Source organism: Peromyscus californicus, unplaced genomic scaffold (genome assembly GCF_007827085.1).
Source record: "Peromyscus californicus insignis strain IS unplaced genomic scaffold, ASM782708v3 Scaffold_12__1_contigs__length_115047231, whole genome shotgun sequence".
In the NCBI taxonomy this organism is placed as follows: Eukaryota; Metazoa; Chordata; class Mammalia; order Rodentia; family Cricetidae; genus Peromyscus; species Peromyscus californicus.
In genome coordinates, this window is record NW_026294413.1 from 92746960 (window position 1) to 93035317 (window position 288358).

The 288358-nt window shown below is 46.3% G+C and overlaps 3 protein-coding genes and 1 long non-coding RNA gene across 6 annotated transcripts; 2 read left to right on the top strand and 2 right to left on the bottom strand.

The window, feature by feature from the left end:
* Positions 1–44442: 44442 nt before the first annotated feature.
* On the top strand, positions 44443–126825 carry Ercc6 (ERCC excision repair 6, chromatin remodeling factor). Its single transcript, XM_052733903.1, has 21 exons — positions 44443–44534; positions 50213–50645; positions 52261–52381; positions 54645–54756; positions 61398–62127; positions 78433–78561; positions 84485–84643; positions 90033–90168; positions 99821–99991; positions 100415–100591; positions 103173–103289; positions 105692–105787; positions 108536–108751; positions 109108–109218; positions 109820–109939; positions 110367–110461; positions 111972–112117; positions 112197–112886; positions 119310–119514; positions 120066–120141; positions 121102–126825. Exons 2-21 carry the CDS (start codon positions 50227–50229, stop codon positions 121516–121518), a joined length of 4443 nt encoding a protein of 1480 aa, XP_052589863.1. The 5' UTR covers positions 44443–44534; positions 50213–50226; the 3' UTR covers positions 121519–126825.
* Positions 126826–149819: 22994 nt separating this feature from the next.
* On the top strand, positions 149820–181277 carry Drgx (dorsal root ganglia homeobox). 3 transcript variants are annotated; one of them, XM_052734359.1, is made up of 7 exons: positions 149820–149921; positions 150328–150449; positions 154145–154242; positions 155469–155570; positions 158480–158658; positions 158744–158856; positions 179024–181277. In XM_052734359.1, exons 2-7 carry the CDS (start codon positions 150416–150418, stop codon positions 179287–179289), a joined length of 792 nt encoding a protein of 263 aa, XP_052590319.1. In that variant the 5' UTR covers positions 149820–149921; positions 150328–150415; the 3' UTR covers positions 179290–181277. The 3 variants fall into 3 exon arrangements, with proteins under 3 accessions (XP_052590319.1, XP_052590316.1, XP_052590318.1); XM_052734356.1 differs by having other exon boundaries at positions 149886–150180; XM_052734358.1 differs by having other exon boundaries at positions 149886–150108.
* LOC128108038 (uncharacterized) lies at positions 181042–184889 on the bottom strand. The gene is made up of 4 exons (XR_008217284.1): positions 184694–184889; positions 183617–183760; positions 182959–183047; positions 181042–181130 (listed from the first exon to the last, which is right to left on the bottom strand). It is a non-coding gene; the product is annotated as an uncharacterized LOC128108038 (long non-coding RNA).
* Positions 184890–207020: 22131 nt separating this feature from the next.
* CUNH10orf71 (chromosome unknown C10orf71 homolog) lies at positions 207021–211486 on the bottom strand. The gene has a single exon (XM_052734360.1). The coding sequence runs from the start codon at positions 211275–211277 to the stop codon at positions 207021–207023; it is 4257 nt and encodes a 1418-aa protein (XP_052590320.1). The 5' UTR covers positions 211278–211486.
* Positions 211487–288358: the final 76872 nt, after the last annotated feature.

Below are 288358 nucleotides of genomic sequence, written 5' to 3' on the forward strand. Positions count from 1 at the left end.
GGGATTCAGCTTCCTCCACCGTGCTTCCCACTGGGAAGGAGGCATCATGATATCTGGACTCCAGAGGCAGACAGGATGGCTCCCAGCTCTGCCACTTACTAGATAAAAGTGCCAAGGGAGCTGTTGTGTCTTCCTTCTGCTCCCCTGTCCCTTTATTTATCAGTAAAATGGAACAGGAGTACCTACAGCTTAAGGTGTGGTACACACATAATGAGAAACATTAGTATTTGCCATTATTGTCAGAGCATGTGCTGCCTTATGTTCATGTCGTGGTGCAGGGTCTTAAGAAGAGCAGATAGATGCCAGGAGCATCCTGACTCCCTGGCTCATCCCTCAGATCGGGTAGGCATTGTGAGCCTGGGCTCTGTCTGGGCTGGTGGAGGATCCAGAAAGAACTGGAAAGCTGGCTTCTATTCTTTGGCTACAAGATGAGGTGATGGAGACCAGAACGTCAGAGTGAGAGGCAACAATCTTGTGCTCAACCTCTCAACCCACGCATACAGGTGCCCACGAGAGGAAGAGAAACTCATCCATTTAGGATGCTGCCATCACATGCCCTGTGATGCCCCAGCTGCCCTTTAAACGAGGGAAGGAGCCTGAATATGAGGACAACCATGGCTGTGGGTGGCATCGGGCAAGTCACAGCCCCACTCTGGTCCACCGGGCCTCTGTTCATTAAGAGGTTACCAAAATACACATTACAGAAAGTATAGGAAAACTAAATATTATCCCTCCCCTTCGTCCATTGCACACTCTCCAGCGGCTAGTTTTTCCTCAGCTTGCTTCATGAACTTTTGTCACCTCCCTGGCCCTCCAGAGTTTAAGAACTTGGAGCTCCTCTGACTTTCCTACAAAGGCCTCATGGCTTTTAAAGAGATATTCCCCGACCTACGTGGTAGTGATTGTTTATTCATATATTGTCACTCTGTCTGAATAAAATCAGGAGGCAGGATGAGACTGGAGGAAGAAGTTTTTTTTTTTTTCTAGTGGTTAATGGACAGTGGAATCTTCCAGAAAAGAAACTTCCCAGTGCTAGCAAGCAGCAGACTTGGTCTCCCAGCTCTCCAGCCCACATAATAATCCATAGCTGTTTCCGTGAATGAAGTCAATTCATTTCAGGACTCACACCCGACTCTCTGCTCCTCCATTCCTGTATGGTAGAATGCAGACTCACTTGCTCTGTGTCAGGACCATGTGTATGCTCTTCCTTTATCGTCCCTCAATTCTGGTACAGTGGAGATGCTACCATCTCCCCTACATAGGAAACCAGGCATGGAGAAAGAAGCTGGTCACTTGCCCGAGATTTCTGGCTGTTGAGACCTGCTTCATGGTCTTTGTGCTGCCTCTCTACGCCTTGTGTTTCATGATGCCCATGTCACTCCATCTACAATGTGGCACACCTTGGCGGGGTAAGGGCAAGAGGCAGATAAAGACGGGAAAGCGGAAGGTAGTGGGCTGGCTCCTTCAGGGTCCTTAAATGTCATTCTTTGCTTCTATGTAAAAAGGCAACAGCCTTTCCATCTGGACTGGGATACAGAGGTTACAGGTAGGGGAGGATCCCCTTCAACAAAACGTCCTCTCTCCTGGATGTGTCAGAGTCTGAGAACAACGTCCTTTCCAGGCCTAGGGGGTGGAGGAGGGAAAAAACAAAAAAAAAAAAAAAACCAAAACGCCGGAACTGTCCATGGTGCTGGCCTGCTTGCTGCCTGGCAGCAGCCTCCGAGGGCCCCTTCTCTGCTGTGTTCTGTGCCTGCGGCTTTTTCCTCACCCCAGTGTTTGGCAAGCTCCTGTCCCGAGACTCCTGTATTTGAGCATAACTTATAGACAAGAGTAAATTTCCTATTCAAACCTGGAGGAAAAAAAAATAGAAGCGTTCCCCTCCCCTCCCCTCCTTTCTCAAACCGTTACTATAGTATACACACACTGTAAGTTGACTGACTGAGTGAAGGAATTTATTTATTAAACCTGTAAAAGGAGCTAGCACTGTGCCAAACAGTGTACTAAGCATGAACCAAGTCACTTAATCACCTCACTAACATTCGTATTACCTTTCTATAATCAGGGATACTGCAGTGAAGTAATCCATCCCGGTCACATCTAGCGTCCTTGTTCATCTCCTAGTCATGGTGCTATCTGACTGCAGCAGGATAGACAGCGTGAGGGACTGGCCACATGGTCTCAGGGATCAATGCTGGATCCTCAGTGGGGGCTTGAACACCTTCAGACGGCTTGGTGGGCTCTGGGTGACAACTCTTCTTCTCACTTCATTCAATGGACACAGCTGTGGCTTTAGTCTGATAGAACCAAATCTGCTCCATTCTGGATCAGTGCCAAGGGGAGCCGGGGGCAGGGGGACAGTGGGGAGTTCTTGTGTGGGGGAGTCTGGGGAGGGTGGAAATAGAGTCATAATGCACCAGTGCCTTCTTGAGGTCATGGCTCTGTAGGTGCTGCTGGGGAGGGAGGGATTAGCCTGCCCCAGCTTCATTTCTGAGGTGGTCAAAGGGGCCACATCAATTCCAGAGCTTTCTGGAGAAATTCATCCCAGAGAGGAGAACTGCCTGAGCGCCTGTGGAGAAGCAGGTTGATGTGGTGGTTGGCAGTGTGTGGGCGGGGTGCTTACTCCTGATTTATTATTTCTTTGTCTCTGTGAGCACTTAAGTGCAGGCTTCGTTCCAATGACGCTCATGAGCCTCTGGATTCCAGCACGGGGTGGGGGTAGGGCAGAGTGTTCCTAGGACCCACAAAGCCCTCCTCCCTCCCCTGTGTGCGGCCTTGGAGGGCCTCAGGGCTTCAGCATTACTTAATTAATTTAGGCCCCCACAGCCACATATTCTCAGACTCAAAAGAACAGAGTGGCCCGTGTCAGCCTTTCCCGGAAACCTGTGAGTCTGGTGGCTGGAAGCCAGAGGACTATGTGTCTGCCTGGCTGCCCTTGGCCAGCCCATCCTAGGGCCCAGACTTGGACAATATAGTGGGCACTGTCGAGCAAAGGACAAAGTCTCCTACACTGTGAGTAAACCCTGATCTGCTCTTCACAGCACCCGGAGAAAGGAGCTGGCCAGTCCGTGGCCCTTTGACTTGGAGATACCTCACAAGCATTCTGATAGGAAGCCTGCCCTTAAATCGCTTTGCTTTTAGCCCTCCTGTTTACTTTTCATTTCAATTCGATGAGTCCCTCAGGTTCATTTTCCTTTTCTAAAACTTGCCCTAAACCAGCACTTCTCAACTTGTGGGTCACAACCCCTTTGGAGGTCAAATGACCCTGTCACAGGGGTCACTTAAGATCATCAGAAAACACTGACCTACTGGCCTCCCAGCCTTCCAGTTCTCGGACCTTCCCTAATCGGCCCCAGCAGCTCACACCTGCCCTCGGGTAAGCCAGGAAGTTTGCTGTTGTTGTTGTTGTTGTTGTCATCCTGGGACTCTCAGAATTATCCTGCCTCAGCTTCCCAAGTCCTGGCATTTGGGAGTCTGCCATGACATGCCTGGAGCCACCCTCATGCCAGCCTGAGAACTCTTCGGAGATGGGCTCTGTTTGTTGGTTAGGGATTCTGGACAGCGTTGGCCACAGCACTTTGCATGGGAGCTGGCAGTGGGTTTCAAATTCACCTCTACATTTTTTGAAACGAAAACAAACCACACAAATAATACAGGAATACGTTCTGCTAATGGAAATCGTAGTGTTATAGATGTTTATTCCCCTGGTGCCACTACTGTTTTATGTGTATTTCCAAGCCCCTTCTAAACTTTTCTATGCATAGATATGAGCTCATATAAAATTTAACAAACAGCCGGGCGGTGGTGGCGCTCGCCTTTAATCCCAGCACTCGGGAGGCAGAGCCAGGCGGATCTCTGTGTGTTCGAGGCCAGCCTGGTCTACAGCGCGAGATCCAGGAAAGGCGCAAAGCTACACAGAGAAACCCTGTCTCGAAAAACAAAAACAAAAAAACAAAAAAACAAAACAAAAAAAAATTTAACAAACAACGTTGTGCTTAGTTAAGTGTGTTTTAATGTGTGTTATATATATATGTCATTCTGAGGCTCTCTCATTTTCTACTTAACATTAAGTCTACTTTAGTTTATACAAAGGAGGTTTTGTTTTCTCCCTTCCTTTAAAGGTTTATTTATTTTTTATGTATATGAGTGTTTTGCCTACATGTATGTCTGTGCACCACATGCATGACTTGAGCTCATGGAGGTCAAGAGAGGATTGCAGACCCCCTGGAAATGGAGTTACAGATGGTTGTGAATTGCCATGTGGGTGCTGGAACTGAACCCTGGTCCTCTGCAGAAATAGTAAGTGCTCTCAACTGTCCAGCCACCTCTCCAGTCCTGAGTTCAATTTTCTTAGCTGCTATTATACTGTGGGATTTTTTTTTGCTGTAAAAAATATTAATTTCCCACTGACCTCCTACTTACAGGTGCCCCTGGGTTTTTCCTGATTTGCTGATGTTACAATGTTGCAATGAATCTCATCCTCTACTTGTGGAGATGTTTCTTCCACTAGAAAACAAATAACTGGGATTGTCATACCTAACTCAGCAATCTACGTACATTTATTTTATTTCTTAAGACAGTCTCTTATGTAGGTTGGGCTGGCTTGGAACTCATTCTGCAGTCCAAGCTGGCCTTGAACTCAGGGAGGATATTCCTGCCTAGATCTCCTGAATGCTGCCTCACACCAAGCACATTTTATACTTTAAGAGAAATTTCCAAATTGCCTTCCAAATTGTTGCATAAACCTTCACCCCAAGCCCAGTCAGTGCCAGCGCTTGCTCTTAGCTGTCTTTTCCTTCTGTCAGTCTGATGGGAGACAAAACTCACTGTCATTTCAATCATTAAATGCTTAATTGGCTGAGAACCTTTTCACATGTTTGTAGGCCGTTTGCATTACTCTCCCCCACCCTCTCTCTCTGTGTGAACTGCTTGTTGTTTCAGTTCCCTATTTTTCTTTTAGATTGTCCTTTTCTTCCCAAATCATAAGAATTTTTAAATATGCTGTCTTTGCCCATTGTAGATGACAATTATTGCTAAACCTTTGCTCTAGATTTGGCAGTTTATACTTTTTGAACAGGGTAAGTTAGAGTGGATGTGAGGCTGCTTGCATCAGTGAGAGCCCTAAGAGCCTCTTTGACAGGAGACAATTCAAGTTCCTTAGCTTGATGTAAAAGGTCCTCTATCTGATCCACCCACTGCCCCCACTCTAATGCAATGCCCAGATTCAATTACTGATTCTATCACCTTCTATCTCTCTGGAAAAACTTGCTCAAATGCTCTGGGTTTAGCAGCTGTCATTTTAAAACCCTTACAGAGTTGTGCCTTCTTTTTATAAGTTGTTCCTTCTTTGTGCATATCTAAACCTCTGCCCTTGCACAACTTGCTCAAGCTCACCAAACCTTACACACTGTTTATGCAATGGGTACATTGATGATGCTATAGATGGACTGAGCTCACAGATTGTGTCCACCACTCCTGCTTTCCTAGATGGCTTAAACTCAACTTTTATGGTCAAGTCAACCTCCGAGTAAAACTGTTCTGTGCTCTGACCATGTGCCTATCACTGTGTGGATCACATTACGTTACATCAACGCACGCTGTTTGCTCTAATAGAGTGTTACTCTTATAGCGGGATCTAAGGTAGCTTAGCCTGGCTCCTTGACTGGTGCAGAGTGTGCTGGACAGATGACTGTGGAATTTGCCTATTTCAAAAAGAATTAGGGAATTCTCATTTTTCCAAAGTGCTGTGGAGCCTGAAATAGACTAGGGGACACTTAGGGAGAAGAGGACATATCCCTGAAAGAAAAAATGCCCCAGATACACATTGGGAAGAACCAGGAAACATCTCCATAGATGGACTGTTTTGGGAAGCTAAGTTTCAACAGGAAACTGCATTTTACAGTCTAGAGTTGCCTTTGTCGAGAAAACGGAAGATAAATAGAGGCTGTTGGCCGTCTCTCCTGGACGCCGAGGCCTGCTGTGACTGGGAAAGAGGTCTGATTAGGCACCATTGCTTTCATTTTTAGTCTTGAAAAGTGTGGATTTGGGGCAGGGCCTCTGGAGAACGGGACCACGGGCCCCTTCATGTCCTAGAAGGAAGCATCAATAGTGTGTAAATATCACCAAGCACAGTGCGGTACAGTGGGGTGGGAGGCTCCTTAAATATCTAAAGAAAGGGCTGGTGTGGAGCTAATACCTCTGAACAGGTAGGTAATGGCCATCTACCAGATATGTTCTGTTAATTTAGGCACAGTGCAAGATTGTCTGGAAGCCTCTGAAATCCGGCTCCTTAGTGTGAATCAGTCAGTGGAGACATAAGGAGAAAGCCCCCTCTAGTGGCAAGATAGTGCTTTGCACAGCCTGCGCCTCATGCCCATCAACCTCATTGCAGTCTCTGATCTGGGAACAGAATCCAGAGAAGGCATTTTTTTCAATGGGTCTGGTTTTTTTATTTTGTTTTTTTTTTTTTTAATTTAAAAAAAAATTTTCTAAGTGTCCTTCCTAAAGTTTCTGGCTGGTGCCTTGTCCAGGCAGGTCCACTGAGAAAGAGACCAGCAGCAGAAAAGACCCCAGCCATGCCCAGGGCCAGCCTAGTAGAAGACTTTTCCCCTTACTAGCTTTTTGTCCAACTACCCTCTGGGAGGTTAGTCCCCCACAGTCCACTTGACCAAGTTCAGATGAACAGCACAGATGTGGAGTGATGCACCCAAACCACAGACCATCTGACTTGCCCTCTGTTGCTCAGCTGCTTGGTCCTGTATCTTCAGTGCCTTAGGATTTCATGGGATTCCTCTGTGGGCTTCCTTAGTCCTCCATAGGCAGGGTTATGGAAGTTACGGCCAGCAAAGAATCAACCATGCAACCAAAGAGACCAGAGAACTTTGTTTAGTTTGTACACAGGCTGGGAGCCAGACTCAGGCTTTGAAGAAGTCCAGCAGCCTCCCATAGTTTCTTGCAGCATCCAGAAGGTCAGACAACAGTGTGGTCTCCTGAGAGTGGTCTCTGTAGCCCATGTCCATCGAAAGACATTTCTGTCATAGTTAGATATGTTTACAGAAACAGCAAAAGCAGGAATCAATGTTTTCAGGTAGATGTTTTGTAGGTAACAATAAAAATCATGCAAACATTTGTAGGTTAACAATTAAAATAATTGCTTCCTTAGCCACCAGGATTGATCCCTTCTTTTTGCTCTGCTTTCTCTCAGTTGCTTGACCATACCTCTTATTGTTCCAGATCTGCTTGCATAGTAAAGCTATCCCTCATTTAAAAATACAGAGTCCTTCTTGGTTGTTAGCAAATCTGGGGGACTACTTATGCAAGAGAGGCTACCTGGTCTCTTATTGTCCCTGGCAACTGGGCTACCTGTTCCGTGTTTTGCATCACTTTTGTGGCCAGTTACTTATATTGGATCCCAGGGGATGATATTCCTTCAATACCAGTCCCTACTCCCAGTGCTATTCCCAAATCCAGCAACAAAGGTACAACTTGGACAACTCTTCTAATGCTTCCACATGCTTCTCCTGGTATGGCAATCGGCTGGGGCATCCCAAGAGGCAGGAAAAGGCAGTAATACTAGGCTAGGACTTGTCAAATCCAGGAGCTGAAAAGTGGCATCTAGAAGCCCTATATGACTGTCTATCATATTGCTAGGGCTTGGGAGTACAAATGTCCTGTGTATGTATGAGCAACACTTGGATGTCAGGTAGTGAGGGCATTCTACAACAGGGCAACATATGCCTTCTGACTGTTGGCTAGAATATAACGTTTTCCTCTGGCAACAGAGATTCTCAGAGAGGATAATGTCATCTGAGTTTTTAATGTAGTGGGTCTGCTAAGTAACAACCATGTCAATGGGATTGTGACCCTGCTATATAAGACCTGAACAAGCCCTGCAGAGTTTAGGACTCTGACTGGCCCAAGAGTTTTAGAAATTTGTTTTACTGTGGATGTTAGGCTGGCAGTTACAATGTGGGTATGAGAAGTCCTCAAAAGGCCTGCCACCTGGATATATAACAAGACATCAACAGTTAGAGAAAGCAAGTCATTCCTCTTCGCAAACTTGCTTAATCCTATAGAAAGCATGGCTAGAATCATTCTCTGTGCCAGGTTCCAGTTTCAGGGAGCTATTGGTGACCAGTCCTACAGAAAGCAAAGGGGATAATATCGCCATAACTCCCAGTGGAACAAGGTCACTTCACAACCCCCATCACCGAACCACCACGTCAAGTTCCTGAGGCTGCTGCTGTGCATAGACCCGTTAGCCTGCAGGTTGTCAGAGGAGCAGAGCCGCGCTGTGCAAGCTAACCGGCTTCCAGGTGTGACTACGGCAGGTGGTTACTCATTGTTTTTCGAGAGTGACCCAGAGAGGTTGGTCTGGGTTGGACCCTTGCAGTCCAGGTCCCCTTTTCTTCTGGTTGTAGATGAACAGTCTTATTAAATAAGAAACATAGAGCCAAATGCAGAGTTAAAAGCCCAGAGGTCAGAGCAGTAGCTGAGAGCTGAGACTTAAAACCGCCTTCTTACCCTTCCTGCCGCTGCTGTCCTTCCCCTCAGCAAGAGACCTACTTCCTGTGTATCTGTCTTTTTATTGACTTTCTGTTCTGCCTTCTCATTGGTTGTAAACCCAACCACATGACCTTCTTGTCACTGCCGGTCTATACAGACCTCCAGGTCTTCTATGGTTGGTATTGAGATTAAAGGCGTGTGTCTCCATGCTGGCTGTATCCTTGAACACACAGAGATCTGTCTGTCATGTGATCTGGATTAAAGGTGTGCGCCACCACTGCCCAGCTTCTGCTATGGTTTGCTATTAGCTCTGACCCCCAGGCAACTTTATTTATTAACATACAAATAAAATCACATTTCAGTACAAATAAAATATCACCATATCTGGTAGTAGTATCCATTTAACCCATGAATGGCAGATCCATGGAGTAACACCTGCAACTTTAACAGCAGGGGGAGCAACCAAATTTCCCAATGAGGGCCTGTCTTTCTTGGCTGCAGATCAACACTGCTATGTTGAATTGAGCCAAGGTCATGATGTCCTATAGCCTGGAAGAAATTTTCTTATCAAGAAGAAAATTATTAGAGAGAAATAATTCTTTATATAATCTCACACGATTAAGTATAATATCCAATTAAGGGACCATATCTAGCATTCAACCTCTGGTTATACTTTCCTGGTGGGGGTCTAAAACAGCGTAGGTGCCCAAAAGTAACCACTTATTTTCACTGTCAAGGCCAGTTGATGATCTGGCCTTCAGGGGGTCACTTGGTCTTGGGAAGAGCCTCTGGTTCCTCTGACCAGTTGTTCTAGTTATGTGAGAGTATGTCAAAGGCCTTGCTGGATGATGGCTTCCCTTGGAAGTATCGGGGAGGTTATTCCTCCGTGTTGACCCTCCTCTTTGTAGACTGAACACTGGTGAGGAGTCACCAGGTGGGGGACCTCATGCCCAGGAGAACAGGTTAGTCCTCATAGTTACAGAACTTGTCAAGAGCTGCCTCACAGTCTCCTGGGACCTACCTGACCTTGGAAGGCAGGGGAAAACATTCTCCCTTTTAGTCCCTCCATGGGCAAGAGAGGCCTTTTTGTTATATGTAATACGGAATTTCTCAAAGATAAAACTTTATTACCTCAAGACTTGAAATGGCACACTGGGATAAAAACCATACTTATTTCAAGCCACCAGAAATCACATTAATTTTAATCTTGTAAGTTATTGGGATACAAGTGCCTCTGTAGCAGCCGCTCTGTCCCCTGGGCCCTTCTAGGCTCTCCCAGGGTACTCTGGTGGTGCTCCCTCCTTGGGGACCTGAGAGCCTAACAGAGGACTAGGATAGCGAAGCGGAAAGTGGTAGCAAGTGACCCAGAGCTTCCTCCTCATTCTGGGCAGGATCTGGGGGGTCCCGGAACCCCCAGAAGGAAAGAGACCCCAAATGTCAATTGGTCCTTTTGTGTCAAAGAAAAAGAGATCTGTGGGCCAGCCACTCGGCCCTGGAGTGCAGAGGGCAGGCTTCAGGACACAGTGACACTGCAGACAAGAATGACTCCCAGGCCTGACCAGACGGGGGGCTGGTTTCCTCAAAGAAAAATTTCCCAAGTGCTGAGGGCTGAGAGGTCTCTGTAGATTCTACCTCACAAATTTCTTGGTATTCCTTTCCTCTGTCAATGATGTGAGACAGACAGACAAGGATGAAGCGTCTCCTCCAAGGAGAAAACCATCCAGTTACTCCTCTGTCCATGTCCCTTTATGGAGCTTTGGTGACACTTGGATACAGTGGACCCAGTTTCGCATAATGTGCAACTAGACTTAAATCTGGGGCCACCCTTAGACCATATGCATTTGTCATGGTATTCCAGCCAAGTCTTCATGAAATCCGTATCCATGGAGCTATAAACTTGAACCTGAAGTACAAGTCAATAAGCCACGCTCATTCAGAGGTGATCATGCTCCTTTGCCCCTTTGGGAGGATCCTGATCTGATGACCTTTTGTCTGCAGCTTTAGGATGTGATCAGGGACCTCTTCTACCCCAAGAGTGTGCCTGACTAGAACTCTGGGCTTCTGTGCCTTACTTTATCCTCCAAGTTCTTCCTGTCAAATTTGTCCCTCTTTCTCCAGTGAGTCTAGTCAGGGAGGTTGACTGTCTGGAGAGTCAAGTCCTGAGTCAGAGTACTGTCCCAAGGAATGCCAGGTAATGCTTAGCATCTTCACTTTGAAATCCTTCACTCTGGTCTGGCTGAGCTGCTGTTTCCTCAGTGTGAAGGGCTGGTGTGACTGGAATCTTGCTGGGGCCTCCAAATTATGTTATGGGAATTCCAACCAGCACAGAAAACCAAGCAACCAGAGAGACAGAACTCTGTTACACACAGGCTGGGACCCAAGCTAATGCTTTGGAAAGGTCCAGCAACATTTAATAATTTCCTACAGTTTTTAGAGGTCAGATAACAGTGTGGCTACCTGAGGATGATCTCTGAGTCCTGTGCCCACAAAAAAAAAAAAAGAATTTGACATGTTTATAGAAACAGCAAAAGCAGGAGCAAACATTTGCAGGTAGATGCTTTGTAGGTAGCAACAACAACAACAACAAAAAAACCATACAAACATTTGTAGGCAGTGATACAAACCAATTTCTTTCCTAACAAATAAGATCTACAGTATAACTATGGGGATAGATAGCTATGGGAATCACTCCTTAACAAAGTTTATTTAGAGTATTTGCCTTCCCAAGATAAGGGGTAGGGAATTTTATAAGCGGGCAGAAATCAGAACTCAAGTAAAACCTTAATTCACTCTATTTCTGAAAAATCCTGTTTTTTCTAGGCAAAGATTTTAATTAGGCTAACATAACATAGAGTAATAATTTGGTTTTGTTAGGTGTGTACATAGGAGTACAAAATAGATATTCATATCCTCTTCATTAGTGCAGAATCCACGATGCCGTCACCACTGGTTGTTGGGGATTAGCTCACCCTAGGTACAAAAGGGCAGGCTCAGCTTCAGAGGTCCATTGCTCAGGTCAAGTTCATCAGCTCTGCAAAAGGTGTTCGAGGCCCTCTGTATGTGGTCTGCTCTTCCCCTGTCACCTCCTCCCTGCACATGGCCACCACAGACTTGCCTGCCCAGGGCACCTGGGTCCTGATAGCCTGAACTCAGAGCCTACTGTGTTCTCTCCTCCACTTTTCCAGAAGGAGAGGTGACTCCCAACAAGGGGCACACTGGCCCAGCATCATTAGGAAGGGTTCTTGGCCGTGTTAAATTCACCTGGCATCTCTCAGGCCAGCCATGGGCCCCAGACTAAGAGATATCTGGAATGCTTTGAATATACACATATAGACATGTGTGTAGACCTCCAAAGTGAGGTGTTACAACTCACTAATTTGTTCTGGGTTTGTGTGTGATGGTGAAGATGTTTGTGTGTCTGTGTGTTTAAGTGTGCACATGTGCACACGCACACACGAGGAGGTGAGAAGCCAACTTCAGGTGTCCTGTCCTATTACTTTCCACTTTATTTTTACTATTTTTGAATTTATTTTTGTGGCAGGATCTCACTCTGTAGTCCTGGGTGGTCTGAAACTCACTATATGGACTAAGCTGGCCCCAAACTCATTGAAATCTGGCTGCCTCTGCCTTCCAAGTGCTGAGATTAAAGGCGTGTAACCACTCTGCCTGGTGTTCACCTTATTCTTTGGAGGCTGGGTCTTTCACTAACCCCAGAGCTGCTATTGCGCAGTCTGGTCATCCAGTGAGCCTTCCCCACATACCCCTACATCAGCCTGTCGCTACCCATCAGCACTTGGATTACAGGCTTGTGCTACCACACCTGGCTTTCTAATTTGGTTTTAAAGCACATCAATGGTTGTTGACCAACTCCTCCTCACAGCACCTCCATCAGGTTGAAACTGCTATTCTCCCCCATCTTATTAGATGTGTAAAGAGAGGAAGTAACTCACTCCAGATCACGCCATCACGGAGCATCATATCAGAACCGGAACTCAGGCTTGTGCTCTAGAGCCTTACTCCATCCCCGTCCCCATGCCCCCCACATGGCAGTGATGACTGATAGTGGTTCACGAAGCTGGAAGACTCATAGGTCAGGAGGTCACACTGAGCCTGCCAGGTGCTGGTGACACCATGGTGATGGATCTGAGGGAGCAACAACTCACATACCTGAAGCATTGACTACCGCTCTTGTGCGGTTTGGGGTAGCAACGTCAGGACCGTGGTCCAGACGAGTGCTGTTTAATGCCTGATAATGTTCCGCTGTGTCTCTAGCAGCTGGTACCATTCCTGGCACATGTCGAGGCGCTCACAGGGAGGGAAATGTCCAGAATTCTGATTCTTTCTTGTTGAGGGCCTTAGTCATTAAAACCATCTGAAGAATCTTAGTGTTACACTGTGCCCATGTGACAAGAGATCTCTGCAAGGGAAAAGTGGTCTGGGCTGATGAACTGATAGTGTAGGGGAATCTATATTCTAAACTCTTGCTGGCATTAGACATGTGAAATGCCCGTATCTAAGTGGAATGAGAACGTGGTGAAGGATGATCCTGACGGACCTTGACTGTCCAGATTGGACACAAGTGCCAAGTTCCACATCTAGACTTGACGCTTGGTGGCTGGACAGAGGAAAGGAATTCTCTGGATTGGTGCTGGAGCTTGGAGTGGTGATTGTGGGCAGGGACTCAGATTTTGTACTTGAAGACAGGAATGCAGGCACAGCCTTTCTCCCACAGGTGTGTGGGGACCAGGCAGTGAAGAGAGACGGCATCAGGGAAGACCACTGAGGCACTCTGATTCATATGAAAACATCATGTGTTTAGAGTGTCAAGAAGAGTAACCCAAACAATTGTTTCCTGGGTAATTATGATGCAACTGATTAAGCTTCATCTAAAGATTGGGTCAAACTAATTATCCATCCATCCATCCATCCATCCATCCATCCATCCAAAAGGAGAGTGCCTGTCTTTCTAGTACCCGAGCGTGTGGTCCAATGAGATGTGTTTGACCATTAGTTGGCTCCAGACACTGCCAGGCACATCTCAGAGTGAACTGCCCATGGATGTGCAAATGACAGGTGCCATTTCCTCATTTGAACTCCTCAGATGCCATCTGGCAGCAGAGCTCACGACCTGGAACATTCTCACTGACCCCAGACATTGAGTCAGTTCCAGACTCCCTTGTGGAGCGTTCAGTCTGCATGGTGGTTGATTGGTTCAGACAGCCTCTGAGTGACTGGACAGAGAACACAAGGGTCATGCCTCTTTGGAATTGGCTTTTTTAAGTCAACATCAGAGAAGGGGCAGGATTACTGAGAGTGCCCAGAGCTCAAGAGGGAACCAGGCTGTACCCTACATGGAAGGTTCTCAGGAAAGGCCCCTCTGGTCATGCTAGGAAAGACTGGCCCAGCTGTCCTCCCTCTCTGAGAGACCCCTGTAGGAGAGATGCAGAGGATCCCTGGCCCTGAACTGAGGGCATTTATGCAAAGAGAGTTGAGGAAGAAAACCCTTTCCTTAGGGTCAGAGGGCTTCCAGTCCTCATTTTAGACTGTTTATGGTCTCAACAGAGTGGCTCTCTGATACTGTCTCCTTGGTTCCTGTGCCCTGGGGGCCTAGGGCCACCACCCTCTTGGGTAAGGCCTGGCCTCAGGGGAGCTGCCAGTGTGAGCTCTTTGAACAAGTCAAAATCAGGGGCTTATCTTCAAGAATGCTACTCAGGCAGCCAGCCCTAGCTTTCTGGAAGGGAGCTGTTGGGCCTGGCTTCCTTTTCTAGATTTGACCTTTACTCCAATAGCCAAATGGGTCTCCAAATGGTGCATTCAGGAAGCCTGGAGACTCCAGAATTCAGGAACTCCTGAAAAGCCTCCATGCTTCTGCCCCAGCAGGGCTTACCCCTGAGGGTAAAGGGCCAACAGGGTTCCTTCCTTCAGTGTCAAGAGTGGTGTATGAAATACAAGTGCCTAGACAAGTAAGCTTGCCTTGCTCCTGAGGGTGGGAAGAAGCAAGAAGGACAGGGCAGCCGGGGCCAGCTGGTGACTGACGTGAAATGAAGGACATCATTTGAGAATGTGCCAGGGCAAGAGAGCACTAGATCAGCTAACAAGACAGTTTTAGGAACCGGTCATCCCACGGGGTCTGTGCATGACTAGAGACGCCCAGAGGATGCTTTGAAGATCTTGGAGGAAAACGTGCTTTGGAGTCATGGGGAGCCAGGGCAGGGCCATGCAAGCAACACCAGTAATACCAGAGGCACCAGCAGCACCAGAGGTACCAGCAGCAGCAGCAGCAGCAGCAGCAGCAGCAGCAGCAGCACCTGCTGTGGATACGGCTCTGTATGCTGTGAATGTATTGCTCTGATTGATTGATCAACAAAACACTGATTGGCCAGTAGCCAGGCAGGAAGTATAGTATAGGTGGGATAAAGAGAGAGGAGAATTCTGGGAAGGGAAGGCTGAGACAGGAGATGCTGCCAGCCACCGCCACCATGAGAAGTAAGATGTAAAGTACTGGTAAGCCACAAGCCATGTGGCAACTTATAGATGAATAGAAATGGGTTAATTTAAGATGTAAGAACTAGATAACAAGAAGCCTGCCATGGCCATACAGTTTATAAGTAATATAAGTCTCTGTGTGTTTACTTGGGTCTGAGTGGCTGCGGGCCCCTGTGGGACTGGAAAAATCTGCAGCTACAACCTCCAGCAGCACCAGTGGCACCAGCAGCACCAGAGGCACCAGCAGCAGCAGCAGCAGCACCAGCACCAGCAGCATCGAGCCTCATGTCTCTACCGGAAGGAGCACAGCTCAGCCTCATAAGTGATCCTGACCATCCTGTGTGGGAGCCTCAAAGATTCCCAAATCCCTCTCAGAGACTCTGGGCCTTCATTGATTTTGGAATGGAGCATCTTAAATACTTTAGGGAATTAAGATGATGCATGTACAGCATATAGTATGGCTTTTATAATTCCTCCACAAGATTTGGGATAGTTTACCTATAATCAAATGTTTGACATTTGTGCAGAAATTTGGACAAATATCCGTATTTGGAAGATCAGTAGAGCATAAATAGACTCACGTCATTTCAGGTCAGGTTTTTCACCAAATGACGTAAGTCCAGACAGTGTTAGGAGCCATATGAGTCACAAGAAGTCTTCCTGCTTTCAGTGCCTCTTAGAGTTGACATTGCAGCTAAAGAATTGCTGCTCTGTCCTGTCCCTGAGGATCTGAGACTGGAATGGAGAATGGCTGAGCAAAGGAGGCAGAGCTGGGATATGATGGAACTGTCCTCAGAGATCTCTTCCTCCATGTCATGGAGATAGATGGCAATCAAGTCTACTTTACCCATCTTCTAAGAGGGCTTTGAGATCCCAGGCTGAGTCTGTCCTGCTGATCAACAGTGATAAAATTACCTGATAAAGACCACCAGACCTGTATCCTTGGAGCCCAGCCAAGTTAGCTTTCTCCCTTTACTGGAGCGGAAAGGTGGGCTGCACACCTGGGACCTGTGGCTTCCTACACGGGGAGAGGCAGAGGTCCTGCAGGCTGGATGGAGCACCAGGAAGGTTGATGTGAGCCGTGCTTTAGGAGAAGAGCTGGATTAGGAAGCCAGTTGGGTTTCTGCCCTCCAAAACTGCAGTTATGATCCGTACGAAATACTGGCTGAAAGACTTCACCTAGACCTCTACATCTGAGTTGGCAGTGAACCCGCTTCTCTGAGCCTTGGTGACTCCTGACTCAAGTGCTCACAGTACAACTGGGCTATCCTCTTCTCATTCACAATTCCAAACAGCCCTCTCTGGCCATGTAGTAGAGGACAAGATTTCTCAGCACGACATCCTCAGAGATTTACAGATAGATATCAGCCACAGAGTGCTCCCCAGCACCACACAGCCTGAAGGCCTTTTGTAGAACTACAGAGCTGGCCTCTTCTGACTGGGGGTTGGGGGACAGCCTGGGAAGCTGGAGAGGAGACAAGACCCTGGCTTTGTGTCTGCGTTTCTAACATTCACTAGTTAGAGGCTTCTAGGTGGTCCCTCAAATATGATGATGTCAGTAAGCTCCAACTGTGCATGACCCTGGCTAAGCATGGATCCCTTCTGCCAGAGTCCTCAAGAAGCAGGCCATAGCCTGAGCTTCATACCAACACATACATTTATAGTTTACCCCCAATTTCTATCCACCCAGCAGAACCATTAATGGCTTCCCTGAAAACAGGCACTTTTAGCTGCTTTGTGAAAACAGACAAACAAACCCACCAAAGGGGTCTCTGAGGTAACCAAGAGCAAGATGAAAGCCTGGCCTCTCTGCCTGCGTTTTGTATCTGTCCCTTTCCTTGCAGTCAGACTCTAGCTGGGCCCACAGGCATGCTGATTCCTCAAGGAGTGTCTGTGTGAAAACCGCAAACACTTCGACTCTTTCATCCCTTCAAGGATGAAGGCATAAAAACATTAATGGAGGCATCTTACCGGCTTTCACTGTGTCCTGCTCCTGGAGGCATCTTACCAGCTTTCATTGTGTCCTGCTCCAGAGCCCCCAAAGCCGCCTGCAGGTTTTCAGTAATTGTCCTAGACCTTGAATGTCAGGAGCAGCAGAGCCCAGCAGAAGAACCCCTTCTTAAACAGAAGCAATCATCTTACGGGAACAGGCATGTCTTCTCAAGCAACAAGGAAGCCTTGGCGCCACTTTGCACAACCGAAGCTTAACGTTCAACCAAACTATAACTCTTGACCAAGATTCTGCGTACTGCTGCTCCCTGAACCAATAACTCCTCTACTGAAGCCAAAGCTCGTGTCATTACCCCAAAGATGACTTGGGACACCTGAACTCCTTATTCCTGTTGTGATCACAATGACTGAGGCTCCGTTTTATACGCCACTCTTCTGTTTGGCTGGTGGGTTGCAACAGGCGGCCGAGCTTAGTCATTAGGGACTCTGAAAATTTAGGTTCTTATCCTAAAGCCCAAGTAATACGTCCTTTAGAAGGCAGGCAGCTCTCTGAGTCCCACGGGTCCAGCCCGCGAGTGTGCTGGTTTTTGTGTATGTCCCACACCCTGTAGACACTTGCGCTTGTCATCTCTGCTTCACAAGGTCTGACAAAACGGACATCTTAGTCCCTAGACTGCCGGGCATGGGAGCGCCCTACTTCCTGAGAGAAGGGGAGACTTCTCAGGAACCTACAAATGATGCCAGGTCAACTAGTGAGGAGCAGGAACACAGCTTTGCCTCTGTTTTACGGCTGAGGTTTGGTGATTTGTGCAAACCCTGCCCAAAGTAGCAGGGCTAAGACTGGGGTAGGTCTGCCTTCCTCAGAGCAATGCTGTGTTCACTTCTGGTAATGCTATCATCCAATTCCCAGCCAGCATGGATAGACAGTCCACACTGGGCAAGTGGCGGGTATGGGGTGGGGTGGGGGTGGGTGGGAACCACCAGACATTTGGAGGAGGAACCAAGGAAGACATGGTTGTAGATGAGGGCCAGTTTTGGACTTGTGCTCTAATTTACTAGTTAGGGTTCTATAGAAAGAGAGAACTCCTTTGAGGGTAACCTCTGACCTTCAGAAGGAGCCAAGACACAAAAACATAGAGCCAGACTCCTTCCCAAGATAGAGTGAAAAGTCTACCATCTGGTAATCAGGGGTCAAGTCAGAAAGGGATGTAAGTTGAAGGGGAGTGGCCACATCACCCAGATAGGAAGACTCAGGGCTCCATCCTTGCCTGTCCCGAGCCTTACTGCAGATGAGGTTCAGTGTGGCAGGCAGATTCTCAGATGGGGTTGACTGCATTGTTTTTTTTTTCAAAACTAAGCAGTTTTGTGGCTAGGCAGAGGCTAGGTATAAGATAAATAAATTCTGAAGGTAGTGTCTGGTGACTCTGGGGGTAACCGGTGGTGCTTGGGAGAGTCTGGGAGTAGCTGGGTTTGGGACTTGCATTTCTGAGTTCCTGTGCGATTGCCTGGAGCTGTACCTTTATGTGTGTGTGTGTGTGTGTGTGTGTGTGCGCGCGCGCGCGCATGCAAATGTCTGGGACTGCACCACTGTTAGTCTTTATTGCCACCATGTGGTCACCGTGAAGTATAACAGACTTTTCCTTTGATTAATAAGCAAGCATGTGCTCATCCAGTTTCATTTTAATCTGTATTTCATAAGTAAATTCTCTTCCTTGTACATTTCCCAGTGAATATTTGATTTATCCATAGGCTTTACATTGCTGTGAATCTTCAGCCTCTGATTTTTCCTTATGAAATTATTAATTTATCCAATTTAGGCAATTAAAGTTGTATCTATGCTTTAAAAATTAGCATTCAAAGTAATGGGTTTTAGAATCATGTTTTCATATGTGCTTTGCTCATATCTCTCCCGCATTATTATCTCTTGTCCCCCTCCCTCCTTTCTACGTTACTGTGCTCATTGTACTCGGTGCTAATTATTGCTAACATCTCTCTTCTTTCTCCTCCAGGCAATTTGGTCAGAATCAGAACCTAAGAATTGTCAGCCCTGTATTTGAATTCAGGATCTGCCACTTGCTGTGTGACTTCCAGTGAACTCCTGGTTTTCTTGAAAAGGAAATTAGTTTTCACTCCTGGTCATAGAAGAGGTCTGGGACCTCCAGAGACCTGGGTTGTGCCTCCCTTCTGGACTAGCCTGTGCTATGTTTTTACTGCCCAGCTTGAGTGCCATTGGAAGGCTTGATGTATGCCAGGGAGTGCAGGACCCTGGGACATTCTGGCGCAGTCAGCAAGCGTGGGTAGAGCACAGGAGAGCCGTATGGCTCCGATCCATGGACTGTGGGAGACAAAGGAGTTTTACCAGCTGCCCTTCCTGGACAATTGGACCAAGCTTTAATAATACTTGGGGAATGTTTCAACCTCTTGTCCTAGGGCAAAACTGTGGGTCTAGAGCGACAGCCATGAAGCATGTCCTTAGCCCTACCTCTGCTTATTCCCCTGACCCATATTGTTTGTGAAGATACAGAACAAAAGAGTGAGCAAGCAGAAGTTCAAAATTGGAGTCCCTTCATTTTTATAGAACTCATTCTAAGTGGCCCAAGTGCAGAGCAAGGATTGTAGGAATGAGATTTCACAGAACATGTATATCCTTCATCACAGTAGGTTTGCAAACCATCTTTGAGAAGATTCCCAGGTCTTGATGTGCTTCAAGGAAGGTTGGTGTTGGGGGAGGGGGAGGCTTATCAGGAAGATAAGTCTTTCTACAGTAGGGCAGTCATCTCCCAGATAAACTTAGCAGCACTCTGTCACCATCTGTTTGTGCTGTTATACAAAATGCCCAAGACTAGGTTGTTTTATAAAAAAACCACACACTTATTTCTCAGAAACTGATTTAATATTAGAAGGTGGAATGTTCCATGGTAGATTTGATGTCTGGTAAAGGCCCAGTCTCTGCTTCCAGAATTTGCCATTGTGGGTGTCTTCACACATTGGAAGGCATGTAAAAGAAGGCTGACCTAGTTCTGTCCAGCTCTTTTAATAAAAGAAAGCTAATTCCATTAGTGAGGGCAGAACTCATCATCCCTTACAGGTACCACTTCTTAATCTTGTTGCATTGAGGATCAAGTTTCAAACCCACAGCAAAGGCATTTCCCCGGAGCTCTCAGTACAAGCATCCTTACATCCTTTGGGGAAGTGCTAGCACTGAGTGCCAAGCTATTAAGTAGTTGAAGTTTGACGTTGAGTCCCTTCAACTTCCAAGCCCTTCAACTTCCAGCAATGGGTGCATTACTTTCTGGCGTGACTTCTCTGGAGCTTCCTGTATCTATCTCAGACACTGACAAAGCTTGAAATGAGGGACAGGGACCTGTACCACACTGAGCAGACGGGAAGACTTGCTCCGCAGCTGTGCTGTATTTTTACCTTAGAACATTCCTGAAGTTTCGTCCATTCTTTCCAAACTTATTTAAACCTTCAGCATTTTTATTCTTTTAAGGGAGTGAATGTCTGAGAAGCACCAGGTTCGTCTTTTAGAACACGTGTTGAGGGTGATGTAGATTGCACACTGGCATGTCTTTTAGATGATTGGCCTTGGTACCTGTCTGTGTTTTAAGGCTTCTTGAAGGAGGCTTTATCTTTTCCCCTTTGACCCACAACCTTTTATAGGTCATCTTCAGCCCAAACATGGGGACAATAAGAAAAGTCTGACCCTATGAGAAGTCTAGAAAGTCGTCCCCAGGGGACAAATGGGCTTGTTGACTGTATTGTTGAGGGGTCTTCTTTGTGTAGAGCCCGGTCCAAGTGAGTGTGCTGGGTCACTTTGCTTCTGACACCTCCACATCCTCTTCCCTCTCTCCTTTCAAGTGTATGAACATAAACCATGTGCTACAAACCTTATCACTTACTTTATTTTGTTTTGGGGTAAAGATTCAGTTTCAATTTTTGGGATCTAGATTTCCAGCTGCGTGTGTTGTCAGGTATCGACAGCACAAGCAATGGCTGACTTTAGAATAGGAACTGACAGTGGGAATTAAGGTTTGCAGGATTTTTTGTTTGTTTGTTTTGATTTTTTGATGAATGTGGAGACACTTTTGCTGCTGTGCCAAAGAGCTGAGATGCCATTGAGGGCTGAATTATTCTCCAGTGTGAGGGAGGTTCTTCTGTGAAGTTCAAAGTCATTCCAAACTGCAGGGAGGAGGAGAGCTTTTGTCTCCAGTGCCTCTGACATCTGCTGCCTTTTCAACAAAGTCCTTCCACTGTGAAGCTGGACATGACAGGTACCTGTGCCCGGGCCAGCAGGGACCTCTGGAGCCTTCTTCCTGACCTGTGTTTTTTTTACCTCCGTCATGTAGTTTTCTAATGAATTTTCACAACTTTTGTAATGTTGTAACTATTTAAGTTCCGCTTCCTACATTTTAAGATCTTTAATCAAAAGTTGAAATTGAAGATGCTTTCTGTAGACTTAGTACCAATGGGTGCCCAGCCACTGTAACACATCCTCGGGTGTTCTCTAAGGAGAGGATGCTGGTCACAGCAGCTTCAGCATCGCCTGAGTTTTGACCTCTTTGCTGATCTCAGATTCCTGGGTTCTCCTCTTTGGGTGCCCTCTTACCCTTTTCTGTAGGTGCCGCGATGAGAGAAATAACTGCTCTTGTCCCACTTGCACACCACATGGGCATTTCAAGTCGTGTTATTGCAATTAAGAGTGTTTTTCTTTTTTCCTTTTTTTCTTTTTCATTTTTTCTTTCTGCTCTGGCTTTCCTTAACAATTAAAACAATTCCATTCAAAACAAAATTCTCCAAATCCAACCAGACTGGATGCGTAGTATTAGAAGGCAAGCAGTCTTCATGCCAGACACACACCTTAAACTCAGCACTCGGGCTGGAGAGATGGCTCAGCGGTTAAGAGCACTGACTGCTCTTCCAGAGGTCCTGAGTTCAATTCCCAGCAACCACATGGTGACTCACAACCATCTATAGTGAGGTCTGGTGCCCTCTTCTGGCCTGCAGGCATACATGCAGGCAGAACACTGTATACATAATAAATAAATCTTAAAAAAAAAAAATCCAGCACTCAGGAGACAGAGGCAGGTGTGTCTCTGAGTTCAAGGCCAGCCTGGTCTACAGAGAGGACAGCTAGAGCTACACAGAGAAACCCTGTCTCAAACAAACAAACAAACAAACAAACAAGAAAAAAGCACCATTCACGTAAACAGTGTTATAGAAGGGGGGTCAATTAACCAAGGAAAGAAAACAATTATAAACATGTACAGCAAGACACAAAGGAGGACATTTTATCACAGGATGCATATTCTTCTCAAGTAGATCTAGAGTGTTTTCTGGAATAGATCATATTTTGGGTGAGGAAGTGAGTCACAGTAAGTTTTAAAAGTTTAAAGACTTATGGCCTGGTGGTGGCGGCGGCGGCGGCGGCGGCGGCGGCGGCGGCGGCGGCGGCGGCGGCGGCGGCGGCGGCGGCGGCGGCGGCGGCGGCGGCGGCGGCGGCGGCGGCGGCGGCGGCGCACGCCTTTAATCCCAGCACTTGGGAGCAGAGGCAGGAGGATCTCTGTGAGTTTGAGGCCAGCCTGGTCTACAAAGTGAGTCCAAGGATAGCCAGGACTGTTTCACAGAGAAACCGTCTCAAAAAACAAAAACAAAACAAAAAACAAACAAACAAAAAAAGAGGCAGGTGGATCTCTGTGAGTTCGAGGCCAGCCTTGGCTACAGAGTGAGTTCCAGGAAAAGGCGCAAAGCTACACAGAGAAAGCCTGTCTCGGGAAAAAAAAAAGTTTAAGGACTTACAAAGTGTCGTTCCTAACTGCATGTCGATGAAACTGGAAACAGGAGAAGGGGGAAACCATGAAGGCCACAAATAATATGTGAATGAAAAAGCATATACTTAACCAAGAGACGCCCAAGTCACAGAGAAACTAGAATACCCACAGATGAAAGAAAGCAGAAACACAGTGGACCACAACTTACAGGGTGCAGCCAAAACAGCGCCCGGAGACCAACACCCACCGTGAGTATACACATTAAACAAGAATGGGGCTGGGGAGGTCTCAGCTGGTAAAGTACTTGCTGCGTAAGTGTGAGGACCAGAGTCTAGAACTCAGCACCCACTAGGTGCAAGGCAAGTGTGAGATGGCCCGTCCGCGATTCTAGCACTCAAAAGGCAGAGGCTGTGGCCCAGTGAGCAAGCCAGTTAGCTGCACTAGTCAGTTGAACTGGTGAGTTCTGGGTTCATGTGAGAGACCCTGCCCCAATATATAATGTAGAGAGTGGAAGAGGAAGACAACGCCCAGCATCAAGGGAGAGGCGGGAGCAGGCTGCACTGGCTGGAGTCCTGACAGAGTGACAGTGGGTGCTAAACCAAGAGAGGCAGAGAGCTGGGATGGGCGTGAGGCTGAGTCCAGCTGCTCCATGGTGTCACTGCAGAAACAACCCAAGGGAAACTGGGCTATGGCAGTGTCAGGGCCCAGTGTAACCAACGTTCGGTTGATTCTGAAGTCTCAAGACCTGCCACTCAGGCATCGCTGTGGGCTCTTAACTGTGGCCTTTGGCTATCATAACACTCAGACACTAGACCAACTTCGGAGTTTCTGAGAATTCAAAGCGATGTTCTGCTTTCTCTTACTTTGGAAAATATAACATGGACTCTTGCTTAACCAGGCAGAGTTTTATTTACATGACAAGCTTTAAATGACAATAGTACTTTGAAAAAGAAGCTGGTGAGAGGGGAGAGGAAACTAGAGACCTGAGGGGAGAGATCTGATGATACTATGTCACAGAGAATCTGATTTTAAAAAGGTTAATTGTTGCTTGAGTTTTCCTGCCTGGCCCACAGTCAGGACAAATCTCTCTCACCCGCCAGTCCCAAGCCGCTCAAACCCGATCAAGTAAACACAGACACTTATATTGGTTACAAACTGTATGGCCGTGGCAGGCTTCTTGCTAACTGTTCTTACAGCTTAAATTAATCCATTTCTATTAATCTATACCTTGCCACGTGGCTTGTGGCTTACCGGTACTTTACATCTTCCTTATCCTGATGGCGGCTGGCAGTGTCTCCCCCTCCAGCTTCCTGTTCTCTCAATTTTCCTCTGTTAGTCCCGCCTATACTTCCTGCCTGGCCACTGCCAATCAGTGATTTATTCATTGACCAATCAGCAACACATTTGACATACAGACCATCCCACAGCACCTCCCCTTTTCTTTTCTTAAAAAGGAAGGTTTTAACCTTTACACATCTCCAAAGTCAGCTTGGTATATTTGGGAATTTGGGCGTAGCTTCTCTTACTACTTCCTGCTGGAGGGGGGCGCTGTTTCTTCTGGGGAAACAAAGAAAATTTTAGGATCATGGAGTAGTCCGTGAGGCTGTATCGTCTGAGCCAGTTGCCTTGAAACGGTTCTGGATGTTGGATCATCTGGGCCATGGTGTCATCGGAGACCTTTCAGGTGGTCTTGGCTGGTCAAACCTGATGTGTCTTAATCTGGAACAAATCCATAGCCTCTTGCTTTCTGTGGAAACAAAAGAGACTCTTTTCCAAAGCAACATATCCTTACATCCAAATTTTGAAGTCAAAGTATCTTTAAAATATACGTACTGGTTTAACTCAGTTTCCTTTACAATCAAACATCTCTCTGTAGTTAAGAATCCCAAAGACAACACAATCCAGACTCTCTGTGTAATAGTCATCTCTACGTGGCTTATTTTTTATATTAATTTTACTGTCTCTTTAAAGACTTTATTTTTTTAAAACCATGTATTTGTTTATATAACTGTATATATCACCTTTTTTGTCTCTTTCAAGCCTATGTATATTTTACACACATTTTACACTATTACATCTGAATCTGTCTTATTGTAAACCTGTTGCTTTAAATTGCAGCCTTCTAAGCCTGAAACGGCACTGTGGCTGCTGGCTCCGCCCACTTTAGCTTCCCAACATGGCGGTTCCGCCAGCTCTGGGAACCATCAAGTCTCAGAAATAGTGGGTCTACGCTTTTATCAAAGCAGTGTGTAGCCCAGAAACCTCTTTTTTTTTTTTTGTTTTGTTTTGTACTAGCAAAGGCTAAATTCACCACACAGCTTAATGTGCCACTTGCAGAGGCCTCATTCCCGCCATACTGCAGGTTGAGCGCGCACGCCAGCAACTCGCCAGTAGCTCAAACCGGCAGCTGCCGCTCATTTGAGAGAGACAATTAGGAAGCTGTTTTTAGCTCCGTTTTAGAATCTTTTTTCTCAGGTTTTAGGTGGAAACTCTTGCCACCACGTTGGACGCCATTTGTTGCTTGAGTTTTCCTGCCTGGCCCACAGTCAGGACAAATCTCTCTCACCCGCCAGTCCCAAGCCGCTCAAACCCGATCAAGTAAACACAGACACTTATATTGGTTACAAACTGTATGGCCGTGGCAGGCTTCTTGCTAACTGTTCTTACAGCTTAAATTAATCCATTTCTATTAATCTATACCTTGCCACGTGGCTTGTGGCTTACCGGTACTTTACATCTTCCTTATCCTGATGGCGGCTGGCAGTGTCTCCCCCTCCAGCTTCCTGTTCTCTCAATTTTCCTCTGTTAGTCCCGCCTATACTTCCTGCCTGGCCACTGCCAATCAGTGATTTATTCATTGACCAATCAGCAACACATTTGACATACAGACCATCCCACAGCAGTTAATTTATCACCTGATTTAATTATCTGTTTCTAGCTCTACTGTACATACTCTCTCTCTCTCTCTCTCTCTCTCTCTCTCTCTCTCTCTCTCTCTCTCTCTCTCTCTCTCACACACACACACACACACACACACACACATACACCAGAGTTCAGCACTTAAAGTTCATGATTACAAGTGTGTGTGTGTTTTAATTATTGTGGTTTGTTAAAAACACAAGACGTGGTAGAGACCCTGGAAGCGACAGACTGTTTTAAAATAAGGTTGTCATCCTGTTTCCTCTGTTTCCTCTTTTATAAATGACCAGTGGCTGAAACATTGTTCAGAAATCTGCACTGAGCTATACTGTATAGCAACCACTGTGTAGAGAGGGCTTCCCTAGGTAAAGCATGCTCCTGGTATCCTAATGAGCTTTTGGTTCACTCTTGCTTAGAACCCACTTGCTCTCTGCATCCTTGGTGAAAATTCTGGCTAACAGAAGGACATTTACCAGCTACCTACCCCCTTTCCATTTCCTCTCTTATTTGGTCCGTCCTGGCCTGCTCTGCTGGCTGCCTCCTATTGCCCAGTGCCCACCAGTGCTCCCACTGGGCTTTATGAAGGGTCTGGTGCTTTGCCCTCTGCAAAGTCCATGGCTATGCGGGAGTGGCTCACAGTGCCTCCAGGTAGCCTCAAAAACATCTGGTTCACTTCCACCTGCTCCCCACCACCCACTCATCCCATGGCCGTCAGACACGGGGCTGAACTTCCAAACCAAACTAATATCCCACTTACCAAAACCATCTAGTGGTGTTCTATTAAGTCTAGAAGGAAATTCAAACAAGGACTCTGTAGTTGTGTTTGCTAGATTTATGTCAACTTGACACAAGTTTTGTCATCTGAGAGGAGGGGACCTCAAATGAGAAAATGCCTCCATAAGATGGGGCTGTAGGCAAGCCTGTTGGGAATTTTCTTAATTATTGATTAACGGGAGAAGGGCCCAGCCCATTGTGGGTGGGGCCACCCCTGGGCTACTGGTCCTGGGTTCTAAAAGAAAGCAGGTTGAACAAGCCACGAGGAGCAAGCCAGTAAGCAGAACCCCTCCACGGCCTCTGCATCAGCTCCTGCCTCCAGGATCCTGCCCTGCTTGAGTTCCTGCCCTGACTTCCTTCGATGGTGAACAGTGATGGGGAAGTGTGAGCCGAATAAACCCTCCCCCACCAAGTTGGTCATGGTGTTTCATCACAGCAATAGTGAACTTGACTGGGACAAGCTCCAAGACTATGTGATCCGGTCGCACCCATTTCTCCCATTCATTGTTCCCATCCCTCCTCCTCACCCCACTGCTTTCCTCTGCTTATTGAATTCAGTGTCCTCCCTCATCCATGGTTTCACTTCCACAATTTATTACCCACTATCAGTCATGCTCTAAAACTATTAAGTAGACGATTCCAGCAATAATTTGTAATTCTTAGTTTGCATGCCATTCTGAGTAGCATAATGAGCCCTTACATCATACTACTCTGCCCCATTCAGACATAAGGCATCCCTTTGTGCAGTGTATCTGAGCTGTATACACTACCCACTCGTTAGTCATTTAGTAGCCACCTTGGTGATCATATCAATTGTCGTGGTTGGTATAGCCCCAAAGCCCAAGAACACTGATGCTGATAATTCAAATATATCAAAGAAAAGCCGTGGAGTACTTTCTGTAAGGAAAAAGACAGAAGTTCTCAATTTAGTAAGGAAAGAAAAAAAATCACATGCTGACATTGTTAAGATGTGCAGTCTATTAAGATATTTAGAGGGGGCTGGAGAGATGGCTCAGAGGTTAAGAACACTGGCTGTTCTTCCAGAGGTCCTGAGTTCAATTCCCAGCAACCACATGATCTATAATGAGATCTGGTGCCCTCTCCTGGCCTGCAGGCATACATGGAGGCAGAATGTTGTCTACATAATAAATAAATAAATCTTTTTTTTTTTTTAAAGATATTTAGAGAATTCCGGGAGGTGGTGGCGCATGCCTTTAATCCCAACACTTGGGAGGCAGAGCCAGGCAGATCTCTGAGTTCAAGGCCAGCCTGGTTCTACAGAGTGAGATCCAGGACAGGCACCAAAACTACACAGAGAAACCCTGTCTCGAAAAACCAAAAAAAAAAAAAAAAAAAAAAAAAAAGAAAGAAAGAAAAAGAAAAAGAAAAAAAATTTAGAGAGAGAGATAGTATATCCATATAACTTACACTATATCACTCTCAGTCTATTTTATCATTGGCTACATTGTTAATCTCTTGCTGTGATTAAATTCCGAACTAAACTATCATAGGTATGTATACCAGGATGTACTGTTTCAGGCATCCAATAGGGTGTTGGAACACATTCCTCAGATTAGGGGGAGACATTAAATTCACTCTGACCTGTGTTCCCCTCTGCCCACACCTCACTAGACCTTCCCGAATTGACCTCTTTTTGGTGATCAAGCCTCACTTCAGACTCACCCATCAGTGGTTTTTCTTTGTGCTACCCAGGTCCCCTCTCACCCACCCAACTAGCCACGGTCCCTCTGTCATCATGACATTTGTCGCTGTCTGACCTGATTGCATTTATTTTCTTACTTGTTTCTCTACAAAAACACAATCTGACAGAGCAGAGGTTGTGTTGCCGTGGTTTGCTAGTGTGTCCTTGGTGCCCAGAACAGTGCAGGCGCACCACAATCACAACAGAGGTCACCGGACAGCACCGGAAGTGAGGGAACGGTGGCTTGGAGCTGTTAGCCCACTGGTGGGCTGCACATTGGCACCTGACCCAGGACACCAACCTGAGTGCATTGCCACATTGGTTCCAAACCTCCTGCTCTTTTGACTACCCAATGGCCATCACTGAGATAGAGTTCCAGAAGACCTTTGGTTCCCTTTGTATATAGATGAGCTGAGAAAGAAAACACAATGGGACATTCTTGTCAGTAATGACTGTCACACGCTAACACACTGAATGCTGCCGTTGGGAGTAAGCTGGCCTGCTAGTTGGATTATGAACAGGGGCATATTGGACCAGGGTCAGGCAGTGGTCTCTGTAGGGGTGATACTACACCACAGAATCTGTGTGAGGGACCTGGGGACCTGGTTTAGGGCTCTTGGGGCCTGTGGTAGTTTGAAAGAAAGCGGCCCCCAAAGGGAGTGGCACTATAGGAGGTTTGGCCATGTTGTAGGAAGTGTGTCACTTGGGGGTGGGCTTTGAGGTCTCTTTTGCTCAAGCGTCTCTTAGTGTGACTGTCAGCTGACTTCCTGTTGCTACAAGATGTAGGACTCTCAGCTCCAGCACCACATCCGCCTGCATGCCACCATGCTCCCCTTCATGATGATAATGGACTGAACCTGTGGTGATGTTTTATTTGTACGCCAATAAATAAAGCTTACCTGGCGATCAGAGGAAAAAGCCAGCCACTATATTAAACATGGAAGTTCGGCAATGGTAGCACAAGCCTTTAATCCTAGCATTCAAGAGGCAAAGATCATCCGGATCTCTGTGAGTTCAAGGCCACACTGGGAACAGAGCCAGGCATGGTGGCACATGCCTTTAATCCCAGCACTAGTTAACCATAGAGGTTTGGGGGTCTGTACAAACAGACAGGAAGTGACAGAGCTGAGCAGAAAGAGGAAGTGATATAGCTGGCCAGAGAGAGGAAGTGAGATGGCAGGGACAGAAAGGATATAGGTTTGAGTATACAGGAAGTAGCGCTCTCTTTGGCTGAGGATTTCTAATGGTTAAGAATGTGACTGGCTTCTTTCTGCCTCCCTGATCTCTCAGCTTTTTTACCCCAATATCTGGCTCCGGGATTTTTTTTTTATTAATAAGACTGTTTAGCAATTCATCTTACATAACCACTGCAGCTGTAATCAAGCCACCTCAATTAAATGTTTTTCTTATAAGAGTTGCCGTGGTCATGGTGTCTCTTCATAGCTATAAAAACCCTAACTATGACAGGGCCATACTGCTAATATGGCCAACAGAGAGAGGGTCAGTTGCAGCATGCCAAGTGTTTAAAGGAAGTTTCAAAAACTAAGAAACGACTGGGGATGTATAGTTAGTTCAGAAAGCTGTGGTCCCATTTGCTCTGGAATCTGAGGGTGCCTAGAGTTGGAGATCTGCTTGTTCCTTCCTTCCTCCCCCCCACCCCCCGCTTTTTTTTGACTAGTAAGTTCTCTCTCTCTCTCTCTCTCTCTCTCTCTCTCTCTCTCTCTCTCTCTCTCTCTCTCTCTCTCTCTCTCTCCCACACTAGCTCAAGCTTGCAGTCTTCCTGCCTCAGTGTCCCGAGTGCTGAGTGCTGGGATTACAGGTGTGTAATACCATCCCTGGTTTAGAGACTTGCACTTGCTTATAGAAACACTGTCCCCCCAGAGCTCCTCTTAAATACAGGAGGGCTGCTGAGGGGACATGGACCCCCCCAGTCTTGTTTCCGTACCCACCCAACTCTCTTCCCACAGTGGTCAATAGCACCCAGGAGACAGTCACTTTGTATCACCTCCTCTGTGTGAGACAGTGTGCTCAGGAGCCTCCCACACCCACGCACATGGGTGGCTCCCGCTTTGTGTCTTCTGAAAGTACATTCCTCACCAGGCCACAGCCCTGTATTTTTCTAGCTTTGTGATGTCAGAGATAACTCATTAGGTAGATGCTAGCTTTACTGATTAATCTTACTTAAGTACGTCGTATTTCTCCCTGAAGGCTTGCAGGGAGCATTCATTTCTGCTACACTAGGAACAAAATCACAGGCAGGTCCCTGGAGTGTTGCATACTGCCGACTCCATCTCTTTGGTCCTCCACATTAATTTACTTCAAATGACACCAAGGGGCCGATATGTTGCACACACACCTTTACTTTGATGAAATTTTTTGCTTTCATTTCTAATCATTTGTATAAAAAGCTCTAGTTTCAGTTTGTTTAGACCTTTTGGGCAGGGAATTGAACTCTTCCAAATCACTTCCAAATTACTCCCACTCTGAAAACTTGCTGAGGCCAGCATTTTCTCTGCTGGACCAAAAAAAGCTTCAGTTTCTTTATCAGTCAGAAAACACCACACACCACACAGGCTGTGATTCCCAATTCTCACCCTCCACCCCCACCTAAGGCTTTAAATCAGTGGTTCTCAATCTTCCTAGTGCTGCGACCCTTTAATACAGTTCCTCATGTTGTGGTGACCCTAACGATAAAATTACTTCGTTGCTTCTTCATAACTGTAATTTTGCCACTGTTATGAATTGTAATGTAAATATCTGATGTGCAGGATATCTGATATGTGACGCTGAAGAGGTTGTGACCCACGGGTTGAGAACCACTGCTTTGACTATTTTAGTTAAAGCTGTGGTTCCTGGTGTTTGAGAGGACTTTGTGTCCTTTCCTCCAATATTGCTGGTGCAGTTGGGGCTTCCCCTGGGATATCTGTTGGTTTCTGCACCCTGACTCCTGCTTCCGACCCGTGCCACTGCCATATTGACTCATGGGCTAGAACAGCTAGTCACAAATATAAATGTTATATTTCTCCAGCGAGAGATGTCTTGAGGAAAAAAACTACCATGTCTAAACAATAACTATTCTGAAGAGTAGGACAGGCCAAGAAAGCAGTAGAGAAAAGCCAGGAAGTGCAGAGAATGTGGGGAAACATTGGACAACCAAGGAAGACATGGTGTGGCTGGGCAAGGAAAAATCCCTAGAGGACACAGCCAGGTACCATACCACCTGGGCTGGATTCTGGGGCGGCCTCTCAGTGCACCAGCTCTCCAGAAGAACTGGGGAGCAAGGCCTTTACCTTGCCAACCCTGGAGATTCTGGTTCTAGTGGCCTGAGGGGGCCTGGGAATATGTATTTGATGGTAGCAGTATAATGACTGATATTTTATGACAACTTTGTACCAGTCATCATCCTAAGAATTCATATGGAGGTGGTGCCTGACTTGATTTTCAGCTTTAGAGTTGAGCAGGCGATAACTTATACTTCAGGTTTTGAATGTTGATCTTTTCTGGAGCTAATAATGCACAGTACCGCTCTACTGTGCTCTCTGGGAGCTGTGGCTGCCAGGCAGTCACATCGTCGAAGGAGTAAACCACTGGTTCTGTACAGTGACTATGCGCTAAGCTAGGCTGCCCATTCAGAATATTAGCCATACTAAGCACGTTCAGCTTGTGATGTCTTTTATTTGTGATTTTTTTTTCCGATGCAGCCCCATCAGGAGTTAGGACTTGTGGCGGGCTAGTGGTCTATGGTTAACAGTGATGTATCTTCGGAAGTAAGCTCTTGGGAGTCCAAATGTCTGCTTCTCTGATCCGTTATGGCAATGGTGATGACTGCAATGACTGTGATGTAAGATGATCCTTTAAAAGAACAAGAAGTTTTTCTTTACTTTCCACTTCTAAAGACCTTGCCATATGCTGGCTCACATCTCCTTCGTATTCCGCCTGGATAAAGAACGCAGTGCACTGCACTGACTTTAAAGACGAAGGACAGAGGTGAACTGCCCAGTGCCTGCCATTGGGAAATCTGTAATCCTACATTCTCTGCTGTGACATGAAAGTACTTATATTTTCCAAAGTCTTTATTCTAATGCATATCTTTCAAATTATGCACAGTATGATAGGCACGTCCTCAAGAAGGTAATAGATGCTAGCTGTAAAAATTATTCTGCGATCAAGTAAGTTTAGAAACACTGGAACAGTGTTGCAGAGGCCGCATTATGGCAGGATCTGAAGACATCTCTCATGTGCAGATGGTCATGGCAAATCCCAAAAGGGCTTTATGGAATGGAAATCCCAGTGACCATGTCTTACTCCATCATTTCTTTTCTTTTTAAAAAAATCTTTTAAGTTGATAAGACATAAAATAAAAATTTAGCCCTGTTTAGTATCTTTTTCCTGAATTTTTATTTTAAAAATATTTTTGATTAGCATATGTTCATTGTACATAGTACTGGGTTTCAAAGGGACATTTTATGCAGGTTTAGAATAGTATAGAATGTACTTTGAGCATGTCTTCTCCTCTCCCTTGTCTCCCCACCCACTGGTCCCTTTTGCTCCCCAAGATAGTTTTGCTTCTACTTTGATATCAAATATACATACGTGATAGACTGTATATAATTTGCAAATAAGAAAAAATGCTTGCCTTTCTGAAACTGACTTAATTAATTTAAAATTATTATCCCCAGTTGAATCCATTTCCCTTCAAGCAGTATAACCTTCATAACTGAAAAAGAATCACAATGTGTATACAAACCATACTTCCCTTTCTTTCAAAACATCTTTTAAAAAGATTTATTATTTGTGTGTGCATGCTTGTGTGTGTGCATGTGCAGAAGTATGTGTGTGCACATGCACATGTGCCTGTGTGTGTGCCTGTGTGTGTTGTTGCCAAGTAGTCTCTCCAGCTCCTACTTGATATGATTATAAGTTTCTAATTTTTGTAGGATTTTACTTATAATTGCAGAGCTAATATACCCTCTTCAGATTTTAAGCACCGAGTTGGAGGTGTGGCACAGTGGATGAGTAGTCAGCTTGTGTGAAAGCATGGGTTTGGTTCCCAGCACCATGAAAAACTAACAAAAAAGGTCAATGGGTTCAAAGTAAAAATGGGAGACACGGGATTGTCTGCCTGGCTATAAAGTGCTGTAAAGTGCGCTCGGTTTACAAGATGAGACCCTCAGCTGTCCTTCCCAGGGCCTCATTTATTTCACTCAGGAGTGCTCATGAGCACGTCTCTGCTGAAGCGGCAAGGCAGTTGGGGAGGACAGCCATCGCAGTACCTGGAGAGGATGCAGGGGCTGGGGCAGTGATCCCAGACCTAAAGGGTCTGGCCCTGGGGGGCACAATAGGCCCCACTCAAGTGACTGGAGCCCAGAGACTGTGATCACAGACAAGGTGCCCGGGGAGTCACGGCCCAGTGCCCGGTTTCAAGCAGCATGCATGCTCTCCAGTGGCAGCTTGCGGTGACTCTATGTAGACCTGGTACAGTCATGAGGTTGCAGTCCGATGTGGGCCAGCTCTGCCAGAGCCGGTGAGAGACCTCAGGAAAGAAGACTGTGAGCCACATGTGAAACAAAGGCTGTTCCTCTCTTCCCAGTGATGGTAAAACTGAAAATGGCTTTTCCACTTTTCATTTTGATCAACCATCCCAGGCGGCCTGAAGTGCCCCACACAGCACTTCAAGTTCCTTATCCTATTCTGGATGCCTCTTCTTGGTTGGAAGCTGGGTGGCTGCTCTCTAATTCAACCTTGTCTTTATTCAACAAGCTGGCTTTCAGGTTGGCAGGGTTGCTCATGGTGACAAATGTGAATCACTGAGGCATTCCCTTTGCAGGATTAAGCTGGGTCAATCAACTGCACTGTGCTTAATTTTTCTTGTACCAACAGATAAGACAGGTGTTCTGGGTAGTGCATTTCCAAGAGTCTTTGCTTCCATATAGACCACAGGTAGATCTCCAAAGGAAACGAAGCCATGTCTTCTTTATCAATTCTTTTAAAGCCTTTTATTATTTTACGTGTTTTTATCTGCATGGGCCCAGAGCTAGCCTGAAATCTCAGCATGCTCCAGCTGTTTGTTTCACATCGTCATGACAGCAGCTCTGGAGGAAGAAACAGGTGGGGAAGGATTTATTTTGGTTCTTGGGAAGGGAGTCCATCATGGCAGGAAGGATACGTCAAAGAAGCTTGATGAGTGATAGGATTAGTTGGACCTTTCCCGATGTCTTGCCCAACCAGGAAGTAGAGATAGGACCTGGCAGTAAGGTCAGGGCTGTATCCTTAAGAGCCCACCTCTGGGTGGTGGTGGCACGCCTTTAATCCCAGCACTGGGAGGCAGAGTTCTGTGAGTTCGAGACCAGCCTGGTCTCCAAAGCGAATTCCAGAAAAGATGCAAAGCTACACAGAGAAACCCTGTCTTGGGTGGAGGGCGGGGGGAAGCTACTTAATAACATAAATACTCATATTTGTCAGTTTCAAAAAAAAAAAGAGCCCACCTCTAGCAACCTTTCTCTACCCAAATGTTCTATAACCTCTCAAAACAGTGCCACCACCTGAGAACCAAGGGTTTCAATATGTGAGCCCGGGGGGGGGGTTTATTTCACTATTTATATCAATCCACATGAGTCTATTAAATGGGTAACAGAATTTATTAAAATATAAATTGAAGAAATACACTCACAATTACAGAATGGAGTAGACAGCAGAAGTTGTCCTCTGATCTGACCAGGAGCAAATCTACCTCGCAGGCAGGAGCAGGGAGAAGGGGCATGTGACCCTTCTCCCTTTCCTTATAAGAGGTCTCATACAATGTACAATGGCAGGAAGTACGGCCTCCTTTGGGCAGTATAGCCCAAGGTCATGGGCGGAGCAAATACCACTACATTTCACACCCAAACAACAACACACTCTCACCCTCAAATAGCTTACACACCAAAAGAATTCCAAGACTTTGGTAGTGTATATCTTCAGAGTCCTGGAAAAGGTGCAAGTGACCCTAAAGGATGTTAGACAAAAGATGGGGATGCGGCACTAGATCAACTCTAATCCGTGGATGCAGGTGCATAGCAACAGGAGTGATACCTACCAGAGAGTCTCACAGTTTTTCCTTCGGTTGATTGAAATGTGGATACAATACTACCCTACATTTAATGAAGACAGAATTCTACAGCTTCCCTATCATGATATAAAGATGGGAATGCAAAAGCCAGGGAGATAAGATTTATCATGTCCAAACTGTAACATCTGCCCCAACTAATGCTCCCAGTGAAGGCCCCAGAAGACGCGTCCTCCACGAAGGCATGGACAAATGCATTATTGAACAGGGCACCTGCCCTCCCAAGCAGCTGTGTGCTTATTCTCTTTGTAGGTCAGCCATATCCATAGGGGATGTCAACACTGCAATGAGCTCTCTGTTTTCAACTGAGAGTCCAGAACAACAGCAACCAGGAGACCTTTGCTGTAAGGGGCAGCAGGAGTACACATGTGGTCAGAATTCCCCGCTCCCAAGAGATCTGTGGCAGTGCCCAACTTGCCATGGTATTCCTAGAAATTAAATAGGCAGACAAGTTACTATAGTATTATTTAATGATATAAAATATTCTATATAATAATGATATAAATATTCTAAATATACATAAGAGTAAATCTTATGCCAGGCCTTCTCCAAAAGGTCCCATTTATTAGAGTGGCGGCCTTTGAGAAGAGGACATTTCTAGGGCTTTCTAAGATTTCTAGACATTAACCCTAAGTTGACTCTGATTCCTGGGGACCCGAGATACCATGTGACCCACCAGTCAGGGAGGGGGTTGATGGTAGTTGGGAGGTGGAATCTGACTCTCAGTGGGCCTGGTGAATCCACAGACACCAACTCTAACACCCCCATTTCTTGCATCGATAACTGCAACATGTATGCAGAACACGTGAAAATTTCCACAGAGCTCTGGCCCATGAGATGAAGATCATTATGACAGGAATTGTTGCCCAGTCTCTTCACAATTGGTATAAGCTGGTGTACCATAATCCCAGAGGACTCTATATCCTCCTACAGAGACACTTTGATGTTTATGTTTATTGTTTCTCTTTTCACAACAGCAAGGCAATGAAATCAGCCTAGATGTCTATCAGCAGATGGATAATGAAAATGTGGTGCATATACACAAGAGCTTTTATTCGGTTGTAAAGAAAGGAGGAATTTACAGGAAATGATAAATATTATATTAAGTGAGATAACACAGACTCAGAAAAACAAATACCACTTGCTCTTTCTCATATGTGGATCTTTCTAATTGCTTTGTTTATTATTTAGGTGGGAGTAAGTGTTGTTAGAGGCTATGCAACTAGAAAGGACCCTCTAATGTAAGGAGGGAATAAGGAGAGCACTAGAACATGTGTAATATGAAAGTAGAAAGGGGAATACTGGGGGCAGAAGGGTGCAGTGGGGATAGGGGACAGGGAGGTAGGGGAGAGGAGCTGAGGGGTGGAAAGGATCAACCAGAACTACGTATAAGAATGCCACAAGAAAACCTGTTACACTGTGTGCTAAATAAAAATTAAAAGGAACGTTCTATTGAGTACAGAATGTTATGTATAGGAAAAAGATAACAAGCTGGAAGCAATACTACCCTTGGGAGAACTTTAGAGATTGATGACATTATATAATATTGAAGAGAAACAGGAGTAATGATGCTTCTCACATTCCCATGGAGCTTTCAGTTTGACCTAGAAAAAAGTCAAAACGAGCCAGCTGGATGTGGTGGCACATGTCCCCAGCCTCAGCATTCTAGAAGCTGAGGCAGGGTGATTGTGAGCTTCAGGACAGCATGGGCATAGAAAGACCCCATCTGAAGAAAAGAAAAGGGAAGGAGCTGGAGAAGGGATGAGACTGTGATGGGCTATCCTAAGTTATATATAAATTAATGCCATTTTCCAGATACATGGCTCTACTAGACAGTAACAGCATCTGGTTGTTCTAGAGCTGTCAACTTAAACTAGTACCTTTGACCCCATATTTGTTGCTATGCTTTGCCTACACTCTGTCTGAAAATGTCCTTGTGGAAGTTTTCTTTCCCAGAGTGCTGCTGTTGGGAGGCCCTCAGGAGGTTCCTAGTCACAGAAGCGTCGTCTTGAAGGTACCGTGGGACCCCAGCTGTCCTCCTCTGTGCTTTAGTTGAAGGTGGAACCGGATGTTCTGGCATGTGCTCCTTCTACCGCCATGTGGCCCTCACAGGAAGCAGCAGATGCAGGGCCCTTCAGCCTCCAAAACTGTCTCCCCAGTTGCCACAGTTTCTGCATTTCAGTAATGTGAAACTTACAAATGTATTTACTTATTGAAATCAACAGAAATGGTTAGCTATTGAGTCCCAGGACCAACAGCATACATACATCTCAAAACTGTGTCAATTCTGCTTTTCTGCCTCATTGACAAAATTATTCTAACTAGATTTGATGATGAAGAGCCAGCAGTTCTTTAAATGTCCTATCTATCTATCTACTTATCTATTCATCTGTCTGTCTGTCTGTCTGTCTATCTATCTACCTACCTACCTGTCTGTCTGTCTGTCTATCTATCTATCTATCTGCACACACACACACACACACACACACACACACACACACACACACACACACACACACAAATGCCTGGGAATCAGAAGCACGTGGATCTCTATGATTGTGAAGCCAGTCTGATCTGTGTAGTGAATTTCTATGTGTAATCTTCATGGCAACATCTGCCCAATGTACCTATTGATAGAACAAATGTTTCTTTTCATACACACACACAGAGAGAGAGAGAGAGAGAGAGAGAGAGAGAGAGAGAGAGAGAGAGAGAGAGAGAGAGAGAGAGCAAAATCAGTACGATGACTTGGCTGAAGAAAATAAGAGGGAAGCAACTAATAATAAAGAATATTAATTTCAACACTTACATGCTTGCAAAGGCCTACATTCAATGACAAATGAGTAGCAAGTAGCAGGTGCCTGTGTGTAGTCATAATGAGGTTGACAAGCTCCAGTGTGGACTGATAGAAGTGAGGAGCTGTAGACACTAGGAGGGATGCTACCACTGCAGCTGTGGTTTTAAAATGATGCCAATGGTGGTGTATGCTTGTAACCCTAACACTTGGAGGTTGAAGCAGGAGGGATGCAAATTCCAGGCCAGCCTGGGCTACTTAAGACACTGCCTCAAAAAACAAAAAAGAAAAAAGAAAACATTCTCCCTGACTTCCAGATCACCTGCGTTCATGGTTTCATTTCTAGAAAATTCATTCCATACTAAAGCTGTGCAGAATGGACTCCATGCTTACAAGGACTTTAAGGCTACACTTAGATAATTATAAACATGTTTCCCACCTACTAGTAGCACATTTAAACATCAAGCAGGATACAAGATAATTCTTTTGGCATCCTGTACATTGGGAAAATTAGAATTCCTGATTCTTGCCCCCTAAAAGTCTATGGTGTGGACCTGTCATTGGATGGAGAATGATGTCTTGTGTGTGACCTTCCTTTTGGAGGGGGGCGGCGCTAGACTGTGTATTACAAAGTTAATCACCAGTGCAGTAGTGTGGAGCCGGCAGTTGGGGGGGGGGGGGCTTAAATAAGCTGATTGGGTCACGGGAGCTCTTCTCTTATGCATGGACTGAGGCTGTGGTTGGAGGAGTGGGTTAGTTATGGCCAAGGTAGGTTTATTATAAAAGTGAGTTTGGCGTCAGAAAGCCATTGCCAAATGCTGCTTTGGGACTGGATGACCCAGCGTCCGGAGCTGTAGGAAACAAATGTCTGTTTTTTTTTTTAAATAAATTACCCCATATGTGGTATTCTGTTATAGTAGCACAAGACAAAGGCCAACCAGCAAACTGGAACAGTTCCTGCAGAATTAGTTACTAAGAAACATCAGAATGGGGATTTTACTAGCTTGCAAATTACACCCAGGAGGAGGAGTGCTCTGTGGCCTCCTTTCTGCTGCCCTTACACTTTGCTAAAACACATCACTTGATGTGTGACACTTTCATTATTTACCGCTCTGAGGCTCAGAGTGCAGAGCAGCCAAGCTGGTCTCCGCTCACTCGTTCATTAGTTTTAATTAAAGCCTCTAATTTTATTTATGCTGCCACAAACTGATTAACAATTTGCCAGTACAGAGCAGGAAGCCTTAAAAAGTACCTTGAGGAATCTGTGGGTCTCTAACCACAGACCTTACAGAAATGAGGGGGTCTGTGGAGGGTCTCCTTGACAGTACAGCGAAGCAGTACAGTGCAGTTCTGGACAGAAAACCAGGAAGGCTTCAGACAGCCCGAAGGTGTGGGAAAGCTTCCAAAAGGCGAGTCATGAGGAGATGAACCATGGAGGACTCTCGGAGCATCCCAGACTGACAGCTTAGCTGGAAGAAAGTGAGCAGAGACGCAAACATTTATCCCTTCACTCTCTGAGGCACAGGCATTGTGCTAGCTCCAGATGTTAGGAAAAGAAAAATGAACGGGAGAATCAAACAGGCTGAACTGGGAAGTTTTAATCCAGCCATACGCAAATGTGGCTATGTACACATCCTGAGTTGATCTGGTACCCACTCCGGTGATAGAGGTGACTTGGCTCATTCACATGGAGACCATCACATAGAGGTGACTTGGCTCATTCACATGGAGACCATCACATAGAGGTGACTTGGCTCATTCACATGGAGACCGTCACAGGAGAAAGCTGTGGCAGTTCTTACAAAGCACAATTGATCCGGTTTTCTTTCTCTGGTCATGCTTTGGTGTCATATCTAAGGATCCACTGTCAAGTGCAAGGTTGAAATTGCTAACTCCTAAGTTTTCTTTAAAGGTCTTATGGTGTTAGTACATACATTAGCTCTTTGGTTTCTCTTGAATTAATTTTTTGTAGTGGGAAATAGGGTCCCAAATTCATTCTTTTTTGAATATTTTTCACTCCCCATTATCCTCCCTTCCATTTTCAATTCTTTTGCAAATGAACATCCACTATCTCAGCACCATTGTTGAAGAGATTACTATTTCCCCATTGAATGAATGGGTTTGGTATCTTCACTGAAACCCAGTTGAAAACGGATGTAAGAGTTCTATTTTATTGATCTGTATGACTATGCTTATACTAGAATACTCTTTTCTAAATGGAAATCCAATCAAATTTCTTCGTTACTTAATAACTAAAATCATTCTAAATTCCATGTCTAGCTTACAGAATTTTAGATTTTGGTCTTTCCCGATCCTGGCCTCAGTCAGAGCCCAATGCCTAGTCTTTAAATATGCCAGCTTCCAATGCCTAGTCTTTAAATATGCCAGCTTCCACTTGTCTTGCTTCTTTGCCTTGCTGCTTCCTGTTGAGAATCCTTTCCCATCCAACCCTCTCATAGCTGTCTTGAGGAATTCCTGTCACTCAAACTGTTGAAGTGTCTCCTATTTAGAAACCATTTCATACTTGCTGTAGTAGTGTGAATGTTTCTCTCAAGTTCATGTACGGGATGTTAATCCCATGGCAACTGTATTGATAGGCAGCGTCTTGGAGAGGTGATCAGGATGAATTAAGAGATAAATGGATTAATGTTTCCCAAGGCATGGGTTTGTCACAAAGGCAAGTTCATCTTCTTCCTGCCTTCTTGATCTTCTGCCTTCTGCCATGGGACAACACATCAGGAAGGCCCTCACCAGATGTGAGTGCTGTGATGTTGGACCTCCTCTACAGCCCTAAGAAAGCAACTGGTATTGTTTGTAAATGATCTAGGCTCAGAGATTCTGTCATATCAGTACAAACCAAGCTATCCACTAAAAGTTGGCTACTCACTGTGGTCCTGTCTCGTGGTCCTCAGTAGCATTTTTTTATGTAGACTTTTCAGCCTTCAGAACTTTGAGAAATACATGTTCAACAATGCTGTGGAATAATCTTTTTGTACACTGTGAAGATGTGTTACTCTGATTGGTTAAATAAAAGGCTGAAGGGCCAAAAGCTAGGCAGGATTTCTAGGCAGAAAGGATGCAGGGAAGAAGGCAGAGTCACCAGCCAGATACAGAGGAAGCAGAATGGGGAATACAGAGTAAAGATAACTGAGTCACATAAAAGAATATAGATTAAAAAATATAGGTTAACTTAAGTTATAAGAACTAGTTAGGAACAAGCCTAAGCTAAGGCTGAGCTTTCATAATTAAAAAGTCTCCCTGTCATTTTTTTGTGAGTTGGTGGCTCAAAGAAAAATCCATCTACACATCAAGCCACTGAGAAGTGCACAGTGGCATATTTAGGAGCTGTGGAAGAATAGCAGAGCTCTGGACACTCCCCTGGCCTATCCCATTCTGGGTTCCAGGCTCAACACTAGTAGCCACAGGTACTTTGAGCATCCTGGTCCTGAGTCATGAACTTTTCTCAGTCCATGTTCAGGATAGACAAGGGCCCTGGATCTCCCTGAACTGTCCAGGAAGTTCAGTGTAAGGGAGCAAAGCACACACCTATGTCTCCAGGCAGTTAGTAGTCTGAAGACAGAACATGTGATTCAAGGTAAGTATTGCTAGCTGTCAAACTATGCAGGGATTCCTAAGCTGGGTTTAAATTGGAAATCAGACATGTCTGAATAGAAAATCCTGTCTCAGACCCCACAGTGTCATTTGTGAGATCCTCAGGAACTGCCACAGAAGCAAAGGATCATGGGGTACATGTACATGTGTGTATGCTTGTGGAGGAAATGGGCACGGTGTCTGCCCTGTAGAGCTGTCCTGTGGGAGACACATTTTTGTGTACGAAGCTAGAGGTGGGCACAGATCTGTGGGAGTGAGGATACATGCAGAAGTGCCATGGGCTAAGGTAATAAAAACAGTGGGGGTCAATGAAAACCTCAGAGAATGCCAACTAGAGTGGCTTTGGCAGAGTTCCTGGACTCCCACTAAGTGACAGTCAACAGGACCTGACGTGGCTGTCACAGGGGTGTCCAGCCTGCAGCATTTACAGCGCATAAGCTCCAATCTAGCTGTGAATGTGGCCTGATACAATTATAAACTTACTTAAAATGTTACACATTTTTGTGACCTTTTTTTTTTTTTTTGGTAACTTGATCACATAGTTCTTTCATGAACTTTGTAAATAACAATGTCATGTCACAGTGACAAAAGATTGACATGCCTAGTGGAGCATGTGTGAATGACAGGCGAAGGAGGCCTGAGCAGACACCGAGGCTGTGACACCCAAACTCCAGACATGACAAGTGAGATTGACAGAGAAGCCAGGAGTGACGATATTAGCAGTTGGGAGGGACAGACAGGACGCTTTCATATTCTGTGCTATAAAGACATACTCGGATACCATACGCATAAAGCAACAGTCAGTACATCACACACTACTACATAACACTCCACAGCGACTGGTTCCGAGTTAACTGCCTCTCAGCCAGAGGCCCCGGAGGAGTTCAAGGTTGTTACCAACAGCATTGCAAGAAGTTATTGAGCCCACACATCCAGAGTGAGGGAAGAGTGCCAGGGATGCTAATAAGCGAAGCATAGACATCACAGGTCTCAAAAGCCTGGCTCACCACCTGGCCAGAGAGGCAAGTCCAAGCTCCAGAATCATTAACTGCCTTTGTTCCGCCCCCACCCCCATTTCTCCCCATATAATTTTCAGGCTGGAGAGTAATGGAAGATAGATCTCTATGATGCTAGCCTCCTGTCTTCTCAGATGGCTGGCTCTCTGAATAGAGCACAACTTTAAGATTACATTCCTATCTCTGCTTATTGGCAGACAGGCAGCACAAAGATGTCTGTGTACTCAGGTGGGCACAGAGTCATCCTCTTACCATAAACTGTCCTCCTTCTCTTATTTTTTTTTTTTTGAGACAGGGTTTCTCTGTGTAGCCTTGGCTGTCCTGGAACTCTGTAGACCAAGCTGGCCTTGAACTCACAGAGATCCGCCTGTCTCTGCTTCCCGAGTGCTGGGATTAAAGGCCTATGTTACCACCGCCTGGCTCAGATCCCGCCTTTTTTTTTTTTTTTTTTTTTTTGGTTTTTCGAGACAGGGTTTCTCTGTGTAGAGATCCCGCTTTTTAATGTTGGGTAGGGTTATCAGGTTACCCCTCCATCAGACCTATCTAAGGAACCTCACGAGTGCATCAGTGGTTCCATTTGTGCGAATATTCTGGTGCAGTTAGGAACGGAAGTCCTTGACTGGTGCCTGGGTAAAGACACGAGGAGTACCAGCAAGAAAAAAGAAAGAGTACCAGCAAAGGAGAAGTGGAATTGGAGCCAGCTGAGCAAGGGAAATGATTCCATCCCTCTAGGAGAAGGCAGGAGTTTATATAGCCTAACATTACAAACCCTAGGCAGAGCCCAGGAGGAGGAGAACAAAGGTCATTTTAATACGTGGCAGTCAGAGGACAAGTTGTGGGAGTCGCTTCTCTCCTTCTACCACGTGGGGCTTGGAGACAGAAATCAGGTCCTAAGGCTTGGTGGCAAGAGTCTTTACTCCTTTGGTCTTCTGGCCAGCTCAGACTCTTGTTTTTACTTTAAGATTCTATCCAAGGCACCTCCAGAGTTATCATCTCGTATACTAAGTGAAAGAGCAAAGGGGGAGGGGAGAGAACTTCTCGCAGTCTTTGGAGATGTAAGATGTGTTTGGCTAATACTAAGCCAATCACAGCTCGTCGAGAGGCCCACTTATGCCCTCATGCGGGCCTTGCTTTCTGAGAGCCTCTCCTTTTCTTAAGTCTTGAGCTTAAGCCCTTTACAAAATATCTTTAATAAAGGCTTTCAACTCCGCTTCATCAACTGGCTAGTTTTAAAATTCCTTTCAGCACTGAAGGCACGAATCTTAGTTTAGCCTTGGGTTGCTGAGGATGGCAGCACACAGCCTCTCACTGCTGACACTCCCCATTCCCAAACATCCCTCCCTCAATCACGTCCCTTTGTGCCATGGACCCCGACAGTTCCACTTTCTTCATTGTTGGCATACTTGGGATCCCCAGTTTAGCACAGCTATTTCATGGGAAGCCTCCTCTTTGTAAATTCTCCAAGCCAGACTTCTTGGTTGGGCGAAGAATTCTCCTTACTACCGAGTTTCGGGACAAATATTAAATGAGTTAATGCAATCAAGTTATCTATGTGTGTCCACTGTGCCTGAAATGCACGCACTCAGGTGCCCTGCCCAGGTGTGTGTGTTGGGGTAGCGGTGGTGAGCAGTGATAAGGGTTCTTTTACTACTGTTTAGAGATATGCCAGCACAATTCCACTCAGCCCGGGGACAAAGGCCGCGGTGCTGCTCTCTGGGGTCAATGCACGTGGCACGCCCTTGCTTACAAACAAACGGCACGACCGGAGCGCATGCGCTGTTGGCCTCGCCGGCCTTAGGGGCGGTGCTTATCGCAGACCTAGGGCGCGTGCGCTAAACTCTCCACTAACGCTCCCAGCGGCTGCGGAGACTAAGCTTTCGTCTGGGCAGCCGCGTGGTCCCGGGTGAGTGTTCGGCAGCCGGACTGAAGGTCCGGTGGGGGTGCCTGCCCTTCGGGCTCCCCATGCGGCCGTGGCCTCGCGCCGTGGGCTTCTAGCCTTCTGCCGCGGAGCCCACCGGAGCCGGCCGTGGTTTCTCCAGCCCTCGGGCCGGCTGTCTTCCGGTGGGCTCACCTGCAGCCGGAAGTGACGCGTGGCGCACGCTCTCACCTGCGCGGCGGGCGGGGGGCTGTCGCGGCGCCGGGCCAGCCTCTGGGTTTGTGAATGGGGCCCCGCGGGCAGGGCCGGCAGGGCCGGCAGGGCCGGCAGGGCGCTGTTGGGTCCGGATGACGATAATGGCGTCCCTTGAGAGTCGGGGTGGTGCATGCCCGGGCGCCTTCCGCACGGATGCAAAGCTGAGTGGGAAGGATTGAGATGTGAATGCTGTGACCTGGATTCCCTCGTGTGTCATCTTCACTGCGGTCGCCCTCTTCCAAGCGCTGGTCGTTTGCCTCCTGACTACTCCGTCTTAGCTGTTTTTGCTAGACCGCCTCCTATTAGCACTGCATTGCTATTTCTCCATTATCCGTACAGTGGTCCAACCCGTCTTTTACGACTATTAATTGAGTCCTGCCGTTGTCGCCCATCCTGAAACACTTTGAGAGCCGTTTCAGTGCACACTTGAAATAAAAAGATTTTTTTACAAGCACGTTTTCTCCCAGACCTGTGTGACTTGGCCCTTCTTGCCTGCCCGTTCTCAAAACCATGCTTACTTACAGGTAACCCTCCAGACCCTAATCCAGCTCGATCGTGGGCCACAGAACTCCAAGACGCAAGTCTGTTTTCCTAGCCTTGTAAGTCTTGGATGTATCTGAAGCGATTCTGTAAGATTTACATAGTAAGCAAGACTATAATCAGCCATCTAACTTGGTTACAAATAAGTTCTGTGTCCCATCCTCTTCATTATTTCATTGCAAGATACTAACTGCTTTTGACCTTGATTAAATCGCATTCATTCTTTAGAATGTTCCTTTGTCAGAGAGGCCACCTCTGCCTCACACCTCCCTTCACAGTTTCACTTAGGTCTCCTTTACTGTAGGTCTCGTTTACTGTAGAGTTCTGTACTTTCTTTTTATAACCGTCACCACAATTGCACTTTTATGTATCTATACTAATGCCATTTTTTTTTTAATTCCTGACCTCCCAAGAGACCAAGCTTTGTGCACAGAGGAACTAGTGCGCCTAATGCCTGGTGTAATTGAGTCAGTAACAGTGTGTTAGTGTGTGATTTATTTCACCTCTGAAACCATAGCACTTTGATCAAAGCCTTCAAGTTTACATCCCCTCCACTAGAAGCTAATGGCTTGTGCCCTCTGCCAGTTCCTTTCTGACTAAAAATAAAAGAAAACAAACCCCCACCCCACCGTGAACTCCAAGCTGTTACTTCAGTTGCTTTTCTTTTTTTTTTTTCTTTTTTAAATTTTTTTGGATTTTTTTGAGACAGGGTTTCTCTGCGTAGGTTTGGTGCCTGTCCTGGATCTCGCTCTGTAGACCAGGCTGGCCTTGAACTCAGAGATCTGCCTGCCTCTGCCTCCTGAGTGCTGGGATTAAAGGCGTGTGCCACCACCGCCGGCTTCAGTTGCTTTTCTTCAGCTTTAATACTTTGCTCTCCCACTCCTACTCTGCTCATCCCAAGAACTGACACTTCCCCAGGCCTGCTTGCTCAGGAGGGGCTGCACCGTGCTGGAAGTGTTGGCCAGCCAGTTCTGGACCGCACGCACCCGCAGTACTCATTTCTCATCACCGGCCGTCCTTCCAGGCGTTTGTTCCAGACTCTCGTTCTTCTCTGACCCTGTCCCAACTGTGACTGACTGAGGAGACGCCCAGGCTTCTTCCTTATGGAGTTAGTTTCTCTGTAGTCCACCTCAGCTCCCCTTTGCATCTGTAGACTTAGTTACGCCAGGAATCCCTCTCCAGCCAGAGGCAGATAGACATGAGCTGTGCCTTCTGGTCACGTTTATTTGGGACCGTCCCCGGTTGCTGCACAGTTTCCTGTTCAAGTCATCCCTTATGTTCTCTCCACCCATCACATCATACTGTTTTCTACCATCACGTTATATTGTTTTCTCTTCACTTTCCAACAAACCATGCATTATTTTATCACTCTGTCTTTCTCCCTTATGTAGGTAGCCAAGGTCCTTAAGGGTAGGTTGCCTCCCTGTGTCCTTCTTTGCCCTGTTGCCTGCTGACCTCGGACAGTCCGGTGTTTAGTTTTTGTGTCTGTTGCTTCACTGATTTGTTCATTTGTTTTCCCCTTCTTGTTTTCAAATGGTATATATATTTATATTTCATATATTGTTCAGGCTGGCCTTAAACTCACTGTCCTCCTGCTTCAACATCTTAAGTGCTGGGATTCCAGTGTGTGGTGCCATGCCCAACTAGAAACTTCTTTTCTTGGCATCCTCCTTGAGCTACCAATGTCCTAATTTACTGAATCCTGCTTTCCTTATGGAATCTACTCAATTCATTTCTCTTAATCAGTATTTTATTCTGTTTAAAAATCATCAGTTTCCTTAAATTTTTTTTGTAAACTTATCTTTGACTATAATAAAACTATTGATAATTTTGGTTTAATTGACATATTTTAACTTAAAAACAAATCCCTTTATACATAAAAGATGAGTGCCAGGCAGTGGTGGTGCACGCCTTTAATCCCAGCACTCAGGAGGCAGAGCCAGGCAGATCTCTGTGAGTTCAAGGCCAGCCTGGGCTACAGAGTGAGTTCCAGGAAAGGTGCAAAGCTACACAGAGAAACCCTGTCTTGAAAAACCAAAAAAAAAAAAAAAAAAAAAAAAAAAAAAAGATGAGCAAATTCCTTTAAGCTCTGAGTATGTGTACTTTGAATTCCAGCTCTTACAAGGCTCTGAACCAGAATGTCACCCTTCTGTTGGAGGGTGACTTTTCCTCTGACTATAAGCAGGAAGCCCCCAAAGGGAGGAATAGTCTCTTTTTGATGTTAACTTTTACCATTCAGTGTTTAGTGTTAGTTTCTTCTTACCCTCCTCAATCATGATCTCTGGCACCTGTCAGAGCTTTGGGACTTCTGGGGCTTCTTGCTCTTAGAACTGTGTCCGCATCCGCCCAGCCCTTCCCCCTTGAACTCGGATTTGCATTCAGACCACACAGTGTCTCCGTGTTGGGACTTGGAACAAACTCAGTAGCACCCCCCCCCCCCCCCAGCTTCCTGTCTGAGAGTCTTCTCATGATTGATTTCACTGGTGACTTAGTCGCCTAGGCCACTCTTACTTTGGAGCCCTCTCTAAACCTGTCTTCCTTTCAGCAGATATTGGGTGTCCCCTCACGTTAGCCTCTGGCCGGGGAGTCAGTACCAGATCAACTCATCTCTGCTCTTCTTGGGTCCTGGAGAAGCTCCCTTCCCTGAGCTCATGTGGTGTTGTCTAGTCCATACTCCCACCAACTGGCTTGTACTGATTGGATTTTCCAGTAGAAAGTGAGCCACCAAAGGCAGAGGCTGCTCAGTTGTTGGCATTTTATATCCTAGCATTTGATTGCTGGGATATTTTATCCCATGAGGAATGAGTGGGTTGTGCTTGTGGGAGCAGAATTTGTGATCATTTCTTAGAAAGAAAATTTCAATGCCTAAAGAAAGTTTATTAGTCTTTCTACAGCTAAATAGAAAGTATGACTGTCTCTTGGTTGTTTTTTTAAATGTATCTATTTGGTATTATACCAGTAATACGGTGAGTATGTTCTTTTGTGAGAAGTTCCTGAGTGTGTGATAAGATGTGAAAGGTCATTTTCCCCCTCACTGCTCCTGAGGCATCATCCAGCTGTTGCAGGTGTAGAGTGGTCTTTTCAGATGTTCTGTATGCATCCCCCACACACAGATGCACATCCTCTTTATTGACACCGTAGGAAATAGTTGGTATTCTCATGTTAGACTAGGCATTCTTGGACCTGTGTGTGAGTAGAGACAGTCTCTGTCCCATAGCTTACACACCATTGATGTGATGATGGGGTAAAAGCAGAGCATGCTTTTTGAATTTGATTCTTCTCAAGTTAGTGGTATGTGGTCCAGTCCTCTCTTAATGATGCTGGGCAGTGGCAGCAAACTGCAGTTCCCAGGCAGTCACATGATCACTGAAGTCAGCTGAAACAAACTGAAAATAGCATTTTGTGTTTGTCTGAGATAAATGTCTTTGGGAACTGGAATTGCTGAGCAAAGGTTAGGTACATTTAAACGTTTGACTGACATTTCTAAATTGTCTCTGAGCAGACCTATACTAATGTATAGTCCCACTAATAGTATGCGAAGTGGGTTCTTCTTACTTACATTAGTGTCTGTTGTGCCTGCCAACCTGACAGGTGAGAAATTATATTGTACACTGAAATGGAGTTAGTTTTTAAATTTGTATTTAAATTTGTTAAAATCTTGTATATTTTGATACTATTTTTCCCTCTTCCACCTCTCCCCATCATCCCCACTTCTCTACCCTCCCAACTTCATGTTCTTTTTCTCTCTCAAAAAATAAAACCAAGCCGGGCGGTGGTGGCGCATGCCTTTAATCCCAGCACTCGGGAGGCAGAGCCAGGCAGATCTCTGTGAGTTCAAGGCCAGCCTGGGCTACCAAGTGAGTCCCAGGAAAGGCGCAAAGCTACACAGAGAAACCCTGTCTCGAAAAAACCAAAAAAAAAAAAAATAAATAAAACCAAGAAAAACAACAGAAAATAAGAAACAAAAACTGAAAGTCAGACAAACTAACAACAACAACAGCTCAGTGAGACCAAACAATAACAAGACATAACAAAAGTGCACAGAAAAACATGGGGTCAGCTGTGTGCTCAGCAGCTACTCCTGGGCATGGGGCCTGCCCGGAGTGTGACTCATGTCCCAGGGACTCTCCGTTGAGGAAAGCGGAGTTCCCCTTCCTAGCAGGTATGGTTGCAGATAGCTTCTTGGTTAGGGGTGGGACTCGTGTCTGCTTCCCTTCTGAGAGCTGGGGTTTTGTCTGGTTTTCACCCATGCAGACCCTGTGCATGCTGTCAGTTTGAGTTCATATGGGTCAGGCCTGTTGTGTCCAGAGACACGGTTTTTCCTGGAGTCATCCACCACCTCTGAGCCAATCAATCCTCTTCTTCCATGTAGATCTCTGAGCCTTGAGGGTAGAGATTTGATGAAGACATCTGAAATGGAGTTATCTTTTGAGGATATTTTACTTAATCTTTGAGATTCTGATATGTTCCATTTACTGGATGGGTGTTCAATTTTGAAGTTTCTATTGTTATTCCCATAGAAGTTCTCACATTACTGATGCTGTTGGCCATGCCACTCCAACATAAAGCATTCGTGCCACTGCCCAGTGAAAATGCTAACTGGTAAAACAGCAGCTGGGTCATTTCACCTGTCTTAGAACGTTCTGTGGATATCATTCAGGATTGGGCCACTGACTTTCTCATTCACTGTCTATGTGTCTTTTGTTGCTGTTACTCTATTTATTTTTGTTAGCTTTTCTTGTTTATCATAATTTGTACTCTTTAAAGAAATTAATACTTAGAAACTTGAATTTATTTAATTGGAAGGTTATTGATGTTTTGAGAAATCGTGCATTTAACATATTTAAGAAATTGTATACTGATAATTCTATAAACCAAAAGGCTTATCAGTGTTTTTCTTTTCCTTTTAGATACTTTGTAGAGGATGCCTCATGACGAAATCCCCAGCTCACCTCAACCTCAGGAGCAAGACTGTTCACTAAGTCAGCATGTCAGTGCTAATGAAGACATGCTGGTTGGGCAGGAGAGTGGTGGGGACTCAGAGACTGGGGAGTGCCTCTCTACTTCCTGTGAGTATGGGCCATCCACATCTGCTGAAGCTTGTGTGTTGGCAACCACAAGGCGAGGGCCAACCGTGCTACACATTGATCGGCATCAGATCCCCTCAGTGGAGCCCAGTGCTCAGGCCCTGGAGCTGCAGGGCCTGGGTGTGGATGTCTATGACCAGGCCGTCCTGGAGCAGGGTGTGCTTCAGCAGGTGGACAGTGCGATGCATGAGGCCAGCCGTGTGGCCCAGTTTGCTGATGCGGAGAAGGATTATCAGTCAGTCCTGGATGACCTCATGTGAGTGTGGGCCTTGTTTTTTCAGAACTTGAGTTGAAATATGACAGGGAAATTCAGGGAATAGAAAGCTGAGATTTGGGAAATGGTTAGGATAGCACTCCATTTGCATTTTGAGCTCCAGTTCCTTCAGGAACAAAATTGCCTATAGGTGGGTGCTCGGATCAGCTCCTAAAGTCCTGTCCTTGCCGAGGGTCTGGGAGAGAAAGTCTGTCCTAAAGCACATGCTGAGTGCTCCTAGGAGATATCCATGGGAGTTTCGTACGCAAGATACCGGAAGTGTGACTGTCACCCATCAGCACCTTTCTCTCTTCTGTAGTTGGTAGTTTGCTCTTCCCAAACTTAATGTTTATTCCTTTGGCAGTTTTTCAGATTTTCATTTATAAAAATATTGAGAATAAACTCCCTGCCCTTCATTTCCTTTGTCCTATTTTTGACTCTAAAGAAAGATTCAGTCCTGTGGAGACTTCTTTGTGTTGTAGAGAAAGACATGGGTTCTGCTGAGTGCAGTCCTCCGGTGGGGAAGGTGGTAGGTAGGCCAGCCTGGGGGAGAGGCCAAGAGTTGGGAGGTAGTGGAGTGTGGAGCTCACTTATCCTCCTGGGGATGTCTAGGTAGGGTCAGACATAAGCAAGAGCAGCTAAGGCCTGGCTTGGGGGAGGAAAAGACGACCCCAGTGCATGGCTGGGGAAAGACGAGGCAGGTGAGTGAGCCTGATGGTGGTGCTGCCCAGCTGGAGAGGCCGGGAATACGTTTCTACAGACGCTTAAAGGGCACCTTTTCTCTTAACAGTTCCTTGTCTCTAATTGTTTGATTTGTTTTAGTTCAAGTAATTATTATTGTTATTAGTTAGTTTTGGCCCCCAGAGTAGCACATCTTTTTGCTTAGTGTTTTGAAACCGTTAGTGTTCCCTGCAATGACCCACCTTCTGTGATTGATCTTGGAACTATGTCCTGCTTTCTATAGAGGTGTCAGAGGAGAATGCTATGGAGTTACTGCCTTAGATAGCTAGTAACTTGCATTGTTACCCTGAAATCTGTAAAGAATACAAACAGCAAATTATGACATTGATTTTCTCCTTTCAAAATTAGAAGCAATAATTTTGTAGCATTTTAGGAGCAACTAATTTTCAGTTGTTCTTTTCTCTTTACACCATGAAGTTTATTGTTATGGTAGAAAAATTTCCAGTTCTGTGAAAGGAAAACATTTTCACAGATAAGCGATTCACTTAAGGAAAATGATTAAGCACTTTTAGGACTTTGTCAAACTTTGGGAGGCTTCTGTGATGTGTATGAATTTCTTCACATATAAAGGAAACTTAGACGGAGTTCTGTCCTTACCCCACTGTCTTGAATAAAGTAGACACTAAAAAATGCTTGTAGAAAAAATGAGTCATTTGCACACAGGCGTGAGAAGTGAAGCACCCAGAGAAGAGAACAGCATTAGTACTTATCTTATGCTTCTAATCTATTTGTAGCTATGAAGAATGCATTCTGCTTTAGTTTTGTTTACATTTCAGATCATAAGAAGTAAAATAGATACATTTTTATCATTTTCTCTACTTTATGCTATGAAAATGTTACCACGGAAAAAAAACAAGCAATTCTTCTTACTTTTCAGGTCGTGTACAACATCCCTGAGACAAATCAATAAAATTATAGAGCAACTTAGCCCTCAAGCTGCCACCAACAGAGATGTCAACAGGAAACTAGATTCTGTAAAACGTCAGAAGTATAACAAGGTGATGCTAAATGACTTACTAAGTACTGCATTTAAACAAAGTTACAGGTCAAGATCATTTACCAGCTTAGGAAGTGTTCTGGAAAGGACGTGTGTTATGTGAAACAATATTATAATAGAAAAACATTTTTTTTAAAAAGGTGTATTTTTACTTTAAGTGTATGAGTGCTTTACCAGCATCTATGTATGTGTATCATGTGTGTGCTTGGTGCCTGCAGAGGCTAGAAGAGGACATTGGGTCCCTTGTAACTCGAGTTGTAGATAGTTGTGAGCCACCATATGGATGCTGGGAACTGAACCCAGGTCATCTGCAAGAGTAGTAATTGCTCTTGACCGATGAGCCACCTCTCTAGCCCCACAATGGAAAAATTTGGGGTGCCTTTTTTTTTTTTTTTTTTTTTTTTTTAGTTTTTTGAGACAGGGTTTCTCCCTGTAGTTTTGGTGCCTATCCTGGATCTTGCTCTGCAGACCAGGCTGTCCTCAAACTCACAGAGATCCGCCTGGCTCTGCCTCCCGAGTGCTGGGATTAAAGGCGTGCGCCACCGCTGCCCAGCTTGGGGTGCCTTTTATTTGTGTGATCTGACAGCTCTGCTTTATAGTATTTTTAATAACCCATACACGCAGATACATATCCATATATATATATATATATATATATATATATATATACACACATATATATGTTTCCATCCATCCATCCATATTTGTGAGTAGTTCTTTTGTGGTTTTGCATGCTTCCTCACTTCTGTGTTCTTTCCTGGTCTTTCCTGTCACCATGTTACGCTACCATTCCAGCCTCTGACTGGGATGTGGCCTCTCACTCAGTCCCTTTGCTTTGTCTGGCCTTTGCTGTCCTGCTTAGGTCTTGCTGAGCCAAGAGTCTCCTTTTGTTTCCTGTGGATGCAGCCATCACCCCTCACAGGCTCCGTCTCTGCTTTGGGTGCAGTCAGCACAGCCACGTCGGGGCTGCCTTTAGAGGCAGAGAACTCAAGGGGAGGAAGATCTGTTACCTAGGATCCTGCTTTGCTCAGGCTTGAAACTTTGGAGAGTGGGATTTATCCACAACTTCGTGAAGGTTGAAACACTTTTTGGATTTGCACACCTCCGTGTGGAAAGGAGTGGCAGTAACTAGGAAGGACAGCATTGATGGTTTAGTTCCTGGGCTTGCAGCTGACGCGTTGCAGCACATGAAGTACTTGTGCTTTTAAGTGCAGGTGAAGGCTGAGGAGAGACTCGGTTCTTGTGGCCCTCCTTTTATTTTCCATGTCCCAGTCCATTTCACCCAGACGTCAGAGCTGGCGGTAGTTCAGTGCGGAGGAGTCTTCATAAATCAAAAAGGGGGCATTTGGCTTCTTGGGGATTGGGATTTTAAGGATGGAAAGGACCAAACTTTAGGTGACTGGGTCATGGTGTGACCTAATTATGTTTCCCCATCTTTCTTTAGCAAGACGTCGGTGTTTGGGATTTTCAGAGGAAAAGTGTTTTAAGTAGATATTCTTGATGAGAGGAAGACTGAGAAAACAACAAATTGAACGTCGTGGTAGCATGCTGTTGTTTGCGTTCACCGTTGTTTCCCTTTGCTCCCCCCCCCCCCCACACACACACACTTCAATGCTAAAGATCAACCCAGGGCCTTGTGTGCTAGGCAAGAGCTCTTTTCTCCATGAAGATAATCGAAGCACTTTGGTCTGGTTAATTGAGAGGCTTTAGGAAGGCCACACATCTGAGTTCTGATATGCCAAGGGAGACAAAAAAGGAGTCTGAGGTACTTGGAGGAAAAAGGCACAATGTCTCTCAAAGCTTTTGGTGGGGTAGGGTACTGTAAAGGATGCCATTCCTGGGCAGTTCTCAGTGGGCATGACTTTAACCGTTTAAGCTCTTGGGTGTTCACCACTCTAGGCTGTTGCCTGCCATAGCCGTTTGGCTGCCAAGGTCAGAGACTGAGTTTAGTGATGTATCCAGAGTGTAAAGAGGGGACCTGGAGAACATGTCCACCTTCCACATCAGCGCACGTGATCCAAGTGCTCAGGCCCAAGGGTGAGGGCAGCCTGTGGGCATGGCTGGCTGCCTAGGAGCGCTCAAGCCAGTGTGCTGCAGGGCAGGGAATTGCTCAGATACGGCTCTCTGGTGGTGTTACCTGTGGGCTTTCCATTTCATGTTTATTTTACTCTTGACTAAAGCTTTAAAATTTTGTGGTACAATCCTTTGTATTTAACAATAAATCACTGCATTTTATGTCTTGTATTTGGGGTTTACAATTCAAGGAACAACAGCTAAAGAAGATAACTGCAAAACAGAAACGTCTCCAGGCCATCCTTGGAGGGGCCGGGGTCCAAGTAGAACTGGATCATGCCAGCCTGGAGGAGGAAGACACAGGTGAGGATGCTGGGGACAGCTTGCCATGCTCTTAATTGATGCTTGGTGCCTGTATTCAGGGGAGGTGTTGTAGAACACATTGCTTTCCTTAGTGTCAGATGGTTCTGGGGAGATCGTGTCCTCCTACAGAACCAGAGCTCTTAAGTGACACAAGGTTTTTAGAGACTGAAATAAAATGTTAACCTGGTTCTCTGGAAGTTACTGATGCACATTTAGTGTTAGGCTTAACAAATTGGAAATTTAAACATTCTTATGCATGTAACTTGATAAAGAGAACTAGCATCGTGATTAAGTCCATTTTGTAACCCCAGCATCGTCAGTCAGCCTCTGTAGATGCTCACACTGTCCAGCATCGTCAGTCAGCCCCTGTAGATGCTCACACAGTCCAGCATCGTCAGTCAGCCTCTGTAGATGCTCACACAGTCCAGCATCATCAGTCAGCCTCTGTAGATGCTCACACTGTCCAGCATCATCAGTCAGCCTCTGTAGATGCTCACACTGTCCAGCATCATCAGTCGGCCTCTGTAGATGTTCACACTGTCCAGCATCATCAGTTGGCCTCTGTAGATGTTCACACTGTCAGCATCATCAGTCAGCCTCTGTAGATGCTCACACTGTCCAGCATCATCAGTCAGCCTCTGTAGATGCTCACACTGTCCAGCATCATCAGTCAGCCTCTGTAGATGCTCACACTGTCCAGTATCATCAGTCAGCCTCTGTAGATGTTCACACTGTCCAACATCGTCAGTCAGCCTCTGTAGATGTTCACACTGTCCAGCATCGTCAGTCAGCCTCTGTAGATGCTCACACTGTCCAGCATCATCAGTCAGCCTCTGTAGATGTTCACACTTATCTTTAAGGAACATGGTGGGCTTTCCAAGTATTCATTCTGTTAAGGAAAGACTTTCAAGTTAGACCATGGCCAGTATTCCTTTCAAGTACTCTTCAGGGTGGTTGTGCTTTGGAAAATCTCTTGGGAAAATGTATAAGCTCTGGAACTAATTCTTTCTTTGTTTCTGTATTTACACACTGTTGGCGTTGCTTGGCCAGTACCTGCTTGAAATATAAAGACTGAAGCTTCTTAGACTTTAGCTGATGAAGCAAACATTCTCTTTTAGCTCCTAGAATGTTTTCTTCATGTAGCCTGGAGGACTAGTGTGAAGATTGTAACAATGGACAACAGAAAAAATAAATGTGTTTTCCTCCCCTACCCCCAAACAAGATCTCACTTGTAACCCAGGCTAGCCTCAAAATTGTGATCTTCCTGCATTGTGTGTATGTCCTCACTCATGGCCTTAGATTTATTTTAAAGCTCAGTCTCGTGTGTTTCATTAATCTTACATCGGTGTTTTCTGCCGCTTGGGCTCTGGCTTTCCCACTAGTGAGGGAAATCTATTCCTGTCCGTAAAGGAAATCTATTCCTGTCTGTTTGTCTAAAGCCGGCTGGTCTTTGGTTCTGGTGATGCTTTAGTAAAGCTTGGTGCAGAGTTCATCAGTACCTCCCTAAGTCCTGCAGCCTCTTTTCACCTCTGCTGAGTCAGCCTCTTGACAGCAACTGGTACTGCCTGTGTCTTGAGAGAGCCTCAGATGCTTGCTGCCTCCTGGCTTCTTTTCTGCCCTCTGATTAGTTCTGGTTAGTTATTTTGGTTAGTTTATCCAGCAGTATCTCAAATGCTGATATTGCTTAGGACTTGTTGAGTGCTCCTGTTCTGTTTTCTCTCCCTGAGTATCTCATCCCATGGATCTGGTGTCTTACAAATCTGTAGCCCCCTTTTTTCTGAACTCTTGGTTTGCAGGATTCTTCTCCATCTGACCACTAGTCATCACTGCAGACTGGTTCTTCTCTTTGTCCTTTTTCCTTGTCCTGTCTGCACAGGCCATAGAGCTGAATGCCAGAGTGGCCAGGCTTTGGGGACCCAGCTCTGTATTGCTGAGTGTGGACCTCTCTCAGCCCTTCAGGGGTCAGGGAAGTATGCTGCCCACATGCTTCCCTGAGGCCTTTCCTTGTGGTGGCTATGAGGTTAAGAAGCCCTTTTCCTGGGTGTAGGTGGTATGAAGAGAGACTACAAACACAGTGAGGCCTGGCTTTACCAGTGTGACCTGGAGGGTAGCAGGCGTGCTTACCACCTTCTCTGTTCAGCAGCATACTGGGTACTGTAGGGATAGAAGAAGAAAAGCTCGAAGAGTAAAGGTGGGAAAGAGAATCCATCCTTATTCATAGCCGTGTGATGGTTTATATAGAAAATTCAAACGATTGATGTGGAATCATCCCGTGACTTTTAATAAATAGCATTGAATACATATACATAAAAGTTAGTCACTTTTGTATGCCAGGAAAAACAAAAGATAAAGTTTAATAAAGGTGCCAGTTGTAATCTAAATACCTAGAAATAAATCTTAGTAAAAAAGGTAGTTCTACAGTGTCTTATACATTTAAAACCTGCAAAATGTTATTGACAAAGAAAAACCTAAGTAAATGGAAAGATATACTGTAGTTGATACAGTATTATAAAGATGTTATTTCTTGTCAGTTGTGCAGCTGTAAGTTTCTCTAGTCCTACCTGGTTCCATGGTCACATGTTTCTACGGTCCCGCTCTGGCCCTGTGGTCCCACAGCCACTTATAAAATAATCACTCAGAGACTTACTATTAATTGCAAATTATATGACCTATGGGTCAGGCTTCTTGCTAGCTCGCTCTTATAACTTAACTCAACTCATTTCTATTAATCTATAAGTTGCCATGTGGCCATGGCATTACCGGTCTGCTGGCATCTTGCTGCTCCTTGGGCAGCAGCTGGCATCTCCCTTTACTCTCCTTTCTCCTTTCACTATCTTGGATTTTCCCACCTGGCTCCATCCTGCCCTGCCATAGGCCAATTCAGCTTTATTTATTAACCAATGGGAGTAACACATATTCACAGCATACAGAAAGACATCCCACAGCACAGTTCTAGTTTCAATGCTACCCCAATACAAATCTGAGCCTTTTTTTTTTTTTTAAATGGCAAATGGCATGTGTAAGACATGTAGGCTGGAGGTAAAGGTCATTAACAAGCTGATGCTAAAATCTGCCATCTCAGCTCTTGGGAGGCTGAATCAGGAGGATTGCTGTGAATTTGAGACTAGCTTAGCCTACAGAGTAAGACCTGTAGTCTTACCCCTCCTTATTGAAGAAAAGAGAAAGAACACAATGCCAAGCTCTATTATAAAACTGTAGTGATTAAGACGGTGTGGTGTTGGGCTCAGGGATACTCAGACAGGGCAGTGGATGGAAGAGAAGACTCAGGAAACAGGCCCCCCTATGTATAATCACTTGATTAGGACAAAGATGGTAAGCAGTGTTATGATGAACAGTCTTTTGATCAATAATACTAATCTACATGAAAATAAAATGAATCTTGATCTGTTACATTGTGTATAAAAATATATCTTAAGCAGATCATAGATCTGAATGTAATGATAAAAGGCTTTGAGAACATAACACAGGGAAGACATTAATCACGATCCTGGGTGTAGGGGAGGCAAAGACTGAAGCAAGAGCAAAAATGTGCACATGGAAGAAAATGGTTTGTTAAGTGGACTCTAATGACAGCCAAGAGCTGCTTGTCAAGATGGTGTTTAGACTGGGAGAAGGGGAGCTGCAGAGTAGGTGGGGGAGGAATTTGTAGGACATGCAAAGGGCTTGAATTATAATGCATTAAAAAAAAAACACGCCGGGCGGTGGTGGCGCACGCCTTTAATCCCAGCACTCGGGAGGCAGAGCCAGGCGGATCTCTGTGAGTTCGAGGCCGGCCTGGACTACCAAGTGAGTTCCAGGAAAGGCGCAAAGCTACACAGAGAAACCCTGTCTTGAAAAACCAAAAAAAAAAAAAAAAAAAAAAAAAAACACACACACACACAAACCCAGAAAAAAGGGTTTAAGACAGAGACTAAGAAGAGTGGGTCCAGGATTTTGTCCACAAAAGTAGAACATGAGGTCAGTGAATCTGAAAGGCCTTCTATTTTCAGTGGGAATCAGTAGAATGATGTAATGGCAAGAATGTGGACCAGTTGGAACTCTTCAACACTTTTGAAACTTAAGCTAGTGCCACTTTGCAAATCTATTCAGCTGTGTCTACTAAAGCTTAACATACTAAAGAATCAGATGCACATTGTTATTAAAGGATGTCTACCAGAGTATTCATGGCAGCCTTGTTCTAAAATCTAGCAGCCCAAACCTGGAGACCACCCAAGCTACATTAATAGTAGAAAGAGGGAATTGCAGTACAATCACAGAATAGTGGCAACATTAATTGAATAAAGTTCAACTCAGTTTAGCAAATCAGTATGGATCTCACATGCAGAATGCCAGGCATGGCAGGTAGACATGAATGCAGCCAGCATGAGTCATCCTTAGAGTCAGGCCTGCCACTATCTTGGGAGGCTGGAAGCTGAGAAGTGGCGTGGAGGGTGTTCCAGGAATACTAGTAATTTCTATTACTTGATGTGGATGCTGATATATAATTGCAGATCTTGTTTTTGTGTGGATGTTCACAGAGCTTATGACTTGTGTACTCTGATGTATATTTTATTTCGGTGCAGGGGTAGTGAAAAACTGACTGGTGACAATGGCCTTGTAGGTCTTTTATTTTCTGACTACATGGTAAAGTATCTTGCTGGAGGTCAGCTTCAGTTAGTGAGAGGGGTGTTTCTGGGTGACTATACTTGGCATGTCTTCATGTTTAGTTCATCTGTTCATGTTATTCACATCACATGTCTAGCATGGTGTCATCCAGTATATGTGTGTGTGTGTGTGTGTGTGTGTGTGTGTGTGTGTGTGTGTGCATATGTGGAGGCCAGAGGAGGGGTGTGTGTGTGTGTGTGTGTGTATGTGGAGGTCAGAGGAGGGGTGTGTGTGTGTGGGTGGGTGGGTGCATATGTGGAGGTCAGAGGAGATGTGTGTGTGTGTGTGTGTGTGTGTGTGTGTGTGTGTGTGTGTGTATATGTGGAGGTCAGAGGAGATGTATGTGTGTGTATGTGTGTGTGTGTGTATATGTGGAGGTCAGAGGAGGGGTGTGTGTGTGTGTGTGTGTGTGTGTGTGTGTGCATATGTGGAGGCCAGAGGAGGGGTGTGTGTGTGTATGTGTGTATGTGGAGGCCAGAGGAGAGGGGTGTGTGTGTGTGTGTGTGTGTGTGTATGTAGACCAGAGAGGACATCAGGACTAGGCCCTGTCATTCTCTACCTTATTTCTTGAGACAGAGTTTCACGTGAACCCGGGCTTGCTGTCCCAGCTAGCCTAGCTAGGAAGCGAGCCTGCAGGATCCACTCGACTCTGCCCCCAGTGCTGGGGTTACAGCACTTTGTGGCCATGCCTGGCTTTCCATGGGTACTGAGGAGTTAAACTTCCGTTGTCATGTTTTCACAGCAGGCCATCTTCCCAGCTCTCTAATGGCCCTTTCTGCAGTGAGGGGATCTCTCTTCGTTGGTCAGTGTGCTGGCCATTGGTCACATCTAGCTGTTGAGCACTTCCATATTGGAACTGTGGGATTCAGTTTTCCCCTATCTGAACTGACCAGGCATGGGCCACCTGTGTCCTGTGGGCCACATGTGTCCTGGGATAGCTATGAATGCAGCCCAACACATCTGTAGATGGCAGTGCCTTGTGGCAATGTCAGAGGGTTAGACAGCTGATCTAAGTGACTGGTAGTGACATGCCGGCAGTGCAGAGTAAGTCCTTCATGTCTGTGTTAGCTAGGCATGCTGACCCCATGAACGGAGGTCATCTGAATGTTGGGCAAAGCAATGATATGGAAACGTGGGGGATCATTCCTCATGGATGAGGAAACACAGCTAAGTTTGTCTATTTATAACCAATAGTGTGTAGATAAGCCTGCCTTTGACAGGGAACAGGACTCTAATTGACACATTTTTACTCAAATTCAAAGGTAGACAAAAGAACTAGTGTATAGTAAGGTAAATATATTTAGTGTATTTATGAGGCATTGTGATTTCTCAATGATATATATTGTGTAGTATGTAAATTAGGTTAAACATGGCTGTTTTCTCAAACATTATCATTTTTTTTTTATGGTGAAACATCTAAACCCTTACTCCACTATTGAAACACACAGGAGTTCTTGTTTCTGCGCTCCTCCTGCTGTGGAGTGGCGCCACAGACTGCCGCTGCTGTTTAACTGGGATTTAGTCCCATGGATCAGCCTTCCCTGTCCTCCCGATGTTCTTCTCAGCTCTTGATGGTCGCATCCTACTCTCAACTTCCGTGAGATCAGCTCTTCTAGATGTACATATAAGGGAGAGCACACAGTACTTGCCTTTCTGTGTCTGCCTTGTTTCAGTTCGGTCTCCATTCTGTGTTGTCACAGGTATAATAATTTCATCTTTTAAAAAATGGCTGCACAGTGTTCTGTGGTACATACGTGTACCACAGTTACATGATGTCATATTTTGGAGACAAGTTACTGAGAAAATACCTTTTTAAACAGGAATATATTATATAAATGCCATAATAAACTTTGCTCTGCTTCAGTCCACTGATTATTTTGTGAGTTGTTGGAAGTTCTTACTGTCTGTGAATGAGTGGTTGTTTCCTGTGTGCTGTCTCAGAGTTTACTGGAGTCTTCTTGTTGTTTCCTTTTCAGAGGCGGAGCCATCATGTCTTGGCAGTATGCTCATGCCCGCCCAGGAGGCCGCCTGGGAAGAACTGATCCGCACTGGCCAGATGACACCATTTGGTACCCCAGCCCCTCAGAAACCGGAGAAAAAGCCTAGAAAGATAATGCTCAATGAAGTATCAGGCTTTGAAAAATATTTGGCAGACCAGGCACAACTGTCTTTTGAGAGGAAGAAACGAACTGCTAACAAAAAAGCAGCTAGAAAGGCCGTGGTCATATCTGAGTCAAGCGCAGGACCAAATGAGACCAAACGGGACCAGAGCAGCCAAGTCCTCTCCCGAGCAGATAAGCGCTTGAAGAAGCGTACCAGGAAGCTCCAGAAGAGGGCGCTGCAGTTCCAAGGGAAAGCGGCATTGCCATGGGGGAAGAACCATCTGCAGCCTGCTGTGAGGCCAGAGGCTGAGGGAGACACCGAGGGGGAGGAGTCGGGGTCCTTTCCCACCGATGGGGAAGAGGAGGAAGAGCAAGAGGAGGAGGAAGCGGTGGCCAACCTGTCTTCCGATGACATCAGCTATGAACTGAAGCCTCTGCGGAAGGGCCGGAAATACCAGAAGAAAGTCTCAGTGCATGAGGTTGATGATGACTTTTTCCCAAGTTCTGGGGAAGAAGATGAAGCTATGGAAGGAAGAGGAGGAGGTCGCAAGGTAGCGAGGTGCCGAGATGACGGCGATGAAGATTATTATAAGCAGCGGTTAAGGTTAGTGTGCAGGGGCTTGTGCCACTTACTGGCTATTAGGAGGCAGCCCTTTGAAGACCTTAGCATTCCAGATCTACATTGCACTAGACACCCACATGTGCAGAAGCTGGACTTGCTGCCATAGCCCACAAGAACCTGGACAGGACTCCTTAGTGGAGCTGGCCCCAAAGACTTCAGAGTCTTTATTCTAATTCAGAGGCAAGTCTGGGATGAGGAGCCGAGGGGAAGGCTGGGCAAGAGCTGAGAGGACTGACGTGAGCTGCGTTGACTTTGCTCAGAGTGGCGACTCTGCAGCAGGTGCCAGGAGAGGAAAAGGTGGTGCCTTTGGTTTTTTTCCCTTCTGAGGTAGGATATTCATTTTAGAGAAATTTCCTTTGGAAAAAGTTGAAGCTTGTGCTGTAGCATACAAGCAACTATACTCTCTCTCAAATTTTCCCTTCCTTGATTTTGAGAAAATAGTTGTCTACAGAATTATAGACTATCGTTAATGCTGAAGATAGATTGTGTGCACAGCACACATTCCCCCTCGCTGCCATTGGGCATTGCTGAGACTGAGTTGGCTTTTATCTTCAGGACTTTGTCAGCACTTGGTGTGAGAGAAGAGGGAGGTGAGTGTCTCCATGGAGTTACAGTCGCTATTTCTGGGTAGTTTCTGTGAGCCAGGAAAAGCACTCCACACACCACAGGCACAAGGTTTCTGCGTGAGCTCTGTAGGAGGTCTGCAGAGGTCAGAGGGGAAAAGGAACCCCAATACTTTTAAAATGTTTACCATTGAGGTGACTTTGGCCAGTCAGCAGTGCTTTTATTTGCAATGAGAGGAGACCTGATTGATAGTATTTCCAGTAGTTTTCCATTGGCTGTCCTGGGTGGAAGTTCCTACTGATTTTCTTTAGCTCAGAAATGCTGTTAACTCTAGTCCAAGCTCCACATACATTGCATAACCTTTTCAGAGTTTCCTTTTTTCTTCAAGACAGGGTTTCTCTGTGTAACAGCCCTGCCTGTCCTGGAACTCACTTTGTAGACCAGGCTGGCCTCCGGCTCACAGAGATTGACCTGCCTCTGCCTTCCCATTGCTGGGATTAAAGGCGTGCACCACCATGCCCAAGTTTCTTAAAGATAACTTAGGCCCACTGACATTGCCATCCTAGTAGCTCCTGTATGGTAGTACATTGATGGGGAGGGGCTTGTGTTTGTCTTTTCCCACTGTGACATTAGTTATTGTGCACACCTAATAGCTGTAATGTTTGAGGAATACTGCTCGATGCTTTTAAACAGTGAATAGTGTCAGTCTTTACTGTAGAAAATTAATAAAAGTGTTAATCATAACATATTGATTATAAATGGAACAATATATAGTCTTCTCATTAAACTGGGTCAATATTAAATGTATTTTAAACATAGCAATTTATTTTGATTGAATTTTAAATATGGATATAGTTTAATTTCATGGCAATAAGTTTTTCTTAATAATGTTAAGATTGTAAAACAATTTATTATTTCCAAAGCCATATCATAATCCATTTTTTTTTTGCTAAAGTTACAGTAAAATCTCAGATGAATTTCAGAAATATCAATAACTCTTAATTGCCACCAAAATACGATCGCTCTTAAAATTTTATAGCTAGTTATTAAGGCTGTTAAGCTGCAGATATACACATTGAAATGTTTATATTACATCTCCTTTGGTACTCTTTTGATTGGGGGATGTTAAAAGAAAATAAAATGCTAAGTATTGAGAAGCATATTAATGTTTGAAATTTGCCAGTCACCGAATTCTGTTATGTGTTGCTGATCTTTTTAGACAGATTGAATTGTAGTAGTAGTCCTTGGAATGAAAAAGAACTTCAGGGTTGTTAATCATAGAATGACCAGAATAAATCCATACTTTCCAGTATAGAAAATAGTTTTTAAAGTGTTTAAAATTTAAGCATATGTAACCAGGCTAAGAACTTTATATAGAACTTAACAAGTACAGATTGATTATAGCTTGCTCGTTATGATGCTCTTTTACACTGTTGAATGTGAGGATGGGAAACTCCTAGAATGAAGATCCCAGGACTTAGGTTCTCTCAGCTTGAGAGTCACAGGCTTCTCACTAGCTCAGGGCTCATCTTTACGAGGTATCTTTGTTTAGTGCAGTGGTCCTCAACCTTCCTTAGTGCTGTGACCCTTTAACACAGTTCCTCTTGTGGTGGTGACCCCCAACCATAAATGATTTTCATTGCTACTTCGTAACTGTAATTTGGCTACTGTTGGAATCGTAGTGTAAATATCTGATATGCAGAATATCTGATACGTGCCCCTGTGAAGGGTGGTTGGACCCCCGAAGGGTTGCTGCCCACAGGTTGAGAGCTGCTGCTTTAGTCAGCTGCCCTGTGGGAATCTGTCGGCTGGCCGTTTCTGCACTGTCGCCTCCTCCAGATTGGACAGCAACAGGCACAGTCCTCCTCCTTTCTTGGATTAGGCCCAGGCTCTCAGCTCAGTCTTAGATGTTTGACTTTGTCAACTGTGTCTCCCTCTGCTGTCCCCTTCCGTGTGTTCTCATTCCTTCATGCACTGAGATCCTCAGGTGGGACCCAGGAGCTGCTGTAGATCAAATCTCTGAGTACTCCTAAGCTGGAGCTTCAAAGTCGGTGTTGGTGGGCCCTTCCTCTTGCTGGATGTGTGCAGGTATCCATTAGCATTTTCTTTCTTCACATAGTGCTGGTGCTTCAGAGAGCTCCAAGCTAACTAGACTTTCTGGAGCTGATACACAGTCCACACTTTAATTATTGTGTCCTCACAAGATGCAGATCCTTCCGCTTGTCTAGTCAAGGCTGGAAGCTAGCACCAGATGGTAACCTCTCCCAGCACAGTGGCCAGGTCAGCTGTACCTGTGCCTGGCACTTGCTACCTAGGTGCTGTGTGCTCGTTTCCCAGTTGTGATGTGAGGTTAGCTCCGTTGCTTGGTCTTTGCTTCCACGTTCGAGTGTATGTCTGCATCCTGGGACTGGCTTCTTGAGTTCTGGCAAAGAGGCCATAGGCTGTTAGTGGACATGAACCGATACAGAACCTAAGTATGAAGAGGGCAATGGACACAGACCAGGGATGGAGGAGACTTTCTGGAGGAAGTGCATTGCAGTGCAGGGCCTTGTCTATGCACCAGCTCAAACACGTTGGCATGGTCCTTGAGGGATGTGTAACATTTGCCTCTGAGTGTCACGTGTGTCACTGGAAAGGAAATACTTCATGCCAGCGACAATAAGGAGGTGCAGCCCAACATTGCTACCCCTCAGATTATGCCACAGGAAAGCATTTGAGGACAAGTCAGTGAAACAAAGTTAGCATGTTTAGAGTGAAGATGAGGGATGGTACACATTTCAGCATGACGGACAGAGATGTTTGGCAAGGGCATGTGTACCCGAGACAATAGAGAGGAGCACTTAGGGGTCTCTGTGGTTTTTATGCATGTGATTTTGTGGCTTTCTAAATTACATTGTTCAAAAGATATAATTCGTAAGGATTAAAGATTAAATAGTTTAAAAAATAAGTAAAAACACATGAATTGGTTTACTTATTTATGGTAAAGAATTTCCACTTGTAAATGAAGTTGTACTCTAGTTTTATGAGGTGTGCCTTTTGTGTTTAAGGATGGGAGAGGAGTCAGACACTCTGACCTTGAGGAAGCATGGCTTATTTGTTGTTTTACCACCCCATTAGCATCTTTAGGAACCACAGAGTTTCCTCTGTAGGACTTTTTTTTTTTTTACTTTTTTTTATTAAGAATTTTTTTTTATTCATTTTACATTCCAATCAAAGATCCCCCTCTTCCCTCCTGTCGCTCCAGCCTCCCCCTCCCAACCCACCCCCCCATTCCCTCCTACAGGAAGGTAAGGCCTCCCATGGGGAGGTACATTTAGTAGAGGCAGGTCCAAGCCCCTAAGACTCTTGGGTCTGCCAAGCGGGAAGGACAGCTGAGAGCCCGGCCTGAGGGCCTTCTTTCCTGTCTCATGTCCTTGTAGTTTATTTTCTTTCTGTCTCACTGTGTGCTCTGGAGGCCAGCAGTTCCTCAGGGTCTGATTTGTGTTGCCTTAGCGATGTGGGTGATGGTGGTGATCTGTGGAGAGGCCTGACATCCAGGCTCTCCCATCAGAACAGAAACTCAGCATCTTCTCCACCTGCCAGCTCCAGCTTCTGGGAGTGGTCTCTTTTCCAGGAGATCCAGGCCTTCTTGGGGCTGGGGATGTCCCTCAGTGATGTCCATCCTGGCTCCACAGTGTGGGTAAGGGACATCAGTCAACAGCGTTCCCACCAGCTTTTTGACCTTGAGATGGTAAAACAGAACTTCATCCCCAGCAGTAGTCATCACTGCTCAGATAGGGCCGAGAGCATGGATTTCCAGACTTTCTGTTGTGGGTTTCTGTCGGTGAGAGTAGGGTTAGCATTTACTGCTTAGCTTTAATTCATACCCAGAAGCCCTTGCTTCTGGTTCTGTCCAGCTGTGATTTAAGTTGCCCAGTGAACTGCCTGCACATCCTTAGTAAGGAGCAGGCGCTGCAGCAGACTCAGCAGCACAGACTGGTTTTGCACAACCTCTGGGAACTCTGCTTCCAGCGATGACTGGACAGGTTAGACATGGAAATTCCCCCCAAAAGCTTGTCCAGGTGTGCTGTGGCACTGACTGAGTTGGAAACTGCTAAGTTATGTATGTTGGTTGCTGTTTCCCTCCTGAGACCATAGCTTTTGGCCGGTTTGGTTTTCCTAAAATCTTTCCTAGTGTTCCTTGGTAATTGTGCTTATGTAAGAGAGGGCCTGGGGTAGAGGAGAGTCTCCGCCTTTGAGGCCATTGGAAAACATTGGTAAGGACCGTGGGGTCTGAGGTGCAGTGCTTTCTGTATTCAACTCTAAAGCAATATGGCATTGCTTTGGAGGTAGCCCTTCTCCAGCCCTCGCCTCCAGTCAGTTAAACCCAAGAGAGGCCAGAAACACTGTTTCAAGTGATGGGCTCCTCAGACCATCTGGCACACAGGGCTGAATGCTAGGTCTGCAGCCTGAAACTGGCTACATTTTATCCTGCTGCTGGGCTTACAGGCTTTCCCTCTTCTTCCACTTGTTTTTAATCGTAAATGTATAGCAGTATTAAGATGGGAAAAACCTGTACATATTTTTCTTCATTGTTCCAGTCTTTGAGCTTGTACAGACCTGCTTTTGCCTTGTTACGGTTATAGTGGCCCTCACAAATATGTTATAGTCAACTTGCCCATGGTCTCACCACTAAGCTGAGGCCGGAAGCTGGGAGATGTTGGAAATGTTTCCTTCCTTTGTGGGGTTGGTGGAAAGTACAGTGTCCACGTGTGACCACAAGGTGGTGCCAAGAGGCCAAGAAGCAGCGCATAGCTGCCTCTTTGATGGCCTCGAAAGCAAAACGGGAAACCTGGAATCTGGGAGTTGGAGATGGTTTAGGGCGATGGCTTCACTGTCAGCAAAAGAGATAGTCTCACTTCGAAAGAGCAACAGAGGCAGTTTATTTCGGAGAGAGCCGGTGGCCCAGAAACAGATTTAACTCACTTTAGTGCATTTTTTGAATTGTACATTTTTATCTTCTTGTGCCCTATTTTTTACTTTATTTTATGTGAATAAACAGGAGTTGAAATGGCTGATATAGGTTCAATTCCTTGTGTAAATGTTACAAAATGTCTTCTAGTTGTCTCAGGCTTTATCATTTGGGAAGCTAATGCTCCCTACTGCCCTTCACTGCGGACTGGGTGAGTTGGATCCTAGTATGGAGATTTGACATGCACATGGACATCTGGTGCTGCCAAGGATCAGATCCTGAAAGGGTCCAAGCAATGAACTTTGAGGAGTCCTCTCTGGTGTTCAAAAGGATAGCATCTGATGCGATAAGAACAGTCCGAGTAGTGGCACTCCACCTCAGCAGTGCAGCCCTGGGAGCCCTGGGAAGGAAGGCCGTGAGAAATCCAGCTCTTCTGAGTCTGCTCCAGAGGACTCACAACTTTGTCTCCTAGATGGGTTTTCTCTTCACTAGGGGCGGTGTGAAGGGATGAGGGGCAGTCAGCTCCACCCCGTCTAGGGTCCAGTTCCTGCTAAAGACAGTGCTCTCTGAAGGCCGGGTCTCCCAGCCTTCGTGCTGTGGATCCTTTCTCCCGTTTTGACAACATCCAGGTTGCGTTGGTTTGTCTGTTTGTTCCTCAGTTGGATCCTTGCTTGGATGTGGGGGACATTCAGCAGTTTTAGGCTGTACATACTTAAGCAAAATCCAGTTGTTTTACTTGCAGAAAGGTGCAAGTAAATTTGATTTCTGGAAATCTAAGATTAAAGTTTAATCTCCATCTGTTCTAGAAACCTAAATGTAACAATTTGAAGATTGTTCTTTGTGTGTTTCCAGGAGCTCAAGTCTTTGTCAAGGAAATAAGCTGGGTTTTTTGTTTTGTTTGTTTGTTTAACTTTCTTTGTAGGAATCTAGGTTTTAAAAAGAAAAGGAAGTTGATCCTCCCGCCTCGGCATGTTTTCTTAGAGAGCATGCTGGCTTTGAAATGACAAAACTGAGACACAGATGAAGACTAATTCCGCTTTCTGCTCTCTGCACACCTTTCATTCTCGGCTCAGGGCATAATTGTCTGCATCAGTCTTAATTTACCCCGTGAGGTCTGGACTCCTAACTGAGGGCATTTCGTCTGCTCAGATGTACCAATTAAGTCTACCCAGATAGACTGTAAAAAGGGAGATAAGAAAAGTGAAACACTGAGTCCCTCAATTTCACAAATGAGGCTAATCTGCAAGGGAGTCTTAGGTGTCTGAAACAGAAAAGCCATCGCAGCACACAAATGCAAACTATATTAAATACCCAGCTTGGTGTCTGGCTATACCTTCAAAAATCAGATTGCCCCCATTGTGCTGCTGCTGTAGAATTTCCTTCATGGAAATTGCAGTGAGTGGACAGTGATCTTGAGTTTGAAATTTCACAGTATTAACAGTGATTTGAGTGTATGGTATGTGTTCTTTCCCCACTTCCAGTCTGAAATTGTCCAGGGCCCAGGGATCCTTGCAGCTGCCTCAGGGCAGTGAGGGCAGGGAGTTTGGGAGGGGCCTGCTCATGTTTTGACTGTACAGCCCCGGGCTCCTCCTGTTTGCCAGTTCCCGTTAATAGGCATACTTTGTCCTGTTAGTGGGTTGGTGTGGGCAGTTGTGTCCATCGATTTGTCTGGTGTTAAGTGTGTCTCATGGGATGGTTCAGCTCAGATCATCTGTAGTCAGAACTGCCAGGCAGCTTTTCTGTTAGGTTGAAGAGTCTGTAGGTGTCAGGTGACAGTGGCTTGTGACTTTCCCTGTGTATTCATAAGTGGGGGTGGAGTCATGCTCCTGTACAGAAGCAATCTGTAGTATTGCTGATTTTTTTGTTTTTTGTTTTTTTCGAGACAGGGTTTCTCTGTGTAGTTTTGGTGCCTGTCCTGGATCTTGCTCTGTAGACCAGGCTGGCCTTGAACTTACAGAAATCCACCTGGCTCTGCCTCCCAAGTGCTGGGATTAAAGGCATGCACCACCACAGCCCGGAACTGATTTTTTTTTTTATAATAAACTTTATTATAAAATTTTGTAAAAAATCACACAGTGATTAACTAGGCCCAAAGTCTGTACAGCTAACTGTACAGAAGGTCATTGAACACTGCTTACCTTTGGACAGACATTGAAGATATGAGCATTGGTTTACCCTTCTTACAAAGGTCGTCAGTGACCCTTGTCTGGAAGTTTGGAAAACACCCATTCAGAGTGCTGTAATGAAATAGAGAAACATTTTTAAAAATATGTAAATCTTTATATAAAATGTATGTGTAATCTCAAAATTTGTCCAGGAGGCTGGGGAGATGGGTAAAAGTTCTTATCATACAGGCCTGATGACCTGAGTTTAGTTCCCTGAAGCCCAAAGCTGCATGTGATGCTGTACATCTGTGATCTAGTGCTCCTGCAGTGAAATAGGAGGTGGAGACAGAATTTGCTGGGAGCTCACAGGCTGGCTAGCCTGGGGTACCCTTCCTGCACAGTGGTGGGAACCACAAGCACGTCCTCAACAAGGTGGACAGAGAAACCAACTCCTGAAAGTTGTCTGTACTCCCCCAAGAGAAAAACAAAAACAAAAACAAAAGAACCCCACCACTACCAGCAGAAAACTTGTCCAAGGCTGGCCAGCTGCCACAACCGAGTTGGAAGTCATAGGTCATGAAGTCAGCGTGCCAGGCTCGCAACTGGTAGCCGTGAGATTGGGTTTCACCTGTCAAACAGGGATCCAAGTGGTACCCTGTCCCCGGAGAAAGACGACTACAGGAGACAAGTGGTACCCTGCCCCCGGAGAAAGACTACAGGAGACAAGTGGTACCCTGTCCCTGGAGAAAGACGACTACAGGAGACAAGTGGTACCCTGCCCCCGGGGAAAGACTACAGGAGACAAGTGGTACCCTGTCCCCCGGAGAAAGACCACAGGAGACAAGTGGTACCCTGCCCCCGGGGAAAGACTACAGGAGACAAGTGGTACCCTGCCCCCGGAGAAAGGTGACTACAGGAGACAAGTGGTACCCTGCCCCCGGGGAAAGACTACAGGAGACAAGTGGTACCCTGTCCCCGGAGAAAGACTACAGGAGACAAGTGGTACCCTGCCCCCGGAGAAAGACCACAGGAGACAAGTGGTACCCTGTCCCCGGAGAAAGACGACTACAGGAGACAAGTGGTACCCTGTCCCCGGAGAAAGACGACTACAGGAGACAAGTGGTACCCTGCCCCCGGAGAAAGACGACTACAGGAGACAAGTGGTACCCTGCCCCCGGAGAAAGGTGACTACAGGAGACAAGTGGTACCCTGCCCCCGGAGAAAGACTACAGGAGACAAGACTACAAGGAGGGACTTGTAGCTGTTGCCTGTTGAACTCTTGTGCCACAAACCAACACTGAGGACAAGATTCTGTCAAACTAGGAAGACCTTGAAAAGATGTCCTGAGAGGACAGTGATGACATTACAGGCACTGTGCATTTGAGGTGACCATTCTCAAACACTGCATTTGAGGTGACCGTTCTCAAACACTGCATTTGAGGTGACCGTTCTCAAACACTGCATTTGAGGTCACTATTCTCAAACACTGCATTTGAGGTGACTGTTCTCAAACACTGCATTTGAGGTGACCGTTCTCAAACACTGCATTTGAGGTGACCGTTCTCAAACACTGCATTTGAGGTCACTATTCTCAAACACTGCATTTGAGGTGACTGTTCTCAAACACTGCATTTGAGGTGACCATTTTCAAGCTGCATTTGAGGTGACCATTCTCAAACACTGCATTTGAGGTGACCGTTCTCAAACACTGAATTTGAGGTGACCATTTTCAAGCTGCATTTGAGGTGACCACTAAACACTGCACATTTGAGGTGACTGTTCTCAAACACTGTGCATTTGAGGTTGAGACAGGCTCAGGTAGACCAGAATGGCCCTAAACTATGTATTTGAGGCTACCTTGAACTCCTGATTATCCCTACTCTAACTCCTAAGTGCTGGGACTAGGGGTCTGTTCTGTGATCCCAGCTGCAATAGATGTTTTGATATTTATTTGTTGTTCATGTTTAAACTACAGTTAACTGAAGTTTCTTGATTTTACTGTTTGTTTGTTTTTAAATTAAAAGCAAGCTGGAGAGATGGCTTAGCAGAAGAGCAGAGCTGCTCCTCCAGAGGACTGGATTCAGTTCCCAGCAGAACACCCTTCTGTGGCTCTGTGGGCATGAGGCCTGCAAGTGGTGCACAGACAGATAATGTAGGCAAAACACCCAGACACATAAAATAAAGGTAAATAAAGGCTTAAACAATTAAAAACTTAAAAAAGATTGGTTTTGTTTGGCCGAATAAATGTATGTATATGAACCACATATGTGCCTGGTGCCCATGGAGTTCAGAAGAAGGCTCCATCCCCTGGAGCTGGAGTTACAGATGATTGTGATCCACCATGTGGGTGCTGGGAACTGAACCCAGATCTCCTGCAAGAGCAAGAAGTGCTCTTAACTGCGGAGACATCTCTCTAGTCCTTGAGTTTATATCTTTTGTAAAGATTACAGAGTAGAATTATCAGATACCACCTACTATGTGTGTGGTTTCTCTGATATTTTGTACAGATCCTATCTCATTTAGTCTTTGTAACAGACCACTGTTTGGCTCATTGGTCAAGGATATAAATGATATAAATGCAGCAGTGGGGAATGATATTTTCTGGAATGCAGGCCTCCCCTTCCCAGTTAAAGGCCTCTAAAACAGCTTGCTGTTTGTGTCTGGTTTTCTCAGAGCTCATCTCAGTGGGTTCTACTCTAGTGGCCACCACTGGAGTCTGACGGGGTTACAGGAAGTAGGACCACCCCAAGAGAATACAGTAAATACCCATGTTGTTCGCTTTGCTGCAGCAGTACCTGTTACAAGAACAGGTACTTGCATAAAGGAAAACATGAGGATGAGTTCATCAAAAGCATCATTCCCTTCCTAGTCGTATAAATATAGGTTAGAGCTAGCAACTCCATTCCTATCCCAAGAATTCTTTTCGAAGTAGAGGAATATTTTACCTATCCTTTTCAGGTGATCCTGGACAAACTTGGAACCAAAATTGGGTTCCCTGATTCTTCCTACTGTCTGGGGTACAGGAACCAGTTTTGTTACCAAGTGGACCCATTGGGGATTCCGAAAATGGAGCTGTTTTTAAAATAAGAAATTTTGAAGCCAGGCGGCGGCGGTGGCATACGCCTTTAATCCCAGCACTCAGGAGGCAGAGCCAGGCGAATCTCTGTGAGTTCGAGGCCAGCCTGGTCTACAGAGGGAGTCCCAGGAAAGGCGCAAAGCTACACAGAAAAACCCTGTCTTGAAAAACCAAAAAAAAAGAGAAAAAATTGGTTTTATGTATTTTGTTTTTAATCGTTGAAAGTAATGAGCTTCCCTTTACCACTTTTTAAATTCTTCTTCTAAGATTCTAAGTTTAGAATTTCTCTGACATTGTAGCTAGCTGCCCTCTTCCGTGGGTCAGTCTTTGTCCCAGACTGTAATCATACTTATCTAGTAGGCAAAGTAAGTAAGATACAGGACCTCAGAGTAAGGTGGGTGGGATTAAGAAAGTCTCTAAATGAGGTAAACCAGGAAGTTTCTAGAAACATTTCTGGATGGCCCACTTAGATAATTTTCAAATCAGGCTTCTCTGCCTCTGTCTTCCTTATCCTGAGCCCAATTCCGAGCATTATTCACTGCTCAGCATTTATTAAGTGTCTGCTGTGAGCTCCAGGCCAGTCTCTGTCCTCTGTTGGCTCCCACCTGAACTGGGAGGCAGAGAAGGCTTTCGCTCTGTGCTGGCTTTCACTCTGTGGGCACTGTGGATGAGACTCCTGGGGAGCCCAGGATGTTGGTAGACAGGACGTCTAACTACTTGGTCAGGAAAAGCCTCCTCTAAGGGAAGGGAGCATGGTATCTGAAGGGTCTGCCAAACGTGAAGATGTGCGTGTTGGAGGCCAGAGGCTGGGCACTGGATGTTCAGCTGGAGAGACTGAGGCCACAGATACGGCATGGCAGAATGTAACCAGCTGTGGTTTTTCCACTTCCATAATTTGACTGCCCTGGAATGCTAGGGATGCTGAAACAAACAGTAAATGGTGGCATTTAGCTTGCAGGGACCTTCTTAGGGTTCCATTGACAAAGCACCCCGGTAGCTTCTTTGAGCCTTGGTGTAGTTCAGCCGGTTATTCTGGGTCTGGGTTGCTTCTCAGACATTATTGCGGCATCAGCCCCGGGGCCCCAGAGCCTGGGCCAGGGCTCATTCCTGCAGGCATGCAGGGAAGCCAAGGAGTGTTTTCTGTGCCTGCATCTGATGAGAATTTAAGTTTATGTTTGTCGCTGGCTTCCCCTCTAAGTGGCTGCCAGTGGAGTCGGCAGTGGGCTGAACATGGCAGTTGTATGAGGAGTTAGAAGCTCTGCCAGGGAACACCAGGCACTTTCGCTTTATGTGGCTGCAGCTGTGACTATTACATGTGTGGATTTTTTTAAATGAGAGGCTGGAGAACATGAAAAAGTTATTCTTTTCTGAAAAACGTAGATGTTGGACCATTCATTGCCAATTTTTAGTACTAAGGCATGTGCCTTTTGTTACTGTCAGATAAAAGTCAGCCGTAATTCAGACAGTATACAAATTGATGGCCAAATTTTTATTTCTGTTTTGGGTGCTGGAAATTGAATTGAGAGCCTTGGCATTCTAAGAATGTGCTCTGCCACTGAGCTACATCCCTAGTCCGTGGCAAAAAAAAATTTAGTTTAGGTATCTAGCAGGCGCCTTCTGAAGGGTAGGTGTCCTTCCTTGGTCACATCATTGATAATAATTAGCTGTACACCCATTTGATCAACTGTCATAGTTTTCGCTGATGTACATTCCTATAGTAATATAGTTCTGTGAAACTGTTGAGGGCCATTGTATTACTGCATATTATTGCATTGTATTACTGCATAAAGATTGTGTGGAAGTGCATATTGCTTCTGCTTCTTCTCAAACTAGTGGTACTTCCCGTCACAGAGTGAGTGTGGTGATTTCAACAAGCATACATGATGATATACAATTCTGTTTTAGTTAAGCACGTAGATTCTCACTCTTGTGTGAACTGCTTTGCATGTAGCACCCTCAGTCAGTCCTTCACGCAGCCCAGTGAAGCAGATGTCACTTCTTTCTAAGGCTCTTTGGGAACATTTAGTTGCAAGGTTAAGTTTCTTGTTGAGGGTTAAGGGTGCCTGTCATGGTTGGATCTGGAATGTTCTCCAGAAGTTCATGCATTGAGAAGCTTGATGCCAATAGCAATACTCAGAGGTGGGGTTTTGGGGTAGCTCTGGCCTCACCCATACATTCGTCTATTGATGGTCATAATTTGATGGGTTATTGAGAGGAACCTAGGAGGTGAAACCTAGTTGAAGGGAATAAGCTATGCCTTGCTCCTACTTCCTCCCTGTCTTTTCTCTGCTTCCTGGCTGCCTTCACTATGAGATGAGTAACTTTGCCTCACCTCATGCTCCCTGCCGCCATGCCTTTCCCAGAAACATTGGAGCTACATGACCATGATGTGAATTCTCTGAAGCCATGAATTGAAATAAGTCTCCCTCTTCTACGTTGATTTTCTGTTTGTTTGTTTGTTTTGTTTTTTCACACAGTGACAGAAAGGTGACTAACATAGCTAATAAATGCAGCAGGGTTTGCTTCTAGCCAGTCTGTACCCAGACTGTGTGGGGTCTGGGCTTCTGTCCCCCATGCAGGATATTCATAGCACAGTCAGCCCGTCAGGCTGCAGAAGAAGCTGGATTCTAGAGGTCATGCTAAGAAGGGCACCCTTCAGATGATTCTTGGCTGATGGCATGGCTTAGGAAGTAGAAATGCTTGTAGCAGCCTGACCACCTGTGTTTGATCCTACATACAAGTGGAGGGAGAGAGCCCACTAGTGAAAGTTGTCATCTGACCCCCGCTCGTACACACAGCACGTGTGTATCTACACTTACACGTACACATGCAGAATAACAGAAAGGCTCTGGGCAGCACCTCACATGGAAAGCTGTGCTGCTTTCTCTTTTTTTTGAAGAACTGGTGTAGAACTCAGGCCCCCCCGCCCCATGTCAGACAAGCACCCTATCACTGCTCGACATCTTTGTTTCTGTCTCTAGGTGGCTTCAGCTCTCCTACCTTTCCTGGGTGTGCCCTGTCCTTGTGGGTACTCCTCAGGTGGTGATCCCCAAGCCGCACAAGGAAGTATTGCTGTCTATAGCCTGACCCACACATGCATGAGGTCGTATTTTCTGTCTTTTAGATTCTTCTCGGGCTATTTGTCTTCACAGTGGTTCAGGTGCTTGTTGACCATAATGATTTATCCCCACCACCTTTACTCATTCTTTGGCCAAACTGAATGAGCGTTAAGGGCTTTCATCTTTCTTTATGAAGCGGAAAGCTCTGGGATGTAATCATTTCTGTGGTGGCTTATGTGGTTTCCTAGGTGCTGAGTTTTGTGGCAACATGATGCCTGTATATTTTAGGACAGAGAGGAAGGCAGGAGGAGAAGATGCAGCCGTGTCAGTGTGGGATGATGTGGTGGGAAATTTAACAGCCACAAACATCGAGTGGTGGAGTCGAAGGAAAGAGCTGTCATCTGTGAGTGAAACGTACTGTGTAATACGGAAAAGCTGTTGTTCATCTTGTTGTGCCAAACTGCTAAAGCCAGTACCTCTGGGACTTCTAGTTCCCTCCTTGCCAAGTTATTGAAGAAAAATGCTAGATGAAGTCTCCTTGAGTGCGGTGGTGGCTTTTGTGATTCTTGGAGTGTCACCTTACCCACAGAATTTGCTGAGTAGAGGCATCTTTATAGATGTTTGATGCTTAGTTCTGATGCTCAGGGTTTGGTATGAAGGATTATCTCATTACCCGAAACTGTGGCTGTGCATCAGGAGAATGACTACATCTCTCCAGCATGTTCTCTGGACATTCCTGCTCATGAGGCTCTCTTGACATTATCGGTATGTGAGGTAGATGACATTTTTACTGGAGGATTGTCCTGTCCGGAGTCTGCCATCGTGTCTTGACTTGTCTGGAGTCTCCTCCTCTGAGACTTGGACCCCAGTCACCTTCATGATGGGTAAGAATAGTCACTGTACTCCTGAGGAGGACACGTGGTAGCATGGCTAGCAGCATGGACCCCCTTGCAGGAGGCCAGCAGGAGGCCTGTAATGACCAGCTATGTCTCTAGGTATTGTCGGATCGCCCTGGGTGGGCGGAGGGACACAGTTGTCTCTGTTGAGCCACCGCAGTACAGCATGGCACTAACCTAAAGTTGTACATGACACAGACATGGGAGAACAGCAGACCGTGGCCACCCGGAGAACTCACTGGGTCAGGTGCATGGAAGTGATTTTTAGGGAAGAAAAGTAATACAGGGGAAGAAGAGCAGGTCTTTGGAAGTGTTTATGTAAAGAAGAACCGTGGTTGTGCATAGGTGTGCGACAGCTGTTTCTCTAGGCCTGGCTGGATAGTGCCTCTCTGTCTGCTGCCCTTCCCTGGAAGCTGCTCACAGGACTTGGTTGCTTTTTTTGCTAAGTTCTTACCGCAGAGAACAGCTCCACATCATCATCTGGCACTTTCTTACCAAGCACAAGTATTAGTTACTTTGAAGAGCTAACGTTCTGAAGGATGGAAGGGTGTGCTTTACCATCTGCTAGCAGCTTGCTGGGTGAGTTGCCCATCACTCCGGCCTGGCCTCTGTGCAGCTCTTGTGATTGGCGCCTCAGCCAGCACCGTGACCATCTTAGCCTCTCACATTCTCTTTGCCCTCCTTCCCTCAGACGTCTCCGCTACTCTTGCATAGGCCGTGGAAGTTAAAATGTAGTTCCAGGTGTTTATCAGTCCATGCTTTATCCCATTTCTACCGCTTTGTGACAGTTGATTGTCAGCTGTGTGCATGCTAAGAAAGTCACACTTTTTTAAAAAAATAATGGAATCCAAGGTTATTTACAGTTATTTACTTTTTTAAAAATTGTTTTTCTTTTTGCTCACAGCATCAGCGTTCATTCTAATTGTGGGAATGTACAATTAGCCTAGCTAATGGCCGCAACCTCTGTAAGCTGTGGTGTGTCGCAGGACCTTCACAGCTTGCACAGACATGGCATCATGCTTCTGAAATACAAATGTTCATCTTTTTTAAAATTTAAGTTTAATGATTAACACATTCTGAGTGGTATGATTGTCAGTATAATGGCACCTTTGATCCTCTTCAGTTGAGTAACTAGAAAAAATGCCAGATACAGCAGTTTTGAACAAAAGTTCATTTTCTTTTCAAAATAGTATGTTTTTATCCTGTGACTATTATTTTTAGCAGAGAAATACTAGATCTAAATAAAATATGCTCCTGTTAAACTGTATTACCATTTGGAAATACTCATTTATATTGAAAATTTCCTGAGTGTTTTAGGACGAAGGCCATGGATCTTTGAAGCTAGTAGAGAAGTCTCCCCGTAGGGTATGCTGAAGAGGAGTAAGTGGTTGTGATAATGAAATGAGAGGTACAGGAACCCTTCTAGAGGAGCTGTAATCATTCTGGGAAGAACTGACTTGAGGAGGCAGGAGGGAGAGTCGGTTTTCCTGGACGGTTAGTGTTGGGTAGTGATGGCCGCGGAGGCCTGAGAGGCCACCCTGATTTTCCCGTTCTTCCCAGTGCATAATCTACAGCTGTCTATTTTAATCTACCTTACAATCAAGATAATGGAAATGTGATTTCTTTTTCACTGTAGGAGATGGAATAAACTGAGGCTGCAGGACAAAGAGAAACGCCTGAAGCTTGAAGAGGATTCTGAGGAGAGCGATGCCGAATTTGATGAGGGTTTCAAAGTGCCAGGTTTTCTGTTCAAAAAGCTCTTTAAGTATGTGCCATTTGCGCTGTCCTCTGTCTGTCACCGAGCCATTGTGTACAAATTAACATTTAGAAATTACACAGTAGTTACCTGTGGGCCCTTAAGGTACTTGCAGCAATTTATTGCAAATCCAGACACTGTCAAATGAAATTTTAGCCACATGCTGTTCATTAAAATTAGATGATAATAAATTGACTAAGGTGCGCATTGGGTATGTTTGTAAACTGATGAATCTGTGTGGACTTGTCTCAGCAGACTAAAAGCAACACATTTAAAGCCTCTGCACCAAATTATGTTTTTACTCTTAGTAATTTTAAGGCATCAAACCTCTCATTTTAAAAATTATATTAATTTATTTAAGAAGACTTTTATATTAAAATCACAAGAGGAGTTCTATATATTAAAATCAAACCTTGGGGAGAATTTTTGCTTTTCGTTTTCACTTCTGTGTGGAAATAAAAATTATTGATTGTTTTCTGAGGATCTCATATCATACCTACGGGTATAATATTTTTGAGCTGACCAAATGTGCATCTAAATATTTTATGTGGATGTCTTTCTGCATAATGTCAAAAGATAAGACATAGACAACACCTCGAGTTTTAAGTTGCTCTTGGAAGCTGACTTAAGTTCTGTGTGTAAATGGCCAAGTGCCGTGACGACTGGGTGCTGCATGATAGATGTATGCTTGGTCTGTGCGGCTGGGCAGGACTCCTATGGTGGATGTAAATGCCGAGGGGCATTTTCAGTCTCCTCTGGCCGATCTACTTAACAAGATGCTTTGGGAAAGCTTCCTTAGAGGTGTGGGGAAGTTGAGCCACCAGACATCTTCTTTCCTTTCCCACCATCAGCTCATAGAGCAGGATGCCAACTTCTTTCTGTGAGATGACGAAGTTTAATGTCCTTTATAGATTCAGCTGCCAGCCATGCCCTTAACTTAGGGAAGTTAGCTACTTAAAAATAGCATGTTCTTCCTGTTTCCTCTCAAAGAGCTTTTTTCTGTGTGTGTGGCGTGTGTATGTATATGTACATGACAAGCACTGTACTGCTGAGTGACATTACCAGGCAAGATCAAGACCTACAAATAATATTTATTTATTTCATTATTGTGCCAGGGAGGTGGAATCCAGGGTTTTGCTCATGGTGGGCAAGAAGTGCTCTACCACTCACCCCCATATTATAGTTTTATGTTATAATTTTAATTTCTCTTTGCATTGGAAGACATTTGGGTGGGGGAATTAAGAGTAGTTATTTTATCCCATTAAACACAGTAAAACAGGTCCTAACTGAGCTGACGTGGCTGGGTGGCCTGACTAGATTAGAGGAGGAACCACGTAGAAGGTAAACCCTCCATCTCTGATAGTTTCTGCAGAGAAGTCAGTTCATAGCCCAGAAAGGCAAATAGTTTGTTTATTGCTACTCCCCAATGAAAATTAACTGGAGAAAGAGAAATAAAGATGACATTTATTGGCAACTCTTTTTATTTTCTCTGAAGTAATTGTTTATTAAGGAACAAGTAAAATAGTGTTCATGTTGCACTAGCAAAAAGTAATACCCAAATTATAGGTTAAGCTGACATAACAAGGACAGGCCTCTTCTGTGTGTTTAGTGAGTGATCTAGTAAATGTCTTCAGGAGTCAGACTGGATGCTCAGTTTTGGATAAGTCACATCTTGTAGCAAAGATGTCTCACAGGTAACAGAACCAAACTTTGCTTTATTGAGTGGATGTAAGAGTCACTGTATTGGCTAGTAACTTTACTAGAGTTGGTATAAATCCATGCTTGTTAGTGTTTTAAGTTTGTCTTAATTATACCTTTCTGGAAAGTATTCTGTTTTAAATCTACAAAAATAATTTAAAATACTTTACAAATGTTATTAGGTTTCATATCTTCTATTGTCATAAAAAGGAGAACTAAGAGAATCCCTGGTTTAGAAAGTTTATTTTATGTGTATGGATATTTTGCCTACATACATGTATGTGTGTCATGTGCATTAGTGCCCACAGAGGCCAGAGGAGGGCACCAGGTGCATTGGAACTGGAACTACAGCCAGTTGTGAGCTGCTGTGTAGGTGCTGGAAACCAAACCCAGGTCCTCCGCAAGAGCAGCAAGTGCTCCTAACTGCTGAGCCTGCTTTCCAGCCTCTGATTGCTGCCATTTTTAATGGTGCAGTTTTACCCAAGCCAGTTTACTTTTAAGTTGTGAATATATTTTTATTCTATTTACTACACTCAGTGGAACTGAATTAATGGGGTATAGTTGCACCCCAGGGAGTCAGGAGGCACCATTTTCCATTTAAGTGCTATTTTCTGCAAGATAATGTTTAACTTCTAAATTTCAGTTTTGAAAGTTTGCCCAGCAAATGTATTCATCTGTATAATTTAACAGCCTCACGACAAACTTCCATTTGTTTTGACCTTACCTTCCACCAAACTAGTAAATGCAGTCTTGGGTTAGTGTGACAATGCCAAGATCCACCATTATCTGTGGTTATTTTCTGATGCTTTGTCCCACTGGGATAAGAGTTTAGTAATTTCCTTACTGTTGTACAGCAACTTAAAAGACTACTTCACTTTCTAAAGAGTAAATTTTTTTTTTTTTTTTTTTTTTTTTTTGGTTTTTTCGAGACAGGGTTTCTCTGTGTAGCTTTGCGCCTTTCCTGGGACTCACTTGGTAGCCCAGGCTGGCCTCGAACTCACAGAGATCCGCCTGGCTCTGCCTCCCGAGTGCTGGGATTAAAGGCGTGCGCCACCACCGCCCGGCTAAAGAGTAAATTTTATATGCTTCCCAAAGATTGAAAAACTGGATTCTGTATCCTGTTTTCACTTGAACTGTGGAGTTGTTTGTGGTCTTTACTCTTCAGAGTGTAAAGCAGTAAAACCAGGGCATTTACTAGTTCTGGGGGAGCCAGAGACCGGGCCTGTCGTTCCCCACTCATCCCACATCCCTGATGACCTGGGTGCTGGGTGCTGGGTGCTCCTCTGTTACCTGTTTTCAGCTGAAGTCTGAGGGCCTGTTGTGGTTGGGTGGCGAGAGCCACCTTTGTACAATCTTTGCTGCTGAGCTACAGTCCCTGGGCTGCCTCCTAAGTATTCCTCCTTGTGTGATTGCTGTACGACTTCTTACCTTTTTGTAAGCGTAACATTCTGTACCCTGTGAAAACCCTTGGAGTTTTAGGGTAGGAGATGTCAAAACACGTAGCCCACTGTTGCTGATTCTCCAGGGTCACGTGGACTCCAGTGTCCAGTTCATTTCCAGATTCTTTCTGAGAGACACCAAACTGATAAGTATTCCTTTCATAAATCCCAAGTTGCTGATTCCCAAATTCTTTCCATTTTAATTAAATGTGGGCCCTAGAGGAGTGTTGGCCCTGTGTTGCATGGATTGATTTCAGGGTGGCCACTAGGAGGTCCAAGGCCTGCTGGGAGCTGCTCCCATGACTTCTCTGCTTTGGTAGGAGAAGGCTGATGGCTAGAGTCCAGTCTATTTTGTTTTATTTTCATTATTTTTAATTTTTATTCTTTGGAGACAGGGATGTAGCTCAGGGTGGCTTGAAAACCTCTTGCCTTAGCCTCTTGTGTGTTGGGATTATAGGTGTGTAGAGCCAGTTCAGACACCAGATTTTCTTCCAAGTCAGGGCTGCCTCAGCCTTGGCACTTGACATTTTGGGCCAAGTTGTTTTCTGTAGTGACTGACCACAGCATTAGAGAATGAATAGCATCTCTGGCTTTGGCCTATTAGATCCTAATTCTTCTTTCCCACTTGAAAAAAAAAAAATGGTCTGTAGACATTGCCAAATGCCCAAGGGAGCGGGTTATCCCTGGTTCAGGGCCGCTGTGCTGGATTATCTCCAAAATGGGATCCTTTGGAGTCACACACTTGTGGGTTTCCAGTTTGCTTGTGTTCTTGTTTGTGTGTCACTCCCTCCCCTTCCCCTGTCCCCTCCCCTTCCCCTGTCCCCTCCCCTTCCCCTGTCTGCTCCTCTCCCCTGTCCCCTCTCCCCCCTCCCCTCCCCTGTCCCCTCTCCTCCCCTTCCCTTGTCCCCTCCCCTGTCCCCTTTCCTCCCCTGGTCCCTCCCCTCCCCTGTCCCCTCTCTTCCCCTTCTCTTGTCCCCTCCCCTGTCCCCTCCCCTCCCTCCCCTTCTCTCCTCTCATGCCCTCCTTTCCTGAGCCTTTGCTTCCTGCCTATAAAATATACCATGAACCCGTTCCGTCCAGGTTGACTGTGAGGCTTGTCTACCTGGGCCAGAGCTTCCCATGCATTTACAGAACTTGTCTTTCTCTTCAAATTAATCAATCTTATTTTCATACCACATTGGGTTTTGATATTTAATCCTTTTATCCAAAGTGTGTATTCAATGTATTTATTATAATTAGCCAAACTAATAAGCAGGAAATATCCCAAAGTTTTTCTTATACTGTGAGCAATGACGTTATCACCTGGAGTCATACTGTTAAAGTTGACTTACAGAATCCTGAAAGGACATTAATAACAGGCCAGGAGCTGAGGTCCACAGTGAGATGACTCATTTCTCTGTCCTCACCTATCTCCACCCCCGCGATTCCTCCTTTCCTTGTTTCAAGACACACCTAGAACTCCTGGAATTCTCCTGCCTCAGCCTCCCACGTGCTGAGGTTATGGATAGGCACTACCATACTTGGCTCAGAAGAAGATTTTAAGTAGGCAGAGCAGATACCAAGTAGTGAATTCTGGGGCGGTCAATCAGGAATAGTAACCCTCCTGTCTCTTGGGGTAGCCCTGTGGCCATGGTGTTTCCTTTGGGTGGGTTTTCCTTTAAGTTGGCATATAATCTTCATTCCAGTCCATGGTATCAGGTCGTTATTAACTACTGAAAATATTTTTGCTTTATTACTTCACAAACAAACAACAACAAAAAAAACCCTTAGAGGTTGATAGAGTGATTGTTGAAGAAAGGAAAATACCAGCTGCATATTTTTCTTTTTTTGAGAGAGAGAGATAGGTGAGGGAGATATTGTTTCTTTTTTCTTTTCTTTTCTTTTTTTTTTTTTTGCATTCCTTATTTAAAATTCTAATAGCCTCGATCTTGTTATCTTTGATAAAATCTTTGAATCAATTTGTGCTTTAAAACATTAAAAGACCTCTTACACTGTTTGGCTTTTTTTTTTTTTCTTCTTTTTTTTTTTTTTTTTTTGGTTTTTCGAGACAGGGTTTCTCTGTGTAGCTTTGCGCCTGTCCTGGAACTCACTTGGTAGCCCAGGCTGGCCTCGAACTCACAGAGATCCGCCTGGCTCTGCCTCCCGAGTGCTGGGATTAAAGGCGTGCACCACCACCGCCCGGCATGTTTGGCTTTTATAAACAGTTATTTTTTACATCTGTGAGTCACACTAATTTTAAGAACAGCCCTATTACTCATACTTGTTTATGGCCTTAAAATTTAATTTAATTTTCCCTATAAAAAGATAATATGTCTACAAAGTGACTTTACAACTGTGTAAGCTATAAATTGTGGTGTTCTCTGCCCTGCTTTTTTGATGCTATTTAGATGAAAGTATCACTTCTGTTTTGTAGAAAAACTTACGGAACTTTATATACTTAGAATATTTGAGATTCTTATTTTACAGAAAGTGAATTAAAGCTAGTAAGTTTATGCTTGTTTATCAAGCTATATCTAATGTTGTAAAAGAAATAAAATAGTCCTTAATTATCCCATCTATCAGTTTAATTAGAAATGTGTTAACATTCTATAACAAAAAATTACGATTTTTTTTATGCCTAACTGATCAAAAATGTATGACCTTATAAATATAATAATCATATAAAACACGCATCCGGCACGTTTCTCTGACTGGTACTAGAACCTAACCAAATGATTAATTCATGAGTACTTTCTGTTACACTCTGTATCACCCACCATTTGCTGTTTTCTCTTTTCTTGTGTTTGTTGTTGTAGGTATCAGCAGACAGGTGTTAGGTGGCTGTGGGAATTGCACTGCCAGCAGGCAGGAGGAATTCTGGGAGACGAAATGGGATTGGGCAAGACCATCCAGATAATTGCCTTCTTGGCAGGTCTGAGCTACAGCAAGATCAGGACTCGCGGTTCAAATTACAGGCAAGTGCTCCTCTGCAGACTGTCAGTCTGTGGCGCTCAATTAATATTTCATCAGATGTATTGCTGTGGAGGAGGGTCTTGTGAATTATTGATGACATTTCAATTACAATATTCCTTTAATTCTTTTAGTGGGGGACATCAAAGGAAAAATTTTACGAGACAATGGAGCTGTAGGGCAGGAGAAATTAAACATGTAACACTTGTAATGAATTCCAGGCGTTGATGCTTCATTTTGCAGATGGGCCCCACTAGATATTTTGGGTCAATACGATGTCTAAGGTTAGCTCTTGCAAATGGATTGTTTACAAACTCAATTATGTTAATATCAATAGTTTACACAATATGGAATTTTAAATTAGACATAATACCTTTAGTCCCATTTATTAAATTTTACATTAAAATATTTGTTCTGGCAGAAGACCAGGTGAGCATTACAGTCAGTACGAGTCTGCTCATGGACAAAATTGGAGCTTTGAAGAAGCCGTTCTCTATGGTTCCTTTAGAGTCTGTGTGCATGATAGCTTTTAGAGGCATGCTCACTCTTTTGGAGTGAAGTTTCTTAATCCTCTCCCAAGGTCAACACCTACGTGACTTCCTGAAAGCATAGGAAGTAATTTTAGTCTTTTTCTGCTCATTTTGTAATGCACTGTTAAAGCATTAGTATTTTAAAAGGATAAATGTTTAATCTGTTTGGAGGTAGCAATGAAATGTTTGTTCTTGCAATAAAGAGTTGTGAGCATGGCCTTGTTTAAATTGTAAATTAGCTTCATGGAAATCTATATTGGTAAAAATGTTGCTAGATAAGTTACGTAGGATGTTCCATCTTGGACACACGTGAACCAAGAGCTCCCTACCTTTCAGTAGGTTTATCTAATGCATAGCAGTGATGGAGTTACCAAGTGGTTCTGTGTCCTATGACTTGAGTCACCCATTGTATACAGTTTGGCGATGTCTTTGAAACAGTGTTGATGTGTTCAAAGTCAACTGCAGAACATTACTGCCCACATTCTAAGGAACTGGCACAAAAATGTGCAGTAGGGAGCAGATGTGGACCGTAAGCTCCTGACTGAAGGCTGTTACTGAGTCTTGCGAGCATCCTGCTTTGCCTGCATTTGTCACTCTTTCTTCCAAGTCTTTTACTCTTTGCTCAGTATCAGGTCAACACTTGTGAGGAGTGTTTCAAGTTTTCAGAGTTTTTAAGAAAAGATTTATTTTTAGTGGTGTGTGTGTGTGTGTGTGTGTGTGTGTGTGTGTGTGTGTGTGTGTGTGTGCGCGCGCCTATGTGTTGTGTTGGGGTATGTGCATATGACCGCAGGTGCCTGTGAAGTCCAGAAGAGTGTGTTGCCTTCACTGGAGCTAAGAGTCATAGGTTGTGAGTCATGTGAGTGGGTGCTGGGAACGGAACTCAGGTCCTCTGTAAAAGCAGTGTGTGCTTTTAACCATTGAGCCATCTCTCACCCCTAGATATTTTTGAAAGCCCCCTGTAGGAGGAGGAAATATGTTCAAAAGAATTTTAGAAACCAAGCATTGTGTTGTTATAGGGAAGCTGTATTGAAGCAGGAGAATGTCTGTAGCTATCAGAATACTTCTTCAGATGTAGGATAGATTTTGCCTGGAAACACGAGAATATTCTAGCCTAAGAAAAAAGTCAGCTGAAAATGGGCACCTGAGGTTTTCCTATCTGTGACTGTCATTTAGCATTTAAAAATGACCTTTTCTGTCCCCAGTGGGCGTGGTCTCCACAGCTCTTGAGGTTTCTGGTAACTAGAATGCCCTAACTGTCCCAGATGTTTCTAGGGCTTTCTCTCCTTAAATGATTTCTGCAGTTTTCTTACTTCCCCCTTCTTTCTCCTCTTCCTGTTCCGTTGTCATGAACCTTGTGTGGAGTCTTAACATTCCGGGCGAAGGAGACTCGGCTCATCCCTGCAGTGCAGTTTTGATCTAGAAATTAAAACATGTCCTCTTGAGTGGTGGCAGTCCTGTGAGGAGTGAAGTTAGGGCTTGTAATGAGCATCAGCTGCAATCAATTAGCTATCAATGCTCATATTCTCTTTCCATAATGAAATAGTGTGGCATATTGGACTGGCGCCCGGATCGTCTTTATTAAAATAGTATTGGTGGAACTGGCTTCTGAGAATGTGGCAATGTATCGGCCAACTACAGGGCTGACTGAGGAGGGCTGTGCTGAGAGGCTCCGTAAGGAGTGATGTACCATGTCTTTCTGTACTAGGTGAACTTAGGTCTTAAAGAACAGTCGCCCTTAGAGCAACAGGACCATCTGTGTAAGTTGGTATTGCTTTGTTAGCTGTGTACTTTTTCTGTTTTTTAAATAATTCTTGCAAGCTAGAGATGTTGGAGTCCTCATTGGAGGTGGTGACCCAGTTTTAAGGTCTGTGAACATTGTGAAACCGCAAGTCTCTGTGCTATCAAGAAACTTGTGGTAAAAGCAGTCCGTTGTATCAATTTATGTTTTGATGGAGGTTGAAGAACTGCTTTTGGAAGAGGAAGAAAAGAAGTATATTACATGGATGAGTAAGTGAAAATGGCAGCTGTGTTCCCAGTTCCCAGTGGATGCGCTGACCTTTTACTTGACCATTCTTATAGGGATGGGCCCTCTGATTTTATAATGGAGAAGATGTAAATGATTTACCTCTCACATTTCAGTTAATACTTGATTGTCATTTAATTAATTTCTAATGAAGAGTTAGTGTTCTAAAAAAGCTAACAAACCTTGGAAGGTAAATGTTACAATTTGTAATTCCCAGTAAGTTCTAGGCTATAACTAGTAGGCTTCCCACTCATAAGTTGAGTATTTGACCATGGAGCTATTGACTTGTCCTAAATTCATTAAGTAATCAATGATAATCAAAGATGAAAGGAGCTATAGTATGTTTGGTAATTGATGCTAATCACTCTAGTACATTTAGCCATTTTGTATCATCTCACTGGTATTGAGGCTGGGAAAGTGGTGCACTTGCCTGCTAATGGGTTTGATTGCCCCCTTCTCTGCTCCAGGAATAGTCTGCCTCGGTTGTGGGATTTCAACCCAGCTTGAAAACCTCCCTGCTATTCTAACAGAGGGGGAATGATAGAAATTAAAGGACACGGTAATGCCAGGGAGCAGTTCAGCTGGGATTAAATAGTCATCTTAAGTGAGCAAGTATGTCATGGACATAGCAGTTTATAGAAGGTCTATTATAAAGGAGAGAAAAAGGTGTACAGCCTGAAAAGGCATATATGTATATACATTCAAACTCATTTGAAAGTGAGCTTGTTTTAGACCCTTTAGACCGCTGTTGATTGGCTGTTTCTTAATCCATGCCGAATGCATATTGATGACAACTCCTTTTTATTCTCACTGGAGGATATAAAGAAGCTGGCACATTTAATCCTTTTAAGAAGGAATGCTGCCATGGAAGGGGCCAGGGGCCAGGGGCCAGGGGCAGAGTCCTGCTCTCCCAAGGGTGAGTAGAGACACCCACCTGGGCCCTGCCTTTGGTGACAGCATGGCTTGTGGGAAGGGTTGAGTTTGTTATGACCCCTGGATTCTCTGATCCAACCTTGAGGGCCAGGGGACAATGAGCATGTACAACAGGAGGAGAAGGGCTCACATGTGGACAGAAGCATTCCATCGTGTTGGAGTACAGGAGTAAAGCTTGTAGTTGGCCAGTTCTTACTTTTCCACCAGACCAATTTCCTTTCAGTTATATAGATGATTTTTAAATTTCACGTTCTGTGTGGTTCACATTGAAATTTTAAACATTTTAAGTTTAGGAATCATTTCCTAAGCTGCAAGAAGAAAACAAAAATTATGCATGTCTTTCCAACTTAAAAATAACGCCTTTCACATTTCCTTCCAGTCTTTAAATACATTTTGTTGTGTTCGTCCGTTATATGCCGTGGGCTGGGCCCTGAGGTCATACCACAGAGACTGCCCAGACTTCTAAAGAGCTGAAGAGGAGCGCTGTACGTCATAGCAGGGTTAGCATGGGTGCATCAAGGAAGGCTCATCTGCCTGTCTGGAGAGGAAGGGCAGCTCTAGCAAGGATGAGGCGGTGAGAGAAGGGAGAAGAGGGAAGGGTCTAGAAGACAGAGTGTGTGCTACATAGGGCCTGAGGACAGTGCAAGCTGGCAGAGTTCAGGGTCAGGTGCTAACGGTGTCAGTAGTAAGGCAGGTGAGGCTGGAGCCAGATCTGCATGGCCTCATGGCCAGGCCAAGGTGTAGATGCTGTTCCAAGAGCAGTGTGCAGCCATGGAGGCCTTGAGGGAGGACCTGGGCCATCCAGATTTTACTTCCAGAAAGTGCCAGAAGATGCCACAACATAGATGAGATGATAGTTGCTGCAGCTGGAACGGTGACACTGTACAGGGAAGGTGATGATGACTTGTAGACTTAGGAGGTAAAAGGATGTGAATTTATACAGGTGTCTTACGGTGGGAAGCAAGAGGATTGATCAGAGAACAAAACGGACTTCTGGTTTGGTGCCCTGAAGATGACAGTTCTGTCCTTTGGATTGGAAAGCCACGAGGGAGGGGTGGCGTGTGAGGACGTCACTATTGATTTTTGACTTGTGTTTCATCTTAAGCACTAAATAGCATCCATACACACACAGGAGAGAGCAAGAAAAATGGGTCCCCTAACCTGGGGTGCGGGTTCTTCCTGAATCAGGCAGTTCTCCTGAAGGAGTTTCAGGGCATGCTGTGCTGTTGGGCTGTGGATGGATGGGTTCCCCACTTCATGGCAGTCAGTGCTTAGGACCCCATAAAATAAATCTCTCTGGGAGCCAGAGTTCCATCTGCTCCCAGTGAGGCTGAAGGAAGCAAGGCAGGAGAGAGGAAGACCATGTGGACCAGTGCCTCCTCCTGCCTCCCACTGCCCGGGTGTTAGGAAACTGCAGTGATCTGTAAGGCTTTGTTATTTAAGTTTATTATAAGCATTTTCGCAGGCTATTAAATAATTCTCAAAAAATGAAAATTGTAATGGTTTTAATTTTAATGGTTATCTGATATTCTGTCTCCATAAACCCTTTTAATATTAGTATTTACTAAATGACACTGTTGTAAACATTTCACAGATGTTAGCTGTCTTAACATCTAACAGGAGGGAGAAAATGTTTTGCTGTGTATTTTTTGTTTGTCCCTTTACTATAAATGTTGAGTTCCAAGTGTGTCATTTACTGCTGTTAATTCCTGCATCCACTAAGTAATGAACAGATTCATACAGACTCTAGTTACCGTGAACCTCGGCAGCTTTTCTTCTTAAAGAAAGCATCAGTACATTTTTATAGGTTATTTTCTTTTTTGAACCACTCAGGGGTTTTAGTTTTGGCTGTTAGTCACTTTCTCCACTGTCTTTCATTATTGTGTTTTCTTGGATTTTTGGGTGCAGGTTCGAGGGACTGGGCCCCACTATAATTGTTTGCCCAACGACAGTGATGCATCAGTGGGTGAAAGAATTCCACACGTGGTGGCCTCCATTCCGAGTGGCAATTCTGCATGAAACAGGCTCCTATGCCCACAAAAAGGTAATGTTACAGTGCTTGACTATTTGGCTTTTTTTTTTTTTTTTTGAGCCATGCATTTCTCAAATGCATTCGCATACATTTGTTTCATCTTAGTTTATTTAATTATTGACTCGAGGTTCCATATCATCAAATAGATATGAACAAAGGCTTTCTTGTTTATTAGTGTAAGCAGTGGTGTGATGTTTTGATCCAACAAAACATAGCTGGGCACAGACAGGGACCACAGGCTGATTGTGTGCACAGGATCACCAATCAGGTGGTCTACATGACAGTTGACTGGAAGGACTTTTGTCAAACAGTCTGAGAAAAGTAACATACAGATTGAGCATCCCTAATCAGAAATCTGAAATGCTCCAAAATCTGAAACTCTGAGCAATAACACTACAACTGGAAGGGTCCATACCTGACTCAGGTGACACCATGAAAATACAGGTACACCAAAATCTTTGTATTAAAAACTGCCAGCAGGTAACCTGTAGAAGATCTGTATAAGATGTAATGAATTTTGTGTTTAGGCTGGGCTCCGTCTCCAAGGTACCTTAGCACATATATGCAGACATTCCAAAATCTGACATACCCCTAGTACCAATGCATCCTGAGTAAGAAATATTTACCCTTGATTGATAAAATGCATCTGTAATTATGCTTTTTAAATATGTTTCTGATGCAGGAAAGAAAGCCTGCTACTTTGACACTTTCCTAGATACAGATAGTTTAATTTTCTTACGTGGTCCTCCTGGATCACAATTTAGTGGACATTGAAGGGATTTCTTTTTACCATTTATTAAAGAACAAAACTCGTGGACAAATATCAAAGATAAAAACCTGAGGCGAATCACAAGCGACTGTGAAAACACCTGCCACCACTTGCCTCCGGCTCCAAGAGCAAGCCACACTTTCTTGCCCTGCCTATTCTCCTCTGGGCTCAGCTCAGCTCCTGAACGAGCTCCCCTGCACCACAACCATGGGCCTGGAGGTTTCTCCTCACTGAGAGACACTCTGCAGCCACAGAACTCCTGGCCCTCTGTAACTTTTCTCTGTGTTCTTCTTTTTTCCTGCAAATCCATGCACTCAGGATTTTGGCTAAGCAGAGTTTTTGATAGAAGTGGATCAGAAATATCTATGATGGAGTCTCTCAGATCAGCTGAGTTGGAATCTCGCTTGCTACAGCCAACTGTCTTTACCCAGGATTTTAGAAGATAAGTAGAAAACAAATTGAGTTGAGAGAATTAGGAAAATAGAGCAAGTGCTGTGATTTAAAAGAAATGATTTTTAGCAGTATGAAAACAGAAATGGTTTAAGTTGTTTTTCTAGTCAAACTCTCAGCTGCTAACTGGTTTCATCCGTGTGAAACATTTCTCATTCTGCTTTAATTTTCCTGTTGCTTGACATCTCTTAATGTCCTATGTTGCAAACTTGTATAAAGAGTAGTCTTCATGTACACCGCATATATTGACTAACTAGTGGAAACATAATTGACAGTGAGCCTGTTGGAGGAACTTGGGTCCCTTACCTGTCTGGTGGCAGAACCTTAGGGATAATGTTCACCTTGGCCCACAGCAGTTGCAGCTTCTTTGCTGGTTTCATTTGTGGTGGTGTGTGTTTTTTGAGATAGAGTCTTGTTTGTAGCCTTGGCTGGCTTGAACCTGTGACCTTCCTGCTTTCCCTCCTTCATGCTGAGGTTTCCCCTGCTAAGGGAGTTTTACCCACATTCATGGGCGTGCACGTGGCTGTTACTCTTTTTTTTTTTTTCATTGTTTTTTATTACAGTTTATGGTTCTCTTTTTTTTTCTAACAGAAAACAATTGTAGATGAGTTGGTAAATATTTATTTGTGGAACAACTATAAATGTTGTATTCCAGGTGTTTCATATTGTTAGGTCTCAGGAAAAAAAAAGGCTATGATGTTTTTAATTAACCTTGAAAAGCTAACTCTTTTCTTGGGGAAAGAACATCCATGAAAGATAATGAAAGAAGGCAGTTTGTGGTACTTATCCCCACAACGCACAGTGGGTGGTGGCGTCATTAGCGCTGTGCTGAAAAGCTTATTTAACGATTAAGGAGCTTCCTTTCAGTTTGCTGGAAGATGTGTAATGAGAGATTGCCTGTATTCCAGAATAACTGTCACTGCCTCCCACCTTCTCCTGACATACGGTAGGACTAGTGATTTTGTGGACATTTTAAATAATCCAGAGTTTTGTCTCATTTTGATCAGCTCATGCCACCAGAGTCCTAGGAATGGAAAAACAAAAACCAAACACCCATCTCCTAAAGTTTCAGGAGAATAAGGTTTGTTTACCACAGCAGGGTTTGAGCTGCACACCTGCTGTCATGGAATTGAAATTGATTGTTTACTTGGCTTCTCTGAGCCTGGTGATGATTTTATGAAGGTGTATTGGGTTGATGTACATGCATGAAGAACATTGTGTGTTCCCTGATAACAGTTACTCAGTTAGTTATTTTCTTGATAGTAACATATCATATCTCAGGCTTTGATCTTAGTGGTTGCGAAAGATGGCCCTGCAGACCATTCAGTATACATTCTAGATAGGAAAGTTCAGACCTTTCTTATCAAAAATGTTCATGGCCAATGTCTGGATCTTTTTTCTCATGCCCTACATGGAAAGAATGAATTAGAATGTTACCATTCTTTTTAGAAAATACAAGGTTAGGGATGGTTCAAAAGCAAATTGCAGTTGTATTTGGCCATCGGATGCAACTCTGACTGGCATTCTTTAAAAAGACCTGCAATCTGGACCATGAGCCAGACCCTGGAGTTAAAAAGTGGGAAGGGAGGCTGCTGAGATAGTTCAGTGGGTAGAGTGTGTCCATACAGGGTTAGTGATCGGAGAAAACCGACTCCAGAGAGGTGTCCCCTTACTGCTACATGCATGCTGTGGCAACATGTTCAACTGTATAGACACACAGACAGACAGTCTGTCTGTCTGTCTGTCTGTCTGTCTGTCTGTCTCTCTCTGTCTCTCTGTCTCTCTGTCTCTCTCTCTCTCTCTCTCTCTCTCTCTCTCTCTCTCTCTCTCTCTCTCTCTCTCTCATAATGAGACCATTAACTGTAAAAAGAGAGGGAAAAATCAAAGGGACACATGAGAATGGAAAGAGTGGCCATGTGCCCCTTCAAGCATCCTGAACTTTTCAGACCCCTTCCAAGTACACGATTATAAAGCAAAGCGTGGTATTTCCTGTGAACTTCAGAGTTGCTATAGCACCTGATACGAAAAGCCATAGATGCTCGGTTGGTTCTGTGAGCTATACTGTAAAATTACGTTGCCGGAGCCCTTTTTTCTTCATTGTCAGCACAAATCCTTGTTTATTAAAGATTTAGCTTGAAGGAAATTTTAATTAATTACAGGTGCAGTAAATCCTGCCTGGGAAGCTGCCGCACCGTGTTTACTGTGAATGGCCTTCATGTGCCTGTGCTGCACTGTTCTCCCCGCTGCCTGACAGTGTGATTTATGGCTGTTGTTTCTACCAGTCCACTGTTTGCCCTCTAGGAGGGATTGGTCTCCTGAGCCTCCATAATAACGGCAGCACTTCCTCAGACATCTTTTAATGACAACAGCACTACATTCAGTAAGTCAGGCTAATTGCAGATGTACCCTATTAATTGCAAAAACTAGGAGAGGTTACATATTTTACAAGCTTTTAATTTGAAACCGCCCGAGATGATTTGTCTTAAGTGTTTGGATTGAGACGTCCATAATATTCAACAATTCACCATTATTGAAACTCCAGTCCAGGCGGTTGTAGAATTCTGAGATTGAATCAAGTGAACATCAGTAGTCATAAATGGATTGTTACCCAGTGGAGACTGTGTTTTCATTGTGGACATTTTGTACACCTTGTTCTTTCTGTAAAGCATCTTCCAAATTCTTTATAATCATTATACATCTTTGTGAACACAGTATAAATAGGAATTCTGCGGTTCTGTAGGTAACATGTAGAGTGCCCCACATAAGTTCGTAAGCAATCACAAGAAGCTACACATTGCTCGAGTGGTATACATTTAGCAGGCTCAGTGTCTCGTTAGCTTAACTGTGATAAAGCTTCTAACTGCATCAAGTGATTCCAAGAACTCGTTTTGGGATCGGGCAGTTTTTGGGTGACTGTGGTGAGCTTGTGAACCTGCCTTTGCAGGGTTTAGTCAAACACAGTCAATGAATGTTTCATAAATGTGAGTGGTGGTTTAGCTTCCACTCCTATTTCAAGCCCCAGGCAACTGTAATTGTTTTCTTTCCTGTCTCTCAGGACAGCAGTCATATGTCTTATGGCTGACACCTAGACAGCAGTCAGTCCTGGAGTATCCACTGCTGTCACTCCATGCTCTTCCTGCTCTCCTAGAGGGATGCAGGGGTAGACCTGGGGTGTTGCCTGCCTGGAGTCTCGGTAGGAAATGTGGATGTGGAGGAACTGAGGGAATTAGCTCTCAGGTCTCAGAGTTAACGGGGTTCAGGGTGAGGCTGGGAAGTCGCATCTGCTCCTTCCATGGTTCTTTTTCTGTACTGAGCACTAGCAGCTGAAGGAGTGGTACTCTTGTCAAGGAGGTGGGATCAGGGTGAGTCTTAGTTCTCTGCCCGTGTTTTCAAGGCTGTCCACCACAATAATTGACTTATTCATCAGAATATCAAACTAGGGAACTGGTTCAATAAAGTGGTGTAGTATTGTGCATTAGACATTGAACTTTTCAATGTGGCAAAACAGTAGTCACGATAATATTATGGGTCACACTCTTGAGCCTTTACTGTATCTTTGGCTTATGTCTAAAAAGCAATTTTTATTATCTCCTTGAATGCCTTGTGTGTTATGGCACATGAGCAGATAATTTCCCACTTCAGTGTTTTTTGTACTCTTTTACACTTTACCAGACACACACACACACACACACACACACACACACACACACACACACACACACATGTATTGTCTACATACCTTGTTTGAAACCAGGTCTCACTGTGTAGCTGAGGATGGTCTTGAACTTCTGACTCTCCAGCCTCCATCCCCTGTGCTGAGATTACTGGTGTGCACCAACCAAACTCAGTTTATTCAGTTCTGGAACTTGAACCCATAGGCAAGCACCCATACACAAGCTGTGTGGTGGTGAGGACAACTTGTGGGAGTTCTCTCTTTCTACCTTGTGGATTTGGGGAATTGAACTCAGGTTGTCAGTCTTAGTAGCAAGCGCCTTTACCCACTGAGCCATCCTCTTCCCTTTGTTTGAGCGAGGGTTTTGCTCTACAGTGCAGGCTGGACTTCAACTTGTGAGCATCATGCCTCAGTCTCCTAAGAGTTGAGATTACAGATGTGTGCCATCATGCCTGGCCTAAGAAATTTTAAACTCCCAGTTCCTTAAGATGACATTAATAAAATTAGCTCTTTTGGAAGATTTTTGAATTATAAACAAGGTGTGAATGTTATTAGACTTTCTTTATCTGTAAAGTAATAGCTGTAGCTTTGGGTTTTTCTGCAGTTCTGTCAGTTTGGAGAACTGGGCTCTGCTGCTTATAGCACCAGTTGGACCAGTTTGAAGAACCTGTGGCACTTAGGACACCCTGTGTGAGGTAATTTGCAATGGGAAGAATGTGACTCCCTTTTCCAGTCCTTCTGCTCCCCCAGTTAGTCTGATTTTTCTTGTGCCCATTCTCTTTTGAATAATTCATTTTTGTGACTCATTTTGAGGTTTTCTGATATGCTGTTAGTGGTGTTGTATTCTTTCCACAAGTGACATTTTTCAAGCTACAAACTGAATCCGTTCTTTGGTTTATCTTTTCAGAGTTACTTGTTTGTTCTGTCCATTGTTATTTTGGCTTTCTTTGAGACAGGATCTGGTTCTGTGACCCTGGCTGGCCTGGGACTTCCCATGTAAACCCTCTGCGTTCTGAGTGTTGGGCTATAGGTGTATGCTGTCACACCCGGCTTGCTCTGTCTGTCCCCGGTACTTTCTCTAAGAGTCACTGGCCCTTCCTCTTTGGCTGTCATTTTCCCTCCCTTGCCCATTGAGTTGCCAGTGCATCCGAGTTGGTGTTTTCCGGAGCGCACACGTGAAGGATGGGTGCTCTGTCTGTCCAAGCTGCAGTGGATAAGACTGCATGAGAAGGAGCTTGACAGCATGCCCAGCTCTCGGAACCTCCGTGTGAAACTTCCATTTGCTTGGCTCAGTGCTTGTCTGTGAGAAGGTTTCAGACCAGGGGTTCCAGGAGCTGTCCTGGTTGCTCTGGGGGCTCTGTCCATGTTTGTTACAGTGTTCTATGTAGGGAAAGGCTTGTAGTCTTCTTTTTTAATGTGTCCTTCCCTTTTAAGAGATAAAATAAATGGTATCAGTTATTTTATTGCAACTTCTGTCCTCTTTTATTTGCATTTCCTTGGTGTGTCTTTACTAAGTCCCAGGTCGGTGTCCCGCGTCATCTGGTTTAGGTGTCCTTTAAGCTCCAGGCTGTTTTTGTCATCCTTCCTCATGTGTGCGCATGCGTGAGAGGCACGTGGAGGTCAGAGATAACTCGTCAGACTCAGCTCTCCTTCCACCGTGCCTGGGTGGCGGTCACACTCAAGTCACCAGGCTTGTTGGCAAACGTCTTTACTCACTGAGTTGCCTCACTAGCCCAAGACCTTGTCTTTAAAGAAAAGGTGGACACAGCTCCAGAGAAGCTAGCTAACAAGGAGGACCCAAAGAGGGATGCATGGGTCGCCCTGGGAAGGGAAAACAGATGAGATCTCCATGAGTAGACTGGGGATGAGGGGTGGGCAATGGAGGGTAGGGGATGGGGGATGAGAGCATAACGGAACAGGATGGTCGAGCTGGAACAGGGACAGAGTGGGGGAGCAATGAAAGAGATACCATGATAGAGGGAGACATCAAGGGAACAGGGAGAAACTGGGTGCTAGGGAAGTTCCCAGGAATCCACAAGGATGACCCCAGCTTAGACTACTAGCAATAGTGGAGAGGGTGCCTGAACTGGCCTATCCCAGTAATCAGATTGGTGACTACCCTAATTGTCATCAGAGAGCCTTCATCCAGTAACTGATGGAAGCAGATGCAGAGATCCACAGCCAAACACCAGACTAAGCTCCTGGAGTCCAGTCAAGGAGAGGGAAGAGGGATTCTATGAGCAAGGGGCATCAAGATCATGATGGGGAAACCTACAGAGATAACCAAACCAAGCTAGTGGGAATTCATGAAACTTAGACCAACAGCTGTGGAACCTTCACAGGACTGGACCTGGCCCTCTGCATAAGCAAGACAGTTTGTGTAGCTTGATCTGCTTAAGGAGCCCCCTGGCAGTAGAATCAGGATCCATCCCTAGTGCATGAGCTGGCTTTTTGGAGCCCTGCATAGCCTTGAGGCAGGGGAAGGGGCTTGGACCTGCTTCTACTAAATGCACCAGGCTCTGCTGACTCCCTGTTGGAGACCTTGCCTTGAAGGAGGGAATGGGGGGTGGGTTGGGGGAGGCTGGAGGAGTGGGAGGAGGGAAGAGGGGGACTTGTGATTGGTATGTAAAAAGAATAAAAAATTTCTTAATTAAAAAAAAAAGAAAAGAAAAGGTGGACAGTGCCTGAAGAACAACACTGGAAGTTGTCTTCTGACCTCCACGTTATGTGAACACACACACACACACACACACACACACACTGGAAGTTGTCTTCTGACCTCCACGTTGTGTGAACACACACACACACACACACACACACACACACACACACACACACTGGAAGTTGGAAGTTGTCTTCTGGCCTCCACGTTGTGTGAACACACACACACACACACACACACACACACACACACACACACACTGGAAGTTGGAAGTTGTCTTCTGGCCTCCACGTTGTGTGAACACACACACACACACACACACACACACACACACACACACACACACACACTGGAAGTTGGAAGTTGTCTTCTGGCCTCCACGTTGTGTGAACACACACACACACACACACACACACACACACACACACACACACACACACTGGAAGTTGGAAGTTGTCTTCTGGCCTCCACGTTGTGTGAACACACACATACACACACACACACACACACACACACACACACAAGACAGTGTCTGGGAAGGGTGGAGGTTTGGGTTTGGGTCCACTTTTATATTCACTCCCCTGATTTCCCTCCAGGTTTTATAAATTAAACAGGAATTATAGTAATACTTAAAATATACCCCTTTTCATTATTTAAAAGTATTCTGTGTTATACTTCATGTATTAATGGGATTTTTAAGGAAATGATATGCATGTAGTACAGAATTTTCACCCTTAAGTTTTCTTTTGTGATATGGTGAGCAGCAGTGCAATCAGATCTGCGGGACCAGATCCACGCCAGAGTTTCCATGTGTAGAGGAGAGTTCCTGGTGGTCACTCTGTCCTTGCTCCAGGAGCAGTGTGAGCAGTGCAACCAGATCTGCGGGACCAGATCCACGCCAGAGTTTCCATGTGTAGAGGAGAGTTCATGGTGGTCACTCTGTCCTTGCTCCAGGAGCAGTGTGAGCAGTGCAACCAGATCTGTGGGACCAGATCCACGCCAGAGTTTCCATGTGTAGAGGAGAGTTCATGGTGGTCACTCTGTCCTTGCTCCAGGAGTGGTGTGAGCATGCTTTCTGTAGGGAGCCCCACCCTGGCCCCTCTGCCACAGCAGGTTTCTGTGAGGTACCCCACCCGCACTTAGCAGTGTGCCTAGCTTCCGAGTGGCCTGGTTCAAGCCCAGATCAAGCAGGTCTCCAGGTTTTGACCTTTCCCTGCTTGAATGGATTTCTTTTTGGTTTTTTCCAGACAGGGTTTTTCTGCGTAGTTTTGGTGCCTGTCCTGGATCTCACTCTGTAGACCAGGCTGGCCTCGAACTCACAGAGATTCGCCTGGTTCTCCCTCCTGAGTGCTAGGATTAAAGGCATGTGCCACCACTGCCTGGCAACCTTTCCCTGCTAAGAGTTATGTATTTCTCTGTTTTCTGACATTTGTAGGTCTCAGAAACGATGTTTGATGTGGACTATTTCCTCGGAAGGAAACCTTTTCTTTATGTTCTCATGCCTAGACTTTCTCTCTATTATTCTTTCCTTTTAGGACTCCGCCATCTAGGCTGGTGTGTCTGGAATAAGGCCTTTTCGTGTTTTTGCTTGACATTTGGAATGTTTTTCTCCACAGATTCAGGTCTCCTAGTTATGTGGGATTTTAGCTATTATTCTTTTAAGTTATTGCCTTTACATCTTTTCTGCCTCACCTCATACCATTCAGTATGTCTTTTGTCTTCGGTGTTTTCCTTCATTTTCTTGCTTTTCTTATAAAATAATCATTCTTCATCAACTTTGTTTTTAACATGTAACAGGGACAGACATAAAGAATGAGGTAGAAAAGTAACAACTGAGTAAATGGTTACATTATTATAAGCTACCTTCTGTGAGGGCTCGACTTCAGTGTGTTTACTATTTTGCAGGTTAACCAAATGCAAAGCGCTGATGTGTGTTAGTAGACGGTATGTGTGGTTGTATATTCTTATAGTGTGGTTTGGGTGGTCTCATGTTAATCCAAATCTCACCTTTAGATTGTCATTTTAGGTCATGTTTGCTTTTCCTTTTCTCTTTTTCTTTTTCTTTTTTTGCTACTTACTTAAATCTTCCCTTCTGATGTTGTCGTTATAGGAGAAGTTGATCCGAGATATTGTTCATTGTCATGGAGTTTTGATAACCTCTTATTCCTACATCCGACTGATGCAAGACGACATTAGCAGACATGACTGGCACTATGTGATCTTAGATGAGGGACACAAAATTCGAAATCCAAATGCTGCAGTCACCCTTGCTTGCAAACAGGTATGGTTGCTTACAGTGAGGGGGGTTTTAGATGGGCAGTGGTATTTAATTCTAGAATAGGCTATTTGCTTTATGAACACACTTACTGAATTCTGTCTTAATGTAGAAAATTCTTTATGCCTGTCCTTTGTGATTTTCATTGTTTAGCTCTTTTATAAGGCTCAGTTGTTAGAATGTAGCCACACCCAATGCTAAGGTGGTGTTCGACTTGAACAGTAAGATAGAATTCTTCCAGTGTTTTCATCCATATGCAGTTAGAAAAGTGGACAAAATATCCACAGTTTGGAAGGTCCAAAATAATGGACAAACAAAAGTGACTACTAAATGTGCTAAGTAACTATTCCTTGGGAGTGCCTTGGGTTGGATGGTGTTTGTGTGTTAACAAAGTCAGTTTCATAAAAGATGTCTCATTTGCCCAACTAGTTCCGCACTCCTCATCGGATCATCTTGTCGGGTTCACCGATGCAGAACAACCTCCGAGAGTTGTGGTCACTCTTCGACTTCATCTTCCCGGGAAAGCTAGGCACATTGCCTGTGTTTATGGAGCAGTTCTCTGTCCCCATCACTATGGGGGGCTATTCCAATGCTTCCCCAGTACAGGTAATATGGTAGACAGTGACACCTTTGGCATTTTCCCAAACATTATACTTTGTAGCAAAGTCTGGCCAGGTTTATAAATTGGTGTCTAATAAAAATCAAAAATTGTCTTTACTCATTAGATTGTATTTTTGCAGATAAGGTTTTAAAAATATCAAGTACACCATTTACTAAATGAAAGCAGTAGGCTAAAATTTCTCTTTTCACAATAGGAATTAAATGGTTTCACTGTTGGCTTTTCCTGGGAAGTGGCTCTCAGATGAGAAGTTTAAAAATAGTTTGGAAGTGATCACAAGAGCATTGAGAAATCATGAAAAAGATTGAGCAGTTCTGGGCAGTGTGCACTGTAGTGCCAACCAGGGCAGTGTGCCTTTTACAGTGAGAAGAGGTAGACTGGAAGCTGGGAAAGACACAAGGAGCCACTCCTGTGGTGATATTGTGTTCCCCAATATATCGTGCACCCTAATAAATTTATCTGGGGTCAGAGTACAGAACAGCCACTAGACAGACATAGATTCATTCCCCTGATTTCCCTCCAGAGGCGGGACAGTGTTCTGTTTCTAGCCTGTTCTTCACATTATGCCAGTGCTGTCCAGTCTCTCTGCCCCTTTATCTGCTCTTAATGAGGAACAGTTCTAAGCATCTTTGCCTGTCGTGACCTTGATAGTTTTGAAGGCTTTAGGCCTGTTACTTGTGAACTATACCCTCCTCTTGGGTTTGTCTCACATGGCTTCCACATTGTGTTCAAGCTACACATTTCTCAGTATGTAGAGTCTCTTGCTTTGTCCTATTACTGAGGACTGCCTGGTAAAGTTGTTTAGGCCAGATTTCTAAACTCTAGATTTCATATTTCTGATTGGGAATTAACAAGTCTTTTGTGGAGAGATATCCTGAGAACAAGAACATACAGTGTGTTTCTTGAAATCCTTGTCTCAGAAGTTTGTGTGCAATAATACTTCCTTGTGTATAGGAGATACATTCAAAGACATCTGGCAAGTGCCTGGAATTATGAAGACTACCAGTCCCTTTCTTCGAGCCCCGTGGTACAGGACAGGCAGTCTGATAACTGAACTCACTGCTGATGACTAATGGGTGGGTGTCATACACAGTGGGATACACCTGGCAGAGGAATGAGTTGTGTCTTGGATGGAACAGAGCAGAGCTATACAAGATTTTATTAAACTACATAAAGAACACAGAATTTAAAACTAGTGAACTGTTTTCCTTCTGTATATTCCATGTAATATTTTTAAGTAGCAGTTGGCTTCACAGAAAGCAAAACTGGGTAAGAGGAAATTGCTGAGCATATTGTTCTTAGTTCTGAGTGGCAAGGTCTGAATGTGAAAGGGGCATTGCTTTTATTTGCTCTTCTTGCTTAAGGCCATGTTTTCTATATGCTGTTGCATCCTGTGAAGATAGTCTGCCTGCAGGTAATTATGTGTCAGACTGGGGCTAATATGATGGGAGGTGACTGGATACTAGAAGCCTCCCTAGAAATCCAGTGGCATACCACAAGGAGAATGTGGAAAGGGACATCTAGAACAAGGCAGTGAAGCTGTAACTATAGGAGATGTCACATCTAACCCTGAGACCAGAAGTTTTCAGTTTAGACTGTTGGTATCCTAGGTACTGCCTGTGTTTTATAATTATTCATGTCTGTTCACACAACATCTGCACGAAGACAGGTGGACACACACAATGCAGACGTGAGTGAGGAGTGCTTAGGGTCTTTCCAAATATTTCTAACATGTTAATAATGTGTTTAACTTGAACTTTTCTGTGTTGACTATGCTCAGACTTCTCTTAAAAATAAATTTCTTACCTTTAAATTTTAGATTTTTCTTCTTCTATGAAATGGTAATTTACTAAATTGTTAAACCTATTTTGAATTTTTTAAAGTATCAATAATTAATTGAAGCCTTTGCTTGCCTGTAAGTGAATTAGAGAGGGTGTGGCTTCCTGGGCTGTGGGTCTTTGTTTTTCTGTGTACAGTTAATACCCTCTCATGTGGCCATGTCCATTATGGAGCCATATGCTCCATTTTAGGCCAGAGTGACCTTTCATTTCTAGGATCATAGGACTCCTCTTGAACTTATTCCCTGAAGCCTAATCGCCCCTTATTAGCTGGTGACTCCCACTGCTCCAGCTCCCCCCACACTTAGCTTTTGATCTCTGCCCTTGTGAGAGGCCAGTTCCTTTGTAGCTTTTGGAGAATACAGGATTATATTATAAATAGGGATTTGTTTGAAACTAGTTTTTCCCCTAGAGGATGGTCAGTAGCCAAATAAATCTCTACTTTCAGACCTAACTAAATAGTACAGTAATAATTAAAACAAGTATAGAAGAGGGGCTAAAGCATGGTTAAACAGGTTTTCTCTTGTGTTATTTTGGCTAATGAGGTAATTTTTTTTCTGATGTTAATTTGAGAGATGTTACCCCGGGAGCATGTAGAACTAACTAACTTGATTTTTTCTAAGTTGAATTTATATACCTGTTGATCATTCTTTAACTTTTAAGATATGGAATCAATTGGGAAAAGCACATGTATTCCCTAAGCTAATATCTTTCTTTCTTCTGTTAAAAGGTTAAAACGGCCTATAAGTGTGCATGTGTCTTAAGAGACACCATTAACCCCTACCTACTGCGGAGAATGAAATCAGATGTCAAGATGAGCCTTTCTTTGCCAGATAAAAATGAACAGGTCTGTGAATCTGGGAGGTGACCAAGCATTACTCAAGTGTGCGTGTGTCTGTGTAACTGACCAGGTCTATAGCTCTGGTCCTGGGCTGTGGACAGCCTGGTTTGCTAGTCACTGTACCCATCTTTGGTATCTTCCTGGCTGTACGTTGCTCTAGTTCACAGGCTTTGGTTTCCCTCTGTTAACACGTGGGCCTAACCCTATAACTACTTGAAAATATTTCCATTTTTTTTAAGCCCCTGATGCATTCCTGGGACACAGCAATGAGAAGAGCAGTCTTGTTACCATAAACCTCGTAGGGTCACAAATAAGTAAGGTGGGGGTACGTGGGTGTTTTCACTAAGTCGGGGATAAGACACGTTGAAGGAATGGGCTTTCTCCAATGGATGGTCAGAGGAGACCTTTGACCCGTTAATCGTGCTGAGGCTTAAGAAAGGTCAAAGAAGGAGTTGTGTGGGGTTTGGAGAAAGAATTGCAGGGGATGGGTAGGGCAGGGTATTGATACTCGTGGGCCAGCAGGGGTGCCAGGGTGGCTGAAGCTAGAAGCAAGAAAGAGTGTAGCTAAGCAGGTAGTCACATGGCCATTTAGAGGTCAGATTTTCGGTTCTGCTGGTCATGAGAAGGACCGGTTTTACTCTTTATGAATATATTCCTGAGAATATACTGTGGAAGAGGTTGATGGCATCTGAGTTGGTGTTACAAGGATGACACTTGAATCCATCATGATGTTATCTTAATAGATGATTGCACCTTCTGCTCAGGGCCTTGAAGTAAAACGCATTGTAGATTTTTAGGTTGAAGGATCCCAGACATCTGTCACCAAGGCCACCTTCATCCCTGCTTCTTTCTTCCCCCATATCTCAGCTTATTTTATCTTTGTGTCCTCCCAAAGCCCTTGGACAGTGAGATGGGTCTGCTGTGATAGAGGCTTCCAGAGGACAACCAGCTGATGAGTTGAATTTAGGATATGCTGAAGTACTTAGACAAGGTCCACTGACATCAGAAGTTGAAAGATGGGAGAAGGGTCTAGGCTGGTCGTAGCCAGCAGTGAGTTGGGAAGGTGTTACAGTTCTGAGCAGAGACTGGTTTGCTCAAAGAGCATGTGGAAACCAAGCAGAGAAGCAGCTGCTCTCCTCAGCAGCATCAGAAGAGAGCGCAAAAAAGCAGCTAGCTAGGAAGATAGAAGCCCAGGCCGACAGGCTGAAGTGAGCTGGGAGGCAGGGCTGGAGCTGTAGAGTGGAGGACAGATAGCGGAACTGGCAAAAGCCTGGTGCACTTAGCAGCTCTGAAGTCAATTCTGATGCTTTGGGGCATTTTCAGTGGCATCAGTGACTTGCACCAGATGCTGGCGTGAGCAGCAGCTGGCAGGTAAGGCTGTCCCGTGTTTTCTCAGGACGTCCCCCTTTGCCTGTAGAAAGCCTGTGGGTAGGGGACTATCCTGAGGAAGACAGGTAGATGTGACAGGCAGGTGTTCAGATCCAGTGCTAAGGTTGAAGTATTGGCCCTGCATTGGACTGTCTTGTTCACTTTGATGAGGTAGATGCAAAAGTAGAGCCATTTTAGGGATGGGAACCAAACCCCTATGGATGTGGAGCCTGTAGCTTCGAGTTTGGTTTTGTTGTTTTTTATTTGTCTGGTTGTTTGTGTGTAGATGTTGAGACAAAGATGGCTGGTAGATGAGTGAGTGGCTTAGGAAGCCCCAGGGCATTGGCACAGCTATTTGGGCTTTTGGATGGTGTTAGACAGTGTGTGGAGAGGTGCCTCTTGGGGCAGACAGTGGTAGGCTGCTGTGGGATTGGGACTGCTGCTGGGCACTGGCTATAAAGCAGTCAAGGTGGGCGGGTGACTTGATTGGCTCTGGAAGCTTGTGGGGCAGATGGGGATGATGGTGCACATGGGTAGTACAAGGATAGTTAAAAGTACATCCCATGAGAGCAGGATAGGCTGGGAAGAAAGTCAAGCCTTGAGGTGGAGGTGCTAGACTTAGAGAGAAGGGACTGAAAGGCAGGAAGTGGGCAATGTGATGGCGTGGAGTAATTAACCCCAGTGGGCTGGGAAGGTGGGGCTGCTGTTAGGGCCTGGTAAACTTGGTTCCAGGTGAGGTCAAGATTCCTGCAAAGTTGGCCAAGCAGCGTGCAGGTGACTGGCCTGAGGGAGAGTCTCTCGTCACATTGAGCTGAAATGAAACATGGCTGCCACCTGGGTCCTGAGACTGCCTATGAGCAGGAAGCCAGTCTGGAGGGGCTGCTGAGTGATGGGCTGGAACTAGATGGATGATATGGAAAAGGGAGAAGTCTCTTTAGCTGAGAGATGTATCATTGTAGTTAAAATTGTGTACATTGTACTATTTTTCTAGGGAATCTTATTGATAATTTAATCATTGTTTCTTTCTTTTTCCCTTACAGGTCTTATTTTGCCGCCTAACTGATGAGCAGCATAAAGTCTACCAGAATTTCATTGATTCCAAGGAAGTTTACAGGATTCTCAATGGAGAGAATCAGGTCAGCCAAAGAGCAGACACCAGAGATCTAAGTTGTTACCAAGGAGGGTGGGGCAGGAAGAGAAGCTGCTGTTTAGAATGTGCCAGGCTTCTTGTGTCATGCCGCCTTGGTTCACTCCCCTGCCATCTGTGGAGTGGCTGCGGGGTCATAGCCACAGCTGGAGACAGGTGTGGTGTGAGGAGCAGGGTCACTGGTATGAGGGTGGAGCCCTGAGCTAGGAAGCTGGACCCAAGGTGGGGATGTGACCGTGAGTCCTGCTACCTAAGGCTCTTAACCTGGCAGGGGGTGGTGTCCAGCACCGTGCTGGGTTTTCCCAGAAATTATGACCAAAATTATATTACCAGGGCGTGGTCATGAAGACTTGTAGATTGTATCAGCTTCTCAGTGAGTCTCATGCAGAGCACCACCATCTTAGAAACCAGATTTCTCAGGTTCGAACCCGACTGTCCCCAGTGTATGGAAGGAATTTATTTATTCATTCTCCTCTTCAGGACTGTGAAAACACTTCCTAGTACTGTCCAGAATTTGACAGTGTCTGCTCAGAAATCCCATTATGTAAATCATGCAGATCTGGAGTTTGGCTTTCTAGAATTCCTTGTCTCTGTGGTGTGTCCCCAAGTGCTTGACATGAGAATGTGATGCTGGGACTGCACAATGGCAGGAACATCATGGACCAGTTGAGTCATGAGTACTGGAAGCTGGGTGTCTGAATTGTACTTAGCTGGAACATGCTGCCACAGGGTCAGGTGTTTTCTGTGCCCTTTGTGAAGACATTTTGGGAGAACTTTAACTGAGTCTGCAGCCCTTCCTGAAGTGCGAAAGCTCATTACACTGGAGAACTCGTGGCTCATCTCCACTGGATTATAGGCCTGGTGTACTTGAATCCAGCACTGTGGTCTAGTTGGGAAGAGCACAGGAATGGGCCCTGCAGGACTAGGAATCGCGTGCAGAGTGTAGGGGAAAACCCAGACCGTTGGAATATAGGGGCATACTGAAGAGGACATTTTCACATGTACCTATAGCGGCATTGTCAACATTCAGCATGAGTGTGCATCTGTTTAGGGAGTGGTAGGTTTATAATAGATTAAAGCTGCAAATACACTTATACCCTTACATAGTTTCACTGACTTGACATGTAACTTTCCTAGGGCCAAGTAGAGAAGTTCTTCTTTCTATTTATCCAGACAACGCTGTTTCCATGAGTGCTTTCCAAACAAGCCTTAGCAGTCCAGTGCATTTGGGTGTTGTGCCTTTCCCCTAGCATGTGCATGCTTGCATGACCTTAAATGCATGCTGAGCCTTGCAACCATAATCCTCCCTCTGCCCCATTGTAGGTGCATGTGAGTGTACACAAGTCCACTCTGTCCTGCTCCCAGGCTTTGAGGTGGACAGAGATGAACTCACACCATGTGCCTGCCCCAGGCTCTGCAGTGGCTGCCGTTATCCTTACACTCAGGTGCCTGTACTTTCAGATTTAGATGGTTTGTCCTATTAATCACTTCTCAGCAGTTTCTTTGTTTGTTTGTTTTGTGACTCTTTGGAGAGTTTTGACCATGTTCCTGACTTACTCAGGTCTTCTGTTGTTAGTATAACTGTTGCTTAGTTAAATCTACTATACTCTCTGAAAATTGGCTTAATTTATGATTCTTCCTTTTTACTTAAACTTTCAAACCAGTCACAGCCTGAATCTTCCCCCACTCCCAAGACAGGGTTTCTGTGTGTAGCTCTGGTTGTCCTGGAACTCACTCTGTAGGCCAGGGTGGCCTCTGCCTGAATCATTCTTACACTTTCATAAGCACCCTGTGTCAGGGTCCGGCCTGGGGGCTGGGGCGAGCAAACCTCAGCCTCTAGTCCTTTTCTGTTGCTGGACCCAACCCTGCACATCTCTTCTGTTCATGTATTTGTCATGTATGTTTGCTTTCTGATGCAGTAGCAGTAAAGAGAACTTCAGCCTCTGGCTCACACACTAAGCCACAGGGCTTTAGGGTACTTAGATATGTAAGATTAGGAGACATTTGATAAGGCACGGATTGGTATGACATTTCTGGCCTGTGTTTTTAAGGTATCTTAGTTTTTTTAATGTCATTTTACAGTGCTGTGGACTAAATACCCTTTTTTCTAGTGAAAAAATCGAATTATCAGCAATTGACTATGAGCTCTGGGGACATGTTCAGTCCACTGAAATTGTTTTCTTCCAGGGAAGTTGTCCAGTCAGGATAAGAACATGAGTGAAAGATGATTTCTTCCAGCTTGTGTTAGTCAGTTTTCTGTCACTATGACAACATACTTGAGAAGTCAACTTGAAGGAAGGAAGGTTTAGGGCTCACGGTGTCAGGGTTTTAGCCTATGGTCACCTGGCTGTTGTTTCTGGCCCTGGGTGGGGCTGCAGGTCATTTCAGGAAGCACATGGGAAGGTAAAGCTGCTCCCCTGTGGGGCTGGGAATTTGGGCTCTCAGAAAGGGAGCTGGGGACAAGGCATACCTCCAGGCCACTTCCTTCAGCCAGTCCCATCAGTGGATCAGTCTGTTGAGCAGGTCAGAGCCTTCCTGGGCCAGTCACTTCCGAAAAGCCCTATATCTGGACACCGCCACACTGGGGACCAAGCCTTCAGACTGTTTCTCATAGTGTTGACATTAGAGAGGAAATCAACAAGCTGGTAAAAGTGACTCCATGTGACATGTCTTCCTCCTTTCCTGTTGTTTACACAGGGTAATCTGAGCTCGTGTGTCCTTGTTGTTTTAATCACAGATTTTCTCTGGACTTGTAGCTCTGAGGAAGATCTGCAACCACCCTGACCTCTTTTCTGGGGGTCCCAAGAATCTCAGTGGTCTTCCAGAAGACGAGCTAGAGGAAGATCAGTTTGGTTACTGGAAACGTTCTGGGAAAATGATTGTGGTTGAGTCTTTGCTGAAAATATGGCATAAGCAGGGTCAGCGAGTGCTGCTGTTCTCCCAGTCAAGGCAGGTGAGTGCCCAAGCTGCATCCAGCAAACAGGTCGCGTCTTCGGACTCATGTCCACAAGTGCAAAAGACAGGATGTCCCCCGACAGATAGGAGATCTGCCACGAGGCCGAGGTGACAGCCCATGGGTCACTTCAGGACTGTGTGGGAGTTTGGCTGTAGGAGTCTGGCATCGTAGTCAGGTTGGAATACTTACATCATAAGGAGTTAGCAAAAATTCTCCGGTAGCAGTATTATTTCTCTTCCTGAAAGCAAGAAACACTTTGAGTGCAGGCCCACTGGGGAAGGCAAACTTACACAGGAGAAGCACTCGCTTGGGGCATATTTGGTTTGCAGACTGTCTCCTTCATCCCTCAACAGACGCTGCACATACTGGAAGTGTTCCTGAGAGCCCACAAGTATTCCTATCTCAGAATGGACGGGACCACTACCATAGCATCAAGACAGCCGCTGATTGCAAGATACAACGAGGTAACAAGGGATTTGACAGGAGGCAGGAGGGGTGCCTGTGTGCAGGGTAAGGAGTGCGCATGTCCGCCCTCACAGCCCCCTGAAAGGTCTTTGTCTGGCTAAAGGGAAGGGGGACATTATCCTTTTGAGTGTTTTGTTTTGTTTGTTAGTTTTCTTTGAAATATGGTCTAACTATGTACCTTTGGCTGGTGTGGAGCTTACTATGTAGACCAGGCTGTCCTCAAACTCACAGAGATTCACCTGCCTCTGCCTTCCAAGTGTTGGGATTAAAGGTGTGCACCACCATGCCTGGTGACATTTTGCCTTTGACGTGCACTTTAGGGTTTGAGAAGTGGGCATGTGAGATTTAGAAATGAAATGTTGAGGTTTGAGATCTGGTGAAGCATGGCCAGTGAGAGTGTCTGCATGTGTCTGTACTTGACACAGTTATTAAAAAGTGTCAAGTAGGAGCTCTGAGATGAGAGCTTGATTCCCAGAGGATTCTGGGACATGAGGTTTGGGTGGGTTGGTAACCAGCAGAGCCTGTGGAAGGGCTGTGTGGGGAGTGCAGAGCTGTAGCAGTTCTCAACTGTGCCCACTCTGTTCTGGATCTTTCCTGTAGGACACGTCCATCTTTGTCTTTCTTCTGACCACACGGGTGGGTGGCATAGGAGTGAACCTGACCGGGGCCAACAGAGTCATCATCTACGACCCTGACTGGAACCCAAGCACCGACACACAGGTCTGTCAGTTCCATGAAGAGAAGGTGTCTGCAGAAAGACAGCTTGCTGTTAGCTTTAGTTTTCATCAGGAGCTCTAATGTTATACCTGGCTTCAAGTGCATCTGCATTTTGGTCACATTCTGTTGTCTGGAGTAAAGGAACACACAGTCACTCATACAGACTGGGAGAGTCCTCAGCTGTTTATCCACAGCGTCCATGTGAGCCATGGTGTGAAGAGGGCTCACAAACAGTGGATGATGTCTTCAGTCACGCAGTCTTGGTTCTCTCTTTGTCCTGACTGTTCATCCACCTGCACAGGCCTCAAGTGTATGTTTCTTCTCAGACAGAATTTGGACTGGGGGCTGGAAGGCAGTGATCAGCTACTGCTTTCTCTTTTTGGCCCTTGGTCTGGAAGGGCCCGTATTAATGTACCTCTCTCTGCCTCAGGCCCGGGAGCGAGCATGGAGGATAGGTCAGAAGAAGCAGGTTACTGTCTACAGGCTTCTGACGGCTGGCACCATTGAGGAAAAGATCTACCACCGGTCAGTACACACGGCCACGGAGCCTCAAGTTCCTAACCTAGAGTTTTCACCAAGAAAGGTTGTTACCATTTCAAGTGTTGGTCTAGAAGAGTCTTTCATCTTAGAGGAATAATTACTATAACTGAAGGGGTATCACTGACTGTTTTGTGGTTTTATTTTTTCTTTGCCATTAAAACATATTTTGAGCCATTACTTTTTTGTTTGTTGTTTGTTTTGTTTTGTTTTTGAGGCAGATTCTCACTATGTACCCTTGGCTGGCCTACAACTCACTCTGTAGAGCAGGCTGGCCTCGACTCAGAGATCAGCCTGTTAAAGACATGGGCCACTATAGCCAGCCAACCTTACTGTTTTTTAAAATATCTGAACGTAGTAATTATGTGTCTTAATCTAAATCAGGGACTCCTTACATGTAAATTTGATGTTGTTTTCTGGGGGAACATTCTAGCTTACTGTAGCATGCCACTTGCTTTTAGAAGAACTGAGAAGTGACAGAAGTGAAGCCGGGACATTCAGGTGACCTTCGGAGAGGGTGGCAGCATGTGTTTCTTCTTCTGCCTTTTTCTTGTAACTAGACAGTTTGAGGCAGTGGTAACTACAGGGAGAGTCCAGACACTGACAGCTTCTCCTATGCCCCTCAGACTTCATTCTTGTCCCATATCCAACACCTGCACCAACACTGGGCTGTTCCAGAAACATTTTGTGTTCTTAGGGGCTTCTTGTAGGGCCTGGAGATGATGTCAGTCTTGTGAAAAGAAAGCTTTAGGCTGAAACACAAGTGGATAGGAGGGGATGGCGTTCCTTTTGGTAATGCTGTGTGGAAAGGACAACAGTGTATGACCTTACAGAGTGTAGACCAGCAGGTGGGGGCTGGGGAGCAGGGAGGTGAGGGCTATGCAAAACCCTGAACCCATCACAAGAGGGCAGGGCAGGCCTTGGCCCATGAATCAGGGAAGACTGACTGGCTCCTTACAGCTTGTAGAGGTTGGGGCACATAAATGTGAAAGGTGGGTTTGAAATGTGATAGGTCTTAGGGGTTAAAAAACAAACAACTCATTGGGCATGAATAATAAGGTATCATTTCTGATTTAAAATTTATAAAACTTGTGAGACCACCTGATGTGTTATGTATGTCGAGTTGTAATTTTCCATGGCTGAAAGTTTGGGGAGGGGGGTTTAATCATTCATAGATCTGCTTGTTAGCATCTCTCTCATATTTAAAACAAAAATTAACCTTTATCTTTATGTCTAGGTATCCTACATGCATGTATGTCTGTGCACGATGTTCATGCAGTGACTACAGGGGCCAAAAGAGAGGGCATTACATTCCCTGGAACTGGAGTTACAGGGGGTTGTGAGCTGCCCTGTGGGTGCTGGGAATTGAACCCAGGTCCTCTGGAAGAGTAGCCAGTACTCTTAACTGCTGAGCAATTTCTCCAGCCCCATCTCTCATAAGTGGAATTTTAAATTACAGCTAAACATGTTTCATACCAGTGTAATTTTATCTTTTTAGACAAATCTTCAAGCAATTTTTGACAAACAGAGTGCTAAAAGACCCAAAACAAAGGCGCTTCTTCAAATCCAATGACCTTTACGAGCTGTTTACTCTGAGTAGTCCTGACGCATCCCAGAGCACTGAAACAAGTGCTATTTTTGCAGGTATTACATTAAGTCATTTAATTAACCAATTGCATAAGAATTCTGCAGTGTAACAGTAGCCGCGTTTTCCCTGTTTCAGGAACAGGCTCCGATGTTCAGACACCCAAATGCCGTTTAAGAAGAAAGACTCCACCAGCCCCAGGAACAAATTCCAAATGCAAGAAGTTCCCCGTTTCTGACACAGCTGCTAATGGTGCCACCCTGACTGAAGAAAAGTCCGAGGCGATGGGGCCTGCAGGAAGTGCTCCTTCTACAGAAAGGGGCCCTGTGCAGGGCGACTGTCACCCGAGTGGGAGCGGAACTAGCAGTGTTGTCTTTGGAGAAGAGACAGGTGCAGGGTCCAACCTGGAGCAGCTGTCAGAGATGAGTGGAGATGGGAAGCGTTCAGGTTGTCCAGTAGTCGACCAAACATCCGGGCCATCTGGTGAGGCGAGCACCAGTGAGAAGCAGGGTCCTTCCTCCAAAGGGGAATGCTGCCGGGTTCAGACAGGACCTGCTCTCATGAGTGAACAAACAGAAGGTCATTTTTGTAAGCACAAATCAAAAAGGAAACATGATGCAGCAAAGGAAGAGACCCCAGAGAAATGTCTGCAGCCCAAGCAAAAGGCCAAGAACTCCAAGCATTGCAGAGATGCCAAGTTTGAGGGAACTCGAGTTCCACACCTGGTGAAGAAAAGGCGATACCGCTCACAGAACCCTGAGCAGGAGAGCATGGCCAAGGGGCGAAGCAGTGATGACTATGTCTTGGAAAAGCTTTTCAAAAAGTCAGGTAATGATGTTGATGAATCTCTCACCTGGGTGCTAGGGACGAATGTGGGAGTTATTCCTAGCACAGTGGTCTTTCCTAATGGTGCTGACGTTTTGAAAGTTGTATTTATCCCCCTTTCTGAAGACCTGAACGAATTTGAAACTTTAGGAAACAGTAATACTTAACATATGACCACTTACAACAGATCAGAAACCACAAATAGACTTGTGCTGCCTGAACATTAATAGGCAGTTTCCTTACATGCTTTTCCAACTATAGGAGGTTACAGGAACAGATCATGGGAGAGAGGTGGGGCTGTGGCTAGGCACAGGCAGAAAGAGAAGCTGATGGCCAAGATTAAAGAGAAAGCATTAGAGAAATCAAGTAACAGTTGCTGAAGACAGTGGACATCAGCCTGCCCTGCGCAGCTTTGGTATCTCCCGAGTGTCGTTGTCTTTGTCCTTTGCTGCATTATGTTCAGTGGGATGGCCATAGTTACCAAAGATGGAGGCAAGGCACTCTGTTTGAGAAGGCAGGTTTATGTACTGCTTCAGAAAGTCTTTGAGAGAAATTATCATGAAGAGTATACGAACTCGACTGTAGCCTTTAATGCCACCATTCACATTTTCCAGCATTTGCCTTTTCATTCACATGCATATGTAAACACGCCTACAAATATACATGCATGTATGTTTGTGTACAAATAAATATGCATACATTCCTTTACCTCTTTCTGTGTCTGTGGATAAGAACCATGGACTTGGATTCCAGTAAGGATGGAGTGATGTTTACCTCCCACAGTGCAACAGCTAAATTATTGATACCATGTGTGAAGCAGTGGTACCAAGAGGGCACCGAAGAGTGGTGATCTCTCTGAGATGGGAAACAAACTGGTCTTGGGCTTGATGCCCTGAGAGACATGAGAGGAGATGGAATCATGGACAGACTGTGTTAAGCATGCAGGGAGACCCAGGTGCTGGAGTTTATGCAAAAGAGAGTGATGAGTGGGAGCAGCACAGAGAAAGGACTCTGCTTTCATCTGCAGAGGGGCTCCTTTAGAACTCAGCTGGATGCTGATAAGTACATTCTTCAAGAAAGCTGTTTGAGGCTGCAGAAAGGCCCACTCAAAAGGATTAGCGGAAACATTTCTGTGCACACCCCTAGCAGGGGGCAAAGCCTGTGCCTACCAGCTAGCCTCTTGTATTACATAAGAAAGTATAGTATTGCCTCAGAGTTAGCACTGTTTCAGCCTCCCCTGAATCCTTACAGGACTGTATAGATAATAAATGCTGGGCAAGATAAAATTTATGATGTTTACATCAAATACAAAAATTATTGGGCACAGAAATAAGCAGGAAAATGTGATTCACAATAAGGAAGTAAATTGGGAATTAGTACAGGCATTAAATCATTGTAACTGTTCCATATATTCAAAAAGAGGCATGAAAGATGCACACATATATTGAAAGTGAACTTAGGTGAAAATGCAATATCTGGTGTGAAACATGCCTGGTAGCAGATGAAGGCATATTAGACGTAGCAGAAGAAAAGATTAGTGAACTTGAATACAGAGCAGGAGAAGCTATGCAGAGAGGAACACAGTAAATTCACAGAATCCAAAAGGCCATGAGATGTCAACAGCCTGTTATAATAATAGTAGTTAAGGTCCTGACCAAGAAGAGAGAGGAGGAGATATATCAGTCTGAAAAAATACTGGTAAAGAATATTCCAAATTAGATCAAAGCTGTATATCCATACATTCAAGAAACTTAATAAAATCCAAGCCTAGAAATGAAAGAAAACCATACCATAATAATAAAGTGGCCAAAGATGGCAAAGAGAAACAATGAAATGTGAAATGCTGTAAGCGGGGAAGAGTTTAGAAGAAACAGAGTTGTGAACCTTGAAAACCAAGATGATGATAAGTCACCTCAGTAGAATAAAGGACAGAATCCACATGATCTTCTCTACAGTGGGGTAGGATGTAGAAGGGCGGGGTCCCATGTGCCCATGGCTGTGAAGAGGACTTTGCAAGTCATGGTATCATTGCCTTGACTGGTGTAGCTCCATGGTGTATCCAGGTCAGAGCTTTTCATATTGTACCTTTTAAGTAGGTATGCCTCATGGTACATCATATACTTCAGTAAATCCCATGAAGCAAAGCAAAGGAACTGATACTGCTCTGTCTTGTTTCCATCAACATTGTAGAATCCTTCCCATGTGTCAGACTCCCTTCTTCCAGAGCGCAAGAAATCTTGACCTCCTTCTCAGCATGATAACATAGTTGTACAATCATACCATGCACGGTATTAGACTATACAGCCCATACCACCACCACCACCACAGCAACAAAAAACATCTAACAAAAGTTTAATATTTATATAACTTTTTATCTCTAATCTGAAGTTGTTAGTCAAAACACTATTCAAAAGTTTCTTGGGTTTTTCCCCCCCTCTCTTTTATAGTACAGTTAGATTAACTTATTTGTGTCTGTTTCAGGATTTCCCTTATGCTTCTTGACGTTATTGTATTTTACTTTTGGTCTAAAGCATACATTTACAAAAGTCAAGACTTGCCAGCTACCCCATCCCTCCCTTGTTTGTCCCACGAACTCATGGCATTTCCTCCCCGCGTTCCTTTTTGTCCGTGTTTTTCTTACTCTGACACAAAAGGCTATCCACTGTGTGTCCTCCTTTTAGAGCCTTGTCTATCCTGATAGTCCCTTCCTAGCAGTTCATAGGGACCCTTCTCCCTTTCTGTGGCTGTTACACGGGCACACTATAGTTTCTTCACGTTGAACACTTAGACTGCTAAGCTTTTTTCAGTCATAGGATCTCGATAAATAACCTTGTGTCCATGTGTTATTCTGCTACTAGACACACAGCTTCTTGAAAATTCCCAGAAGTAAGGTCACTACATCAGAAGATGTTTTTAGGTTTTTGAAATGATGGTACCCCCCCAAAAAAGGAATTTATAATTAGCATTTGTCCTCAGCAGTCTGTCTCCATAGCCATATCAGGACTGTGTGTTACATCTTTATTTTCTGCCAGTATCAATGTATGAAGCCAGGAGCTGTGGCACATCCCGTTAATCCAGCACTTGAGAGGCAAAGACTAACAGACTGTGAGTTCCAGGCCAGCCAGAGCTGCAGAGAGACTCCATTTCTGGTTGGTTGGTTGGTTGGTTGGTTGGTTGGTTGGTTGGTAGGTAGGTAAGTAGGTAGGTAGGTAGGTAGATTGATAGATAGATAGATAGATAGATAGATAGATAGATAGATAGATAGATAAGTTGACCATGTCTGAGGGGTAGATAGACAGACAGACAGGTAGAAGTCCATATCTGATGGGTAGAGGTAGGAAGTACAGCTCCTATCTGGCAACCACAGCAGCCTGGGGAGTTCCCTTAATCTTTTAGGGACCTTGACACAGATTAAGCTTCATTGGTGGCTTCAATGCAAAAGAGTTTGAGTTCTAGCCAGTATAAAGGGGAGTTGGGATTTAATAAAGCTATTTAAATCTAGGTTTAAGCAGGAGGTTTATGAGAAAGGGAGTTGCTCAGAAAAGGTACTGGAGAGCACAGATGCGGGCTTCAAACGCCACAGCCACCTGTCTCATCTTAAATGATAGTGAGGTGTAGCTAGAGTTTTCCTGCCTTGCCCAAAGTCAGGACAAATCTTTGTCACCTGCCAGTCCCATAGCCGCTCAGACCCAACCAAGTAAACACAGAGACTTATATTGCTTACAAACTGTATGGCTGTGGCAGGCTTCTTGCTAATTGTTCCTATAGCTTAAATTAATCAATTTCTATAAATCTATACCTTGCCACATGGCTCACCGGCATCTTCACATGCTGCTAGTCATGGCAGTTGCTGGCACTGTCTCCCCCACCTTCCTGTTCTCTCAATTCTTCTCTCTGTTAGTCCCGCCTATACTTCCTGCCTGGCCACTGGCCAATCAGTGTTTTATTTATTGACCAATCAGAGCATTTGACATACAGACCATCCCACAGCAGTGATGTGTAGGATTCGGATAGGGTTTAAATTAGTATCTTCAGAGTCGTTAAGACACCCAAATGAGGGGTTGGGGATTTAGCTCAGTGAGTGCAAGGCCCTGGGTTCGGTCCTCAGCTCCAAGAAAAAAAAAAAAAAAAAAGAAAGAAAAACCCAAATGAGAGCACCAGGTGCTTCCTGAGGGCAGCTGTCGGATTACAGATTACAGTTGCTGACAAGGAAGGTTAGGATGTCTTCCTGTAAACAAAGATAACAATTTTGTTTGAGATGCTCCTGGATGTCTACGGAGAGGAATGAGCCCCCAACCAAGAGGTCTTACACATCAGGCCTCAAGCTAGGGTCCGTATTATTTGTCATAAGGTAGATTTGCACCAAAGGAATACTCATTGTGCCAGCAGCCTTTAAGGCAAGAGTGGATTGTCTGGGGCTCTTGCTTCTCAGCAGTCAAATCTAGAGTGGGGAGGCTCCTTTCTCTTCTCTGTTCCCATAAGTTCCCTTTCCTTCTGTCCTGACTCTTAAGTGGCATCTCATTTTATTTTACTTTGCATTTATTTTATTAGTGAAATTGAATAAAAGTAATATATTGACTCATATCTTTTTGTTCTTGTGAAGTTTTTTAAGTTTTATCTTCTGCTTTCCAAGCTTTTATAAAAATTTTATTTAAAGAACAGTTTTTTCATTTATTTTACATACCAACCTCTGTTCCCTATCTTCCTCTTCTCCCAGCTCCCCCCCCATGTGAATTATGTTCATTGTTATTGTATATGGGGTTTCCCTACCATTATGTTCTTTAACTACTTTTAATTGGAAGGTTATAGGTTTATTTTATATCTCATTCTTTCCTGAATGGTTTTACTGTTTTGATTTTATCATTGATTATCTGGAGCCCTCTAGGTTTGTATCCATTAAAAACCTCAAAAGAGAGAGGGACTGGAGTTGTATATTGATCAATGGCAGAACACTTGAAGGGGGGTGGTGAGGGTAGGGAAGAACTAACTCAAAAAGGAAAATTGTGTTTCTCACTTTTTGTCACATCTTTGATTTTCTATTATTATTAGTTTAGTAGCCAACAATGCTAGCAGAATGTTACATAAATGTTAGAGGTGCTGGACATCACTAGCAGAAATAACTTGTAATGTTTACTCATTGAATAAGATTGTGGACTTAGGGTAAGGCACATGTTTTATTAAGGAAATTCCTGATTTGGAGAATGGCTTTACAGGCCTAGGTAGTGAAGTTTGTCATGGATGGCATTGAAAAGAGCATTGTAAAGCTTTTTAGATGGTGAATTTCTTAACATTAGCCAACTTTAGATTCCCATGACTCTTGCCTGAGATTCTCTATTTTTATGGCTATTGGTTCCTGTGTTTTAATTGTGCTTAGTATTTTCTCACTGATGTTCATAATAATATTGGTCTGTAGCTTTATTGTCAGTAACTTTATTTTTTCTGTATACAGTACTTGTCTGTTTTCCTGGAAAGTTACTTATTTTGTGTGGTTTTTAAATTGGCACACAGGTATACATAATACGCCTATAATGAGTTTTAAGATTTGCCTTTTTACAAAGATAACTTACCTCTTTCGACTTTATTCCATAAAATTTTCTTTTCTTTAACCTTAAGTGATTGTCCATTTTGCTGCTTTTTTCTAGTAATCTAGGATTATTATTTATTAACAGGTAAATAGATCCATAGTTGATCTATTCTCAACTTCATTATTTTGTTTTATAATTTTCTTCCAGTGTTTTTGTTTTTATTATATTTTGGTGAGAGGTTTTAGCATAATTATTTCCTTGTATTTGTGTCTAGTTAGAAATTTATTTCATTTTTATCCTCACTTAATTTTAATTGATTAGTTAATCAATTAATTAATGAATTAATTAATTTTTGAGAGAGTATCACTGTGTGTCCCATGCTGGCCTTGAATCTCTGACCCTTCTGCTGGAGCCTCTCAGGCACTGGGATTGTAGGCATGCATAGGCATGCATCGCCTTGCATCGCTGTTTCATTTTCACTGAGGCAAACATTCAGGATTATGAACTTCCCACTGATTATTAAGTGTATTTTGATGGTTCTGATATGTAGCACTCTCACTGAATGTTAATTTGTTTGAAATTCTCTATTTCTGCTTTATGTTTTCCCTCCATTGAAGAATTTATTAATATTTTAATTTTCTCACTGTACAGCTAGGAAGAATTAAATGTTAAAATTATGATTAAAAGCATTTTGCTTCGGGTATTTTAAAGCAAGGATAATTCATAACTGTCCCTCGTAGGGTAGTGGTGAGCGTGAACAGAAAGCGTTTGTGAAGTTTCCAAGTCATAACTGCCACCCAGAAAATAGCAGCCGTAAGTGCTGTGGTTTTTTCTCCTGTGACACTGGAATTGCAGTGTGCAGGCTAAGTTACCACTGTTCTTCCTTTCTCACTCCGGTTAGTGGGCGTGCACAGCGTCGTGAAGCATGACGCCATCGTGGATGGGACCAGCCCGGATTATGTGCTGGTGGAGGCAGAAGCCAGCCGAGTGGCTCAGGATGCCTTGAAAGCTCTCAAGTTATCTCGCCAGCAGTGCCTGGGGGCAACATCTGGTGTCCCCACCTGGACCGGCCACAGGGGTAGTTCTGGTGCACCAGCAGGAATGAAGTAAGAGACCACCCCCCGGCATGCTCCCAGGGAGCCCCAGTGGTTGAGGTAGACAGGCTTGTCTCTGTGGAACAAAAAGTTCCCTCGGGGAGGATCGTGTGGGTCAGGTTTGAGTGACTTGGGAAAGCCCTGTTTTCTTTCTTCTCTTTCATTTATTTCCTGCTTTCAGGAGAAGAAGCGATCAGTTTTGCTTGAGAGATGATGTTTAAAGTAGTGAGAAATATAAATAATGACTAAATGTTAGTAAGACAATTAGCCAGTTTATAGCCATCAGTGATTACTATGCTAATCATAATATTAGCATATTACTATGTAGTTATTACCCAGGATGCTTTCTCCTGTCCAGTGTTGAGTGAGGATGCTGAGTAGATCTCACTCTGAGAGGAAGTGCTCACACCTCACAAGAGCAGTGTAGCAAGCAGTCAAGACTGGTAGAGCAGGAGTGGGGACCCAAAGGCAGCGGTTTTCCCAGGAGGGGTTAGCTGTTGAAAGCCCTCTGCCTTCTGTGTCACAGCACCTAACCTATCTACCTGCCTCTCTTCCTTATTTAGGAATAGGTTCGGTAAGAAGAGGAACTCCAACCTCCCCATGCAACGTCCTTCTTCATCACTAACAGAAAAGTCTCAGGTACCAGGGTAGCCTGGCTGCCTCTCTGTTTTCTTGGATGACCAGGAGAATGTCATTTAGATGTGAAGAAAATGGTTGTAACTGACATAGTGACAGCTGATAATATAGATTCGGAGTTGTAGTGTACTTTAATATAAATCTAAGGGCCAGCTAACTTCCTAGAACACAAGATCTCGCAGATTCTCCATTTGGTGCTTAGAAAATCAATATGCACCTATCTGGAGGGGACGCGTCGGCTCTAGAGAGACCACTGTCTAAACCGAATGGCCAGAGAGCCTTGAATGTTGGGCACAGCACCATCCTTCACCACACTGCAGCAGTGGCAAAGCGGGATGGGCACCACTCTGCCTTTTGATGAAGGACGTGCTAATGCTCAGACTTGAAAACTCCCGGGTTAACACTCTAGTTTTAGGTCAATGTGAACTCCTTTAGGAACACAGACCCTGTCCAGACTCCGTGTTCTGTGCTCTTAGCAGCAGGAGCTTGAGGCCCTTTCCAGGTCAGATCTGTGTTGTTTTAAGGAAACGTGAGATGCAGGGTGGGAAAAAGGAAGGAGGATGAAAAGTGAAGAGAGTGCCAGCTGTTGTCCCACTGTGTGGGTCAGGGTCCATGTGGGAGACAGCGCAGGACAAGTCAGTGGCCATCGAAGCGGTCCTAGGCCTCTAGAAGATCGGCCCAGGCTGGGCCTGCAAGGCGACTCTCCCTCAGCCCCTCTGCTCTCACGCTCTGGTGTCCAGGAGGTTACTTCACTTCTCTTCCTCACTGCTTATGTCTTTAGGAAATGCCCTTTACAAATGGGTAGATTCATGTCCACATCCTTTACCTTGGCATTAGATGGGGTCCCGATCTTTCTCCCACATCTCACCACATGGCATTTGCGTTATACTGTGGGTCCTTTGGGGAAATAGGGAGGGGAATGAGCTGGAGGTTCAGTTTGTTAATGTGTGGTCTTCTTTCTAGAACAATGTGAAGAAGGAGGGGAAAGCTCCTGCCCCTGAGCACTTTAGTGGCAAAGAAGATGGAGCGTCTTTGTCTGGAGCCCCCAGTTCCTCCTCACTCTTGGCCAGAATGAGAGCAAGAAACCACCTCATCCTGCCGGAGCGCCTGGAGAGTGACAACGGGCACCTCCCTGAGGCTGCTGCCTTGCCTCCCTCCAGCACAGAACATGACGACCTTCTGGTAGAGATGAGGAACTTCATTGCTTTCCAGGCCCAGGTGGATGGCCAGGCCAGCACTCAGGAGATCCTACAGGAGTTCGAATCCAAGCTGTCTGCGGCACAGTCCTGTGTCTTCCGAGAACTACTGAGAAATCTGTGCAGTTTTCATAGAACTCCTGGTGGTGAAGGGATTTGGAAACTGAAGCCAGAATACTGCTGAACAACAATGCCCCTAGACTTTTTCAAATGGGAACCTCGGCTCACCAATCCTGGATGAGTGATCGTGTGTGTGTCTGTGTCTGTGCCTGTGTCTGTGTGTCTATGTGTGTGTCTGGGTGTAAGGGCATGGCTGCAGTCAGTGTTTACTGTGTCATCTACCTCAAAACTAAAACTTGAAGAAGAAAATACTTGGAGAATTTTTTTGTTTTGTTTTTTATTTTGGTAACATTATGAATTATGTCATAAAACCAGGGACTTAAGAGTTACTTCTTGGAACAAATATATTTCTTAATCCAAAAGATGCTGTCAGGGAGCATACTACTTAAGAAGAGAGTCCTTGGTTCTTGCTGGTGCTGGGAACACGTCTTCTGTTTATCCCACCTTAGCCCGTAAGTCACTTCATCAGTATCTGGTCACCTTGGTACCTTGATACAGAACTGTAAAGGTTTCTGTCCCACAAAACACATACAGAAAGAGCCTTGTTACCTATCAGATCATTAACTACCTATAAATAATGCTTTGCAGCACTGTTAAACTAGTGGGTTTGGTTTTTGTTGTTTGTTTGTTTTAAATGGTTCTGGAGATGGACTGGTGCCTTGTGCATGCTAAGCCTGTGCTTTCCCACCAAGTTCCACCCCAGTTCCATATACACATACATTCCATATACACACACATATATGGATCTCAAAGAAGAGTCTGCTTTCTGTTCTCTGTCATCATTATCTAAAGATCGTAGAAGACGTTGTTTAACTCGGTCAATAAGTTCTAAACATTCATACCTGGCTCAGAAGGAAGTCCCAATGCCTGTTTGTTTCTGGAGCCCTTTGGTTATTTTTTCTTCTAGTGATTAGCCTGCAAGGAAATGATGATGCCCTTGTTCTTGGGCTGAAGTACTGACCTGACTCATTAGTGTGAAGCATTAGTATATTATGCCTGGAATGTCTGAGATCTAAGTTATATCGAGCTAGAGAAGGCATAGATATTCCTTTAATTAAAAATAGCTGTTGAAAGTTTCTTATTGTGCAGCAAGGCAAGGAATCCATGTTTCAGCTCTGCCACTGCCCTGCCCATCCTGGGTGGGTTGAGTCTCAGGGTAGTGCTCTGTAAACATGGTCATCCAGCCAACCTGGGAGAAACTTAGAGAGCAGCTCTGAGTTAGAATAGTTTTTAATAACATACAGCACCTTTATACATTGTGCTGTAATCTGGATTTTTGAACATTAAATACTTTGTGCAGTGTAAATAGATTAAATGTATTGAACATGTTATATAATTACAAATAAAGGGTTTTCAAAGATACCAGCTTTTTACTGTATTGTCACTGTGAAAAGCCTCCAAGCAGTCCCCACCTTCCCACCCCACACCGGTCTTGCTGCTCTTCCAGAGCCCTGTGCAGTGGCCCGGGCATTTCCACAGCTACTGGCGTGGGCTGCTCCTTCCAGTGTCGTCTCTGAGTTTTACCTGGACACATGACTGCTCAGCTAATAATTGCTTCTCAGCCTCCCTGGCAGGTAATTGTGACCACATGACAGTTGTAGGCAGTGAGATGGAAAACTTCCAGCTTGAAGCTTAAGCAGAGAGTCATGGTGTGCACTCCCCTGAAAGGTCCCTGTTCTGCTGGTGGGGATGTTTGAGAGCCTCAGTGGGGTTCCTGGTGTTTCAAGAGAGGGTGTTTGTTAAGGTTTGAGTAGTTTGCCTTCCAGTCAAGAATGTCTGTCTTTGGTCTGTTACTTAAGAGTGAAATAAATGAATACTTTTTAACACTGTTTTAGAGATGGTTTTAGCACCTAACTTATTTAATGTATGTCACATGTTAATGGAATAAAATTTTCCTATTATATCTAACTTTCACATTATATAGGCCTTTTCACTCTTGAGATACAACTCTATTTCTCTGAACCACTCAACTCTAAACCCATTACAGGCTCACTTTCCCCTTACTTGCCCACACCAGGTAGTTTCCATCTTGGTAGATTATTTTAAAGTCAGTCTTGTGATTGAAAATGACCTTATTTTAATCTGAATTTCCCTGACTTCTTGAACACCAGACATTCCCATGTTTGTTGGTTATGTGCAGATTTTTGCTGTATCTTGCTTATTCATACCATATTCACATAGTTTTCTAAACAGAAGTGAAGGGCAATTATGAAATAGGCAAACATGAAAAGTCATTATGGAATAAGTCCATCCCCCACCCATTTGAAACACCAACTTTTGATTCATCACACTGCACTGTATTGTGGTGATATATTGTGTACCATATTAAATTTGCCTGAAGATCAGAGAACAGAACAAGCCACTAGATTAAACACAGAGGCCAGGCAGTGGTGGCACACACCTTTAATCCCAGTACTGGGAAGCACACACACCTTTAATCCCAGGAAGTGATGGCTGGGTGGAGAAAGATGTATAAGGCGTGAGGAGACAGGAACTAAAGGCTTTTCAGCAGAAGCGTCCCTTTCACCTTGAGGCTTTTTTTGGCTGGAGCCTTTCGGGTGAGATCTCAGAGGGTTTCAGTCAGAGGATTCATGGAATTGGTGAGGTGAAACATGGCAGTGGCTTGTTCCTTTGTCTCTCTGATCTTTGAGCATTTACCCCAATATCAGGCTCCTGGGTTTTTTATTAGAAGACTATTTAGAATTCGTGTTACACTGCATAGCTGATGATCACACTGGTCTGCACAGCTGATGATCACACTGCACTGCACAGCTGATGATCACACTGCACTGCACAGCTGATGGTCACACTGCACTGCACAGCTGATGGTCACACTACACTGCACAGCTGATGGTTACACTAGCTGATGATCACACCATACTGCACAGCTGATGATCACACTGCACTGCACAGCTGATGATGGTCACACTGCACTGCACAGCTGATGATCACACTACACTGCACAGCTGATGATCACACTACACTGCACAGCTGATGGTTACACTAGCTGATGATCACACTGCACTGCACAGCTGATGATCACACTACACTGCACAGCTGATGGTCACACTACACTGCACAGCTGATGATCACACTGCACTGCACAGCTGATGGTCACACTGCACTGCACAGCTGATGGTCACACTACACTGCACAGCTGATGGTTACACTAGCTGATGATCACACCATACTGCACAGCTGATGATCACACTGCACTGCACAGCTGATGATGGTCACACTGCACTGCACAGCTGATGATCACACTACACTGCACAGCTGATGGTTACACTAGCTGATGATCACACTGCACTGCACAGCTGATGATCACACTACACTGCACAGCTGATGATGGTCACACTGGACTGCACAGCTGACGTCAAACCCCATGTCTTTTTTTTCCTTCACACTCTACATGCTACCATTTGGTTTTGCACTGTTTTGCCAACTGTGGGAAAGTCTTCCTTTTTCTCTCTTCTTCTGGGTCTTATTTTTGTGCATTTTCTGTTCCAAGCAAATGATAGAATTAGCTTATTAAGTTCCACTAAAGTTGTGTTGCTCTTTTTGGCCAAGATTGCATTAGTGTATCCATTAATTGGAGGATAATAGACTTCTTCATAATTAATATAATTTTCCATTAGTATTATGATAGGCCTCATTTTATTTAAGTCCTTTATATACTTGGGTAACATTCCTCATAAGGGTCTTGCACATTTTATATTATCTTTGTTCTAGATGTTTTACAAAATTTCAGTTTAGGTTAAGGATCATTTACTTTCACATAAAAATCTGGATAATTGGAACATTCCTCTATCAACTTTATGTTGCTTATCACCCGGAAGCTTCTACATTTATTTTTTTCAGTTTTGTGTCCTTATTAAGAAGCCACTACTGGGCTGGAGAGATGGCTCAGAGGTTAAGAGCACTGCTTGCTCTTCCAAAGGTCCTGAGTTCAATTCCCAGCAACCACATGGTGGCTCACAACCATCTGTAATGAGATCTGCCGCCCTATTCTGGCCTGCAGGGATATGTGCAGACAGAACACTGTATACATAATAAATAAATCTTTTTTTTGTTGTTAAAAAGAAGAAGCCACTACTTAGCTCTGCACTGGTGGCACATGCCTTTAATCCCAGCACTCGGGAGGCAGAAGCAGGTGGATCTCTGTGAGTTCCAGGACAACCAGGGCTACACAGAAACCTGTCTCAGAAAACAAGGTCATAAATACAGTCTCATGAATGGCCTTGTTAGTTACCTATGTGGTTTGAATGTGAAGTGCCCCACCATAGTCTTGTGTGTTTGAATGCCAGGTCTCCAGCTGGTGGCATTCTTGGAAGGTTGTGGAAAAACTGGAGGTAAAGTCTTGCTGGCAGAGGTGGATCTCTGAGTATGGTCCTTGAAGTTCACAGTCCAGCCCCACTTTCTGTTCTCTCTGCTCCTTTCTGACTGCCAGTGCTATGCACCAGAGGACCTCTGGAAGGCTGCCATGGGGGACTACCATCTGCAACTGTGAGCCGAAGTGAACCCTTCTTCCCTTAGGTTCTTCTGTCTGGGTATTTGTCAGCAATGAGGAAAGTGACTAAATACAATTATATAGAGAGTTATTTCCCTAACATTTGAAAAACCGATCATCCCTTCCTCCCTGATTTATACATTTATTAAGCCACCACTGCCATCATGTCCTATGTCCATGTAATTATGGGAATGTTTCTGGGCTCTCTATTTTGTTAGTTTTATCCATTCATCTTTACCAATAAGCCACTTCCAACCATGTGGGTTTCTAATTGGTTGTCACAAACCGTATAACAGCTCTTAGATCTTTGTTCTGTACATATGGATCATCCTGTCATTTGTATTTTGTGATCACAGTAAATGTGGGGACTGGCTGAAGATTATTTATGATGCTGAGTTCCATGCATCTCTGAGTAAATCACAGCTACTCATTTTTACTACCTGTTTAATAAAGGAGTAATTGCATTGTATCTCACATTTTGTAGTAGAGTCGTGTACAACTTAGACTTAGTCCCGACCCTGATCTTATCCCTTCTAAAACTGTACATGTTCTCATTTACAAAGACGTGTCTCCTGGTTCTCTGTAAGTTGGCTTTGCTAACTGACGCTGTATGTATCTAGCAACTTTACTGAACTTGTTCTCTGATGATCTGTCACTTACTCTGTAACACTAGGGTCAGCTATAGTAATGATGATTGTGTTTCAGCACTTCTGATCCGTCTCTTTTTCCTGCCGTTGAAGAGAGGCTTTAAAAACTACAGTTGCTTCCATTTTCTAATAGATGGTTAAATTGGGTTAAGGGAATGTTCTTCTCAGTTTTGAATCCAGTGCTGAATTTTATTAAATGTTGCTTCTGCTTGTATTAACAGTTTTCTTCTTTAACACCCTTTCCTAGTATGGAGAAGTACACAGTTAAATCTTCCAACATCAAAACTGCTCTTAAATTTCTCTCAGTTTGGAGTGAGGTAACCCAGACTCAGAAAGACAAACATGGTATGTACTCACTCATAGGAGGATACTAGATGTGGAACAAGGATGACTGGACTGCTACTCACATCACCAGGGAGGCTACCTGGAAAACAGGACCCCAAGAAAGACACGGGGATCGCCCAATGACAGAGAAATGGAATGAGATCTACATGAACAGCCTGGACATGAGTGGGGGTAGTGAAGGGCGAGGGTCGAGGGAAAGAGAGCTTGGGGGAGCGGGAGATCCCAGCTGGATCAACAACAGAGAGGGAGAATAAGGAATAGGAGACCATGGTAAATGAAGACCACATGAGAATGGGAAGAAGCAAAGTGCTAGAGAGGCCCACAGAAATCCACAAAGATACCCCCACAACAGACTGCTGGCAATGGTCGAGATACAGCCCGAACTGACCTACTCTGGTGATGGGATGGCCAAACACCCTAATTGTCGTGCTAGAAACCCCATCCAACTACTGAGGGATCTGGATGCAGAGATTCATGCCTAGGCCCCGGGTGGATCTCTGGGAGTCCAATTAGCGAGAATGAGGAGGGTTTATATGAGCAAGAATTGTTGAGACCAAGGTTGGATAAAGCACAGGGACAAATAGCCAAAGGAATGGAAACACATGAACTATGAACCAATGGCTGAGGGGTCACCAACTGGATCAGGCCCTCTGAATGGGTGAGACAGTTGATTGGCTTGATCTGTTTGGGAGGCATCCAGGCAGTGGGACCGGGTCCTGTGCTCATTGCATGAGTCGGCTGTTTGAAACCTGGGGCCTATGCAGGATCGCTTGGCTCGGCCTGGGAGGAGGGGACTGGACCTACCTGGACTGGGTCTACCAGGTTGATCTCAGTCCACGGGGAAGGCTTTGCCCTGGAGGAGGTGGGAATGGGGGGTGGGAGGGGGGGAGAACAAGGGAATCCGTGGCTGATATGTAGAACTGAATTGTATTGCAAAATAAAAAAAAAATTTCTATCAGTCTGGAAGTGGGGTGGGAGTGATGTACAGATACACTAGCCAAAAATCACTGTCACTGGGGAAAGTGGAAGAATAACGCCTCCCAAATGAAACCACATAATGCCTTTGGAAATTGTCCTTACAGCACATCGAAAATGAGTATCATGCAAGCAAACTTATGAAGTCTTGGTGAGAACAGTGAGTCTGAAGTGAACCATAGACCCTCAGTGTGATGACAGTAGTCATGTTTTTCTTTGGGTTGCCAGCTCCCGAATAACAACATGGAGACTTTTTATTAATTATAAAGGCTTGGCCTTAGCTTAGGCTTGTCCCACTAGCTCCTATAACTTCAATTAACCCATTTATATTAGTCTATGTTTTGCCTCATGGCTTTTTACCTTTCTTTCCCAGTCTGTGTGTCCAACTCATTCTGTGTCTCATTTGTGCCTAGAATCATCTCTTCTTTTCTCTCCCCGGAAATCCTGCATATCCTCCTGCCTAGCTATTGGCTGGCCAGCTTTTTGTTACACCAATCACAGCAACACATCTTCCCACTGTGTACAAATACCCCACAACAGATGACAACACCAGGTGTTATCAGAGTCATGTCTGCACACAGAGCTTGTGCCACGTGAAAAACAATGCCCAAGAGACCACTACTGGGGAGAAAGAAAGACTAGCCAGTGACCAAAGGATGAAGTGGGAGTTTTTTCAGCTCCAGGGTGGAGGGGTTACAGACACACAACAGAAATGAAGGGGAGAGGGGTGCTAACAAATGAGGAATAATGAGAAATGGGTTGGAACCTTACAGGAACTCCATCGCTACTTCTTTTCTTTCCTGGTCTGATGTTTCTGGTTGTGGCAGCTGGTGAGTGTCTGCTGTTAGCCTTGAAGTGGGAAGAGAGAGACAAGGCAAGTTTAGGTCAAGGAAACTGTATGACAGTCTTGGGTAAAACAGTTCTCAGTGATCAACATGTCTATACGCAGAGCCGGAAAGAGGAGGGGCACAGACGTTGTTTCTCAGGAAAAAGCATCAGTGGAGGCCAGTTGACAACAGACAAAGGAATAACAACAACAATCAAGCCAGCATTTGTCCCAGAAGATCATGTTCTATTGTAAAATCGCAATAGACTTTTTAAGCAAAACCAAGTAGAAGTTGTTAATAGAGCTAGCAAGAAAAACTAAATGCTGCTTTCCAGGACTCCATCTGAAACAATTCAAGGCCACACAGAGAACACTTGCAAGTGAGTATACAAAATGATAGGGAATGCTGTACGGTGTATATTTCTCTTTGCCTCTCTAAACTGTTAAAGGGAGCTGTACAAACTAATGGGTATCTAGTGCTTTGCTGTCCTTGGATACGCAGAAATGTAATATATGTTTAATACATTTGCTAAAATGTCACAAAAGAGGTGGGTGGGGCAAAACTGATGAAGTGGCTTGGTTAAATGATGACTGATGAAGTCATAATTATCAAAATGTATTGTTTTTAACATAATATTATATAAAGTGGGAGAGGAGAGAGCATTATGGAAGTAATGTTTTTGTACATAGTGTAAGTTTGCAGGAGATTCTGGTGTTAGTGTGTGTGTCCTAAGCCCTGGAACAACCACTAAGAAAATAATGACAGAGATACAATGGAAAAGTCATTAATGAACTTAAAATGTTGTATTAGAAGGTATCACTCAGTGCAAAACAAAACAAACAAAAAAAGCCACCTGTAAAAGAGGTTAAGAGGAGAGAGAAGGATGTGAAGGTAGGGGACCTGTTTGTGGGTGTGGGGGAAGTGGGAAAGAAAAAATGGGGGTAGAGGTGGCCGAGATACATTGTATACCTGGATGAAATTGTCAAAGAATAACAAAAGATATCCCCTAAAGTCTTTTTAAAAACAGATCCAGAGGTGTCAGCTTCCCTCTCCTCTCCCCTCCCTTCCTGCTTCTCTCCCTATACTTTCTCTCTCTTCTTGTCCTCCTTCCTCTCTCCACAGCCCACTCCCCTGAGTCTTGGAGCTAAGTCATAGCTCCATACCAGACTGCTTCCCGTGCACCTTGACCCTTCAGTGTGTCTGTTTTCCTCAAAAACAAGACAGTCTCTTAAACAGCCACAGTAGTTAGTGGGCAAGCACATCCAACATCAAATCCTAGCATTTGAGACGCGGCCACAGGCGGCTTTCCCTGGCCATCCGGACTCAGGCGGCTTTCCCTGGCCATCCGGACTCAGGCGGCTTTCCCTGGCCATCCGGACTCAGGCATCCTCTGCAGCTGCTTGCCTGTCTGCTCAGAACCACAGCACTGGGTTTGGTCTCCATCTGTAGCCACCTGTGGCTAAGACAGCACCCACTGTCCTCATCCCCTGTGCCCATCACAGGATGAGGCTGTACAGTGTGTCCTTGTCATCGGGTGAACTGACCTGGAGAGGCGCCTCCAGTGCAGTCCATCTGTCCCTGGACGGCTGATGCTCCTGTTGGGTCCTGTGTATGGTGGGCTCCTCAAGACTCCTTCACCATCAGCAATTCTTGTTCCCTCTGAGCTTAGTAGGTGACACGTGGGGATTTTTTTTAAATAAATGAGTATTTTGTTCCTCATCAGACTTTTACCCACTGTTTTAACCTTCATTGATGCTTTTTTCCTAAATCCATTATGACCATGGTGCCTGCCAAAGCATCCTTTGACTCTATCATTCACATTTATTGGCATTTACTGGAAGGAGGAGCTGGCTCTATTATTTATGTACTTACATCAGAATGGACGAATAGCATCCTATGTTATTTGGTAGATTATAATCCATTGATGCTGTCTTTTATTTTGAGGTTCAGACAGACCCAGTTGTGGCTATGACTACTCTGAGCTGGCTCTGGCAGCCTTTGATGCGCCCCATGGGCTGCCTCCTTTCCTCCTGGCACTGACTCCTTGTTACTTATCTGCCCTTGCTGGAACCAGCCATTGGCCATCTCTCTAAGGAGTGGTTGGTCATCTTTCTAGGGAGTTGTGTCTCCTCCTCTTCCTTTTACCCTTCCCTGTCCTCATTTTAAACTGTTTATTCTGGAATGATTTTGAACTTGTATAACCTTTGCAAGACTGGCCCCTGATTCAGTGGAGAATGGTATTCAGAAACTGCCCTGTGTGCTGCCCGCCATTGGAATATCACCTGTGTTTATTTTGTGTCTATCCTCATGAACGAATGGACACTAAGTCAACGATCTTGTTATAAAACATCTGTCATTTAAAATAAGTGTTTGATGACCAGTGGAAGGAATTGGAAGAAAAAACGTGAAGTCAGTAACAGATCATGGATGCGATAAAACTGCCATGGTGGAACAGGAGGGATTGGCATCTGGGAGTGGAGACAGAACACCAGCGAAGCAATGAGCCCTGTGTTGCTGGACTTATTTTTTTGTTTTGTTTTGTTTTGTTTTGTTTGTTTTTGTTGTTTTGAGACAGGGTTTCTCTGTGTAGCTTTGGAACCTGTCCTGGAACTCACTTTGTAAACCAGGCTGACCTCGAACTCCTGAGTGCTGGGACTAAAAGGCGTGCGCCACCACCACCCGGCTTGGACTCATTTTTTAAAATGTAGAGGGGCAGCATATGTCCAGCTGTTGGGAAAGCTGACGTGGGCTAAGAGATTCAGCACATTCCTGTCAGAACACACGAGTCTAGTACTCTCCACAGGCCTGGGAGGTGTATACATCATTATCACCATCCTAGTTAGTATTTCATTGCTGTGATAAAACTCTAACTAAAAGCAGCTTGGGGAGGAAAGGGTTTATTTAGCTCTCAGGTTACAGTTCATTGTTGAAAGTCAGGGCAAAAACTCAAGGCAGGAACTAAAGTAGAGACCACGACCATGGGGGAACACTGCTTAGTGGCCTGTTCCCCATGGCTTGCTCTGCTGATCTGCTCTCTTATACAACTCAACCCTACCTGCCCAGGGGTGACACTGCCTGTATTGGGCTGGGCCCTCCTACATCAATGATTACTCAAGAAAATGTCCAACGGACATGTTCACAAGCCAGTCTGATGGAGGCAGTTCCTCACTTGAGGTTGTCTCTTCCCAGGTACTTCTAATTTGTATCGAGTTGGCAAAAATTAAGCAGCACAAGTGCTATTGTACAGATGGAGAAACTGAGGCACAGGCCACACAGTGAGACAGAGCCCCTTGATGCCACAGGAACTTATCAGTAATGGTGTCCAGGAGTGCTGACCCCTGGGTTTCTGTTGGGCAGCACAAACTGAAGGTCTTCTGCATCGTTGATGCGCAAAGACGAAGGAAGCATGCATTGGGTTGCATTTCCATCATATATATGTGCATGGGCTTGGGTCTGCTGAGGCGGGAGGCCATGACTCGCCGTTCAGTTTGCCTTAAGATGAATGGTTGCCACTAAAGGCTTTTTACTTGTCTCTTTCTGTCTTATTACTAAATTAACACGTGATAATGAGAGTAGTTGTGGGGTACAGTGTGGCTACTTGGTACATCGTATGTGTAGGTCAAATCTGGGCAGTAAATGTTTCCCTTTCACTTAGGAAGCTGTGAGCTCTTCCTCTCTACATGGTTTATAAACTTCTGCGTGAGTTGTGAGCTGAGGTGCTGCCCACCACCCACTGGAATGTGTTCCACGTACAAAGCTACCTTCTGGTGCCTGTTACCCAGCCTTCCTCTATCCCGCTCACCCCATCCCTTTCCAGCCTCAGGTAACGGCTGTTCTACTCTCTGCCTTTGTGAGATCAGGCTTCTGGCTTCCACAGATGGATGAGCACACGCAGTACTTGGTTTTCTCTGCCTGGCTTATTTCACTAAACAAAATGCTCCAGTTCTGTCCCTGCAGCCACCAATGACAGGATTTCATCCTTTCTAATACTCTTTACTGCATATACAGTTTTGAAAGGAAAAAAAAAAGCTGGGTGATGGTGGCTGGTGGCACACATCATGAATCTTGGCACTCAAGAGGCAGAGCTGAGTTCGAAGCCAGCCTGGTTTACAGAACGAATTCCAGGACAGCTAGGGCTACACAGAGAAACCTTGTCTCAAAAAAAAAAAAAAAAAAAAAAAAAACCAGAAAACAAAAACAAAAAAATACATGATGGAGGTCCTACCAGTTCCTCCAGGGCACTTTTCACTTAAGGCCACTCAATTTTCTGGTTCCCAAACCAACCTAAGATGCCATTTGAAGACTGTCTCCCAGGTCCTCTCGACTCTTAAGTGAAGGCAGTGATGTCTCAGACCTCTTACACTGAGGACAAGGTCAAAGTCTTATGTTTGAGTCTCACCCCTTTCAACCAGTCGTGTGGTCTTAGGGAAATTCCTTTGCCTCTCTGAGTGACCAGCACATTGCAGGTATAGAGTGTGGAATACTGCATCTCTCAGTGGCTCCAGAGGAGCAAGGTGCTGTTGAGTGGACAGAAGGGAAATTGACCCTCAACTCTAGTGAAGGAGGAGTCAACAGCTCATCGGTAATGAAGATGGTGTGGGCTGGGGCAGAAGTTCTGCAGATGGGCCTGGCAGAGAGCTGCATTTGGGATAGGGCTTCTACTTAACGAAGTTGAGGGGGCAGAATAGGGCTATCAGAAGGGAGAGGAGGTACCCTGTGTGTGCACTTGGGGCAGGGGAAACAGGTAGCAGAGAGGACCTGAGAGCTGGCACGCAGGCAATGTGTGTGAATGCATGAGTGAGTGAATGGGCATGCTGGCCCTGGAGCCCGGTTTCCCACTGGCTCTTGGAGCTGGGTGATGACCTTTTGTTGGGAAGAGGGGTTACTCTCTGCATTGTAACAGCATTCTTGTCCCCCATCTACCCTGATAGAGAGGGGACTTGGCTCATACCCTTCCCACTTCCCCCTAGGCTCTGCCCTCTCTGTCAGTCACAGTTCCCCAGCAGTGTCCTGCAGGGCCTCACTGAAGGCCGAGTTCCTGAGCTACAGCCCAAGCTCAGTCATTTCTAGTCACGTACCCAGGAATTGATAGCAGTGGTTGGGGAGGGGGTGGCATGTCTGGTCCCTGCCCCAGCACTGTCCCTCTATTCTCTATGGCTTACCTGCCTCCCCTACCTTCTGTGAGGCCTGGAGCTCTGTGGAGCTCAGTGACAGTCACTTGCCTTGGCCTACGGGTGCCTCGGCTCCTGGCCACCAGTGTACCCAGAGAGAACCTTCTCTATTCCACAACTGGGGATGGCTTCTTTAGCAGCCTTACATAGACCCTGCCACCCACTGCAGATGGGCCCTGGCAGATACCTTGCCGTATCTAAACCCTTTGGATGTGATTACAGCTTGCTGATCCAATAGCTAGACGCATGTGTGGTAGCCCCTTGACTGTTATTAGGAGTCAGGTAAGTCCCTGCTTGCCGACGCCTTCTCCAGGTTTTCATGAGCCTAAGATTAGCCTTTGACTGAGCCAGAAAACCCACACAGAGAGGTTGGCTCTTCTTCTGGGGCTTGGGCTCTCTGGGATCAGCTGTGAGTGACATTTCAGAGTCCAGTGTCACCTGTGGCCTACACTTTTCCAGTGTCCACCCACCTTTTCTGCAGCTGGTACAGCCTTCACAAATCTCACTGGATGTCAGAGGCCCAAAGGAGTTCCCACCTCCAACCCTCCCCTCACTAACCACAGGCCACCACAGTGTGCAGAAGTCTCAGAAAAATAAAAGTCTGTAAGTGAAGGTAAGCCATCATGCTGGGTGATTGCAGGGGCAGTCTGTGGATTTTATTTGCATGCATTTACTCTTCAGGACCCCTTGGGTTCCCAGATGTACACAAATGCTAAAAATCCATGGATGTTCAAGTCCCTTACATACAGTGGTGTAGTATTTGCATGAGGAGCTCTGACACACTGTGAAAATGTCAACAGAAAATGGGGTGAGAAGTCTCCCTATTCTGCAAAAAAGTCCCCCCCCAAATATATTATAAACTACAGAAACAATAAACTGAATAAACCCATAAAAACTTGAAAAAAACCATGAGAGAAGGGAGGTGCCTTTTACATGGCTTGTTGGCTTTCTGAGTTTACTGTAAAAGTTGTCTGTGAAGATGATCAACAGCTCCAGGCACCTGGCCCTTGGGAAATTTCCATTGTCCCTGTCCCTGGGCTCCTGGTGACTCTCCAGAAGGGCAACCATCCGGCCAGGGTGGCAGGCTTAGAGCCAAAGGCAAAGGAATGAATAAATGATGGGATTTCTGGGCAAAGCCAGCCAGAATTACAGTTAATGAAACCTGAATCTCGAGGTTCCTATCAGCAGAGACCCTGCCTGGTCCCTCACCATTGGCCTTGGCCCTGGAGGTGTCGCTGAAGGACATCTTTTTGTCTACTTTCATAACGGCTCATTGAATGGAGAAATGAAACCACAACTATATTGGTCTGTTTATTCTAGCCACTGTAAGGAATTGAGATTGAAGACTACAGAGTCAAGGTTGGCAGGGTCACTGGGAATGTGTGTGCTGGGAAGGATTGCTTGCTTCTCCTGGTATTTCAAAAAGCCACACTCAATCGAGTACAGACAGCACTGTAGGTTTGGCGGCATCTGGGGTTTGGAGAAACGGTGCTTGTCAGCCCAGGGGCCCATTTTTGTGTGCAGAGCCACCAAATTCTGGGGCTGTAATGCACAGCATGGTGATTGTAGGTCAAAACATTGTATCAGATGTTTGACATTTTAGGAGTAAGGGTATCATAAGTATGCTAACCATTTTTATTAAAAAAGGAACTTGTAAAATGACAGTTATGTTGATTAAATACCAACTCACATATACATGCAACATACTATGTACCTTAAATATAAGTCACTTTTTGTTTGTCAATCAGGCCTCAATAAAGTTAGAAATTCTTTCTTTCTTTCTTTTTTTTAAAGGAAATCTTTTTTTTTTTTTAAGGTTTATTTATTTATTATGTATACAGTGTTCTGCCTGCAGGCCAGAAGAGGGCACCAGATCTCATTGTGAATGGTTGTGAGCCACCATGTGGTTGCTGGGAATTGAACTCAGGACCTCTGGAAGAGCAGCCAGTACCCTTAACTGATGAGCCATCTCTCCAGCCCCTAGAAATTCTTTCTTCAAAGCAAACAAAAACCCAAATACTCACCTTGTGGTGGGGAGTTCTGGTTAAGGATGGTTGAGAGGACCAGGGGCTTCCTGGTGCTGGCCCTGTCAGAGAGGGCTTGAGGGTTGATTTAGATTACAAATTTCAGTGTGCAGGATTCTGATGTAGATGTCAGGGTACACCATGCGGCTGGCATGCCACCAGAGAAGAGCTCTCAGCATGTACCCACAAAACATGCAAAAGAATTCCCAAGAAGGAACTCAAAGCAGGAAAGGCTCCGGAATGTTGGAAGGCAAGGTCCAGGAAACCTTAAGGAAATGACTTGGAGCTGAGACAAGATGAAGTGAGACCAATGGCCTGAGTCTTGAAGGCCAGTCACAGGTGATCTTCTGTAATGATGGGTGGGGAAGGAAGGGTGCTCGACAGGGCTGGCCAGCTGGTTGGCTGCGTGGCTGCAGGGAAGCCTTTTCTCCGATTGCCCCAGGGGACATAGATGCAGTGTGAGACATGCCCAGTGCCCTCTTGCTCTTTATTCTCTGGAACAGGGTAAAAGACCCGGTCCCCACCAGTTTGTGCAACCGTCACCCTCTCTTTCCGATCACAGCACCCCTGTGAAGTGAGAGAACAAGACATCTAGAAAGGCCTGGGCAGGCACATAGACGGCTTCATTACAGTGTCTACTCTAAAGAAGGAGTAGTGTCCAGTCCCTCAGGGAGAAAAATCAACTCTGTTCACTTGCTTCTCCATCCATCCATCCATCCACCCACCCACTCATCCACCCACCCACCCATCTACCCATCCTTCCACCCTCCCTCCAATCCGTCCACCCACCCACCCGTCCATCCACCCACCCACCCATCCATCCATCCACCCACCCACCCATCCATCTGTCTACCTACCCTCCCTTCCATCCACCTACCCACCCATCCACCCATCTATCTACCCACCCTCCCTTCCATCCACCTACCCACCCATCCACCCCTCTATCCACCCACCCTCCCTTCCATCCACCCATCCTTCCACCCTCCCTCCAGTCCACAGACATGTGCACATTGTCTGAGCTCCACTCTGCACCAGGGCCAAGACAGGAGCCAGGAACACCCTGAGCAGAGCAGCTCCTGCCTTGTCCTGAAGGAGCCACTGCAGCTAAGACTAAGGAACTGCTCCCCTTTGCAGTTTGGTGCCACCTAGCGGCAGCTGGTGGTTATGAATGAAACCGATGGGCGTGATTCTGAGCTGGGTGACTCTTGACTGCAGGGCTGCAGCGTTGTCTGTTCCAGAGTTTTGCACGGTTGATTTGTGCCTTTGTCTTGGTCCCATCTAGGGACATAGAGCTGAGAAAATGCTGGGGGCGGAGAAATCACTGTCTGCCTCCACTCCTGTGCTTCCCAGCATAGTGCTGGCTAGATGGCTGTCCCCTCCCCACTTGGCACTAGCCGCTTTTCTGAACTAACACTTTGTAGGGTTTACATTACTGCCTAGTCACCGAAGAACTCTGGTCACTGAGGGAGCTTTCTTCAGGACTATAGGCAGACAGCCCCATCTGCTGGTAACAGCTCCTTGGACCTAGGAAAGGCACTGACAGACTCAGAAGCCCAGTCTACTGCTTGCTGAACTCATGCTATTTGACTTTGCCTGGAGGAGAAGTGGCCTGGGCTCCTAACACCTGTGACATTTGACCTTGCTTATCTCCATAGCCTTCTAACCCCCTACTAGGAGTCCTTTGGCCTTGGACTGCTGACTGCCGCCTCCTGGCCCTCCCTAGTCAGCTTCCAGATACTTGGGTGCTTGGCAGCTTCTGTCTGGACTGCTAACCTCTGCTGATCTGTCTGTCTGCCTATCTGTATCAGAGCGTGTGCATGCCAAGACATGGTTTCTTAGCTTCCCGACCAATGGGGTGTGGTCATCACCGTGGCTAATGGGATGAAAGCAGAGAGAACAGCTTCAGAGCCTGGAAAGAGTGTATTCTTTAAGGATGGCTATGTCTTTTGGGGCCCCTTTCCCATCTCTCTGGGCACTGCAATGCAAACTGGTGTGAACTCTTAGACCACATGGATAGTGGCTCTGCCTCGGGGATGGTAGAGAGAAGGTAACAAGTAGGTTGGACAGTCTCACAGGGCAGAGCAGAACTATGGTGCCATGGGCATCCACTTCAGAGGGTCATAAACAGCTGTGTTTAAGCCATTGTTATGGCCTCTGTTACAGCAATTGGATGAATACCCTACCTACTCATAGAAACACTCAGAACATGTGCAATGACAGTTAATAACACAGAAAGGTATTTGCAATACGGCCTTAAACGGAGAAGCGCCCAATAGGAGCAGGCGCTGCTGCCTTCTCGTTTAAAATGATGCGTGTGATAAATTAATATAGAATATTGGCAAGTTACCTGCTAGCATGCTAGTGATGTTTATCTTTGGGTAGTAAGGTGTGAATGGATTAATTCATTGATTGACTCATTTTGCTTTAGAAACCCTCTCCAAAAGAGCACAATAAAAGGAAAGTCAACCATGAACCCGGCGCTTAAAGTCTATTCAAGGATTGTAAGTTCAGATGTTTTCAGACATCAGAGAGCAATCAGCGCTGCATGAGGGGTGAAATGCTGCACAGGGGCAGCGTGGGGACCATGGCCTGCTGTGCACTGTGCGATTGTTTCATACTGTGGACGTGAGACTAACGCAGGTGTGAGACAAAGCCGGTGCTGAATCCAGCCAAACAAGAGGGCCATCTTCTCTTCGCTCTCCATTGCTCCTTCTCCCCTCTCAGCAACATCCTGACTAAAAGAGTGAAGACAGGAGGGCCAAGCGGGTGCTCCTGGGACAGCAGAGACAGGAGGACATGGATCACTGAGATACAGCTGGGCTTAGCATGGGCATTGCTGGGTGGACGCTGTGTTGAGGTGGTGGGGTAGGTGAGAAATGCTAGGTGAGAACATGGAGGAAAGCGGGGAGGAGGAGAGAATGAATCCAGGGGAAGTGAGGAGAGGCAGTCTCTTACTTGGGGTGTACGGGCAGGGGTTACAGAAGTGATGGGCTGTCAGCATCATGGGCCTTCACCTTCTTTGGTTTTCAGAATAGGAGTAAACACAAGCTAACCGTGGCCACTGTGGGAGATCATGTCCCATTTCATGAGGAACTTCTTCTTGGATGGGAATCATTTCTCATTTTCAGGTGGGAAGAGTGATTCTCAGGAAGTTAAGATGAGCCCAGAGCTGGAAAACAGCCACGGGGACATTGACCACGAGGTACCAGATCCATCTTCCCACCGAAGACTGTGGGGTGGGGAAGGAGCACCTGGGGGGCTTGAGGGAAAGTTGGGGAAATGGGAGGAGGGACATACTCCCTGCCTTTCTCGAAAGACCAGATAGGTGTCCCTTTGTTTGTGAACTCAGTGTCCTTTAAGCCACCTTGAGGCATCACCCTGCGACTATTCCAAAGCCTTCGGCAGCAATCAGCAATAGGTATAGGAAAGAGATGATTGACTGAAGGTGTCTCTTTATTACGTAAGTGTGTTAAAGCCATGGCGTGGCCTGGGGAGCAGGGAAGGGCAGGGGGTAGTCATGCTGGGAGGCACTTGCAGCCACATGCTTTGTTCATGTCCCCATCCTCTGTGACTTGAGGCCACAGAGTCTTTCTGGTTAATCTATATATCTTTATTGTGTGCCTACCGGGTACGGGCACTGATGAACTCAGGCTGCCCTGCTTCCCACCTTCACGATCTTTAAAATTATTAAGGAAAAACCACACACAATTGTTAGAAGGAGACTAAGGAGTTGCCTCAGTTAGTGAAGTGCCCACTGCACAACCTTGAGAACCTGAGCTCCCCCACAAAAAAGCCAGACACAGTCCTGTGTAGATGTGCTTCACCCCAGCACTAGGGGGATGTCTAGTCAAACTGATGAACTCCAGGTACAGCGAGAGACCCTGCTTCAAAAAATTAGGTGGAGAATGATAGAAGAAGACACCTGATATTAACTTCTGGCCACCACACATGGATATATGGATGAGCGCACCTGCATACATACATGCCCATACATGTGAAACATGTACATATTACATGCACACACACGCAGTGTTGTAGAAAATTACTGTGAAAAAAAAAAGTTGGGTCTTTTTGTTGCACTTGGCATAATATACCTGGTGTATTAGTTTCTTTTCTGTAGCTGTGACAAGACACCACAACCAAGGAAACTTACAAAAGAAGAGGTTAATGTGGCTATGGCTCCAAGGGTTAGAGTCTGTGATGGTGGAGGGAGGCTCAGCAGCAGGTGGCTGGAGCAGCAACTGAGAGTCACATCTTGGTCCATAAGCAGGAGGCGGAGCGCACGCTGGGAATGACGTAAGCCTTTTGAAACCCCAGACCAGTGATGCTCCTCCTCCGATAAGGCCCAGGTTAACTCCCTGAACAGTAGTACTACCAATAAGGACCTAGTACATAGACACATGGACCTTTCGGGGCTGTCCATTCTCATTCGAACAATCACATTACACTTCCTGGCCCCCATAGGCTGGTGGCCATATCATAGTGTAAAATGCATTTAGTCCAAATTCAAAAGTCTCCCATAGTCTTTCGGTCTCAGCACTGTTTAAAAGTTGAACGTTCAAAGTCTTTTCTGAGACTCAAGGCCATCTCTTAATGGTAAGCCCCTGTAAAATAAAAAGGCAAATTATTACCTGCAACATAAAATGGCACAGACTATACATTACCATTCATAAAGGAGTTGGGCACAATAAGGAAATACTGGACCAAAAAGCAAGACCGAAATCCACCAGGGCAAACTCCAAATCCTGTCACTCCATGCCCAACGTCAAAGGGCTTGGATGGCCCTTCCCTTCCAGCTTTGTAGATGGCAACAAACTCTCTTGGGTTTACCCCACTCTCTGTGTGCAGTTCTTGGTGGATGTCCCATGGCTCTGTCACCTCTAACATTTTGTGGGGCTCCAACACAATCTGAGCTCCACTTTCACAGCTCCACACCACGGCCTTTCAGGGTTTCCCTACAAGAACTGCCCTCCACACATCTGGCTTCAGCAGCTCTCTTTGACCCCAGAGGAAGATTCCATAAGCCCTCTACTCATGCGTCCCTCATGATTCTAAAGCCAGAACCACGTGAACAGCACTGCTAGGTTTGGCTGCCATTGGCATGGAGCGGAGTCCCCTTGAATAACATTTGTAGCAGCCTTTGTTTTTGTTGTAGAGGCTTCCTTGGGCCTGTTCCTTTCACAAGATGGAAGCTTTGCCAGGCGGCCTTTGCCTTAAGGGGTACCTTCCCTTTATTCCATTTCAAGTGAGCTTTTCTCTTTATCTCTTCCAGCACATGCCTTGGGTCCAACATTAAATTTCCTGGTGCTCTTTTTCTCTCCGAACTGTACATCTTGCGTTTCCGTTTGCCCTGCCTGCTCTTTTCTATTGTAGACCTGAATAGTAGTGACTACTCATAACAATGTGACAGAGCCAATATTGGGCTGTCTTAAAATCTTCTCCACTGAAGAAATTAGCCCATTACTTTTCAATTTAACCCCAGGAAAGTTCTGACAAAATGAGCATAAGGCAGCCACACTCTTAGCCAAAATATCACAAGTGTTTTCTAGCCCAGTTGCTTATATTGTTCCCCGTGAAGCCTCTTGAGCTGGGCCTCTACAGTCTGCATAGTTCTCCATGCTACTGTCTTCCAAGATCCTAGGATGGTCCATTAAGCTCTGCTTAAAGTGTTCAACTGCTTTCCTAGTCCAAAGCCCCACAGTCTCCCCCATTCCCCCCAAAAGCAGCACGGTCATGTCTGTCACAGCGATAGCTTACTCCCTGGTACCAACTTCTATATTAGTTCCTTTCCTGTTGCTATGATAAGACACCTTGGCCAACTCATAAAAGAAAGAGCTTAATTGGGATTGTGGTTCCAGAGGGTTAGTGTCTATGATGGCAGCGTGAAGGCATGGTGATAGGGGGCTGGAGCAACAGCTGAGAGCCGACATCTTGAACCACAAGCAGGAAGCAGAGAAAGCATACTGGGAATGGACTTTTGAAACCTCAAAGTCCACCCCCAGTGACACACCTCCTCTAACAAGGCCATGCCTCCTACTTCTTCCTAAACAGTTCCACCTGGGGACCAAGCATTCAAACATGTGAGCCCATGGGGGCCATTCTCATCCAAACCCCCACAGCTGGCATGAACACAGCTGTTGGCATGTATCTGCTGAAGAAATGAGAAGGTAAAGGAAAGGAAGAATGTGTGGGTCCTAGAATGGACCTCATCTTCCCTACTCAGGTTAGCTGGGGTCACAGTCTCCAGGGGCATACACCAGAACCAGCACCTACAACTTGACCTCTGGGTTTGATCATACAGTGTTCTGGCACTCTAGGCTCTCTGGATCCTGAGAGTCTACCAGAGCATCTCTGAGATGCTACGCAGCTCCACAGGCTGGTACCCAGCTCTTTGAAATCAGCAAGATGAATATAAAGGATGCTCCCTGTAGGTCATGGTCACGTTGGGCCTAATTCCTCTCCACCCTGGTCAGTTGGGGCTGTGAGATAACTGCCAAAGGGCTGAGCATGGCAAGTGACTGGCCCAGCCTGGCCCAGATGCCAGCAGTCTCAGTTGGTGTTTTTACTGTGGTCCATACGTGCTCCGCAGACACTGCTGTGCCACGAGGCCACTGGGTTGGGAGGGATGTGGTTACCACCTCTGGGGTGCACTGAGAGGTTCTGTCATGGTATGGCTATAGTAGGCAAGTGCGTGGGTACCACAACATCAAGAGAGACCCTCAAGGGAAGCAGATAGTGGAGCATGGGGAGTGGGCTACATCCTCACGGTTTGCCTAACGTCAGATGGGAACAGTGCAGAGAGCTGGCAGTAGGGTACAAAGGAGAGTCTTCAAGTCTAGGTTTTCATGAGCACCACAGACAGTCAGAGCTATGGAGAACTCCCCCACCCCTGTGTGTGTGTGTGTGTGTGTGTGTGTGTGTGTGTGTGTGTGTGTGTGTGTGTGTGTGTGTGTGTGATGCATGTCTGGGTGTAGGAGAGAGAGACAGGAGAGGGAGGTGGTGGTGGTGAGGGAAATGCTGAGTCAGATACTGAACAGCAAAGCATTTCCAATAAAGGAGGTTTGAGAAGCCGGATTTGACCCCAAGTCTGCCTGATTGGAAATCTGCTCCTCCCCCACCACAGTTTACATAATTTAAATCTCTGAGAAATGGGAAAGCCTCATTGTGTTTACTAATCATTCATGTAGTAAACTTACTTCATTTGTTCAATAGTCATTTCAATTAAACACTGCCCATTTATTGAGCACTTAGCATGGGCAATTGACTGCGCTTATGTTTTAGGAGAAACATGTCTTATTTAAGAGGTGTGGTGGGGAGTGTGGGCCTTGGCTTCAGAAGCACAGCTCTAGCCTGCCTCTGTTCCTCACCAGCTCTGAAAGCCATTCCAGTTCCACATTTCCCACGGCTGTTCCTGCTTTGTTTCCAGGAGCTGACTCAAGGTGACTGGTTTCTGAGGGTGAGCTGTTTCCTGTGCTTGGCTGGATTGGGTTTGTCTAAGATGCTGGTTTCTGAGGGTAAATTGTTTCCTGTGCTTGGCTGGAATGGGTTTGTCTAAGATGCTGGTTTCTGAGGGTAAGCTGTTTCCTGTGCTTGCCTGGATTGGGTTTGAGATTTCCCTGGACTGATCTCATTTCCTCCTAGCGTTTCTGACTATGTTTTAATAACAGTCGAGACCTGTCAACTAAATGCTTATGGAGCAATATTGTTCTAAACCAGAGCACCACAGATCCACGAGGGATGCTCTAAATGTTTGGATGTGAACACTGACCTTTTGACTGTAGGTGAAGTCCTAGGACATACCCCAGAAGGATGCAGCCCAATCTCAGAGACTTCACTGTGGGTGGAAGGCAGGCAACAGACAGATTTCTGCCAAGCTCTCTTGACTTGCCAGAAAGACTGGGTGATCTTCTTCATTCACAGCAGCAGGAGCTAATGTGAGGATGAGAGGACCTCCCAGAAGAGGTGGGCTGTCTTCTGATGCTGCCCTTCCAGAGGGCTGGCCCGTGCAGTGGACAGAGGCCTAGGAGATCCAGTGCTTTCTTGGTGATACAAATTCTTTCTCCCTGATTATCTCTTCTCAAAGTCCAGATCCTCCAGGGTCTGGAACCTGAGGCCACCATGAGCTGAGGTGGATGTTCCCTGTTCCCAGAGAGACTTTAAAATGCCAGAAGCTATATACTTGGTCTCCCTCAACATAATCAATTCCTATCCTAACATTTGACAAGAGATCACTATCAGTATGGAAATCATGAGTGTCCCATGGTCTGTAAGGAGGTCGTATCCTAGAGCAGAGGCCTACAAAGCAGCGAAGTCTGTATTTAAGCAGAGGTGTCACACTTAGGTCAAGGGCATCAATGCACACTTCTAGAACACTTCTATTGCCAAATAGAACATCTTGAACCCAACACAAAGGTCCTTGTTTGGATTTTCTAGCCAAATAGACATGCCAAGTAAAACTGAACAAATGTAATTAAGTGTGGAAAGTAGGAAATAGAGGGATCCATCATGGCAGACAAGTAAAGAGCTAGGTTGAGAAGCCACAGTAGCACTCTCCCCAGGAGACTGTTGCCTTGGCCCATGGGAAATTCATCTTGGAGACCACAGAAGACTCAGGAGTCATCTTGACCACCCAAAGCTGTGTAGCTTTTTCTAGAAACATGGCCCCTCGTAGCCTGGAAAGTTAGACACTGTCGTAGCGGGATAATGACAAATGATGACAGCGACTATGATGTAGTTCACTGAGTGATTACTGGGTGCTGGGCGTTACGTATAATTTGTATTTTCAAAACTTTAAAAAACGGTCTTTAATTTTTTTTAGAGCTATTTTCTACAAGTGGCAAAATTAAACAGAAACTAAGGAGCATTCCCTTATGCCCCCCTTGCCCTGACAACTATTTTCTTCTATAATTGATACCTAACACTAAAAGGATCCATTTGCCCCTATGGTGACCCATCTTTATTATCCAGGTGCAGGGTTTACAGCACAGTTCGTGCTCGGTGCGAGACATTCTGTGGGGTTTGTAGAAACGTCAAATAACATACTTCCACCCTACAGAATTACACAGAATAGTTTGAAGGTTCTGAAAATGTTCTGGTATGGCCTTTCGGTCTTCTCATCAGCACTGGAGGTAGGCACTGCTGTCCCACTCACAGAATGTGCCACGGAGGTCAGAAAATGAGTTCCCTCAGCTTCTGAAGACCAGAGCAAGTGGAACTAGCCATGGACCTATTCCTTCCATTTGAGGACTCCTTGGTCTCCCCTCTAATCAGCAGCAAGGCCAAGGCCAAGAGCTGAAGTTGAGCTGTGAGATTCCTGGGAACCATATAGCATCACTGTGGTCCTGTGGTCCTGGACCGTGGCAAAGGAGGTTATTGGAACCTGGTTTGCATGTGAGCAGCTTTATGGCTCTCACATGACAGATGAATGTGTGAGTTACAAAGAATGTCTAAGATAATAAAGAGCATAACTAATCCTTCCCTTTACACACACATCCTGTTCAAAAGTTAACTGTTCATTCAGAATTTCAATTAGGCACTGTTTTAAAAAGTGTATTCTACCATGTGTAGCGAACCCAAGCTTTATTGACCATTTCCAAAACTACAAAATGACCCCACCTTTGCCTATAAGTAGAAAGAATGACACATTCTTTCTAAATACAAGTAAACACATCCTGAGCTTTCTTTCCCTTCCAGAGGACAGCATGCTCACTCAGAATTGCACCGAAACACAGTTTCTAAAACTGTCATCCAAATAACAACACAGATATCTTGGACTCTCCAAAACTAAGTCGTTAGGAGTTCAGAGTATTCTCTCTTTCTCCTGGTTTATTGAAGTATTTTTATTTGCCCCCGTTGTTATGGATTTAAGCAGTGTCTACTGGAATTGGTTTTGCTAAAGGTAAAATTTCAAAGGAAAACTGGGACTATCCCTCCTGAGCACAGTTGCATGATCAGGTCCAGTATATACTCACGGGTTAGGTAGCACAAGATGTGCACAGCAGTGCTTTCCCTGAATTTCCTTCAACAGGGCACGTGGGAAGAAGCACAGCTGTGTATGGTGCTGGAGAGCTCCAGCCAGCATCCCGAACTCCTCCATTTTCTAGGGATATAGGATTCTTTCCAGGAATCAATTTAAAATGACTCACAACATAACTGCGAACAATCGAGGGCTTGCAGGTAGGATGCTCCCATTTCCAGCATGTTATTGCTGCTCTCAGGGTTTCTGCAATGACAGTTTTCCCTTCAATAGAACCAGTTTAAAATTAGAAAAATCAAACACACATTAGAGAAAGCAGATTTGCTCTTCTATTAATTGATAAGGGATGTAAAGCTCCCACCCTCTGGGTGGGGGGCCAGCACTTCCCCTGCAGAGCCCTGGTCATCAGCAGCCCACTCCTCTAATCTGGGAGCTTGGGTTTCAGACTTGGGTTTCAAGTGCTATGACTGCATTTGCACTGGGAAGCTGCCTCTGCAGCACATCTGCACACAAAGTCTTGTGTGTGTGTGTGTGTGTGTGTGTGTGTGTGTGTGTGTGTGTGTGTGACTCTCTTCCTCCTTTACTTAAAAACCATGCACAACCTTGAAAGTTGAACTCCCCACTCTATTCTGGCTTCTCTATGCCCTGCTGGACAAGAGGTAAGCTAGCATGCCCTATGCAATAAACAGAATATGATTCTTATAGGGAATGCAGCTTGAAGCTGATGGAGTTAAATATTATGAGAAGGAGCCTCTAGGACCACAGAGGTGTCTCCTTGTCCAGGCTGGAAGCAACCCAGGTAGGTGGGGGCGGGGAGGGCCCCAGTAGAAAAATGTTGAAATATGACCCTGTGTTTCAACTTTAAATAAGCATTTCTGTCCTAATAGAAGTCCCATCTAATGTCTCCTGCAGCTTTGATTTTGGAACACGTCACATTCCTCATTAAAGCAATCACTGTTAAAACATAAAGCAACACAGGATTTATTTCTTCATTAAACTGATGATCCGTATATGAAGCCAATTAACATTATGAGTCTGGTGAACATCAAGTGTAAAGAGGTTAGAGAAAATTAAAAGCAGTCACCTTGGTCTTTAGATAAAGAAAGTACACTTTTAGGTTGTAAATTATCAGAGTGTCCAAGCGGGACAGATCGGCAAATTTGGTTAATTGGGAAATACATTTTACTGCACAAGAATTAAGGAAAACTAAGAGTTTCTTAGCCAATACTCCCACCCCCTCTTTTTTTGGTGAGGGGAGATCATAACGAATATCTGTCAGTCACCTTCTCCAGGGCCCCGAGTATCAGAGGCAATTGGGGGAAAGGGGTTCACGTCATCAAAGTTTACTGTAGCTTTTTCGTTTCTGCAGTTGTTTGGTTAGTTGTTTATTCTCTGTTTTGCCATAGGAACGAGCCCAGACTAGTGGATATGGAAAGGGGGCGTCGGGCGAATTGAGGTTGAGGGTCCCGAGCTGGCTTGGAGCCCCTCGCAAGGTGGGTGTTTTCCTGGAGCTGGGTTGGTTGTCCAGTCAAGGACGTGGTCAAGCTCGCGTCAAGGGGCGCTGGGAGGGCCGGGCGGGGAGGCAAGGGGGTCATGGGTTGTTTCTCAGCTGTAGCCACCGGGTAGGAGCCGTGCATTTGAGACTGCAGAGTCGGGAGTTCTCTTCCTGCTCCCAGCGCTAAGTGCGCGTCCCAAATAACTTTCGAAGGTTTGGACTGGGAGAGAATTAGGATCGCCTGGAATCGGTTGCGCGGGCCTTGATGCTGCGCAGTGCAGAACCCCACAAGGGCCCTGGGGAGTGGTGGCCTCTTTGGCCAGCAGAACGCCGGGCAGGGTGGGGACGCTTGCCGCTGTCCAAGGTTCTGATCAGTCGGCTGATTTGGAGCGAGGCTCAAACACCCCGGACGAGTCTGATCAGACCCGGGACAGGTCAGGGTTTCACAGGAACCTCTGCGGCTCGATGTCAGCAACAGGGAGCTGATCCGAAGCTTGGAAGTCACTGTTTTCTGGGGCCAACGCGGCAGCCGGCGTTAGGTTTCTGGGGCCGAGGCTCCCTCGGATAACGCAAGTGCGCGCTGAGCCCAGCTAGCCGGGAACCCTTTCTCACCTCGCTTCCCCGGCTCTCGACTCCCGGAGCGCACAGAGAAGCTGCAGCCCAGGGCAGGAGGGCATCCGAGGGGGTTCTCGGCAGACTCCGGAGTTCAGGGGGCCTTCGGCTCATGGAACTGGTTGCAGAGAACAGGGATGCTCCCTGAGCCGGACCTGGAGGGAAGCCGGCGCCCGCGAGACGGAGAAAAGGTCTGCTCCTGGTCTCGAAACTGTGCACTGCCCCGCTGGCCGCGCCATCCACCGCGGGGGCCCACCCGACTCGCCGGCGCTCTCCACCCGGGCCCGCTACCGGGACTCTCAGAGTCTGTGGCCCTAGAGGAGAGCTGGCGCGGCGGTGTCTGGCCGCTCCAAGCCGAGAAGGAATTTCCAGCCTTTCCTTGCTCCTAGTCGGGCCGATTCCGGCCAGGGGCGGTTAAGCCGAGAAAGGGCCGCTTCAGGGAAGAGGTTCGACTTGCGTCGGCCAGAGCGGTGCAGCGTTTCTTCCTGGAAGTTGTCCCTGGGGTGTCCACCGCCCGGCCAGGGCCTCAGCGCTCAGTTCTCCAGCTCCGCGCTATTCGCCCCGAGCGCTTGTCCGCGAGTGGGCCCGCCAGGCCTTTTGTTTCCAAAGCTCTGTGTCTTTAAGATCAAGGCTGGATCCCAGGCCGGGCAGGGACCCGACCCACCGCTTCGCCAAGGCTCTCAAACACAGCATTAGAATGTTTATAAAATATTCAATTTATGCAGTCTGTCCAAGAAGCCATCGTCCCAAAATAAAATCGGCAGTCTAGACGGAACACAGACACCAGAACTTATCAACAGTTGTCTGACTCGCATTTTCTGATGCATCTTGAGTGGGTCATAATACCAACTTTATTTTCAGTGGTGCATAAATTAATTACACGCATTTAATAACCAAAATATCATTATATTCCCCCTTTAATATCATAAAGGCTTTCCGCCAGGGAAGCACTTAATAGTGCAGGGGGCCGTAACGGGCTATTATCCTGGTGTAATGCTATTACAGAACCAATTATGCGCCATTAGACTTGCTTTTTTTGCAGTTTATGTGATTTGATCCAATCCCGCGCCCCTGACTTGAAAATTTCAACCCGGTACTTTAGAGTTTAATTTTCACCCAGGCAGAGAGAAGGGCGGTCTCTCTCCGCTGAGTGTCTGCCTCGGATGCATTTTAAAAGTAATTGCGAAGGGTCCCACCGCATATCATTTGCAGGGAGAAGCGAACATAAATTCAGGGACCCCTTGCTGAGAACAAAATCAAACTTTCCTTTTGTACGATCGCTTGGAAAGGAAAGCCGTGTGCAAAGAGTACCCCCAAAACCCATCCGGCGGCGACAATTAGCAGCGCTTTGGTAATTTTGCAGTTCAGGAGTCGCCAGGCCTCTGACAAGGGCGAGCCCAAATCCAATATCACTCAGAGAAAGAAGGTTTGAGTCTGAAGGGACCCAGAGGGGTGGGGTTGGGGCGAGTGTTTAGAACATAATCTCTTTGGGGAGGGATGATATTAGTAGCTGTTGTTTCTAGCTTCTTTTAAAAGAAAAGAGGAAAAAAGATTCCTGATGTTTGCTGAGAAGTGACGGATTTTTTTTTTTTTTTTTTTTACACCACGTGGGCCATTTGTAAGGCCCAATAGACCTATCCAAGTTACTCGCTGTAGACAGCGCTGGAAATAATCAGATTAAGGCCAATTATGCGTGAGATTATAAAGGCGAGTGCTGAGCGGCGGCGCGCGCTGTAGACAGACAGCAAGACATCTGGCCACTTCCCCAGTCACTTCTCTGGTCCTGCGGGCGCCAGCAGCGCCAAGCCCCGCCCGCCGCCAGCCGAGCCCCGCGTGCGGACCAGAGGCGATCACACTCGGGCCTTCTCGCCCGCCTCCCGCGGAGGTAGGCAGGGTTCCCGATCCGCTCCCCCGGCTCCCTGCTCTGGGCCTTGGGGCTCCACCAGCTTCTTGGCCCGAGCTGCTGCGTGTGCAGATGGCCTTGCGCGATCGCCTGACCTCGCTGCGGTGGCCAAGTGCAGGGCTTGCGGCCGGGACCCCTGAGAACCAGGAGCCAGACTGTGCCCAGCTTGGTGAGGGCGCGGTTGTCCAGCAGCCGGACCTACTTGAAAGGCTGACCGTAGGGTCACGGCTTGGGACTGGAGGTGCAACCACTTTCCCCCCACCCCACTCCCGCGGGGTGGCCCCAGGGGGCCAAGGGCTCGTGGAAGGGCTTTGTAGGAGGGGCACTCCCCGTGATCCTCGGGGTGCGCGGGCAGGAGACTCAGGCTCTACTGCTGTTTGCTTTGCAGCCAGGCCGGAGCCACGCACAGGCACAGGTCTGCCAGGCCGCCACCACCAGCCCTGGTCCAGCCGTCAGGGCCCATCCGACCGTCGGCGATGTTTTATTTCCACTGCCCGCCACAGCTTGAGGGTGAGTAAACGCCGCTTTCCCTTTCCGGACTGTTTGGTCAGGCCAAGTCAGCCAAAAGCGACCGGGACCGCAGCAGGACTGATGGGTGTTGGGGTCTTCGCCCCGCGAGGTGGCAGCCGCATGGTGGTGCAGGGAGGCGCCCTTAGCCCCCTCCCTACACCCAGCTCCATCCCTCCGCCCGGGTGCCACCTGCCTCCCACCTCCCTCTACGCCTGGATCGTGCGCTGCCCGGGGCTATGGGTGCCTCGGGGACGCCTGGTCCTCCCAGCACAGATGCTGGTGTCACGCCTCTAATCGGGGCTCCTCCACCCAGGGGGCCCGCATCAATCTTTCACGGTGTTTTGCTAACATCCCAGAAAGCCAAAGCAAGTTGAACTGCCCGCTGCGTCCTGGGCTCCACAGCACGCCAGGAAGGGCCCGATTGCTAGGCTGCCCTCACCCTGGGCGTTGGCGAGAGTTCTCCGGGATCTCACACGAAATTCTGGACAACTTAAATGTCAGTTCCTAGCGGCAAAGCTGTCCCTGGAGGCAAGCTCCCTGCTCGGAGTGTCTAGGCATAGCTTCATCTCAGCGACTCACTGAATTTCTGACCACAAATGCCACACTGTCGCAAGCCCCCAGGACCAGGGTCTGGTTGTTTAAGGTCTTTAGACTTTAGAAAAAAAAAAAAATGTCCTTCCCTATTCCGTGTGTGGTCTCTGCTCCCAGTTGTTAGGTGGGACAGGGATGATGAGAAGTGAAGAGCTTGAAACTCTGGGTGTCCCTAAGCCAGGGCCCAGGGGACCCAAGGGTGAATTCTCCCTGCCTCGCACTCTGGCTTATGCTGTGGCCCTGAGACCCTGAAACTTTTATATCCCTGGGACACTTGTCCACCTTGCTGTAGGTTACCTTAAGCAGTTTCCAGTCTCAGCCACGATCTGAGAGTTTGTTTTCATTTTCCCTATAAAAGCCCGTAAGCACCCAGCAGAGTTTGCTAAGGAAAGCTAGTGGGAAGCAGTGTTTAAGCTCTGCATGCCTGCATTTCAACACCAGGAAAGACCCAGGCAAGGGAGGCTTTTAAGTCAGAAAGGTACAGTCCTTGATAACTATAGCCCAGGACTGGAGGAGACCCTACTGGTTTGTGGTGTGTAGTTTCTATGTGCTGTTGACTCCAATCTCAGCACTGATTGCCAGTTCCCAGCCCAGGCTATTGTCAAGTGAGAAAGGAAGAGGTTTGGGCATTTAGCAAGCTGTGTACATTCTGGTGACCTAATGGGGAACCCGTTTGTAAGGGTGATTTAGATTAGAGACCACCCTAGCCCAGGCTCTCTCTCTGACTTGCTTACTGCTCTTTGCTTATTTCTGGGGGGCTTGCATTTGCTATTCATGCTTTCTGCAGGCCCCACCTTGATACTGACTCTGACTGTGACCAGAAGGAGGGGGAAGCTTTAAGCACCCTTCAGACTTTTATAGATGTAGAGCTGTGCCAGTGTTTCAGGAGGGGAGTTTACGTCTAGGTCAGTGTTGCTGGGGTAGGATGATGCTCTGAAGATGGGAAAGTTGAGAATGGCTGAGGACAGACCTAGGGAGATACAAAGGAGGAAGCAAAGTGTGAATGCAACCTTACTTCTCAGATACTTTGTTCAAATTCATTTAGAGTGCTGCATGGGTCTCAAGGTTTTTTCGAAACAAGAACCCACACACTGGCTAGCAAAGTCCTCCTCCCTGAAAGGCATTCGATACTATGTGGTTCTTGTGATTCTGTCACATGAGCCTTTCATTTCATGACTGTTATGTCTTATTTGCACTGAGATTGTAGTGTCTCATCATTCTGGATTCGGTGTTGTTTTTACTTTATAATACATCTTTGAGATTTTTTTCCATGCATATGTATATGGATCTACTTATTTTCTTTTAGACTGCTGTATAGTATTCCAGGATTTGTTTTGCAGAATCTATCCACTGATGGATGCTTTTGTGTGTTTCTTGTTTATTTCTTAATTGCAACATCTCCAAGAGCATTCTCCCCTCTCTCTTTCAGCATACTTCATAACTATATTCATAGATTAAAAACCTGTGCACTTAAATCTTTGACGGTTGCTATTCAGTTGCCTTCTAATACACTTTCACCAATTGATACTCAAATGAATAATAAATGAACATGCACAATTTATTACAGTTTATCGGTCCTGGGTATCATTATGCACTTTTTTGGACAAAGCAATGGGCCTATTCTTTCATTGTCCTGTTATATTCTATTTGAGGAGCTGCGCGTAAGTTTATCAAGGAGGAGTCTAGTTCTTTTCAGGAAGGCACTCTCATCTCTTTTTCTTTATTCTTAGGTGGTCAGTCTTTTTCTTCCTGGCTTGGTGAGGTCAGCTTTTGCAGGCTTCCGCTGGGAAGCGTTGTGAGCAAGGTTGGAGCAAGGTGTAAGTGAGGAGACTGGGGGAGACAGTGACCAGGACGTCTGAGAGAGTGCTCCGTGACCAACGGTCAAATACTTTACTTCAAAAAGAGACAGCATGGCCTTCTGCAAAGTGATGGAAGCAAGACTGCTTTGAAGCAGTCCCTTTCGGTTTCTACCGAGATGAAGAGAAATACTTACCAGGGTTTGGAGAAAGAACGCCATTTGGATAGGAAGACGGCAGGAGAAAGTGCTAGTGGAGAAGGGGGGCAGTGTTTTGACAAGACATGTGGTCAGGTAGGGTTAAGTATCACTCGGTGGGACTCGCTGTAGTGGACGGAGTGTGAAAAGGCCTGGACAACTTGGCCTTCCAGGGCTGAGGTGCTGGTGAAGAATGCTGCTTGGAGGCTGTGGCCTGAGAACTGGTCCTGAGCACTGGGTGATTCTGACAGCAGGGCCCATGGCAGGTGAAATGCGCACTGGTTAATGGAAGCCTACTCATTTGTTTTCCTAAGAAGCCATTGTGGACTATCAAGTAAATAGTGCACATTTGGAAAATGATCCAAATGTACGTTTGGGGCCAGACTCTGTTCTGGCTTTATCGTGAGCATGGGAGGCTGCTGTCGAGAACAATGTCTTTTTCTAGGGAAGTGGGGACAGCAGGATGTTGTGTGAGGCCTGGTTACCTGGTGGAGTGCCCTTGGAGAGTGGCCCTAGCAAGTTGGCTTGGCATTCTCTTGGTGCAGGCCTTTTGTTAATGGGTGTCTATATAAGAGATCCACCATGGTGCTGATGAGCTGTGACCAGCAGTAATTAATAATCGTTTATAAGCTCCTTACCTCCTCGAATTCTGCACTTCTAGAAGGAAAGTGGTGTTTTCTTTCTTCCCCATCCTGTAGCCCTTGGCAGTTATAGTAATAAGGGAGGAATTCAGGCTTCCGTGGGAGGGGCCAAGGTAGGGGGTGAGCAGATAGGGGACAGAGGGGCAGCCGGGAGCAGGAAGGCAGGTGAGGACCAGAGTTCACTCAAGCCACTGACCCCTCCTGACTTAGAGCACAATTTCACTGGGAGTGGACTTCACTGTATTAAGGTCACCATTGTCCTATGCAGTAGGGAAGCCTGCTTCTACAGCAAAGGTTTTGTAGAAACACAGAGCAGGGGATAGCAAGAAGAAGGGTCTTACTAAGAAAGCATAGGGTAACGTGTTGGAAGGATAGGCTCTCTGGGGAGGAGGGTGGAAGGGGGTTACTGTGTGTGTGGGGGTCTGAAGACCTGGTCTCGCTGTCCATACTGATCCCATTACTCCCTGCAGGCACAGCACCTTTTGGCAACCACTCCACAGGGGATTTCGATGATGGGTTTCTTCGAAGAAAACAGCGCAGGAACCGGACGACCTTCACCCTTCAGCAGGTGAGTACAGACTCCCCACATGAGAACCAGTTTTTCCCACCTCCCCCCAAGCCACAGATGAGCCACTTCTCCCTTGTCTTTTAAAAGGAGACCAACTGTTGAGTTAACTAGGTCTTTGTTTTCTTGAATAACTTATGCGTTTGCCTGGGGAAAGGATAGTTAACTTGGGCCTTGTAATTCTGGATAATCAATAAAAGAAGCAGATATGAAATTTTCCACGTATCTTAGACAGGTGATCTGAGGCACATTTCCCTGTCAGCAGAATGCAGGTTGGACTTTTTTTTTTTTTTTTTTTTTCGAGACAGGGTTTCTCTGTGTAGCCCTGGCTGTCCTGGAACTTGCTCTGTAGACCAGGCTGGCTTTGAACTCACAGAGATCTGTCTGCCTCTGCCTCCCGGGAACTGGGATTAAAAGTGTGCACCACCACGCCCTGCCTCAGGTTGGGCATTCTTATCCCCAAATAGACAGATGGGGAAACTGACCTACAAGGTTGACTCATGAGCAGACTGTTGCTGGCTGGGAGTTGAGGGGCCACAGCTGAAACTTTTCTTCCTGGTTTCTCAGAGCTGAGTGTTCCAAGAGCAGCTTCCTTGCTGAGCAGAGCGGAGGTGACTCCCACACTCCTTTGAGGCTTCTGTGGGGCTGACTCAGCGATGGTTCCATACGTAGACAGTCTTTTCTACTCCCATGGTGGCATCATGGGAAATACTCTATTCATGAGGCTACCCTCGACTCTTTATTCCTATGATAAACTTTAAATGTAAACACACAGAAATGTCTATTGTCTATTTCTATGTCTCAGGGAGGGCATGCTGTGGTTGTCAGTAGCCTGGGCTATGAAATCAGTTGGGATTTAAATCGTCATTCTGTGGAATTTTCCTTATCTTTTAAAAAATTAATTATATTTATTTATTGTACATGTGTTGTACCTATGTGCACATGCATGCCATTGTGTACATGAAGAGGTCAGAGGTCAGACAACTTGCAGGAGTTGATTCTCTCCTTCCACCCTGTCTCTGGGATCAGGCTCCGTTCATCAGGCTCAGGCCGAGCACCTTTACGGTCTGAGCCTCCTTCCAGGCCTTTGTGGAATCTTTTCAGACAGCTCTTTTCCTCATTTCCTTCCTGGATTTGATCTTCAAAGTTGCTTCCTCACCACCCCTGGCAACGTCCTCTCCCTCACCTAGCCGCAGCCTCTCACCAATAAACATTTTCTCTTTTACCAGCTGGAAGCTCTGGAGGCAGTCTTTGCCCAAACACACTATCCTGATGTCTTCACCAGAGAAGAGCTAGCCATGAAAATAAACCTCACAGAAGCCAGAGTGCAGGTAAACCTTCTTTTAAATTATTTAACTCTCTAATATTAAAACTGGCAAACTTTTTTTTTTTGACATCATGACTGCAGAGTGCACATTTGGCCAAAGAAAGCAAATGAGGACTATCTGTCATTTTCATGATGCACTTTAATAACATCAACATAATGTGGAATATTAGATTAGGTTGATTAATCGGTCATTCATAATTAACTAGTGATAATGTTCTACACTAATTTGTCCGCGTCTCTAAGGTACTAAATTACATCAATGCACATCCATTTCCTTGCTTTGGAAAAAAAAAAAAAAAAAAAAAAAAAAAGCTGAGATGCTATTCGCAAAGCAAATCTGACCGCTCCGGGGTGAGGCCGGTCAATTGCAGAGAACCACGTTTTCAGATGGGAAACAGGGCAGGATCTGCTTTCCAGAAATTGCATCATGCCCAACTTTTCCCCTGCACAGACTCTTTGAGCAAAGTGGACCTGGAAAACACGTGCAATTTAAAAATCTTTAAACAGCAGCAGCAAAAGGGGCCGAGCAGATATGGGCTGACGGGCTGGGGGTGGCGGCCACTAAGCTGCAATGCTTTTCTGGAAGCTGCTTTTAAGTGCTGACCGACCGAGCCCAGCAGCCGTGCCCTAGTGAGTACGGGAGGCAGACTCACAGGGCTGCCTCTCCAGGCCAGTTATTCTGTGAGCACAATTATATATTCATTTTATTTATGGGGTTTCCTCCATGCTGTTTCTGTTCTTTTTTATGTAGGAGCTTGGGGTTAAGACTATGCAAAGATCTAATTGTAGGAAATATAATAGTTTGCTTTCTGTTCCCCTGGGTCATGTTAGTATCTCTTAAAAACCAATGGCTGAAGAGAGATAATGGAATTCTGAGCAGTAAATTGGGGGTTGTAAACAAATTATTTCCCCTATAATCAGATTATGTGATCCTGATTATTAAATCTGAACATGAATCATTGGTCATATGCGGGCAAATTAAACTGATTATTATTTGGGAATGAAAATGTTCTTTGGCCCGGACCCCGTCTATAGTTTCTTTTTTTAATGCCGGCTTGCCAATAGCTGCCTAAAGACTGAACTGCAAATTGAGATAAATGACACAATTATTGAGCATTCAGAAGTAGCAGATCATAACTTGTCCCTGAAAGGTGCAAGGGTAAGATAGGGTGGTGACAATTAGAGCGGAGAATTGTTGTCCAGGCTGTTGTTGGTTATTATGTAGGCAGACAATGGCAGCCAAGCTTGTGCTTAGCCGGCTTCCATGTGGGGACAAGAGCCTTGGTGGCGGGAAGGGAGATGTGTTTACACTTACACCACTTGCTCATTCAAATATGATTAATGTTCTATAAAGCAGGGTCTTAATCGAAGCTGATGTTGTCCAACAATAACTAAATAGGGAAATAAACGACTCCATCATGCTCCTTCCTCAGAAGCAGGCGAACTGTCAGTGAAAAGCCATTAAAATATGATAATGAAAAATAGCTCAATTAAATGTTGTTATAGCTGTGACCTTCATTCAATTAAGACACAAGAAAGTGTCTGCATTTTGCTTTGCATTTAACTGCCCTAAATTTAGAATATAGATAAAATCATTATTCAATGGTTGCTGATATGTGCAATTAAAAGCCAACGCGATTAAAAAAAGAAAGAAAGAAACTCAGTTGAAGGAGAAAGAAAATTAAGGGGTGGGGTGGGCTGGCAGAGGGCTCAGCCTGAAGGACCCAGGCTCTTTCCCCATTCCAGTGTTCTGTGGCCAGAGCGGGTGGGATGTTGTCCCTGGGAGTTGGAGAGAAGCCTGGCCAAACCCAGCTTTTAGACAGAAATTATCTCTGAGAAGAGAAAAGGTGAGCAGGGGGTGGTTTCCCTGGGAAAAGATCCGTGGGCTTTTGTTGCCTTCTGTGAACATCTTGAGCTGGAACTCCAGGATTCTATCAGGCAAATGTGTGTGTGTGTATATATATATATATATATATATATATATATATATATATATATATATATATATATATATATATATATATATATATATATATAAAATCTCCCAAGACTTAGGAATCACCTGACACCAATTTCTAAGGGGGTACCACACCAAGGTCAAGGTCAGACACAAACCTTCTGACCTAAGGATAAAGTAGTAAAGTAGATGGGACAGTAATCCCTCTTTACTGAGTGTCCAGTTGCCGTACACCAGGCACTGTGAAATATTTAACATTGTCTTTCGAACAATGCTTAGGGGTGGTAGCATTGCCCTCTTTCCCAAAAGTGTGGCCCACAGTCCTGAGCCAAGCCACTGGGCTTCTTGTTGTGGCTTTTCAGTTTGCCACTTGGATGAACCTCCCTGTCTGTGAAATGGGGGTGACAGGACTGTTTATCTCTGAGGGTTGCTGCGGACCCCAGCCCACATTTGTTAACCAAGAATCAGAATTTCTAAGCCACGCTGACTCCAGAGAGAGGGTTTCTCCTGGGTGCTGTGGGTGGCTAGTCAGGAACAGGTTCCTGTACGGACGATTCTTCAGGGCAGAGCCCAGGTGTGAGCTTGCCGGAAGGTGTGGTGTGTCTTCTTTGATGAGAAGCCCCGGAACAGCATTTTGCAAATTGCTTTCACCGTGTTCCCTGTAGGGAAAACTTTTCACATCAAATTCACGTTCTCACAGGCAGCTGAGCATTGCAAACTCCTACAGGATGACGCTTTCCCTTCCTGTGGGCAATGCCCTTGATGTTTTCTGCTCTTTACTAGTCGTTGAAAAGTGCCTGTCAGAGGCAGTTGAGCTGATCCATCTGTGGTCTGAAGTTCGGAGGCAGAGAACTGAGGATGTCGGTATGGGCCTCCTGGGGGTTGTGCTTGGGTCATGGCTGGCTCCTCCTGGCTGACTGTCTGCCTCCCTTGGGTATGTTTCCTGTGGGATTCAGGTTTGGTTCCAGAACCGAAGAGCCAAATGGAGGAAGACAGAGAGAGGGGCCTCTGACCAGGAACCAGGGGCCAAGGAGCCCATGGCAGAGGTGACACCACCACCAGTGAGGAACATCAATTCCCCGCCCCCAGGGGACCAGGCCCGGAGCAAGAAGGAAGCCCTGGAGGCCCAGCAGAGGTAAGATTAGCTGGGCCATGGACCATGGGTCTGGGGTCGCTCTGTAGACAGGCTGGACCTCAATGGAATGTTCTGTTTTTGTCAGCCTGGGACGAACAGTGGGCCCTGCTGGGCCTTTCTTCCCCTCCTGCTTGCCAGGGACCCTCCTGAACACAGCCACTTATGCCCAGGCCCTGTCACATGTGGCATCTCTGAAAGGTAAGATTTGCTGGGCGGGCGGGTGCAGAGGCGGGGATGGTAGAGAGGGCGGAGACTGTCTGGCCTCCCCGCTGTCTCTGCTGGGCAACCTTCTGCTCCTATCAGTCACAGCCAGGCTCACAGTCACCATCCACTTCCACACTGCTGTCCTGTTTGATTTCCAACAGCCTGAGAATGTAGGTGAATGTTACTTCGTCCCACCCAACAGAGGGCTTTTCTTAGAGGAAGCCCTCTCAGAAGCAGCCGTGTTTCCACAGTCTCCTCCCTCACCTGGTCATAGTTGAAGGCGCTGATCTGGAGCTCATGAGGAAGTCTGGGAGGGATGGCTGTCTCAGCTTCCAAGGACCTGTTCTGTGCATCTTGCTTATTTGCGCTCCTCGGGGATTCCTGGGACTTTTGATGTCTTGTCAGTGGCTGGTATTATGAGAGGGGAGACATCTACTGTAGTTGCTTGGTCAGGCCCAGAGCAAAGGGCTTTGCTGGGCTGTTCCTTGGGGATTTCTGGGGCACTGTCCCCAGAAGTAGGGGCTTATCTAGGGTCTTTCAATTCCAGTGCACAAAAACAAAACAGCGTGAAACAAAACCCTACTGGAGATGTTTAGTCAGTCTGGTGACTGCTGCACTGGCGGGAAAGAGGGAGGGCCCCATAGTGGATCTGGGAGACTGTTGTGAGTGCTGTCCGCAGGGTTGGTTTGTCACCTTAGACCTGGGGGATGGGCATGCGGGTGTGGGCTGCAGGTTTTTCCCGGAGAACAGGCCTCCTGCAATATCTGCTGTGTGTGCTGAGGCATCCCAACTCAAAGCTGTGAAGTATAAAATGCTCCAGAGCCACAAACTTGAATATAGAGGTGATGCAACACGTGGAAAATTCCACACTGGCCTCCTGTGACAGGAGGTTGTCAAAAGTCAGAGGTACTAAAATTATTGTGCAAAATTCCCTTCCTGCTCAATGTGTAAATGCCCAGGAAACCTACACAAACTTTGTGTTTGGACTTCTAGCTCAACCCCAAGATACCTTATTATGTATATTCAAATATTCCCCGTATCTAAAAAAAAAAAAAATCTCAGATCAGAAACATTTCTGGTCCCAGGCATTTCAGATAAGGGGTGTGCAGTCTGCACAGAGATGGGCTTCTTAGCCAACTCAAGGTCCCAGAGGAGCTTGGCCTTATCCGAGGGGCTGATCCTGACAAAGGCGCAAGCCTCATCCATCTGTCTGTACAGCACCATCAGCTGTGGTGAGGGGCAGTTCAGCAGCAAACGGCCACCTCTAATAAACATGCTTCGCTCCCTCCACACCAGCCCTCTAAGTGGGAGCGATTGCACATTTCTCCTTTCTTGTAGTTCTCGGGGTGTCTCTCTCTTTTTGGGAAGTAGAGAAGGGACTCTTCAGTGGAGCTTTGCCTGCAGTGGCTGGAGGGAGGGTGGGGCAGGCAAGAGCTAAACTTTGGGACAGGAAGGGCACAGTCCAACAGCAGTGGGTGGGCAGGGAGGGAGGGGTCAGCTGAGGTTTGTGCTCTCTGTGTCTTAGGGAGCATCCACCTTGATGGTGTCCTAAGGTAGAGGGCAGGGCTGGTAGAGGGGCTGCTGATTGGGCCAGCTGTTTATACACATCTGCCTCCCTCCCTGCTTTCCCCTTTTCTGTTTCCCCTCCCACCCCTTCATTAATCCCTTTGGACTGGGCTGTGCCTGCCTTGTTAGGAACTGAATTCCTTTGATAGGACATTGCTTTGGAGGATCTGGGATGGGCAGGGCCTTGCAGAGGAGGCAGGAATCACAGTGTACTCACCAGGCATGGACACATCTCTGCACACTGCAGGGGCCTGCCTGGGAGCCTACAATGTCCTCCGTATGTACACTGTTCCTGGCAGGTCAGGATTAGGTAGGGAGAGAGGGTGGACAATAAGACCTATTGGGACCCACAGCATGCTGGGATGCTTCTGGAGCAGTGGTTCTCAACCTTATAATGCTGAGACCCTTTAATACAGTTCCCCATGTTGTGGTGTGACCCCCCAACCGTAAAATTATTTTCATCGCTACTCCACAACTGTAATTTTACTACTGTTATGAATCATAACATAAATATTTTTGGCGATAGAGGTTTGCCAAAGGGGTCAAGGCCCACAGGTTGAGAACCACTGTTCTAGAGGGAGGGGGAAAAAGTGAGAAAATTGAGCAGTGTAGTCCCATTCTGCCTCCCTAGAGACAAGCGAGCCCTTGCCTACTCTTCTGGAAGCAGAGGGCTCTTGTGATTTGTCGTTTTCCTGCGTCAAGACAGGCATGAGTAAAACACAGAATTCTGCGTTCCTAGGGACAGTGATGGCAGGAACGATGCTGAGGAACTCTAAGATTTGGCCTGGGCAGAGGTGAGGTGGGGTTAGGAAGATCAGGAGGCTTTGCCCACAAAGGGCCAGTGGCCTACCAAGCCAGCAGATGGTAGCAAATGGGAGAGTGGACAATTTTGCTAGAATTTCTGAATTTTCTATAGAAGTTGGAAATGTGTTTTTATTTGGAAGATTCCTGCCTTACTCTTTTTGGACAACTATAAAGAAGCACATAGACCAGTGGTTCTCAATCTGTGGGTAGCGACCCCTTTCACAGGGGCCGCCTAAGACCATTGGACAACACAGATATTGACATTATGATTCATAAGAGTAGCAAAATTACGGTTATGAAATAGCAACAAAAATAATTTCATGGTGTAGGGGGGTCACCATGACATGAGGAACTGTGTTAAAGGGTCGCAGCATTAGGAAGGTTGAGAACCACTGATGTAGACCATGATGTATAGATAAGAGACATTTATCTCTTATTGTTCTAGAAGCTTGGAAGTTAGAGTTCTGGCAGCACGGGTCTCTACTGAGGCCTAGCTCTGGGCTGCATACACAGCAGAAAGAATAAGTGAGCTGGTTCTCAGGCCTCCTTCGGGAGGGCACCACTCTTCTCTGGAGGGTTCTGTTGGTCCTTGTCCCTCCTAGAGCTCTATCTCCTAACATTGTCAGCTGGTGGTTAAGATGTCAGCACGTGAATGTGGGGGAATACAATCACTCAGTCCACAATAGTTTGTGTTTCAAATGTTGTCTCCGAAGTTTGGGGGTCAACACAGCACATCCATGAGCAGTACTAGGGACCTGCCCTTCTGTGGTCCCTACTGAGCTGAGAAGGACTCTTCTTTCTGTCTTCTCTGTCTGCTTTCTGAATTCTTCTCCTGTGTTCCTATTCTCCTCTCCTCCTCAGATTCCTCCCCAGCAAAGCCTCTTCCTGGGGCTCTCCCTGGCCACCCTCTGTGGCCCCATGCCCTTTGGCCTCTCTGAGCATCTGGCTTTTTCACCTCCTGCAAGCTAAGGCACATGGGAAAAGGAGGGAAATGAACAATTATTGAAAATCTCCTCTGTGTTGGCCAGGCAGTCTCACATCTTAGTCAGCATCCTGCAAGGAGGGGATTCGGATAGATTACTAGTGTGCTGGGGCTAGGATGGCTGAAATAATGGCCCGTTTGTCACTTCCTCCTGTGATGGCTCTTCCAGATAGAACGGGTTCTGATCTGGAAGTCCCCAGGGCTGCACCACTGTCTGCTGTAAATCCAGGTGGGCTCTGCAGCTCCTGAGATTTGTTTGGGGTAACTCCAGGATACAGAGTGAGACATGTCCTTCTGTTATAAGTTGGTTTCTGAACACTCTTGAGATTCAACACTCAGTTGTTTTGTGGGACGTGTGTTAAATGCTTTGGAGAGAGGTCAGATCCCCAATTCTCAAAGACCATCCCCTTTCTTCCCAGACTTTCCCCAGTCTTCAAAATGAAGTGAGTAACGGCTTCTGGACTCAGGAGAGGAGCCCCACTTTCTAGGGCCTGGTTGAGTTCTAGGAGCCCTGGTCTGTGACTCAGTTTCCATTACTGCCTGTACCCTCAGATGCTGGCTGGGTCCACTATCTCCTTCTCTTGGGCTTGAACTCAGTGTCCGAGGGCCCTGGCCAGCAAGAGACTGCATCAGGCAGTTGGGAAGACCATTGTGTATACAGGAGCTCAGAGAACCCGTCTTGGCTTTCAAGAAACAGAAAACTCAAGTTCAGGGTCAGGAAGTCAGTTGTTTACAACTGGCAATGTTGGGGCAGATGTTTGGCTCTAGCAGACATGGGCAAAGGGCACTGTTAAGGCAAAACCATTATCAAGCATCCCTCCCTGGTAAGTAAGAAAGTCAGACTGGACCCCATCGGCTTAGTGTCCATAGTCCTGAGATTTTTTTGATCCTGTGGAAAATTCCATGGGGCGATATCTCCACCTGATTTTTGAAAGTTCAGGTCATTGAGGGGAGGGATGCTCCAGAAAGTATGTAGGTGAGAGGGACTTCTGGCCATCCTCTGAGCTGTGTTCAGTCTAAGTAGTCAAGGGAGATAACTCTAGATGGTGGCTTCCTTAGAAAATCAGAGGGACCAATTTTGCCTCTTTGGAAATTCCTGTTGAGGGTAGAGCCTGGGACTTGGCTAGAAGTCCTATCCTATCATTTCTATGCATGTGCTGAAGGTTGGACTTGATGGCCCTCTCTCAGGCCCAGAGGTGAGGGCAGAAAGCATGCCATGCCTCCCGCTCTGTCCACTGGTAATGGCGGCGCTGTCTGGAGCCAGGCAGGCTTCTGGGCTACAGTGCTTACACAGGAGGCTCGGTGTTGTGACCTTAGGGATGACACAGTGCAGTGCACTAGGACACAGTTGTGCTGGTCAGCTGGGGGACGCTGGCGATGGAAACAGAAGGCATGTAGAAAGTGCGCGATGACAGCCTTTGGTAGGAGGAGCCTGTGGACCCTCTAGTGTGGCAGTTTCGAGGAGTGTGCAGAGGGGATGTGTGAGACCAGCTTCCAGGCTCACTGAGTAGCCACCATCAGAGAGTGAAGCAGCTGGCTCCCCTGGCCAGGAAACTGCTCACCAAGGACAGAGTCAGAAAACTGAACCCAGGGACGTTCCTCCTTAATCAGTGTGCAGAGGCTAGCATGGATTCCAAATAAGGGCTCTGGAGTGGCCTGGCTGGTGAGGCATGAGCTTTTCCTTTCTCTAGCCTTTTTTGTAAGTCCTTAAAAAAACAAAAAACAATAAACTAACTGTGTGTGTGTGTGTGTGTGTGTGTGTGTGTGTGTGTGTGTGTGTGTGTGTATGTTAGCAGATTAGCAGAGTGGGGAGAATGTGTACATGGGATGGAATGTGGAGGCCATGCGTGAGGACAATAGACAGCATGTGGGAGTTGAATACTGCCTGCCACTAGCGCTCAGAGTCCTATGATTTCATCCTGTGGCATGCCTGGTCATCTCTCACGGACCCACAGAAAAATCTGCTCCCGAGACTTCTATGTCCTGGAGCTTTGTTGTTCTTGGGATGCCCCTCCCACCAACCCTTGCCTCATATCTTCCATAACTCTAAATTTGGACAGTGTCAAAGGGCTTTGACAACTCTTGTATGGCGTCGTGGCGCTTTCTAGGTGATATGCTTTGCCTATGGAATGCTTTGAGAGGACTCACACTGGTCAGACAGGCTGGCCTGGCTCTCACGTAGCGTGGCTCTTGATGGAAAGTCACAGGACCCTGCTTGGACAGGGAAGGTTGATAGAACAGCAGTGGGTATCCAGAGGACAACACCAAGAATTTTTCTGTGTTGTCTTAATGGACAGCCTTGGGATCATGATTCATTAGTGTAGAAGAGGTTATTAACGGCCACAGAGGCACTTGGGTTTGTTCCGGGGACGTGCTGGCTGCAGGTGAGCAGGCCCTGCTGGGGGCTGGAGAGGCTAGGGCAGCCGAGGAAAGAGCTCCCTGGAGGACTAAACTGCTTAGCTCCATGCCTCTAACCTGTCATTCACAGAACCGAGTGTGCCAGGGGCGAGTTTTCGTGATGCACATTGTGCTCTGTCCAGCAAGCTTGCTCTGGGCTGGCCAGTGGCATCACAGGAGACCTTCCCCAGGGAACTCACATCACCTTGCTTCACGCTAAATGCAGTCAACCTGCTGATTTTTAGGATGAGATAGCTTTCCCATTGAAGTGGGCGTTCTGGAATACTGTAGTTTTTGCCATTTGAATTGTGTGTGCGCGCGCACACACACACACACACACACACATACACACACACACTGTATCACAGGTGCATCACATGATGATCGTTCACACCATGGTGAAATTTTCTATGTGTTTCTCAGAATAAACTTCCCATCTGTAAGTGGCACGTGACTGAAGATAAATCACACAGTGTGCATTTTGGGGAGTCTGCTCTCTCAGGCTCAGTGTTGCGCTGTGTAATTAGGTTTAGTTGTGGAGTCTTTGTGACAGCTCGTATACTTGAGAAGGTCATCTCTAAGTATAGTTTGTCTCTTTTTCACATCTGTATACTCTTCCTTTTCTTGTCTGGATTTGCTGGTCAGGATTCCTGGTGTATTAATCTCTTGTTTTATTTCTAGATAGAGTCTTGCTATGTTGCCTCCACCACCTTGAACTCCTGGGCTTATGTTCTCCTCCTGTCTTCGCTTCTCAAATAATCTTGAGTAGAAGGGATCCTACCAGGGAGTCCTGTGCTCGACTGACTTCCTAACTAAGTTTTGTTGAGATACAGCTAACATATCACGTAACTAGTTGTGCTACCCATCTTCCCAGCTCCACTGGCGATCACGTCCTGGTTTCCTCAGTTCTGAGACTCTCTGTCTGCTTAGATGTAGACATTTTGAGGTTGCTATTGTAGACCTTTAAAATCAACAAACTCATACAATATTGCATCTCTTTTTTTGGAGACAGGATCTCACTCTGCAGTCACTATGTACCAAGCTGGCCTTGAATTCACACAGCTCCACCTGCCTCCCCAGTGTTGGGATTAAAGTCGGGCGCCACCACACTCAACTCCATCTTCCTGTCCTGTTGATGTTACCTGTCTTGTCCTATTCTTGCTCCCCTGGAAAAGCTCTCAAGGCCTTACAATCCTGTCTATGATCCTTATTTGCTTAACTATTTGTGGTGCTTAAGACAGAACCCAGGGTCTCCCACAGTAACCACGTGATTGACCACAAAGCTATGGTCTCAGCTCTGGAAGTTTCAAGAAAAAAGTTTCACATAAGCTATGGCTCAGGTTGGCCTCAAATTCAAAATCCTCCTGCCTCAGCTTCCCAAATGCTGGAATTACAGGAATGTGCTACCATACCTGGCTTATTTTTACTTTTCAAGAAGCCTCTTATCAAAGGGGGCTACTCCCTTCTTGTCCTAGCTTATGATTTAAAAATTAGTGCTGAGAGTGGACACAGAGCTTCATCAGATGTTTTCTCAGCAGCTGCTGAAATGGTCCCATGGTTTTTCTTTGCGTTAATATGATGAATTATGTTGATTGGCTTTTAAAATGTTTACATTCCCGAAGTAAACCCAAATTAGATGTGGCATGTTATCCTTTTTATAGATTGCTAGATTTGATTTGCTAATATTTTCTTTAGGCTTTCTGCATTTATTATCATGAAGAGGTTGATCTGTGCCTCTCTGTTTATTTACCATTAGCTTACAGAGTAGCGGGTTTCCTTTGGCATTTTCACACAGAGTTCTTCTGGTGGACCCTCCCCCATAATCTTTCTATTTTATTTCTTTTAGCAGCATTTGTACTGACTTCCACAGTGGCTTCGCCAGTCTACATTCTCATAGACAAGGAATATTTGTTCCGCTTTTCCTGAATCTTCACCAGCATTGGCTGGTTTTATTTTCTTAGACTCTCTAATCCAGGTTTTGGTTTAGCTTTGCATAGCCATGATTACCTCAAATCTTAGCACACTTGTTCTTTGGTTTCTGATGAGGATCGGTTCCAGTATCCTCCATGGACACCACAGTCTATAGACACTAAGTCCCTTCAATAAAACGGTGTCTGTGTATAACCCATACTACCTTCCTGTCTGCATTAAACTATCACTAGGTTACTTATACTCCTTAACGCAATTTGAATGCTTGGCAAATTGTTGTGTGGGGAGTGATTACAAGAAAAATGTCTGGATGTGTTCAGCAGAGAATATGTTTCCTCTGATGAATCCAGGAACAGATACAGTGGGCCTATTACATAATAAACCTGCTTCATTCTCCTCCAGTTCTGAGGACTGGCTGGGCTCTGATGGGCAGTTCTGCTGCTTTTACTCGGGATCTTCCAGCGGGGAGCAGGGGCACCCCTTCTTTCTCTCTGTGGTTCCTCTCATTCCGGGCTGGGCTTAAATTTGGTGGTGGTTAAGGTTCCTAGAGTGTAAAAGCAGGAGTTGCCAAACCTTCCACATCTGGCCCACAGCTGGATGGGTACTATCTTTGCTATATTGTAGTGATGAAAGCCAATCCCAGGGCCAGCTCAGACTTGGGGGAGGAAACTTCCCAGGGCTTCAGTACGAGAGCTATGTTTCATTGAAAGCTTTCTTTGGAGACCAACAACCACAGCTATAAGGGATATGTTGATCTTGTGACATGAATTAGGACATTTGTTTTTAAACTCAGCTCACTTCCCAGTCCTTACTATACACACTTTGAAGGTGTTGGTTATATTGGACTAATTTCTAGATCAGTGGTTGTCAACCATCCTAATGCTGCAACCCTTAAATATGGTTCCTCATGCTGTGGTGACCCCCAACCATAAAATTATTTCTGTTGCTACTTCATAACTGTAATTTTGCTACTGTTACAAATCATAATGTAAGTATCTGTGTTTTCCGATGGTCTTAGGCGACCCCTGTGGAAGGGGTTGAGAACCACTGCTCTAGATCTCTGCCCCAGCATGATCTTTGCAGAGTGGAAGGTAATAAAGCTTGGGGAAAGCAGGAGAGAAGGCCAAGGTACTCTGGGAGTGGAGAAAGGCTCTTTAGGAAGGTAGAGGGATATTGATCCTAGCCTGTACTGCAGGCTGTCTGTGTTCCTCCAAACCCCTGAGCCTTCATCATCCAGTATCAGCAGGACATCACAGACTGCTCTAAGGGCTAAGCATCCAGTAATGGCTTAGGTGTATCCCTAGCTAAGGGGCTGGAAGGCTAGGGGGCTGGATATGCAGAGGGAGTTAAGTTGGCTATGAATCCTTGAGTCAGGTGACAGACTTAAACAAAGATATGCAAAGAGAGATATGCAAATGACAAGAACTTGTTTTGCAGAGGAGTGAGGAAGGTTTGAAAGAGGTGTAGGAGATTCCCTGGGGTGGTGTTGGGGGTGGGTGGGTGGTGGGGGTGGTGAGGGCTTCCTGGGACACATGGACTAGCAGCAGCTCCTCCTTCCTGTTACTGGGTCACCTGTGAAAGGAGGGCCATCATGGCCACACATAGAGGTGCTATGGTAAGTAGGCATGTCTCCAAGCCTGGCACAGCAATTCCAGTTAGTAATAGCAATTGACTTTAGGGTCAAGATGACAAAGGGCAGAGGTTACTTTGGGTCTGATAAGAGCTTGGGTTTAGATGTTTGGGGCAGAAGAACTTATACCCCACAAATATTTGCTCACCCAAGGAAGGGCCTCCTGACCCTCAGGGGGCAGTGATAGAGGCCCATGGTGCATGGGCAGTGCACAGTGCCCCGGGAAAGCTGCAGGCCTGCAGGATTCCATAATGCAAGAGTTTAGGGGAACAGGGAACCTGAGGGACAGAACATGGTCATTCCTCATGTGGAAAGTGATTGGGTCAGGCCTAGCTCCCTCTCTGCCTGGCTGTTGTTCATTATTTATATCAGTGCTAGCTCCTGGGAGTGTGAGCAGATATCTGAGACGCTAAACTTAAAAGGAAGACAAGTCTGCTTCAGCTCCTGGTTTCTGAAGTTTCGATCTTTTTGTACTATTGCTTTGAGCCTTTGGCTGCATAGAACGTCACAGCAGGGGCATGTGGTGAAGGAGGCCTGTTCCTTACGGCAGCTGAGAAGCAAAAGGATAGGAGAGCAGGGGGTCAGCGTTTCAATCTGCCTGTCAAAGACATGTCCCCAATGGCCTAACTTCTTCTCACAGTCTCACCCCCTAAAATTCCCACCATCTCAACAGTGCCACAGGCTGGGAACCAACTTCTAATAATACATGGACCTTTGCAGCGGTGTGTGTGTGTGTGGGGGGGGGGGTGTACATTCAAATTCTGGAGGGGTAGAGAACCTGGCACTCATGATTCGTAAGGAACCTCCTCAGTGAACATCTCTCCATGTAGCAGTGGGGGAAACTGAGGCCAGCAGAAGCAATAGTACTGCTCAAGGTCACAGAGTACATCTGCTAGTGGCAGGGCAAGTCAGCGGGACACCCGAGTGTCCCTCTCTGAGACCCCAGGCCAGGCTCTCGGACTGATTCTGTTTCTTTGACAGGCACCTGCTGTCATCTTCTAGCTTGAAACCTACAGTTCATTTTCTGGAAGTCATTTCCTATGGGTGCTGATGGGTTTGCCCTTCCTGCTAATCAATGGGGCCCAGGAGTGCAGGGAGCTGAGAGGAAGTGTTCAGCTGGTGCCAGAGGCTGAGCGAGGCAGCCAGAAAAAAACCAGCCTGCACATGCCCCTGCATTTGCTCTGGCTATGCTTGGGGTTCTCTGATCTGAGAGCTGTTCATGTATTTAAAAGAAAAACAAACAAACAAACAAAAAACCAAAACAACAACAACAACAACAAAACCCCCAAAACCTCTGGAAAAGCATCCAGGCAGAAATAGAACACCTTCATTAACCCTGGAATGACATCAAAAACCTGGTGGCGATTGTGAGTAGAATTGATCCCTGTCCACAAATGTTTTCTGAATGATGAGTGAATGTGGAGATATTGGATTTATATGTGGTAGAGGGCATCAAGGTAGTATGTGATTCAGGCTTAGTAGCACTATAGGAACTTGCCAAAGTAGCTTCATGCTCTTGGTATCAATCACAGTGTGTGACTTTGCTGTGGCCACGGGGTTTCCTTCCATGAGGAGGCTTGGAACCTGGGCCATAGAAATCTTGAGAGACTGACATGGGCCAACTCGCTAGAAAGGACAGATTGTCCCTCGCTTTCTCCATTCCCCTACATATTCCCTGAGTGTTTACTTAGTATGAAAATGGGACCCTTTGGTTCTGGGATCACGAGCTGGAGAAGGGTACTTACAGCAAGCTTGGAAGCGTGATGAAAACACGCAAGCAAATATCTCATGGTGCAAAGGCTGAAACACCACAGGGAAGGACCAGGAACACACAATCGGGGGTCCATAGTAGGAGACAGTGAATTTGGCTTTGCAGTGTAGCTGGTTATGACAAACACACCTAGCCACAGCGGCTAAAACCAGGCTGAAAATACCACGGGCATCTGCTCACAGACCCACACAGATTCTCCTCGAGAATTTAGGGAATAGGTAATAGGACTCAGAAATATGGTTCTTCATTTATTTATCTGGTTAGGAAGCAAAAAGGACTATGGCATTGGTAAGAAATGTCTCACCAGTCCGGGCATCTCTGCTTTTGTTCAACATTTAACTGGAATGTTCCAACAAGGAAACAGTGTAGCAGAACACTACCTGCCGCCCACATGGGTCACATGGCCCTTTAGGAGGAAACTGTGCTATTGGCAGAGACGAGACAGAGCTAACTTAATTTTTCCTGTCAGTCTCTGTAGTAGATCAATTAAGCTGCCAAGAAGATCAAATATTTCAGACTGTATTTATTACATTAAGTATTTATGTTCAGGCCAAGCCTTTAAAGCATGATGTCATATAGGGATAGAGGCCGATTAGATCAGTTCAGCAGAATTTGCTGTAACTTAATGGAAATCTAATTGTATGTTTTAATTTAGTGTCCAGGAGGTAGTATTTTCCCAAATAAAACAATTCTCAGGCTGTGTTTAAGGACCATGTAGTTTTTGCATGATGGTAGAAGTTGGTGGTCTAAGGGAGGGAGGTTTTGGGGGGTGTTACAGGCTTGGGGGCTGCTTGAATCCCATGCGACAGGACTTATAGATGTCAGTTCTCACCGACTGGAAGATGAATGGAGTGTTCCTGGGTGAATCTCATGGTGTATCCTCAGCTTCATGTCTGTACTAATAGTCTGGTGCAGCTGGAGGCCATTAGGCATTCAGAGTCTTTGCTGGGAGTTGAGGACATAGTCTTTACTCCTTTGCAGCTTCAGGGGATTGAGCAACATCTGTCCCATTGTCTGCATGGGAGCAGACTGGAAAGCAGAGGCCACAAGAAGTACCAGACATGCTGTTGATGAGAGCAATACCTGGTTAGCTTAGAAAATACAATACAACACAAATGAAAGATGATACATAACCAGCAAACAGAACCAACCACTTTGTTTTGGTATTTGTGCAACTTTTCTTTTTTACCCTGTAACTTATTTATAAATTTAAATTTATTATTAAAATTAATAAATGTTATATTTCTAAAATTTTTTAAATGTTGTAAATTTATATATACCTGTGATACAAAATCAACATGTTATATATATTTGTAGATATTCTATATGCATGTTATTGAATTCCTGTAACAGAGTTCTACACTCACAGATTCAACCCCACAGAGAAAGAAATAGAAAATTGTCTCTATACTAGTATGCATAGACTTTTTTCTTGTTGGACAGTAAAGAATACAGCACAGTTATCTTCACAGCACTTACATTTTGTTAGGTATTTGTTACAAGCGGTTTAGCAATGATTTACAGTTTAGGGGAGGAGTGTGAGAAATGACAAACTTTTGTCACTTTATTTAAAAGGCTTGAGCATCCATGGGTTTTCGTATCCTCAGGGGGTCCTGGTACCAATCCCCCATAGATAGTGTGGACAGCTGTGTGTGCTCTTTTTTCTTTTTCCTTCCTTCCTTCCTTCCTTCCTTCCTTCCTTCCTTCCTTCCTTCCTTCCTTCAGTCTATTTATCATCTATGTATGTATGTATGTATGTATGTATCTATCTATCTATCTATCTATCTAACTATCTATCTATCTATCTATCTATCTATCATCTACCCATCACCTCTCAAGTTCTTTGAGATCCTACAGGGAGAATGCTTCCCTTGTGAACTAATCATTTTTCAAAGGCTCTGCTTCCCTGTGACATCACTGTGAGGATTAGGACTTCAATATACAGATTTTGGGGGCTCACATATATGTCAAAGCCGGATCACTCTGACTTCCTGTCCCTAAACCTGCTTTGAGCTTGGTATTTAGTTCTTGTCTTTCCCATGGCACTAGCCATTCTCCCGCAGTGCAAGTTCAACACAGCAGCAGTATGTTCTGGATACAATTTTGACTAGCAGACCACTCATGGTTCTCATTGCCGTGTGCCACACCAGAACATCGTCTTTTGTAGAGAATTTAATTTTTTGGCCCAATCACGATGATGGGTTTTGGTAAACTAAGAACAAAACAAGATGGAAAGAAGAAGGAAAAAAAAAAAGATTGAACGATAACTTCTCTAGCTAATCCCGTCTGGCTCCCCAGGTCTAGAAATCAGGAGCTTTGAACATTTGTTTATCTTACTTCTCAAAATTCTCATAACAGAATGAATATCCTGTTTCTGGGGCAGATGGAAAGTTTGGTGGAGGAATAAACATGGCCGAAAGAGTGCAGGAATTGTCCCCGTGGCAGGGTAGGGAAAGTACAGATGGGAATGTGGCTTCAGTGGAGCATCGTGATGCCCATCTCCTGCTCTCGGGGCCATCCTCTGGGATACTCAGAACAAGTCAGGCCGACTAGAGCAGAAAACTGGAGGAAGCTCTGAGCTGGGACTTTCAATTGCCCTCTACTTTGTTCAGGGTTTATGGAAGTTACAGTTTGAGGACTTAGCACCCTACTTTCTAGACTAGATCTCAGTGGTAACCTATGAAGTGGAAATGAATTAAGAAGCTTGAATGATGGAAGGTCTTGGAGTCATGATGGCTTTGTGGCTGAAAGGCATGCTGTTTTCATTCTCATCTTCTATATGGTATTGGTGAAACTGTGAAGGATTAAACACTTTCTTATAGAGTAGGCTGCATGCTGAATGTTTTTGCCTAACTATGGGCTAATGTAAGTGTTCTGGGCACATGAAGGTAGTCAGGCTGAGCTCAGATTGCGGGTGGGTTGGCTCTATTAGGTGCCTTTTCAATTTGTAGTATTTCCACCTGGCATTCGGTTCATTGGTGTGTGACCCCATCACAAACAGAGGAACATTTGTGGTCCTGCTTGGATCACTGGGCGAGGGTCATACTTCAAAAACTACCTTCTTCTAATTCACCAGGTGGAGAGACATCCTTTCTTGAGCTTCTGAACTCAATGATGACTTGATTTTGCGGTATGCATTTTCTTTTTTTTTTTCTTTTTTTTTTTTTGGTTTTTTTTGAGACAGGGTTTCTCTGTGTAGCTTTGCCCCTTTCCTGGATCTCACTCTGTATACCAGGCTGGCCTCGAACTCACAAAGATCCATCTGCCTCTGCCTCCTGAGTGCTGGGATTAAAGGTGTGCACCACTACCGCCCGGCAACTGTATGCATTTTCTAAATGTCTTTGTTACTTCTTTGATGCAGTAGAGAAGAATGCTGAGCCTCTCTTCTGGCCAACTTGATGTCACTGTCACTAATAGTGTGGCGTGGATTTCAAAGCTTCATACAACTTCATTTTGTGTGGCTTGCCAATCTCTGTTACGACAGTTTCAAGCCTCATTTCCTAATCTTTTTTTAAAAAATTATATATATATATGTGTGTGTGTGTGTATGTATGTGTGTGTGTGTGTGTGTGTGTGTGTACACATATGTGTACATGTTTGTCCATATGTGTGTGTGCTCACTTGTTCAAGAGGGAGTGGAAATCAAAAACTGTCTCTCTCCATAACTTTATCTTAGTTTTTGGCACAGGGTCTCTGACTGAACCTGGAGCTTCCCATTTCAGCTGGAAGTGAGGCCCTAGAATCTGCCTGTCTTTGGCCCCCAGCTTGGAAGGTACAGGACCACTGAACCAAGCTTTTCTGTGGGTTCTGGGGATCTGAATTCAGGTCCCTATGCTGACTCAGCAAGCATGTTACCCATGGGCTCCCTCCCTAGTCCTCAGATAATCTTTTGTGGGCTTTCCCAGGACTAGACAGCCCTAGGTTTCTATGTGTTTTGAGGTTTTTTTTTTTTAAGGCTGTTTATGTAATCTTGTCTCCTCTGTATTACCCACCAACATGTTTGCTTTCCCTGTTTGTGACAGCCCTCTAAACCAGACAGTTTTAGCCAGAAATGCATGTACAAGAACCCAGAAGCACTGGGAAAAGGCTTTGAATGGACTTTTCAGGGGCATTGAGTATTGGCCTGAATTTTCCCCACCGTAGCTCTTTGATAACCAACTACTCTGGAAACAGGGAGGATGAAGTTCACCACTGTTGTCTCAAGTTCTCAGGAGTGTTTTGGCCATGGAAGCTATTTGGGATGATGACTTGTGGAGACATCTGGTGGCCTGTCCTTATTTGCAAGATTACTGAGAAATCAAGAGTTAGATTTATAGGGATTCTATGTGGAAGTCATTGTTTTCTTTGTTTAAAAATGGCTGTGAGATTTAAGGGAGATGTTGGCTGATGGCAATTTAAATGAATATGTGTGTGTGTACCCAGCAATCTGGAGTGTCACCCCCTTTTCCTAGAGTGATGGCAAGAATCTGTTGATGGAGTACTAAAGGCATAGTATAGCCACCCGAGAGGAAGAAGATTTTGCCATCCTCATTCCTGTGGATTTTGCCTCTATTAAGGCAGCTTATAACATTATGGGGTCACAACAAGTTTCCCATAAAGTCACATTGACAACATACTCATGGACAAACCAGGATCACTTTGGACAATTAGATCATTGGGCACAGATCACGGATTCTACACTTCTCCCTGGTAAATCCCATCCTTACTCCATTGTCTTTGCTTGCTTTTGATGCTATCACATAGACAGTCTCTCTCCTGTCTGTCTCATACACATTTCCATCCTGGTTAGTTACATCTTCTATGCTTTTATTTGGGCCAGGGCAGGGAAGGACAAGGGAAAGGCCCTTTTTGATACCCACTGGACATCCTTCACTCTGCTGAGGCGTCACTCCTCAGCTTTCCTGGTTTGGGGTATAGGCATTTGTGAGTTCATTTAGACACCTTGACCATTGATGAATGCCTTAGGAACCCAGTGGTCAGTGTCCATCTGAGAATTGGTGCCCTGCTTCATGGTCTCATCTATAGGCATGTACCAGCTTGATGGAGGTTTACAACCCTGCAATGCTGCTTTAGACAAAGACCCACCAAGTCAGCAGGGTTGAGGGAATTAGCCAGTGGGTGTGAAGCTGCATGGCTGGGCCAATGTAGGGTGACCCCAGGGACTTTGGAAGTCCTCAGTCACTGTAGGAATTTGAAAAGTCTTAGCAGCCTCTTGTGGTCCTTATCTTCATGGACTACTAGTTGGACCCATCCTTTGAACCTGTCAGTTTTTTAAATTTATTTTTAGTTAGGGAAAAGTGCATTTAACTAATTTTATTATCTTAGCCACATTGAAAAAAGATTTATTTTAATTAATTTAATGATGTGTATATATGTATGTCTACAGGAGGGGTATATGTATTTGAGTGCTACACTCTTGGAGGCCAGAGGGTGTCAGGTCCTCTGGAGTTGGAATTCGAGGTGGTTGTTAGCCACCTGATGTGGGTTCTGGGAACTGAACTTGGGTCCTCTGCAAGAACATTTTGTGCTTTTAACTGCTGAGCCCGATCTCCAACCCCTTCACCACTTTTAAGTGCACATTTCAATGTCATTAAATATGCAACCATCCCTGGATGTGCCGAGTGCCACATTCCTCAATTCAACCACCTACTGGTAGAAATTTGGATCTATGCAGACCCAGGCAGACACATTTTTCTTGTGATTGTTGCCTAAACGATACGGTATGACGGCTACTTGCCCAATGCTTGTATCATTCAGAGATGAGAGGAAGTGTGTGTGAGGGTGCTCATGGGTTCTGTGCAAACACTGCCACTTTCTTACAAGGGACCAAGGCATCCTTGGGTTTTGGTGTTGCAGGTAGTCCTACATGAATGCCGAGGGATGACTGTTTACTTCGTGAGATCTTTGAAGTCTTTTCCTCTCAGAAAACTAGAGCTGTGTTAATTAGACGGCAGCCCCTTGTCCCTGCGTGCCCCAGCCCCAGAGCTAGCATTCTACTTTCTGTCCCCATAGATCTGTCTATTGTCCTTAGTACGCCCTGTGACTGGAATCCTGGAGCACAGTCTTCCTAATGGCTAATTTCACTCATCGAGTCCTTGGGGTCCCTTCTTGTTGTGACATGGGTCAGTGTCTCCTTCCAAAGAAGAACGTCACTCCATAGTGTGAAGCACTTACAGTTTTTAATCATAGGGTCCCCTAGAGCCTTTGACTTCATTTGGTCCTCAGTTTCCCTATCTGTCTAGGGTGGGGGTGGGATGAGAACCGGGCCATACTGTGGGATGGTCTGTATGTCAAATGTGTTGCTGATTGGTCAATAAATAAATCACTGATTGGCCATTGGCTAGGCAGGAAGTATAGGTGGGACAAGGAGGAGAATAGAGCTGGGAAGTGGAAGGCTGAGAGGGGACACTGCCAGCCGCCATCAGGACAAGGAAGATGTAAAGTACCGGTAAGCCACAAGCCACGTGGCAAGGTATAGATTAATAGAAATGGATTAATTTAAGCTGTAAGAACAGTTAGCAAGAAGCCTGCCACGGCCATACAGTTTGTAACCAATATAAGTCTCTGTGTTTACTTGATCGGGTTTGAGCGGCTTGGGACTGGCGGGTGAGAGATTTGCCCTGACTGTGGGCCAGGCAGGAAAACTCCAGCTACAGGGCCACAAACTGGGTTCTGAATTATTTTTATTCACCTCTAAATCTGGGGCCTGAGGGCCAGGACTGAAGTTATTGGAGGCTGTTGAGGCCATTGTTGGTGTCACCTAGGGCATGCGGACTATGGCCTCAGGAGAAGCTTTGTCACTTCTGTATTCTACAGAAGGTAATTGTCACCTGAGTCACAGAGCATCTAACTCACATGACACGCTGGAGCAAGTCCTATTCTGTGGCAAAACTAGCCTTCCTTAAGTAGTTCAAAACAGTGGCTGCTTAGGGCTGAGCCTGTTAATCCTGAAGCTATGGCCTCTTCCAGGTCCCCAGCCTACTCTCTGGGACTTTCAGCTTGTGTGTGGCCTTGGGCTCCCTGCCACCTGGCCTCCTCTCAGAAAGCTGGGTCATCTCCAGTCTTCTCTCTTTTTACTATTCATTAACAAAGAAGGTTTCTAGGTTTAAATGAAGTTTGTGATCTTTATAGAAAAGTGTAACATTCCAAACTGAGAAAACCACAAATTCTTTGCTATTCCTTTCCCCAAAACGACCACAATTCTTAATATTTTGGTCTCTTCACACCTTCTTAGACAGGTGCCGTTGGGAAGGGGACTTGGAGGGGAGAAGGCCTCCTAGGGGAGGTCCCCAGATCATGGCGCCAGCACAGACATCCCTCCCAGCAAAAACTGAGTTTCTGCAATGACATCTCACTATGACGTGTGTCAGCATACCACTTTGTGTGAAGCCCCTGGGAATAGAGAACAGGCAGGGCTCAGAGCTTGATCAAATGCACCTCAGGTTAGATGCCAGCCAGGTGGTCAGGGTTTGGAAAACAGCTCTCAGAATTCCCTTGTGTACCTTAGTGGTACGTCTCCCCCTCATTGTAGTAACTGCAACCTGTGTATAGATAGCAGGTCCTCATTTAAAAACCAAGGCGCCAGAAGTGGCGGCCCCCACCTCCATAAGGCACGGAGACTCTGACTTTTTATTTGGAGAGATCGAGGAGGAATACTCACCCCTCTCAGGGCCATACTGGTGATGAGAGGTGATGGAGAACAGGGCCAAGGGGATCTTCTTGTTGCTTTTGAGCAGGATGGGCAAAGAAGGGCAAAGTCCTTGAATATACTGAAGAGGAGGAGGGTTGCCCAGCCCTGGCACTGAGAGACAAAGCTTGTCCCTGGGAAAGAAGGGTGGAGGCCTTCCAGATGCCTACTCCTGAGGTCACCCCCAGAGGCTGGTCTCTGTGAGACACAGGCCTTCATGGCTTTGAAGGCTAAGTGGGCACTGGCATTTGGATTGTTGCTCTGAGGTGGCCTGAAGAGGATATTTCAAGCCATGCTCAGAGAGTAGAAAATCAGCCATAAGCACTCATGGGCATGTCCGAGATGGCAGGGGAATCGGATACAGGGGACTCTAGTCTTTCCATGGTTCTCAGCTCTGGCTTGGGCCCCTTCAGGGATTCCAGTATAGTATGTCTCATCTTTGCCAGCCAATAGGCCTCAAATGAGGAAGAATAATAACCCATGGCATGGGTTTGTGCTAAATGTGTTTCCAACAACTACTTCAGAGCCCCAGACCTCAGTCCTTTCAGCCCTGGGGCCATAAGCAACAGCCAACAGGTCTTTTCATCAAATGGCCAGATCCAAATGACTTAGTAAGCAGTATGTCTTCTCAGCACCTTTGCAGGCATTTGGGAAAGAATTCTTATAACTGGAAAGATAATCAGTTTAGGCCGCTGACACCTGTAATGAGCTGGTGCACATGGTGAGCCTTGTTCAGCTTCTCTAACATTGCAGGCAGACCGCACCACCATTTCCATTTTATATCCCATGTGGTCCCCCCCACCCCCCCACCCCCCGTAGTCCCTGCAAAGTCATGCTTCACAAAGATTTGACCTTCTTGGTTGGGATGTGTTCTGGTCTCACATGGATGCTGTGGGTGGTTTCGAGCTGGCAGCTGGCACAGTGGCTGGGTACCCAGCAAAGCCTCACACTGAGCTGTCATGGGTGACTTGGCACACAGTTTGGGAGTGTGGGATGACTTTATCAGACCCTCATAACAATCTTGGGAGATATATACATACATATATATATATATATATGTATGTATGTATGTATGTATGTATGTATGTATGTATGTATTTCCACCTCACCAAAGTAGAAGCTAAGGTTCAGAGAAGCCAATGTTGGATTAAGACAACACAGATGGTTCGTGAGAGTGAGGACCAAGGCTGACCAGGTCTCCTGATGCTCTGATAGTCCTTTGGACTACCAACTGGATGCCTACAGCCATGCATCCTTGGGGACGTGGGGTTTTGTCCTCAGTCTAGTATCTGGAACCAAAAGGAGTTACTGTCCCTCTTTTGGGGCCCAGCCCCTCCCCAGCCCTAAGAAACAGGGTGTGGACACTGATGGAGTCTATTGTTTTCCTTCCTCTAGGAGGCCCACTGTGCTCTTGCTGTGTCCCAGACCCCATGGGGCTCTCCTTCCTCCCCACTTATGGCTGCCAGAGTAACCGCACGGCCAGCGTGGCGGCCCTGCGCATGAAGGCCCGTGAGCATTCAGAAGCCGTTCTGCAGTCAGCCAATCTCCTGCCGTCCACCAGCAGCAGCCCCAGCCCCGCCTCCAAGCAGGCACCTCCAGAAGGCAGCCAGGACAAGACCTCCCCAACCAAGGAACAGAGTGAGGGAGAGAAGAGTGTATGAGGGTCCGGAGTACCCAGCCTGGAGCCCTGCCCACCCCCTGCTTCTCTCAGCCTCAGCCCTGCAACTCTCCGAACCACAAGGAGTAGCCACCTCCTCATGGATCTGGCAGGGAAAGAGAGGCCTACAGCCATTTGACACCCGGAGAGTCACTCCAGAATTCTGCTGGTGGGCTGTGTTGTTGTGGCTTTTCTTGGTGACAGTTCCCAATGGCACCCAGTGGCTCGGGAAACCGCTCTGTGGGGAGGCCCTTGGGTTGTTTGTTTGTTTGTTTGTTTTCCAGGCCAAGCAGCATTGGAACAAAGCGAATTTGTTCACCTCAGCCCTCTTCTAGAGCTATCTGGGGAGGTCTTGTCAACTCCGAGGACTGTGGCATGGATCACCTCTGAAAGACCCCAAGAAGTGACATCTCAACAGGAAAGGAGACAGTCACTCTCATATTGTTCCAGAACCACAGAACTGGTAGATACCAGTTCTCACTCCTCTCAGCCAAGACTGGCAACAACCCCCTTTCTCTTGTTTGAAGGTCTTAGCTGAGGTTTTGGGTAGGAAGTAACAGGATGTGGGGTGACTGCACAGTGGTCCTAACCCTGGCAGAGCTCCCCGGACACATCTGGCTGGTCCCAGTCACACAGCCTGTCGGTTCTGTGACCCGGGGGCTGCTATCTCGATACTGCGGGTGTGGGGCAAGTGTGGGTCCCCTGCAATTCGAGCGTCCACCTGCAGGCCCTGTGTCTCTTCCGAAGAATGGTAAAGAATGCTGGGAAGGTCACCAACCAGAAAGGAGCTTTGTGGCCTGTGAAAGGTCAAGAGCCCCTAAAGAGGGCAGAGAGCCCCAGGAAGTCTCCTGAAATACGCACGCACAAGTCAACTGCCCTTCTTCACGTGGAGGGGGGTCTGCAGGGGCCGATGAGACAGGACTGGCCGATGTGCCAACGTGCAGACAGGGAACCCAAGAAGATGACTCCTTATGGTAGAAGAGAATGGATCCCAAAGGGCCACACTGCATAGAGATTTCTGCCTCAGACTGGTGTGGCTGTGTTCTTTCGCGTGGGTGGTGACCCGGAAGAGATCAGAGGGAGAGGTGCAATAGTGTGAGCCCCGCCCCCTCCCGTCCTGGGAAGGGTGGTGGTCCACGGGTGGCGGCAGCTCTGGCTGATGATGTGTTCATGCAAAGAGCTGCTGCTTTCGTGAAGGCTGTTTTCATTTCAGTTCTGATCGTCGAAAGGCCCTCTGCCTCCCTCTTGACTTTTCAGGAGCCCCTATCCCTGTAGTCCTCCCAAGTGTACTGTGCCTCACGATTACCGCATCGAACGCATTTGATAGAACACACTGTCTCCTTTAAAAAAAAAAAAAAGAAAAAGAAAAAGAAAAAAAAAAAAAGCCAGATCCTTGTTCCTGCTGTATTTTGCTTGTTGAGTACAAAGATGAAGTGATTCGCCAAAAAGCGGCCAAGTTGCTTCCATTTGCCTGTAATTACGAAGGTTTGGTTGAGCAGTGTATGCTCCAGCCCTTATGCGCACTAACTCTTCAATCTAATTGTTTGATTAAACTCGTATTTCCTCCAGAAAGGTACATAAATAAGTGAACTGTTGGGCAAATTAAGAATACTTAACAGCATTGCATCCGAAAAGTAGTTATGCTGATTAAATTTTGTGTCCTTGAGGACTTTCAGGAAATTACTTTTGATCGTCAATAACACAATTAAGTAAACTACACACACATTAGCATGAATAATTGATAAGAAATTATGTATTACCACGAAGCACTGATTTAATAATTCATGACGCGACACTCCAGTGACTGTGCAAAACTGGATAACATTGAAAAGTCTGCCTGACGTTCTGGAAAGAAAGGAAAAATAAGTGAGCGCCAAACCTCTGCAGAGATATCTGAGCACTTAGTTTTGCTGTACAAAGGGGAAAGGTAACCGATGCATGATACTGTTTCTGTTCGTTTAAACACCTGAATAAATTTAGACTTTAAAGACCTCCCTAGACTTCTCTTTCTCTTCCTAGTCCCTGGCCCCTAAGCTTCCGGGCTGGGTGGAGTCTGTGCTCTCTAATACTCCATTTTGGCCAGCGTGCAAATGGAAATGTTCTTGAAGCTTGCAGGAGGAGGACTTGGAAGCCTCAGGCACAAGAACCTCTTAGCAGATGCTGGGGCAGGTTGGAGGCCCCTGTGCAATCCAGAGTTCTCCCTCAGGTCTTCAGGACTCAGGCCACCTGCCCCACCTTGTCCTAATCAGGGCCATCACTGGTGAAGTGCTCTTTGGGGCAGTTATAGATGGAGCCCCTGTGGGCTGCCCTGTCTGCAGAAGTTCATAATGTGACTATAAAAAGACATCCAGTTTTGGTCTGGAAAGGAGGTTCAGGCCCTAGGGATTGATTGATGATTGATTAATAACTATTATTAATTTATTAGTTGAAACATTCCAAAGAGCATATCTTAATGCAGGGCGGGTTATGGTAATAGGGCTTAGAAGCCACCGCAGCCATGACATGGGCAGTGGCCAGCCTTGGTCAGGGTGGTGTTCTGGGCAGAGGAGTGATAGCTGGGCCACGGGGTATCACAGTGGGTGACCTGGGTACAAGGCACTGGGCCATTGCCAGGGGGCTTCCTCCCTTTGTCAGTTTGCATTTTATTTAGGACTATCTAGTGCAGGGGTCTCTCAGGTGGGTAGCAAGAGCTTTGTTAGACACCACTGTCCCATTGGTTGGGAACACAACAGGGGTTAATGCATTACACCAATACAATCCACCCATGAGGTAAGTACTGCTCCTGCTCCAGTACAACCCTATCTGAAAATCCAAAGTCCAAAATGTTCCAAAACCCAAAAGCTCTTGAGTGCTGATATTACAGAAGTGGAAAATTCCATTCCACACTTCGTACCCAAAATCATTGAAACAACTATGTATGGTCTATGTAAAGTGTTTATGAAACACCAAACCTCATTCGGGTCTTTTCCCCAAAGCATCTCTTTATATTTATGAAAAAAAATTCTAATATCTGAAAACGTCTCAAATCTCAAACACTTCTGGCCACAAGCATCTGAGACATTCCTATACCCATTTAATGGATATAAAAACTGAGGGCAGGAAGATTGGATAGCGTCCCTAGAGTGACACTGCCTGGTGAGGTTCAGTGGAGGAACGGGCTCACTGCTGAGCACACAGCAGTGTTTAATGGCCCTGCTCCTATCATTAGGGCACAGGTGGCCTCTGAGAGCAGGTGAGTGGCAGAAGTCTGACAGATGGCAAGTGGGGCCGCTTTGTTGCTTTGCTTGCTGTCTATGGACTCTGGCCTGAAGGCTTGTGGGAAGGGAGGAGGCCTCCCTGGGTTCAGCCTAGCAGAGCCGAGGCCAGCCTGTTCCCTCTTGGTTTGCCTCTGGGCCAGAACACTAGCCGCCTGGTGTGTGCAAGTCTGTTTGGGGACAGACCCAGCAGGGATTCCCAGCCGCGATGGGATGAGAGCTCCTGGGCACCTTAGATGGTTTTTCTAGGGTGTTTACCACCAATCAGGCTGGGACTCAACCAATGCACACGATGAAACTTTCTGGCTTCATTAGAAAAAGTAAAACTTTTGCCAGTTCAGAGTCTTGCCCAAGGTGCACATTTGACATGTTTGAAATCCCAGCTCCTTTGGCTGTGTGGTTCTGACAAGTCATCTCACCTCTCTGTGCTGTAGCTCTTCTGTAACCATGGCAACAGGCTCTTGCGGTTATTTTGAAGGCGATGATTGGATCCATTTCTGAATGGTGCCTGGTGCAGAGAAAGCAAAGCGTGAAGGCTGGTTCTCTTGCCACCATGTCTCGTAGGTAGCAGGGTCTGGAAATTGTTTCTTAGTTGGAAACCTCATGTCCTCAAGAAGGAAAGGGGGGGGGGAAAGGGGATGAAGGAGCTCACCAGACCCCTTTTCCAGCAAAATTCATGGAAGAGCAGGGCTTCCAGCCAGAAAGAGGCATATGCTCAGGCTTGCACTTGACCCTCAGCACTGAGACAGGTGGAAGCAGGGTTCTGGGAGGATTGAGGATGCCCTGGTACAGGTTCTTGACCCTCAGCACTGAGACAGGTGGAAGCAGGGTTCTGGGAGGATTGAGGACGCCCTGGTACAGGTTCTTAGTTTCGTGCTAAGTTGAAACTTAAATCAAAAGGATACCAGGTCACTTCCTACGTCTCAGATTCATCGTGGATTTCAGGGGGGCAGGTATCAAGAACCAGGCAGTTGTTGGGGGTCTCCCTATTTCTTTCTGTGGCTCTCTGCAGAGAAGCCTCTGATATCTGCCCTGGGCCGCACAGACCCTGTTTCACGCCCCCTCTGTCTCATTCACCTGGACATTGATTGGTTCATGGTAGTTGTGGGGCTTCATCTGGACCGCTTGGGTAGTGGAACTGATCAGTCCAGCCAGGGCCCAGCAGATACTCCTGGTCCAGCGGAGTGTGGCCAATCAGGGCTGCCCAGGTTTCACCCAGTCCTAGATAGAGACAAGGAGTGTGCCTCTTAGGGCAGGCTGCGTTAGAGGCAGGGAAGGATAGATGTGGTGGAAAGAACCACCATAAGGATGATACGTTCCTTAAAGAGAGATTTGAGAGATTCATTCATAAAATGGCCATTGAGGGCTCCAAGTGAAGCTCAGAGTACTTGCCTTGTGGTCACAACGCCCTGGGTGGGATTCCCAGGACCACATAAAAGTAGTCGTGGTGATGCTTGCCTGTCCTGGCTCTCAAGAAGCGCTAGCAAAGGATCAGGGCTTCAGGTTGTCCTCTACTACACAACACGTTCAAGGCCAGCCTGGGCTGCTTGACCCACCTCCACTTAAAAGAGAAAGGCAGCAAAGCCCCAACCCAGGCTCCACTCCAGGACCCAGGAAATCCACTTCCTCGTAATTCAGCACTTGATATTTTCATAGCAGGGCTCGGCCACGGCTTCAGATCCACACAGAAGCACGAAATGTGTAACGTGCCTGCCCAAATCCAGGAGGCTCAAGGACTCTGTGGCCACACAGCACCTAACAGCCCCCACCTGCCTCCAGATGGCCCTTCCAGTGACAACGAAGCTCTTGCCTGGGAGAGAAGAGAACCACCAACAGCTGTTCAACATAAATGATGTGTGACATACCGGCCTGCATTTTCTCTGTCCTGACCATGGCCCCATTCTCCCTTCCAGTATGAGCTGTTCTCCCTCCAGAACCAGGCCCAGCAGCTCATTCCATCTTTTTGATTCAGAGAAATGGCCCTTGCTCTAGCCCTAGCCCGGGACTCCCCTACAGGAGTCCCCATATACATTAGCATCTCTACAGGACTGGCCTCCTGGGGCTGGGGAAACAGGACAGGTCTGGGAATCTGAGGTTTGACCTGACTACCTGTGTGACCTTGGGCAACTCAACTTCCCTGCTCCTCTCCAATACCTGTGGAGTGACCGTTACAACCCTCATTTCCAGCACACACGGTTGTTGTGAGGAGCCAAGGAGATGCAGAAGGTGCGGGCAGCTTCGGAACGGGTCTCAGGAGGACAAGGTCATTGGCACAGCTTACTGCAGCGTCTGGAGCTGCCTCCCGCGGCTTCAGTGGGGCCTGGTGAGATGCAGCCAGCCTAGGACTGGGGAGGAGCCAGAGGCAGGAAGTGAACGGCCCGGACTGTCCCCCGGGCTTTGCCTGCCTTGAGCTCCCCTCCTCCCCCAAGGTCGGGAGGGGCAGGGAGAGGGGCTAAGTGATCCTGTAATGGCCGCATCTGTCAGCAAGGGCCAAATGGTTTTTCCAGGAGTCGTCAGTGAGCTAATGACTCTGCAGAGGGAGAGAGAGCGGGTGATCGCTTCTCCTAAGTGGAGCACTTTCTCTACAAGAACGTTAGAGCAGCGTGGCCGCAGGCTGCCGGGGCTTGGGAACAGCTGCTCTGCCCACAGCCTCGAATTAGCTCCCTGCTCCTATCGGCCTGTCTCACACCTGCGGCCCGAGGCCAGCCTGCAGGTGGCAGTCCAGGTGGCGAACAGGGGGTGATCAGAAGCACAGCAGGGATGACCCGAGCTCTCCCCAGGAAACAAGGATTCCACATCATCCCTTGACTGTGTGTCTTCCGACCAGTCCCTTGACCTCTCCAAGCCTCAGTTTTCCCATCTGTGAGATGGACTCACAGAGTGTTCTCCTGGAATGTGTCTGGAGCTGTGCTGACTCTGTCGTGGAAACAGTGCGCCAATATGCTATGCAGTGGTTTCTGTCACCGAGGGTTACAAAAAACGGCTACTTTTCCAAGGATTGAATACACTAAAACAAAACAAAAACATCTTTATTTATTTCATAGTTTTTTTCAACTTTAATTTTATTTTGTGTATGAATGCAGAGGACAATTGGCAGGAGTTCCAGGGATTGAACTCGAGTCCTCAGGCTTGCCAGCATATGCCTTTACCTGCTGAGCTATCTCACTGGCCCAGTATTTTGGGTTAGCATATGAAGAAACTGGTTTCATTATGGCATTTCCGTTTGTATGCAGCACTATCCTTTTCCTTAATTATCCTGCTCCTCCTGTCCTCCTCTATGCCCCTCCCCCAGTCTACTGGTTCCCCCACTTTTCCAGAGGAGTAACTCCTCTGCTTTCTTCTCACATGCTGTGTATTCCATTCCCCTCTCACTTTCTCATTCCCTTAAGAATGCTGCCTCTCAGGCTGGGCAGTGGTGGCGCACGCCTTTAATCCCAGCACTCAGGGGGCAGAGATGGGCAGATCTCTGTGAGTTCGAGGCCAGCCTGGTCTACAGAGCGAGATCCAGGACAGCCAGGACTGTTACACAGAGAAACCCTGTCTCGAAAAAAAAAAATTGCTGCCTCTTTTCACACGATCCCCCTTTCCAGCTTTAGGACCTACACACATAAATATACAAACACGCATAATTTAAAATCTAAGTTCTGTATATAAGAGACAATGTGCTATTTGTCTTTCTGAGTCTGACTTACGTAACGATTTCCAGTTACATCTATTTTCCTGCAAATGTCATGATTTCCTTTTTCTTTCTAAAATTACTTTTTAGGTTAGCATACAAGTAATGGATGTCATCAGGCACCTTCACACACAGGTCATTAGACTTTGTTTTCATTCCTTCTCACCCTGCCCTCATGGCCCTTCTCCATGCACTGTCTCCCCTCCAGCTGGCTCCTTCTTCCTGCACCTCTGTTCTCCTTCCTTTTCTTGTTCTTCCTCCTCCTCCTCCTCCTCCTCCTCTTCTTCCCATTTCTGTTCTCCTGATACGTGTATTCTCACCACCCTTAAGACCTCTTCCTCCCTTCTCATAATTCCCTTTCTAGTTTAATACTCTGCACACTCACTCACACCCGCTCACTCAACCACACACACACACACACACACACACACACACACACACACACACACACACTTTTGCTTTTATTTTATTTTTAATTATGAGTATATGTGTAGATAATGTGCATGCAGGTATTCTCAGAAGTCAGCGGCATCAGATCCCCTGGCACTGGAATTATAAGCAGTTGTGAGCTGCCCAGTGTGGGTGGTGGGACCTGAACTTGGGTCTTCTGTAAGAGCAGCATGTGCTCTTAACCTCTGTACCATCTTCCCTGTCCAATAATTTAAAATCAAGATTGTTTCAACCAGCCAACCAATCAACCAACCAGCCAGCCAACCAACAAAACATGGTATTTATCTTCCTGAGTCTGGCTTATTTTGCTTGGCATAATGCTTTTCAGTTGTACCCATTTTCCTGGGACTGTCCTGACTTCATTTTTCTTTATGACTGCATTGGGTACACATGCCACATTTTCATTATCCATTCATCTGTTGTTGATGGACATGCAGGCTAGTCCAGCTCCTGACTGTGATGAAGAGTGCAGCAGTAAACATGGATGGACAGATGTGTGGTGTCTTAGAGTCACTTCAGCTATCTACCCAAGAATGGCATAGCTGGGTCATGTGTTAGTTTTAGTTTTAGCCTCTTGAGGAATCTCTACCCAGACTTCCAGAGGAGCTACACAAGTTGACACTCCTATTTGCAGTGAATAAAAGTTCCCTTTTCCCCACATCCTCGCCAGCATCTGTTGTCATTTTGGTTGTGAGCTTTAACCTTTAGTGACCAAGCTGTCTCTCCAACCCTGTCATTTGTTTCTTGATAACTGACTGAGGTGAGAGAACCTGAAAGTCTTTTGACTTTGCATTTCCCTGGTAATGAAGGTCTGTGAACACTTTTTCAATTTTTTTTTTTAAGATTTATTTATTATGTATACAGCATGTTTGCCTGCAGGCCAGAAGAGGGCACCAGATCTCATTACAGATGGGTGTGAGTCACCATGTGGTTGCTGGGAATTGAACTCAAGACCTCTGGAAGAGCAGTCAGTGCTCTTAACCGCTGAGCCATCTCTCCAGCCCCTTTTTCAAATTTTTACTTGCCATTTTCATTTCTTCTTTTGAGAGCCATCTATTCAATCCATTAATCTAAATATTGATTGGATGAGGTTTTTTTTTCTGTGTATGTGTTTAGTTTTTGAAAAACATCTCATCTGCATATGTGTGTTGTGTAGTTGGCAAAGTGATTTTTCCTGATCTTTAGAATCCCTCTTCTATGTGGTGATGGTTTATCTTGGATGCAGAAGCTTTTTATTTTAATAAAATATTGGAATTATCTCCAGTGCCATCTTTTATAATAGAGCTGAGGTAGAAAAACTAGGATAGCACCCACACAAAAACAGACACATGGGCTGTCGGAACAGAGTAGAGGGCCTGTATTTGACTGTGCCACACTGAACACACTTGATTTTTTAAAATTATTTATTTTCATGTGCATTGGTGTTCTGTTTTGCCTGTGGGAGGGTGCTGGGTCTCCTGGAACTGTAGTTACAGACAGTTGTGAGCCACCATGTGGGTACTGGGAATTGAACCTGGGTCCTCTGCAAGAGCAGTCAGTACTCTTAACCGCTGAGCCATCTCTCCGGTCCCCAAACAAACCTGATTTTATCAGACTAGGGGCCACACAGCTATGGCTAGCTGATTTTGACAAAGGTGTCAAAAACATGTCTTGGAGAAAGGACAGCCTCATCAACAAACAATGTTAGGAAAACTGTATTCCCACAGTTAGTGGAACAAAACTAGACCCATATCTCTCACCTTTCACAAACATCAATTCAAAAGGAACCACAAACCTCATGTAAGACCCAAGACTCTGAAGCCACTAGAGGAAAAAACATAGGTAAAGCACTTCAAAACATAGGCTCAGGCAAGGAATTCCCGGAAATAAATCCAATAGAAAAAAAGCTTTTTGTTTGGGAATAATTGTAGACATATAACTTGCAGAAATGGTAGTGTTCCCATGTTCTTTTTACCCATGTCCCCTCAAAGCAGACTGCATAGGCTTGGGCAGGACGCTGGCACTGGCACTGGTGACCTGTACATCTTTAGGATGTCACCACTATTTACTTGAGCTCATTTTGTGGGTCAGGTAACAGCTGGATGGTGTACCACCTGCATGTGCAGGTTCATGTTCACTGTCCTTCAGCGGGGGTGCAGAACTGCTGCATGCCAACCCCACTTCTAGCAAGTAGGTCTGTTCCTCATCAATCTGTTTTATTTTGAGACTGTTTTATATGCAGAATTCTGAAGCAGCTATCAACTAGTTTTAAAAAGTGTTAAACGTGATTTGTTACCTGTGGTGATTTAAGACATCAGACATGGCAAGTTGGCATTAACCATACCAGACATTTATTAGTTTGGGTTGCCGTCACATAACACCACAGCTGAGTGGCTTAAGCAACAGAGATTTATTTTATCAGCATGGATCTGGAGGTCTAGGATGAGGGTACCAGTGGGTTGATCCCTTTACAGCTTGTAGACGATCTTCTTAGGTCTCCATGTGGCTTGTCTTCCTTGTGCATGCATGACGATGAGTGAGGTGAGGACAGAGGGGATCGGGAGAGCGCTATCTCCACTGTCTGTCATGGGGACATAAGTTCTATCAGATCTGGGCTCTATTTCATCTTAACTTTGCCCTTAGAACCCCCATCTCTCAATGCAGCTAGACTTGGGGGTTAGGGTTTTAACATGCGTTTTTTGAAGAGATAAACATTCAAGAATATTTTACTACAGGTATGTGCCAGACTTAACTTATGAATTCACCTGCTTCTGGGTACTGGGTTACCTCTGCCTTTTGTGTATAGCACTGTTAGGAACACAGTTGTGCAACTATTTGTTCAAGTTTTTGCTTTTACATCTTTTGGGTGTGTACCCACGAGTGGGATTGTCAATCTCACGGAAGCTCTTCTTTGACTCATGTGAGGGGGTACCATACCACATTCCATTTTGGTCACACCCTCCTCTATCCCTCCTGGCAGTGCACAAGGGTTCCAGTCTCTCAGTATGCTTATCACACTCGGAATTTGTTTTATTTCTAAAGTGATCATGCTAGTGGGTGTGACTTTGATCGGTATTTCCATAATGATTAGTGATGTTGATTGGAGGAAATTATTTTCAAAGTGGAAAAAGCTTAGCTAATGGGGATCCTGAAAGTGTGAAGCAGAAGAATGCAACATTGACTGTGGCAATGTCTTATTAACGTTTTGAAACAATTTATCAAGAGGAGATGGAATGCCAGCCTGCTTGCCTTGGCAAGGCAATCTGGAGCATATTGAAGTATAACATAAGGGCGTGTGAACTTTCTCTGAACTTGGACCTTTTGCTCCCATCTACTCACACAGTAAGGAAGGGTATTGCCAGGCTCCTTTTCTCTGCCCCATTTTCCTCAGTATCTGCATACTGGCAGAGATGTGTGTGCCGGTATGTTCTCTCTTCAAGCAAAATTAGTGTGTCTTCTGTACTGTTTGGTCTTTGCTTCTTTTTTTCCCCTCTAAAGTATATAATCTGGGAAGAGTCTCCTGTCTTTGTGTGTGGTTCTTTGACAGCTCGTTCATAAGTAATGTGACTCTATTCCCTCCACTGGTACATTCTGCCTCTAGAAACTTCTCGAAAGTTGTGATGTTGGACTCTTCCACTGTTCTTTCCTCACTGATGAGCCCAGTGTTTTCTGTCCAGTGATCCCTGGTGAGAGCACAGCAGTTTGTAACAGCTGGATGCCCAATGACTTTCATTTGTTCCCTCTTTCTACGAGTGTATGTGTGTGTGTGTGTGTTCATGTGTGTGTACACGTGTGTGGAGGCCAGAGTTTGGATGTCTTCCTCAATCTTTCTCCACTTCAATTAAGTGTGTGTGTGTGTGTGTGTGCCCATGTGTGCACAAGGAGGCTAGAGAACAGCACTGGGAGTCCTGCCTTGTCACTCTCTACCTTAGGTCCCTGGGATAGGGTCTCTCATTGAACTTGAGCTAGGCTGGAGGCCAGCAAGCCCCAGTGATCCTCTTGCCTCTGTCCCCCAATGGCACTGGAGTTACACGTCCAACTTTTTGTGTAAGTTTTGGCGTTTGAACTTAGATCCTCATGCTTTTACTCAATAAGCCATCTTCCATGCTCTCTACCTTTTGAAACAGAGCTCACTGAGTCTGGAGCTCACTGATTTGACTGTCCTGGCTGTCCAGTGAAGTCCAGGAATCGAATCCTTCTGTTTCCACCTTCACAGTGCTAGGACTACCACTGTGTGTGTGTGTGTGTGTGTGTGTGTGTGTGTGTGTGAGAGAGAGAGAGAGAGAGAGAGAGAGAGAGAGAGAGAGAGAGACAGAGAGAGACAGAGAGAGACAGAGAGAGACAGAGAGAGAGAGAGAGAGAAACAGAGAGAGAGAGAGACAGAGAGAGAGAGACAGAGAGAGACAGAGAGAGAGACAGAGAGAGAGAGACAGAGAGGGAGAGGGAAAGAGAGAATAAAAAGGATAGTGTGGTAGAGCACAAACACTTCCGCATCGATACACAAATCTACTAAAGTGATGTTTTCTTTAAAATGTCAATTCATGGACCAATGTTTCAAAGTCTAACTTTGGTTCAAAAAGATTTACAGGTGCCTGTACAATATGTGAAAGCTTTACTTTGTGGAAAGGTTGATGTATATATGTGGAGAGTCACTGTATCCAGACACAAAGAAGTAAGGATATAATATGCCCATCACCCCAATCTTCCCCTCATATTTGGTATCATGTATGGAAATATGGTTCCCATAAATATGTGTAATCAATATGTGTCATTAAAATGAACATAAGAAAAATGATAATAATTTCAAAAGTAGTCAATACTCCTAAGTGAAGAGAACAAAGGGATTGAGCAGATGACAGAGGGTAGGGAAAGGTGGGGGACACAGCCTGGGACACATGACCAGGGCCTTGTGAGCCAGGGTACGAGGCTTGGCATAATCTACGAGGAAAGGCAGAAGTGTTGGGGATATCAAGGCGGGCTGCGACTATGAAACAGAGGTTGTTCATGGTGTTGTCCCCCTGCTGGCACGGTGCCAGGTCCTCCTTGTTTGTAAGGCCGGTGTCTTAGTTTGCTCTGCACGGCTGTAATGAGATGCTCGAGACCGAGTGATTTATCAAGAACAGCAGTTTATTGGCTCATCATTTCGCAGACTGGGAAGATAGGCTGGTCCGGCTTCACTGGGTCAGAAAGCATCCCATGGCACATGTGAGAGAGGCTGGGGGCTATGCACGTGAGTCGGGGCTGGTTCCTAACAAGCCCACTCTTGTGATAAGGACATTGATTTACCCACAAAGTCCCCCTCAGCAGCTCTTAAGAAGCCCCACCCCCTCCCCATTGCAAGGGAGATTAAGTTAGCCACACTGGAGAACTGTGACGCACATTCACGGCAGAGGAGTGGGTTTTATGTTATTTTCTTCAGAGGAAATGGGCTCACAGGTTTGAGTGACTTATCCAGAGTCCAACAGCCAGAATTCCCACTTGGGACATGTAGAACCCAGACTCCAGCACCCTGTCTTCCTGCTGCTACTGGCCCACCGGGAAGACAGCCTGTGACAGGGCCCTGTTAGGAACCCTCCTGCCTTGGGGGTGGAGAGAAGTTTCTGCTCTCTGCAGTGGAGACTGGAGTAGAGTCTGCTTGGAGCACAGGGACCCTCATCCCTGCCCATTCCAAAGGCTCCTGTGTGTCCTGCTCCCCACCCCTCCAGGGCTGCTCCTGAGTTGCACTGACAGCGGGCTGACTGTCCCCTGCATGGAGCCAAGGCAGAACCTCCTGGGTTGTGGGCTGCAGTGAATTACTGGCTCAGAAATACCTGGCAATCGGTGTGGCAGTGTTGCCGCCATGTAGATGTGTACCAGTCAAACGTGTAAGAAATGAGTAACTGTACGTACGGCAAGCCTTTGAGGTAGTTTCCCTAGAGAATATTTGTTTGTTTGTTTTACATTGGGGTTTTGCCTGTCAGTATGAAGGTGTCAGATCTCCTGGAACTGGAGTTATAGACAGTTGTGAACTGCCTTGTGGGTGCTGGGAATCAAACCCAAGTCCTTTGGAAGAGCAGCTGGTGCTCTTAACCACTGAGCCATCTCTCCAGGAACCCCGCCCCCCCCCCCCCCCCACCGAATACTTGATCTGCATAAAAAAGTGAGTTGGTTAAAAGAATGGTATCGAAGACAATGGGCAATGGGGTGGTGACAGTATGCGGTCCAGGCCCCCTGGAGGCAGTAGTAGATGGAGAAGTGAGGGAACCCCACTGACAGAGGGGCATGGATCCCTCTGTACATCTCAGGAGCCGCAGGGTAGTGCTACACCTAGAAGGTCAGGTAAGTGCCAGGATGCTATGGTTCATTTGCTAAAGGCTTGGTGCTAAGGATGGCAGGGTTAGACCTTTTAAAGTGGGGCCTGGTGAGACATCATTAGGTCACTGAGGTGTTCCTTTAAAGGAGATTATGGGACCCCAGACTCCAGAATTTCTGCCACCTGCTCTTGATGAACCTGGTTACTCTCAGACACATGCTTCTGCAAAGGTATATGGCCTTTTTCAGAACAATGAGGCTATTGCATTTTGGACTTGATTCTCTAGGACCACAAGTCAAAACAAACCTCTTTACTTTGTAAGCAGTCTGTTCTGGGTGTTTTCTCATAGTCACGTAAAGCTGACTAATAACACGGAGTAGGAGACTCCTTTTTTGTACTTCCTCTTCCCCTTCCTTTTCTTCTTCTCTCCCTTGACTCATTTGACTTTCTTGAACCCTAGCTTCCTTTTAATTGGTGACACCACTCACCTCATCTTATCATCTGTCACCCCAGCACATACAGGGATGTGGCAGATAGCCTCTAAGGTGACCCTAGGGTCCCAGTCTCCTGCACGATCCCTTCATCTTGAGTGTACACTGGATTGAGCAATTCAGGATTCTGAGATGCTGCTTCCAAAATGGGCGGCGAGAAGATGGCAGCTCCCCTGTCGGATGTAGGCTATTGCCCCATCTCGGACAGCTTGGTAGGGATAGAGGGGGAGGAGCAGCTGCATGCCACCAGGCAGGAACCTCAGGGCCTCAGGGTCCACAGCCCTAGAAGAACGGAAGCCCGTTTGGGTGAGGCTGGAAGAACTCCTTTCCCTAGTGATCTTCAGGCAACGCAGCAGCCTAAGCTCTTGAGCTCCAAGTTAATCTGTTATATAACAACAGGGTGGGGGCCATTTCCACACACCGGCTCTTAACCTTGGCACAGAGCTAACTGAAAGTGGCGGCTGAGTGATGCCCTGCCATGGAGAGGTACTAGCACCTGTCCAGGGTCGAGTCACACCAGGAGCTAGCCTCCCTGCTCTCCCTAGCACCATCTCCTGACATCAAATTCTCAGAGTAGAGGGGCTAGATGTGGGAAGGAGCAAGTGGGATCATCAGGGTCCAGGCATGAGGTCAGGGTCTAGCGCCTCCTGGTGGCAGGCACCGCTGTGTGCCAAGGTTAAGAGAGTTTGATGGCTTCCATAGGGTGGAGAGGCTGGGGTCCCCTTTCCTTTGCTATGGACTTGGGCTCACTGTCTGTTTTTTTTTATTAATAATACATGCCTGGCTGTGCAGCCTGTGAGCATGGGTTCATCTCTCAAGCCTAATTGTTCTGTCGGTGTACCTCCTGTAGATGCATCATTTCGTCTCTGGTCTTTATTTAGCAGTTTTATTGCCAGCAATTAGTAATGGCATCAGTCGGAGTCCCTCTTTATGGCAAGATTCATCTCTGTTGTCTCAGTGGGATGCTTTTGGAGTGAGGGAGCTTGCTGGGGTAGACTTGGCCCCTCACAGGCTTCCCTTACCCAGCAATGCCATGCATCCCAGTGCCTCCCAAACTAGGGAGTACTCATGCCAAGACTCATCCCCACCCTTCTGGCTGAGTTCAGATGTCCCTCGGGTTGGACTTTGTCTCATGCCCACCAGGAGGCGTCAGTAGGCAGTGGGTATGAGAGAGCATCACTTTTCCTTTCTCCTGTAGCCCCTTAGCAATGGAACGCCTGACCCCCTGAGTTTCCCTTCTTGCTCTCCCCAGCACTACCTCCTAATATCAAACTCTTCAGAGCTCTGATCTGGGAAGATGCTCCTGAAACAGATCTGGGGTGAGAAGTTTGTCTTTGTCACCAACCAACTAAGAATATCCATTGTGTGACCCTCTGTTGCCATGACCCTACTCATGAGTCAGGGATGGACTGTTCTTACTTCCAGTGACTATGGTCTTTACTTGAAGTGGTCCTCAGTGACAGTGGTGACTCCAGAAATCAAACAAAGTCTACAGGACTCAAGGCTAGGTCCAAGGTTTGCATCTACATTCTAACTGATCTAGACATCTGGCCCTTTGGTGAAGGTGTTCATATGTGGATAGTGTGCGGAGATCTTGAGAATGAGGCAGGCTCGCAGTGGGGTTTGTGAGTCAAGTAGATGGAGTCACTCTGCTTGGGAAGGAGGTTAGATGGCCGAAGTGTGGTCCAGCCCTCCATGAAGAATGCCAACCCAGCCGAGTCTGGCTCAGGCGCGGTTCCCATTAAGTGCTGGTCCTCTCATCGGTGGAGCCTTGTGGTGATGAATGAACAGGGAGAAGAGGCTCTTCTTAGTCTGTTGCTCTGGCAGCTTCCCAGTTAGCTTTCCAGTCTCTCTGCCACCCTGCTGTGACCCCATTTCATTGAGCTCAGAATCCTGCAGGATTGGGGTCCTGATGGCTTGCTAAGCTGTCCCCGTCTGTCTTTGTGTGGGTCTCTGTAGATCTTAAAGTTTGGTTTGAAGCTGGAGGTCTCCAATCTGATACTAATCCCCGGCCACCCCACCCTCCCCTGCTGTCCAGCCTCGTTTCCTCTGGATTCCTCCATGTCTCTTCCTTCTCTCTATGCTCTTTCCTCCCATCTGTCACATCTCAGATACACAGGTGTTTGGAATGTGGGTGCTATGATGGGTCACAGATAGCTTTGAGAAGGTGAAGTATAGCAAACATTGATGGCAAGAGACAAAGTCAGGGTGGCAGAGAGGGATGGGTGGATGGGGGTGCTGGGGTGCCAGCACCTGCCTGGCCTGTGTTTCCTACTCTAGGACTCTACCTGGTATGGACTTTCCTACACCAGGTTGCTTCTAGAGCCCCGAGGACCTGCATCTCAGGGAACCCTTGGTCAACATTTGAGCCCTGGACATCATCCTTGGAGCTGGACTCCATGCTGGCCAAGACCACTAAGCCTCCCAGCTCTTTCTCTGGAGCCCACCCGTCCTGCTGTGCTGGCTTCTGTGGATGCAGGTCTTGGGGCTGGTGCAAGGAAGGAGGGACTCCTTCTTCCCCAATTGAGCTGCACTTACCTTGTCATCTGAATCCAGGTCCCCAGTGTCCCTCAGTCTAGGAATGGTCCATTCCTAAACTTGGGTCTTCTCTGCAAACGCTAGGCTCCAGCTGCAGCAGACCAAGATCTCTCAGGTGCCTCTTGTCCAGAGCTCCCCGAGGTTCCCCTTGGTAGCTGTCTCAGGCCTGCTTGGAGAATGTGCAGCTAGGATTGACCTCAGTCCCAGGGAGAAGGAGATCTGTGTGGTGGGCAGGGTCCCTGGTCCTGGCTCACCCCTGCCTTGCTGACTGGGATCATCGCATGCGGTGTGCTCAGAATCTGGAACAGTTTACCTCGAGACCATGATAGCAAGGGCTGTGCTGAGGACATCAGACGACGGTGAGTACCTGACACTCACGAGCACTTAGTGCCAGGTATTGGGCATGCTAGCTCACCTAATCCTCATTATCATTGTCTGTGACTGAGGTTTTATGGACAAAACCCGAGGTTCAGAGTAGCCTCCTCGGTCAACAGTCGCTGGGACTGGGGATCATGGTGACCCCAGACAACCTGGTTGGAAGTCTGGACATTAGCTGGGTGGTTAGTGGTTTGTTATCCTCACATGCTTGGATTTTAAGCATCCAGAGCAGAGGTCTCAGACCCTCTTACTGAGGATAAAGTTAGCTTCAACCAATATATTGCCATAAGATCCTAAGAGAATAGAATAGATACATAGATAAGCTATGCCTGCGTTTCTGACTCATAATATTGTGAATATGCTAACAATCTTGAAGATTTGTTTTATTTATACATCTAGGTCTCTCTTTCTCTCTCCCTGTGTGTGTGTGTAAGAGAGAAAGAGAAAGTGAGAGAGAGAGAGAGAGAGAGAGAGAGAGAGAGAGAGAGAGAGAGAGAGAGATGTGCAGCTGCCTTTGGAGGCTAGAAGAGGGTATTGAATCCCTTGCAGCTGGGATTATGGGTGACTGTGAGCCACCATGTGGTTGCTGGGAACTGAACTCAGGTCCTCTGGAAGAGCAGCAAATGCTCTTAACTGCTGAGTCATTTCTGTAAAAATAGTTAAGTTTTAAGTGGCCATATTGCTGCCATTTTTGTTACATGTTAATAGAGAAGGACACAGTATCTGTACTAGTTAATATTCTGAGAGACAGTGGACTAGAGTGCTGTTGTCTGTTCAGCACTGTCCACTCTGGGATCATCAGAATTTTTAATTTTGCTAACCCACCGTTACTTCCTCTCTCATTTTCCTCCTTCCTATTTTGTACTGGGGTCTAACTCAGGACCAGTGATCCACCCCTGAACTACGCCGTAGCCAACAAGCACTTCTTGCAGTGTCCAAAGCTCTTTCCTCCACCCTCTTCTCGCCTGGATAGTTTCCAGTGATCAGCTGGCTGTAATTTTTACCTTCGACCTTCAATATTTTTGTGATACACTGTAAGACATCCATTTTCTATGGTTGTTAAACATTCCCCTTTCCATTTGTTGGCAAGAATTTTATTTAGACTTATTTTACTTAGGGTTTGCTGAACTTCTTGAACCACTGAATTTACAGTTGTTATTAAATTCGGAAAAATTTCATTACCACAGCTCTAATTTTTCTTATTCTTTCCCCTCCTTTAATTGTGATTTCAGTCAAATGTATATTAAATCACATCACAAGTCTCTGCTGCTCTTAACTCAGAATTTTTTCTCTGTGTGCCATTTTGTACGGTGCCCATTGCCAAATCCCCTGATTTCTAATTCTCTCATAAGCTATTGATCTCATCCAATATGGTTTTCATTTTAGATGCATTATTTCTCATCTCTTGATGTTACATGCCAGTTATTTGTTTATGTTCTTTGAGTTTGTCTTCTCATCATACTCATGTGTCATCTACATTCTTGAATATATAGAGAAGGAATGTCATCCATCATTTCCTCCATTTAGGAATCTATCTTTATGACATGCTTTTTCTCTTCATTGTGAAGAGTTATTCACCCTCCTGATTCTGAAGGATGGCACCTTGGATCTTCTTAGGTGACATGAAAGTTGAAACCCACCTGCATTAACTGGCCTCCCCACTTGGCAACCAAATAGGAGAAATACTTGAGAAGCCTGAATTCTGATACAGAGGTCCCATGGTAATAAACACAAAACTCAGGCACATTGAACACTTTACATAATACAATTTGCTTAATGTCCTCATCAGTCCATCATCACAAAGCCAAATAATTATTTGGTTCTAATTTGGGTTTTGGATGTCATTTGGTTGCTGGGCAGGTTTTTTGGCCTCCTTTCATTGGCAAGTATAGATTTCTCATCAAAGACCATTAGTAAAGTATGAGTGCTTACAGGTTACATCAGGGGACATCTGTGCATGGGCTTTGGGTCATTGAGACCCCATTTCTGGGGTATAGGATGAATGGCTATCCAACACAGGCATCAGAGCAGCAGAGTGCTTGCTTTGTCATGGGCATAGGGCTTATCTACATGATGTCCCACAGTTGGAAAAAGGGATAACGTGAAATGCCAGTGGCTAATTTTCTAAAGGATTCTTTTCCCTAGCTTCAACCCAACAATTTAAAAGAATAATTCCACTGACTTCAGTGAGGTTTTCTGATAGGCTCTGCTGTGGCTGATGAATCTATTCCTGTGATAGACACTGGAAGATGAAACAGTAATGTGGATGATTTCCTCCCTTCAAAACTGATTACTGAGTAGGCAGTGTAAACACATATTACATACATTATTATAGTATTTGTGACATGTGGGAAGTACATAGTGCCTGCAGACTCAGGAAGTTAGGTATGGCTAGGAATTAGGTGGCTGACAGGTTAAGGTAGGGCATGTTAGGATACCTAGAAAGGAGGTAAGGAAAAGCTGTGAACTTAGGGCTATAGGAAGCTGACAGGAAGAGGCTGGAAAATCAGGATCCATAGGAATCTGGTAAGCAAAAAGGATAAGGTCAAGATCCATAAGAAATATATAAGAAAAGGTTTATATGCCAAAGCCATAGACAGGAGCAGGCTGTGAGGGCGGGATACACAAGAGGCAGACAGGAGAAAATTTCAAGGACAGGATACCCTGAGAGCAGACAGGAGGAGGCTGTGCAATCAGGAGCTGCAGAAAGCAAATGACAGAGGTGTGTTTATAAGGACCAGACCCAGAGGAAGCAGGCAGGGGAAGGGTGGAGGTGGAGGTCATGACTCCCAGGAAGTAGCAGGAGGATGTGAGGTTCAGACTCCTAGGAAGTGGACAGAAGACTGGCAGGGAGAGGGTGAAGGTGCAATGAAGGTGGTGTGGAAGAGTGGACTTGCTTACCTGCTGCAGTGTAAAAACATTCCAAACCCCACAGCTTAAGAATGACATCGCTTGGGGCTGGAGATAGGGCTCAGCAGTTCAGAGCACTTACTACTCTGGCACTGGACCTGGGTTCAGATTCTAACACCCACATTGGATCATGACCGCCTGTAGGTCCTGTTCCAGGACATCTGACTCCCTCTTGTGGCCTCCTTAGGCACCTGCAGGCATGTGGTGCGCATAATGTTTCCAAAGGTACGCACACATACACACACAGTAAACAAATGAACAAATAAATCTTAAAAAAAAGAATTCTTTAAAACCACATGACATTATTATCTCTCATGGTTCTGTGAATGTGGGCTCTAAGGGGGATTTGACCACCTCTAGATGGAATGGGCAGGAGGCTGAGCACTCTTCCCTCTTTCGCTATATGGTCTCAGGGCCTCTTAGGGCCAGAGAGGCTGATAGGCTTCTTTAGAGATGAGTGGCCTTGAACTGTGGGTTATCTTTGTGGCAGCTTAGAAGTTCCTGAGGGCCACAGGAGTGGTGTGGTATTTTTCCCCTTCTAATAGAGGGGCCAAAAATGTGGGGACATGCTTTAACATATCACCAAGAAGAATTCTGCATGTACAGCGTGTGGTCAGCCCAAAGAAGCTCAGAGAAGCTGGCATCTTGGAGAGCTTCAGGGACAGATAGGTGTCAAGGAGTTCCAGCCTTTCTTGAGGTAAGCATAAACATTCTGGCACTGCGGGAATCAGAGTCCTGTGCTAGTGGGGACATTGGGTTACCCTGTGGAACATGTGAGAAGGCACGAATTGTGCGTAGGGGCAGCGAGGAGTCTCAGCAGTTGGGATAAGGAGTAATGGTAAAGTGCAGATGGATGAAGATATCTATAGGCTGAACTGAGAGGTTTGGGGCCGGATTGAGTTGGGAGTCGTAGGAAGAGCATCAGGAGGGAGCCGGACCACCAGAAAGTGCAGCTGCTGAACCTGCAGGCCAAGAAGAGGAAGACCTGGTGAGGAAGAAGGGCTTCTTCTTGCAGTTGCTCCGAGGAAGAAGGGCTTCTTCTTGCATTTGCTCCGTGGCGTCAGGCCAGTCACCTTGCATCTCCTTCCACTGTCACAAGAATGTGGCTCTGAGCAGGCTCTCCATCTCAGCTTTGGCTCGGAAGCACGAATCTAGGACTGCTCTGGCAGCTTGCACCTTTATCTGGGGGAGAAGTGGAGATGAACTGGGGAGGGGCAGGCTGTTTCTTTGAGGCTCTAGCCTGTGCTGGGATGTTTCACGTGGGTGAATGGCGAGCGTTACAAAGGGCAAAGACTTTACAGACTCGTGCACGTATGTGTGTGTGTGGGTGTGTTGTTATTGTTCTTAAAATATATATAATCTAAGATTTACTATTTTACCATATTTTGGTGCAAATTAGATACCATTAAGTATATCCATTCTTCTCCACACCTTTCTCATCTTCCCTGGTAAAATTATCTACCTATTAAGCAACTTTCATCTGCTTTCTCTCCTGGTCCCTGGCAAACATTCTGTTTTTCCTATCTGTGAGTGTCTCTCATGTAAATGGAATCTCACCCATTTGTCCCTTTGTGGCCGATTTATTTCACAGACCACAAGGTTCTTGAGGTTGATCCATTTTATAGTGTACAATCAGAATTTCTTCCATTTTGCAGGTTTAATGCTCTTCTACTGTGTGGGCACACCGTATTTTTTTGTGTCTATTCATTGATCAATGGACTTGAGTTGCTTTCATCTTTTGGCTATTGTCAACCACACTGTAATAAACATGAGTGGTCAAGCATCTGTTTGAGCCCGTTTTATTTCCCTGTGCAGACAGCCAACGGTAGAATTGCTGCACCATATAGTAACAATAGATTCATACTCTAGAGGAACTGCCATACTGTTTTGCTCTAATGGTCTTATCATTGGTGTTAGTTAGCTCTGTGTTGTTGGGACAAAGTGCCTGAGAGGAAGAAGACTAACCCAAGAAAGGTTCATTTTGGCTCACGGTTTCAGAGGTGTCTATCCATAGTCAACCAACCCCAGTGCTCTCAAAACTGCAGATCATGGTGGTAGGAGTACATGACAAAGGAAACTGCTTATCTCATGGAGGCCAGGATGAGGAGAGAGAGAGGTGTGAGGAACAGTTGGTCCCAACAGCTGCCTCAAGGCCACCCCACACAACAAATTGCTTCTTCCAGCTAGGTCTTTTGCTAAAGACTGAACAACCTCTCACTTGCACCACAGGCTAGAAACCAATGGCCTTTATCAGGTGGCCTTGGGGGACTTTCTGACCCAAACCACAATACCATTTCACATTCCCCCAATGGAGCACAAGGGTTCTAAGCCCTCCTCTTTCTGTTGTTGTCTTGGTGGTAGCTAAGGCAGTGGGTATGATGTAGTAGTTCCTTGTGGTTTTGACTTGCATTTCCTGATGATTAGTGATGATGAACACTGGTCAAAAGGAAAATACCCATCTTTTATAAAAGCAGCATGCTAGACAATGTCAATATGATAACTGTGGGTGGGGTGGGAAGGGGCAGAGTCCCACTGAGGTCATATTGCTCTGTGTACTGGTTCCTTCCTAGTGAAACTACCCAGTGGGACCAGATGTATACACATCACTTATACAAGTGAGAACAGCCATGGCTTCTACTTGAGCAACCTTGACTGGAGTCCTGTGGGACTCTGACCAGTGGGGTAACTCTGGACTGGCCTGCTGACACTCTCAGTTTTATTCATGGAGGAACAGAGGGCTGGTAAAAGCACAGAGACCCAGACCAAAGTCACTCAGAACACTCTGGGTTTAGAAACGAGAATAAAGAGGTTTGGCTTAAAGCTTCCAAATTCAGGGGAAAATAGAGCCATGGGCATGGAGGCAGAAAGACAGGTGGGCAGGGGTCAGCAAAGCCTCCAGAGGCTGTCTTCTGAAGGGGATAGAAGGCTGTAACACAGAAGGGATGAATACGAGAGATGAGAGTCAGAGCTCAGATCCAAGAGGACCAATGACCTTAAAACAAGGCTAGTGTTGGCAGTGCCATCCTAAGCCGAGAAATGTGCTGAGATAGAAAAACAATTTCGAAGTGAACTACATTTTAGCAAAGGAGAAACTGCTTGGTGTGGCTTGTTCCCCATAGATTCATGTGCTTGAAGTTTGGTCCTCATAGTGAAATTGAGATAATGGGACCTTTAAGAAGCGGACCTAATAGGGGATGGATGGTTAGGTCACCAGGGCAGCACACCCACTAAGGGCTTAATACTGGTCTTGCAAGGGCATGCTAGTTTTGTCCTGAAGGACTGTTATAGAAGAGTGGATCTGGCCCCTTGTTCTCTTAAGTGATGGTTAATCTTGACTGTCGACTTAATGGGACTTAAATCACCATGGAAATACATCTCTGTCTGTGTCTTTGAGGGTGTTTCCAGAACGGTTGAACTGAAGACCTATCTTGAATGCAAGTGGCACTTGAGTCCTGGACTGAATAAAAACAAAGTTGAGCACCAGCTCACATCTCTCCTGGCTTCCTGACTGCAGATGCAGCCTGACCAGCCACCTCACGCTCTTGCCATCACACCTTCTCTGACACCATGACCTGTACCTTCCAACTGTGAGCTGTAACTGAGCTTTCCTTCCCTCAGTTGCTCCTATCAGATGTTCTGTCTCAGCGACAAGAGAAGGAGGTCTCGGACTTCTTGCCTCAGGCACATGCCTCTTCGGAATACAGCCAGTTTCCCGTTCCTCTCCTGGTTCTCCACCATGCTGTCAGTCAGGGATTCTCACCGGAATACTGTCTGGACCTCACAGCCATCAGAACCCTGAACCAAACAAAACTCTTTCCTTTGCAAGGCATGCAGCCTCAGGCTTTTCTTAAAGGCCTCATGAAAACAGACTAATACACATCCCTGCTTGGACATGAGGTCAGTGGAATCCTTTCTTCTTCAAGCATCTACTTGTGTTGGTCAGAATCCTGGGAAGGGAAGACCTCCTTCCTAACCACACCCCGAGACACCTAGAAGAATGAAAGGAGGGCCCCTCTACTCAGAGGGCTCTGTACATGTGACACTGGAGAAGCCTAGGTAGAGTTAATGGTGACAAGCTCTGGTGATACGGCCGGAAGTTGTCTGCTCAGTTTGGTTTTATACCTGCACGTTGTGGAAGACCTACATGACAGTTGTGTTCAATTGCACGATACCACCTGGGCTGAAATGCTTTCTGCACACAAACAATTCAGATTTTCCTTGAGATCTCTTTTGTATGCAAATGATCGCCCATTATTTGCATAAGGCCACTCTGTTTAGACTTCTGCTCTTTACACATAGCTTGGGTTCTGGAAAGCTTTAAGTCAGGTCTCTTGTGATATCCCGATCCATCCTTGTCCTAGTAAAGAGGTTCTTGGCTTTTGTTGTCCATCCCACCACAGGAACCAGTGATCCCAGTTGCTCATATTAAGTAGAGGCCGCTCAGGCTGTTAGAGTAGATGCTCTCCGGTTGAATGTAAACCACCTTTATTGGCACTCTCTCACCAGGCAGGAGGTGGGTGAGCAGCCTTTTCTGTGTACCTGACAGGAAGCCAGGCTCCAACCCCGACTCTGTCCAGGAGCAGCAGGGATAGCGGGCTTCTCAGAACTCATTGTACAGATAAGCCATTGTCACCTAGGTGAAGGATGATGCAGACTGGAATTCTAGGGGTCAGGTCAGCTCCCTGGTGAGGTAGTGCTAGCAAGTATGAGGACTGCATTTACTGAAGCACCAGTTAGGTGATAAGGATGTCCACCTAGAGATGAGAGAGGTTCAACCCTTCTCAGGCCCTCCATAGCGGCTGGGAGACTGCATTGTAGTAAAGTGAGGCCATTGAGATACCTTCTGGGGGACTGAGGTCAGGCTGAGAGGGGAGAAAACACTACACCATGAAAACTCCTGGTCGTTCTAGCTAAACAGCTACATTCCTAGGATTTTCAGTGGTACCCTTGAGAGGAATTCTTTATTTAGGTCCACTCCCCAGGAGCTCCAGCTCATAGAAGAGAACCATCCTTCTAATCGGGAGATGTAGGCAACATCTGTAGTCTCCACAAATTACACCTGTTCATGTCTTACCACTTTCTTGTTTAGATATAGTGACAGAAGGAGGGATATTTTTGGGCAACCAAGTGAATAAAATATCCGTTCAAAAGTTGAAGGACATATCAATAAGTCTATCCCACGAGGCTATAATTTCAGTTCTTGCTCTGATTAGAAATAATAATGAATAATTAGCTAAGTCAACGTACTTTGATATGGTATGACACATCTCTTAGTATTTGATCAGTGTCATCTTTGCTAAACAAATGCTGGGGAGACCTTCTGTCTTCACGGGCCAGTGTGATACCTTGGGTGTCTTGACTTGGCTCAGATGCCATCTGCCCAAGGAAGGCCCCTTTCCTTCTGTGCTGAGTTAGGTGCTCCTCGGAGCTACCTCTAAATTACTGAACATACGGGATGGTAATTGTCTTCCTTGTCTGTTATACTGGAATTCCAAATGTGCAGAGACCAGATCTTACCGTGGAAATTTCGGTGTCCAATTGAAGTGTCTATCATAGTGCAAAAGTTTGTAAAAAGGAAGGAGGGATAGGAAAAGAGAGGAAGGCAAGCAGGAAGAAAGGGATAGAGGAAGGAGAAGAGAAGGAAGGAAAGAGAGACAAACAAACAAAAACAGGGAGCAGAGAAGCGTAAGTGAGCTTTGTCATTCTTGACAGGGAGGAGCTGAAAGAGATCACTGGTCGGTGAGTTGCTCTCATTGGGTGGGAACTTACCTTTTGTTCTCTGAGCTAGCCTCTGAATGTAGGACCACTGATGTTTTGCTGTGAGTGAGGATTGGCTTGTGGGGGTTCCTGGAGCCCATGACATCCCTGCTCCCCAATGTGAGTAGATACCACCATCTGCCTGGGTTCTGCTCCTTCATTACAACCAAGGAGAGGTAACCCTGACCTCCAAACACCCTCCGGATGAGCTTTCCGTCTCTGTTTATAGCCCTGCCAACATTGCCTCCAAGACTGCTTTCCCCAAACAAACTGCCCCAGGTATTTTTCCTTGTGGGGACAGCATTTCTTTAACTATGGTAACTATTGAGCCTTGGAACTCAACTTTGCCTAGGTATTTCTTTTCTAGGGACCTTGAGACTTTCAAGATGAGATCATTTTTCAAATTCTAGTCAGATGAGAAGGTAGCAGAGAGGACCCTGAGGTGACTTGGTTGCCTCACCCAAACACAACCTCTGTCTTGACTCTTGTCGGTGACTCGGAGGAGCCACATTTGTGGGACAAGTGACTTGAATTCCTGACCGGCTATCACCTGGCTGACAAGTGTATCCAATTGTAATGGCATAGATGAGGTAGAGGTCTGTGGGGGTATTTTCATGATGAGATCCAGCTGTAGCTTCACTTGCTAGGAAAATCATTAGATACCAAATCCTGAATTCAAATGCTCACTCAGAATATTGCTCAAAGCCTGTTTTTAGACATGGTGAGCTGTGCACACATTTCCCATTCCCAGTGTGGAAATGACACCCCAACAGAGCGAGGGTGGCAGATTTTACTCCCATGCTCCCGGGAGGTGGAAACACAGTCTTGACAGCTGCTGATATTTTAAACAAGAAAGGAGGCTACTTGACCCTCATCTAGCCCCAGAATAGGAATTAAGCACCAGCGCTAGCGGCCAGGTGGGAGCCCTGGAGCTTGGGCAAGCTTTCCTCCCTGGCATGGCTGCCTGCCGAGGCTGTTTCCTCTCTGACCCTCACAGTGTGACTAGCAGGGCCAGTGACCACCCTCAGCTCCCTCTGTAGATTCAATTCCAAATTCTCTGAGGCCAGGGACTAAGGAATCCTCTGGGTTTTGAGTGCAGGACACAGGAACCAGTCACTGATTGGGTCACTAACAATCTGACTTAGTTTCTTTAGGCCATCTCTTTTGGTGGGCTCTGGCCATCATTTATATCCCTTGCAAGAGCAGCAGGCCTGGACTGAGAAGGTACAGAGTTGGTGTTCCAGTAGGGAGAAGGTCTTGGCAGCTCTGGGGGAGGGGTTCATGACTCTGCCTCCTAGCTAAGAACGGCACAGAAGAAAGACAGAGTCCAGGGACAGGACCACATGGGCAAACTTGTTTCACATTTTAAATAGTAGCCTTTGCTTTCTCAGTAGATCTTCTTCAGAGACAAAATTTCCACCATGAGGAGAATTACTGTGCAAATGATCACTTCTGCGAGATTGCCCTGGGTCTGTCCTTAGCCAGTGCCACCTGAGGGCACCTAAAACTGCTGCTATGTGCTACGCCAGACCCCAGGTTGGGTGTGGTGGAGTCCACCAGGTGGAGGGCTTCCCACCCACTGCAGGGCTCAGCGTTTCTGGGAGCCTTGCTGAGGAAGCCCATCCTCGAGAAGAAGACTGTGGGGGTGCCCTGAGCCCAGTAACTCTTAGGATGGCCAATGTCCCATGCCATATCCACCCCACTGCAGGATCAGAGAAGGGCAGGGGATGGCTAGGGGAAGAGGGGAACGAGCCTTGGCCCCAGGGAGCCCACAGGGCTCTTCACTTCCTCTTGGACTATAGAGATCTCAAATGGCTAAATGTGAGTTGAAGTGTGTGTGTGTGTGTGTGTGTGTGTGTGTGTGTGTGTGTGTGTGTGTGTGTATGCATGTAGACAGAGATAGGTAGGTAGGTAGACAGGTAGGTAGAGAGATAGAGGCATTGTTGGAGAGGATCTGTGACTGTAAGCTTTTCTGGTTTGGGGGGAGTTGGGGGCAGTCGGCTTCAATTCTCAAGAAACACCCTCTGTGGCAAAGTCCTCTAAGTCATCCGTGGAGATGATGCTGAGGCTTGGCGCTTCTGCACCCTCTTCCTCTGGACTATGGGGAGGCCCGCGGGGTCTCTGGGCAGAGGCATGCTGGGTGGACTCACCCAGACGTTCAGGGGGAGGCTGCAGTCTAGCGCCTTGGGAGCTCTGGGGCCTGTGGCTGGAACCCCCCTGCCTGAGAAAGGTGGGAGCTGCGAGCTGAGAGGAGCAGCGCAGAGGCATCACGGAGGTTACAGGCACTGGCCGGAAGCCAGGGTACAGTAGGTAGGGAGCAGCCAGGGCATCCTGCAGAGGTGGCTCGGAGGAGGCATCCTCCGAGGATGGGACAGAGACCTTGACATACTTGCCAGTCTCGGGGTCATAGAAAGTCTTGATTTTCACTTGGAGAGGCACATCGAAGACAAAGTATTGTCCCGACTGAGGATCCTGGAGCACCTTCTGGGTGGCAGGATAAGGCGGCAGAGGCGTGAGGGGCTGGGGCCCCCAAGGCCTCCTCCCCGAGGACTCCCAGCCGCAGGACACCGAGTGGCGGTGCGTGGGCGGGGGCAGGGAGCGGACCGCAGGGAACCTGGGCCGCGGCCCCTTTCCGGGAGACACCGGCCTCCTCTCCATCCCTTGCGTATCCTCTGTGAAAGACTGGCCCTCCCAGGCCTCGGTGTGCTTCTCGGGCACCTGATCGCTCTTCCTTCTCTTGCTGGCCAGCTTCTTGGCCCGCCGCAGGGCCTTCTCGGTCTTGGGCGGGACTGCAGGGGGCTTGCCCGCCGCCCTCTCCAGCAGCGCAGGGGGCTCGGGTTTCTCAGCAGCCTCTGCCAGCAAGGCGCCTCTCGGAGAGAGGGTCCTGAGGTCTGCCAACCGTTCGAGTTGGGGATCAGAGCCTTCAGCCTCCCATGTGAGGCCGTGTGTCATGTCCTCCCTCCGGGTGAGCCTGGCTCGACCCGGGCTGGCCCAGGGGCTGGGGCTCGGAGGCTCTTGGCGCAGCCACTGTTCCCCAGGAGCCTGGGGAGCTTCCTCCCAAACACTGCTGGCCGCGGGAGAGCAGGTGCTGCTCTCACCTAGAGAGCTGGGGTTGGGGGAAGTCGTTGCCTCACTGGGGACCAGTCTTCTTCCGGAAGGTCCTGCTCTGGGTGCAGACAGAAAGTGGCTTTGGAAACCTTGTTCTTCCCAGCTGGTGTGGAGTGGCTGGGAGGAGGGCGGGTCTTCTGGGTCATCTGGGGGTAAAGCAATGGTGGGGATGTGCTGTGGGGCAGCGGGTTTCCCTGAGTCTGCAGACCTGCTCTTACCACACGCTGGCGCTTCGCCTGTTATATCTGGGCGTGGCTTCATCTTGCCCTCCTCTTCCACCAGTGGTAGAAAAGAGAAACTTCCCTTCCGGGCTTGCTGAGAAGTTTCAGCCTGGACTGCAGTGTGTACCGGGTCCTCCTCCACGCCCTCACACACCACACACGTCTGCTGTGCGCCCAGCATGTTGCTGGATAGAGGAGTTTTACGCATTTCCTGACTTTCTGAGGCACAGAGGCCACCAGCATCCTCACCCCACTGTTGCCTTGGTAATTCACTCTCTTTGTGTCCACCACTAAGTGAGTCCTCTGAGGACACTGTCCTCAGGAGAGGCAGAATGATAGGTTTTATCACGGGGGTGGCCCTGAGTGTGTTGTCTTTAATTGGGAACAGTCTGTGCTTGTTGGCAGAGGCTGGCAAGGGAGTCGAGTCCTTGGCATGCGGAAGAGCTGTATCCTTATCGGCCCTCACCCAAGAGCCTTTGAAATTGACTTCCTCCACCGATGTCTTCCTGGGTGTCCCTCCCGACCAACCTTGTGCTTTTCTTTGCATTTCTTCCTGTCTGTGTTCTTCCACACCTATATGTCCGTTACTTAAGGCACATGGCTGTGGCTCATCTTTCTCCATCATGGTCTCCTTCTCATCCTTTTGATCGTCACTTGCACTCACACGATTCTTCCTGTCTTCCCAGGGACCTTCTGTAAACCACATCTTCTGCTGATCATCAAAAGAAGCAAAGGACTGATCTGAAGAGCTGGTGCTGAATTTAGCCTTGGTTTGGAGGCATGGCGTAAAATCGGATTGGCTGTCGCTGTAAAACACATCCTCCTCCTCAGGGGAAAGGGGCCCTGGGGAGGACTTCTGGTTCAAGGGTAGGTTCTGGAGCCCCGTTTCTTGCTCAGGCTCCATCTCTTGGGAGATGGATCTTGAGAGCCCGTTGTCCATCTGGTGGGGCTTCATTTTCTCTGTAGCCTGTCCTGTTTCCGACTCCCTGTTGCTGAGTTTCAGGGAGAGATGTTTCCGGGGAAGGCGTTCCCTGGAGTCTGGATGCCAGCCGTACTCGGAAGGACCCTGCTCTGATGCTCCATTGGCATCTTCCTTCTCATTACTGTGCCTTTCTGCGGCTTCCCCATTGACACAGACGTGGGTTTTGGAGCTAGTTGAAGGTGAACCAAGGGTAGAATGACTGTCGGCAAGGGACTCAGTAGAGTTAACTGCAGGATCCTTCTGGGTAGTGCTGTGCAGAATGCTAGCTGGCCTCTCCTTCAAAAGCTCTGCAGGAGGGTTTTCTGCAAGCCCATTGGGAAGGGTGACCCCGTTGCTCACAAGTTCTTGCTTGTTATCAAGCTTACCTCTGGTTTTCTCATCAGAGCTTTTTAAGAGAGGCAAGGGACTGTACGTACTCTTGACACGCTTCCTGACGTCCTTGAGGTTGAACAGTAAGCTGGGTGCTTTGGACTTGTAGCTATCCCGAGACTGAGCCTCGTTGGGCTCCTTCTCCTGGTATCCATTTAGCTGTCCTGGAGAGGATGGACTGATTTCCACTGGTTGGGTATCTGAAGATTCCAGGACATTCTTGGTGGGTATAATTGGGGTGAGGAGTTTACTGATGTTAAAGGGGGGGCTGTAATGATCATTGGGATCCTCTGGCATGTCCAGAACACCATTTTCTGGAAGTTGACCCTGAGGGTTGAGCTTTGAATACAGAGGTAGGCCTCTCTTATTAGGCTGTTTCTTGTCTTCCAAAGCATCATGTGGACCATCTGTTCCTCCTTTGCCAGCCTTTGGCTTCCTCCATGGGGCCTGGCTCCGCTTCATCTGAGGGTCAATCTGTGAAGCATTTCCCTCTACAGGGAATACCTGGGATCCTGGATCCCTGTCCCCCCAGGCTCCAGATATGGACTGAGGCCCTGATGCTGACCTGGTCTCTTCCTGGGTGCAGTTAGTCCGGGCTTGGCAGGGGGAGACTTTGGACTCAGAGGGGTGGGGCTTCTTTAACAAGGGCATGCCCTCATGATGTTTGGGAGCTTTGCTTTCTGGGATTGTTTCAGCAATGTCCTTTCTTTCTGGGAGCTTTGGTTGGTGGCTATTCCATGACTCAAATGCACTATTTTCACTGTGCAGAAAAGTTCCCCTGGGAACCCACTCCTTGCCTCTTCCTGGCTCGGCTTTGGCTGGCTTGAGTGGTGGAGTGGGAAACCTTGACTCAAATGAGTCAGCCACATGGTCAGGTGTCCGGAGGAGTCTCTCTGAGCTGTGGCATGCTACTTCTGGGTTCTTGGGAGACTCTTGTTCTCCAGGAATTCTGCCAGGCTGGTGGCTGCTCTGATGGGTGTTGGAGACTTCAGCAGGCACCCTCCTCACAGTTAAAAAGGCAGAATCGAAGCAGAAGTTGACACCACCTTCTGGGGGAAGTGCAAACTTGGGGGGATTTTTGAGAGCTGGAGGCTTGCTGGGAGGAGGCCTGCTGTCACAGGGTTGATTCTCTGTCCTGTCAAAAGATCTGATTAGCGATGAGACCTTGGAGATGGGCTTGCTGCTGCTCCTCAGGCCAGAAATGGGTACCTCCAGTCTCCTCTGGACTGGAGTTGGCGGGGGACTGTTTTTGGGGTACTTTTCCTCCCCCTGAACATATTTGGGTTGCTGTTGGAAGGTGGCTGCCCAACCAGAATGCTCTGTGTCTTGAGCTGGAAGCTGGCTCCAAATCCCACTTTTCCTGTTGGTGTGGCTCACTGTTTCCTGGTGAAAAGTCCCAAATCCCTGGCTGGAGATATCTGGGGAAAGAGCCAGGTCAGAGTCGTGGAAGGAAGTGTCCTCTGAGATGCATAAACTCCGGAATGCCCGGTCTGTGAGGTTGCTCACCTCCCTGTCTGCGTCGTCCAGCACACTGCCGATGCTGGAGGTGTCACTGAACCCATCTGTGCCCTTTCTGTTTGCCTGCATAGTCTGCTGGCTGGAGTAGGGCTGTCCCCGGCAGCTGGTAGGTGGCTTCTGGTGAGGTTTTGGCAAGAGTCAAGAGAAACCCGCCTAGCACGGAGTAGAGCTTTGAGTTGACCAGTTGCAATAGCAAAGTGAGGATTTTTTTTTTCCTCTGTGAAAGGAAGAAGTACATGGTGTGAACAGGCTACCCAGCTTAATCAATCCATACAAGTGCTACATGCCAGTCTTAAGTGGATACTAATGTCTGTGTGTAGTTAATTTCACATGTCAACTTGACTGACCAAGTGTACTATTTCTGCTCACTAGTCTAGAAGTTGCCAGGACAGTATTTCTTAGATGTGATTAGCAATAAAATCAGTAGACTTTGGGCAAAGCACATTCTCTTGTGTAATGCAAGTGAATGCTACCTAATCAGTTCAAGGTCTTAAGAGAAAGATGCTTGAGGTGACAGGCAACAAATGCTAACATGGCTGAGTGTGACTTCACTAAACTACAAGGCTCCTGTGTGGCAAAGGAAATAGCAAAGTAAAAAGGCAACTGTGTATCCCAAAGGATTAGTAAGGAATGACTATAACTAAATAGCAAAACCCCAAAACCTCAAAACATCAAAACCCTAAAAAATAAAACTGAAGAACTCAATTGAAAAATTGGGAAAGAAAGCCAGGCATGGTAGCATGCACCTTTAATCCCAGGACTTGGGAGGCAGAGGCAGGTGAGTTCAAGGCCAGCCTGGTCTGTACAGTGCATTCCAGGACAGCCTGAGCTATGTAGAAAGACTCTGTCTTAAAAACAAATGAATAAATAAAAGGGAAGTCATTACATGGGTATTTCTTCAAAGAAGACATTCAAATGGTGACCAGGTATAAGAACAGGTGCTCAGCATCACTGTCTAGGAAGTGCATGTTAAAACCATAGTGAGAAACCATGTCTGCTAGGTTAACTACTACAGAAGCCACCACCAACAACAAAAGGGGGCATGTGGGGAGCTGGCTCAGCAGGTGAAAGTACATGTTGACAAGGCTGACATCTGAGCTTGGTCCCCAGGTCCCACGTAGTAAAAGGAGAGAACCGACTCTCACTGGTTATCCTCTGACCTCCATACTCAAACCATCGCACGTGCACACCTATACACACAAAGTACATAAAATAAATAAAATGTAAAATAAATGTGATGGAGGGAAAGAAAACCCATGCGCACTGATGTGAAAAGTGTGAATTAGGGAGAGATGGCTCAGTGGTTAAGAGTATAGGCTGTATTAACAGGGTACACAACTGCCCGTAACTCCAGTTCGGGGGGATCTGATGCCCGCTTCTGACCTCTTCAGGCCCCAGGCACTGACATGATGCATATACATACGTGCAGGCAGAACACTCACACACATCAAATAAATACATTAAAACGTAAATTAGTCATTGCAAGCACTATAACCATTACAATCACCAACAATCCAGCCATGTGCATGTAACTAACCAATGCAATGTAGCCGGGCCCTACAGAGACACTGCTCTCTCATGTTCCCGGGACACTACTGTCAACAGCCAAACATGGAAGCAGCCAAGATATGCACAGACAGTTGAATGAATCGAGAAATGGGATCCATACACTGCAGAACCTTGTTTATGCTTAAAAACAAAGGGAAGTCTGTTGTTAGTGACAACATGTATGAGCTAGAGGACATGGTGCTAAGTGCAATAAATCAGTCACAGAAGAATAAGTGGGATGTGATACCATTTATGTGAGGAATCTAAAAGTCAAACTCCTTGAAACAGAGGGTGGAATGGTAGGCATCAGGGGCTGGCCTAAAGAAGGGTAGGCAGAAAGGTGATGCCAAATAAATCAAAGTGTTGATTTTCAAATTATTTATTTACTTACTTATTTTGTGTGTGTAAGCACGTAGGTGCCACCATGAATGTGTGGGGACTAGAGGACAAAATTGCAGGAGTCTCTTCTCTCCTTGGGTCACATGGGTTCAGGGAATCAAACTCAGGTTGTCACTCAGGCCTGGTGACAAGCACCTTTACCTACTGAACCATCTTGTCAGCCCCCAAAGTTTTGATTTTTTTAAAAGATGAATAAGACCTAAAGCTGTCCTGTAGAGCATGGTGCCTGTAGTTAACAATATTGTGCTTCCAAATGTGCTACGGGGGGTGAGGGGGAGCTCTTAGGTTGAATTTCTATCATTTGGAATCTTACTGCTCTGTTCTGGAGAACCCGATGAATCGGGTACCAGAAGTTGAGGTGGATCATGTTGGCAGTGTCCTCTGACCTTCCACTGGCTTGTCCCGTCTTAGTCTCATTATTTCCTTGTTTCTTGTCCACATGTTATACTGTGTGCACCCGGAGCTTAGGAGCACAGGGCAGTCTGTTCACTGGCTGCCACTCATCTCACAGAATCTGCCCAGAAGATGCTCTTCCCTCCTGCCTCATCCCTGCAGGAGTCCTGACCGCACTGCTGCCCTCTGTAACTCTGGCTCCTCCCTGGGCTCCAAAAGCATTGCTGTCAGGAAACTGGTTTCCATCCTTTCTGAGTGATTCCACATTCCCTGTTGGGCGGTGGTGGCAAATGCCTTTATTCCCACACTTGGGGGGCAGAGGCAGGCGCATCTCTGTGAGTTCAAGGCCAGCCTGGTCTACAGAGTGAGTTCCAGGACACTCTGTACACAGAGAAACCCTGTCTTGGAAAATAAGTAAGTAAATAAAGTTTGCCATCTTAACCATTTCTAGCACACACTTGCTGTGCATGCGACTCCACCACCCTCCTTCTCCAGCATGGTTTGAGCTTATAAAGTGACAGTCTGGCCATTAAACACCAGCTCTGCACTCATCTCTCTCCTAGATCTCACATCCTCTATTTTACTTTGTTTTTCTGATTCATTTGTTTGAGATGAGATTGTTGAGTAAGTTTATAGCTGGTGATCCTCCTGCCACAGTCACCTGAATGCTAGGATTGCAAGAATATGTCTTTATGTTTCACTGAGGGCACTTTAGTTTCTGTGGTGCTGGGAATTCAAAGGCAGGGCTTTTATCTTACTAGGCCAGAGCTCTGTCACCCAGCTAGACTCCCAGCCTTCAGCTCTACTTTGTAATCACACAGCATTTTGTCCTTTTTGTTTCTGGATTATTTCATTTAGCATAATGCCCTTGAGGGTTGACGGTATAGTCAAGGTGACTGCTGAGCTCCTCTAGAGACAAGCATCTATTATAGTTTGTCTGAAGCTGTGCAGGTGCTGATGTGTATGAGGGAGTTCTCAGCAGGAAAACGCTCAAGGTGCTTTCCATGAACTTCAGCCTCAACCTTGAATGCCTTATTCTGATTTTTTGAGACAGGGTCTCATATAGCCCAGGAATGACCTTGAACCTCCTGCCTCTATCCATAAGTGCTGGGATTACAGGTACCATCACAACTGGCGTGAGTCTCCTCTTCACACCAAACCATTTCTGGTGTGTGTTAAGGTTCTGTTTCTGCTGCTTTCAGAAAACCCTACCTGATCTTGGGTTCAGCGAGGTTCCAAACGGAGAGGGAGAGATGCTCACTGATGGTCGGAGAATAACCACATGACTTCTGCCTACCAGCTTCATTCAGATAAGTTCTTCAATTCTATACGATACCTGGAGTCAAATGGAACAGTCGTAACATTAGCCTCACCCCGACCCTTCCCAGTAGTACCTTTGGCCCATTCATCAATTACAGAAAATATTTCCTGATGCTGGCTTTTGGATTGGTTCCACTGGGCTCTGGTTTGGGTCTGAGATGTCCCCCTCAGATATTTCTGTGAAAGGTTTGTTCCTAGCTTGGAGATGTTAGAAACTTTAAATGGTGGAGGCTAGTGGGAAGCCAGTAAACGGAAGCCTTGACTGTCCTCCTCCACACTTCTTCCAGTCTGCTGTGAGGTGAGCATCTCCCTCCACCGCTTACTTCTCCGTGATGCACTTCTCTCTATGGTGCTAAACCCATGGAGCCCACTGTGTTTGTACAACACAAGTGAGCCAAAGCAGACTCTTCCTCTTTACGGGAATCATCTCAGGTGTTCCTTACAGCGGTGGAAAGCTGACTTACACACACCTACCTGTTATGGCAGTGAGGGCTGCAGGTGCCTGCCTTGCTGACTTTTAGGACCTGTGTTTTTCAAACACTTTTCCACACTGAGATTTGGCATCATCACTGCCCATCTAGAATGAAGAGGAAGATATGTTTTCAGTGAAACCAATTGCAGAGTCTTCAATAGAAAAACTGTCTTCAAATGTCAATAGTACAGTTTGTAAGGTGGTTGGCTGACGATCTCCTTTGTTAAATTCATACTTCAATGCATTGAAATTCAAATATAAACACTTTTTGGTAAAAATCAATACAAAGTTAATTTATATTCTTCCTAATATTCATGAATTTGCTGGTGGTCCGGAGAATCTCCAGGCACCCCTGGTAGCCAGTGGGAGAGATTTCTAACAGGAGTGGACCAGTGAAGAACTTTTTCTTTCCTAGTAAAATCTGAGCAAGGACCCTTTCCTAACTAAATTGGTACCTTAGTTTTTACAGTAAAGGGACATAGAGCTGCCAATTCAAGTCCACTCAGCAGACAGCTGTGGTGTTTGATTTATTGTTGGCAGGAGGTGTGAGTATCTATTTTGACAGCTAAAAGAACCCCAAAGCTGCCCAGGAGGGTTTCCAGAGCGCTCAGGATGAAGGTAAACTAATTAAAATAAAGCCACTATGCAAATCTTAAAGGCAGACCCATGGGGCTTCCTCCAGACCTTCTCCAGATTGTAGCTCCTGGATATTAATCTAGCCTAAGCTAGTTTATTAATAATATTAATAATCATAATAACTCAAATTCGGGGATCATATTTCTTTAGAGAATCAGAGAGAAGCTTTGTGTCTACTGCCATACGGCGAGGCCCGTCCCGACTTCCCAGCTGGTTTTGATGGGTCTCCTTCCTGTCCCCACAGCATGCTGCCATTACTTTTCCCAGAGCACACTGCGCTGTGACAGATCAGATATCAGGACCCATATGTTCTACAAATTGGTGATTGATTCTTTCTCTTACAAACTAGAAGGTTCCTTGAACCCAGGAAGAGGGTCTTATGTGTCTGCATGCTGAGCATGTCAACCCTGCTGTGACAGTGTTTACAACTGAGAATCTTTATCATGATTTATACCCCCACCCAAGGCAAACCAAGGCACACACACATATAAACAGTTGGAGGAGCAAGATGATAGAAAGTTTGGTGTCAAAAAGCCTGACTTTTGACCTTAAGGCCGTCTGAAAAGTTTAGATCCACTAGTTTGCACCACCAAATAAAATGCATCCTGCTTCTAGCAGCTCTCCTGAAACAAGACAGGAATGGATAGTAAAGCCAGTGGTGAAACCTAGGTGAGAATGACATGGTGGCATTTATTTTGAGGACATTGAGGACTGGCCACTCTGTGCTCAGACCCTCCCCCTACCCACTTGCCTCATAGATTCATGGTCACTGCTGCTGGGGTGCTCTCTATTGACTACTTTGGCAGCACCTGGCTCACTCCTATGAACCGCTGGAAAGAAGCCCACCTAGGCTCATGAGTTCTCTGGCACATGACGTGACTGACCGGACACACTGTGCAGGGTTGAGACGTGTGAGAAGCTGGCCTTAGAATAGGAGTTGACAAGTACATGGGGGACATAAGGGAACATGTAACTGGGTTGGGTGGATTCTGCCACATGCTCCCAACCATCCAAAACAGCTCTGTTTTTCTACATGATCCCTGCACATCCTTTTCTCCAGGAGTGCCTCAGCCTGCTTGCTTTGCCTTTGGACCTCCTCCATTGCTCCTGGATGAATCTTCCAAGGGGTTTGGACTGCTTCTCGGAACTTCTAGCTACAATTAAGACTATTGGCCTCTGGCAAGTGCCCTTGGCTCCCCCCCCCATTAGTCTCTTGCCTTTCCCTCCTCACTGTGGTGTTTCTTGTAGCTAAGGCTTCCCTCCTCACTCTGTACCATGGACATAGGCTGTAACACACCTGTCTGGCAGGGATGAATTTATCTAAAGAGATACGTGCTCCCCTCTTTGGCCATCAGACTATTGAAAGAAAGGACCCCAAGCTTGTCCAGGAGTCTCCTGGAGGAAGAGGAAAAGGCTGAAAGCCTGGAGTCAGCCAAAGGAGGAGCTCATCTCCTGGAGAAAGATTCCGTGACTTATCAAATGGCCTTGCAGGAGAGACTTGGAGCTGAAGTGGTGTCAGGCAGGGGTCCCTCCTGGCCACACTGTTCATGCGGATCTCTTACTTTCTGTTGAAATCCTACATTCATGTCAGGACCCCCTAAGATGGACTTGGGGAAGTTGCTGGATGTCTTTGTTACTCTTCCCAATGTGCCACATTGAATAAAACTCCCTTTTCTGCCTTTTCACTATTGATGTGATTCCTTTGATTGGCTCATTGAAGACAAGTAGCTGAATTTGCCTTGTTGGGACATAGGGTATAACCCTCGAAGTTCAGTAACTGTGACTTTGCTCGCACCTAAGCATCTACATACCAAGGCTGTGTCCAGGTTCAGCTGAGTGGCCCCAGGCCCAAGTCTCCAGCCACCTGACAGCCAGCTCCATGCTTGGGTCTCCCTCCCTCCAAACTCACATGTTTCAAAAAGCACCCAGGTGATGTCTCTGGGGATCCCACTAACCTCGAAACACAGGAAACTTCCTTCTCTCCTTCTTTCTGAGTCCCTCATCCTCTCCATTTCTTAGCCCCAAGGTTTATGTATGTGTGTGTGTTGGTGTGTGTGTGTGTGTGTGTGTGTGTGTGTGTGTGTGTGTGTGTGTGAGTGTGTGTGTGTTGGTGTGGGTTTGTAGACTTAAATGTCTGAGTGCAGGTGTGTGCTTGTCACAGAGCTCACGTGGTAATCAGAGGACCACCTCAGGAGTCAGTTCTGACCCCCTACCTTGTTTGAAGGATCTTGTTTGCTACTTGTGCTGTGTGTGCCAAACCGACTGGCCTAGGACCTCCTGGGGATTATCGTATCGCTACTTCCCCTACAGTAATGTAGGGACACTGGAACCACGCCTCATTTTACATGGGTTCTGGGGACTTGAACTCGGATCCTCCTTATCCACTGTGCTAGCTCCTCAACTCCTGAGGTTGCTCCTGAGGTCTCCTCCGCTCATTTGCCTCTATCTATCTCCATGTTACTACCTGGTCCCAGGTGCTATCACAGCTCTCATGAGCGACTGCAGAAGACAATCGATATTCCTACACTCCACCCAGCTTCGAGGAATCAAGTCTAACATATCAACCTCCTCTTTAGAATCCTCAGCAGCTTTCAAGTTTCTGGGATTTCTCATGTGGGACTGTCCACACCCCCTGGCCTTTCCTCAGCTTCTGCAACACACCATGGGATGCCCTACTGAGGCCTTTGCTTTCTGTACCTGGAATTATTTCCTTTCTTCTGGTTCCTGCTACGTGTTTAACTCATGCACATGCTTCAGAGCCCAGGATTATGTGTCCCTTCAACGAGTCAGCTTCTTCAGGCTATTTCATGCCCTGCATTGTTCTGTCCTGTGATAGGCTCTGTATACCTCTGTTACAGCACTGTCCTAAATGCAACTGTTGGTTCTAATGATTTGCTGTTTAACGTGTGTCTGTCCTGTTAGTCTGTCTGCTTCACCACTGCTGCCTCTGTCTGACTTCCCTAACTGTCTTCCTCACATCAACATCACATGCTTTCTGTCAAGCAAATGAGCACGCTTCCCACTCACTTTCCCACGACTCTGCTTACACTGCCAATTGACTTTGATGGATTTCATTCAGTGACTCATTGATAACCTGAGAATCACAGAAGTTCCACGAGTTCCAAATTAGAGGATTTTAAATCCAAGTGGGTTTTTTTTTTATTTCAAGTCCCCAAATGTACAAAATTTGCTTGTAGTCAAAGACGAAAGGTTAACTGCGTTATTCTTAGAGTTCATTCAAAGGCTGGCTGGGTGTTCCGGGCACCCATTTACAATGTATAGGTCAGGACTGAGTTAGAAGAAACCCCTGATCTTCTCTCTGCTCCCAGTGCTCCAAGCTGGGGGCAGCTTTGACGCCCTTGGAGTGGCCAGTGTCTGGCAACTCCCTCTGAATACATTTGACAGTCACATTGCTGATGGTCATCCAGTGATACCAATATGATGGTGGGTATCAGAATACATGGTGGGACATCTGCCCTGCATGGCACAGCCAACCCTGAAAAATTCCAGAGCACACTGGGGAAACAGGGTCCCCAGGCAGACAATGGCACTCTGCTGACACACCCCTAGCCAATATGGGGATGGGTGAGGATCGTACCGAGCCTAGATGGGGAGAAGAACACTCAAGGGTATATTTCCCCTTTTCCTTTTGGCAGGTTTGTCTCTTTGAATAAGAATGTAACAAACAAGCCAAATGTGAGGGCACACACTAGCCCAGCCTTCTCTGGAGCTGAGCACCAAGATCCTCTCTGAAGGCACGGTGCGTCTTAAGTGTGGGATACTCTTCACCTCGTCTCAAGGAGAGTTGTCACTGCACCACTGCATTCTGAAGATGGGCTTGTTGCCTCCGGCCAGACCCCTTGCACATTCTGGAAGGACAAGTGTGACTTCCCTTATGTGCCTCTGCCTGCCCTGGCCTGCCACCCACTGGCTGAGGGATCTGCAGACACATGTCCTGGTGGAAGTCCTTCTGCAAAGAATGTCTCTCTTTGTCCCTGGCCACACTGCTTCCCATGTCCCCATGTGACCTCCTCCTTGAAGGATCTGTTCTTTGTTGTTATGTGTACTGCTTTATTCTATATTTTCTGTATGAATCTGCCCCTCCAGCTACATTTTGAGATCTTTGGAGTGAATCCAATTTGCCTACATTCCCTCTACCCTGGGCCCAGTACCTGCTTGCTTTGTGCAAAAGCTGTCAGCTGCTGTGGTGGGGAGCATTTCTGGGGCCACAAGGATGTGATGACAAGTGTATTGGAGTGTGTGGTGCACAGATAGGGGGGCAGACTGAGAGCTCAGATACCTCATGCTCTCTGTATCACCCTCAGGGATCAGGTCAGCTGCTAACTCAGGACTGAGAATGCCACATAGCCCAGCCTCTGTGGTGTGCCCTGACCTCCCTGCATCCCAGATGGGGAACACAAGAGGTGGCCTAGACTTGTGTGTGTCAACCTTTAGTTCTAGAAGCTCCACATATAGCTAGCCACTCTTCCACCTCCCCCCCCCCCCCACAATGAGGAACACAACTGTCCCATCAATCAGAGCTCTCATGGGTGACTCCAGAGTGGGGTCCCAGCTTGGGCCTTCATCATTGATATGTATTATCAGTATCACTTCTGAGATGAGACAACAGAGCCTCAGAGAGGCAACACAGACATTCTGTGTCTTCCAGTTGGTGAGTGATAGAACTAGGCTGGGCACCCGGGCCATGTGACTCTGAGATTCATGCAGAGCAGTGGGCAGTGGGCGTGGGGGGGGGATGCATAGCAGGAGATCTGATATGCCTAGGCCAGCAGCATGAGTGAATTAAAGCACAGTACGACTAGTAAAATGTGAACTTCAGATACTAAACACCTTCTAAACTGTGAGTATGTCCACGTGGGAAACAGTTATAACTAAAATTACTCTGAAATTTAAATTCCACTGCCCTCTTGGTTTTTCAGTCTGGCAACTCGGGGTCTTACAACTCTTAGCACCCAAAGTGGATGACAGGCAGAGGAAGCCGTGTGGTGTCAGTCCTAAGGTGACGCAGAGACGGCACAGCCCCTCCTGCGCATCACCCTGTGCTTCTTGGCTCTATTTGGCACCCATTATCTTGTCTCATCCTTACGACTGCTTTGAGGAGGCTTGAGTAGACCTTGTCACCACTTTATAGGTGGAGAAAGAAGGCCCAGAGAGGTCCAGACTACTGCTAAGTATAACACAGCATGTAAAGAAAAGGAAGAATTCAGGCTGGGATTCAGCTCCAGTTAACACTGGACTCCTCTGTGTTTTCCGCAGTACAGAACTCAGAACATGGGGCTCAGGCTCTGGTGGATGCATCCTGGGAGGCTTCCTCACTACGCCCAACCCCTGGGATAGGTAGGATCAGGGAAGAACCAAAGGTGTGGGTGGAGAAAAGGGATGGGTGGGGGGGTGTTCATTTCACTTTTCTGGCCATCTCAGTCTTGTTTTTTTTTTTTTTTTTTTTTTTTTTTTTTTTCATGGAAGCCACAGAAATAGCGGTTCTGATAGGGCTGGGGACATGGTCCCTCTGTTTGTTTGGAGAAGGTTCAGTGCTGTGGGACCTTGGTGCCAGACTCTGTCCAGCCAAGGCCGGGGCTGTCTCCATTGGCCCAGGGCCCACATGGTACTGATGTCTTCTGCTCCCCAGGCTTGCTGCTCACCACAGGAGGCCTCTGGGGTTTGTCCTACCACGAGTTTGACCACTTGCCTGTGGTGTGGTTTTCAAGCCCAATGTCTTGGGGAGGATGTAATCACCTTAATTGAATGGCATTTTCCGTTCTGAGTAAGGGGAAGCAGGAAGAGAGAGAGATGACAGGTTGACTTTATCACACCCAGAAGGCCCTAGGAAATGGGAATTGATGCCTCTTGCTGGGCTTTGAGGGTGCTGTTTGGAGGTATCGGCTCACACACACCACAAGGAGCCATTTAGAGAAGTGAGTCATGACAGTTCCCTCATCTGTGCCCAGCCCAGAAGCCTCAGTCCAGCCATAAGTGAATCCACAGCCTCCGCCATCCCATCCCAGCCACCCGCTCTGGGCCATGACTTGCTGCTCAGCCTTTGGCCAGGCTCTTGGACTCTCTGTGCGATACTCGACAGCTTTACTTCTTCAGAGGTCTTTGTCTGTGTTCTGCATGTTTGGAAGGGACTGTCTTAGGTGGCTGGGCTGTTATGGTAGAAGCACCACATGGGTGGTTTAAGCACCAACAACGAACCTCTTATGTCTGGGAAGTTCAGGTTCAAGGTACTGGAAGACATGTTGTCTGGTAAGATTCCGTTCCTGGCTTTTAAATGGATGTCTTCTCACCCTATCTACACACACAGGGATGGGGCTTGGGGTGGGACAGTCTCTCTGGTCTCCTCCTTTAGGGGCACCCATAAGGATTTGACCCTTCTAACTAAATTATCTCTTTTAGATCTGCCTCTGAACACTAGCCCATAGGGAATTGAGGTTTCAACATATGAATCTGGGGGCGGGGGGGCACAAGCATCCAGTCTATAGCAGAGAATGATGAAATGACCAAATCAGATTCTTTAGGTTGGCTCTTTCAGGGAAGGGGAGAAGATGGGGGCAAGCAGGGTGTTCACAGGGTGGGAGGCTTAGGGCATCCCTGTACACACCTGTATTCACTGAACCCGGTAGGTTGCACTTCCTCTCCATCCTCCACTGGGGAGTCTGAGGCTTCCTGTGCTCTTCCTTGTCCCTTACCCCTGAGTTCTGGATCTGAATAGCACCTTGTCTTTAGCCTTAGGGGTCCTTCTTTCTGGAGCCATGGTGATTCCCCTCCACTCTCAGCCAAATGTCACAATGGCTGTGTCCTTGTCATCCCTTTCAACTTTTGAAAATCAGAGGTTCAGGCCCTGCTGAGAAAAGCCATGAGTGGAACCTCAGGCTTTTCCACATATTCATCCCATTAAGTGCAGGTTAAGGACTTACCATGTGCTCCATAACTGGTGCTGTAGATAACGTCTGGGCAGGGCTGATCTGAGATCAGAGTCCTTTCCCTGTGGAATAGGGAATCTTGGGAGGGGTGGCTTTGTACTTTGGATGGCATTAGATTGGTCTCTGTCTCTTGGTCTCTCTCGCTTTCTGAGGTTGTCACTTATGTGCGTGAAAACACAGCTTTGATGTGTAGAGGAGTCATTGTATATCAGGTTTAGCCATTTTGGCTCCCTGGATCTGACATTTGTTAGATGTACTGGTTGGTTTCTTGTCAACTAGACACACGTTGGAGTCCTCTGGGAGGAGGAAGCCTCAGTTGAGAAAACGCTTCCACCAGACTGGCTTGAATAATGATTTATGAGGGAAGTGGGCGGTGCCACCCCTAGGCAGGAGGTCCTGAGTTGTATAAGAAAGTAGGCTGAGCAAGAAGTAAGCAGCTCTATGCTTCAGTTCCTGCCACCAGGTTCCTGCCAGGAGTTCTTGCCCTGACTTCCCCCAGTGACAGACTGTGACCTGAGAGTTGTAAGATGAAACAATCCGTTTCCTCCCCAAGTTGCTTTTAATTGTGGTGTTTATCACAACAATAGAATTCAAATGAGTTACGATATCCTAGGCCTGAGCTGATTTGAGGAATCCTCAAGCTTGGAGAGAGGTAGTGAAAGCCAAGAGCTCTCAAACTGACTCAGTGCTACAATGTCTAGATGGGCCAGTTTCCCATAAACTTCTGATCATCACCTAGACCCAGGGCTGAGTCTGTAGCTAATCTAACCAGGAGTTGAGGACACTGGTTCTGGGCATCACAGACCCAAGGAAGGATCCAGTCTCAAGGGAAAGAAGGGTGCATTAAGCTCCAGAGGTTTCCAGCAGCTTGTCCGCTTGCAGCCCTTGCTCTGGATCCCTGATGACAATGGTAGGCTGAACAGTGTTTCTTGACTGGCTCTCCGGGGTGTGTGCACTGGCTCATTTCCTGATGCCAGCCTGATGTCCCCAAGGCAGAGCTGGGACCAGGTGTACACAGCAGACTTTGCAAGGTGGGGGGACTCTGAAATGCTTCTGAAGCCCAGCGGGCTCCAGCTGGGCTTGCTTTCTGAGTGAAAAGTCTCACTTGCAAAAGCTTGCCCCCCAGCTAGCAGCTGCACGCTGCTCTTGCCACCTCAGACAGGGAGGTACTAGATGTCACTCCTGAGTGCCTGGTAGACTTGGCCAGAACAGAGTTTCTGTATTCTTCTAGCGCTGGGGAGGAGTTCATGACTGGCATTGCCAGTTGGTTGGCAGCGTTCCCCAGACATCTCTGCAGATGCAGACGCCAAGCCTTAGGAGCCTCTGTTCACTTTAGATTCAGTGGTGCCCCATCTACCTTTACAGGAGTGGTGTTAGCCCCAAGAGGTGGGAGCAGAAGGCCTCTGGACCTTCTGTGACCCCCTTCCTTGGGCTCTTGTCAAAACTGGACTGAGTGCTGATCAACCAGCACTTTCCATAGAGGACCTGATCACCTTGCCACTCACTCAAACTGCAGGGCCATGCATGATGCCAGGGAAGCCACCAGAGGAGGCCCTCAAAGCTTGTAAGATACACAGGCTCACACCAAGATCCCATGTCATGCAAGGCTAGTGTTATGTAAGACTACATATCAATGTAACTGTGACTAAAAGATGGCAAGACTAAGCAATCATTCTCAACCTGTGGGTCACAGCCCCTTTGGCATCAAACAACCCTTTCACAGGGGTCGGCTAAGACTATCAGAAAACACAGATATTTACATTATGATTCGCAACAGTAGCAAAATTAGAGTTATGAAGAAGTAATGAAATAAGTTTGGTTGGGGGTCGCCACAACACGAGGAACTGTATTAAAGGGGTGCTGCATTAGGAAGGTTGGGAACCACTGTCTTAGAGACTTGGACTTCTCTGCTGAGGTGTGGAACTAAAGCTAGTGCATTGTGGAGGCTCTGCTAACAGGGCTCCTTGACCTGGCCGCTGCAGACACTGACGAAGTCCCGGGGGTGGGGGTGGGGGTGGCATCAGGCTCTGATCATGTATTTGATCCACATTTGTCAATACTTCCCTTCCACCTTCTCCACAGGCACCCTGCCCTGGACTCAAGAAATGCAGGAATTGGCTTTGGAAAGGAGCTGCAGAGGCATTTCTCGGCCATAGGAAGAGCTGGACATCTCTCTGAACTGTCCCTGTAAAACAGTTCAAACCAACCCTATTGATGGTGATTTTCATCTGAGTGAGGACTGGAAACCCGAGTTCCGAGCCCCATAACTGACAAGGTCAGACAAGATTCAATGGGAAGGAGCAGGCTTCCCCCGTTGGCAGTCTCTGGACAGGTTGTGTGCTCACAGTCCCCACAGTGTATGTGCTAGCACAGGGACAAGGCACTTTCTTGTCAACGGGACGAAGGGATGGATGAGAGACATTCCCACCTGCTGTGCATCTGGCACAAGATTAACACTGTATGGCCCAATATCATCAATATTTATTGTCACTCAATATAACAACAGCACGAGGCAGGAATCCCTCTTATTCATGGAGAAGGAATGTGGAGTCTAGAGAGGCTTAGTGTCTGGCAGTATGGGGTTTGAACCTGGTACTGCTGAGCGGGGAGGCTCCTGCCACATATATCATGTGTGTGAACATCTCCAGGAGCTTCTGGGATGCCCAATTAGGCCAAGTACCTTCACTCAGTGCTGTACTACCCCTCGTAGCTCCATGCTCTGGGTTTCATATTCGAGTCTCCCAGGAGCTGATTTTAGGACCTCTGGCCACAGCATGTCCTTCTGTTCTGTCTGCACCCATGCAGCAGACTTCAAAACATGAGATGCAAAGACCCTGGAACCCTCTAGCACCCCATATAGACAGCAACACTACCTCTCTGGATTACAGTTTCAGAATACAACAGATTTTGGACAAACTGCTATTTTTCTAATCTTGATTTGGCACTGACTTGCTGGCACTCATGGGAACCACTTCTGACTCTGTGGAGGTTGTACAGAGGGGGTCCCACACCACAGAACCTTGTTCACCCAGTGCTATTCCCTAGCACAGTCATATGTTGATGCAAATGGGGATGGTCCCTTAGGAGAGGCATGTGGCTACGTTGGGAATAGGTTACTGCCCAGCAATCATCCTCTCTCCAGCCCCCAGAAGGTAGCCAGATAAGGTGAGGTAGGACCTCTGAAAGAACCCAGAGTGTTCCAGGCTGTATAGAGAAGCTGGCTCAGGCACTACCTCTTCAGGGAAGCAAAGGGGGAGCCAGAGAGTCTTCCAGACCATCTTGGAGGACAATTGCTTCACTGGGAAATGGTACCCTTGGGCTGCGTGACCCAGCAGAGAAGCACAGCGGGGAGAGCCAGTCATCAATGATCATTCATACTCCAGGATGCTCACTGAGCACCAGCACTCCAAGGGAGCTCCTGACCATCTGTCCTTGAACTTGTCCATCACACACTTCCTATATATGACCTTGTTTGGAGTTCCAATTAGAAGATTAGGTGGGTTTGGCATACAAAATTTTTAGATGGAGAAATTGAGGCTCTGAGAGGTTGAAGGACTCCCTTAAGGTCACGACCAGGAGGTAGAAGTCAAAAGCTCTGTCTGTGCTTCCACCTCCCAGCCCTGTGAGAACTTGACGAGTTACCTGCAGCTCCACCTCAGCACTCTGAGCCTCTGCCCAACCAGCTGCAGTAACCATTAGCTCCCTGGGAGGTTTGAAGAGAATGGGGGGGGGGGACTACAAGACCACAAGTAGACTGGGTAGAAACTGCAAGACCATGGTAGACTGGGTGGGAACTGCAGGAGCATGGGTAGACTGGGTGGGAACTGCAGGAGCATGGGTAGACTGGGTGGGAACTGCAGGAACATGAGTAGACTGGGTGGGAACTGCAGGAACATGGGTAGACTGGGTGGAAACTGCAGACCATTGGTAGACTGGGTGGAAACTGCAGGAACATGGGTAGACTTCCATGTAGTGAGGATTCAGTACAGGGGAATTCTTAGCACAAGATACAGTTGTGGCCTGGATGTGTATCTCGTGTTTATGTGTCTAACCTTAATCCTGAACTCGATGGATCAGGATCTGGGAGGTGAGTAGGTCACATGAGTTGAGCCCTGTGAATGGGATTAGTGTTTTCATGGAAGTACCCCACAGAGCTCCCTTGCCCTCTTCCTAGGTTTCTTCATAACCTCATATGGTTACTAGGAAGATGAAGTAGGTTCTTGAGTCTGTGAAACAGAGATGGCATGGTCCTCACTACCAGGTAACTTGGTTAATCCAGGCCTACTGTCAATCACTAGAGTCACTGAGAGGGCTTTGCCTTTCCCCAAAATAAAGGGAGACAGCAGTGATGGAGAGTTCCTTCATTGAACTGGGGCTGACCAGAGCTCCTGAGGCTTCCCTGGTCTTGGGGCAACCTCCTCTGTCCCTCATTAGCTGTGCATGCTTAGGCAAGTCATTAAACCCCTCTGAGCCTCAATGTCTGCATCTATGAAGGAGATCCTAAGATTTATCATGCTGGGTGACCTCAACCATAATCCCAGACATGCTAAGACCTTATCTGTTGGGAACATGTAGCTAGCCACTGCATGGAGGCCGTGGCGTGGGAACTGAGGGCAGGGTATAGCCCTGTGTCTTTGAGCTGTGCCTTTGACTTCTGGAGCACTTGGGCCCTCCCTCCTGTGAGAGTCAGACAAGGCCAGACTGGGGACAGGGGTAAGCTCTTTGTGCTGTAATGATGCTGGCAGGAGTGAAAATATTCTAAAGAGAAAGGCACCTCTGCCCGCCCTTTGGCCATCAGAATAATGAAACAAAAGGTCTCTAGGGAGTTGAAATTTCCCCAGAAATCTCATGCTAGTAGAAGGGAAGGGCTAAAGCCTGGTGCCAGCCAAAGGAGGATCTGGTTTCTCAGGAAGATTTCACAGTTATGACAACTTAGATCGCCTTAAAGGACAGAGCTAGACAATCACGGGTCAATGATTTTAGTCCTTACTTTAAACTTAGGAATTTCCTGCTCTACTGACTGAGGTAGCTGGGCATGCACATAATGCTTTAACTTAAACTTCGTATCAGGACCCCCAAAGATAGTTTTGGGGATCACTGGGACTCTGTGTTCCTCTTTCTAGTGTGGTCACATGGACTAAATCTCTTCCCAGCTCTTGTCTCTCTAGTTGGACTATTGAGGCCAGGTGGCCAGGCCTAGCTTGAACACAATGTTGCATGTAGCCTGGTAGTCTCAGACCCAGCCAAGGGGCAGCTCCAATGTTACCTGCTCCTCAAAGGTAGGGCTCAACAGTACCAGTTATGAAAGCAGCTTCTAGTTACCACAGAGAGGCTGGGGGTGATCTGAGCTGTCTCAGAAACCTGCTCCTAGATGAATCAACTGAATCCCAGCACCTCTTCCTTCCTTTGGGCAAAGGCTTTACAATGGGAAATGGCTGAGGTGATACGTGTCTCTCCACTCAGCCAGACAGTTCCTGAAGAATGGGCCTGCTCAAAGACAAAAAGGACTGCCTTCGGCTGGCAAGAGCCTGGGGCTCCCATTGAAGCTGAGCGTGAGCACTGGGAAGTGTTTTTGGGAGCCTTTCCTGGGTGCTGCCCTTTGTTCACATCTTGTCTTAGCTGGACCTTGGAGAGCTGGGTGGGAACACTCTCTCCCAAGCCCTCAGAGAAGCCACAGATACTTGCTGGGTTCTTCAAACTCTTTTGCTGTCAGATTCCTCTAAGGTCAACTTACACAGGCCCAGATCAGAATGTGTTTTGCCCCACCTCAGCTCCATCTGCTCCTTGAGGCTGGTCCTCAAGCCAAGAACATGCTCCACCTTCCCCTGACTCCTGAAGAACATGTATTACTCTTACTGCACTAGTCCTGTATACAGCTACATTCCACACTGACCCTGTGGCTTACACTGTGTGGTGTGTCTCAACACTGGTGTGTACTCCACAGGTTCCCTGCTGGGTCCTGATCTCTCACCTCCATGGATCCTTTGGCTTCCTTTCCAGCCACTCCCACCAGCTCATGCCATGCAAGCCCCTGGGAACCAAGCAGAGGCCAAGAGGCACTTGGAGCTGTTTTAACTAAATGAAACCCAAGATGGGCAGGGTATGGTGGCACACTCCTATACCCTCAGAACTTGGCACTTTGGAAATAGAGACAGAGGAGCGGGAGTTCAAGGCCAGCCTATGTTTCAAAACAAAAAAGCAGGAACAACAATCAAAAGAAAACCCATGGAATTACGGGGCAATGGATTGGCTAGATTTGGTGAAATGGGGTTCAAATCTACCAATAGAAACAAAGCCTAGACACTCTAGCCTGCTTGGATCTTACTGGGGAATGCCAGCCCTGTGCACCTTCCCCCAGGGACATTCTCTTAAAGCCCCCAGTCCTCTCCACTAACCCCTGGACAGACAGATTAAAACTCCAAGAGGCAACAAGCAAATTAGCCTAGCCTTGGCGTCATGGGCAGGGCTCAGTTACTGAGACTGCCTGCGACTGGAGGAGTAAGCTATTTTAGAACATGGGGCTTCCCCCTGTTAGTCAGGGTCAAGAGCAGAGAGCAGGAAACACAGGCACTTGCTGAGAAAAGGCAGCCAGCCAAAGAGATGGACTCTTCCTCTGAGGCCACAAGGCTCCCTCTGGCCTTTCCTGTCACCTGCTCACAGCTCCCTTCACCTGAGCGTCCGTCCTGGTGGACTCTGGTCCCTCTGCCTCAATGACCCAGCATCCCATCATCCCCCTTCCTCTTTAGTGTGAGCATTTGGTCCCAACCCTACCAGCTTCTGGTCACCAAAAAGCAGGAACACTTGCTTCCAGTCCATAGACCCAGGGGCAGACGCAGGTTGGACTTGGGTCACCCGGAGATGGCTATTTATAAACTCCCCAATAAGCATAATCCACTCTGGTCAGCTGGCCACTCAGATGCTCCACACGACTGGTGACTCTAAGGCTAAGGTAACCCTCAGCCCCACAGGGCAAAACTGAACCCTTCCGGTGTGACCCAGAACTGACAAGCAGGCCTAGGGAAGGAGATTTCAGAGTACACCGCTGGCCCTGACCATCCTGCTCCCAGGCTGTTCTTTACTCTTTCTTCCTAAATTTGCTTTTATTATTATTATTATTATTATTATTATTATTATTATTATTATTATTTTTAATCCTTTGGCAATGCATAGTGTATTTGATTACTTCCACCCCCATGACCCTCTCTCACGTTCCTCTTCTATCCTAGCTGACCCCTTTTTCCCAACTTCATGCTTCAGACTTCCTACTTGCGTGTCTTTTTTCTTTGTTTTGTTTTGGGGCAACCAACTGAATTTAGACTTGCTTGCATGAACTGCATTGCTGTTGTGGATGTACGTGGATTAAAATTCTACTCGGCTCCAGGAGCACATGCCCCATGGGCAGTCAACAACCTTTTTCTGTAAAAGATCACACACTTGGTTTCATTTTTTCACGCTGCACAGTCTGGGCAGGTGTGTAAAAGCTGCCTGGCTGTATGCAAATGAATGCGCTGGGCCATGTGCCAGCAGAGCTTTATTTACAAATCCAGGCTCCCAGTCACAGGGCATTCAATCACCACTGTTTCCAAAGGTTGGAAAAGCAGACGTTGTTTAACATGCACATCTGATTCCTGTATTTACAGAGGCATTTTACAATGCTAAATAATATTTCTTAATTCTGTTAAACTTTCATATATTTATATTCAAAAGTGTTCTCGTCACTTACCAATTCTCCATCGGAAAATGAAAAAAGAAAAAAGAAAAAAGAATGGCTTTCCCCTGGACAAGCCTGACTTGTAGGGAATCTGGTTGGGCTCCCTGGGGTGCATGAGGACAGGCAGTCTGCTGAGGGCTTTGTGTTGGAGACCCACGTGCTTTCAAAGCCCATAAGTCAGAGTGCCACAGCCAGTGTCTCTCGCTGTTATAGCTGTGACAGAGTCTCCTTCAACTCTGCTGTGAAACCTGGGACCCTGGTGGTCCCATTTGGCAATGCAAAGATCCGACATACCCACCAGCCCGTGCTCACTCTGCCGTGTAGGAGCTGAGCGCCCTGACAGCTACGTGGGAGGACAAAGTCACCCGTAAATGCTCTAAATCTTCCGTTCATGGTCCACAAAGCACACTCGGCCCCGAGAGCCCCAGCACTCAGTGTGCTCTTACCCCGTAGACACCATCCTACACATCTGAACGCTTGCAGCCCTCCAGAGCAGACACCCCTTCTACTATCCGCTGGAGACTCCCTTGACTGTGCCAAGGAGCACGCAAGTGTGCAGACTGTACCTTCCGATCTCCACGTGCGAACCAGCTGCTTGTTCCACAGGCCTTCCCAGGATCTGGAGGGTACCGGCTCTGCCCAGCTGCCTGAACTTCTTCCCCCTTAGCCAGGCTGCCCAGAGAGGAGAGGAAAGAGGATTCAACACCCGGACTGCCTGCGTCTCACCAAGTTACCCACTTGAGCAAAATCAGCGGCCAGAAGCTGCCAGACGTGGAAGGCCCAGAAGCTTACCCAAACAGAGACTGGCCTGGGGAAACCAAATGGTGTTCGTGGTAGGGAAGAGGCAAACAGTCCGCTCTGCAACACCCGCGTGGTGTCAAGTAACAGTCAGATTAAACAAACAGCCTCAGAGGCTATTTTTACATCCAGATCAGCCACGAGTAATAGATAACTCGGGGGGTGAAAATTGTTTGCCCGATTAGCTGGACCCTCACCACGACTCCAGCTTCAGTTCAGAGTGATTTCTAAAGTCACCCCAGAACCTAGATTCGAATAAAAATATCTCAAGGTTGGGGGAGGAAAGCATTTGTCTCAAGAAATGTTAAGAACATGATAGCGTGTGCCTTGGAACCAGCCACGGAGGCCTGCTGATGTCCCAGAGCAGAAATAGCTCGTTTCGTCATCGGCCCTGGACAACCACGGCCTGCGTTCCTCGAGTCAGGAGCCATACTCTGCCACGCTTTTGGAGCAAAATAATCTGGCCAGCCGCAGGCTGGGGGAAGGCTGGGCTGGGTTTCAAGGGGAGAGATGCAGAAGGATGTGAAATAACCAGGGAAGATGCAAGGTAAGTGTCCACTCAACAACTCGGCCCTGGTGTTTGCAAAACCTGGGTACCAATGACAGATCTTTTCCGTCAGCCCAGGGCTCCCCTCTCCTTCTCTGGGAAGGACCCCCACCTCCCCCACCCCAAAGTCCCAAGATGAGTTCACACCTGCCTTCTCTATGGCTGCATCCCAGATTGGCCTGGAGTTACCTGCCCTACCCCTAAACAGCCCTAGACCACCTTCTTCCTTTCAGCCTAGGCTGTGCTAGCTCCTTGCCCTTACCATCCTCCCCAATAGGGTCCTGGGAAAGCTCACTCACTGCTGAGATTTGATACAAGAATTTCTTCTCTTTTGCCTAAAGCTCCTTTGTTAAACTCCCTTGGTCTGTGGCCTGAGAGATTCAAGTTGTCCAGCCCTGCCAGATATCTGGCTCCATACAGAGCTCAATGCCCTGGGGGAGCCCTGCAGGGCACTATACCTCTGGATCTATTTGTGGACTGCCTGTCCTGACTCTGTGGGCACCTCAAGGGCAGCCACCTCTGTCCCAGCCTTGAACCTTAGCCTGTGAACGCCAGGCCCTGGATGGGTTCAGCATTTAGAGGTGGTCTGATGAAGACTCTAAATGAACCTTTCAGTGTTACCCATCCCATCCAGGACAAATAACAACTTGAAACAGGAGTGAAAACACCACACAGGCCCAGGGAGCCCTGATTCCATTAATTCCTAGCTTTCTGATACCAGCCAAGACTCTCTTCCTTGCTAAACCTCAGTTTACCTACTTTTAAACTGGAAAGAGTACCCATTGCTCTGTCAAAGGAGCGAGTTTTCCATGTTAGCCATTTATTTATTATTGTTACACAATTTTTTGTGACATCCTCAGTCATCTAAATTACCATTTATTAGTTTCCTTTAAATAAAACTTAAGCCAACTTAATTTTTTTTTTTTTTTTTTTTTTTTTTTTTTTTTTTTTTTTTTTTTTTTTTTTGGTTTTTCGAGACAGGGTTTCTCTGTGTAGCTTTGCGCCTTTACTGGAACTCACTTGGTAGCTCAGGCTGGCCTCGAACTCATAGAGATCCGCCTGCCTCTGCCTCCCGAGTGCTGGGATTAAAGGCGTGTGCCACCACCGCCCGGCCAACTTAATTTTTTTAAACATAGAGCTTTCTATTAAACAATACCCAAGAAATCATAGATTTGCTATTTTAGTGATTGTTTCCCCGTTACATATGTAAACAAATTCAGTCAGTTCCGTGTCATCCTCCTGTGGCCAGAGTCACTTCATCCCAACATTAGACAGCGCTGCCTTGCTAAACCTTGTTATACGGGGCATTTGCTTTGGGTGAGTAACAAGAGCTGAATGAACCGTTCTGTGGGGCTTCTGATTTCCCAACTCTCTTCACTGTCCTCCTCCTCCTCCTCCGAGTCGCTCTTCCCAGCTTACTCTTAAGCCTCACAGGTGGCAGGCATGACCTCATGTCTGGTTTGGGATCATAGACATGGTGATCTATGCTCCGAGGCAAGAGCTGATACTGTTTGCTTGAAGTGGCTGACTGACTAGAGGCCGGGGGACCTTTCAGGGGGCCAGGGAGTGACAGGCAGCTTTGTCAACAGTGTTGGGAGAGAACAATAAGGCATCTGCTTTGCAGGAACCTAACCAGACCACAGCACTAACCAGACCACAGCGCTCCACCCCAGGATCCAGGTGCCCCCAGGAAAGGCTTCCACCTTCCACAAGCCATGGATCCCACCTCTGCATTAGTTACCATGGGCACATTGATGCAGACCACCCCCAGCAAGGACAACAGTTAGGCTTTGGATCAAGAACACAGATTCTGAATAGCCCAGAGCTGGCATGATTCCTGGGGTCTGGCCAAGAAGAAGTGACCACTGTCTTCCAGCCCAGGAGCCATGAGCTCCACGGAAAGAATGTGAATGAAGACACGGTTCTAAATGTAGACTCGTGGCCGCTATGTGAGCCACCGTGCTCGGAATGGTTTAGAAAAACAAGGCCTGCTAGTCCGTTCAGCAGGAACATAAATAAAGCTGTCCTCAGGCCATGTGTTACTGTGTCCCATCCCTGCAGTGACAGCTCTCAGAAGGCCTCTGGAACACAGCAGGGCAGAGTACCGACCGGTTCAATGGCAGAAGCAAAAACGGCCAAGCCGTGGCCTTGATGCCTATAACGTTCACCAGCTTTGTTTTACACCAGCTTTAATTGGTGCTGCTGCTGGATAACTAGACATGTTCAAAAGCTGGGAATTCGGGCAGTGCACGATGGCTCCTATAGCTGGGCTCTGGCTCTGGCCATTTGGAGCTCACATCCCTGAGAAGATCATGAGATAACTCACCTGATTCTTCTACCCTTGTGACCTGGACATAGGTGATATTTCTTTGCCAGCACCAAGGTTTCCTTGGGAATCATTTCTGTCAATGTCTTCAGGAGCCTGCTGCATCGTCTTGACTTGATAATAAAAACGAAAAAGCTAGCTAGCCCACATGGAACACTTATAGTGTGCCTTGTACCATTCACTAGTGAGCCTGGCCTTTCATTCCACCTCAATGAGTTGTTCGCTCTCCCAGAGCTTCAGGAGGAGGAGATAAGAAAAATCGCCCTGGTGAACTATAGCTAGGCCACACCTCCTAAAGGTTCCATAGCCTTCAGAGTTGTGCCACAGCTGGGCTTGTTGGTGCAAGCTTGGAAAGCTTAGGCAATAGGTTCACAGGTTCAAGGCCTGCCTGGGCTACAGAGTGAACTCAAGGCTAGCTTAGGCAACTTAGTGAGATACTGTCTCAAAATTAGAATTAAAAAAAGGAAGAAAGGCTATGCCTAGCATGTATGAGGCCGTAGGTTCAATCCTCATCACGGGGGTAGGGGCAGGGTCAAGATGCACCAAACAGCTGGGCTAGAATGCTCAAAACATGAGCCTGTGTGGCACATTTCAGATCCAGGCTATAGTAGTCTTTCAGGACATGGAATCTGTGTGTGTGTAGCGGGATGCTGACTGCTTATGTTAGCTCAATGCCTTGCTAAACTCAAAAGGAGCACTCCATTAGTAGCTCACAGTCTGGGAACAGCAGACCCATGTGGCTGAGGTCATTTTCATGGGGCTGCTGCTCTTCCTGTCTGGACATAGTTGGGACTTGTCATTGCTGATGGAGGGACATCCTGGCTTGAGGGTGAGACAGCCTTCCTGAGGCTTAACCTCTAGGGTTCCTTGGTAAGGACTCTACAACAGAAGTTTGTGAAGTGTGTGTATGTGTATGTGTGTGTGTGTGTGTGTGTGTGTGTGTGTGTGTGTGTGTGTGTGTGACTTAGTATCTCCATGACACATAAACACTTCAGTCAAATCCTGTATTGATCCCATATTGGGATGATAGTATAGATTATCTAGAACGTACAATGGCCCTGCTTGGGATTTTCCATTTTATATCTGTGATAAGGAGGCACGTATCTGGTGGTCAGCCTCGCAGTACGATGCTGATCTTTTGCAGGTTGGTAGCATCTGGTGTCATTATTCTGGAGGTGCTGAGCAGGGACAAGAAGCTGTACCTCTCAGCCAGCCACTAAAAGAACAACCCACTGGCTAAGCTTGCTGTTTTGCATCTGATGAATTTTCAATGTACCACGTGTTTGTTGGACCATCACCTCATTGTAAGTCAGGGAACTTCATACTCTGGCTATTGTGGGTTTAAGAAAACATACCATTAGACTTAGTTTTCATGCAGCCAGTACAAACCTGATCTTACAGCATCAGAGGCTGCCTGCACAAGACTTGGGTTTGATGACAGTCAACCCTGGAAATGCATGGAGAGTTCATGGGACTCTATTCCTCTCTGCTGCACTGCTGACTACTGATAGATTCTGGGGGAGGGGCAGCCCCTGCATTCAGCTGTGTAACCACAGCTGACTCAGGCTCTAGTGGGTAGCTCTGACTCCGAGGCCACACAGATGGTTCTGGTAAAACTCAGTGAATTTGAACAGAAAGACATAAAGGAGGGAAAGGGTCCTGCAGGGAAGAGGGGGTGCGCAGTAATGGGATGGGAGGGAGACAAGAGGGGGTCAAGGTGACAGGAACCAGAGTGCACTATGGACAGGTATGACACTGTCAAACAACAACTTCAATCACACTTATTTAAAAATTGTTTTTGCTCATTTTTTTTCACTTGTTAGGCTCCAGGAGATTTCAAATGACCCTTGTGACTTGCACTGTATTTGTGTTGCACAGTGCTTGGCCAGCTGGTCTCTGGATCACAGACATTCACCTAGCCCCAGCCGGTTGATTCATCCTGGGGTGTGGTGCTAAGATATGGTCAATGTCTCGGTTGCCCAGACAGCAATGGTTCTAATTCCAGACTTCAAGCAAGAACCCTGTTTCCCCTGGGGTGCATTGCTCTCACACCCATGGAAACAGGGCCTTCTTAAAATAAATGATCATTCTTCCAATGCAGAGGCCATGGAGGGAGCCACAAAGCAGCCTGGCTGCAGGGGTTGAGGAATGTGCTAAGCACAGGTGAGCACTGGCTGCCCACACAGCCATTTTGACTCTGTTCTGCGGGACAGCTGTAGGGAGAGAAAAGCCACTGGCCAACTGCCCTTCACCCATTTCTGTGGTGACAGGATTGTTTTAACCCCTCTCTGTCCTCGGAACCTTTGTGCCCAGTAGATCTCTGCTTAGAGCACTTGCCCTGATCTTTCCTCTTCTCATCTCAACAGTCTTTGCAGAGCCCCTGGGAAGCTCCCAGGAGTGTTCATAGCCAAGCTACCAGCATTGCAGGTTTTGGCCTCAGAGATTTAAGGCATTTCTTCTCAGGACAGCAACCGCTGACAGACCTAGGCACATGCTTTGATATCTTCTCAGCTTGGTAACTCCAGAACTCTGCAAGTATCTAATGAGATGGAACATGGGCCCACACTGGCACAAAATCACGGCTAGGGAGGTCAGGTCATGGCTTTATTTACTTCATAGTGAGACTGCTTTGGCTATGTCCTAGTTAGGGTGACAGCAGATCTGCAGTGACTGGCAACGTCAGGAGTTCGTGCCAAGGAATTGTCAAGAAACTGCATGCCTCCTTGTCGAGGAGTACTACACAGCTGGAGAGAGAGAGAGAGAGAAGGATCTCTTCTCTGTCCTTGTAGCTTGTAATCCTGAGGATAAGATAGAGAAATGGGGGTACAGTATGTTTACTGTCTATTCAAGGCGGGGCTGCAAATGAATGCACATTTTTGTTGTTGTTGTTGTTATAAAAGGAAGTCATAAACAGACAACAACCAGAACAACCTGTGGGAAGGAAATAGAACAGGGTGTGGGGAGAGGATTGAAGTTAGGCTGCTCTGAATCTTCCCTTTCTTGGGTACATTTGGTTTGGAGCCATGAAAATACTCTATGGAGTTATACTCTAAATTACATTCTTCAGGTAGAAAACAACAGACCTGGAAAACCAAGGTACAATTTGTTTCAATAAAGTAAAACAAACAGGAGAGCTTCGGATTTAGCCTAGAAATGGTGTTTACTTAGTGTGAATGGGCCCTGGGTTCTGTTCCTAGCCTAATGAACAAACATACCACCATTGAAATAAATGAGCTCAATATGTAGGTAGCACATTGGGGGAAACCCATCAGATGGTCTTAGAATACAGGGATTGGGCTTAGTCTCTGCAAGGATCTATCTATCAAATCAAACATAAAATAAAAGGCTGTTCTTAGAAACATGCATGTACATAAATGTTAAGCACATCAGTAGGCATGCCGACGCCATTAGAGCGCAAGGCTGCTTTTCTTTCTTTTTCTTTTCTTTTTTTTTTTTTTTGTAGTAGAGAAAGGAGATGAACATGGTAAGAAATGACAATATTGAGCAAAGCTCTACCTTCCTGCTCTGGAAAATCAGCAATGACTCTTGATAACTGTCTTTAAGAAAACAAAGTACCTTCTAGTTGACATGATAGAAATGCTCATGATTTATGCCTAGATTTTGGCTTCAATCACCCTTTCTTATTTAAAAAGAAAAAAATAGGTAAATAAATGAACCAGGAAACATGTAAGCAGATCCTGGAACACTTTGTCACATCAGAAAGACAAGCAGGCCAGCAAAAATCCTCCGGAATCATATGCAAAAGCTGAGGCATGGGCTTGAAGAGGCTCTCATCTGGGGAAGGAAGCAGTGGTGTCTGTAAGAATGAAACCATCAGCGAATAAAGTGCACAGCCAACGTGTTTACAGTGATCAGTTCATAATGACTGGAAGAAAAAAAGGCTGTTCATACAGCCCTCCATGCCCTGGAAGACACATAGAACAACTTACCCTTCTGAAAAATGGGACAAGGCAGCAGACATAGCCTAACCTGCACTGCGAACTGTACCAAATGGTCTGAAGCAACAAGCAATGGGTGAAGGAAAGGTCCCCTAATGTGGGAGGGTGGAGATGGAGTATTATAGATCATCAAACACCAAAGAACTTCTGCTCAGGAGGAGGCTGCCGACGGAAACACAGTGAGGATTCTTGTCTTCATTAGTAAAAGCCCCAAGCCTAGTTTAACCCCATCCTCACCCCTCCCTGTGGTGGATGTAGGTAGAGAGAACTACTAATATAACCACGAGGCTGCAGCCAGCAAGATGTGCTTGGGAAAGCAAGACATCTGTGGGAAGACCTAAAGGTGGACGTGCTGGTTGCGTATATGTATGAAAACGCTGTAACAGAACCCATGACTTTGCTTGCTGACCTAAGAATTAACACCCACCCTCAAAAAGAAGTGATGGGGTGAGAAAAGGCGGCAGACTTATGTAACAAAGTCTGTTAGAGCAAAACAGACAGGATGTGTGGATTAAAAGGCGCTAGAAGAAGAACGGCCATGTACCATGTATACTCCACTCTCCACCAGGCCATGTACCATGTATACTCCACTCTCCACCAGGCCATGTACCATGTATACTCCACTCTCCACCAGGCCATGTACCATGTATACTCCACTCTCCACCAGGCCATGTACCATGTATACTCCACTCTCCACCAGGCCATGTACCATGTATACTCCACTCTCCACCAGGCCATGTACCATGTATACTCCACTCTCCACCAGGCCATGTACCATGTATACTCCACTCTCCACCAGGCCATGTACCATGTATACTCCACTCTCCACCAGGCCATGTACCATGTATACTCCACTCTCCACCAGGCCATGTACCATGTATACTCCACTCTCCACCAGGCCATGTACCATGTATACTCCACTCTCCACCAGGCCATGTACCATGTATACTCTACTCTCCACCAGGCCATGTACCATGTATACTCCACTCTCCACCAGGCCATGTACCATGTATACAGCACTCGCCACTAGGCCATGTACCATGCATACTCCACTCTCCACCAGACTCCACAGACTTCTCAAACAGGGCACTCATGACATTGCCTGGAGATTTGATATTAAAGAATCACTGTGAATCTTTAGGTGTGATGACAACACAAAGCTGCAGGCGAGTGGAACTACAGATACGAAACTTCATGGGATCTGGGACTTCAAAGTTACACAGTCTCTGGGGTACGGGAGAAGGTCTGAATTTGGACACACATTTTCCCATCTTCTGAGATTTATAGACATTCATTTGAAAGGTCCAGAATTAAGAAGAAAAGAAAAATCTCCAAAGTGGGAAGGACAGAAAAGAGATGATCTGAGTAAGTGGGTGGGGGCTGAGGGCTCAGGGAAGGAGAGGCAATCAGGAAACCAGAAACGCAGGCAGACCATGATGGGGCAGAGCTGTGTCTGTTCCTCTCGCCACGTGGCAGAGGCGGTGGCACCTGGGCCAGCCTGGCCCGTCCCACAGACTCCAGGCTGTCTGGTAACCTCACTCAGGGTTATCTGATACTAAGTGGCTTCAGGGAGGCCAACATCTCTACAAATATTGGCAAGCCCACAAACATCAGAAACAGTTAAACGTCCAAGCTGAGAGTGTGACTGTCTGAGGCTGTCCTTTCAACTTAGAAAACTGAAACAGGAGAAAACCATTAGTGGGGATTGTTACATAACCATGTAAAAATGAACTGCATATGCTAATATAAAATTCTACACATGCGTGTAAAGAAAGAAAGCATATACACACACACACACAAGACAAAAACCATCTCAAGTACTCTGCTGTCTTGTATTAAATAAAAAGATAACATGAAGCCAGCAGATATTGTTCTGTAAGCTGTGCTTGCATGTATGTTCATGTGTGTGTGTGTGTGTGTGTGTGTGTGTGTGTGTGTGTATTCATGTGTTTAAGGCTGTATACGTCATGCAGGTGACTTGAGGCAGAGTATCAAGACAGGTCTCACTCTTAACAAGAGACTCTTTGCAATCTTTACCCCACATGCCTCCCTGGGCTAAAATCATGTAGGGCGAGTGGCTAATGGCACTGTGAATAGCAAAGGCTTTTAGGATGGAGGTATGGCATGCTGGGGTGTCCTGAGAGAGCCCTTACTGTCTACATGTTCTCAAGGTCCAGTCAAGGGTCCCTGCAGTGTAGGATGGCCTTTGCATCAGGTGCTCCCGGGACTCCACGAGGGAGGTGAGTGCTCATGTTCACAGACAGCTGCTCAGAGCATCCACCTTGCTGTGAGATGCGGGGCTTCCTTTAGGGACATGGAGGATATCAGGGTTGCCCTGCTCTGTGAACTCCACTAGAGAATCTCCCTTCTCATTCTCCTAACTGGCTCAGTGCACAGAAGACCAGACGTGGCTCAGTTGCAGTATGAAATGGGGCCAAGTTAGAATGTGTGTTCTTAGAAGAAGTGGTTTTACCGGCCACCACCTTGAGTCCAGGGTTGATATCCAGCATGCAGGTCCATGCTCCTGAAGACGAGCTCTGCTTCTGGAAGCTCCCAGAGACTTCCGTCTGACTTTGAAGTAAGTTCTTTCCACAGTGTGAGGCTTTCACGTGCAGTGTGGTACTGGTGAGCACGCAGATGACTTCTTGTCAGTGCAGCACAGCCTGGGTCCCAGCAGAGTCCCACAGCCTCTTCAGCCTCCCCACCCAAAGCAGAGGAGCAGGAGAGACTAGGGGGGATTCCATGGTGAGTGCAGCAGGTGAGGGCCGGTGCCATCTCACCCTGCGGTGAGTGACTCTAGATCTTTCCTGCCCTTGTCTGCTCTCCTGGTGTCCACAGAGGGAGCAGTGCTGGCTCTCAGCCCCACCCCCTGATGTCACCTCCAGGGTCAGATGAGGCTCATAAAGCCACAGGCGGTGAGCTTTAGCGAATATGGATTGATGAGTAGCATTTGGAAATGAAGGGGTTTGTGTGGCTATAGCTGTACCCCTGGCTTTTTAACGGGGAAACTGAACACCTCTGGTGTTATTCCAAAAGGGCAGTCACTTTATGAGGCCACCCCTTCAGACAGGGTCTGCCCTTACTGCTGACCATTGCTCCTTTCCCTCTCTTATAGGACCTTCTGGAAAGCTGCTGGAAGACTTCTGGGTTTGGGGCTCTGTCTGAAGAGGACCTGGCTTTGGTTACAATGTCATTTGTTCACCTTGGCCCCCGGCAGTATGGACACTGTAGCGCTACTCTGGTCACCCTCCTTGGCGCTGGCTGTGAACTCCTCTGACCTATGTTGAGTTGAACATGAGTATGTAAAACAAGCAACCAGGAAGCATTCTGCACCTATTAATACTAAATAAGTCTTATCTTCAGAAACGTTCACCTGCGGTGAGCAGATACTTCTTCATGAAATATGAAATCCACCCAAATTTATTAAAACCTCCTGTGCAGTGGTGGGAGCTCAAACCGAGCAGCCCTCCACGAGTGCCTCATTATTATGGTGGCATTATTTATTTATATCCTACCCTAAGACAGACATGATGTAATCCAGTAATTAAGATTGTTATGATCGAATATTTATTAAGCACCTTCAATAAGCCAGACACTGATCCACATAAAACGAATCTATCCCCTCAAGAGCTCCCATTTTACTGGTATGGGGGTTCGGTGCCTCTCACAGGAGCACAGGGGCATTTAATGGATTTTGTCTTCCCTGAGTGAGCCTGGAAAGTGAAGTTGATCAGAAACTGGGCCTGGCTTAGTCTTTCCATAACAAAAAGGTTCATAGTTGGCTTAGAAGAGACATCCAAATGGGCAGACACTATCCCCAAAGTGGCTTCAGACAGGGATCTAGACTTCCCCGGAGGCCAGCAGGACAAAGATCAGGCCAGGGTGGAGACACTCTTCTTGGAAAAATAGCCCCACTGTGGTGTGTTTTAAGCTGCCATTTGCTTGTTCCCCACCGTGTGTCAGGGCCAGGGCTGTAAAGGAGAAGCAGTTACAGCCAGGGTCTCCTGAAAGCAGCTCCCAGCCCCAGGCCCAAACAGAAGTTCATCCATCCAGCATCTCCTTCACCAGCCTGGGAATGTGCGGCCGCTTCTGCCCCCAGTTCTCTCTTTCTAGTCTTGCTTCTTTGGTCTCCTGGGCCCCTGCCTGCTCTGCCCTTCCATAGCTGAGAGCCTGGCCACTATCAGGAGAGACAAAAGGAAACCAGTGAATGACATGCATAGGGGCCAATGAAAGCACCATGCAAGCAGCGTCTGGTGCACATCTGGAAGTTCTGGGACCTACTTTCTTCACTTGCAATGATCCCCTAATAGGTTATTTCTTTGTTTGGGAGGAGAGCAAGATGTCCCCTGGGTGCTCTGCACCATTGGTAGGAGATGTTTTGAAAACTGGCACACAAAGGCCCAGTGTCTCTCATCACCAGCCTTGACTTCAACATTTGGTTCAGAAAAACAAAACAACAACAACAAAAATCCCAGCATTGTGAGAGAATCTAATCATTTCCACACCATATCAAGTTTATATTGTAGTGCTGGGCTTTTCTTCACGAATTCTGATAAAATGCATGCAACATAAAATGTACCGTCTTAGCCATACTACATGCGTGGTACGAATTTACACACATTCTCAGTGTTGTGGAGCTGGTCCCCAGAGTTTCTCAGCTTGCAAAATTGAGCTATTAAGCCATTCAACAATAACTCTCCATTCCTTCACTTCCTGCCCAGTATCTGGGAAACTTCTATTCTTCTTCCTTTCTTTATGGATCTGACTCCCATTTTGTTTTGTTGTTTTGTTTTCTTTCCTTCTGTAAGTGTGATGATACAATGTCTTTTTGTGTCTAGTGTATTTCACTTACATAATGTCCTTAAGATGTGTTTACATCATAGGATGTGCTGAATTTCCCTCTAGAAGAATGCGCCATTGCCTGTGCCTGCCGTATCCTGTTCATCCACTCCTCTGTGGATGGGATACCTTTGAGCTACTGGGAATAATGTTGCTACAAATACCCGAGTGCCTCTTTTCATCACACACACACACACACACACACACACACACACACACACACACACACACGGAAAAATGAATGGCGAAATTGCTAGCTCACATGTTGAGTCTATGTTTCACTTTTTGAGGGACTGCGTAACTACTTTCCATAGACATGGCTCCCCTTTCCACTCCGCCAACACTGCACGGGGGCCTTTGTTCCCCTTCTCTGTTATTTTCCACTTTCCTTTTCCTTTGTTTGGCTGTGGCCATCCTAATGGGTGTGAGGTGGTATCTCACTGTGGTTTTGTTTTGCGTCTTCCTAATCATTAGTGGGGCTGAGCATCTTTTCCAAAACAGGTTTTAAAGATGCAGCCAAACATGACTTAATAGTTTCATTTAAAGTGAGAGTTCCTGTGGAAATGTGGCTTGCCTTGCTCTGGGCTGATGGGAGGCATCAGGTGACCTGGGATGTGAGTCCTTCCTTTTGGTGTGGGGCCTGGCTTCTTAGCCAGTGTGCACACAGTGATCGTGGAGCACTGGACCCCTGCAGATATTGTGCTCACCCTTGTGTTTCTGGGTAATGGGTGAGGGCTGATGCTCAGCCTCAGGCAGAGGAGCTATGAAGCCTCCCAGGTGAGTCTGATGTATGTATGTTCCTGGTTTCTTCTGGGTAGGATCCTGTGAACAAGCCTTGCTTTGGGCAGTTTCTCCTGAGCTGGCAGTGAGGTCCCCCTAGGAAGTCCACCAGAGGCCTGCCTGTTTCATAGATACTTTCCCCGGATTCCACCACAGACATTCCAGAGAAGTCTTGCTTCCAGCCTCAGGAGGTCTTCATTCACAGGGAAACCCTGCTGTGGCTCCTTAGCCACATTCCTACATGGAAAGGGCATAGGCTGCTTCCTTCCATGCACAGTTGTTGCCAAGAGAATGAGATGTGGGCCTGCAGTGTTCCTCTGCCTGGCTGATGAGTGCTCTACCCCAGAGGCCCATCACCATGAGGATTACCAGCTAGCTCCCTTGGGACGCCCAGTTGCCTGTGTCTGGAGAGAGGCCTAATCATCTGCTCCAGTTTGTTTTTAAGCAAGGACTGGAGCTGGTGCTTATCTGGGGTCAGGAAACACTACCTGGATGAAGTGGGGATGTTTGGGTGGCTTCCCCTGGGTGGCTGGCTGCCACTGTCCTGCACTACAAGAAGGCTGCCTCTCAGCACAGGGCACTGTGTACACTCGACCAGTTTTCTATAGGAGCTTGGAGCTGGCTGGAAATGCAGGTTCTCAGGCTCTGTGTGCCAGAGACCTCCTGCTTCAATAAGCTCTGCAGGACTGTCCTATAGTAACTGTGCTAAACTAAGCTATTTTCATACATTATCCCCTTCGAAACTCATGGTGTATTGATGGGGAAACTGACGTCTAGAACACTATGACCTACTAAAGCTAGAGAGCAAATGAGGGACAGAACTGGAAGTCAAGTCCAGATGGAACACTTCCAAGACCTCCTTTCCAATGAACACACTCTGTGTAGACAGAGGTTTGAGGTTGAGGATATTCAGAGGGTCTTGACCCTGTTTCTGACTTTGCTGGAAGGTGTGTGGAGAGCTAGGGATGCAAGTGATGAAAGAATTCCATGCAGACACATAGACAACCCCCACCTAAAGATACCGCATCCCCAAGAAAGCTCCACCCACTGGGGTGCAGAGTTCTCAGTGATGGTACAGAGGAAGAAGCCTTTAAGGCAAAGGACTTGCACAAGGAGGCAAGTCAGATATAGATCTGATGTCACCAGCACCAAGGGCATCTGTGAGAATGATGTCCATGAAAAAATGGACTGCTGGTGACCTTAGTTTTATTTGGAGCAGGAAAAAAGCCACAAAGGCCAGGTCACACCCTAGAGAACAATTTTAATAGCTATTGCTGTAGAAATGCTGGGTCAGTCCAGAGTACATAGGAGATCTCTTGAATAGAGCAAGTAACTGGACTGGAACCACAGACAGACACAGAGTGGCGATTTTTGGGATTATTAGCTACCTCTTCCATTCCCCTTCCAATCTCTGTTACAGTGGCACTGACCAGTATCCACTGAGAAGCAGGCAGAGAAGAGAAAGGCCTACGTTTGCTTTCCAGTCCCACCTTACACTCTTCCTTGCTCATGGGTGTGGTGAAACTCGTTCTCCACCCTTGGTCTGGACTCATCTGTAAAGTGGGCATCATGATGTCAATGCGGCCCCTTTGCATAGACTAAGACAGTCACTGTGAAGACCTTATCTTCCCGACCAGTACGCAGGTGATTCAGGGGAAATCAGCCTGTGTTGGAGAGTGATGTATTCCCTGAACAAGGCTCTTTCGGTTGTTGTTGCTGTTGTTAGATATTGCCTATTTAAGTTTAGGCAAGTGGTTTTAGTGACCGGAAATGGAGTCTTTTTGCATCAAGTGAATATGCCACTATTCAAGCTGTGTTCTATGATTAGTTTTTGAGATAGAGACTGGCTGGTTTCAAGCTGCCTGTGTAGCCAAGGATGATACTGAACTCTTGATCCTCCTGTTCCACCGACCAAGAGTTGTGATTGCATACGCTACTACCCCTGGCCCTCTGCAGTCTATTTAAAATCCCAAGTCAGAGCTGGTTGCCTTTCTCTCTGAGTGTTATTTCCTGTTAGTTCAGACCTAAGCTTTGTGGTTCTCTCTTCAAGGTCTGAAGAATGATCCCATTCCTGGACACTGCCCATGTATATCTATAGTGCTGGGGTGGATTGGAGAGCACAGGTGTGTGAAAGTGTGTGGCTGAGAGTATGTGCACGTATGTGAAGATATGAGGGGTGAAAGTGTATAAGTGTGTGTGTGTGTGTGTGTGTGTGTGTGTGTGTGTGTGTGTGTGTGATGTGATACATTTGTGGGACAGACTTCGCAGTGTCACAGTAAAAAGATAAGACATTTTGACTTTTATGGAGGGACTAATCCACTTGAACTATTTGAACTAATTCTTACCTTGAATTAGTTGTGGATTTTATTATAGATGTCATGAAGTATAAAATGAACCCTTGAATATATATTATGGAAGTGTTTTGACGTTGGGGGCTTATTATCTATTCATAGAACAGCATTGTGGATAGGTCTAGACAGACCATCCCACCTCATCATTCGATGCCTAGGGAAACTGAGGCCCTAAATGGAGAAGCCTCTTCTTACGTTATCTGATGTGTATAAGGGAGACTCCAATCCTGGCATTTTCCCTCAGCAGCACAGCTATGTGGGGCAGGCCGTTTTATGACCGTAGCTGCCAAAGCAGGGAGGCAGGAAGCATTCTTCCTGTGGGGTGAGCTAGGGTTGGATGTCGAGAAAGCATTGAAATGGTCTCTCCTCTATAGCGGACAGGCAAATGAGTTTACACACTTAAACGGATGAACATTAGGAGAAACTGAAAGCATACCTAAAGGATCAAGAGCCTGCTTGGGTTCTTACTCTGGGCCAAGGAGCCTTTGTTGCCTGTCTCTCTCCCTTGCCTCTCTCTTTCCATTTATTCTTTCATCTCTGATAAAATGTATTTTTCTCATTGTAGACAATTTTGGGGAGGGGGAAGAAAGTGGGGAACCTCTCACTCTGGGATGTTGAAGTTGGGAGGTTGTATATGTGTGGGGCAGGTATATATAGGGTAGCTCTAAACCTTCCACTCCATTTTCCTACAAGCCTATAACTACTCTAAAAATATAACCTACTTAGAAAAAGATAAATAAAATTATTTTTTGTGTGTATGCCTGTGGGTGTATATGTATGTATGTGGGGGCCAGAGGCCATCAGGTATCTTCCTCAGTTACTATACCCTATTTAATTAATTAATTAATCTATCTATCTATCTATCTATCTATCTATCTATCTATCTATCAATCAATCAATCAAGAGGCAGAGTCTCTCACTGAACCAGGAGCTCACCAATTGCCTAAGCTGGCTGGCCAGTGAGCTCTAGAGATCCACCCGTTTCTGTCTCCCCAGCACTGGAAATATAGATGCACCTCCTCTGCCCATGGCTTTTTATGTATGTGTTGGGGATCGAACTTGGGTCCTCATGCTTGACAGCAAGCACTTTATCAACTAAGTCATCTTTTCAGCCTGATAAGTGAAGTCTACCCATGCTCCCATATGCTACTTGATTGTCAACTGGCTTGTCCAAGTGACTGTGGACTCAATTCTCTGAAGACATTGTGCTGTGAATATTACTCTCATTGGTTAATAATAAAGCTGATTGTCCTATAGCAAGGCAGGATAAAGTTATACAGGACAATCAAACTGAGGACTGGGATGAAAAGGAGCCGAGTTGAGAAAGACTTGAGGGAGCCACCCAAGAAGCAAGATGCCAGTGGACCGGTAAAGCCCTGGGCTGCGTGGCAATACACAGATTAATAGAAGTGGGTTAATTTAAAAGTAAGAGCTAGTTAGTAATAAGCCTGAGCTATTGGCCAAGCATTTGTACTTAATATAAGCTTCTGTGTGTTTATTTGGGACCAGGCAATAGGGACAGAAAAACTCAGCTTCCATTTATACTATCAGCCAGAACAAATCCTTCCTCCTTTAAGGTGTTTTTCTCAGATATTTAGTCACAGCAGTGAAGAGCTAATTAATGCAGTAAGGCCTCGAGTCCCAATGGCAATCCTGTTTGTCTCGGCAGCTCGACCCATCCTTCCCTGGCCTTGTCTAGGATCGCCACATGCAGGGGAGGCCAGGCCATTGGTCTCTTTCTGGCAGGAGTGTCCAGAGTGAGCTACTCACGACTCCTTGTCTTTGGGATGAGCTCATGAGATGCAGACTGGAAGCCACACCTCCTTTTTAATCAGGCTCTAACAGTGCTTTCAGTAGCCTCTGGAAGGGTGCTGACAGGGGCCAGTCTCAGGCCAATTTCAGGCACTTCAAAGAGCAGAGGTTAAGATTGCTTCTGGGAAACTAGGCCCCTACTCCAGCCTTGGTTTTCTTGGGTTACCTCCAGAAGTGGGAGATATTAATATGTCTGCAGCACAAGTATCGCAGAGGCCCTTGGTGAAACTTCCACAAAACACCTCTGTACCTTTGCTTGTAGAATGGGGGATGAACCCAGAATCACCACTCGAAAGATTGGTATACTTTTTTTTTTTTTTTTTTTTCTGAGACAAGGTTTCTCTGTGCAACAGCCTGGCTGTCTTGGAACTCACTCTGTAGACCAGGCTGGTCTCAAACTCACAAAGATCCACCTGCCTCCACCTCCCGAGTGCTGGGATTAAAGGTGTGCGCCACCACTGCCCAGCTGATGGGTGGATCTTAATTTCCTCCCAAAGAACTCAGTCACTTGCCCCTCCCCCACTGCGATCTCCCAGGAAACTGATTTTGTGAACTGGAGCCAGCACATTGATCAACCCGCCTCATGAAATTCCTCCCGCTGCAAACAGAGCCAGCTGCTTTTAGCTTCTACTCCTAACAAGGTCACTCTGCTCAGTGACTTCTATCAGGCCTCCTGGCAAGTCATCAGGCCTCCCTAACACTGCAAACAAAATTGTGTTTGGAAAGCCGACACTTGCCTGAGTAGCTAATTGAGGCTCCATGGCTGGGGCCCCGTGGGTGCATGGGGGCCTCTTCTCCGCTCCCTCTGTCCCCCTCGCTGTGCCTGGTAGATAGCATCTTAGGTCAAGCGTGTGCTAAATATAGCTGTCCTCCCAGCCGGGCTGTCAGCAGGGCTGTCAGCAGCACTGTCCCCAGGTTTTGGTCTTAGTGTCATGGCAGCCTTTGGCTTAACAGCTCAACCGAGTCATGGGGTGGGGATTTCTTCTTCGGGGTTCTATCCCCTTAGACCCCATGAAGGCAGGTGAGACCGAGATGAGCATTGGCCTGGAGATGGGCCACAATGCTGCGGCTGCCTTGGAGATCTGAGCCATTGGCTCTTCTGCCCCTGCTAGCCTCAGACAGTAGCCCTGCCTAGCAAGCGGGAGCTGCAGATTTGTCAGTAGAGGCCTAGGGTGCTGTCTGTCTGTCCACTTCCCCACTCCCACACACCGGTATAGGATCATGGGCAGGCAGCCACTAAACCTCTTTGGCCTCACATGCAGGAAGGAACAATGGTTATCTTAGGCTGCCCACCGTGGTAAAGGAAGGGAAGCCAGGCCGTGATGGAAGTGGAGAGTCTCCTGCAGGGAGAATTCACACGCAGGGGCCTGCTTAAGGGTCTCCTTATCAGTCAACCATGCAGATAGCCAGTTAAATGAAGGCCAAATGTTCTAGGGTCTCTAGATGCTGGAAGCTTAAGACTCTACAAAACGGTGGTTCAAGGACACGCAGCTGATGAACAGCAGGGCTCAAAGCTGTGCTTGATGGCATCCAAGCATCTCCTCTTTCAGTCTGCATTCCATCCTCATGTAATGCTTAAGTTATGCTTTCTGGTTACTGGTTTGGGCATCGTAAGAAACCTGTTGAAGGTGCAAAAACACAGCTGAGTCTGGGTAGGACCCAGAAAGGAGGCTTAGTGGGGGCTCACCGAGATGGAGCAGGCTGGGGAGCCAGGCCTACTACACCCTGCCATCGAAAATCTTGATAGTGTTCTTCTGTATTAAGGATGCTCCTGGATTTATGCAGTCTGGAGCCTGTGCAGCTAAATGCAATGGTCTTTCCAGGGCCATTTGGTTCTTAGAAATGAAGCCTGGCTTGTACCGACCACTTCCCCTTCTAATTTCTACTTGCTCACAGGCTTTGTGCAGGGGTTGATAAAAGGTTAATTAAAGTGATGTACTTTTGTTAGCACATTTTCCTGATGTTCAGTGGTGCATGGGGTATACGTATAGTTTGCAGGGATCCTATTGTGGATTGTTTCTTTATTTCTAAAAAGTGTTTGTTTTCACAGGCTGCAAAGGAGACAGTCAGCGTCCTTGATTGCATGAGACTTACACTTAGGGTCTAAAATGAATTTGAGAGGGGAGCTGGGGCCAGAGAGGACCAGATCTCCTGGAGTCTTGAAGGCCAAGGCATTTATTCACTTTCACAGGAAGCAGATGGTGGGTTTAAACAAGGGTCTATATAGCCTACTGTGCATTCACATTCACACACACACACACACACACACACACACACACACACACACACACACACACACTCCAGCCATTGAATGGAAAACTCTAAAAGCAGGGCAAGGCAGCTATTGAGAAGCTGGGTGAGAAAGAGACATATGAAGGGGAGTAGAATTGTCCTTCTTAGTTATTCAAGCCACTTGCTGAGGCTTGAATGTGAGAGACAAGGATGTAAAGGTGTGTGTGAGCCTTGTCATGCCTGACACTCACTGTGTGGAACATGGGAAGTCACTCAAGTTCTGGATAAACTCTGGAAGCCACTGTGTAACGCGTGGGGATAGTCCACAGCTAACACATAGTGACTGTGTCTATGTGTCAGGTGTGGGTCTGAGTCTATGGGGGAATTTGAATAACCACAGCACCCCTGTGAGGGAGGTGCTACTGTGAGCTACAGAATTTGCTTAATGTTGTTTGGCTAACAACTTCGGCAACATGTCTCCTTCAGCAGGAACCTTGCTCATGCCTATTGTTAAGAATATAACATATGCATGTTTTCAAACTCCTGCACAAGTCTCCTAAAAGATAAATAAACTATTCTAATTCCTTGGTCCTTGAATTGGATGAGATTGGATTTTGCCTTGTCTAGGGGCTGAGCTGGAGCCATTGACCTTGTGAGTTCATTGAGATGGTTTGGCAGAAGAGAAGGGCTGCCACTCCAAATGACCACATGGATCATCCAGAGGTATGTACCTATGCAGTGGATGTTCCCATTGCTAAGGGGCAGGAGGGTTGTGAGGTCAGTTGATATTGGCTCTGGCCATACTAGTTGATGTTATAAACAAGTAGGAGAAGAGAAAGCTGCATATAAGCATGGGTCTAGAATCCCCTGGCCCCCAGCCCTTGTCTTACAATGACATTGGGCCTAGTGCCTTTGTATGGATCATCAGATCAGGTCTGTGGCCATAAAGGCCTAGACCCCAAAACACATTATACACAACAGCTCAGAGCCTTGGGATGAACTGCTCCATGATTGTGTGTATGTGTATGTGTGGGCGTGTGTGTGTGCTTGTGCATGTGCTAAGCATCTCTGTGTGTGTGTAAGCATCCATAGCATTCCTTGTCAGAATAAGGAAATGGCACAAAGGCGTTCTTCATGGAGAAAGAGAGATGATGGTGCCTTGGGCCCGAGAAGGACAGCCCGGTCCATTAGGTGACATCATCTCCGCATTCCAGAATCAGAAACTCAGGCTCCAGCTGACCGCAGCATCAATGGCAGCACTAGAACATACCCAGCACTTCTTGCTGTTACCCCATTCTGCTCCCACACAGCCATCCATTGTGTTAATTAAGTGCTTCAACAGCGTACAAAGGCTGGGTTTTGTGCTTGAATATATTGCCACATTAATAACTTCAGAACATTTTAGGTAGTGTCAGAATAGTAAATTAGGACACGATGGGCCATATATTCAGCGCAGAGAGCTGAAGCACCATTTTATTACACATGTCATGGAATTAAAGGCTTAATTTTCTTTTAAAAAATGGTGATGCATCATTTCCTGCAGCCAGGTAAAGACAGTCAGCAGAAATGATTTATCCTTCATTCCATTTGAAAATCGGAAACCGAATTCCAGGATCCTGCTGTCTGATATTTATCTCTGCCTGGAGGGCACTTGAGACATTTACCCACCATCTGACTTGAAGGACACAGCCAGGCACTGGGCGTGGTCAGGGAGGAGGAGGAGGGTGGTGGTGGCATCTGCAGAGAAGCCTGTCTGTTGGTTGGAGGATGTGGCCTCCTCCTCTGGGCTCCAGGACAGACAGGCTGTTCTCCATTTCCAGGCCTGTTCTCCAATGAGCTAGCTGCCACATGGAGCCCTCCGATTCACCTGTGACATGGGAGGACAGCGAGACCTCACCAGGGGTCTGGGGTGCTGTGAGGATGGAGATGCCATATGGGAAGAAATGGGGCTTCTTCGACTTCTACACTTGTGACAACCACGGGAAGATATCATTTTTAAGAACAGCTCTTTTTTCTGCCCTCATAATAAAAGTAACATACTCATTGAGAAGAACTTGGAAACAGAAAAAATAACAAGGAAGGTGAGAAATGTTTGGTCCTCTATTGCTGATGATTATCCGCTTCTCTGCTGCATTCCAGATTCCATGGAGGCATCTATACGCCCTTCTTCTTACAAAGATGTAAAAACAAAAAAACAAAACAAAACACACAAAACCCCCACAAAACCCTCCCCTGGAATCCTAACAGGCAGCTCTGAACCTATTTGTATGAGGCTTTGGTGGCTGCTATAGCAATTGGGGACTTGAAGCAACAGCAGTCTCTTCCCTCACAGCACCTGACTCCAAGCTTTGTCTCCTTGATAGCAGCACTGCAGGATCCTACTTTCAGTACCTAATGGCTCAGTTCAGAGATGACAGAGTGTTGCCTTAAGGGCCAGGTGTGATGGTGGCAGACAGGCAGAGCTTTCACCTGGAACAGCATCAGGACCAGTGTGATGGTGGCAGGCAGGCAGGGCTTTCACCTGGAACAGCATCAGGACCAGTGTGATGGTGGCAGGCAGGCAGGGCTTTCACCTGGAACAGCATCAGGACCAGTGTGATGGTGGCAGACAGGCAGGGCTTTCACCTGGAACAGCATCAGGACCAGTATGATGGTGGCAGACAGAAAGGACTTTCACCTGGAACAGCATCAGGACCAGTGTGATGGTGGCAGACAGGCAGGGCTTTCACCTTGAACAGCATCCGTTGTGAGGAAGAGAGGCTTGTCAACATGGAGTTTTGATTTGGAGTTGATGATAGGTTGGCTCAGAGTAAGGCCTAAGAATTTGTCTCTGTGTAGAGGTCCTCTCACTGTTGGGCCACAGAGCGAGAACCATGGGTGGGTCTCAGACTGGGTATTCTCTCTTTCTGACCAGTGCCATGTCTATTTCAACGCCTCCTTGGTGGCAAGATTCCATGATCCTCCATGGGATGTTTTATCCCATGCTGAGTAGCACTTAGGCAACATTTCATGGTTAGCTTGAGCAGCAGACCCTTCACATCTTACCTAGCTTGCATGGCCCCAGTCACACACTCAGGTACTGGACACAGCAGTGAAAGACAGAACCGGCCACACAGACTTTCTCTCTCAGCCCCTCCTAATGTGCACAGGCTATCCCATTCAACCTCTCCCAGTATTCACAGGCTGTTCCACTCAGCCCCTCCCCATAGGCAAAGGCTACCCTACTCAGTCCCACACAATGTGTGTAGGCAACCACACTCAACCCCTCCCATAGGTTCACTCTTGGATGTTTTGTCTGGGGTTGTGGTGTGGAGGAGCACATGGACACATGGCGCTCTCTCTCTCTCTCTCTCTCTCTCTCTCTCTCTCTCTCTCTGTGTGTGTGTGTGTGTGTGTGTGTGTGTGTGTGTTGGAGGATGACACTTTTCAGTCAATTCACTGGTCAAGAAACTCCAGGCTACATGTCTGGGTGGCATAGGCCCCCGCTCCTGATTTCCCTTCTAATTGCTGTGGAGATGTACCCCTGTGTGTTCCTGAGTATGAGCCCTGTGTGAATGTTTGTGAGTGTATGTGAGTATATGTATATGTGTGTGTGTGTGTGTGTGTGTGTGTGTGTGTGTGTGTGTGTGTGTGAGAGAGAGAGAGAGAGAGAGAGAGAGAGAGAGAGAGAGAGAGAGAGAGAGGCTGCCTGAGTGTGTGAGTCTGTGTGTGTACCTGTTTGTGTGTATATTAGGAAGGGACTTGTTGCTGGCTCAGTATTGCAGTGGGTGTCTGATGATATCATGGCTCTTGGTCCTGTCCAAGACTATGCAAGAGGCCGGAAGCAGCACCCCATGTCTCCCTGTGACAGAGGCAGGTCCTGCCCATAGGTGATCCCTACCACACACACACCCTGTGTCTGCTTCAACAGGAACTTCTGCGGGAGAGGTTGTGGCCACGGAGAGTCGAAGGTGTAATGTGGTTTCCTGTCCAGAATTCAGGTCTTTTGACTATGACCAGCTAGGGTGGGGTCCAGAGTCATGAGGAGGAGCTTCAGGTGTCTGAGTGCCCCTACCCACCTCCTCCACCCACAGAGGCCAGCCCCAAAGACACATTTTGTGTTGCTGAGGGCCCAGCGGAGTGGCTCTCAGCAGCCCTAGCATGCTTTCTTGGTGAGAAAAATTAAACAGAAAAAAAAAATTGTCCAAAGATGTCCTCTAATGACATCAGAGCCTTGGTTACACTTGCAGTCCAATCTAACACCCCATTAGTGAAGTCGGCCCGTTAGCCTCATTTTGCAGACAAGGAAACTAGACTCAGAGAGACTGAGTGACTTGCTCTGAGTAACACAGCCAAGAAGTGGAGTGAGTTAGAATATGAGATTCATTAATTAACTCCATCATCCCTGAATCTGAGCAGGTAAGACTGTGCCACAATCCCCCCTGCCTGAGCTGCTGCAGGGAGAATTGCTTCCAGGATAGGAGGCTCTCACTGGAAGCCAAGCCAGGACTCCTTGCTGATCAGAGACTGCCAGTGCTGTGGAGAACAGCTGCAGCTGGTGGTCAGGAATCCTAGAGCCCCAGAGCACAGCATCTCCCGGCCCACGTCTGCCCAGGGATGGGCAAAGCTGCCTGGCACCAGGCCCCTTGCATGATGGCCTCAAACTGAACCCCGTCACTGTCACTAAATCCCTCAACCCTAAGGGCACAGTGGTCCACTCACCATGGTGATGACTCCTTCAGAATGGCAGAAGCAGGGTAGGCACAAGGGTCCACAGACGGGGCGTGGAGGGGTGTCCTCCTCCGGGGTACTCTTGTTTCCTGTCTCAGAGAGGCAATGAGACAGCAGGAAGGAATCTGCTCACACCCAGCCCAGAAGAGCCTACCCTTCGCCCAACACCAGATATGACTTGGAAGCAGGCTGGGCATTCTTGTTCAGAAAGGGACCATGGCCCAGCACTCTGAGAGGCACAGAATACCATGACTCCGCCCCTGCATGGTTCTTCCCTGCATAGTCCCCTCTCTCCTGGGACCAGGCCTCTGACCTTGGTGAAGACCTTTCTTGACCCCGTGCCCTCCCTCGGACTCCATTTGTTTATAAATAGACCCATTTCTCATCCTGCTCCTGTTCTGGGCTCCACACCCTGGCAGATGCAATGTCAGGATTCCCTTCCCAGCCAAGGACAGACAGAGCGGGACCCAGCCAGCTCCTGTAGGCCCTCCTGCAGATAGCAGCTCACCCTGGGTCAGACATTGCCAGCCATGTGTGACAGCCACCCGTGGCTGCTGTAAATGACCACACGCCCCAGTGCAAAGGTATTTTCCTGCATTATGGAGGGTGAAAGCCAGAAATCAAGCAAGGTCACATGACTCTATGCAAGGACTCCTCCTTACCTATCCCCGTTCTGGCTTTCCCACTATCCCTTCAACCTCTGTCTCCCTGTCAAGGTGTCTCTTCCTTTCTGCCTCTCTCAAACTCCCTTAGCTCCTGATTATGAAAGCACATGTACCTCTGGGGTTAGGCCTGGCCAGGATGGTGGCATCATCTCTGTATCTTAATCATGTCTGCAGAGACTCTTTTTTCCAAATAAGGCCGTAGACCCCAAGTCTGGGCCTTTGGTTGTGGACATGTTTTTGAGAGGGGCAGTGTTCATCATTCAACTCACCGCAGCATGTCGGAAATGAAATTTGCTGGTACAGTCACTGATACAGGTGAGTCACGCCAGGGAGGCTGAGAAAACCAGCACAGATACAGATCCACCCAGAGTGCAGGGTGCTTCTGTCCTGTTGTCTGGGGTGCCCCGGGACGCCTAGGTAGTGCCGACTCTGAAGACAGCTCTTTAATGGTGACTAACACCATCTAATCCCGGGGCTGGGGAGGAGGCTGGGTGTCACCTTGGGCTGGGCAGTAGTGGAGCTGGTGGGTCAGCTGCCCAGCTATCGGCTGGATTAGTGAATCGTCAATAGATCCGGTTGAGCTAAGACAGCTGGAGTCGGCAGGCCACACAGAGACGCCTGCTGGCTACTCCGGCTCTCTTGATGATGTGGCGTGATTTGTAGGCTGGCACTCTGCCACCACGATGCTCACAAAGTCGATCAGCTGTCACCGTGTCCTGGGCTTCGCCGACTGCAGGTGACCCGGGCGTCCTCCCATGGTGCCTGGAGCTTGGTCTGGCTCCTCCATCACTGTAGCCTGCGGACACTTGGAAGGGCTCAGTTTCCTTCTCAGTAGAAACGGAGGGGCATACCCATCTGGCAGTGCTTGGGGAGAGGGGCGCCAGGCTGGATCCCCAGGCCAGTGCGGTGTACAGTATCTGCACACAGGAGAGGCTTACAAAGGGGTGGCTCTGGCTTCAGGTGGGGACAGCATCCTTCACTCCTCACGTTGGATGGCATCTTCTCACTTCCTCATCCTCCCCTCCCCCTTTAAGTCATCTGAATTGACTTTCCCCACCTGCGGCCTCACCCGGGCCCCGTATCAGCTGGGAGCCCCAGGTCAGTCAGCTCCTCAGCCTGGATGTGTTGATTTTGTACTGCTGTGGGTGAGTCCGGTCCTCAGAGTCAGCCCTGCCGCGGCAGCCTGGGCCTCGCTGCTCCTCTTTCAGACTGTGCACCCCAGACCACGAGCTTCAGCCCTCCTTCCTCTGTCCCCGCTCCCTCTCTCCTCTTCCCTACTCGCCCCTCACCCCTCCACTTGTCCCTGATTTGATGCCAGCCTGTGGACAGTGCCTCCTCCTGAAGAGCCTTGCACTTGGTTTTAAGATTTGACTGGCTTCCTATATCCACATTGCTGAGGCTCTGGGTGGCCCGACACCTACTCTAGGTTCAGAGATCTTTTCTTCCCAGTAAACAGAGTCCCAGCCTGCTCTCCTGCTAGACAACAAAGGTCATGATGAAGTGCATAAGTATTTAGGTTGAGCTTCCTGTGTGACCTCAGGTAAATTGCCTCACCTCTCTGGTCTTTTTCCTCAGCTCTGTAGTTCCTACTTATCTAGGTGGCTGTGCATTAATCCACACAGAGTTCTAAGGTGGCACTATGTATGTTAACCTGTCATGGAGTTTGTAGGCTCCAGAATAAACAGTTGTGTTACTGTTCGATAGGCAAGTGTGGGGTGCACTGAGAGGACAAATGGGGCCACTTTACTATCTATGGGTCTTGGGTAGAGCATCCCATTCCTTCTGAGGCCATGAGTTGCAGGAGGATGAAGATGTGTCAGTCATGGGTATTTTTCAAGGCCCAGAACTGTGTGGGCTCCCAGAACTCTGCGAAGGTCTGCTGAGTGAAGAGATGAGTATATAAATGGATGGATGGATGGATGGGTGGGTGGATGGATGGATGGATAGATGGGGAACTCTACAAGGGCCTTCTGAATGAAGGGATGGGTAAATGAGTGGATGGACAGATGTATGGGTGGATGGATGGATGGATGGATGGATGGGGAAATCTGTAAAGGGCCTGCTGAATGAAGGGATGGTTATATGATTGTATGAATGGATGGATAGGTGGGTGGATGGATGGATGGAAGCAAGTGGATGGTCAGATGGGTGGACAGATAGGCTGATGGACAAATGAAAGAATAGACAGTTGAATGGGCAGAAGGATGGCTGGATGGACTAGTGGTCATTCCTGACCTTGGACTTCATCCAGACTCTCAGTGCTGCTCATGAAATGTGATAGATTTTTTTCCTGTCCCTATTCATGCCCCTGGGTTAGGTGTTTTTTGTTTTTGTTTGTTTGCTAGCACTTACATTTTTTCCACGTGGTGTTTCAGCTTGTGCAACAGGGTATAGGAGGTTTTTAGAAGTTTCTTTCCCACCTAAAGTGAATTTCCAGCCTGTTGGATCAGGAAGGCGATAGCCTTACTAAATCCTTGTGGGGTTCCCTCTGGCCTGGAGTGACTGACAGCAGCTTAAAGCCTTCAGGCCAGCTCATACCCCCACTTACAAAATCAGCTGTTATGACCTCGGCTACTTGTCTTTCTCTCAAAGCCAAAGTGCCACCTGTATTTCTTATATGGGCTACAGGGGCCCTGAATGTCAGGTGTCAGCCATTTAAGACTAATGCCAGTCACTTAAGGCTCTGGGGTGGGTCAGCTTGGTCAGAGATCTTCGATAGGAGGCTAGTCATATCCCAGCTTCCAGAGAAGTGTTCCTGTAAGCCACTTGATTCTGTTATTCTACCTGCCACCCACATGATGGTCTGACCTAGCCTTGGCTCTTGGAGGTGACACCTTGTCATTCCCATCCAGACTTGATGTCCTTGATCTCTGACCTGGATTTTACATTCACCCTAGCCAAGCTTAGTACCAAGGTCTTACCTTCCCACCATCATTATTTCCTCATATTGGTACCTGTAGCTTCAAGGGGGGTCATTCTAGCACGAGGCAGCAAGGAACAGGGCAGCCTTCTCAGTACTTGTTAAATCTTATGAGGCATATCATCTTGGGTACCTTCATCAGAGCCCAAGATAAAGGCTGGAGACAAGTCATGCATTTGGGAGAAAGTCTGGGGAGGCAGAGTTTAAGAAGAAAGGCAGGCAGAGAGATTTCCCATAGCAAATATGTAGGAATACTGTGTTATCTGGCACAAATCTCCTGATAGCTTCTTGCGATACCATTTACAGTTGCCCCCCAACCCAGGCTGGTTCATCATCTGGATCCCACCCTTTTATAGGTCAAGAGTGGCCCTCCGTGTAAACCACAGGTGTGGCCAGGTGTCCTGGAACCAGAAAATGTCTCAGACAGGAAGTGGGAGGATCCAGTCCCTGAAGCAAGTGGAGCTTAACTGTCACAGACTGAGGCAGCAGTGACTTGAGCAATAGGAACACACACACACACACACATTGTCAGTGGTGCTTTATAATGGTGTCCCCGGGCATGGACCTAGATGAGTTCAAGAAATGAATGAGATGGATGTTAAGCTTGTACCTTCCTTCTCCACAGAGCTCAGCAGTGCCTCTCCAGTCACTCCCCTTCGGGACTGGTCTGTTTCCATATTACCCACACCCTCCCCAAGCCGTACATCAGGCTGCCTTGTACACAGGGTTCTGTATGCAGATAAGTTTCTACTCTCTATCAATGTTCATAGAGGACAGTTAGTTTTTGGAGATGCTTCAAAGCGACCGTAGCACTTCCTATGCCCCCTGGCGGCACGTGAAGGACCGACCTTCTCCATCACCGTTCACAGAGGGCATCATCTTGGTCACTCTTACAGTGTGTAGTTGGTTTTCCTTTGCACATCCCTCGTGGTCCTTAAATATCTTCTCATGACCTTATTTGCAGGTCTACGGGTGCATTCTTCTTGGTAAAGTGACCGTGAGCATCTCTGTCCATCATTGACTGAGTCACCTGCTTCCTCACCGAGTGTGGAATCTCTTTGCATATTAGCTTTAACTTCTTTCTTACATATATGAATGCTTTCTGCATGTCCATTTATTCTTTTCAGGCTCTTCATGGGGAACTTTTAATTTTGATGTTGCTTATGGTATCATTTTTTTTCTTTGTATGGATGGTACTAGCTTTAAATTGGAGTGATTTAGTCCTATTCTAAGGATGTTTATGGTTTTCATCATTTAAGTCTCTAGTCAGTTTTGGCTTGTTTTTCCGCGATGTCAGATAGGTTTCTTTTTCCTTGGATGTCTGTGGTTAAGAGCACTGGCAGATCTTCCAGAGGGCCTGGGTTCAATTCCCAGCACCTACATGGAGGCTCAGAATTATCTGCAACTCCAGTTCCACAGAATCAAACATCTGTTTCTGACCTCCACAGGCACCAGGCATGCACGTGGTGCATAGTATATGCAAGCAAAACATCCATACACATAAATAAATGATTTAATAATTTTATTATCAAAATAATAATTTAATAATGCAGGTCTTGTACATTTCATGTTATTTATGAATATTTTATAACATTTTGTACATAGGTCCCTTAATCCTCTTCTACTTTCTGACCTGTTACTGGGAGCTTGCTAGGAGCTATGAGGCTATTTCCAAGATCTAGGAAGTAAGATAAACAGTTCTTAGGATGGTTTCTGGAGCCAAGCTGCCCCTTCTAGTGGGTCTCAAGAGGCTGCAGGGAAGGGTTCTATTTAAGGAATAACCTTCTGGGCACAGTGAGTGTGTGAGCTCCAAGGATGGGGCATGTAAATCAGGCAAGGTAGGGACATTGGCTTGGAGACTTGTCACCGCCATGGTCCCTGCCTGGATACCAGGCATGGAGGCGTCTTACTGTGGAGGCCATGCCAATGGTCTGATTGGAGTTGTGCAATAAGTTTTCCTACTGGTGGGAGAGTGGAAGAAGCTCTTTAATTGCTGGCAGTGGACTCTGGAGAGGTCCTCCCTACTCCCCAGTGTGAGCTGCAACCACCCCCTTCCAGTTTGCCTCCCTTGCTCTGCTCCCTTTTCAGACACTGGCTGGGACTTACTTCCACTGATCACACCTCTGGACTCGCACCATCTCTGTGAGCTTCTCACTGCTGACCCCGCAGCATGGCTGCTGGCTGCTGATGTTGGCCATGCTAAACCACAGCTCTCTAAGCTCTTCAGACTTTGAGCTGAGACTGCTGACCTCTTGCTGGAAAGGCCCAGTGGAGGTTGTTATGGTTTGGATATGGTGTCTGTGCTGGATACTTGGTCCTCAGGGTGGTAGAATCCTTAAGTGCTGGGTCTGGTGGGCGGTCACTAGGCCTTAGGGCTCCACTCTTGCAAAGACTGGTTCTAGTTTCAAGAAGTGACTCAGTTTTCATGAGAGTTCATTGTCACTAGTGAGGTCACCCCTGTTCTTTGCCCCTTCTGAATACTGCTGCTTCTCTTCCTACTTTTCTGCCATGCTGCACTGTATACCCAGAGGGGCCCTCACCAGAGCCCAAACCTGGAGTCACTCCATCTTGGACTTTCAGGTTCTAAACTGTGAGCTGAATAAACTCCTTTGCTTTACAAAATACCCAACCTCAGACATATTGTTACAGCAATACCAAATGGACTAATTCAGCTCCCGGCAGCTGTCATCCAACATCTCTATCCACATTCCCCTGTGGCTGGAAGAATGCTGCCCTGAACATCGAGTGGACTCTCACTGCACTGAACAAGGGGTGGATTCTCACGGAAGTCCAGAGCACCTTCATCACGTCCAGGCTGGCGCATTTCAGGAGGGCCACAGTTCCATATCAGATGCTGCTGCTCTTCTCCCCAGAGGAAAAAGAGAGCCAGGGGAGCCTCACTGCTCTGCCATGCAGTCCAGACATGCTCAACGTTCAACACAAGCTGACCTGAGCTGGAGGCAAAGTTTAATCATTTTTCATCGCCACTAATGAAAGAAACATGGCCTTTGGTGGGTGGTTCAAACTGCCCAAGAAATGAATTCCAAGTCCCAGGTGAGAACTCTAGACCTGGAAGGCCTTGGATCAACTAACGGCACACCTTGTGCACATTTTAAGCCTCCCAATAATATCCACGCGTGTGGCCTAATGGTACCACAGAGATTTCAGGGTTGGTACATATATTAGTCACTGTAATTAAAATCCTAGAGTTATATTATATGTTATTTGTATGGCAGTTTGTGATGTGTTTAATGCCCCCAGCTTCGAAATTATTAAAGCTACTGTCCCCGGGCTGGCCAAGGGATAAGCAAAGTACGAATGTGATCTTGTTCCCCCTCGCTGGGGCAAGCGGAGAGGAGGAGGCGCCTGGGACTCTCTTATAAAGAGACCAAATGCCAAATAAAGGAATTCCAGCTGTGAACCAGCAAAGTTGAAATGGTTTGTTGGGATCATTAATATTGCAATGAAAACTAATTAAACCTGGAGCTGGGAGGAGTTCATTAGTGGTTTGGAGAGAAGGGTTCTTCTGCAGAGTCTGTGAGAGCTCAGTGGAACTTGGGGCGTTGTCAGCTGGGCCTGGGGATCATGAGGCTCCCCACCTTTCACCAGTGACAGACACTGGTAGACAGGAGCCCGGAGATCTCTTGGGTACTGAATTTCTTCTATCGTTTCTTCCCAAAGGGACCTAGGCTTCTGTCTGGGGTGGGCACCCCTTGCAGGCTGCTGAGAATACACTTCATGGCTGGGGAAGGAAGGGGGCCAGCAGGCTCCTGTCCAAGCAACGTGGCTCTCTGCAGACCACTTGCGGTGGAAGAGACCCATCACTTTGTGTTCTTTTCATACTGCCAGGAGCTTAGTCTCATTTGCTTCCTCAGGGGTCCTGAGAACACGTAAAGTTGGGATGGAATGGTGGTAGATGGTATAAGGGAGGAGTTGGAGGGGAGGGAATAGGGGGGTCATTGATCAAAACATATGCATACATACAACGCCCAACAAACTAAAAAAATAAAATATATGCCAAGAGTTCTCTAGTTCTATGGGGAAAAGTTTTAAAATGTTTTATTATCTCTTCCTGACTTCATATGCTGAGGTGGATTTAGTGGACAGATATTTATTAAGGAAGGCCCTTGGAACCACACTCCCACCCTGTGGCAGGAAGGGCAAGGGGCAGATGTGGACAGAGAGAGAAATTAGCTATGATCTTAACCAGTGGAGACTTGGCCGACATCCCTGAGAGATGTGGTGGCGTGGTCTGCAGAGTGTCTTGGTTGGGTCGGGGTCGCCAGTTCTTCATCCTTGGATTTATGTCAGTCACTGGATGGAGATGCCTTCAAAAGGGCAGAGTCTTGGAAGCTCACCAACAGCATCCCTAATAGCTGGTCAGCAGGTCCTTCCTCAGAGATGGCTCTTGATGGCACACTGTAGTATCCCCGGAAGTTTCAGTCATCATAACCTTGACCCTGATGAAGTACTTGCATTTTTGTTTGTTTGTTTTTAAAAGAAGTCATTGCTTTAATTCTGGTCGGGATTGAAAGAACCAAGTGAGCCGAGACCCCATTACTCACTCTGCTACACCCCTGGCAGGATCACTAGCTGCTCTTGAATGCATGATCATTTACAGAACCAAATATGGAAAATCAGCAATGCGTTCATGATTGTGGCGTTGATCTGACAGTGACTGAATGTGTCTGAACACCTGGCATGGCTCCAAAACTGCACCCAAAGGATCTGAAGTACCTGTTTTGGTCTCGGAGATGAAGTGAAAGGCTGTGGGAGAGGCTGACCCCCTGAGGCCTCCCAGGGCCTCTTAAGAGGCCCTCACATCCCTGAGCCTGTGTACATGCTCTTGGTGAGGTCAACCACCTACCTGTAGTCTTTCTTCTTGCAACTCTCCTAGGCTTGGAGGACAAACAACTCCAGGGCCATGGCGAAGAGGACCTCCTTAGTATGAGCACCCAGAAAACAGAGTTGAGGTTGTAGTGACCACTAGATACTGACTGGCCTTGGGTGCTGAGCTGGCACAAGTCTGTGGTCGGTACCTTAGGGTCTTCCAAATTCCTATGTGTTGGCCTAGCAGAGGCATTACCAAGTATGACTTCAGCCTTGATCCATTCTGGTGTCTGGGGCGTACCTGGCCCAGCAGTCCCTGGGTAAGTGATGCTCTGTGATATGGGATGTGACCTCCACTTCAGGGCCAGGCTGCTGAGAAGCATTGTCATGGTGCTGGCGGTTGACTTTTTAATATTTGTTTTTAATATAGTTGTTAATGGTGATAGATATTTGTTAATGGTGATGGCATATTCCCATTTGACAGGAAGAAGTAATTAAGGCCTGGAATGCAAAATAAAGAGCACATCTAGAGTTAGAAGGGTTACTCCCTCCCTCCCCTCTCCCTATCCCTTTCTTTATGTCTGAACAATGGGGAAGCATATCTGGGTGACAGCCATGCAGTACCTGCTACAAACCACAGCCGTCCCACTCATACCCATAGAAACCAGCACAGATTTGTTTCTTTCAAGTCCATTCTGAATTCCCAGCTCATGCAGTCGCTGTGGTAGGCGAGTGTCACTGGTCTCAGGAGGAAGAACTAGACTTTCCATCAGGTTGACTATACTTGGCCCTGAGTTTGAGGGCATCCTAGCGAAGTGGCCTGCTGTCCACATCGGGCTTTGATCGTAAGCCTGTGGACACCCACATCTAGGGTCTCAGGACAGTTTCCCTGAGGCCTTTGGTGTCTCCCTGTGATTGCATCAAACAACTAGACAAATTACCCCCCCCCCCCAAAAAAAAAAAGAATTTCCTCTTCTTCTTCCTCCTTCTTTTGAAACAGGATCTCACTGTATATCTTTGGCTGGACTAGAATTCACTAATAGACCAGGCTGGTATCAAACTCACAGAGATCCACCTGTCTTTGTTTTCCAGTGCTAGGATTAAAGGCATGTGCCTCCATGCTTGGCTATTTTCTTTTTTTGTGATCATCAAATCCAGCTCTTTGTGGGAGGTCCTAGGTGATAATAGTTTGCAGAAATCAGAGTGTGTCATTCTCCTCATTCCTGAGGGACAGAACTAGACAGGAAAGGGTAGTTGGTCAACTTCAACCATAGGCAAACCCTCTGTTTAGTGGCATGCCTTATGTTTGTGATGGCCTATGGAATGTTGGACATATTCCTTAAGTTTCTTGGAGTGGTGGAAGAAAAGAGTGCTGTGCAGCTCAAAAAAGAGGCAGGAGCACTATTGTTCTGGTGTAGCTGAAGTTTTTCTGATCCTGCCCGGCTTCCGTGGCCCCGTGGTCCCAAGTAAACACACAGAGGCTTATATTAATTAAAACTCTTCAGCCATTAGCTCAGGTCTACCACTGACTAGCTCTTACATTTAAGCTAACCCATAATTCTTATTTATGTTTAGCCACATGGCTTGGTACCTTTTCTCAGTTCTGCCTTCACATCTTGCTTCCTCTGTGTCTGGCTAGTGACTCCTGACTCAGCCTTCCTCTTCCCAGAATTCTCCTTTCTCTTTGTCCTGCCTATACTTCCTGCCTGGCTACTGACCAATCAGTGTTTTATTTATCAACCAAATCAGAGTAACACATTCACAGCATACAGAGCGATATCCACAGCACTTCCCCTTTTCTTTTTTCTCAAAAAGGAAGGTTTTAACTTTAACATAGTAAAATTACATATAATAAAACAATTATCAAACAAGAATTACAGTTCCAATATCTAGTATATTTATAATATCTAGTCTAAGTTTTTTAAGCTTTTTCAGGTTTTAGGTGGAAACTCTTGCCCCATGTTCTAGTGCCATTTGCAGATGAAATTTTTTCCTGTGTCTTACCTGGTCTGCAGCCTCTCAGACCTATATAAACACACAGAGGCTTATATTAATTATGAACTGTATGGCCTATTGGCTCAGGCTTCTCGCTAGCTAGACCTTACATCTTAAATTAACTCATTTCTACAAATCTATACTTAGCCACGTGGCTCGTGGCTTACCGGTATCTTTACATCTTGCTTCTCCTGGCGGTGGCTCACAGCATCTGCCTTGCCTCTCCTTTCTCTTCCTGTCTATCTGTTTGGATTTCCTGCCTGCCTCTAAGCTGCCTTGTCATAGGCCAATACAGCTTTATTTATCAACCAATCAGAGCAACTCATATTCACAGCATATGGAAAGACATCCACAGCATCCTGGGGCAAACATTTTCTCAGATGTCCAAGTCAAATCCCACATCCTAGAAGAAATGGCTTCATTTCAAACAGCACTGCAGAATCCCAGAAGTAGAGGCTCTGGAGACTTACTCATGAGTGCATGCTCAGTTTGGGTCTGGAATACTCAAATACCCAAAGGCCTGTGTGTTAAAGTCTTGGCCTCTAGCTTAGCACTGCTGTGGGTGTGTGAGTGGAAACTCTAAGATGTGGAGTCCAGTGGGAGGACTTCCAGTCCTTGGAGTCTGTCTTACCCCAGCCCTCATGCTCCTTTCTTCTTCCTTTCTTTCTTCCTTCCTTCCTTCCTTTCTTTCTTTCTTTCTTTCTTTCTTTCTTTCTTTCTTTCTTTCTTCCTTCCTTCCTTCCTTCCTTTCTCTTTCTTTCTTTCTTTCTTTCTTTCTTTCTTTCTTTCTTTCTTTCTTTCTTTCTTTCTTTCTTTCTTTCTTTCTTCCTTCCTTCCTTCCTTCCTTCTCTTTCTTTCTTTCTTTCTTTCTTTCTTTCTTTCTTTCTTCCTTTCTTCCTTTTTTTTGGCCTCCTACCCATGAGGTGAATAGTTTCACAACACCACATGATCCCATGTGCGGATCCCACACCCCTACTGGAGGCCTGAAAACCCGTAAATCTGCCCTATCATGGAAACCGCTTTCCTCTTTGTAAACCAACTCATCTAAGGCATTTGTCACAGTAATGGAAAGCTGACTGTGTCTTAGTTTACGTTCTAAAGACTATGACCAAAAACATGGGGAGGAAAAGGTTTATTTCAGAGAAGTCAGGGAAGGAACTCAAGGTAGGAACCTGAAGACAGGAACTGAAGCAGAGGTCATGGAGAAACACTGCTTACTGGTTTGCTTCCATGACTTTCTCAGCCTGCTTTGGCATACAACCCAGAACCGCCCACCTACAGAGCACTGTGCCCTCCCACACTAACCATCAATCAAGACAATGCTCCACAGACTTGCCTACAGTCCATTTTGATAGAGCATTTTCTCAGTTGAGGTTCTCTCTTCCCAGATAAACCCCTGGCTTGTGTCAAGTTGACCAGAAACTAAATAGCACAGCTCTTCTGGTCTTTCAGTCTCTGCAGCAGAAGCAAGATGACAAAGGAACATCATCCTTTGGAAAGCATCCCAAAAAGATGCACACATTGTGTTGCCACTGCGGCTCTAATGTCTACTACCTTCAGAGTTGACCTGTGGCAAATGTGGCTACCCTGCCAAGGCAAGAGAAAGTATGACTGGAGTGCCCCAGCTAAGAGATGAAACAGTACCGGGACTGGGCGGATGAGTCACCTAAAATTGTCCGTCGCAGATTCAGACATGGATTCCATGCAGGAACAACACCTAGACCCCAGAGAGCAGCTGTTACAGCATCCAGTTCATCTTGAGGATTTCAATAAGTCACAAAATAAATGTTCTAGTTTTAAAAATTAAAAAAAACCCCAAAAATCTAAGAAGCACAGATGGTTAATACACATTTGCATCTTGAGAAACTGTAGAATCACCCAGGAGACAGAGTTGGGGGTGTGTCTGGAAGGATGCTTTCAGAGAGGTCTACCTGAGGTGGGAAGAATCGTCCAGACTGTGGATGGTACCCGGCCCATAGGCTGGGATCCTGACCTGAATGAAAAGGAGAAAGCACGAAACACAAGCTTCCATCTCCCTCTGCAGTTAACCTTGCTCATTATCCCAAATGAGCGTATAAAAACGGTAATTATTTAATTGCGTGTTTGATCTACATAGTATATTTTATGTATTGTATAATTATCGCTATCATAATTAATGGTGGCTGATTCTTCTGTAAGTGAGAGCAGCGGCAGAAGGATTGCTTAAAATGTCTTTTCTGTTTTACTTCAAGATTGAGCTCAGAGGCTGGGAATGTAGTTCAGTGGGAGAGCACCGGCCTTGCAAGTATCACACACGAACACAGTCACACAGCCACAGATCACACACACACACACACACACACACACACACACACACACACACACACACACGCATGCAAACACACAGACATAACACACACAGACACACAGATACACACACTCACCAAAACTAGTAACTCTGCCTTTTTATTCCCACGGGCAGCAGACGAAGGGAAGTGAACAACAGGTTCATGGGACATCACTGAGGCATCTCCAACATCAGCTGCCATTCTTGCTGCTTGAGGGAAGGCCACATGCCCAGGACATTTTGGGGGTGGTTTGCAGCACCTGAAGAAGATTCTTTCTAGTTTACCAAAGTCCCCCAGAGGTGTAGCTTCAGGGGGGTAGGAAATTCTGCAACTTATACCACTTCCTGGGTGACCATCAGGAAGGTCAGATCATTTGGGGTCAGCTACCGCTACAACAGAAGAGAGAAACTGAACATTTTAGTGGTTTGACCAAGCCTGGCTCAGGCAGCCCAGCAATAGGAAGACAGTCTGATGGAGGCATTGTGGAGCAGCTTCTCCTCCTCTTTCTTCTTTGCATCCTCAAGTAGCCTTCTTCAGGGTCACACTATGGTTCAAATTGGGTGACAAAGTCCCAGCCGTCAAGTCTGCCTTACAGGTTTGGCAGAAGGAAGGAGGTAGATGGCGGAGGATCACGGCTGCTCTTCTGGATGGATACAGACTTGGCAGCATTCCTTCAGCTCAGTTCACTTCAGCTCAGTCGGCCACATTCAGTTACATGGTTACCATTTAAGTGCAAGGGACAGAGGCCAGTGACGTTTAACACTGCCTTTTCTTGTGGCTGAACAAGCTAGAGCTCTATGACGAGGGAGCAAAGAAGGATGATGATGGTGGGTGGAGACAACCACTGCTTCTCCCACAGGACAAGCCATGCCCCAGCCTATCCCAGAACTGCAGGCAACAGTTGAGTTCTTGTTCAAGGAGCAGTTACTTACGAGGGCTTACACTGTGGTGGCAGGGGCTCCAGGCAGAAGTGGGTACCTTCTCCGAGACTCTCGTGTCTTGGCCAGTATACCAAGATGGGCTGTGCGGACTCAGCACCTCTGGGGCCATCCGCTTCCAACCTCTGGGGCTTTGTGGCTTTCTGGAGTTCCTCATTGGGTCAGCTGTTTCCTGGCGGTGGCTGAGTCTTCTGGTGCTGGTCACCATAAGAAAGCTGGGGTGGGGGTGGGGCTCCTGGAAGAGGCACAAGATATAGTACAACTTGAGTCCTGGTTTCAAGCCCTGAAAAATGACATTAGCTCAGTTTTCTCATTTGCCCTGTGGAGATGGCAGCACTTGCTCTGCAGGACTGTTGTGAGAATTAGTGACCAGCATGACATGATGAGGTTCTTTGATCTTGTGATCTCCAGCAGGCCCAGTAGGACTGTTTACTCTGTGGGCGTGGCAGGCTCCTCGGATCAAAGTTGTCATAGACTGGGAAAGTGAGGACTGAGACAGTGCTGTCTGTGTCTGTTTCCCTTCTTGAAGAACTCATCTGCCCATGACTTACCAAGGACAGCGAGGTACCTGTGATGCAGTGACTTGGTGCTACTCCACACTGCTGCTGGGCAACGTATGGGAGTACTGTTGTGAACAGAGCTCCTGAGCCAGGACCCAGAGGGCCAGATCAACATGGAGTTCCCCATGCCAAGTTCCATATAACTGAGCTGAAAGTTCAAGGAAGTTGCCAGGTCCCGAAAACACAAGGTCTATGGCAATCATTCAGAAAGAGCTTTTTCTATCTGATTTAACCTGAGAAGAAAGGCCCCGTCTGTCTTAGCCTTCTGAAGACAATAAATGGCCTGTTGGCAATAGCCAATCTACTTTTAAAGTTTAAAATTATTTTGTTTCTTTACCTTTACCATTCTTCCTGTCACGCTCAGCCAGATATACATTCTACTTTAGCAAAGAATCATAAATAAAATCTAACTAGACCTTTAAACACTGCTAATCAAGTCTTTAGACACAAAGACTCAATCCTAGAACAAGTCATGGGTGAAAGGAGTCTTCCTGCCTCCCCCATGCATCTTCAAAGTCCTCTTCCCCCATTAATCTCCCTGCCCTCCATGCATCTTCCATGTCCCCCCATGCATCCTCCAGGTCCTCTTCCCCCATGCATCTTCCAGGTCCTCTTCCCCCATGTATCCTCCAGGTCTTCCCCCGCCCCCATGCATCCTCCAGGTCCTCTTCCCCCTTGTATCCTCCAGGTCCTCTTCCCCCATGTATCCTCCAGGTCCTCCTCCCCCCTTGCATCCTCCAGGTCCTCTTCCCCCATGCATCTTCCAGGTCCTCTTCCCCCCATGCATCTTCCTGTCCCCCATGCACCTTCCTGCCCCCCGCATCTTCCTGGCCCTCCAACTCCCGCCATGCATCTTCCAGGTCCTCTTGGTCTCCTGGGTCTACCAGTGCTTCATTTTCTAGTTTAGCTAGAGGGCCTGGTTCCTGAGGATATGCAGCTCTGAGTGTGTGGGGTGAGCCTTTCTCCTATGAGGGGGGAGTGCCGAGTGGCTGCTTCCTGGTGGAGGTGGGGGCCCAGGAGGAATGGCCCAAGCAGCAATACTAGCAGGCTTTTGGATTCCAGCAAACCTCTTGCATCAGAGAACTAAGAAGTCGGAAGTTGACTTCGTCAGCAAGTGAGTCCATCATTTTTGTGAAACACCTAAACTCCTCCAGGCCTGAGACAGTTTGCCTAATGGGGGTGTGTTACTGGGGGTGAGGGTATCTTCCTAAGTCCCAAGCAGTGCTCCTGAGTGCAGAGTCGCTGGATATATCAATTGCCTTCCAGGGCAGGCCCCATGGCAGGAGTAGTTGACCAGCACAAAGTCAACTCCATGTATTTTTGCTATTGTTAGTTTGGCTGTGAGATTTTTCATTTCATTTTGTTTTGGCATCTGCGTTTTCGCAGCCTTCCTGCTGATTCTTCAGCACACTGCAGTTTGAGCCGGTTTGGGATCCTGTCCACCCTGGCTTTGCTGTGCGCTTATGTGAAGACCTGCAATCCTGTCAGCAAGGAAGGGAACTGCTTGTTAACCTAACAGCCCAGGGGGACCATGTCCACACAGTAGCCCTCTCCCTCTGAGAGTCTCACCTAGCTCCCTCTTGCTCACAGGCTCTAACACAAGGAGAGGCCCCAGCCTGCGCACTCTCCAGAGGGATAGGGGCCCAGGTGAGAAAGCACCAAAGCTTTGTCCTTTGATCTTCAGGAAAGATGACTGCCACCACTACAAGTGTGAGAGCTGCATCACAGCAGTTGTCTCCCAAACTCTTAATCTGTCACATGTCCCCTGCCAAGTTACTATAGTTGTAGGAGACACTTTGGGGGAGGTGAAGTGAAGGACCCAGCGATTTCTCTGTATTATATCTTGTCACTGCATGTAAATCTCAATTTCCTAAACACTGAAACAAAATAACAAGAACCAAGCCTTTGTGCAAAGGACTGGGTCGGTGAAGACTGTATTAAATCATCAACAGGGAAGGTATTTGGAGCATGAAGTGCTGGGCTGTCTGTGGCCAGATTCTCATCTTTTGGGGCTAGACCCGTATTTTTAAAACTTAGATGTGACCAGGCTGTGGTGGCACATGCCTTTAATCCCAGCACTTGGGAGGCAGAAGCAGGAGGATCTCTGTGGTTTGAGGCCAGCCTGGTCTACAAGAGTGAGTTCCAGGACAGCCAGAACTGCTTCACAAAAAAACCTTGTCTTGAAAGCCACCCTCCCCCCAAAATCTTAGATATGAAGAAATGGAATTATTAAGTTGAGAGGCATGTTCTGAGGCTCCCAAATTTGTGCATTCATTAGAACTTTTTTTTTTGAAGACAGAGTCTCATTAACCCTGACTGACCTGAAATACTCTATGGCCTCAAACTCATTGAGATCCTCCTGCCTCTGCCTCCTGAGTGCTGGGATCAAAAGGCACGTGCCACCACACCCTACTAGAACTTGTCTTATTGAATTGTCATGGTCAACCTTAAAAACAAGAACAAAGATGGCTCCATCCTCATTGCTGCTGTGGCTCAGGTGGGACAGTGGCATCTGCTCATGCTGTCCTGGCCACTTGCCTTCAGGTCTAGCCTGTATTTCTACTTATGTCTAGATTCTTGGTTCGTTCTTGTATGACTTGGGACAGTTCTTTAAGACAATTTACTCTTTTTTGTGTTTGTGTGTGAAAACATTTTTTCCAACATGTCCTAGCTGGACTTTCACTTTAATTTTTATGGTTTTGGCTTGATTTGCTGTTGGAAATTGAACCCAAGGCCATCTGGGCGCTAAGCACCTGCTGTACCCCTGACCTACATCCTGGGGCCCATGTTCTCATCTTTATCTGAAGCTTCATAGTTTTGATTCTCTATGTCCATGTTCTATAGAGATTCCACAGTTAGTCTGTCAGTGTTTTCCCATGTCCTGTTTCTGCTGTTGATTCTGCAAGCATGGCCACACCCCAGTAGCAGTAATTATTGACCACGTGTTTATTTCTTTTTTTTCCTGAGGTTTCCTTTATAAATAAAAATACTATCTGATGATTCATCCACTCCTCCCCCCTCGGGTGTGATGCTCCCTTTATCATCTTCTGAGTCTTACACATTTTTGACATTCCTTCTGTGCATGCTTAGCTGTTCTATTGATCTGTTTGCACACTTTCCTGCCAATAAAACACTTCATTGTTGGAACTTCACAGCAGACTTTAAAATTTGGCAAAGCAGCTCCTCCCGCTTTGGAAAAATGCTTCCAACCTTTCTCATTTGTTTATTTTTTTTTTAAGTTTAGAATTATTTTATAAATGCTTGCTTCATTAAAATATTCCGCTGGTACTTGGTAGGAATTCTGCTAACTGTGTAATTGGAGAACAGTGGGTACTCACTCACATTTTCATCTATTGGTGACTATTAACGAGACTCCATGGCAACTTTGCAATATACTTGAAATTTCTTTTCTTCATAAGTGAAAATATTATCTTATGGATTCTGCTGACGTTTGTCAGTTGTTTGTGTTACCGACACGCATGTGATGTGGTCGTTTTCCTGCTTTAAAAACCTATTCTGAAATGAGCAATGACGGCCCAAGTCAGCATCTCAGCAGTTAGGAGGCTACAAGCAGGAGGACTGGGAGCTCAAGTTCAGCCTGGGCATGGCTTGGAAGCAAAATTCAAAACAAACAGAAACAAAACACCAAAACCAAAGCAGAACTCTGTTAATCTGTGTGAGGCAGTCGTCTTGTTCCTCTGCTGGCTTTATAGCGCTCATTCACCGTGCAGCACAGAGCCTCTGCCGTACACTCCCACGGTGCTGGTCACCGACGCACAAAATAAAAGGAACCACGAAGCCTCTGAAACTGACCCCAAAAGGACCACTCTTCCTTTCCAGTTGTTTTCCCCGTGAATTTTGTCACAGCTGTGAAAACTCTACCACGCATGCCTTTTAAATAATTATATTGTTTGTGTTGAATGGCATTCTTAATTTACGTTTATTCTCCTTGTACTCAACCATCTTATTGATTTATAATTTATTGGTTAGTCGTGTTGAATCTTGGTTGTTGATAATGACATTGATGGTAATGACATAATGCTTGGCTTGTCCTCTGGAAGTGCCCTGCGTCAGTTCCCCATGCCATACTGTGCCAGCCTGGACCACCTGGACCACACTTTTGTGCCCTGTCACCATGGTAGTAATGGCCTCTTTTCACTTTCTTTCATTTTTCTTTTTTTTCACATGTGCATATGTGTGTGTGTGTGTGTGTGTGTGTGTGTGTGTGTGTGTGTGTGTGTGTGTGTGTGTGTTGTGTATTTGTTACTGTGTCCATGTGCATGTGCACATGCCTGCATGTGGAGACTAAAGGTCAACATCCGGTGTCCTCATTTGCTTTCTTTTATTTTTTTGAGACAGAGTCTATCACTCTACCTAACACTCATCAATTTGGCTAGGCTGGCTGGCCAACGAGCTGCGGGAACTTGTCTCTCTCTCCCCCTCCAGTGTCAGGGCTACGGATGCCCAGTTTTGTGTGTAGGTTCTGGGGAACCTGAACTCAGGTTCTCAGGCTTGCTTGGCAAGCTCTTTACCGACTGAAACGTTTTTCCCTGCCCCCATTTCATTTTTTGAAACTGGGTTTTGCTATGTTGCTCAAGCTGCTTTCAAAATTTTGACTCACATAATCTCCCTGCCCAGCCTCCCCACAGCTGGAACTATAGGTGTGCACCACAATGCTTGTGTACCACCATGCCCTGTGGTCTTCTTTTTATGTTTCACTTAAAAGGTAACAAAACTGTCTGCTACCGAATTGTTTTGTCTTAAGTCTTCTTTTTTTCCAGTCCATAATGTTTCATTCTAGAGTGTATGTGTGTTTGTGCACCACGCAGGTGTATGGCGGCCTGAGGTCAACCTCAGGAGCTACACACCTTTTTTTTTTTTTTTTTTTTTTTTTGAGACAGAGTTCTCTACACAGTGGTGGCTATCCTGGAACTCACTATGTAGACCAGGATGGCCTCAAATTCAGAGATATCTACCTGTCTCTGCCTATGGACTGCTGGGATTAAAGGCACGTGCCACCATGCTTGGCCACACCTTGCTTTATGAGGCAGGGTCTTTAACTGGGCCCTGGGGCTCACTGATCAGGCCAGGCTGGCTGGCCATCAGGCTCTAAGGACCTGGCTCTCTGTCTCCCCAGGGCTGGGATTCCAAGAATGTGCCACCATATGCAGCTTTTTATGTGTGTGCTGGGCAACAGATCCCTGCCCTCATACTTGCATAGCAAGTACTGACTGGATGCCCCAACCCACTCATTCATATTTTAAATCTGTAGGAGAGCCAACTTTGTGTTTAGTTTCAACCATGCCTTCTTAGTACCTGTTAATATCAACATTTCATCCAATCGTTGATGTACTATTTACTTAATGTTTGTACTATGCATTTAATTTAATGATGTGCTGTGTATTTAAGCTCTCTTGTATTTCTTAGATACAGTGATTTCAATCAGGGTGGAGATTATCATATTGTACTATGATATTGATTTTTAGTACCCAACGGAACTAGCTACATAATTTTCAGGGCCCTGTACAAAATCAAAAGATGGGAACCCTGTTTAAACATTATTAAGGAATTCAAGGTTGTAACAACAGAGTTTCAACCAAGCACAGAGTCCTTCCTGTGTTTCTGCACAGGGTCAGGAGAAGGAAGTTGGTCCCAATTTTTTATATTTAAACACAACATTGAAGTTATCGCAGGGATGCTATTGGTCAAGTTTTAATTTCAAGTTTATGTTAATTAAAAAATCAACACAGTGCCTATCCCACCATCCAGTAGGGTTTACTTGCCAAGGGACTATTTCTGGGAAATATGCAAGGGTATGTAGGCATGGCCATCTGAGTATGACATTCTTGAAAAATTATTCTGAAAAAAAATCTTAAAAAACTTGACATGAATATCATTATTACTTGGGGTTCTTAATTTTCTAAAATTGATTTTAATAATTTGATTCCCCCCCCGAAAATTTGCCAGTTTTATATGCACGCTTTTATGTGCTGTGGTTAGCTTCTTTGTGAAGTTTCACAACCCCAATGGCCCTTCCTCAATACATCTCACTGCTTCAATTCACGTGTGCCTCTCTCTTTTCTTCCCCAGCCTTCCCAGAGATTTCTGGAGGCAGCTCTGTCACCCGCTTCCTGCCAGCAGGTTCTTCTCTGCTTACTTGTTTTGCGTGTGGCATTGATGTCTGCTTTTATTTCGACAGTTTCAACTTAGTGCCTCCTATGCTTTTTATTGGTTAATCATGCTATTGATTAACATTGATCTTTAATGTTTAAAATTGTGTGTGTGTGTGTGTGTGTGTGTGCGTGCATGCACATGAGTGCAGATAACCCCTGGAGACTGGAAGTCCCCCGGAGCTGGAGTTACAGGTGTTTGTGAGCCACCCAGGTGTGTCCTGGGAGTTGAACTCAGGTTGTTTGCTAGAGCTTTTAGCCGCTCGCTCGCTCAGCCATCTCTCTGGCTCCCTAGCTTTCAGTTTTAAAGTATATAATTAAAGCACTTATGTAAAAGGATTGTTGAAAGCCTGTAGAGATGGCTCAGAGGATAAAAGTGCTTGCTGAAACAGCCCGATGACCTGATTTCAGTCCCTGGAACTCAAGGCAGATGGGAAGGCAGAGACAGGAGAACCACCTGGAAGCTCATAGGTCAGCTGGCCCAGAGCACACAGGCTGGCAGAAACAAGAGTCTGCCCTAAGAGAACCTACTCCCAAAAGTTGCTCTCTGGCCTCCACACTTGTGCCACGGCATGTGCGTGTGCTCTCTCTGTCTCTGTCTCTACCTGCCTCTCTCTGTCTCTACATGTCTCTGTCTCTGTGTCTTTCCCTCCTTGTTTCCGCCCCACACCCACAAGCAAAATTAGAAAAAGGATTATTGTGGTTTGGATATGACATGTCTCCCATAGCTAAGTGTCTCAACATTCAACCCCAGCTGGTGTCACTCTTCGGGAACTCTGTAACACCTTTAGTAGGTGGAGACTTGCTGGAAGAAGTGAGTCAGTGGGGACCGGCCTGGAGGGTGCATAGCTGGCCTTACTTGCTTCATTTTCTGCTTCCTGAGTGTGGATGTAATGTGACCATCGAGCCTCCTGCTCTGGGTCCTGCTGTCATGCCTTCCCTGTCCGCCTGTCCTCCCCACCACGGTGGACTGTACTCCTTTGGAACTGAAGCAAAACAAAACAAAACACAACACAACACAACCAAACCTTTCTTCATTAGTAGCTTTTGTCAAGGTATTTTTATCACAAAGCAGAAAATAAGCGAACATAGGGCTATAAGGAAAGATTATATGAGTGTTTCTGCTTCCACATTCTATGTGAGATCTCTGAAATTCCATGTTTTATTGCTCCCTAAGAATCTGTAGTTACAAATCTGATTTCTATGATTCACAAATCAGTTAAGAGCTCCCAACTAGCTTTTAAATATACATTGTTTCTCTTCTTACTATATTTTAAAATCTTGATTGCATAGTATCTACCTTTTAGGTTTTTGTGTCTCTTATATAAATGTCCCAAGATGCTTTATGTAAGAGTATTTTCTGTTTGGTATAAAGCCCAAGATTCTCTTGTTGATTCAACCTGACTAACTTTTCTCACAATGTCTAGTTTCCTTGATTTTGTTTAGTTTCTCATTTGCAAGTGGTTATCAGTTGAAAATAGCTTCTGGGTTAGGGATGGGAGCATGTGTCCACCTTTCCTTTCAGCTCTAGAACCCTAACTGGTGCAGACCCATGCAGACCCTGTGCATGCTGCCTCAGTCTCTGTGAGGTCATATGTTCATTGTCTTAGGGATTCTATTGCTGTGAAGAGACACTATGACCATGGCAACTCTTATAAAAAAACATTTAATTGAGGTGGCAGCTTACAGTTTCAGAGGTTCAGTTCATTATCATCACAGCAGAGAGCATGGCGGTGTGCAGGCAGACATGATGCTGGCTACATCTTGATCAGAAGGCAATAGGAAATGGACTGTCTGTCACACTGAGTGAAGCTTGATCAAAAGAGACCTCAAAGCCTGCACCCACCATGACACACTTCCTCCAACAAGGCCACACCTCTAATAGTGCCACTTCCTTTAGGATTATGGGGGCCAATTACATTCAAACTACCACATTTATCAATAATGTTTATTTAGAGGACCATAATTCCTTGGTGTCCTCTATGCCTTCTGGCTTTCACACTCTTTCTGCCTTCTCTTCCACAGGGTTCTCTGGGCACTGAAAGGAGGGATTTGGTGGAGACATTCTTTTGGTCTTTCACTTTGCCCATAATGTCTGGCTGTGGGTCTCTGTATTTGTTCCCATCTGCTGCCAGAGGAAGTTTCTCTCACAATGACTGAGAAAGGCATTGATCTATGAGTTTGGCAAAGTGTCATTAGGTGTCACTTTACTGCAACATGATTTTTTTCTTAAAGAACCCTAGCATTTGGTTTTAACCAAGGTCTCTGGGCTATCTAGTTTCAGGTTCTTGGTCACCCAGGCAGTGTCAGGTATGGGTTCCATCTTGTGGAAAGGGCCTTAAGTCAAATCAGATGTTGGTTGGTTACTCCCACAAACTTTGTGCCACCATTACACTAGCATACCTTGAAGGCAGGACACTATTATAGATCACTGGGTTTGGGTTGGTTTGGTGTTTACATAGGCAGGGTAACTTCTTATACCAAAGACACTAGCATATAGGGGTAAAGGCTTTATGTAGGCACCAGCTCAACTTCTCCATGCTCAATGAGTTGTGCAGGTGTTTTCTTCAGCAATGGGATCTTGCTGCCAGTTTGTATAGAGCAACTTTTAGTCTTGGCAACAGCCTGGGTTGTTTGGGGATTACCATGGGACCCCTTTGGCCAACAACTCAATTAATGTAGCCCAATCTTGGTACTAAAAGGTTCATTTGGTGTTAGGAGATGGCCAGTTGGGGCTCTGACTCCCCCATTATTTAGCAATTTCAATTAGATAGCCTTCTTATATTGTTGGGCCCTGACCCCCGTTCCTTGGGTAGCTGTTGCCTTGCTCATTAAGGAAAGGGATGGCTCAATTGCCCTTAGCTACTGGCTATGGGTGTGTTAGGAACTTCTGTTGGTTTTTCCTGTGTCGAACACACAGATTGCAAGCCCAGTGCCACTTTTAGATCTATGGCAGCAGTTAACCCTACAGCTCACACATGGTTGAGTCTGTATGATAATGAGTATTCAATGATGGGTAATGCCTGGGGGGCACCCAGCGACCTAAGACAGGGAGCCTTCATGGCCTGGGCAGGTGTCTCGAAGATGGGTAAGGTGATGTGCTGACATCCCATGCAATCTAAGACAGAAGCTCATTTTTCTTTTTAGTAAGGGGGGAATCTGTTGGGCCCTGACCCCTGTTCCTTGGGTAGCTGTGGCCTTGCTTGCTGACCTTGATCAGATGTCCTCCCTATGCTAATTCCCTGCCAGTTTTATTCCTCCTAAACAGCTTACCAGATGTTCCTTGTTTGCTATCCTGCATATTGGTGTAATGCTAGAATGTAAAACATCTGTAGTAAACTTTTGCCCTTCCAGGTTCTTCCACTGTGCTGTAAGCCTGTATTTAAGGCCTCTTCCATCCTTCAGTAAAGGGCATTCTACTGAGACAAATGACCCCCTGTCTTGTCTCTGTTTTAATCCTCAGCCCCTCGCTCGGACATGGTGAACAGGTAGTAGGGTGGGTACTACAATATATGTATCTATTTTAAGAAGTTTCTACTGTATTAGGTTTCCATACTTCCCCTCAAATGGCTCTTAATTTTAGCTGTCTCTCTCTATATTCCCCACTTCATCCCTCTCTTCTCTCCCCTCTTCACTTGATTCTCTCATTTCAGCTCTATTTCCCTTTCCTAGGGAGATCTATCTGTGCCCTTAGTCCCTTACTCTATACCTAACCTTTGTGGTTCTATAGACTGTAGTGTGGTTGTCATTAACTTAACAGCGAATATCCACATGTAAGTGAACACATACCATATTTGTCTTCCTAGGTCAGGAATACCTCACTCAGGATGATTTTTTTTTTAGTTTATTCATTTATCTGTGAATTTTATTATTTCATTTTAAATGGCTAAATGATACTCCATTGTGTAAATGTACCACATTTTCTTTATCCATTTTTCTGTTTAGGGACATCTAACTATTAGGAATAGAGCAGCAGTGAACATGGTTGAGCAAGTGCCCTTGTGGTAGGAAGAAGCATCCTTTGGATGTATGCCCAAGAGTAGTACAAGCAGATCTTGAGGTAGATCGATTCCCATCTTCCTAAGGAACCACCACACTGATTTCCTTAGTGGCTGTACAAGTTTGCACTCCCAACAGCAGTAGATGAATGTTCCTCTTATTCCACATTCTTGCCAGCATGAACTGTCACAAAGTAGTTTGGATTTGTGTTTCTCCAATGACTAAGGATGTTGACCATTTCTTTAAGTATTTCTCAGCCACTTGAGTTTCTTCTTTTTAGAATTCTCTGTTTAGACCTGTACTCCATCTTTAATCAGGTTGTTTGTTTTTTTGATACCTACCTTTTGAGTTCTTTATATATTTTGAATATTAGTTCTCTCTTGGATGTGGAGCTGGTAAAAAAAAAAAATTTCCCATTCTGTAGGCTGCCACTCTGTCCAAATGATGGTGTCCTTTGCCTTACAGAAGCTTCTCAGTTTCATGGGGTCACATTGCTTGATTTTTCTGTCTTAGTTCCTATGTTAATGGTGCTCTGTTCAGAAAGTCTTTTCTTGCATCAGTGAACTCAAGGCTGTTCCCCACTTTCTTTCTGTCACTTTCAGTGTATCTAGTTTTATATGAGGTCTTTGATCCACCTAGACTTGAGTTTTGTGCAGGGTGATAAGTATGGCTCTATTTGGATTTTTCTACATGCAGCCATCCAGTTTGTCCAGCAGCATTTGAGGTACTGTCTTTTTTTTCAAGTGTATATTTCTGGCTTTTTTTTTTTTATGAAAAATCAGTTGTTCATAGATTTGCAGATTTATGTCTGGGTCTTCAATTCGATTTCCTTGGTTGATGTGTCTGTTTTTGTGCCAATACCATTCTGTTTTTATTGCTATAGATCTCTAGTGCACCATGGGATTGGGGATGGCGACACCTCCAGCAGTTCTTTTATTATTCAGGATTGTTTTAGCTATCCAGAATTTTTTGTGTTTCTACATAAAGCTGAAGATTGTCCTTTCAAGGTCTGTGAAGAATTGTGTTGGAATTTTGATGGGGATTGCAATGAATCCATAGATTGCTTTTATTAAGATGGCCTTTTTTGTTTTGTTTTTCGAGACAGGGTTTCTCTGTATAGTTTTGGTGCCTGTCATGGATCTCACTCTGTAAACCAGGCCAGTCTCAAACTCATAGAGATACACCTGGCTCTGCCTCCCGAGTGCTAGAATTAAAGGCTTGCACCACCACCGCCCAACAAGATGGCCATTTTTACTTCATTAATCCTACTGATCCATGATCATGAATCTTTTTTTCCATTGTTTGATATGTTATCCTTTTAAATTTCTTTAATGTTTTAAATTTTTTCTTATCACCCAGTCTTTCACTTGTTTAATTATAGTTTCCCCAAGATATTTTATATTATTTGCCGTTATTGTGAAAGGTGTTGTATTATGTTGGAGGACTACTGATTTTTTGTGGGTGAATTTTGTATCCATCTACATTGCTGAAAGTATTTATCAGCTGTAGGAGTTTCCCAGTGGAATTTTTAGAGTCACTTAAGTAGACTATTCCATCATTTACAGATAAAGACACTTTGACTTCCTTCTTTTCTATTTGTATACCCTTAATCTCCTTCAGCTGTCTTATTTCTCTAGCCAAGAGTTCAAGTACTATATTGAATAGATATGGAGAGAGTAGACAGCCTTGTCTTGTTCCTGATTTTAGTGGAATTGCTTTGAGTTTCTTTCTATTCTCTCTATAGGTTTGCTGTAAACTGCCTTTATTATGTTTTGGTATGTCCCTCACATCCCAAATTTCCCAAGACTTTTATTAGGAGGGCATGTTGGATTTTGTCAAAGACCTTTTTTTTTATTGCATCAAATGAGATGATCATGTGGTTTTTTTAAGTTTGTTTATATGGTGAATTACATTTATTGATTTATGTATGTTGAACCACTCCTGCATCTCTGGGATGAAACCTACTTGATCATGGTGGATGTTCTTCTTAATGTGTTCTTGGATTTGGTTTGCAAGTATTTTGTTGAAAAATTTTGCATCTATGTTCATAAGGGAAATTGATCTGTAAGTCTCTTTCTTTGTTGGGTCTTCATGTTGTTTGGGTACCAGGGTAACTGTAGCCTCATAAAATGAATTGAGTGATATTCCTTCTGTTTCTAGTTTGTGGAGTAATTTGAGGAGTATTGGCATTAACTCTTCTTTGAAAGTCTAGTAGAATTCTGCACTAAATAGAATTCTGCATTAATACCTGGCACTGAGTTTTTGTTTGTTTGGGAGACTTTTAATCATTTCTTCTATTTCACTAGGGGCTATAGTTCTGTTTAAATTGCTTATCTGAACTGGCTTTAACTTTAGTAAGTGGTAAGTATTGAGAAAATTATCCTTTTTTTTTTTAGATTTTCCCATTTGTTGGAGTATAGTGGTTTTTTTTTTTTTTTTTTTTTTTTTTTAGCTGAGGATCAAGCCCAGGGCCTTGTGCTTGCTAGGTAAGCACTCTACCACTGAGCTAAATACCCAACCCGGAGTATAGGTTTTTAAAGTATGTCCTTCTGATTCTCTGGATTTCTTCAGTGTCTGCTGTTATGTCCCCTTTTCATTTCTAGTTTTCTTGATTTGGATAGTCTCTCTTTACCTTTTAGTTAATTTGACTAAGGGCTTGTCAATCTTGACTTTCTCAAAGAACCCACTTTTTGTTTAATTGATTCTTTATTGTCTTTTGTTTGTTTGTTTGTTTCTGTTTTATTGATTTCAGCCCTGAGTTTGATTATTTCTTGTCATCTACTCCCCTTGGGTGTGATTTCTTCTTTTTTTTCTAGTGCTTTCAGGTGTGCTGTTAAATTACTAGTGTGAGATCTCTCCAATTTGTTTTAAATGTAGGTACTTAGTGCTATGAATTTGTGTCTTAGAACCACCTTCATTGTGTCTCATAAGTTTGGGTATGGTGTGTGCTAATTTTCTTTTAATTCTAGAAAGCTATAAATTTCTTTCTTAATTTCTGTCTTGACACATTTTTCGTTCAGTAGTGAGTTGTTCCATTTCCACGAGTTCCTAGGCTTTCTGTTTTGTTGATATCCAGCTTTAATCTGTGGTGGTCAGACAGGATGCAGGATGTTATTTGAGTTCTCTTCTGCCTGTTGAGACTTGCTTTGAGTATGTGATCAACTTTGGAGAAAGTTCTATGAGGTGCTGAGAAGAAGGTATATTCTTTTGTGTTTGGGTGAAATGTTCTGTAAACATCTGTTATTCCATTTGGTTTATAACATCAGTTACCTCCAGCATTTCTCTGTTTAGTTTTTGTCTGGATGACCTGTCTATTGGCAAGAGTTGGGTATTGAAGTCTCCCATTATCAGTTTGTGAGGATCAGTATGTACTTTAAGTTGTAGTGGTGCTTCTTTTTATGAACTTGGGTGCCCTTGTATTTGGTACATAGATGTTGCATAAGAATTCCAATATCCTGTTGGTGAATTTTTCACTTGATGAGTAGATAGTGTCCTTCCCTATCTCTTTTGATTAATTTTGTTTTGAAGTCTATTTTGTTAGATATTAAAATGGCAACACCAGCTTGCTTCTTAGGTCCATTTGCTTGGAATAAATTTTTCATCCTTTTACCCTGAGGTGATGTCTATCCTTGATGTTAAGGTGTTTCTTGGATGCAGCAGATGGATGGATCTTGTTTTCACAACCAATCTTTTAGTCTGTGTCCTTTTATTAGGGAATTGAGACCACTGATATTGAGAGATCTCAATAAGCCATGTTTGCTGATGCCTGTTATTTTGTTATTGTGGTGGTGGTGGTGGTGGTGGTGGTGTGTGTGTGTGTGTGTGTGTCCCCTCTTTTGATCTGCTGGTCTGGAATTATTTATTCCTTATGTTTTTTTGGGTATGGTTAACCTCTATAGTTTGGAGTTTTCCTTGTAACTTCTATGGAGCTGGGCTTGTAGATAGATATTGCTTAAATTTGTTTTTATTGTGGAATGTCTTAGTTTCTCCATCTATTGTGATTGACAGTTTTGCTGGGTATAGTAGTCTGGGCTGGCATCTGTGGTCTCTTAGATTTTTGGCAGCACATCTGTTCAGGCCCTTCTGGCTTTTAGAGTCTCCATTGAGAAGTCATCTGTTATTCTAATAGATCTGCCTTTATATGCTACTTGGTCTTTTTCCTTTACGGCTTTTAATATTCTTTCTTTGTTAATGTACATTTGGTGTTTTGATTATTATGTGCCTATGGGAATTTCTTTTCTTGAATAGTTTACTTGGTATTCTGTGTGCTGTTGTACTTTGATAGGCATCTCCTCTTTATGTTATAGAATTTTTCTTCTTTGATTTTGAGGAAAATTTTCTGTGCCTTTGAACTAAATTTCTTCTCCATCTTCTCTCTCTATTCATTTTATTCTTAGGTTTGGTCTTTTCATAGTGTCTCAGATTTTTTGGATGTTTGTGTCAGGATTTCTTAGATTTAACATTTTCTTTGATCAAGGTATCCATTTTTCTATCATGTCTTCAATTCCCTAGTTTCTCCCTTCTATCTTTTATATTGTGTTGGTGAAGCTTGCCTCTGAGGTTCCTGTTTGAATTCTTAAAATTTTCATTTCCAGATTTACTTGTTTTTTTTTAATTGATTCTATTTCTACTTTCAAGTCTTGAACTGTCTTATTCATTCCTTCACTGTTTGTGTTTCATAAATTTCTTTAAAGGGTTTATTAATTTCCTCTTTAAGGACCTCTATCATTTTCATAAAGGCTATTTGAAGGTCTTTGTCTTGTGTTCAGCTATGTTGCAATACTTAGGGCCTACTCTGGTAGAGTTGCTGTCCTGTAGTGGAGATATATTGTCCTGGGTGTTATTGATTGTGTTTTTACAGTGGATCTAGGCATCTGGGTTTGGGAAGATTGTAATTCTAGGTACTGATATCTGGTCTTGTCTTTGTTGGGTGGGTGTTTGGTTTCTTGGTTTCTGTTTCCTTTCTGGTGCTAAGGAGAGTGTGGTAGCTATGTGTGGTCTAATAGGAAATTCTTCTGGGATCCTGACAGGTATGGGCACTGGAGGTTGTGATAAAATGTGTTCCCAGGTATTGAGAGCAGACACTGAGGAATGGGGATAAGCTAGGAGTAGGAGGTGGGGCTGAAAGGGTCCACAGTAGGGAGAAAAGCAGGGTGTTCCACCAGGATCTGTTTAGTCATCTGGGAATGGGGGCAGAGAGTTAGGAGAGGCCACAAAAAGCTAGGCTGCTGCAGAGCTCGGAATGAGACTGGGGAGTTGGATTTGGAGGAGAGGAGGGAGAGGTGAAGATTTGAAGTTAGTCTACACTGTGATTCACTGCCCTTGGCATGTCAGGGCATCTACCTCCTGCAGGGGTGGTAACATGACAGCAGAGGTTATTCTTGTTTTACTGTTGAGAGGGAGGCTCAGAAGTTCTCCCCGTGGTTCAGGGAGCTGACAGGAAAATAATCATTAATATCTCCAATTAACTCAGGTCCCCGCTTCAGAGAAGCTGGGCGTCTTCTGATCTAAGACCCCTTGTCTGCATCTCCAGCATCATGGATGCTGGGGAGACATCAGTCACATATGACCCTGCAGCTGCAAGTGTCTTTCTGCTTCTGGGGATGGCCTGGGCAGGGGTCTGGACCCCAGTTTTAGGAGGAAGGAAGCCAAGCAGAGTTCTGGGCCTTTCTGAGACAGAGACCTGGAGCCTCAAGTTCCTTGGGCCCCCAGATCAGGCCCTAGGACGCCTCTATTCAGCTTCTCTGTCCAAGCCACCATTGATCTCGGACTCTGAGATTGGGCTGCTATTTGGCAGCCTCTTTGTGGCCTGAGTTTCTGCCCTGGCTATGGGGACCTGAGCTTCTCCTGTTGCCCCCAGCTCTGTCACTCTGGCCAAGTTTAGATAGTATGTTAGGTCAGGGACATGCTAGCTCTGTCCCTAACAGGGAAAAAAAACCCAAGCCTTAGATGAGGTGTTTAAAGTCTTTGCATTCTCTCTCCAGCCATCTCATTCTTCAGTCTCTTCACCTTGATCGCTGTCTACCACAAGGCCTGGATATACCCATCTTGCCTAGAGGCTGTATATCTGGCTACCAGGAGGCCAGTGTGCCTGTTCTGTTTCCAGACTACATTCATTCATTTCTCATGCTTCTCATTCTTCCAAGCCACAAGCATCAGCTCCAAAGGCCTGACCAGAGCCCCAGGGAGCATAGGCTTGCTCCCAGGTTTGAGCTTGGCCTTCCCAGCTTGAAGCAGCTGGGCCCAGCCTGGCCTAACCCAGAGGCCACAGAGATCCAAACTTGGCTTAGCAAGGCCTCCTAGCTGAGCATCCCCAGAAAATATTGGATCTGAAGTCCTCTGAAGTAAGAGGAGTACTTTCTCACTTCCCTGGGGTGCCCTGAGAATGAATTATTCACTATTTGTAAAGCATTATAGGGTTCGGTATCATTACACAGGGACCACAGGGCTCAGAAGCAGTCCTGGATGCCTGACAGGGTGGTTGTTACTATTAAGCATTTATATAGCACTTTACATTGCTGAGTGCTTCCCAATCATTTATTAGTTAATTCTCCCAGCACTCTGGAGCTGTCAGCAGACTTCAGATGCTATCCTCTCCCGCCTGGAAATGAGGTTGCTGGGATTAGGGGAGGCCGGCGGTCAAGCCCAAGGTGACCCACTGTTGGTGGCTCAGAGCTATGTGTCCGAGTTGCTGGCTCTGCCTGGACCTGCAAACTAGCTTCACAGTGCATTCCATACAGGCTTGTCATTAACCTATGCATCTTCCAGGAAGGCACCCTATGAGGGGCTACTGTCACCAGTGCCTGGGTGACATTCCAGGGGCACCCCAGAGTTATGAACTGCTAGAATATGATCAAGTGCTGGTTTTAGAGTCCAAACCTCGCTGTGCAATTTACAAGAACAGATACTAAGCAGATTTGCTGATGTCCTGAAGCACTCTGGTCCTTGGTGATCAATTGGGAAGACAGCGCTGAGCACGGCTGCCGTGAAGGCACTGATGAAATCAAAAGGAGCCAGTTTGGCTCAACACCCTCAGCTCTAATTACTGTGGTGGCCTGAACCTCTTTAGCTTCAAGATGACCTGAGCATGCCTGTGGTCAGAAGAATGAAATGCAAAGGAAAGGGCTAATCCCACCACAATCTCCCTTAAGTGGTGTCACGGCTTGAATTTGAAATATCCCCTACATTCTCTTGTTTTGTGTGCTGGTGACACTATTTGGGAAAGCTGTGGAGCCTTTAAGAGGTGGGTAGCTAGTGCAAGAGGTCCTGGGGGTGGGGCTTTGAATAATGACAGCGTGGTGCCTGATCCTGGTTTGCTGTGATATAGGTGATGGTAAGGAACCTCCCACATTCTCCCACCTCAAGGACTATGCCCTGTCTCTCCCAACCACACCATTATGGAACTGTGAGTCAGAATAAGTAAATCTTTGCTCCCTTAAGTTGTTTTGGTCAGGTATTTTGATTACAACAACACGAAAGTGGCTAATAAGGTGTTAATAAGTCACACTGGTTGGAATCCACTCTGTTCTGTCACATTTTCACATTTATCTTTTCGTAGTTTTCTTAACTAACAAGTAGTTACCCTAGGAAACTACCATGATGCAGGCACAACTTCAGGAGCAATGGATTTGGTAGTGAACGAAAGAGGTAAAAATGTGGGTTGTCATGGGCAGAAACCTAGAGAGTGAAGCAGCTGAGAAGAGAATGGGCAGAGGAGAGGTGGGAGGAAGAGTGAGTGTAAACCCCAAGGGAGGGAAGGCTTTAGCTTGCTGGAGGAGCTGAAGGAAGTCCACTGTGGCTGGAGTGAGGGAAGAAATGTCAAACAGTGAGCTGGGTCACGATGCCTGGAGCAGCCCTCGTTAATCCCTGAATGCCAAAGTGAGGGTGGAGGATTGCATTGCTCATGTAGGTGCTGTGATATGGTCTCTCCACGCTGCCCTGCATGTCATCAGACCCTGAAGTAGTTGGGAATCTGAGATCTAGCTGTGTTGGCATATTGTCCTGGCTCTAGGAAACCAGAAGTGCCTTTCCTTAGGGTATGTACGTCGTATGTAGAGTGTAGCACCAGCAAGGATGCTCAGGGAAGCCGCCAGGCAGACAGCTTCTCAACTCAGACCTATGTAACTATGAAATAGCTGTCAGCTCTTGAGTGACCTATTCAAAATCTCATATCCATTCTCCACTCATCACTATACTCATGAGAACCCAATACAGTGAAAGGGAGCAACGGGGAGAGGTTCCGTGGCCATGCATCAGTGCAGGGAAACTGCTTTGCCTCCTGAGAATGTGTGGTAGGTAGGACCATGTGCTTCTCCCCTTCAAGCAGGTCATTCCTTTCTTATCTTCCTTGTGGAATTTACTCACAGAGTGGTGGTGGATGGCTAACCCACTTTCTCCTCCACCTGTTCTCTGGGGAAGCCATTCATATTGTGTGAGTTCATCCCAGAGCTAAATCAGTCCCACTGGGTCCTAGATCCCTTTCTCATCTCTTATAAGAGCCTGGATGATGGGCAGTGCTTGGGAATCTAGGGGCCATCTAAAAGGGGCATCCTGGCTGGGAAAGAGTGGAAGTCTGGTGGAAAAATAACATTTCAAGGAAGAGCTTATAATGTTTATTTATAGAGTTGCAAAATGCTGTGTCTAGAGGAGGCTTCCCTCTCCAGATTCCCTCTCAGTGGCTCAAGACAATGGTACAATCAGCACGCCACGTGTAGTTCAATGGCTGGGCATGTCATCTTAACAACACATAGCTTGGAATCTATGCACAGTCCTGGAGGTGTTTTTCTTGTAACTCCCTTGTTGAGAATGCTTTAAGAAAAATTGAGGCGAGGACTGAGGTTATAAATGAACCTATAAGGCACTTGCATATTTATATATATAAAAAATCTTCAATACAGTAAAACAGAGACAAAGTCATTGGCCTCTTGCACATCACAAATTTATGATAGCAGGAAGCTTATAATTAATTT

Excerpts from the sequence above, each read along its gene's own strand:
- Ercc6 (XM_052733903.1), top strand. The coding sequence starts at position 50,227 with ATGCCTCATGACGAAATCCCCAGCTCACCTCAACCTCAGGAGCAAGAC. Across the intron at positions 109,940-110,366 it reads ACCCAAGCACCGACACACAG|GCCCGGGAGCGAGCATGGAG; the intron begins GTCTGTCAGTTC and ends TCTCTGCCTCAG. Across the intron at positions 120,142-121,101 it reads CACTAACAGAAAAGTCTCAG|AACAATGTGAAGAAGGAGGG; the intron begins GTACCAGGGTAG and ends TCTTCTTTCTAG.
- Drgx (XM_052734359.1), top strand. The coding sequence starts at position 150,416 with ATGTTTTATTTCCACTGCCCGCCACAGCTTGAGG. Across the intron at positions 154,243-155,468 it reads CGACCTTCACCCTTCAGCAG|CTGGAAGCTCTGGAGGCAGT; the intron begins GTGAGTACAGAC and ends CTCTTTTACCAG. Across the intron at positions 158,659-158,743 it reads GCCCTGGAGGCCCAGCAGAG|CCTGGGACGAACAGTGGGCC; the intron begins GTAAGATTAGCT and ends TGTTTTTGTCAG.
- CUNH10orf71 (XM_052734360.1), bottom strand. The coding sequence starts at position 211,277 with ATGCAGGCAAACAGAAAGGGCACAGATGGGTTCAGTGACACCTCCAGC.